At 42.7% G+C, this 266690-nt stretch overlaps 4 protein-coding genes across 23 annotated transcripts; 3 read left to right on the plus strand and 1 right to left on the minus strand.

Annotated features, from left to right (window-relative positions):
- The first annotated feature begins 2291 nt into the window (after positions 1 to 2291).
- On the plus strand, positions 2292 to 52429 carry IKBKE (inhibitor of nuclear factor kappa B kinase subunit epsilon). Of its 8 annotated transcripts, none has more exons than XR_008331148.1 (23): positions 2296 to 2509; positions 4337 to 4651; positions 6029 to 6169; positions 9063 to 9192; positions 9805 to 9986; positions 11229 to 11389; positions 11572 to 11682; positions 13309 to 13488; positions 14622 to 14818; positions 15221 to 15285; positions 16771 to 16862; positions 19261 to 19362; positions 21116 to 21191; positions 21707 to 21816; positions 31408 to 31484; positions 32475 to 32514; positions 33103 to 33204; positions 36882 to 36978; positions 38117 to 38217; positions 38686 to 38757; positions 38926 to 38992; positions 50793 to 50837; positions 51422 to 52429. XR_008331148.1 is itself a non-coding variant. In XM_053393358.1 (22 exons), exons 2-21 carry the CDS (start codon positions 4565 to 4567, stop codon positions 50797 to 50799), a joined length of 2130 nt encoding a protein of 709 aa, XP_053249333.1. In that variant the 5' UTR covers positions 2295 to 2509; positions 4337 to 4564; the 3' UTR covers positions 50800 to 50837; positions 51422 to 52429. The 8 variants fall into 8 exon arrangements, 6 of the variants coding, with proteins under 6 accessions (XP_053249336.1, XP_053249333.1, XP_053249334.1 ...); XR_008331149.1 differs by having other exon boundaries at positions 52115 to 52429; XM_053393358.1 differs by lacking the exon at positions 38926 to 38992 and having other exon boundaries at positions 2295 to 2509.
- A 2799-nt stretch (positions 52430 to 55228) lies between these two features.
- On the plus strand, positions 55229 to 156136 carry RASSF5 (Ras association domain family member 5). Of its 3 annotated transcripts, none has more exons than XM_053393377.1 (6): positions 55229 to 55944; positions 87211 to 87332; positions 146284 to 146403; positions 150299 to 150596; positions 151721 to 151836; positions 153834 to 156136. In XM_053393377.1, exons 1-6 carry the CDS (start codon positions 55269 to 55271, stop codon positions 153984 to 153986), a joined length of 1485 nt encoding a protein of 494 aa, XP_053249352.1. In that variant the 5' UTR covers positions 55229 to 55268; the 3' UTR covers positions 153987 to 156136. The 3 variants fall into 3 exon arrangements, with proteins under 3 accessions (XP_053249352.1, XP_053249353.1, XP_053249354.1); XM_053393378.1 differs by lacking the exon at positions 55229 to 55944 and adding an exon at positions 71715 to 72072; XM_053393379.1 differs by lacking the exons at positions 55229 to 55944; positions 87211 to 87332 and adding an exon at positions 110419 to 111241.
- Positions 156137 to 156477: 341 nt separating this feature from the next.
- Positions 156478 to 182326, minus strand: EIF2D (eukaryotic translation initiation factor 2D). Of its 3 annotated transcripts, XM_053393373.1 has the most exons (15): positions 182092 to 182322; positions 180781 to 180971; positions 177231 to 177314; positions 175413 to 175503; positions 174438 to 174545; positions 173541 to 173842; positions 172427 to 172544; positions 171245 to 171290; positions 168647 to 168750; positions 164289 to 164450; positions 163825 to 163914; positions 162237 to 162332; positions 160510 to 160630; positions 157565 to 157739; positions 156478 to 156670 (listed from the first exon to the last, which is right to left on the minus strand). In XM_053393373.1, exons 1-15 carry the CDS (start codon positions 182145 to 182147, stop codon positions 156600 to 156602), a joined length of 1815 nt encoding a protein of 604 aa, XP_053249348.1. In that variant the 5' UTR covers positions 182148 to 182322; the 3' UTR covers positions 156478 to 156599. The 3 variants fall into 3 exon arrangements, with proteins under 3 accessions (XP_053249348.1, XP_053249349.1, XP_053249350.1); XM_053393374.1 differs by lacking the exon at positions 177231 to 177314 and having other exon boundaries at positions 182092 to 182323; XM_053393375.1 differs by lacking the exons at positions 156478 to 156670; positions 160510 to 160630 and having other exon boundaries at positions 157669 to 157739; positions 182092 to 182326.
- Positions 166236 to 208525, plus strand: DYRK3 (dual specificity tyrosine phosphorylation regulated kinase 3). 9 transcript variants are annotated; one of them, XM_053393370.1, is made up of 4 exons: positions 193998 to 194098; positions 194408 to 194470; positions 205089 to 205167; positions 206543 to 208525. In XM_053393370.1, exon 4 carries the CDS (start codon positions 206564 to 206566, stop codon positions 208112 to 208114), a length of 1551 nt encoding a protein of 516 aa, XP_053249345.1. In that variant the 5' UTR covers positions 193998 to 194098; positions 194408 to 194470; positions 205089 to 205167; positions 206543 to 206563; the 3' UTR covers positions 208115 to 208525. The 9 variants fall into 9 exon arrangements, with proteins under 9 accessions (XP_053249339.1, XP_053249343.1, XP_053249340.1 ...); XM_053393364.1 differs by lacking the exons at positions 194408 to 194470; positions 205089 to 205167 and adding an exon at positions 166236 to 166535 and having other exon boundaries at positions 193987 to 194098; XM_053393368.1 differs by lacking the exons at positions 194408 to 194470; positions 205089 to 205167 and adding an exon at positions 166464 to 166535 and having other exon boundaries at positions 193983 to 194098.
- The last annotated feature ends 58165 nt before the right edge of the window (positions 208526 to 266690 follow it).

Here is a 266690-nt window from a genome sequence, read left to right on the forward strand (position 1 = left end):
TCCCTATGTGCTTAATTTCATGACCAGGTGTGAGAGTCACCTGTAGGTTGTGGCTGTTCACCTCCTTAAACTATTTTATCTGCATTTTGATTGTTTCCTGCTTTCTGGTTGCAGTCTGAATCACAAAAGCCACCATGGTTAGAGTGTCGAACTAGCACCTGAGAGATCAGAGTTCAAATCCCCACTCAGCCATGAAGCTCATTGGGTGACTTTAGACCAGTCACCTTCCTTCAGGTTAGTTTACCTCATGAGGCTAAAATTGGGTTGGGGAGAACCTCGTACAAGAAGATGGGATATATAGGTGGGTGGGTGGGTGGTGGTGGAATTAAATGTGTTAAGGTCTGATATCATGTATGGATAGTATTGCCAAGATAGCCAAAAGGGTGTAAGGATATATGTGACAGGGAACAGATGGGCAGGGCCAGCACAAGGTGTTTTTCTATCTGAGGCAAAGGACAAGGTGCCACCCTCCCTCCATCCACTGCACAGATCGACCTCATTTCAACTTCTTCTTTGGCGGTCACTCGGAGCTGAGTAAGATTGTCTTTCATGAATATGGTCTTAACAGTGTGTCCATAAGTAACTGTGGAGGCCAATTCTGGATGCACACATCCTTCCACAGTTGGGACATTGGTTTCTGGGTGGGAGTTGATCATGGTGAGGGTTTGCCAAGCGTGCCTTCCTCTTCCTCTCTTTTGTCCTGAGTTCAAGCATCTTCAAAGCCCATGACACCTTTCGTAAAGGCTGTTCTCCAATTGGAGCACTCGCAGGCCAGTGTTTCCCAGTTGTTGGTGTTTATACTACATTTTTTTTAGATTCGCCTTGAGAGAGTCTTTAAACCTCTTTTGTCGATCACCAGCTTTATGCTTTCCATTTTCAAGTTCAGAATAGAGTACTGTAGTTGCTTTGGAAGACGATAATCGGGCATCTGAACGACATGACCAGTCCAATGAAGTTGATGTTGAAGAATCACTTTGACACTGGTGATCTTTTTCCAGTACACTGGCATTAGTTCGCCTGTTTTCCCAAGTGACATGTACAGTGTTAGGACAACATCCTTCACCAATGCTAAGGGCAGCAAGCTTCTTAGAAGATGCACACACACACACATCTGCCTTCCATCCCTTCCCTGGTCCTCTTTGCCCGCAACCCCAATCAGCATCTGCCACCTGAGGTTCCAAGCCCACTCTGCCTAATGGTAGGGCCAGCTCTGCAGGTGGGCAACCGCTGACCCTGGGGCAAATTTCAGAAGCCACTGGCCAGCAGGCAGTGCTGACCTCTAGCAAGAGCAACCTGTTCCCCCTCTGGCATCCTGCAGAAGAAAGAGGAGGTATAAGAAGCGACTGGGAAATTGAGGGAGGCCCCGCCCACTCCTGGCTTTAGCCCCGCCTCCAACTGAGTGGCCCCTGGCAAGTGACCCCTGAGGCAAAGTGGAGCCTGACAGAGAGAAAAAAGTGAAGAGAAAGGGCTCTGCTGGCTCTTTTTACTTTTAATTTCCAGAATTATTAACGCTGCCACTTAATGGTTGGGGAGTGGGCTTCCACAGGTTCAAGCAGAAAGGGGCAGGTGCTGCAAGTCTGCTTTAAAAGGTTTATTAACAGGCAGGACCGTATTTAGGTTTGATGAGGCCCTCAGCTACTGAAAGTAATGGGGCCCTTTATATGTCCAGCTGTCCTCTGTCAACAACAAATTGTCACTGTTTTTTGTGTTGAATATATGGAAAATTATGGACCAAAGAGATATCTAAAGCCATTTGCGCATAACAAAATATGTATTTTATCCAAGTAATTGTTGAACTGAAATACAATTAAGAAGAAGTATATTAATAGTGAAATAATTATTAAGCTCTAACTTAAAATGATGTTTTATTCATAACTTAATAATGCAAACACATTGGCATTTGGCAATAACAAAACTTCCTTCAGAAACACAATTTACAAAGACGCATCATCTAGTCTCTAGAAACTTGCTATAACATGAAATAATAATAGCAAAGCAGTGATATTTAAGGGAGCAGGTGAGCAGGCGGGGCCCATTACTTATAGCACAGGAGCCTACACAACACAAAACACTGTTGCTGTATGTAGGTTTTATTTTATTTGTTTTTTTATCTTATATTTTGGAAATGTACATCCAGGTGTTTTTTTATTTACATTTTTTGGGGGCCCCCAAGAGAGTGGGGCCCTAAGCTATGGCTTGTTTAGCTTATACGTAAATCCGGCACTGACTGGCGGCGCGGAGGTGAGGAAAGTGAAGGAGGATTTGGTACAGGGTACAGCCGGCGCCTGCTTCCTCCCGCCGGCTGCTGCGGGGAGGGCCGAGAAGACGGGTGTGTGTACCTTTAAGAGAAAAGGAAAGCAGGAAGTCGCTGTGGGGCAGCCAGAGGAGCCGTAAACTGACTGGGGCGCCTGCGTGGAGCTTGCATGGGGTCTCGCTGACCAAGCCTGCCAGTCCCTCGTGGGGGAAGTTGAGCTGTGATCTCTGGAGAGAACCGACTGTCCAATTTCAGGTAGGATCCTTTGCTCGCAATATACCTGTGAAGATCTGCAACCGAGCTGCTTGATTTATTACTCCCTTGCGTCCGGCTTACATTGGCAGTTGTAGGAGATGAACGGTGCCTGTATCCTACTTTGGTGTGTTTGTTCCTGCCTGCAATGCCGTGTTTGAATTGCCTTGGCATGTTTTTTTTTACTTTCTGCAAGGCATGCAAGGAACGCATATAAAGACTAGAGAGATGCAAAGGTGGGGTGTGTATTTTCGTGGAAGCAGGTTTTATACGGAAACATTTGCTATATTTCTTTAATGAGCCCCAGAGGCACTTATGAGACTTTTTCACAGAGGATGCAGCAATTGTTCATTCAATCTTAACACCCATTTATTTGTTTGTTTGTTTGTTTGTTTGTTTGTTTGTTTGATGCCCTGAACACCTATATAATGGATATTAACATCACAGCATTAACACCACAGCCTCAATATCTTTTAAGACTGTGATGTTCTCTCCAGAGTGGAGTCTGGATGCTTCCAATTAAGCAAAGGTGCTAATGCGCTTTAACATGACCACATCTATTTAAGGTACATTACATGCTAATATAAATCTGTCTTCTTTTCATGCCTTCATAAGGAATGCTAAATGGTGTTCTTACCATAGGTAGCAAAACAGCCCTTTTGAAACAGTGGTATCTGGTATCTGCTGTTTCCTTCTGTGCTCAGGGGACTAAAACATCCAATACAGTGGTACCTCAGGTTAAGTACTTAATTCGTTCAGGTTAAGAACAGTTTCAGGTTAAGAACGGACTTCTGAAACGAATTAAGTACTTAACCCGAGGTACCACTGTATAGAGAATATGGGGAACTTCCTTATACAGTACTGAGGCAGGCAGCTGGTTCATTTAGCACTGTTTTGTCTACATTGACAGTGACTCTTTAGGGATACAGGTAAAAGTCTTTCCTTGTCCTACCTGGAGATGCTATAAGACTGAGCTAAGGCTCTTGCCCAAAAGAACTATTATTTATTTATTTATTTTAATTTAATTTAATTTAATTTATATATCACCCTTCATCATAAGATCACCCTGGGTGGTTCACAGAATAAAATGTGGGATAAAAACAAGTAATTAAAAACAAAACAGCAATACAATAATCCCCCTTTCCACAGACACTTTTAAAAGGCTGTAGAATAGCAATCAGCCAAAGGTCTGGTTGAAGAGGAACTGGTGCCTGGTGCCTAGATTTATTAGATTTCTATATAAAGATAACTATACATGAAAGCCTCGGATCATTCAGGAATTCTACCAAATGCTGTAGTACCGTAGAATATTAAATGGCTGAAAGTGGTGCTGATGTAGTGTAGCAGTGAAAATCAGGTGCCAAGTACGGTATATTTTTGGCTCCAGATCTGCATTATCACCAGACTGATGTTCTCTGGGCATCACCTTACAACAGTTCATGCTTTGTTTCTAACCGCAATGCAGATCTGGATGCAAATATATACTAGATTTCCAAATGAGATTGTTCTAATAAGCATTCAGCCTTCTATCTTAAGGGTTAGCTTGAGGTGCTTAGCCATTTAAAATAAAAAGTAGAAAATGGCCACGAGAGATACTACTGTCTTTGAGGAGGAACTAATGAGATAAAATCTTAATCATAGCACACTGTTGCTGCAACACAGGGAATTTCATTAGACTTTATGCAAGAAGCCGAGCATTTCCTCTTTCACCTGCTGTTTTGCAATCCTCTTGCTTTCTGAACTAATAGGGTTAGGGTGGCTCCACCTCTCTGGAAGGATTTTGAATGGCCTTTTAATCCAGTGCCCTGACCATTTTGCTTATTGCTCCAGGTGGTTTCCTATCCCACCTCAGACTTCCTTCAACTACTTGCATTCAGAGTCTCTCCTGGAAAAGGGATCTCAAGACTTGGATTTCCCAACATCATTTTGCATAAGTGAGAGGAGAAATTGCTCAGTTGATGGAAAACCTGACCCAGCTTGTTTCTTGCCTGCTGGTGACATTTGCTGCCTGCTTCCATCTACCTTGCAGCTCGTAAGCAGACCACTGCCTTTCTGGCCATGCAAAGCACGCTGAACTACCTCTGGAAAACGGATGATGTGCTGGGTCAAGGTGCCACAGCCAGTGTGTACAAAGCCCGTAACAAGGTGAGGAGGCTTTATATATATAACTAGGATGCTCTGTGAGTGTGGTGTTCACTTAGCAAAGCAATTACACAACATAAATTTGAGGCATAACGGTAGAACGAGTCTTGGAGCTGGAACATAACATAATTGGCATAAATACATTGGGTTGGATATAGATTTGACACATGTGAAGTCAAGGGGGCATAATTTAGTCATGATCCAACCAATTTAATTTAAATAATGGGAAGTGGAGTATTAGCAGAGCAGCCCTAAGTGAGGCAGATGAAGGTTATATGGTTTAGTTAAGAACTGGTTTGAAGATCCAAGCCCAGATCAGAAGAGGATTTGAGAGCTGGGATGCGCCTAGAAAGCTAGACTTGCTTTTTTTTTTTTACCATAATAAGTCTTGTGATTTTTATTGTCAGGGCTGTTTCAAGTGTAGCTCATTCTCATGAGAAACAAAGGTGGCAGAGTTTTTGCCTGAAAACTGGGTTGCTTCTAGAAAAAAATGCCACCACGGGCCCTATTAATGCATGTGTCTTTACATTAACATGGCCGCTTGGAGCACAATCATGCTCAATGTGGCTGCTGCGATCTTGAGTGCGACAGCAGAGCAGAGCTCTGCCATTGGAAGAGTTTGTGCTGATGTAGCAAAATTCACAGCTACTGTGTGTAGAGGTGCATTAAACAAATGGCTAGTGTGTTCAAAGCTACGATTGTGACCTATACAGCCCTGGCTTGAGACCAGGTAACGTGAAGGGACAACTTCTCTCATAGAAGACTGATCAAATTTTGAAATCTTTTGCAGAGGCTCCTCTCTCAGTCCTACCAATATCTGGGACACTTTTGAGGTATACCCAGTGGTACTTTGGCACTCCCTTCCTAGGAAGGCCTTCTTGTGTTTCTTATGGCCTCCCATCAAAATGCCTATACTTTTTTTATTTAGGCAGGCCTCCAGCCTCTGGAACTAGCTCTGGGAATTTTAAAAGCAACAACTCGTTTTCACCTGCTCACTATTTATCCCCCTCCTCCTTGTTCCTTTTTCTTTGGATGACAAGCTTTATCTGCTCTTTTTCTTTTATCTTCTTATAGATCTTTTTATTGCATTTTTATTATTTCTGAGCACCTTGGGTGCTAGGAACAAACTATATAAATGAAATCTGTATCTGTATTGGATTTGAATCTGGGTTTTAAAAATTGTTAATCACTTCAGAATATTCTACAGAGCAAATGAAATAGCTGGAACCCATGGGAATAAGTAAACAAAATATGGTGACTTGTCTGCTGCATGTTTTGGAGATGTGCCTCTCTCCTCGTTCATGTTTACATGCTGCAGGGTCATATAGAATGAATAAAGGTTCCTGAAACCCTCCCCTTTGTTTCCTCGCCGCCCCCCAGAAATCAGGAGAACTGGTTGCTGTGAAAGTCTTCAACAATGCCAGTTACATGAGACCTCAGGAGGTGCAGATAAGGGAGTTTGAGGTGCTGAGGAAGTTAAACCACCAGAACATTGTCAAGCTTTTTGCCGTGGAAGAGATTGTAAGTTGTGGTTTTCACTCTGAAACAAAGGCTGATATATGTGTTATGGTTGGTGTGATAATGGTGGCATTGTGTAACACCCCACTAAAATGTATCTTAACTGAACACTGTGATTACTGAATCTTGTTTATCAAGGATGTTTATACAGTGTGTATATGCTCTCCCCTCCACACATAGCATACTGTTACTTTAGCCTTGCCTGAACAGCACTTCTGTTTATCAGGTCACTTGTTTATACTAAATGTGCCATGTGGAATTATTTGTTATTTTTGGCAATGGCACACCAGCATGTTGGACAACATTGCCTTCTTCGGCACAGCGTTCAGATCAGAGGTAGGCAGTGTGGTGCCCTCCATATGCGCTTGGACTGTAGCTCCAACCTGCTCCAACCCGCATGACCTGTAAGTCCAGTTTGATGGGAGTTCAACTTTGTCTGGAGGACACCACTTGGGTACCCTTGATTTAGGCACTTGCTGACCTGCCAGCCCATCAAAGAATCCCTACTGCTGCCTTAATTTGTGCCAGGGCTCCTCATCAACATCCATTTTCAATGAAGGAATAGGGCCATAGTTCTGTGGTAGAGCATCTGTGTGCAGCGGCTATAAAAAGGGGGGAATTCCATGCATGTAGGAAGGTTCCTGGCATATCAGGGTAGGGCTGGGAATCCTGGAGTGGTGCTACCAGTCAGAGTAGACAGTACTGAGGTGAATGGACTCATGGTCTGACTTGGTATAAGGCGGCTTCCTATGTTCCTATTTCACAACGTGCCAATGGCCTACATCTTTCTGGGAATTTCCCTTCCGTATATGTGTACCACAGAATGTTATTAACCTCTCAAAATCCTGAAGTTTGAAAGTGTTTCCAGACAGTGAGATTAGGGGAAAAGCAACACAGGTAAGGGTAGCCAATGTAATACCTGTCAGCTCTTTTAGACCATAACTCACATCAACCTTAAATAGGGATGATTTAAATGCCACACTGACTACCTCTGAACAAAAAAATTGTCTGATTGAAGCTTTCCTAAATAATAATAATAAGGTCCTCTCAGCTTGTAGAGAGGCAGTAAGACAGTAAGACTCTAGGGTGCTACAGGCAGGGCAGTTTTTAAATTCAAAACTTAGGAACACACAGAATTCAATCATACATTTTTTCCTACATGCATTCTGAAGTGGTATAGTTTTTAATTCTTTTTGCCTAAGCACACTTGAGCTTTAAGCACACTGATGAATTGGGGGGCGGGTGGGGCGGCGGGGGGAATTCCCCTCATAAGGGAATAGAGGAATGAGTGTTCATAGTTGTGAAGGAAGTAGAAAATGCAAACAAGGATAAGAGGCAGTTCCTCTGCCTGCTGGCTTGTATTGGATTGTGCTGTCCCTGGTTTCCAAGTTTACTGTGCCATTCTATCTTTTGCAGTCTCTCCTGAGGACCAGTCTCAGCCCAGTCGCTCTTAGGAATGAAAAGCAAAGGCGTTGTTTTGAGTGCTAAATGCTTTTGTCACCCATCCAGTCTATACGCAATGAGCAATTAGTAGACTGGAACATCTTACCAGTCCAGGGGCAGTGAAGCAGCCAAGTGTCTGCGTTGTGATGAATCTGTTCTCAGTGTGCATTTAAGGGCTAGTGACTTGTTGTGTGGAAGTTACATTCCAGATGCAGCCCATCCCAATTTTTAACAGATCACCGTATGTGAGGAGTTTATCCTTTCCCTCCCCAGCCGTGATCAGGATGAAAAAATCCCACCCTCTCTGGCACAGCTACGAGGGTTAGAAACTAATGGGAACTTTACACGCCCCCATAGAATGGGCGGGGGGATTTTTGTCCTCATCACGTCTAAGAAGGGAAGGAATAAATCTTCCCTGAATTCCCATGAGCTGTAGTCCTGATCAAAACCAGATCCCCTGCACCTGTAATTAACTGAAGAAAAAAAAACAGACATTGCTGCATGCTAAACCCCTGTTATCAGCATGTGTGACGGTTGCGTGAACTACAGTGAGTCACGAATGGGGTGAGCACAGTTGCACACAGATCCTGCTTGTGGGCTTCCTGTGGGCATCCAGTTGGCCAAATGAGGACAGAAATGTTGGACTAGATGGGCCTTTGGTCTGATCCAGCAGGACTGCTCTCATGTTAAATAATATGCAGATTTCCCCCAAACAGTAGAAATTAACTTGAGAACATTGCTATGACCAAGAGGACTCATTTTCATCCTACGGTGGGAATGTGCTTTGAGATGCTGACCCAACAGGACCTTGGGGCTCAAACCCAGATATATACACAGGGATAATTTACCCTTACGGACTTCAGATCACATGCTTATATGGTCTCCTCTTCACTTCCTTCTGCACGCTACTTCCATCCTATCATTTGGAAAGAGACTCAAGATACACACAGAGCTGAAGTACATCAAATGGGCAGGGACTGGGCTGTGTCTAAGAGTTGCTTACTTGCTCCCATTACTTCGCTCTCTTCAGTTAGCTCTTTTCTGAAACTACATGTGGTGTATAGCTAAAACAAAACGCATGCACACCCCTTTGCTCGCAACTGCTTTTTCCTTTTAGGAGAACAGATTAAAGCCCCCGTATTTTACCAATGAGGTTAAAAGCAGCTTTGTGGATTTTCAGCAGGGGAAAGAAACAGCATAAAGAGAAAGGCTTAAGAAGCCCCCTCCCCACTTGGTCTTTATCTTCCCCTTCAGATAACCAGACTCATCAGTTGTATTGTGTATGACATGTATTAGTGCCCTTAGTCTTGCAGGGGATTTATGCTAGCTTCTGCTGTTGCAGCATGAGATGATTGGAGTACTAGCACATTCTGTAATGGAGTGCATACTATCAGGCATACAGCTCACTCCCCATAAGGTGGGATTTCATTTTTGCCCTCAAATTCAAACACAGGAAAGCTGCAAACAGAAGGTGTTGGTGATGGAGTACTGTTCAGGTGGGAGCCTGCTGAGCCTTTTAGAAGACCCAGAAAATGCCTTTGGCTTGTCAGAATCAGAGTTCCTCATAGTGTTGCACTGTGTAGGTAAGTAAGTGCGACTGCTCTGTGGGCCAAGATGAATCTTACATCCTCCATATGATTTTGCACAGCCTTCAAACATAATGCTTCCTGTGTTCCAATACAGTGCCAAACTAGATGTGACATTATTCATGGCCTCAGCGATGGTGTGTTTACTTTTCTAAACATAAGTAGCAAGCATGTGGGCAGCCAAGCTGGGATCAGGATCACAGTATGGGAGGGTGGGGGCTTTAAGCCTTTGCTCCTGACATGGCCCTGATTGCAGTTGCCCCCACCTCACACATGTGCCTGCATAAACTATTCACAAGTGAAATCTGCAATGGTCTGGAAGGATTAGTTCCAATCAGGACCCTGATAGGGACAAATACATAAATCCCTCTCCACCACAAACAGTCCCAATCTATTTCCAATGCACCCCCCCCATGTTAATGAGCAACTTATAACCATAGACCTAAGCCATGGTTTAATAAACCATGGTTTAGCATTACGTGTGAACCAGACCATTGTGTATCTTCATGTTACTTTTGTCATGGGAGAAAGCCCAGAAAAACCAGAAAATTCTGATTCCTGTTAGTGCCTTTTTATAGAAGAATGATCACATCTTTCTTCCTTTTTTAGTGGCTGGCATGAACCATCTCCGTCAGAATGGGGTTGTCCACAGAGATATCAAACCCGGAAACATCATGAGGCTGGTGGGAGACGATAACCAAAATATCTACAAACTGACTGATTTTGGGGCTGCCCGAGAACTAGACGATGATGAAAAGTTTGAATCAGTTTATGGGACAGAAGAATATCTTGTGAGTAAAGTGGAATGCTGGAGATTTTTTTATTAGTAAAAGAAGGCTGAAGATTCCTACTGACAGATAATTTTGGGGGAGGGATCTTTTTTGCAGCTGGAACACAGAGAGCTGGATCATTTTTTAAAATAGAAAAATAGGGTCATTCCAGGGTAGACATTGCAATCTTCTGTTTCCAGAAGAAAGGAACATTTAATGGGAGTTACTGTGCTTTGTGCTATTAGGGTGGTTACGTTTGGGTAACCTGCAGAGTCATCCAATGAAGCTGAAGAATGGGTGATTCAGAACAGATGAAAGAAAGTATAGGCTGATTAATAAACTAAAGAATTTGCTGCCCTAGGATGTAGTGGGGGCTTTAAAATGAGATCAGACAAATTCATGGAGAAGAAAGCTTTCAGTGGCTGCTAGTCATGATGGTTGTGTTCTGCCTCCAGGTTAATCATGCTATTGATTAAATTTGCATAAATCTATATCTGGATAAAATTGATATTTCTGAAGCAAGAAGCACATAATCATCACTTTAGATTATTCACATTTTATAGGCATTCCTCTTGTTTGGGAGAGCAAGGAGAATACAGTACATTTTAAAAATATGGTGCTTTCCATCTCCTGTTTTTAGACATGACCTTATTTAAAAATATATTTTCTTTAAAAACTGCTGCTTGTTTTAATGGGAGGTAGGGTTTTTGGGACGCGGGTGGCGCTGTGGGTAAAAGCCTCAGCGCCTAGGGCTTGCCGATCGAAAGGTCGGCGGTTCGAATCCCCGTGGCGGGGTGCGCTCCCGCTGCTCTGTCCCAGCGCCTGCCAACCTAGCAGTTCGAAAGCACCCCCAGGTGCAAGTAGATAAATAGGGACCGCTTACTGGCGGGAAGGTAAACGGCGTTTCCGTGTGCTGCGCTGGCTCGCCAGATGCAGCTTTGTCACGCTGGCCACGTGACCCGGAAGTGTCTCCGGACAGCGCTGACCCCCGGCCTCTTGAGTGAGATGGGTGCACAACCCCAGAGTCTGTCAAGACTGGCCCGTACGGGCAGGGGTACCTTTACCTTTACCTTTACTAGGGTTTTTTTAGTTCAGTCATTCATCTGTTCTAATCTAACTGATCTATTGAATGTTGCAGATTTAATTTTAGCACGCATTACTTATTTTATTCCCTATTTCATTTGTGGCTTTTAAAAGCTTGAATGGCCTTAATACTCAAGCCGTCTTTCTTTTTTTCCTTTTCTTTTACCTTATCACTTAAAGCACCCAGACATGTATAAGCGAGCAGTGCTGAAGAAGCCCCAACAGAAGGCTTATGGGGTGACCGTAGATCTTTGGAGTATTGGAGTGACATTTTACCATGCAGCCACAGGCAGCCTCCCATTTATCCCATTTGGGGGACCACGCAGGAACAAGGAAATCATGTATGTATTTTGTATGTTTTCTGGATTTGCCTGCTTTATCTCTTTTTCACACACTAAAAAGTGGGGGGTGGGGAGAGAGGAGGGAACACAACACATCCAAATTGATGTTACATATATCTGTGTAAGGGTGATAATCTCACCATTCTTGCTAACTCCTAAAGATGGGGTGCTTCATTCAACAGGTACAAAATAACAACTGAGAAACCTACTGGAGCTATAGCAGGAACCCAAGAGCAAGAGAGTGGAGCCATCATGTGGACCTATGAGCTTCCAATCACATGCCGGCTTTCTGTGTAAGTAGAAAGGGATTGGATGAGTTAGAAATTCTGCAGCACCATCTCTTACTTATCTTAATCCTTACCTGGGAGTAGGTCCTGTTGGATGTAATGGGCCTTGCTTTTGAGTAAACATGCACAGCTCATATTTTTTATTATCAAGGCTCTTTCACACAATGCAGGTCATGTTTGTTTGTTTTTGCTATCTAATTGTGTGTGAAAGGTACATAGATATCCACCCATGTACACAATTTGCATCTGAGAGATCGTGGAACTCTGGCAGGCTTTAAGAACCTCCATCAAATTGCCTAATCCTTATTTAAACACATCTAAATCAGTCCTTATCACCACATCTCAAGGCGGGGGTTCCACAAGTTTGTATTTTCGGCTGTAAAAGGCTCCCAGGTAGCTTACATATATCAGTGAAAAGACAGTCCTTGCCAAAAGGCTTACAATTTAAAAGACACAACGCAAAAGAAAATGGGGTGGGGAGCGAGCATGAAAAACGTATGCCCAGGCACTAGTTCTTAGTTGCATAATTATGCACTGTATGGAAAAAGTTGCTTCCCTTTGTCTGTCCTGAATCCATTGCCAATTTCATTGGGTGACGTCAAGTTTGGATGCCTATGAGAGATGAATAAATATTTCTGTCTATTCCCTTACTCCATACCAGAGGCAGGCATAGGCGTGGTTAGTTGCTACATGCCCTTGGTTGGCATCTATTCCTTACCAGTAACATTTAAACAACTGCAGATCCCATAGAGTTGCAAGGATCACGTGGATTCCACTTAAACCAGCACCCCCCTACTCAGTTGTGTCCATTATGTACGACTGTGGGTAGTACGTAGGTCGAGAGCATGGAACTTACTTTCTTCTTTTTTGCTCTTGAGGATTGCATTCCTGTGAAGCATGACATCTCTTCAGTAATTGAATGTGAATGGGTTTTTGTTTGGGTTTGTTTTTTTCATTGGAAACATATCCCATCAGGCAGGGATACTATTAAAACAGAAGTTGGGCCTTCTGTTTTTGCAGGATCTGGCCACATTAGTTAAGAGCAATCTGATCAGGCAGACTTAATAACAACACCCTCTTTTCATGCCAGCACTTTGACAGACAGACATTCCGGGGGTGCGGTGGGTAGAAATAGATTGTCTCTGCAGGACTGGCTGCTCTGGCCACCTCGCCAGCTGCTCTGGCTTACAGCATCCCTCTGCTCTGACTGCTTTTCTAGAAGATGAAGACGCTCTTTTAGGGAAGAGGGCTTATTTTTGCTCATCAGGCTGGTTTGAATGAGGGAGCAAAGAAAGCTTCTTGAGTGGTTTCAGGAAGAAGAAAGAGTGTGACTCAGGCAAGAGGCAGGCTGCAGCTCAGAAAACCAACTGGAGCTCTGGAAGCATATTTAAGGTGCAAGAGGCCCTTCGTAGAAATCTGATGAGGGAAAATATCTATTGTGGTATTAATGCTGTAAATCTCTCTACCTGTGCTCAACCTGAATCTTTGTAAATAAACACAAATATTACTAAATGCCAGAAGGGTCCTGTGCCCTTATTCCAAAGGAAACTGATTCACACTGGAAGAACTTCTCACTGCTTGGAAAACTGGGGTCAGCAGTAACGTCTGGGTTTACTTCTCTACTCCTTACAGTGGGCTGAAGAGGCAGCTTGTCCCCATCCTTGCAAGCATCCTAGAGGCTAATCAAGAGGAGTGCTGGGGCTTTGATCAGTTTTTTGCTGAAACCAATGACATCTTGCATAGAAAGATAATCCACGTCTTTTCTTTGTCGCAAGCTACCATGCACAAGATCTACATCCACTCCTACAACACGTAAGGATTGTTGCCTTGGGCAGAGAAGGGAGTAGAATCCAAGTGCCCTAATCTAATGTTCAGGCCAGTGTTTTACTACAGGTTGGCAAATTAGCTATGAAATAGTTGAGAAAGCTTAAGTTGTATATAAATAACAGTATCCAGAACTGAGGATTGCTGTTGTGGCAGCGCTCTGCATTCTAGAGGTGGAAAGTTGAGTTCTGGGTTTTTGAATATCGGAGATAAAGTATTTGGTTAAATAAATAGCTGATGTGCCTTGCTATTATCTCACAGGCACTGGGTGTTTTGGAATTGCTGTATAAAGAAATAGGGTGACTCTTAAATTGCTGTTTCCTCTTAGTTTCTGACAAGATCAGAATATTCAGCTGCCTGTTTTTTTATGAATGACTATTGAGAACCTATTAATTCTGCATGGCACAAAAACTTTGCTGACTTCACTTCTAGGAAGCAGTAGGTGGGTCACAGTCATGTTCACCTGGGTGATTAATGTTATGATGGAAGCCATAGGGAGAGTAGTCATCTAGCAGAATAGTAATCTATGGTAGAATATATGAAATAGGTTAAGGCAGAAAGCCTGAATGGTCCTGCATCAATTTAAGTGGGTCTAATAAAATATTTTATTGATTATGATGATGATGACTATTATCATCATCACCATCCACTACCATCAAGGGTTTTTGCTTTGCCTGGTGTTCAGAAGAGAACAGCAGGCACTTTCTCTTGAAATGTTAGTGTTCTGGGAGGAAGAGTTGCTCTGTAACTATTCTTTTTATCTTTGTTTTGAACATTTTATCCTGCATTTCTGTTAAAATAATCACGGTGACTTGGGAAACTAGTGTGACCTTAAGTAAGTCTCTGTGGTCCCTATTTGACAATATTTGGCAGGGGATAGGGTGTCATTTCATTCCCTACATCAGGTCTTTTTAACCCAGTTTTGAAAAGCATTCATTCGCCTACTAGAATCAGGATATTTTGAATAATTTATTGAATGCGAGAACAAAGCTGGCTTGGCAAGCTTTCCTGGGGAAGGAATTCTAGAGAGGGTACTACTGCCTGTCTTGGATAAAGAAGGGGTGCTGCTTCATTGTAAATGAAAACAATGATCCTTTGTCCCTCTGCTTCGTATTCTTCAGAGTCCCCATATTTTTAGAAGATGTCTTCAGGCAAACAAATATACCTCCCCATCACCAGGAGTATTTCTTTGAGGGTTACTCCTATGAACTGGAGCCTAACCTGCAAGCGCATCGTTTCCCCAAAACCACTGAAACCTGCCCTCTTATCATGCTGAGCACAGAACTTCGGGATCCAGTGATGCTGAGATACAGAGATCGTGAGTTTGTGTAGTTTTGCATGCACGTAATCTCTTTGCCTGCCTTGAGTAGTTGCTTGCTATGACTCTGCATTCATAACTAGGTCCATACTCATTTACTCCATACAAAATTGGCACCATAGTCCTGTTTATATGGAACAGAGATAGAACCCAGGAAGTTTCCTGCTCTGTCGTAGACTGGCGTTCATAATCACCCATACATATCCATATTTGTAGTTTGCATATTTTGGGCACTAGGTGTCAGTGTAGTTCCACAGCTGCAGAGCGACAGCATTTCTTTCCTAATGGGTGCACATTTTGTCCAACATTCACTATGGTTTCTGTTGCAGCAATGTCTTTTCCTTGATATGGAATGTGGGGAAAGCTTGTGGTTTGATTTTTTATTTTGTTTTTGTGTTTCAGCTGCTTTGGAGTTTCCAAAATTCCCCCCAAAAGTTGATGTCGTTGCAGATTGCAGCACAGCAAAGGTATACCTTGCTTACAAGCTTAGGAAGACTAGGGGCAATTTGGAAGGGCTGTTCCCTGTCTGTTTCTTACCCAGACAATACAAGAATTGAAGGCTTATGGCTGCCACCCGGGTTCATGTGCTCCGATATCCAGGAATGGCTAGGAAAAGGAGTAGATCAGGCTACAACTCCCATGATCCCTAGCTAGCAGGACCAGTGGTCAGGGATGATGGGAATTTTAGTCTCAAAACATCTGGAGGGCTGAGGTTGAGGAAGCCTGGAGTAGATTATTCAACACACCCCTCTTTTTCTATCATCTAAATCTGTGGTCAGAGAGAGAGGAACCACACCAGCCTAAGCCCCACGTGATTCAAGTGATGGGAAAGAGGAGAGAGAGAAACATTGCCCAAACCATTCCAGCTACTTATCCAGCTGCATCCGTTTTGATTCCGGGGGCTGACTGCAGCTTAAAAGGATAAACAACCTGCTGGATCAAGCCCAAAGTGTCACTCATAAAATTGTTTGCAACTGTGATAGTTAGATGGCAAGCAAGGCTGCAACCTTCACCTGTGTCATTTAGCAGATATATATCTGTACTTGGAGCTTCCATTGAGTGATAGCCACTGATACGCAGACTTTTTGGAACCATCTAAACTAGACTTCTTTATGCCCCCTCCAACCTTACTGTCTTTGGAACATGTGCATCAGAATGCTTCCTCCCTACAGCTGATTTGCACTATAAAAATATCTCTGCTTCAGACAGTGACTCTTAAGCCTTGATCTCACTTCATTTCTTTGCTGTTATGAAAATGGAGCAAAATATCTCAGATGAGCTGTTGCACTGAAATTGTTTTGTTTTCGGGGTTGTTGATGTTTTTGCTTTGGCAGCTTCTTTAAACAAAAACATATATTTACATTAATATTAAAATGCTGTGGAATGCAAGTGTGTGGAAATGTGACACCCATCAATTATGTAGCAAAAGGGTTAATGGATATTAAAACTCAAATAGCATGATCCAGATCCCCCTCCCATGATGATGGAAACTGGAGTCCACCCTTTGTTTTAAAGGATAAATATTTCCAGCCCACAAAATCCCCCTTCCCTCATCCTTGCTTCTGCTCTGCTCCACTCTTGACTTCAGGCAGGGAGAGGGAGGGAATTTCCTATAATGGCCAGTCTCTTTCCTATTCATCATTCTCTCTCCATCCCCAGCCACACATTTACTCCTGGTTTCTTGTCATCTACATCATCTCCCTCTAAGTGATAACTTTCTAGGGTATTTTTGGGGCCCACCCAAATTTTGTGATAGTACATTGTTTTAAACGGTTTTTTTATATTGTGTTTTAATGTTGTAACGCATCCTGGGATCTTCATGTGATGGGTGATTAATTCTTCAACATCTCTGTGTGATCTGGATCATGTCTCTGTGTATATCTGGGAACTCTGCAAGGTTCCAGCACTGCAGTATACAGGGCAATCATATACACCGTTGCTTTATCCTTTAGGGTGTCCTGACTGCAACTCACCAGACGTTGAGGATATCTCAGTCCTTTCTGCAGTGTCAAGAGCTCATGCTCAGAGGCCTATATTGGGTGAGGTATGTAAAATATCTCCCGCCGGTGCATTGCAAGCGATACAGCAGGGTCTTTTTTGACAGCTGATTAAGGTGCCTTGAGCTTCAGTTCAGATCATTCATTTCCTCCAGCTTTCCCAAACAGCTTACAGCATGCACATTTACGTGGCTGCCCATAGGCCATACACCACTATTGCCTATTATAGTGAGTGAGCAAATGTTCACAACTGCTTGCCTAATTTGGGCCATTGTTCTCTGGCAAATGACTTGTTTTCACTGACCGTCCCCTAGTTGTTTTTTCCTGTTTCTTTTTTCATTCAAGTCTCTTTTGCTCGGCATTCAAACTTGCCACATGAAGGTGATGAGGACTGTGCTGGCCTGTCCTCTTGCCCTTGTCCCTGGAGGCAGCTATTCCTGCCTAGCCGCAGAGAGCTTTCTACGTGTATTGGACCTACGGGCTTGCACATGCACAGACGGATGCACATTGAGCGTTGGGTACTGCAAACTGTGTAAATGTTAGTTTCAATTCACAAGTGGTCTAGAGATGGGCTGCAAGGTGGGAAGTGCAATCCTGATCCTTCCCTACTTGGTGACTTTGAACATTTGCGTTAAGGTCCCTGTTATCCTTCTACAGAGCAATGAGCAATGTAGCGCATAGGTTTTTATTGGTGCTCCTCATTCACAGAAGCATAGAATTGTAGAGATGGAAGGGACCCCGAGGGTCATCTAGTCCAACCCCTGCAATGCAGTTATTTCAACTAGATCATACATGACAGATGGCCATACAACCTCTGCTTAAAAGTCTCTGAGGAAGGAGTTTCACCACCTTCTGAGGGAGTTCGTTCCATTGTCAAATATCTCTCATCATTAGACAGTTCTTCCTGATGCTTAGTCAGTAACTTGAGCTTCTTTTTACCTACTTTATAAACTTAAAAGGCAACAATAAAGCACTTGGTGCTTTATTAAAACAATATGCATATATCCAGATGAAAACTTTGAGTAGGAGTTTTGTAGATTCAGTGTTTCCAGCATAATGAATGTTATGTGATAACATGTTCATTCCTCTTTGCAAGTTTGCTTTTTTTCAAAATAACCAGTTTCCAGCCTAGTCAGTGGAACACCATGAATTTGCTTCATGTTACAGAAATAAACAGGCAGATAGTACGGAAAGTAGGGTGGTGATTATGGCAGGGCAGACATGCCTGTTGACTTTAAACCTTATAGCTATGTAACTCTTCAATATTGGGGGTGAGTGTGTGCAGAATGAATGGATACAGTGGCTTAATTGTCACACTTTCCAACATGTCAGGAATTATTTTCTGAATATAGAATGTCAAAATGAGACATGGAGACAATCATGTGGCTAATGTGGGAAGGAGCAGCTGAGCTGAAGGAAACATTAGCTGGTTTATAGACCAGAAACAATGTCTGTTCCTGGCTACTCCATACATTTTGTGGAGAATCCAGTTAACTAATAAACTCCAAGGCAATCTTAGAATAGGCATTTCTCACATTGTGCACAAAAGGCCTCAAGTTCCATTACAAGAAAGGGTTTATATAAAGAGGCATAGAGTTATAATCACTCATTATATAATATATTTATCTAACTTAAACAAGGCTGCTTCCAATGCAGTGTATACTCCAGAGCAGCAGTGGCTGGAGTGGGGATGGGACTAGAACTGAGCTGAAATTCCTCAGAAATATAACTCTGTATTCGGCAGCAGGAGTGGAAGGGCATCACCTTTGTCTTTGAACCAGCTTCAGAAAGGACACAAGTACCTTGCCCTCACTTTCTTCTCCAAGCTCACATTTCCTACACCCATGTATGTTTTGGTACTCCCACACTATAGCCTTCCTCTGAGCTTTACAGGAAACTAATAATTGGCTGTAAGGGCTGGACAAAATCTAAGGAGGTCCTTAGATCATCGGTTGAGACATTCCTGTCCTAGAATATGGTGGGGGGGGGGTGTCAATCAACCTTGCCTTACCAAATCAGTGGTATCTTAGACTCACATACTCCTGACCACCAGGAGGCCGAGCTATGTATTGCAAGAGAGATCCATGATTGGTTCTCCCATTCCCCACCAATAATTGAACTCTTGTTTTGCAGGCAGCAGCAGCAGCAGGGAAAGGCAGTGTTCAATCCTTGCTTTTGTGTACTGTCTTCCAGATAAGAATCTCTCCCAAAGTTGCCCTTCACTGTGCAAAGCAGGGGGTGGGGGATCCAGGCATTTTTGCTGTGGGTTGGGAGTGGACAGCTCACTTCTCCATTGTCAAGAGAAGATAAGTGTCCATTTAAACAGGGAATAAGTGGAAGATTGTGAAATATGTGTTTTTACAGCATAAACGCAAGTCTATGCAAGAGACCTGAGGCCCATATAACCAGAAATTCTGGTGTTGTCTTTTTTTTTTTTTTTTGCAGTGAGACCCTGAAATTGGAGTGTCTGCGGATTCTAGAGAAGAAGCAAGGTGTGATGGCAACACTCAGTTGCTTGCAACGAGAAGAGATGAAGGTTCTGCTGCTGTAAGTGTTGTTTTTCAGTGGTAACTGTGATACTGCAGCCAACCTAGAACCCAACATGCATTACACCAGTGGCACCCCCAGGACAGAACCTGGGAGCTGATGCGTGGGGCCCTATTCAGCAAAATTTGAATGAGCTTGTCCAGACTCAGCTGGTCAGGCTTACCACATTTTGAAATTAGTGAAGAAAAACACATTGTCATCTATAGAGAGGGGTCCTATAAGACCATTAAATTCAGAGTCTTAAATTACTTAACTGCCCTGCTTCGTTGCATAAGCGGAGTATTCTGTCCTGCAGAAAGATGCCAGGGTCTAAAAACACGCTGATTCTCGGACCATCCACGGGCCGGATTTAGAAGGTAATTGGGCTGGATCCGGCCCCTGGGCCTTAGTTTGCCTACCCATGGCCTAGAGGCTTCTCCAGATATCTCAGAGAACTTGGAGCAGTACTTCCCCAGATCCAGAGGGCTTGTGCTGATTCCCTAGCAGCCAGCTGCACTCAGCTTGAGACAATTTGTTTGGGATCAAGTGTTACTTGCTATCTAAATGGTTGCCTTATCACATCCTCACTGTGAAGCTGCCCTGGGGAAAAAGATATCTAGGGTTGTTGTTTTCTGGAATGCCTCCCATTTGCCCATTGGTGCCATATACTACTGAACCGGGAATGTGGAAAATCACCATCTGGAGGAGCTAGGAGATCAAATTTTTCCACAGCAGGAAGCTCTTAGTGCCTATTAAGTGCATCAAGATTCACTGCTGTTTACAGCCAGGTTGTGCTAACAGACAATTAAGGCCAGAGAAAGAGGATATAATTTGGGTGAAAGGGGACAATAAGTAGCCTCTTCTTCTTGGGGGGTTATCAGCAATAACAGAGGCAATTGCACTTTTTGAAAATTTTCCCCTGTTTCATAGGAGCTTAGAGTAGTGGCCGAGTCTGGCTGAGATTTCTTATGTTCTGTATTACAGAGTACAGCAAAAATAGTGGAGCCAGAGGGATGAAGTCAGAGAGCAGCACTGCAATTTTGAGCTTTGTGCAAGTGGGGGAAAGGAGACTGACTGCTTATTAAAATTTTAAAAAGCAACGATGTAGGAGGATGAACATGTTTGCAAGCCCATAATTACCCAATGCCATCATTTGCCAGGAAATGGCCCAATAAATGCACTTCTCCAGTTGACACCTTGGCCTCTCTTCCATGGGGCTCAGCTCTCCTTTCCCACCTCATTCCCTGGGTCTTCTCATTTTCAAATGCAGCTTCCTCTTTGTCCCACTTGTGTCCCTGTGTTGTTGTTGTTGTTTTCTCTCTCTCTCTCTCTCTCTCTCTCTCTCTCTCTCTCTCTCTCTCCTCTCCATCTCAGATTCCTAAGCTTTGGTTTTTCTTTCCCTGCAGCTTGTACGTAGCTCCAAATTCCTTTCCCCTTTGCTTTCTGGGAAACTGTGGTTTTACATCACCACCACACACAGACACCAGCTAAGAAAACCACTGCATTTTAAGTGCTGCTGTATGTGGACTGTTACTGCATGAGAGTTTCCTGTGATGCAGTGGGTGGCGAACAACACTTCTCTTCCCCACTCCCACCATGTCATTTTGAAAACTTTTTGCAACAGTTCTTCTCTGTATTTATGGAAATTTATTGGGTAAATTGAATATTTTTTTCTGTTTTAGTTACTTTGCAGTTATAGAGATTAATAAGCCCCTCTGAAGACTGATCAGAAACTGTTCCTCTTTTTTTTTTTTTATCCCATTCACCATAATAGGTACGAGACTATTGTTGGGGTTGGCGAGATTCCAGAGATTAAAGGCCTGGCGGAACTGAAAACAAGACTTCAAGCTGTGAGTTATTCCCATGACCACCTGTTAATAGCAACTTAGACAGCTGAGAGTTCTGTGTGGCAACTTCTCTTGTATGCAAAAGGTCTGATCTAAGCCAGAGCTACTTGGGAAAAGAAGTAGCTGTGTAATGATTGATTAACACAAATGGGTTAAGGGAATAGAGCGGGTGGTCTTCTTTTTGATTGATGGTTATACATATATACATGTTGTACATACATGCTTAGCGTTGCTGTGAGAACTATGATAAAGTTGGATTGTATCAAATGACTTTATACAAGTATCTATAATAATATATGCCTAATGCATGTGTGTGAGCAAGAAATGGTGGGTTTGTGTGTGTGTGTGTGTGAGAGAGAGAGAGAGAGAGAGAGAGAGAGAGAGAGAGAGAAAGAAAGAAAGAAAGAAAGAAAGAAAGAAAGAGGAAGGAAGGTAAGTTTTTGGTGGGTATCAATGCAAGATCATAGATGCTCTGTAGTGAAACATTCTGGTCTTCCCTTTTGTCTTTTCTGGCTCAGGTTGAAGAAATTTCTAAATGTTTCCAAAGCATCTCTGATCACCAGTCGGTTGTGCAATGCATTCTGTCTGATGTGGGAAAGAAAAGGAGTCAAATAAAAGAAGTCAGAAGGTTGGTGGAATAGTATTTTCAGTGTTAAAGGCTGCAAGGCACTTACACAGGAGTGAGCACAGTGGGGCTTAATTCTGAGTAGACATACATAAGCTTGAATTGCAAGACTTAGTATAAGAGTAATGGTTGCTTAACTATCCACATCCTAAAAATCTAGAGGGTTTTGGTGATATCAAACCATTCATTATCAATATAGTACAGAGGTTGATTTCTTACAAGTGATTTCCTGAGCCTGGTCCAATAAGGGCCTATGTCTCTGATATAACCCCATTCCAGTGGTTGCAAGAGAAGGAATATAATTTTCCTAGGGAACAGGATATTGTTGCCTTTGTGATAACTCCACAATAGATGTCCTCTTAGGAAGGGTCCTCTTCTAACCAGGGTCTTGTAGATGGATCACCTGTTCTATGTGTTTTCAAGTAGCCAAAAGAATACTTGTTTGTTTGTTCATTTCAAATTTCTCGTCTGAGGCTCATGGGGTGGTTTATAATATAAAAACACAAAAATATGTAACATAATAGCAATGAAAACAATAACACTCTCCCCGTGGAGTGGAAAGACTCCATTTTATTTATTTAAAACATTTAAATGTCACCTTTCTACCAAAAAGGCATTCAAAGTAGTTAACAAAAAAGGAACACTAGAACAACAAACCTGATGTTCATTAGTTCGGTATCAATGTTTAAAAAGAACTAAACCCACCAATAAGCAGCAGATAAAAACAGTATCCCTTGTATAGTCTTTCTTACCTCATCTATGCCAGTCTAATCAGTTCAGGTGGTATTGCTTATACAGTAATAGACTTTGGTTATTGGCATTCACAAGGAACTAGTTCTCTTTGTGGACTGTCACCCCTCTAACACCCCTCCTTACAAAGCCATATTATTAATGCTGGCCAGCAAATGGCTTTGTGACACTGACTATGATGAGCACACCATAAAAATAAGTGACAGTGTAAACATAGCCTTGATTAAACTCCAGCCACTGGGGAAGCAAACAGCAGGTTTCCAAGTGCAATCTATTTTGCTTCTTCTGTCTGGAGAAGCTCAGCCAGGCTCTGTCTTCGTTGATACCTTAAATATGTCTCAAGAGATCCTATGTTCAAGCTTCGGGTAATAATATTCTTGAGACGTGGGCCAAAAACATCCCTCGGTCTGAATATGCATAGTCCTCCAGCAGTAAATAGCACATTCTCAGTGAATGGAGCAGTGCCTGATACCCCGCCTCCCGGAAAAAGCAGCTACAATGAGAATGAGTTGTGGAATCATGTTGATGAGATGTGAGGGGCAGTACTGATATGCAACCCAGGGAAGGAATGATGCCCTAGGATGCTTCGGGCAGCAGTTTGAACCTGGCGGGAAAACCTTCACCAGCATGTAAGTTTAGAAATGAACACCTTCCTACACCTGTGAACAGGTGAGCTTGACTAGTGGATAGCATGCATTCTCTCTACATAATTGAGACTACCAAAAATGAGTTCTTGAAGTTGTGATGCAGCCATATAGGCAGCTAGAGAAGTATTATATGGCCTATCAGTTGAAGCATCATTTGGAGAGATATCATATGGATAGGGTGTGGTCAGGGAACAGGGCAATATAATAGAGGTAATAAGTGAGAAGCCCTTGGTGGAAAACTTTCTTGCGCTGGGGAGGAGGAGGATGCCTGGCCATGACTTCAGACCTTCTGCTGAAACTCTTCTCCAAGTGCCTTCCTCAGCTGAAGTGTGCTATGTTACAAAAAAAGAAGGCTTCTTTGGTGCTGGTGCCCCAGTAATGGAACACGCTTCGTATATTTTTAGTTGCTGCCACGATATTGTAAATGTTATGGTATTATTATTTTAGTTTTCTTTGTTATTGACCACCCTAGAAACTGTTGGATGAAGGGTGGCTTGCAAATATTTTAAGTGCATGCAGCCTGGTGAGTAACTGGGCTCGCATTTCGAAGTCCTTTGCTATGCTGCTGCTGGAGAGAGGTGAGGCTTGTAATCAGGGAAATCTCCATGACAAGCATCACAGGAAGGAAAGGAGCATCACTTGTTTTAGTGTCCGTTCTTGGATGTGTTCATTCCTCTCAGCTGGCTGTCTCAATACTTGTCAGCCATGCACAGCTTGTACTGATCTCATGCTTGCCTATGCAACAATTGTGTGTAATACTGGCTTATATGTGGGTGATGCATTTCATGTTGGTGCATAAAACACAGTTCATTATAGCTTCGTTTCTCACTTCCAACTTCGTGCCAAAATGCTGAGCAAGCAGAAGCTCCCATCCATATGCCTTAGTAGGAAAATAACTTTTCTTCATTTAATTTACATTTCTCACATTACATTATCTTAGCAATTTGGCTGGTGAAAGTGGTTAGTTCACATTCTCAATTAGTGCTAAGGCTTCCACTAGATGCATCATTCCAGCGTCTGGCACAGCACTCAGGGATTTGTACAAGAAAACCGGCATCAACATTGGCCTCGCTGAGACAGAGTGAGTATACCAGGAAGAACGTTGCTAAAACCAGCTGCAATGTTCTTGTCTGTCTGAGCTCTCTCTGTGCTGAGCAAGTCTTTAAAACTGTCTGTGCTCCAGTTTCCCATCTGTAAAATAGGATTAGCAACTCACCTCTTTTCCTTGCAAAAATGGTGTGAAGACTTATGGAAAAGAGGACTTCCGGAGGCGGCGCAAAACCGTGATGGCGGACCTCTTCGAGCTCTGAAGAGGGGCACCGCAGAAAAGGGTTGCTCGCGACGGCGCAGCGGCAACCCATCAAGATAAACCACGGGCAGAGTGAGTCCGTGGCCGTGGGACCCGGCGGGCACCTGGAGCGACCCCGAAATCACAAAAGGAACCCCGTAAGGGGCTCCGGAGTGAAGGAGGGGGAGCGGTGCTGTGGGTTCATCGCTCTTTCTGCGGAGGCGAAGCCGCGCGGCTGTCACGGATGAGCGCTGACCTTTCTTCCAAGAAACATCGGGCTGAAACATCAAACCCGTGAGTAAGGACCTAAGATCTTACAAATTAAATCGGGAAATTTGGCTAAAAACGGGAGACGAGAAAGAGGAAGTCCGTCTTCCGACACTGCTTTCAAGATCAAAGCAGACGGTCTAAAGAGCGGAAAGCGCTGCGAACAGGGAAGCTTTGAAGCTTTAAATCGGGACTTTCGTGCACATTTGAATTTTATTGTTAAAGAATAAATACAGCATAAAATTGACCTGGAGCGGACACCCCAAGGGCAAGGGAAGACTCTAACCCCAAATTCCCGGGTGGCCGGGTAAAGTTGTTTAAACTGCGGAACTGTTGCAAGCTTCCAGATACTTTTGCAACTTTTGAGCTCATCTAGCTGAAGTGGATACAATTGCAGGCACCTTGCTGGAACCTTGTTATATATTGAAAAGGGCTCTGCAGGACTTTTCTTTTAGCATGCTGGAACTAATTTGCTTTTAAAATTGTTTTTAAAGTTGGAACAAAGAGACTTTAATTGTGGAAAGTTACCTTCTTCTTACTAAAACTTTGGTGGCACTCCCCCTAGAGGACATTGGGAATACAGAGGCCTGGGAAAGTTTTTTTTGTTTACCTTCTCTCAATAGACTGTTTTTAATTCTGGACTTGCCTTTCCCATGGGATTACAACACTTGACCTTGAACGTTGACTGATGAGTGGCACAGGAAAGACAAGAGCAGCCAAAGCTAAGGAAGCTAAGGAGAAAGAGAAAGCAAAAAAGCAAGCACAGCTTTTGCAAACAACTTTAACTCAGGGACGTAGATTATCAGTTCCAGCTGTGCTTGCGACACAAAAAGTAGAAACCGAAAAGCCTGAAAAATCTGAAGAGGAAGATATGGCAGCAGGAGGAGCTGAGGCAGTACTGAAACAAGTTTTGGAACAACTGTCAGCAATAAATCAAAAAATTGATAACCAATCAACAAAAATTGACCAAGCAACATCCTCGATTCAGAAATTGACAGATCAGGTTTCCCAACATACTCAAGCAATTGAAAAATTGCAAGGAGCAACAGAAGAGAATCGTAAATTGGCAGGGGAAGCCGTTCAAATTGCAACATCAGCTAAAAAAGAAGTCGAGGAAGTTAAAGCGGAAGTCAAGCCTCTTCATCAACAGATAGGGGACCAACAAACCTATCTCTCGTTGGTGGAATTGAAAAATCGCGAGACCAACCTTAGACTAAGGGCAGTCCCAGAAATTGAACAAGAAGATTTGAAAGGACTTTTGACAACAGAGTTTACAAAGTTCTGGGACTTAAAAGAAGAAATTGATTTTAAAATTGTATCGGCTTTTCGGTTGGGAAGATTAGTAAGAAAAGATAGATCCAGAGACTGCTTAATAGCTTTGAGATCAAGGGAGGAGAGAGACAAAATACTAGGCCTACACTTCAAAAACTCAATTGTGATACAAGAGAAAAGGGTGGAAATTTATCGAGATATTCCTAAACAGTTATTGGACTTGAGAGCCACCTACTCAGATTTGGCTAAGTTACTGAGACTCAACACAATTCCTTATAGGTGGGAGTTCCCACAAGGGCTATCATTCACTTACAAACAGAAGAAGGTTAAAATAAGATCACCAGAGGACTTACAAAAGTTCCAGCACGACCACGGAGAAGACCTCCAAAAAGAAGCAGCAGCTAATTGGCCTATACCCAACCCAGGTGGAGCATTACCTGCACCTTCGGAACCAGAGGAGAAAGAAGATACACCGCTCTAGGTGTAGCAGAATAGTTCAGGATGTCTCTGCGGCTACTCAGTTGGAATATAAATGGCGGAAATTCCCCGGAGAAAAGAAGGAGGTTATTTCACATATTGAAGAAAGAACAATTGGATATTATTTGCCTACAAGAAACCCATGTGACCAGGCTCCACAGGAAGGTTTTGGTAAATAAAAGATTAGGCCAAGAATTTATTTCGTCTGACAAAGTAAAGAAAAGAGGAGTGGTGATCTATGCTAAGGAGAGCCTGATACCCAAATTTCTATTTAAGGATGAACAAGGAAGAATTTTGGCAATTGAAATTCAAACCCAAGGAGAAAAAATATTGATATTAGGAATTTATGCCCCAAATGACGGGAAATCAGAATTTTTCAAGAAGCTGCATGAGACGTTGCTGGACTATCTGGACTATGCTAACATCATAATGATGGGAGATATGAATGGAGTGGTGTCTACACATATGGATAAGTCTTACAACCAAAACTTAACATCTGATGGCAGACTGCCCAAAACTTTTTTCGAACTGACTGACAATCTGGATTTGATCGACATATGGAGGACAAAGAACCCCCTAGGTAAAGAAGGAACTTTTTTCTCTGAGGCCCACCTGTCTTGGTCAAGGATCGACCAAATCTGGACCTCCAGGGGGCTGGCACCCAAGACTAAAAAGGTGGAAATCTGCCCAAAAACATGCTCCGACCACAACGCCTTGAAAATAGAACTTAGATTAACTCAACCCGGTTCCTTCAGATGGAGAATGAATGACACACTACTAAGAGATCAAGAGATTGTGAAAAAGGCCCAAAAAACATTAAAGGACTATTTTGAGATAAATCTGAATACTACAGTTGAAAAAAGAACGATCTGGGACGCAAGTAAAGCTGTTATGAGAGGGTTTCTGATACAACAGAATTCAATCAAGAAAAAACTCTGGAACGGAAAGAAGGACAAAATATTGGAGAAAATACACCAAGGAGAAAAAAAACTGAGAACCAAACCAAAGTCCAAGGAGGTGCTGAGAGAAATTAAATTCCACCAAGCAGAATACTCAAAATTGATCAATCAGGAGATTGAATGGAAAATAAAACAGATGAAGCAAAGATCTTTTGAATCAGCAAATAAATGTGGAAAGCTGCTAGCTTGGCAGCTGAAAAAAAGACAAAAGCTAAACACGATAACAAATCTAGAGATTGATGGAAGGACCGTACAGAAACCAGAAGAAATTAGGAGGTGCTTCCACAGATACTTCAAAGAACTGTATGCACAGGGGCCCCAGAAAGAATCAGAGATAGATCAATTTTTAAAGACAAATGGACTATCAAAAATAACTCAAGATAAAAGATCAATCTTGAACTCTATAATAACCACACAGGAAATTGAAGGTGCCATTCAGAATATGCAACTAGGCAAATCTCCAGGCCCGGATGGACTTACCTCCAAATATTACAAGGTTCTGAAGGACTATTTGATACAACCTTTGTTGGAGGTATGTAACCAGATTATGGATGGGAAGAGGGCACCAGAAACGTGGAAAGAAGCCTTCATCACATTGATACCTAAGTCAGAATCTGAAAAGACTCAGCTTAAAAACTACCGTCCCATCTCACTCCTAAATGTGGATTACAAAATATTTGCAGACATTTTGGCAAATAGACTTAAAAAAGTCTTAAATGAAGTAATTCATAAAGACCAAGCTGGCTTTCTCCCTGGTAGACATTTATATGAGAACACTAGAAACATCATTGACATTTTAGAACTTTTGCAGACTAACAGGAACACAAGGGCGGTGTTAATCTTTATTGATGCGGAGAAAGCATTTGACAATATATCTTGGATGTTTATGAAGAAGAACTTGGAGGGGATGGGAGTGGGACGGGGGTTTGAGAATGGACTACAAGCAATCTATTCAGAACAAAAAGCTAAATTAATAGTGAACAATGTGGTGACGGAGGAATTTAAAATTGAAAAAGGGACACGACAAGGGTGCCCTCTATCCCCTCTGTTATTTATTTCAGTCCTGGAGGTGCTATTGAATATGATCAGAGAGGACCGGTTGGTACAAGGGATAGAGGTCGGAGTGAAACAATATAAACTGAAAGCTTTTGCAGATGACCTAGTTTTGACACTGCAGGAGCCAGAATCCAGTACAAAAAGAGTTCTCGAACTTATATCTGAATTTGGTCGGGTGGCGGGATTTAGGTTGAATAAACAAAAAACTAAGGTTCTGACCAAAAATTTAACAATTACAGAAACAGAGGGGTTTCAGAGAGAAACAGAACTGAATGTGGTTAAAAAAGTGAAATACCTTGGGATCTATTTGTCCTCCAAGAATTTGAATTTATTTAAGGATAATTATGAGAAATGTTGGTTGGAAGTTAAAAAGGATTTAGAAATTTGGTCAAGATTGAAACTTTCCTTGTTGGGAAGAATTGCAGCTATAAAAATGAATGTGTTGCCGAAAATGTTATTTTTGTTTCAAACCTTACAGATCGTGGACAGAGTGGATTGCTTTGGAAAATGGCAGAAGGATATATCTAGATTTATCTGGCAGGGCAAAAAGCCCCGAATAAAGTTTAAAATATTAACAGATTCGAAAGAAAGAGGGGGGTTTGCCCTGCCGGACTTGAGGTTGTATTATGAAGCTGCAGCCTTCTGCTGGCTGAAAGATTGGTTTTTGTTGGAAAACACCGATGTCCTAGATCTGGAAGGTTTTAATAATGCTTTTGGATGGCACGCATACCTATGGTACGACAAGGTTAAAGCACATAAATTGTTTAAAAGCCACATTGTCAGAAAAGCAATTTTTGCAGTCTGGATGAAATATAAAGACTTACTAGAGAGTAAAACTCCGAGGTGGCTATCACCAGTGGAGGCCAAGGCCCGAAAAAGACCCAATATGGAGGCCTATTGGCCGAAATATTGGGAATTGACTGAAAAAATTGGAGACAATTGGAAGTTGCAGAGCCAGGACAAACTAAAAAATAAGGTGCGAGACTGGCTACATTATGCTCAAATTCAAGAGGTTTTCAAAATGGATAAAAAAGTTGGTTTCCAGGTGGAAAAGTCGAAACTAGAGACAGAATTGTTAGAACCAAAGACAAAGCTGTTATCTAGAATGTATAACTTGCTGCTTATGTGGAATTTACAGGATGAGACAGTTAAATCTGCTATGATTAAATGGGCACAGGATGTTGGACACAACATTATGTTTGAAGACTGGGAAAGGTTATGGAACACCGGAATGAAATTCACGGCCAGTACGGCCTTGAAGGAAAACATTATGAAAATGATATACCGGTGGTACATGACCCCAGTCAAGTTAGCTAAGATACATCACCTGTCTGACAATAAATGTTGGAAGTGTAAGGAAGCAGAGGGGACTTTCTTTCACCTCTGGTGGACATGCCCAAAGGTTAAGGCTTTCTGGGAAATGATTTACAATGAGTTGAAAAAGGTATTTAGGTATACCTTTCCCAAGAAACCAGAGGCCTTCCTGTTGGGCATGGTAGACCAGAAAGTGTTAAAGAAGGACAGAACTTTGTTTATGTATGCTAGTACAGCAGCAAGAATACTCATCGCAAAGAACTGGAAGACACAAGATTTACCCACGCTGGAGGAATGGCAGACGCAGTTGATGGACTACATGGAGATAGCTGAACTGACCGGCAGAATCCGAGATTTGGATGTAGAAACAATTGAGGTGGACTGGAAAAAGTTTAAAGACTACTTGCAAAAGTATTACAAACTGTATGAATTTTAAGACGGTGCATGATTTGAAAATGATACGCTTTAGCAATTATGATTAAGTAAATAGTAAACTAAGTGATAAAAGAGAAAAGGAGATAATATGAAATTGAACATGTTACGTTTATTTTAAAGGTATAAAAATTCTGACATAATACATTGAATATAGATACATAACATGTAAAAGTTACAATAAGGTATGACATAAGGTAACAAATTGCTGACATTGTTAATATAAAGAACGCAGAATCGGAAGGGGTGGGGAAGTCCAATTTGGGATTTTTGTTAAAAAAAAAAAAATGGTTTCTTGTAAACTCCTTGTTTGTAATGTATAAAATTTGGAAAGAAACGTAATAAAAAATATTATAAAAAAAAAATAAAAAAAAAAAAGACTTATGGAAAAGAATGTAATGGACCAGATGCTGCAGTAATGAGGAATAAAGAAATGGGGGGGGGGGGGATAAATACTTCAGATAGAGAGTTAATAGAGAATAGTGGGCTTAGAGTATAGGCTTTGAGCCTTTGTTTTCTACATGTTCAGAAGAGTCGTGTGGTGCAGAGCTATTGCATTTGGATCATCCTCCAACCCAACATATTGAAAATGAGAATATCAGGAATGAGACGAGGCAAGAACACGTTTTTCTGACACGGAAATTATTCTGAATATGTAGTTCAGCTCTTGGCTATCCTAGCTGGTAGTAGATAAACATTTTATATCTCAATTGACTTTGTAATGATACAATTCAAGATTTTACTGTTAGGAGTGGTACCAGAAAGGTCAATGCATCTTTCTCAGCATCCACAGCTGATTCTCCTGTTTGTGTCTTCTAGGGACAGACAGGTGTTGGTTCACTGACATCATTGAGGGCTTGCAAGAAAAATTATATGATTGTGCATCAGTTTCTAGATTTCTGGTGAAGGCTGTTCATAGTAACGTTGCTTCTTGTGACGTAAGACTGTGCTTGGAACAGAGCTAACAACAAGAGTTAGTGCTGTAGCTGTCTTGCCTCCCACTCATTCCTTTCTGGACCAGGTCCACTGGGAGTTTTGTTACAGCAGACACAGCCCTTGGCTCATGATGGCATTGAACTGATTAGTTCCTTTCTTTCTATCTTACAACTGGCTTCCCAAACTGGTTCTTCAGCATCCAGCAGATGGAGGCTTGCCTTGACAAGATGCAGCTTATCTACAACCAGTTCAAGAAGACCCGGAAATGCAGGAGTGAGTTGCTAATGTTGATAGTCTCTCTTATATAATCATCAGCTTGCACAGATTTCATAAATCAGAGGTCTGTTAGCCACTACCAGGGCAGGTACGTCTTTAAAGGGTCTGATTAGGCAGATTCCTTGAAATACTCAAATAGCCCCAAGCAGGCATCTTAGCAGCAGTATCTTGAAACAAACAAAAATGCCAGGTGGGCACTACTGTACTTGGGGATTTGAGCCATCCATTCAGCAGCACCTGTACCGATAAGATAACAATTCTGAAAGCTGTGGCTAATCTCAAGGCTGCTCACCCCAGTCTGAAAAGTATGGGGCTTGTGGCTGCCTTGCATGCAGGTGCTCATATCTGCTAAGTGCCTGTGTAGACGGTGTCAGAACAAATGTTTATTAACTCTCAAGTGACAACAAAGTTTCTTCTGTCACAACAAAAGGGAAAGTTGTAAGCCTTGTTTTATTGTGTGTGTGTGTGTGTGTGTGTGTGTGTGTGTGTTTCATCCCTGGGGTCCTCAAAAACTGAGAAAAATGAAGGAACGGCTTCTAGATTGCAGGCAGAGGCAGAGGTAGTGATGTGCTGGAAGCACCTAGAACAGATGTGGAGGGCCTTTTGTTTTGCTGCATCAAAGCAACATGTATAGCTACCCCTCTGGCAGTTTCTCCCCCACTCACCGCTCATTGGTTTTCACTGGAAATGTGACACCTCCCTGTTTCCTATTGGGCTATCTCGCAATATACCGTATTTTTACATGTATAAGATGCCCCCATGTATAAGACACCCCCTATTTTGGGGGACTCCAAATTAAGAAAACACCCCTCAGCACTACCCATGTATAAGACGTACCCCAATTTTAAACCTTTTTTTGTTAAAAAAACTAGTCTTATACACGGAAAAATACAGTACTTTATGTGAATAAAGTATTAATCTGTGAAACTGCAAAGTCCTGAAGTCATTCCCTGGAAAACCTACTAATAAGTTGCATTTTCTTTCTAGGCCTGGGCTACAATGAACAGCAGATCCACAAGCTGGATAAGTAAGTGTAAGAGTTTGTGTATAATAGACCAGCTGAGTATCGAACACTTCTGGTTTGTATTCTGTTGGTCTGTGGTTGGCCATTAAACTTTCCTGAGCTGCTCGTGCTCAGATTGTCTGATTCAGGAATGAGTCATGCTGTATCAATCAATAAAGTTTCATTGAGGCATTTGAATAGCAACCACCTCATAATAGCCTTGTGACTGTTGAGAACCAGCACCCTTCCTTGTAGTAGGAGGAATATCACATGTAAAGGGAAGACTAGCTTCTCCCCTTCCATCAGCCGAGACAGGGAACTGGCATTCCCTGCTTACAGGAACACAGCAATATGCCTTATACCAAGTTAAAGTATTTGTCCATCTAGCCCAGTGTTGCTCTAAAGACTCAGACTGAGGTTTTTCACATCACTTATTACCTGAACCTTTTAACTGGAAATGAACTGAATTAGCGAGTTTCTTTGTGGCTAATGATCTTGTTGCATTAGTGTGGGTATGGGTGGGTGTTTGCTTGTGGGTTGTTGTTTTTCAAATGCTTAAATTATGAGAAAAATTGATGAAATAATGTACATTTTATTTTGTTTCATTTTCAGGGTGAATTTAGGACATTTAGCAAAAAAGGTTCTTTCAGTTTTCCAGGACAACTGTTTGCAGCAATACAAAGCTGCTCTTTTGGCACATGGAATTATAATGAGGTAACAGTGTTCCTAGCACATACTCTCACTGGCTGCCACTAAAGCAACAATGCTCATTTATTTTATTGCACCTATATCCTACCTTTCCTAGAAGGTGCTCAGGGTGGCATATGTGGTTTTCTCCCTCCTCATTTTATCTTTGCAACAACCCTAGGGAGCTAGGTTAGACTGTAAAATGGGGGCTGGCCCAAGGTGAGCTTCATGACTAAGGTGGGATTTGATTCCTTGTCTCCCAGGTCCTAGTCTAACAAAGGTCCCTATTCCAGACTATTTCATTCCACACAGAATCCTAATTTGCTCTATTACCATCATTGAATTGTACACACATAAAGTCAATTCGTGCATGATAAACACAGACCTCCTAGAAGAGACAAAATGGGCTTCATTTGGAAGGTGAAAAGAGAAGGGAAGTTCAAGAGAGGAGCTGAAAGCTGCATTCTACATCACCTCTGCTGATATAAGTCCTGCCCCTTATTGACAGTTATGTCCTGTGCTGCTTCAAAACACATTTCTGCCAGGGAGGAGATTTTCCAACTGGGCTTGCTGCCAAGCCTCATAAGGAGGGCAACAGCAGAAAGCTGGGCAAAGGCTTAAATTCATAGCCCCCTCTCCAGCATCTCTCTTGAGTACTCTCCCAACAATATATTTATTTATTATATTTCAACTATTTATATATCACTTTTTAGAAAGGATCACAAGTGTTTTACAAAAACACACACACACCAGAATTAAAAATAGTACATAAAGCAATGAAATTTAATAATCTGTTCTAGAAAACATCAGAATTCAAAAGTAGGATTGTACTCATTCAAGACACATCCCCTCACTCAATACCCCCACAAATTTCACATCTGCTAACACATCTGTATCTCAGTCAACCTCATCGATTTGTGAGGTTCTCTGTTTGAATAGAGAGTGTTTATGGGATCTGCAAAATGCATCTTGTCCTTATTTGCTATACCATGCCAGCAAACATTTCCAGACAAAATGAAGGCCTTTGAATCAAAGTGATGGCATGGAGACAAAACAGGTGAAATCATGCTCATTGGCAATAATACGGTTGCATCCAGTGACGTTGTCTTGAAGCCACAATGGCTTCCACTTTTGCAACAGGATTTCCTCTCCCTCTCCTTTCCCTGTGCAATAAAGGGCTGGGGGAAATCCCCAAAACAGATTGGAGGTTATGGGAAAGGAGGGGAAAAAAGCTCATCGCGCAGGAGGAAGTCCTTATGCTAGTGGGATGACTTTGTTGGATGCAGCCCATTGCCTTTCTATGAAAGGGACATTGCTTCTTTTCAAGCTCTGTATCTAGCTTTGTGATTGGTTGTCAGAATGAGTTGTGTTCATTTTTCTCATTAGTGTCTAGTGCCTTTCTGAAATCTTGGAATTAACTGGCATAAGAGTTTATTTTTCCCTTCATGATATAGTGCACAGCAGGATAGTTGACATTATAAACAAAGACATGCTGTTGAGCTGACGTTAGTACTCATTTCACTGGACTACACATTGCAAATCTTCCCAAGCCTTTGAGTTGGAATATTGATGAACTTCTTTGTTTTCAGTATCAAGCAAGTTTCTCTCATTGGAATGAAGCCATTATTAAGACAAAGAGCAGCACTTAGAAAGAATGATTTTATGTTAAAGGGTGTTTGGGGAATAATGCAAAGAGCAAATTGCCCAGTGGTGATGGAGAGTCATGCATTGACTTATTACATTGGAGAAAAGTGCAGTCACTTAAGGAAGTAACTGCAACCCCAACTGGGGGGTTTTAATTGCAAAATGCTTTTGAAACACAGCAGCTTTTTCAATCAGGTTTCAAAGGGCCTGAAGGTTTCTGATGATACTCATCATAATTAGGGTTGCTTGAGGACTTCACTGGGACTGACTTCTGAAGTGTACTCATCTGATCCACATCTACTAGAATAAGTTGTGGGTTGGACTTGTAGTCCTTCAGTATCTGGACTCCATCAAATTCTACAAGGTGGTCTAAGGGCTGGCTATTTGTTTTTAACAGACAGTAGCTGCTTGCAGTGACTCCAGAGTATATTGCTGCTTCTGCACAGTGAAAATGAGACCAAAATGCCCCTGGAACTGTGGAAGTAACTTACTTCCAGAGCTCCAGGGAGATTTTTTGAACACGTTTTCATGGTACAAGGCAGCAGTGCAATTTTTGAGCTGCTCCAGATAACTAGAACATAATTTTTTTTAAGAAAATGAAATGCAAAGCCTTGAAACACATTGTAAGTACTTTTTTTTAAAAGGAATTAAATGTGTGTGGATTTTTGTTGTGCAAAAGAATCTATCTTTAGTCATGATTAGTCTTTCCTTGCTGTGACAAAAGCTGTCACACAGGTTGTCAAAACTGAGGAGTTCAGAATCAAATTAAGCAGCAATGACATTGGAAGGAGATTCACGAATCAGTTCTACCTCTGAATCATGCGGAAGCAAAATATAATTGCATTATGATGATGAGTAGATACAACCACTAGATAGCTTTGTTGCATCCTAGTAGATACCATGAGTGAAAGATTCACATCCTGCTGCAGATTTAAGGTGGTTTGGTTGATAAGTATGAATATGATCTGCTTTAAGGCTTCCATCCTACATCCAATTACTTCAGATTAAGCCCCATTGAGTTAAATGATTTACTCTTGTGTAGACACATATAGGTTGATTTCAAAGGGAAGGAGTGAAGCTTGTACATGCCTTTCTTGTTGAAATCAGTGGAACCTAGCTCATGCTCTGTTTTTAACTTTAAATCTATCCACTTCATTGAGTTAATAACCAAATTACAGTTTACAGTTTTCACAGTGATAACACATCTCCCTGATATCTTTATAGGTTTTGGTTTCTAGTATTTTAACAGTTTATACCCATGGTATAGCTTTGGCAAATATATGATCTTGCAGAAAAGTATAAATATTGTTAACTAATATGTGCACATCATATTGCATCATTTCATTTACTGATCCTTGATATCCAGCAGTGCTGTGATCTTCAGGGGTTGTTATTTTTGTGTATATGTGTTTCTTTGTTTCTACTTGCCTTTTTTGCTCTTGGTTTAACAAGTTCCCTATTAGCTCCTTTCTCAATCCCACCAAGGCACAGAGCAGAATGAAATAGAATTAATTCTATGTTTCCTTCACTTTGTGTATTTTACTATTTTTATTATGTTTTAATTTTTAACGCATTCTGCTTTGAGGGGCTTCCGCCCAAAAGCGGTTTGTAACTTTCTAAAATAAAATCCACTTGCCTATTTATTTCACCTTTGTTGCTGTGAAAAATGACCAATCAGTTGTGGCTGCTTTGATGTCCCCACTGTGGAAGGATGTGTAGATCCAGAATTGGCCTCCACAGTCACTCACTGTTAAGACCCTGTTCATGAAAGACAATCTTACTCGGCTAGGAGTGATTGTCAAAGAAGAAGCTTTGATGAGATGCCTGGCAGGATGGGGGTCCTAAGTAGCTTCTCAGAGGGAAAAACTGTATCATTTTTTGGGAACATCATTAATGCTGTATGACTTTGCTATTCAAATCCATGGGGAACTTTGTGGACCTGATGAATCCTTGTGGCTGAGCACTTCGTTCCATTTTAGAGAAACCTAAGCTCAAAGTGCCTCCTTAGAAGAAAAGAAATTAGCAGCTATTTGACTACACTTGTTGTCTTATCCCTTCAGGAAGGTGTTTGACCTGAAGAAGAGTTTGAAGAAGCTGAACAGATCTTTAACCTCCTGTAGTGCAGAGATGTCAGGGTGCCAGGATTGCCTTGATAAAGTACAGTGGTGATTTTTTTCTTCTGCTGTTCAAACCATTTCAAAAACCAGCAACTTGAAATTAAATTTAACTATGTCCAGTTTATTATAGCTCTAATCCATGGGTTGTCCCCTGTGTGTGCGCGCGCTCAATCTGCTCTGAGCCTCTGGTTCAGATTTGGGAGCAATGCAGGGGGAGGAAGGGAGGGAAAGTTCTGTTGCACGAGCGGAAGTAATTCTGTGGTGGCTTGGTTAGATTCAACCCCTTATTTGTACCTCAGTTGCTTTAAGTGTCCCAGCTATCCAAATCTACAATGGAACCCCCATATGTCACTCTGTCAGGGCTGGATTTAGGTTTGATGAGGCCCTAGGCTACTGAAGGTAATGGGACCCTTTATATGTCCAGCTGTCCTTTGTCAACAACAAATTGTCACTGTTTTTTGTGTTGAATATATGCTATATGTCCATGCAGTCCATGCAGAATGTAGGCACCTTGTATATAGAACTGAGCAAACTAGTGATATTTTGGGGAGCAGGGAGGGCCCATACTTACACCACAGGAGCCTACACAACATAAAACACTGTTGCTGTATGTAGGTTTTATTTTATTTGCTTTTTATCTTATATTTTGGAAATGTACATCCAGTTTTTTTCTTTAATTTTTTTGGGGCCCCCAAGAGCAAAAGATTAATTCAGACAGGCAACTAACCAGCTGTTTATGTTGTGAAGGGCTCACATTGGGCAAGAGTTCCACCAGTGATGTGATGAAGTAATGGTTCACTGGAGAGTCGCCCCATCAAAAGCAATGGAGCCATAATTGCAATTACTGTATGCATAACATGGTTGCCTAAATCCAGCCTAATAGAGATGGTAATAGTAATAGGCCTGACACTTTTTGAACACCACCTGTTGCAAAAAGGATCCTCTTTTAACTGGTATATGCAAAGGAACATTGTACGTACTCACTCCATTGTTTTTATTCTCTGTTTTGCATTTTGCTTCCCCTGAAGATTTTTCCATGGACAGTAGGACCTTTCATATATATTAATTGATTCTGGCATTTTGAAAGGCAATTCGCTTTTCATAATTTCATGTACCAAGTGTAGATGAGAGCTTGGTACGCCTGTAGTGATCTGTGGTGTTTTTCATTTTCTTGACAGGCTTTGGATGAGTTGCCTCAGAGAATCCTCCAAGGCAAAACAACACATTCTGCACCTACACAAGTTTACATGAACCAGAAGCACCAAGACATGGTGTTTGGGTATGTGCACACAAATGTAACTGTCACGGCATATGGAGTCTGGATGTTTTCTGGGTGTGCTTCTTTTTTGCACCATTGTAATAATTTATGATGAAAAGCAACTAGTGTGTGGCACATATTTAAAATATATCCCTCACCTCTCAGGCCAGTGTGTGTGTCATGTGAGTTGATATATTATCACATTCAAAACGTGCTATGCCACCTTCCACCAGTAATTCCAGTGTGGTTTACAGCAATAGAATATGACTCCAGTAAGAGCAACATAGTGAAATTCATCACAATCCACAGACCAGCCAGATACCACCCAGGCATGGTATTAACAATCTGCAAATGCCTGGGTGAAGAAAATGTATTGTACAATGTTCTGGTGAGCATCTGCTTGGTCATGCATAATTAATAATTTTAAAAATGCATAATTAAATAAAAAAAGTTGAACTGTACTTTTTGTTGTGTGTGTGTCTTGAACAGGATGCAAGAACTTCAGGACCAGATGAAAATAGTAGCTCACAATCTCCAGCTCAACAATAGCATCATCCAGCGGTAAGAGGTTCTGAAATCTCTTTAGCAGCATATAAAGCTATGACTAAGAGAAAGTACTAAGCGTGATAAGAAAGCATTGCTCTCCCAAGACTGAAAAATGTATGCATTCAAAAGGCAAGTTGTGGCCACTTCTCTAATCCAAATCACCTTTTTATTTTCTTTCCCTAGGTTAAATGGTGTTGCACCAGGACTGTAGGGATGAGAGGAGGCTGCAGAGCCTGAAATTATAATGCGGGTAAATCCACATCGTTGAAGACTTATTGGGGAGAAAACTTCATTGTTGAGTCTTAAAGATGCCTATGCTTTCTACCTCCCTGCTGTAGCACTTTGATGTGGATTTAAGAGAGTGGTTCGTCTAACCAGCATACCTCAATAGAGAACCAAATGTGTTTGATGTGTTTGTTACGTTTTGAGAGAGAGAAATATTTTTTCCCCTACCCAAATTTTATTGTTTGCTTACTCCTTTCAATCTTCAGTAATGGAACTGGAGGTTCTTTTCCTTGGTTCAGTGAGATCTGGCATTTTGAAGCTTGTCATGCACTTTTAACAGGCACTGGAGCCTCACTGAACCAAACCTAGCTAGCCAGTTGCCTTGAAATGTTCGTTGTTAAGTACTAGAAATGTTGTTGTTAAGTACTTAACTCGGAAGCAAAGAAACTATACCTCACCGTACTGTTCCTTGGTTGACCTTTGTTCATTGATGAGCCCTTTCTGGTAGTCTAATGTAAAAAGCATCCTAGATTTGAGGGACCAAAACTTTGTCCCCCAGGCTTCAAGCAGTGACTCAGAAACTACAAAAAAGAGACATCGGAGAGTCTGGAGAGTGGGCATTATCAACCTACAGTAGTGCTGTCTGCAAACAAGCCCAGTGTAGATGCCAGTACAGAGACCAAAGTAGGATGTGGCATGTGAGAAGCTGGAATCCCCCAAGGAACTAATAAACTCTGCACTGAAGCCCTCACAGTTTCCTGCCTTTTTTGACAACTATGGCAATGAACCCATCTGGAAGCACCTGGATGGTGGTAAGAGTTGAGACGTTAGACAGGGTTGCTTTAAGAGCTCCACTCACCAATGGAGACACACGGGCTCTGTTTGACTTGATGGAACATGATGGAGAAAGTTGTCCACTTCCGGAGAGCTGTCCTTGGTGCTACAGAGCTTGCTTTGTTTGGCCATATCTCTCATTCTCTCTCCTTGGCTTGTCTGTTGGAACCTGGCCTTGTGTAGGAAGACTTACCGGGGAGAAGTTTTGTGTAGAAAGTCTTGCTCCTTGCCTGTAACTGCCAGTCAGGTGAGACCCACACCCCATCCCATTGGTTGCCACTTGTCAGGGCTGCCTAGTCTGAGAAAACAGAACTAATTTATCTTCTTTTGATCTGTTGGTTAGAGTGGTTCAAGGGGCATAATACAGACTTGGTTGCTCACAGTGCACATACCATTTTTAATAACAAAAAAAAACTTACTTTGATGAGAAAATATTTGTAGAAGGTTTAGGATGTAGGTTGTATTTTTATTTTAAGCATATTGATAGTTTTTCTTGGGATCTATGAGATATAAGGAGCTGTTGCATTGTTTAAGCGATGTGGTCACGTTTTTAAACGTTTTAGGCATACACATAAAAAGTAATGTATGGCGTGTTCCTGTGTGTCCCAGTGCAATTGTATTGCATCTCCTGAGATGAACAACAGACATGTTTACTGAAAGTACAACAGGAAATCGGTGGGGAAAAAATCTATTTTAAAACACTCAAGGACTTTTTGCCTTGCATAATGATCATAGTGTTGAGTTAAGAGTACTGGTTGTGTGTGTGCTTCCAACCCTGGGTCAAGGCTCTTATCTTTAAAATTCAGGAGGAAACCAGGGTCAGTTATGCATATCTTCTTTATGCCAAGCTAGAATGGAGATGGGAGCACTCTGGAATTCTCTCAGTATTGAGTGAGAAGGTATTCTTCTTTGTGCAAGTGCTGCAAGAACATTTTAATTATTATTTCAGCTTGCTTTGGGCTGATTTCTCTGGTGAGTTTATTGGTTGTTTTACTCACTGATTACTGTCTGGTTTTATTTGTTTTTAATCAAAGTGGCACTGAGTGCTTTAGAAGACTGGACCAAAGTTTTCTTTTCATAACCATTTGTTCCAGCCCCGTCTCCTAGTCTGCTGGATTCAGATGGTTCTAGATGTTGCCCACTAAATAGAAAATGGCCGGGATATATTTCAGGCTCGCTTTTGGAAACAAGCGAAAATTGATTAGGATAAATGGATGAGAGAGGCGGGTGTCTTGTTGCTGCATGTATGTTTAATTATAAATGTTTTCCTTTCACCCCAAAGCAGAGCAGGCAAGCAACACACTTCCAGGTTTCTGGTTTGATTTATCTTAAGCTTCCAGGCCTGGTGTGTATTAACTTTTTCATCCCAAAAGGCTGTGAGCTAAGTAAAGAGTTTTCTGCTTTCCTTTGATTAAAACAGCAACAATGAAACAGCTGAGCAGATAACTTAATGTCAGCACAGAGAAGCTAAGGCTGAAGTAGAATTGTTTGGTTGTGATCCAGGAGATTCCCCCTTAGAGATGAACAACAAGGGCTGGTGCCCTTACATTAGGGCATCTTCCTCCCCTGCACTCCCAGCAGCAGCTGCTCCTCAACCTGCCTCAGAAGTTGCTTTTGATGTACAGTCACATCTAGTACAACATTTTCTACCCTGACTGGCACTGGATCCCCAGGTTTTCAGACAGTCCCACCTGGAGATGCAGGGGACTGAACCTCGAATTTTGCTCATGCAAAGCACATGCTCTGCTACTGAGCTATGGCCCTTCCCCTCAGTTTCTGGCTCTGTTAAACCGCACATACTGAACCACATGGGCGCTGCTGCTCTATTATGCTCCCCTGCAGAGATGCAGTATATAGGTTACCTGCATATTCCTGCACTGCAGGGCGTTGGACTAGATGACCCCCAGGGTCCCTGCCTACTCTACAGTTCTATGAAATACTGCAGCCACATGGGCAGAGCCAAACACTCGGTCCCCTCCCATCCAGTGAAAGGGGGCTCAGATATGGTATACGGCACCATACCGTTAGGGGAGTGAGGGCAGCAGGAAGGCTTGTGTGATCAGCAGAGTTTGCTGTGCAGCCCTGTGGCTCATGTTAGCAATTTTGCTCTTGCAAATTAAAGATGGAAACTGGTGGGTTTCGTAGACCAGTTGAAATGAATGAACCCGAGTTAGTCATGCCCCTTGACTTCAGCGGCTCTGCTCTGAATAGGACTAGCATTGGCCACAACACAATATATCTGTGTAAGTTGAATATTTGAAGTTGACCTTTTAAAGAAAGGGGAAAAAACCCCAATGCGGTCTAATGGATGTGTAAGCCATTCAAGAATGATAATGAAGAAGACAGATTTTATTTATGCTGCAGCAAAGTGGTATGCAGGAGTGGGAGCCTTTTGGGAAAGGCATATTCCTAAGCGCCAAGCTTCTTGTTGCAGGACTAGTTGCAGATTGGTTTCCTGATTATTCCTCCCTTTAAAAAAACAAACAAACCCAGAATAAGCTACCTGAAGGTGGGTGGGATGGGTGTGGGAAGATGGCTGGCAGGGTGAAGTGTTAAGCATTTTATTCCTCCCCCCCCAAAAAAAAACCACCCCTCTGCTTCCATTCAGTGCTTCCTGAAGCAGCTTTTCCTCTTTAAAAGGACAGTGGAGTACCTTGGCATGCATTTGAGAATGACATCTTTTGGCCTGATACTCTCTGTTTTCTCAGAGGTGTGCTGTGGGGGTAAGTGAAACTGAGATGATGGGAGCCAAGCCGAGTATTTAGTAGCTGATGGGTATTGCTGAAAACAGCATTTTAGCTCAGTGGTGAGGCATGTTGGCTGCAAGGATTTGTCGTGCTCTGCACCTTTTTACCATTTTTTAACCTTGGGCTTTACAAGCCCCCGGGTAATCCTCAGAGCCTGCCTGCTGACTCAGCTGTGTGCCAGCAGCCGCAATGTGTCAAGCAGTGATATAGGAAGCCCAGGGGTCTCTGGGGAGCAAAGCATTAAGATGATATCAGGAAGCTATTTGCCATTGGAGAAGCAGATGCAGTATTCCTGCCTTGCACCCTATCCAGCCTGCTTAGTAAGTGATTTATGGGCCCAAACCCCAATGGACGGGAGCAGACATAATGCAAGGTCTCCACGCTGCAGATGGAGCAAACCATTTCAATGATAAATGCAGCGTGCAGAAAAATTGAACGGCTGCGCCGAACATGACAACACCTCCTCCCCTTTCTGAAAGCAAATATTTTAGAATTGGGAAAGTGGATGGTTTAGAAAGGAAAGGCATTCCCTTGGCTGCCCTTTCTCCCACCCCTTAGAGATAAATCACTGTCCATGGGCTGTTAATTTCCCTTCTGTGCTAATAATGCTACCTCTGCCGAGTGACAATGAATCTTCAGAGCAGGCACCTGCTACCAGGCGGTAACCCTGGTGACCGGCCTAGTCGACAGACTTGGAACTATGAAGCCAACACAGAGATGGTTAAAATGAAGGGATGGTCACTTCAAAGTATGGGAACAACAGCATATTATTTGAATATTTGTAGCTGGAGAAGCTTGGGGGCGGTAGCGCTGTTTCCTGCAATGTGGTCTCATCCTATTGGGAAGGGTATGTGAATGAAACCACCATGTGAAGTGGGGTTAAATGTGTGGGTCTTTCTTACCCAACTGGCATCCATGGGGAACCAATCTTCTGGAAAGATCTACCCATATATCTGGTCCCTACCCATATGGCTGTGCCATTCAGTATCTCTCTCACACACACCAGCACCATTGAGTTTATTCTCATCTGGAAGTGGCTCTATGGTTGCTTCCAGACAACCTGCTTGTTAAATATACAGTCTGATTTGTTTGTGGAGAATGGTATACAATGTCACATCAAGCAATTGTTATCCCACATTTTCCTGTCACCTTCTTTACTGCCCAAACTCTGTGTGTTTGTTTGGAAGTAGGTTTGCTATGCAAGAGCATCAGACCTATTCTAATTACGTAACCTGAATTTTCCACTATGCACTTGAATCCCACCTGCGAAATAGTGACAGATTGAAGACACCCCATGCTTGAAGACCTCAGATTAAAGCACTTTGTGACGTGAGTTAGGTTTAAAAAGAAAGAAGAAGAAAGCCTTGACCACTGTTCTGTGTCTTCCTAGAATCTAGACCACTGCCACATTCCTTTATTCTCTCCCACTGCCCCCATTGTTTTAATAACACAATAATGTAGCCTATCCCAAGACTTTTAAATAGCACACCTCATAATACATATTCTTGGCATGAAATGCTGACTCTACCGCATCTCTGAGCAACCAAAACTTCTCACTCTGAGGCAACCTGACAGGGCCCCTCTATCAACATGATCTAAAGAGACTTCACGTTCCCTCCCTGAATTCAGACTCGGAAGCAATGACTGAGTCTGTCTTTCACTTTCTGATTCTGCAGCTGGGCTCACATTAAATAGAAATCCTTAGAGTTGTGCTGAACTTTGTAGATTTGCTTGGTTACTTGCTCACTCTGGTTCATTACCCCTACCCAGCAAGGGGCAAACTGCATTTGGAAGAAAGAATCTGCTTACAGATTTCCCAGCCACAAGAAGTTGTTTCAAAAGCTTGAGGGGGAACCCCCAGCAGTCAGCCTCTGGGATTTCATGTGTGGTGTTTCTCACCTCAGCCCAGTCATTCCCATCACCACTTGAAAACGAGGGATCAAGGCTGACAGGACTGATCTCTGAAAGGGTGGTTCTTCACTGAGCAGAGTTGCCCTTCATTTTCTTACTATTGCTTTGGCTAGCTCTAATAAATGAATTGTTGTTGAAGGCAATGTGCAAGGGTGGTAGCCTAAGAAGCTGATGCTTGCACTCCTCACAAAGCAGCTGTTGACCACAAGCCAGTATCTACAATAGAAGCCCACTTCTGTGTCATGTTTATCCTATGATTATAGGTTGTTTGCTTGTTTGTTTTACTAAAATGTTACACTGGTGCCTGTGGGCACTCTTGTCGCAATGGAACTGCCCTATTAAAGTAGCTTCATTTGTTCTTGTACTATTGCTCCATGGAAATTAAATGGAGATGGCCAAGCTACACTGCTTTGTCGATTCCTTCCTAAGTGGAATAATATGTTTACATCAGCAAATACTTTGATGTGGAATCTCTCTTGGCCTCCCTGGAAGAGCTTTCTAAAGCACTACACCACTGTCAAAGCTAAACTGCCTTAAAGTAGCAATTGCACATTAAACATTCCTTTAATGTGCAGAAAATAGAACTCTTTTTGTCGGGTACATTTGGCTTGTTCTTAATGATTACTCTTTCATAAGAAGTATTTTCCCTTCTGACTCAGATAAACGTTGGAATGTCTGTACAAGAAACTTATAAACTGTGCATTATTGTTGTTGTTGTTGTTCTTTTATAACTGATTATTTCACAAGCTTCTTTATAATTTTTCAATATCTGATTACTGTGCTGTGTGGCTCTGCTGAGTTTGCTGGAGTACATTAACCAGAGTTTCCAACCAGTCTTTCTTGGCATGTACACAAATATGCTGACACATGGAAATGCAACCATTTCCCACTGAACAAAACATACTTTCTGCGCAGAATAAAACCAAATGACTGATCCAGAAATAAATATGAGTAGGGCTTAGGTCTTTAGCAATTATATGTTGAAAAGATAGATACATGAGGGAGGTTAGATAAGTTCCTAGATGAAAGAAGGGAGGCAACACAGAGCATGTGTTTTATGATGTGCAAGAGAAAGGAGACATGCTAAGGACCCATAGATACCTGTGTTGTGTTGATACCTGAAAATTTATTAGATAAAAAAAAATGATACGCAGGCATCTCAAAAAATTTCAGAGTGGAAATGGAACTACAAGTAGCTGATGAGTGTTTGCTAAGGAACAGGTCTTATTTTTTCTTCTATAATAAGGAGCCCAGTTTAGTGGAGAAAACAAGTAATTGACAATATTCTTTTCATAAGCTTGAGACTGGTGGACCTCTGAAGTATTGCATCCTGTTTTGCACACATTTTAGCAAAAGACAATATCCATGTGAAGAGAACAGCAAAAGCGAAAAGACTGTAGCGGGTACTGCAGTATTTGGCATAAGGCAAAACAGCCTCATTATGACAACAACAACAGGACTCATTGTGTACAAGTGAAAGGGAACTATTAATGAGCCCCGAGATGAATCATTTCAGCTAGCCAGGTAATGCTCAGTGGAAATCTGGACTTCCACACTTTATGCAACGTTTCTTGAAAGAATTGGGATGGGAAGATTTATTTTTCAATCCAGCCAAGACTGCTTTGAATAATAGTTATCCGATGCAAATGTATTAATATTTTTAGTCTGCAGTCGAAACCCCCTTTGTGTCAGGCTGGAGACAAGGAAGGGTTTGAACAGAGGTGTCCCTCCACCCAGCCTTGGTGACATCTGCTTACAGAGTAATGCCAATGACACTCCACCAGTGTGGGTGATAATGCTGCCAGCAGGATCCCTGCCTGTTGCAGTTCATGGAAATCCTGAAATAGAAGAAGAGGTTGGATTTGATATCCTGCTTTATCACTACCCGAAGGAGTCTCAAAGTGGCTAACAATCTCCTTTCCCTTCCTTCCCCACAACAAACACACTGTGAGGTGAATAGGGCTGAGAGACTTCAAAGAAGTGTGACTAGCCCAAGGTCACCCAGCAGCTGCATGTGGAGGAGCGGAGACGTGAACCCAGTTCCCCAAATTACAAGTCTACCGCTCTTAACCACTACACCACACCACACTGGGTGTTCTGGGGATTGGGGGGGGGGCTTAGCATCCCTGGATCCTAAGCCAGCCCTGTTGACATCATCTGATGACATAGAACCCATCACTATGCCAGCTCAGAGCTGGTGCAGCAGTTTGTCTGGCTGACCACCCTGGCTGGCATGAAAAGCAGGGCTATATATACAGCAGTGTCCCTGCTGCTTCATGAAGCCCTGCCACTCCCCAGCTGGGGATTGGATGGCCACCTAAATTTCCTGACATCCCATTAATGTTTTTATTTTGATGGCTGTTTCTTGTGGTTAAAAGTTTTTTTAATTTTAATATTTGGGCCTTACTAGGGATTGTTACATATTTTAACATCGTCATGGGAATGGCTGCCTTGACTTTGTTCAGCTTTTGAAACAAAATGAACACATTGTAATGCTTACTACATTTGTTACTAATTACAAAGCCGGTGTATGTGTGTGTGCGTGTGTGTGCGTGGCATGGTGGTTGTCCCATTGGACAAGGACTACTAGGGAAACCCAGCTTCAAATCTCCACTCAGTTGTGAAGCCAACTTGGGCCAGCCACGATCTCTCAGCCTAACTTCACCTCACAGGTAGAATTAACCCTGAATGAGGATTTTGAAAGGAGGAGGAGGAAGAGGAACCATGCATGCAGCCTTGAACTTGGAAGGAAGAGGGGGTATAATGAAATAAATGAACACTACACCTCTGTCCACAACCATGTTTATGGAAAACCCCTAAATCAGTGGGGGACGGGACCTCTGACTTAGGAGCTGAATACAGGTCTGTCCCCAGACTGCACCCCATGTCTGTGCTGAAATGTGCCCTTGGAGTATGATAAGGCCTCTTGCTTGCCTTGCTTCAGGAGTGCTGTGTCTGTAGAAAATTCTGACTTTTGCATGGCTGGAATGTAGCCTATTATGGTACAAGAACAGCCACTGTTCCACCCACTTTCGTTTCAGCACCACCCAACATTGTCATGTGACCCGTGAAAGGTTTACCATAAGGTATTCAGACTGAAAGGTTTACCATAAGGTCTTCAGACTGAAAGAGGTTCACCACCCCAGACCTAGAGCTTTATTATTTCAACAAAATATTAAATTGTGATTTCCTTCCTCTTTGAAAGCACCACCATAGTTTTTTTTATTTCCTTCCTCTTTGGAAGCACCACCATGGTGAGCCAGTGCGGTGTAGTGGTTAAGAGCGGTGGACTCGTAATCTGGTGAACTGGGGTCGCGTCTCCGCTCCTCCACATGCAGCTGCTGGGTGACCTTGGGCCAGTCACACTTCTCTGAAGTCTCTCAGCCTCATTCACCTCACAGAGTGTTTGTTGTGGGGGAGGAAGGGAAAAGGAGATTGTTAGCCGCTTTCATACTCCTTAGGGTAGTGATAAAGCGGGATATCAAATCCAAACTCCTCTTCTTCTTCTTTTTACATAATGGCTGTGTTTTAGTATGTTTTTCTTTCTGTGCTAGTGTCAGCAAGTTTCTTTAGTGTGCCTTGTTATCTGCAAACATCCCTGGACTTAAAAGTTCAAGGCTTTAAACTCTGTATGAACAAGGCTCAAGAGAGGGCCAGTGTGATTGTATTGCACAAGACAGTTCCTCATAGTGCAGCATCTCTTAGAAAAGCCTGGTCTCTGGAAAAGTTCCCAATTTAGACTTCTCAAATCCACATCCACCAGTGTGTGACTCTATGCTTTCACGTACTGGAAAGGAACTTCTGGAGAGGGAACTTCCTCTGGGTTGAACAATGAGTTAAGTGAATTAGTGGGAAGCGGACAGCTGGGGAAATTCCTTAACTCTCATTTGAAATAGTGAAAGAAATTGAAAATAAAACTACTTTTCCTACCCATTTTCCCAGTTAAACCCAAATTTCACAGTGAAAATAATCAGCTGGCACTTAGGCCTGTAACAGGCAGAACATCACAAGAGACTCAAAACTGCATGAATTGGATCTGGATACAATTGGGTGATCCCCCCCCCCCCCCCGCTGAGAGTTCAGGTCAGTTTAGCAGCCACTTAGAGCTCTAACCCCTTGAGAATGTTGTCATATTCATGAGGGAGGATTACATTTAGATGTTCGCTTCAGTTAGGGCTTGGAAATCCGAAACTTTCTCCGGGCTCAGGTCTCACAATTATAGTGACGACAGTGGAATCTGCAACAAAATGTTGCAGTGCGGAGGCGTGCCCCCTGCTCAGAATTCCAGCTACTCCATTCCGTTCCTCCTCTCATCTGGTTTTATCTCCCCACTTCCAATTCCATGGCCATTGCACATACTTAATTCTCATTGGGTATTTTTAGAGTTTTCCTTCTTTATGAAGATTTTTTTTTGTCTCCCACGCCCCACCCCAGCCCACCCCGATGCCTGCTAATAACTCCTCTTCTGGGTGAGTGGTGCTATTTTGGCTACATAAATAACTGCACTCTTAACCTGAACAGCAGAAATACAGGGGAACGTATTTTATATTGAAATCAAGAGTATCACCCTTAACTTTACAGTTTACTGATCACACCCCCCCCCTCCCGGAGACAGTCCAGGAGTAAATGCTGTTCTACACTTCTGACCCAGGATATAGTATACAACAGGGATCAGCAAACTTTTTCATCAGGGGGCTGGTCCACTGTCTCTCAGACCTTGTGGGGGGCCAAATTATATTTTGAAGGGAGGAAAAGAACAACTTCCTATGTCCCACAAATAACCCAGAGATGCATTTTAAATAAAAGCACACATTCTACTTATGTAAAAACACATTGATTCCTGGACCATTCACGGGCCAGATTTAGAAGGAGATTGGGCCGGATCCAGCCCCTGGGCCTTAGTTTGCCTACCCTTGGTATACGACATCTTCCTGAAGGAAGAGTAGTCCTTCTGAATTTATGTTGCTTTGGGGAGGAAATAATGGCTGGATATGAATGACAGAAGCTCATATCTCTTAAAGTTAGGCTACAAATCCTATTGTAAAACACTGAAACACGAGTTAGAGCCTAGTGGCTACTGGTACTGTATACTGATAAATGCAAATTACTATATCTTGGATAAAATATATTCAATAAGTTCTATCACATTAGCCAGTTACAGACATCCTTTTCATAGAATGATGCCCAATGTTAGCCATATTCAGAGTAGCTCCATTGGCATCAATGCATTTAAGTAACTTACATTCATTTATTATTAAGTAATGCAGGCTCAATTATCTACTCTTGAGTAAGACTAACATTGGCTAACCCATAATCTTTTCTGACCTTCATTTAGGAACAGTGAGTTTATGGTTAGGGATAAAATATGACTCTTCCTTGATCCAAAGTCAACAAATTGCTACTCTCCCAATGGTGGCCCACAAGCATATTGTCAGATACTAACTTAAACATCTGTACATGGGTGCTAACAGGCCACACTTCCTCTGTTTTCCAGAGCAGCCATATAAATCAGATTTTCTCCCTCGGCTGTCAGAGCTAATAATCTGCTCTCAGCTGTGGTCTTCCCCCTATAGAATTGAGATCTAAAGGGCAAATTGCTAATTAAAGACAGATTGTATTGAATTTGTGACTCAGTGTGAAATGGCAAACATTCTTTCAAATGTGCCTGATGGATTAACTATTTTAAAGATATTCATGCCTTGCAGGGGGAAATATCCATCTGATTTGTCTTATGCTCCTCCTCTTAGACGAACATTTACTGTGTTAAGACTCCAAAATTTGTCCTTGTCTTGGGTCATTCATTCCCTTGAGACCAGTTACCTGTGATATAGGGGAAATGGAGAATTCATCTCGCTATTCCGTACTTTACCCAGTTTGTGTGAAAGGCAGGTCTAAGAGGTTAGATCCCATTCTGAGCTGACCTTTCCAACTCTTCTCAATGATAATATCCATCGTGCTGGGCTAGAAGTGTTCTGAAATGATAATGAGTGGCAAAAAATCAGACATAAGCTGGCTGTAAGTGTAAATGAAGCATCTAGTTAGACAATAAAATCAATGTACCCATCTGTCCTATGTGTGTTTAGTCAAAACTTAATGACCAATTTTGTTATTTAATTAATTTATGGGGTTGTCATTGTGGCAACCATGAGAGCAGTGGTGTTTTTGAGGACATCCCCATGTGCCTTCCAAGCCTTTAAGTTCCCCTGCCCCACTCATTGCCCCCTTCCTCACGAAGTGGCAAATGTGGTTCTTTCTCCCCCTCACTTGAAAAGTGTACAGAACACTGAATGAAGAAGCTGGAAGTGTGATGCTGTCTCCTACTTCCTCTTCCAGCTTGTGAAGGCTCAGCAGTCAACAGAAAGTGAAGCAAATGAGGAGGTAAGGAAGGAAAAGGCAGCTATTGGGGGAACACAGAAATGGGGGCGGGGGGAGGAGTGTCGTAGGAGTTGGGGAACAGGGAAAATGTAGTGCCGCAGAGAGAAAGAGAGAGAAACCATGTGCATGCTTGCACACCCAAGTCTGATCCAGCAAAACAAAGCCTCTAGAAATTGCCTATTTTCCCCATGGGTCCAATCACCAGCAAATCACATCTGTCTCCAGCTACTAAACTATAAAAATCATGGATCTGGTGCTTTCCAGTGCTGCTGTTGCACAAAAACATGGATCTGAGGCATGGACTCTTATGGATTGTCACCATTTCCCCCAAGACTTCCCTGAAAAACCACCATCAAATCATAGGCCACCTCTGTGCTTACTTATATGTTCTGTGATGTGTCAATATGATTCCTTTGTCATCATATGTAAAAGTCATGAAGATACATGAGGACCTGTGTCTTTGTAGCGCTGGCCAGCACCAGATCTGTGATTTCCCCCCACCCCACCTGCAATCTACTAATGTAAACCTTAATTTAATAATGGTTTTGGGGGAACCCTGTGTAAAATCATGCATTTGTATTTTACAGGATATCAGACTGTTCCCCAGATCCCATGGAAAAGCAAATAATCTCTCTGTGCATGTTTCTCTCTGCCTGTCTGGCAGGAGGTGTCCCAGGGGGAGAGATGATGGAAGCAGCCAGAAGGGAGCATCCTCTCAAAATTCCAAATGTACTCATTTGGCCCAACCCCAATCTATTTTGCGTCTCTTTAAACTTGCTTAAATGGTCTCAGTTGTATTGCTCCGCTATTCCTATGAAGTTTGCTTTTATTTCTACTTATGCTCGCCTCTTTTTTTGTATTTGATACATCTCTATGTCCTGCAGCTAATACATTGAAATTGTGCTCATCGTTTAGTTCTCACAGTAGCTGAAAACATGAACACAATGTAAAGTGCAACCTCTGGGACCCAAATATATATGTTTTAAACCTTTTCTTTAAAACAATCATATTTATTGCAGGACCCAACAATGGTGATTTGAGTATCTGCTGTTTGTTCAGAGAGTGCCTTACTGGAGGAAACTCCTTCAACATGGTTCTAATCTAATGGTTCTTCCTTTCCCTCTGGCAAACTCTACAGAAGCACAATGCATGACTAGAGAAGGAAGAGACGCCAATAAAGCAGAGTATATATTCCTCATTTTGACACTATTTCATTTAATTGCTAGCCTACAGAATTAAATGAATACTTGCGCTGTACTATGTCGTATCTATGACCATAGGATCTCCCTGCACTGGGCTTGAATTGTTCCCCTAAGATGCTCTCAACAAGTAAACATAAGAACGTAAGAAGAGCCTGCTGGATCAGGCCAATGGCCCATCTAGTCCAGCATCCTGTTCTCATAGGGGCCAGCCAGATGCCTGTGGAAAACCCACAAGTGGCCCCCAAGCACAACAGCACTCTTCCCTCCTGTGGTTTCCAGAAACAAATATTCAGAAGCATTAAGGAGGCAGAGCATAGCCATCATAGCTAGTAGTCATCGATAGCCTGGTCTGCTGTGAATTTGTCTAACTCTCTTTTAAAGCCATCCAAGTTGGTGGCCGATGGCAGAAAGTGAGGAGGAATTAAAGAACCTTTTATTGAGGGTGAAAGAGGAGAGCGCAAAATATGGTCTGAAGCTCAACATCAAAAAAACGAAGATCATGGCCACTGGTCCCATCACCTCCTGGCAAATAGAAGGGGGAGAAATGGAGGCAGTGAGAGTTTTTACTTTCTTGGGCTCCATGATCACTGCAGATGGTGACAGCAGGCACGAAATTAAAAGATGCCTGCTTCTTGGGAGAAAAGCAATGACAAACCTAGACAGCATCTTAAAAAGCAGAGACATCGCCTTACCAACAAAGGTCCGTATAGTTAAAGCCATGGTTTTCCCAGTAGTGATGTATGGAAGTGAGAGCTGGACCATAAAGAAGGCTGATCGCCGAAGAATTGATGCTTTTGAATTATGGTGCTGGAGGAGACTCTTGAGAGTCCCATGGACTGCAAGAAGATCAAAGCCTGGTGTGCTCTGGTCCAGGGGGTCAGAAAGAGTCGGACCCGACTAAACGACTAAACAACAACAACAAGTTGGTGGCCATTACTGCCTCCTTTGGGAACGAGTTTCATAGTTGAGCTGTGCTGTCTGAAAAAGTGCTTTCTTTTATCTGTCCTGAATCTTCCAACATTCAATTTCTTTGGATATCTACAAGTTCTAGTGTTATGAGAGAGGGCCTTCTCGGTAGTGGCGCCTGCCCTGTGGATTGCCCTCCCATCAGATGTCAAGGAAATAAACAACTATCTGACTTTTAGAAGACATCTGAAGGCAGCCCTGTTCAGGGAAGATTTTGATGTTTGAAGTTTTATTCTGTTTCTAGTCCTCTGTTGGGAGCCATCCAGAGTGGCTGGGGAAACCCAGCCAGGTAGGCAGGGTATAAATGATAAAATTATTATTATTATTACTTTCTCCACGCAGTGCAGAATTTTATAAATTTCTATCATGTTACCCCTTACCTTTTCTCTAAACTAAAAACTCCCAAACCTTTCTTCATAGGTCATGTTTGATCCCTTATTGACTGTTTTATATGTACAAATTGTATATGATGTGACCCTACTCATTCTTTGGGAATTCTGTATCCATGACTATTCATGGAGGGCCTGTTGTGTATTGGGGGAGCAGAGAGGAAATGCAATTGTTGTTGCAAGTAATACTGACATGTGGCATTATTGGAGGTGGGGGGTCAAGGTTGTGCAGTGAGAGGTTACTGAGTGGGGTGTGTCCAGAACTGTTGGTTCTGTTTCCCTGAGAGTAGGGAGCATTCTAAGTGTGGTTGCTGTCACTCTCATTTTGTGATACAGTATCTACTTTCCTCTGCATACTTTCACTTTTGGGTGGAAAGGCAGATCCAGCATGTTAGCTCTAAGAGGCAGATTCTTTATCTTGGAATTTCCCTGAAAGGGCTCGCTTAAATCCGCAAAATTAGCTGAGCCCAGTAAGCAATTAGGTCTGGATAAAGTTTACATGATCCAAAGGCAGCACAAGCTAGAGTTAGTAAGAGAATGTCTATCCTGGCTTGGCTGATTAAGCCAAACTTGCCTGCTAGTGCTGTTAGAACACAAATGCAAACAGTCAAAAGGATCAGTGGTAGCAGGGTCACCTCCAGTGTGGTTGGGACCAGGGGCTGCTGTTTTAATTTCCCACAATGCCCTGGGTGTAACATCCCTCCAGGGCATTGTGGGAAATTTAAAATGGTAGCTCCCTGATGCAGTTTCCAAAGAGGGTCCAGGGCAGGTGTCAGGAGTGGCCTGTGTGTAGGTGCTAACTGCTGCCCATGCTGGGGTTGGTTACCTTGGGAAAGCCTATCAGCACCACAATGTTCAGCGCTGTGCCTCTGACCAATTTCTGGAAGATGTGGGCACCTGCTTACACTTCTGTGGAGCAAGCAGCACATCCTGCGAAGGGAGACCCTGATCTGGAAGTGAATAAGCAGGTTCACTAGGCATGAAGGTGAAAGGGTCTGAGCGCAACTATGCCTGGCTCCTCCATAATGCATTTTCTGCCACCTGGGCTAGAATTGCGTAAGACAAGTGTCCCTTGACGTCTCTGTCCTGAAATGCCCTCCACACTCCTTGCAGAGCCTGTGCCTTTCAGGAGAATGGGAGCTAAGCTTACTTTCCAAAGGGAGACAGGATGGGGCTCAGAATTTCTGAGAACTCATAGCCTCACCAGTTCCAGTGATGACTGCTGCCCACCAGGACTGGACGGGTGGAAGGCAGGAAGATCTACAATGACAGGCAGAGCCACCCACTGGCTGTAACTGAGAGGGCTGGCAGGTGGGGGTGGACTCAGACTGGTGGGGCAATGCCCTATTCGCCCTAACGGACCAGCTTCCAGTGCGCTCCGGAAAGCTTCCCTTGTTACCGCAGACGGCAAGGGTGTGTGTGTGTGAAAGCACTCTGCACATGCACAGAGGCGATCTTGTTTTATTACTGCTATTTTACACATCCGCAGAAAACGGGCGCTGCCGTTCTGTACGAAGAAGAGTTCCTTGCTCTTCTAGGGTTTTAAAACAACTGAGCGCGTCTTTTTCTCGGGCGGCCAGCTCCCTTCTTTCCCTTGCCGCGGGCTCTAGCTGTGATCCGCTCTCCTTCCCACGCAGCTGGCGAGGATTTCGAGGTGAGCGCCGGACTGCGCGGCGGCGGCGGCGGCGCAAAGGGCGTGTGCAGCCGGAGGAGCCCAGCTGAGAGCCGCGGCTGGAGACAGGCCGCCCGCCCTCTGCCTGCCGCTCGCTCCACCCTCTCCGCCGCCTCTGCAGGTCCCTCTTAAGAGCGCCTGCGCTGCCGGCCACCCTCCGGCAGGTCGGAGCTGCTTGGGCCGCCCGCCCGCCCGCCTGCTCGCCATGGCCATGGCTTCCCCGGCCATCGGGCAGTACCCTTACCCGCTGCTGCTGGAGAAGGAGCAGCAGCGCTTCCTGCAGAGCCTCAGCGCCAACGAGAGGAAGAAGATCCTCAAGCGCTCCGCTGCCAATGACCTGAAGCCGCTGCCGCAGCCCCGGCGCAGGAACCCTCCGGAGCCCGCGCAGCAGCAGCAGCAGCAGCCCCACGCCCAGGGGGGCAGCATGGCGCAGTGGGGCGACGACGGGAAGGCTGCGCCCCAGCGCGACGCGACGTGCGCCCCCGCCGCCGTCTGGAGGCAGCACCTCGGGAGAGCCGCCGGCCCCGAGGCGCAGCCCAGGACCGACGCGTTCCTCGACGGCGTCCCGCTCGCCCCGCCGGACGACGGGCCGACGCTCGGGGCTCCCGCCACCCCCCGCCAGGCCCCGGCGTCTCCGGGCACGGCGGCCAAGCCGGCCCGCTCGGGGCTGCCGCACCACCCGCAGCACCACCACCGGCTGCGCCTGAGGTCCGCGGCGCCGCGGCTGCTGCCCGACGTGCGCACCATCTTCGAGCAGCCGCGGGACCCCCGCGTGCGGGAGGAGAAGGGCGAAGGGCACCGCTTCGAAGCCGTCGCGCTCTGGAGGGGCTGGTGCGACCTGTGCGGGGAGGCCGTGCAGCAGCGGGCGCTGCGCTGCGCGAGTAAGTGGCTCGGCTTTGCACGTCGAAGGACTCCCTCCCCTCCCTCTCCCCGTAGACAGGGCAGCCTTACGCTTTAGACAAGCCGGCGGAGGCGAGGGAAAGGCTCGCTGGTGGGGATCTGCTCCCTCCTGACCTGAAGATGACCCCCTAATATCCCCCTTGTATGTGATAAGAGGCAGTGCAGGTAGCTGATCCTCCAGTCCTACCTAAAACGAAGGCACCCCCCTTTCCCCCCTGTCCCAGGGTAGCTTCTCCTTGCCCCACCTTTGCAAGGGTCCCATCCTTCGTGGCGGGCAAGCAGATCACCTCTGCTGGCCCAGCCTGTTCCGATTTGTACACAGTCGATTCTCCCCTAATCCCTCCTGAATTGTTACTGCCTCTTTAAGAGCAAAGGGACTCTCCAGCCTCCTCTCCCCCGTCCCACCCCGTCACCCGGGGTCGCCTCTTTGCAGGTGAGTGACCGCTGATTCTCTGCGTACATAGCGCAAAACAGCTGTTGCAAATCCCCTCCTCCACCATGGCCGGCCAAGGAACCTCCTTTTGTAGGACACTGGAGATATTCGTGCCTTTAAAAAGACATTGATAATTTATTGTCCCGAGGTAGATAATAAACGTTGTAACCTTGTTGGATCCGATCTGCATTCCTATCAAAGCACTTAGGAGTCCTGGAGGAGAGAGCGCAGCTTTATGGGAAGTCTGGCGCAGGCACTGATTTATGTTCAAGACCTGAGTGCTAGAGCCCTTTTAAAAATTTCATGAGGTGTGTTGGACTATTTGCTGGCTTCTATTTGAGCTCCCGCTATGAGAATTTCAACCCTCTTTGATCCTAATTAGCGAATTGGCTTACACATCCTTTGAGTATTCCATTCTGAAACTGCAGCACATCAATCAATTAATAAGTCTATGCAGATGTGTTTTGCAAGCCCTCTTATCATCTGCACGTTGTTCATCTAAAATGCTTAATCTTGTCAACTTCGTGTTCACCATTCAGTCTCCTATTGGGATATTCCTATGTAAACACACCAACGGGATCGATCTGAACATTGGATGTACGGACTTTAGATAGGTTACTAGCTGTTCAGATGAGTGTCAGCTGTGTTCCCTTCCAAGGTGCTTATTTGTTAGGGAGGAGAAATTACATTTTACTTCGCTGTTCCGCCTCTTAAACCTTCAAGTGGTTCCCTTCCTTGCTCTCTGACTTGTGTGATCATTTACTAACCTGTTCCACTGCTGCTGTTTACCACGCTGTTGCCAGCCTTTTCCATAGGAGCCTATCAGTAAATCACTTGATGATAGTTGGGTGTTCTGTGCATGACTTGTATATGATTTGGTTAGAACTGTTGTGCTTTTTGATGTTGTCTCTCCTTTGCAGAGTTATGACTTGTATGCCATTAGATTTTGCCACTGGAAGTTTTACATGGCAATTCTGTTTTTAATTTGAATGTGGAGTTTTATTTCAAAACGGGAATCTTCGAAACTTGGAGTCTGTTGATTGCTTTGGCAGGAATTACATGCAAAATCTTAAAAGCTATCTAGTGCAGCCAGTTACATGCTAGCAAACAAAGACAGTTAAGTACTAAATAGCTGTTGCATGCTGCCAGCTATAAAATACCATTACTTGTCAGCTGGTACAAGTATGAAACACTGTTCAACATTGAATTAAAATATCAGTCAAATGTGAATAAATTAAAAGGCCTGTGCATTCATAGCTAGTACTACAAATCAGGTAGGCAAATGCCAGGATAGACAGAACAGGGTCTGCCTTTTATTTTTTAATCCCCCCCCCCTAACCTCATTGGGGGCTCTTCCGATCACCTGCTTGTTGAGCATTTGTCCTGATTTATTTTATTTGAAAATGTATTCTTGGCTCTTTCATAAAATAACAAGGACATGTGTCAGAAATTGGCTATTTCACAAGCATTAACTCTAATTTGTTTTTTTGGAGGGGGCAGGGTAAATGACGTTGCATCAAAGCAAATGTTACCATACACTTTCTAATGCATTTTCTTGTCACTTCCCTTATCACAAAAGTCCAATCTTTCGGGGAAGTGTGTTGTGTAAGACATGACAATCGACTACAATGACACAACCTGAATTTGCTGGTGTATGATTTGAATATGATTGGGCTTGTGCCTCCTGGCCCCATCTCCAGCCTCCATATGTTCATGTGTATCGTTTATACAGAGGCTGCATGTCTACACCTGAATGCACAGAGGGTCATGTGATCCAGGGCTCTGAAAAATGAGGGAGGGGCTCCATGCAAACACTGCACTTGCACGTGAGGAGGTTGGAAGCAGGGCTAGCAGGCAGGACCCCAGTAAGCCCCTTCAAGATGCCTAGAACCAGGGGTGCCAACTTGAAAAAAATATTGGGGGCACCAGGTAAGCCCCACCCCACACAATCAATCACATGACATGGTACACACACACACACACACACACAATTTGAATGGCAATGCCCATTAACTTTGTGGGGGCTCTTCAAATATTTTACTGGGGAAGCCAAAGGGACCTCGGCCCCTGAGAGTTGGTTCCTATGCCTGGAATGAATAAACGGGCTCATGATATGCATGCGAAGACTGGAGCAGCGTAAGAGATACCTAGGTTGCTTCACAGCTGTATCCCTTGCCTGTCCCAGACTTATCTGAAATACATTTTTAATTGGATGGGGCATCTAGTGATTTGAAATAGGTTTGTTCAGATGTGATGTGTTTCACTTGCAAATCATGCCAAAGCACCCAGTATTGCGGCAGTGGCCTCTGCACATTTTATAAGCCATTCCTTATTTGTTATGATGGCTGGATGAGCATGTGAACATTTTCCTGCGAGCAGTGCTGCTCCTGGCTGAGACCTCTTCTATGGCTAATACACGTTTCCTGTTTTAGTGCTGAATTTTCACTTGTCTTAGAGGTAGCTACTGACTTTACTCCACCAAGTAGTTGAAAATGAAGGCTGAAATTCTGTACACGCTTACCTTGGAGCAAGTCCTTTTGCATTTAATGATACTTTCTTCTGAGTACACATACAGGAGGTTGCACTGTGAATAGTGCCTAAAAGTGAAACGTGTTGCTTTCTTAAATGGCTAATAGAGTGATGTATGTTGTCTGGCTGACTGTACTTCCTAGTTGTGTTCATGCTGTAATTCGGTCTGTGTGCATTTGCGTTGTGGTTTATTCTTTTTCCTGTGTGTGTGAAAAGTTGAATAAAAAGCACTGGCAATGCTGATCCACTTCAGGCATTTCAGTTCCCGGTAGCTGAGCCACAAGAGCAGACGTGGGAGACCTTTTGTCTATGGAAGGTGGGGTCTTTCCTGCAGTAGCATCTCCATGATGGAGTCCCCTCGCTGGGGAAATCTGTCAACTTTCCCTCCCTTTGTGCTTTCAGACACACTTGGAATACTTTTTTATTTTATTTAGAAAGATGAATTATTCAGGAAGGATGATTTGGGGGTTTTTTTCCCCATCTTTGGATGCTGGCTAGCTTTCATTAATCCTAAATGACACCCATTAAGAGTGGCCTAAAAGATAACACTTTCCCAGAAAAGCAATCAGCAGAGATAGATAGGTCGGATTAAAGTCTTTTATGTTCCAAGTTTAAACAAATTAAATTGGGTATGTGGTACAGGTGAGTTTAACAAGATTTTCCTGTTGTTTTTTAAAAAGAAGATATAAGATGCATTTTCTTGTTTGCCCTGGCAGAAGTTCTGATTGTCATAATTGTCATAATAACTTTAGCATATTTACGGGGTGTGTAAGGGGTGGGATAGGCGCCATTTTCCTGGCACCCCTGCAGAAATGGGGCAACTCTCTGCCAACCCTGGGGCTGGTGTGGTTAGCTTCCTCTCCTGGCTGCCCTGGGCTTCTTTGGAAAGAAGGGCAGGATATAAATCAAATAAATAATAATTGTTGATGGGAGGGAAAAGAAGAAAAACCTGTGTCCACACCCCCCTCCTGTTCTGCCCACAGCAAAACAGCAGGGCAGTGGATTTGCCCATGTATGAAGTGCCGTATTTTTCGCTCTATAAGACACACCAGACCACAAGACGCACCTAGTTTTGGGAGGAGGAAAACAAGAAACAAAATATTCTGAATCTCAGAAGCCAGAACAGCAAGAGGGATCGCTGCGCAGTGAAAGCAGCAATCCCTCTTGCTGTTCTGGCTTCTGTGATAGCTGCACAGCCTGCATTCGCTCCATAAGACGCACACACATTTCCACTTACTTTTTAGGAGGGGAAAAGTGAGTCTTATAGAGCAAAAATACGGTATTTTGGATTCCTCTTCTAAGTAAGACTTTCAACACACCTATCGGAGAGGGCATTATTTTCCTTGCGTTAAGCATGTTTGTGTGTATGGTCAGCACATTGCTAGTGGTTTTCAGCTGAGAGTGTGTGTTTTGCCTAAATCTGTCCCATAAACTGACTTGGGATTTGAACTAGGAGCTCTCAGCTCCTGGTCTCCTAATCATTAATCTGCACTTAGCAGCCGTTACATCTCAGTGCAGCAGAGGAGGGAAGAGAAGGGATACAGGGCTACTCCACTGGCACAGCTGAGAGAATAGAAACTTTTGTCAGTTTCTCCTCCTCAAACTTTCCCACTGCAGCTGGCTATTAGAAGAACTTGTAGCAGTGGTTGCTCATTTCTTCCTCCTCCCTCTCAATCCATTTTCCTTTTGTGTTGCCACTTTTAGTGGGTAGGGACTGCTTGTTTGTTGTGACTATGATCTTGCACTCTTGTTGCTAGTGCTAAATTTAAATTGATCACATCTCAATACAGGATTCCACTGTGCATTTCATAATTGTCTTGGACTACCCTACATTCCTGCATTTGACGATGTGTTTGTGTGTTTCCTGCTTGATCTTCCAGATCCAGTGCAGTCATTTTTATTGTTTTCTGTTTAAGGGAGCCCATTGCTGCTAATGTAGTCTTAAATGGATTATAATCGAACCATTATTTTCAGCAAGCATAGTCTTTAATACTTCTTTTGGTTTGATCCAACATTTGCTAACATTTGAAAGCTTATCTCTGCAGTTGCTAAATAACATCCCCCCATGAGGATTAATCTAATTAATCCAACTTTCTCCGCTTTCTGGACATAACTATAATCTTCTTGGGGGACTCTGCTTTATTAGAAGTGTTTTTAGAGTTAAGGGTGGCTCTTAGAAATTAAGAGTATACCTTCTTGCTGTATTAGGCAAGACTAAACCCATCTTTCCAGCGTCATCTTCATGCCCAGAACTGGGTGTGGTGTTTAAATTGTTAGCATGTCATAGATTTATAGAGTAGGATGTGAAAGGATATGTTTCTGTTTCCTGTTCTTTCTAAAATTCCTTAGGCTTGCCTGCCTTTCTAATACTGCAGTGCCTTGAATTGTATTTCCATGCACCTAATCACAGTCACTACAAGAACTATTTGTTGAAGAGTAACTGCTGGTTTATAGACTTGGTTTGCATTTAATACTCCACGCCATGGCTAAGCATGAATGTGGCAGCATGTGTGTATTCACAGTGAAAACCACAGCTGCCTTGCTACTCAGAACTAAGCCATGGTTTGGCTTAGACTTGTGCTAAGACTGTTGTTCTTGACTTACCATTTATGGTTGGTCTGGAGCTGCCAAACCACAGGGCTGGGTTTGGTGATAATGCAGAACAGCCAAACCATGGCTTGATAGCACTGCTGGAGCAGCACTGAGTGAGGAGAGAAGCAGCCACATTTCTTTCCTGTGAATTATCCAGGATATCATCATGCTTAGCTATGGTTTGTCTTATCTTTAGCTTAGTATGAACTGGACCATGATCTCTGTGTGAGTGGAGAAACGAGTATGTTAGAAACATAATCCCATTAATTTGCCTTAAGTATTTCTCTCTGTGTGGGGTTGCAATCTTTAATCAATTCACTGGGGTCATGAGGTGCACAGAATCATAGAGTTGGAAGGGCCTCTGAGGATCATCTAGTTACGTTCTAGTCCAACCCAAATACGCAGCTGTCCCATATGGGGATCGAACTTGCAACCTTCTCGTTCTCAGCACCATGCTCTAACCAACGGAGCTATCCATGACTGACATGTTTTTTAAAAAACAAAAGCTAAGAGAACAGGAGCACTGTTGGCTTTGGGACAAGTACATGTGTACCCAGCCTGTTGGTGACCCTGCTCAAGTGCAGCACTAATCTCCAGTTTAGCATCTAAATGAGCCATTTGAGTGCTGCTGTGGTGGCTGCATGGGTGCACCATTTTATTCATTGCTGAGATGGATTTGATGAAAAAAGATGTGTCAAAATGCTTTCCCCCTTTCAGCTTGTATCCTAAGCTTAAGCAGACAGGTTTATCCTGCGTTGCAAGCTATTGTGGTTCTCTCTGTCTGGGTATGAAGGGAGCTGATGCATCTCTTGGAAGCCATAGGCAAGAAACCACAACACACACACATTATAAGTGGACCTGAGAATTTCATCCACACGTGATCAGAGACTTGGTGACGGTCATCTCTGAGTTTAGGATTCCAGCAAAACATGCAGTCAGACTATCGCTGTTGCCCACTAGGAAGATGTATAGCTATTTTTTTTAAAAAAAAAATCATTGAGGCAGCCTGCCAGCTTGGATGTTGCTGCTTAATAAGCTCTGCAGTCCAACATTTTGGCAAGGCATAGAGCTGGCACAAGCCTCAGAGCATCTCTTCTTCTAGCCTGACAGCGTTGCAGTTTGTTTCCCTGTGTGGCGGGAGAGCTTTCCTGCTCCTGTAGCCAAGTGTTCGTGTGCTGACCCCTCTTCGCTGCCATCCTGATTTCACATTTTGGCTTTCCCTCCAATTTCAATCTCCATTTTAGTATTTCTCTCTGCGATGTACGCAGACACAGAAGAGTGACTGTGGCTCAAATCTGTTCTTTCAGAGCCATTTGAAAATGAAGGGTGATTGGAAGAGACAGTAGACACCGTATGGTCCTGCTGCATCATATTAATGCTGCAACATTATGCACAGCTCTGTGATTTTGTTGCAACAATATGTCACAGTTGGTCAGTTTTTTCCCATTGAATTTTTTGTGCAGATGGAATGTTCACAACAGCATGAATTCCACCCCATCTTTCCAGCTCTGGCCCTTTCTGGACTTGGATACCCTGGCCACAATAATCCATTCTCTAAACCTACTGTTTAGACTCTTGGGGCTGCCCCTTGAAGACAGTCCAGCCACGGCAGCTGGTTCAGAAAGTGGCTGTGAGAGTTCTGAGCAGTGTAGCAATGTGGATTCATATAACACCAACTCTCCGGGAGCATCTTTCTCCATATGTGCCAATTGAATACCTGAATTGGGCCGAGGAGGTTCTTCTCTCCTGTCAAGGACAGAGTCTCCTCTGTGGGGCTACCCTGGCTGTGGAACTCCTTCTCCTTAGAGGTACACTTGTCTCTCTCACCCATAGAACTGAATGGTCCCAGAGCCTTTCTAGCTTTCTTTCATGAGTTCCCCTTAACCATTAACCATGGTTAATGATTGCCAGGTTTCAACCTTAACAAGAAATTGCAATTGCTGAAAAAGAAACCAGCTGTCTTATAAACCTGGTGCAAAAGTTTTTCGGAATTCCAGCTGAGTTTTTGAGTTATGTATATACAAATATACATTTATAGTCTCTTTATAGTGAGCAGTGTGGTATCCGCAGCAGAATGTGTATGTATTGTCAGTAATTGCTTTTTCTTATCAATTGCATGCAGAAACATATTTACATAGACAAATTCCATATCCTGGATATATAAGCACTGATGAAAGTCTGTATCCGAAGCCGGGGAAGATTTAGTGCCAAACATCTTAACTAATTATTCTAAGTAATTCTCTAAATTGTTAGATTGTGCTCTCTTTTTAACAGAAGAAAAGCAGCAGCAAGTGCAGACTCTGAAAGGGGTTTTTTGCTTGGTGGTTTTTGGGTATTTTTAATGGGAACTAAAACGGTTCTCTTTAAATCTGCACATCATAACAAAAAATCCCTTCTTGATGCCATTCTTCATTCAGCAGACACTCCCTTTCCAAAAGAATGGTGTTGGGCAGATTCCTCTTTTGCTTTTTGTGCTACAATTAAACCTGGGTGTGTACTGATCAGAGAGAACTCATGTCAAAAGTGCAAATGCATGGTTTCCTTTCGACTTTTTGCTTTCTGTAGGCTTTGGGGGAACAAGCCTATTTCAACAACTCCTTCAGATACAGTGGTACCTCGGGTTAAGAACTTTATTCGTTCTGGAGGTCTGTTCTTAACCTGAAACTGTTCTTAACCTGAAGCACCAATTTAGCTAATGGGGCCTCCTGCTGCTGCTGCACCGCCGCCGCATAATTTCTGTTCTCCTCCTGAAGCAAAGTTCTTAACCCGAGGTAATATTTCTGGGTTAGCGGAGTCTGTAACCTGAAACGTATGTAACCTGAAGCATATGTAACCCAAGGTACCACTGTACTGCTTTTGAGGCTGGCCGCTTACACTGTCAATGTTTAGTTCAAATCCTGACCAGTTCAGAGAGGTACCGGTACATCTGAGACAAGGTTTGTTTGCTGCAGAAGGCAGTAGGTCCTAGCAGGCAAGGTGTTAAACTGGGCTATTCAAGTTCACATAGCCAGCCTGCAAACTCCCATTCACTTGAACCGGCATCCTCTTGCACCTGTTGTGGTGTGAGAGGGGGCTTTCCCCACAAAACCAGTTGCTGAGTCCTGTATGAGGAATATGCACCTAAAAATAAATAAAAATGAGCTCCTTTTTGTGCATCACTGATATTTAAATGTGAATCACCAGGCGTGAATTTGTTCATTATTAATTTGTACAGTGGTACCTCGGGTTACAAACACTACGGGTTATGAATTCCGCTAAGGTTAAGAACGGTTTTGGGTTAAGAACGGACCTCTAGAATGAATTAAGTTCGTAACCTGAGGTACCACTGTATACTCTTTAGGTTATGTTAAGTACTATAGAAATAAATGACAATATTAATGATGATGTCCAGGACACATCCATTCTGCTTTTCTTCTGAGGGGAAGGGAAAATCCCTTGTCACAGCTGCTATAAGGAACTGAGGGTCCACAGGGTAAGCCTTAGGATACAGTGGGAAGGGCCCAGGGTGGGACCACTCCCTAGGGAAAAAAGAGATATATTTGTGGTGGGATTTTTTTTATTATGCCAGGACATGCATGGAAAGGAAGTTGAAACAGATCTGGCAAATGCTAAATTGTCAATTTATTCAGCAAGTGAAGTACAGGCAACCCTCAGCTTGATGCTGGGGTCTCATAGAGTCAAAGCACACTGGATTCAATAAGTGGGTGGGATTGCCAAAGTTTTTTCCTGGATCCCTTTTTATTTTTTAAAATGGCCAAGCGTGTAAAGCTGAATGGGCACAAGTTAAATGTGGGCAAGTTGTGAGTTACTTGTAATGTAAACTGGACCACTTCAGCTTTGTTTGTGAAAGGGGTTGTGTAATTATGGTTCTACATAGGGTTGGCAAGGCAATATAAGTTCCCACCTGAGCAATTTACAGTGTCTCAGCATATTCTAGCGATGTCCTTATTTAATAGGAGGACTCCATTTTGAGAAGCTTGGAATCTTCTGAGGCCTTCAGGTGAAAGGGTCTTGGAGTTGAGCACCTTTTCCCCAGCCCTGCTCCTGAAAACTGGTTGAGGTATTGGGCATGTTAATGTTATTTGAGTTGTTGCAGCTGCTCCATATATACACTCTATTATTATTCTAGGGTATTGTGCTGCTGAGTAGAAGTATGTGTATCACTGCTACACCTCTGCAGTTGAAAACTCTTCACTATGGCCTACTGAATAACACTCTCAGTTGCCCAGGCTTTAAAGGAGAACGAATGATTGTTATTGTCTTGAAAGAATACTTCCAGAATTGAACTGCTTGCATTTATCATTTTATTAGCCTTTCCATTTAAAATAAAGCACGCCTAGGCTCCCCCACCCCTCATTTCTCCTCTTCTGCTTTCCTGGTTAGTGCATGCAGTGATTTGTTTCCCCCCTCAGCAGACCCAGATGGCTGGCCAGCCAGGTGTGACCATTGCATTTTCAGAGACCATAAAATGCTGATTGCTCCACTTGAGTGTCTGTGGCATGTTGCTTGCAATCTAACCCCAAAGCAGCTGGTAACACAACTTGATGTGCCACTGGAATCTCAGTCAGATCAGACGGTGGAGCCATAATTCTAAGTGACAGAAGCAAACCTTTGGTGTCAGATGCTCTCCCGCATGGATATCTAAATGATCCTCTTCACTCTCATTTTAAGGAAATCTGTGTGCTGTTATTGATAGGGGAGAGTCATGGAATGTATAATGCCTAGAACCTACTCTCATAATAATGTAATAACATGTGGGATGCTTCATTGGAATCAGGCATTGGTTACACCTGTACCTTTGGCAAGTGAGTTTGCTTTCTGGTTAGGTATTATCCAAACAAGCCGCCTTGAAATTGTGTTTGGAGCATAAGATGTTGCCTTCGACCACTGGTCCATCTAGTTCAGTATTGCCTACAGTCCCTGCTCTGCACAGGCTGTTAGAGGCTCTCCAGGATTTCAGGATTTTTGCATTTACTACTTTTATAACCTACGTTTCCTCCAAGGAGCTCAAAGGGGCATACATAGTCCCTCCACCCCCACCCTACCCCATTTTATCCTCACAATAATCCTGTAAGGTAGGTCATGTTGAAAAATGATGACTTGCCCAAGGTTGCCTTGTGGGGTTGATGGGTGAGGAGGGATTTGAAACCACATCTCCCCAGTCTCGGTCCACTGCTCGAAACCATTGTGCCACATGGGCTCTTGCGGTTGAACCTGAGCTTGAGGTTTTTAGCATGCAAATCATGCTCTTCCCAACAATTATACAACCTGAAATCCAGCCCCTGGATTTGTTCCTGCTGGAACACTGTATATTTATTTTAATTTGCACAACAGCATCTATGGGGAGAAATTCAAATGTAATAAGTGTGTTCTGTTGCAAACACTCTTTGGATTGTTCGCAGTTGACTGTGTGAAGAGTGAAATGTGTGTTTTGTCCCTAGCTGAAACCAGAGAGAGACATTGGGTGGGAGCTAAATTGGCAGGTTGTCAAGAAGCTGCTGCTAAACCAGCACTGTGGCTGAGGCTGACTGTGTAACTTTGTGAGAGTTCAGTTATGAGAGTTGGCAGTAGGATCCAATTGGTCAGGATGTTACAAGTCCTTCAGTGGACGTTCTAGTCAGAAAAAGCGCAGGCTCCTGCTGTTTGAAAGCTCAGTTGGGCAACCTTTGGGAGACTGAAGAGATTTGCCAATGAACTAAACAAGAGATTCTGAAAAGCCTTTAGCAAGCCTGTGAGAGTCTGGAGCTGCGAAGCAGCCAGAATCCAGAGAAGAGAGGAGCTGAGGGTTCTTTGTGGCAGCAGACAGCTGCTGAAAAGGAAGGTGCCAACATCTCCAAACTTGAAATCACTGAAGTAAGAAGCTAAGATGGCTTGCAAAGGAAAAGGACCACACTAGCACTAGTTCTTGGGGAAAGCTAAATTCATAATACACTCACAACAACCCTGTGAGGTTGGTTAGGCTTGAAAGACTGTGACTGGCCCACTGAGCTTCATGGCAGAGGGAGGATTCAAGCCCTGTCTTCCCAGTTCCTAGTCTTACATTCTAACCATGATACCACATTCCTTCTCCATTGAGCAAATCCATTGAGCAGGCTCTCTTACAAACAACAACAACCTGCTTAGTCCAATTAGTTGCTTTGGTTTTTAGGATATTGGGAAGTTGCTTCGCCACAAGGCTTAAGAGGTAGCTGTGGCTGCTTCTTCTTTGCATCAGTTGCTGTCCTTGTCTCTTGTCTGCCCTTAAAAGCAAGCCCTGCAATTCTTGTCACACTTCCCTATGATTCACGGAACTGTGTAAATTTTTAATAACCCCTTTGTCTTTTGTAAGTGTTTGTTTTAGGCAGCTCATACCTTTAGTAGGTGTGGGCATTCTTTTGACAGTACTATGCAGGAAATAATAGCTATTAGAGAATTTCTGTTCTGCCATTGCTCCTTCAAACAGGAGTGGGTAAGATTTATTTTTTTTACCTGCTGTGGCTGCTTTTGAATCTTCCTGTCTTTAGTAACACACACACACACACACACACACACACACACACACACACACAGCCAGGTCTCCTCCTCACGTTGTTTCAGATGTGATATCTGCTACTCCTCATTTATGGCATGCTAATCTGCTTGGTTTTTTAAGGTTTGTGGGCTTTTTACACTTTTAAAAACTGTTCTGAGAATGGAGGTGGCGGCTTCATGAACAGGGGCGGAAGAAGGGGGTGCGGTGGGTGTGGGCCACCCTGGGTGTCATCCCTTGGGGGGTGACATCGCAGTGCTGCCCCCCTGGGATGCTTGCTGTGTGGGCGGCGCCCCCGTGGGCAGCTAGCCCCGCCCCATTGACATCTAGCCCCACCCCTGTGGGCACAGCATGTGCACCGCTCCGGGGGCCGGAGCAGCTAGCTCCGCCTCTGTTCATGAGTGACATAGGGGCCAGTCAATCAGGGTTGTGTATAATGCTGCTCTGAGGAAGGGAGAGGCGTAGCCAATCAGGACTGTGTACAGCTCTACTCTGAGGAGAGGGTTAAATGTGGTTTCATGGTTGACACAAAGTGTAGCCAAAAGTATGTCCAGAACACAAGCTCACTTTGTGTGTATGAAGGGGTAAATGGGACTGTGCCACCGGTCCCAACCCCAAAGTAATGTGGCTTCCCCTTACTCACCACCTGACACCCATCTGCTAGGCATAGACACCCGACCCAAGGAAGCCTATAAGAGTTGACATCCTGATCACAAATGGTTCCAGTTCCCAGGGAAATGTAGTCTTTGGCTCAGGCATTCGTGACTTATGTAGGAACAGCCAATCTGTGACCCTCCAGATGTTTTAGACTACCCCTGGCATGGCCAGTGGTGAGGGATGATGGGAGTTGTGATGTAACAAGGGCCACAGGTTAGCCACTCTGTCCTAATGCATTGGCAGTGTTTGAAATTAGCCAGGCGCCTGTGGCATTTTGCACCTGGCTATCGGCCACTTGTGACCAAGTGAAGATGCCTGGATGCCAGGATGGTGCCTGATATTTCCACCATCTGGAGGTACATGCCTGGGGATCATTGGATCTTGACTGTTTTCACACACTAATACTACATCCTATAGAATTCTATCAGTTATATTTTATTTGCACAATCAGAATGAATTTCAGGAACCAAAATGCTTTTTCTGGGCAGCCTGAGCAGGGGCAATGAACAATGTTATAGTTAAATGTTGTAACTAATAATTAATAATTACTTATTTATACCCCACCTATCTGGCTGGGTTTCCCCAGCCGCTTTTGTCTTCACTTCCCCCACCCCACTGCCCTGCTCACAGTTGTGAAGAATATTCCTGGGTTATGAATGGCCTATGTCACAATTAATTTAAAAAGATAGGAACAGGCCAATGTACATGTGGACTGCCCGTGAATAAAGTGACTTTTCTTTAAGTTCTCTAAATTCTTAACCTAGCTCAAGGTTGTCATTTGAACTAGCCAGATGTTTAACTGGTAATCACAGTCAGTTCATCATTTGAAAAATAAGACTTTCCTTAAAATGGCAACCAGACATTCTGGTTTGGGAAATGTAACCTTGGTTTAAGGAGCCATTTTGCACCTAGCTTATGTATCCAAGTTTCTAACACTTCATTGTTGTCATCCTACCCATTTCTGCACACCTTGGGACCTGGATCCTGGAAGGCTTCTTCCATGCAGACCGTCCATATTCTAAGTTTATTGGATGAGGTGGTCTTGATTGTCGTTCAGGCTGCTGAGATCCATCTTGTGACAACATGGAGGAGGGTCTTTTGCGTTGTAGCACCCAGTTTATACACTTGGATTGAAGGGGGCTACAATACTTACTTTCCCATAGTAGGTTTCCTGCTAACATTATGGACACCTGCAGCACTCTTAATGTAATATGGGCATTCTTATCTTGCAAATATTTTTCAGGCTTATTGTTTCCTGTTACAATTGGTGTCAAGTTCAAGTACACTGCTAAATACTAATAACAAACTTCCAGTTAATGTTTATAGGCAAATAGGGCTTTGTTTTGTTCCTGCCTTTTTGTAGTTTGTTCAGAAAAAAACATTATTCAGTTTTTAAGAAGCCAGATATTTAAATGCACAGAGATCTTCCATTCGGTCTATTGCTTGTTTGAAAACATAAGGCCATAATGAATGTGAGCATTGAAACAAAAAGGAAATATTGGTGTATTTATATTTGATTTTACATAATCAAGGTATTGCAAATAGTTGTTTTGACTTTCAAAAGGCAATGGAAGGACATTTAATTGAGATAACCTTATCACTTCATAGCCATTATAGAAATTGGTCCTTGACGGCTTAATATTTTCTGACCAAGCTGTTCAGTAGAGATTGGATATTCTCATCTAGGGCAGAGAAGGTTTAATGTCCCCCTAGGGGTTAGGGTGAATGTGATTGCCTGGAGAGTGAACCTTTTGTAAGCCACAAGAGGTTGAACCTTTTGTCCTACAAAAGAGTAGTAGTTAGGGTTCTAAGGCTGCAATCCTTCAGTAAGCACCACTGGACTTAATGGGACTGAGTTAGTGCGTAGGATTGCATTCTAAATGTATTTCATGGGTGTCTGCAGGTGTTTTTCTTATGGGGGTGGGGAGCACATAAGCCAGTCAAATGTAACTAGCATCTGGGAACAGGTCTACCAAGTCTGGTAGATCTGATGGCTGAGTGGAAGTGAGGTCTAGGTAGATCTGTCACCTGAGAAACTTGTATTACTGGCCTGACCTTTCATTGCATCTCAATGGGTAGGCCTGCTGTCCATCAATGAGTAGACCTAAGTATGCCACTAGACATGTCCATACCGATTAAAGCAATGCTCACCAATATTTTGACAGTCTTGTTCTTTATAGCTACTCCCGACAACTTTTAGGCTACTTCCAACAACTTGTGGGCAACCGGTAGGGAACATAATTTGAGGCTGAGGGCCACATTCCATTCTGGGCAACCTTCCAAGGGCCACATGGCAATGGTGGGTGAGACCAGAGGCAAAAATGGGTGGAGCAATGAATGGAAATGTTGCCTCTTTGTACAGGAAACTCATTTTTAAATGCATTCAAACGCCGCTCTGCATCCTCCGTCTAGGCATGCATGAGGCACTACTGGAGTTCAAGGACCCATTCCAACCAAGGAAAAACACTTGTGGGGCACAGCAGGCCAATATGGGGTGTCCCCTGGGGAGAGTTTGGGAGCTAGTCAGAGAAGCCTGCAGGGCTGCTTTTGTCCCTTTTGTCGGAGGCTCTGCACTCCAGCTAAGTACACTTAATTAGACTCAGTAGGACTTACTTCTGAGGAATCCACTAAAAAAACAAAGGGGGAATATCATGCCATGTAGCTAGTTCTAGAACAGTGTGAAGACATATATTTCTTGCCACAGAACAGCTGGCCTTGTATTTGTAGCTAATCACCTGTTTTAAACTTATTAATACCTTGGAGATGAAGAAATAGGTTACTTGGCATATTAAGGTTACTGTTTTTATTGTACTCTAAAATAATATTGAGATTAAACTAAAATGCTGACAGAAAATAGGAGCCAGTGGGCTGAGAATATTTGAAAGAAGCTTTGCAAAGAAAGGGATGGTTCCTGTTCTCTCTCATTACTGTAGCCTCTTCCGTTAGGTTGCGTTATCTTATCAGGCAAAAAGCCCCAGAAATAGAAAGTTTTCCATGCATTACAGGAGCAGCCGTGGAAGTTTGAGGACTGTGGTGTGCGCTTTTTAAGAAAATGCTAAACAAAAAAGTGAAGGGCAGGAGCTAAAAATTAACACTATATTGAGAGCTCTTCATTTTGCAACCTTAAGTTCCGGTGAACATGCATTTGCTGCTCCCAATAGCATTCCGCATTCAAGCACTGCCTGCCTGCCTGGGTTGCGTTTGCCAGAGGAGGCTATTGATCTTATGTTAGAAGAATGACAGAAGGGAAAGCAGAGGCTGCAGCTTGCTTTGGATTAGTAACAAAGAGAATACGCAAGATCTTCAGGCATTTCCCTAAGTCAAAATCATGGTCCGAGGGTCTCCACCTTCAACTCAAGAGGCCCAGCAGAGAGGCCTTGCTGGCTAAAGGTAGGTTGAAATCATTCCAACAAACTTCTGCACCGATTCTAATAACAAACCACAAGATAAGGGTTAGTGGCTACCAGTAATGTGTACTTTAGCTTTATGGTGTTAGTGCCAAAATTTTGATGCAATTGGGCAGTCCAGTCATGGGTATAACAAAAACCTACAGTAATGAGAACTTTTTTTTTTTTGTTACAGCTCATACCAGTGGTGCCTCAGTAATGTAGTACATCAGTAAATGACTGCACTTTTGCTTTGATAATAATTTGGTTTCAAATGCTAGACTTCTAAATGTAATAATGTGTCCCTTAATAATTTTCAAAGCATAATTTTGGTCCTTTTACCTATGTTGTTTTTTTCAGATCATACTTAGGCAAGTGGAGTTACCAAGGCATTTTGTATATGGACTTTAATGCTGTAAGCAAATGTTGTTCTGGTGTTCCATTTGCCATTTAGAACTCACTGCTAATGAGTATAAGAGGCTGAAAAACATTCAAAGTCATGGAAAATATATTAGACATATTTCTGTGCTCTGTTTTATTGCTCATGCTAATGGCATCCTCCTGGATTCTGTTATTTTGAACATCAAACGCTGAGTAGATACTATTTTTTTCCTTCCGTAGTCTGTACATTAAGAAAACCATATGAACCTTAGATTTCTAAATATTTTGTATAGGGAAATGACCTGTAAAATGAAGCCTAACCAGTTCTTTAGGGTGAGGTTGGCATGTTTGCTTCTACCTACCCTTGTTCATCGGTGACCTTTCAAGTTACTCAGAATCTCTGAGAAGGGGAAAAGACTAACTTTAGAGCCTTTCTAAAGGATAGGTAGAAGGGTTATATACAACTCTAAATATGTTAGAATTATGTCGCTTTACTCTTCAGAGTTCGTATTGATTCCTTGCTGCCCCAATTTCTTTCTTTATTGTGTGTAAGACTGCATAAGTGATGTATTCAGGTAGAAGCCTGCCCATAATTTTCATCATTATGGGTATCCCATGACCTTCACAGAAACCAGGTTTAGCAGCTGACAGCATGAAATGGGGACTGCCTTAGTCTTTCAAACAGGCCAACAATTATTCAACAATCTTTTCCCTTCTTCATTTTTTGCCTCTGAATATGAGATGGAGTTATGGATTTAATAAAATCAATCAAACATGGATAGCCTAACTGAGGCCAGTGGGATAGATGTACTCAAGTGATATCCTGCTGTGCAGTCTAGTAGAAAGCTATCAGAATTTTCACCAACTAATTTTGATTTGAGGGTCTCAAGTAAGTGTGGGGATTTATTTATTTTTGGACTCTGTGGTTGAATTCAGCTTATTAGATCACATCCTTTGTTTAAATTGACAAAGAGGAGACCATCAATCCTAGAAATATGGTGTGATGATGTCTGCCATTTTACAGCAATTATATATATTTCAAGCCCAAATAATTGTTTTCCGCAGCCTTCTTTTTACAAGCCAGGGAGAAACCTGTCTTGGAATAGGTGCTTCTGTCTAGTAGTTTTATGTACTTACTTCATTTTGGTTTGGGTTCTACAAATGTCATTATCTTAACAGAGTTATGTATGCTGTATCTTAATAAAAGTTGGTTTAGTCAATATTTCTGTTGGGTGTGTTCCAACTCATTGAGTTTTAATGATTTATGACAGAGAATTTATATGTTGACACCAGACCTCAGGGCCGTCTTACCCATAGGCGCTAGGGGTGTGAGGCACCCGTGTGCTGGAGTCTCAGGGGCGCCAGGCTGAGAGTCCGGGGCCTGAGAGTTGAGTCCGGGGAAGAGCTCGTCCATCCGTTGGAGCGCCGCGACGGGCTCTTCTGCTGCAGGCAGCTTTGTGCTGCGAGTTCGGAGGCGACCGAGCCAGTGAGATGCTGAGGTGGCCAGCTGGCTCCGCCCTCCTGCACGCCTGGGACTGGGCAACCAGGGGGTGGGGCGCTGGGCAGATTTTTGCACCCCGGCGCCGTATGCTTAAGACAGCCCTGTCACACCTTCAAGAACAGATTTTCATGTATGGGGTGCATAAAGGCTTTGCTGCCACTTCCAAATATGAAAATAGACCCAGGTGTTGCTACTTTAATAAACTGTTAGCTCTCCTGATTGTGCTAAAATGTTTCCTTGTTGCATGGTATATTTACATTGTAGTATATTGAAGACCAAGATTCCCACAGACAGTATAAAAAGGCCATGGGATATTTAGTTCCCTGTTTTTAACTGGGAATGCAGCTTATTCTATTGAAGTTGCATTGTGAAAAAAATTATTGTTTTTTTTAAAAAAATAAAACAACAACAACACTTGAATATCTGTGTACAACGATATGTCTTGCTTCCAGTGGCTCTTTGTGAGCAATGTCATGTGGCTTCATTCTAAAGCATAGACTGAGTTTCTAAAATTAGCTTTCTCAGCAAGTCACTGAAGTGATTATGGCCATTCAGGAGGTGATAGTGACCACAGGAGCTTTGCTCTTAACCCCCTCCCTCCCCCGAAGAAATGCCAAATGACTGCAAAAATTGATCACTGACACAGTAATGAAAATGTTAGGGTTTCGGGAGTTGCTGTTGTTGTTTAGTCGTTTAGTCGTGTCTGACTCTACAACAACAACTCCCGAAACCCTAAGATTTTCTTTACTGTGTCAATGAACAATTTTTGCAGCCATTTGGCATTTCTTCATTTTGAACTAGTTGTTTGCACTGGAGAACAATAAAACCCAGATTCTTGAATTTTGGTTCAAGCTTAGTTAGCATGTATTTTAGCACTAGAATATATAAGGGAAGGTTTTGCACATATGAACAGTAAGGAAGACTGACGAGCACTAAGACCAGTACTAAGAATGTATTTGCTAGAAACTAAATGGAGTAAAGGAGAAAGGCACTATAAAAGTGCCCTATTCATTAAGTGTGGAGCCATAATGTGACAATTGCAACACTGACTTTTAAACCAGACTTGGTGTTTTAATTCCATGGCATACCACTTTCCCCCTCCAATTGAGTTATCATTCTTAATAGCTTCTCAGACTTAATTAAACACATGGGTTGCTTTGTCACAAGTTGCATTTCTCTGCAACCATGTATTATTGAATTATTACTTTTTATGGGAATGCTTGGAGAGAGAAATGGCGAGCTTTCATTTGAGTTGTGAAACAATACCTGTGCGGAAATAAAATACAGTGATGGCATGCAGGCCCTTTCAAAACAGAAGAGCATGTTAACCAAGGAGAATATTTAGAAAGCTGTGCATGATCATGCTTGAAGTAATATCTTTCTGTAAGGTCCAGCATGGTGCAATCAACTCAAATTATAACACATCAAATAAAGGATTTGCATTTGGTATGTAGTTCCTTACAGAGGCACTATCTTCTTAAGGAGATTGAGGGGGCCCTTGCATGATGCTGTGCAATGCTGCACAACACTACATGATGCTCTGACATTGTGTGTGTGATGCCAGGGGGCAGAACCTAACACCTCCTGAATATTGAGGGGGCTCAGCCCCCTTAAAAAATACTTTGGGGCCCCTAGAAGTTGGTATGCCTGGTTCTTTATATCCAGCTTTTCCTGTCATTCAGTTTGTACAGTTCTAGTAGCTGCCTCAGGATTTTTTCTTGGGGTATTCTCATGCCCTGCCCATGCCTGTACCCGTACCTGAATATTTTTTGTCTCTTTTGCTACTTCCATGATTTCTGATGAAGCAGTATCTTCTGTTTATGTCTGGGGCTCACTAGCTGTCTTCTGCTGTTTGAAGTTGTTGCAGGTATCTATAACTAAACAAACAGAAACAGCTCTGTTTCTTGCCTTTCTTTCTGTGGCAACCTTATATTGACATCCCATGTGCCATTCTCTCACCCTTCAACCAATGAAAACAGCAGCACTAATTTTTTGTTTCCCAGTTTTTCGCTACTGATTTACCAAATGCTGTCATCACTTTTGGTTTCTATACCGCTGGGTTACTTTTGGTTTCTAGTCCTGGCCACCCCCATCCCCACTTACCCCTCGAAAAGCAGGTTCAGGTCCAGCAGGCTCCTCAACTGATCATAAAAAGGTGCTGCAACTCTTTATATTATCATTGTGTTTCTAGGGTATCCAGATCTTACAACATTTCCACAGCATCATTAGATCTGAACAGGTAGCATTCATCTGACTTGCCTGCTGGCCCAGGAAGGTTTTCCTTCAGAAAATTGCAAAGAGTCAAAGTCTGGCAGCTACTCTTAGTGGGATCCCTAAACCTCTCATAGATCATTCTAAACCTATTGTTGACTAGCTGGATTTGTGTGTGTTTGTCTACATTAAAACAAATAAGTACATTTAGGATTTGAGGGGGCAAATGCCCCCCTGCAGAAACCAAATTGTACAAACTAACCACTCAGGGGCAGGGACCCAAGTTTCAGGGAAACTGCATATCTGGTTTTATGGGAAAGTATCATGAACATGCAGGGTTATTTCTGGTGAGGTGGGAATTATAGAGAAGGTTTTGCTCATCTCTAATCTTAATTCCTTGCTAGATGGAAATCTAGCAAAGGCAAGCGACATTAAGCTTTGCAAAGGCAAGCGGAATTATAGCTGTCATAAATATAGACCAAGTGGGTTTGGACTGTTTATGTATCTTACATACATTGTAGATGTCAGGAGAGAAAATAAAGAGGATGGACTAAAATTATCATTTTGTGTGTGTTGTTGATGCTAATGTGGCACAAAGATGGTGTGTGATAGGGCAGCCAAGGAATCTCATATCCTAATGCACTAGGCCTCAGATTTCCTACTCCTTCCTCCCAATTTTTGATTCCCCCCCTTTGCTTATAAGACTGTTGGGCATGTCTCACAGCTTAATGCCAATGAGACCTCTCACTACCTGCTGTCTTAATTTGCACCTCAGAGACATAATAACTCAGCACATGCAAACTTATGTCATGCCATACCCATATTTTGATTGCTTTAAGTACTTAGCAATACCCCTGGTGTGTAAGGATGGGAATGAATTTCTGTGTGTTGGAGTAAAAATGTTTATTTACTGTCTTGTTGCTGTCTGTGTGTGCTGCTTTGCATCTTCTATACATACTAGTGATGTGTTAAAATAACCCTGAAATGGACATTCAGCATACATCAATGAATATGCCCTACTTTTCTTCATGCTGTTCGTTGCTGCAGCTGTGATACCATATGCCACTTGGTGCTCCAGGATAATTGTTTTAGGATCAAGATGTTAATGCTCATCAAGAGGTCAATACCATGCTTGAGTAGGCTGGAAGACTTTTGAATAAAGATGGGTGATCACCCACTTGCTTGTCCCCAAAATCAGAAACATTCAAGTCAAATACTCCACCAATACCACCTTTTGATTATTATTTTTTCAAATGTTCAGCTGGAAACCTTCAGTAATTCCATTTCCACATCCCTCTAAGTCTCACCACCTCTAGTTTTCCTTTTTTTAGGTGAACCTAACTCAAAGTGGGGCTCAAACTTCTATCCTCTTCCCTCCTCTTCTTATCAGTCCTGCCCATCTCCAAAAAAGAAAGAATAAACTAACTCGATGGAAGTAGATGCCAAGTGGAAGAGGACCAGAGATTGGGCCAAGAGAGGTTATATGGATGTTCTCCTTGGTGGCCTGTGATGTGCTCTGTGCATCACTTCTTGATGGTGATTATGAAGCTTAAAAGTCAAGTCCCATCACCCAGTGGAAAGTTAGGCAAGGAGCATGTAATTTGTTCCGCGGGGCCTGTTTTGGTCTATTCTATAACCCCCACCACATGATCCATTTTACCCAACACAAGGGAATTTCAATGGGACAAGCAGGCAAAGGGGGAACATAAGCCCCTTTAAGTTTAGCCTGGTTCTAAGGAAAGCTGGATCCTACTTGAAATGCAGTTGATCAATATGAGTGGAGAAGAGCCATATTTTAGGGGACTCTTTTCTTTTTTAATACTACTTCCAATTCCTACCTCTGACAAATGGAAGGTGAACATGTGGCAAAGCAATATCATGTCCAGAGTTTATAAATTCACTTGGCTGAATGTTACCTCCACTGATGGTAATTGAGACTGTCATTCAAATGACCTTGAGCATTTCTGATTGGTTGCCATGTATTCCATGGATGCCTACCTTTTCACTTACCAGCAAACTAACACAAATCAACCTATTTGCCTTAAGCCTCTTAGTATAGTTGGCTGTGGAATGAAGTTGTTTTTTGAGAACATGGTTCTGGAAGTTTAACGGTTTATTTGAATAGAGACTGGTGTGCCCAGTTACCGTGAGTTGAGTGGGTCAGGTGAGTGCTGCTACCCTCCTCTTTGACTACTACAACAATGCAGGGTGTTATATGGATTGTGTTTAAGATAAATAATAGCAAAGTGGTTGAAAAACATGTTGCTCTTAATATAATGCAAGCAGCTGCATTTCCTTTCACCCCTTAAATTAATTATGGACACCACCACTGGTAGATATCATTGTTATGTTCAGAGGTAGGATTCTTAAAAATAAGAATCTGGGTTCAGGCTATGTTTAGTAGATGTGCAGTTTTATTCTAGAGTACCTTCCTTATATAAAGTTTCACCAAGGCTTCTGTTCTTCCTTCCAGAATGCCCTTTTTCTGTTAGCCTTCTACTGGTCCTGAGGTGGCATAGTCTGTGTTTTGTGCTGAAATCTTAGTCTGGAGCAAATAATGAATCTGCCATAAACATTAGAATCAGGATTGCAGCATACAAAGAGAAGTTAAGCCCCACTGCCTACTTCTTCAGGGGGAGAACCACCAGTCTCTTATTGGAAGCCCTACCACTCAGGGGTTACAATCCTACACCCCAGCCCTCTCAGAGGGTTAGTCCTCTGCATTACAATTATGACTCCAGCCACGCAAAAGCCAATGATGATATACAGTGGTACCTCGGGTTACATACGCTTCAGGTTACAGACTCCGCTAACCCAGAAATATTCCCTCGGGTTAAGAACTTTGCTTCAGGATGAGAACAGAAATTGTGCAGCGGCGGCAGGAGGCCCCATTAGCTAAAGTGGTGCTTCAGGTTAAGAACAGTTTCAGGTAACCTGAGGTACCACTGTAATAAGGTGAGGCTACTTTAGCCAGCCAGCCAGCCATCTCCTCCAGGCAGGTGGACCCTTCCACATACATTCCAGGGCTTGTTAGCCTGCACAAGGCTTCAGTTGATTCTCTCTGCAGAGACAACATCTTCTGTAGCAACCTCAGGAAGAGGGCATTTCAGCCTTCCGGGCTCACCTGGAGCTATCCAAGGTCCTGTCCTTGCCTGCTCTCTACTTATTTGTTTCTCCTGCAAGCTTCCGGCTACCACCAAACTGGACAGGGGAGGGTAAGCCCTCTCCTCTCCAGTGCCACCCCTCCCAAAAATCATTAGATAAGTTGGAGAGAAACAGGCGTTTGGCTCTTCAGGTTTTGAGTTGGCCCAGAAAGTTGGGAGGAGTGCCTTGAGCTGTTAGTTTGGAGAAGACCCTCCCCTGGATGCTGGCCCATACTTCCCTATAAGTAGGCGAAGGGCCAAACTACACATGACATTACTAAGCATCTTGTTTGCCCTGGAGTGAAAGTTTTTATTTCATAGATTGAGTCCCCTGCACTAACAATCAGGAACCTGGCATGGTGGGGTTGGGGGCTTAAACTTTTATCTCCCTGCTGAAGTCCCGATCCAGGTTGGAGTGAATGAGAGCTTCCCTCCCCAATGCAAACTGCATGTGCTGAGGCCACAACAGGACTGTCCAAAAAGATATTACTACAATCCACCCTTTGAAAAATGGGTGGAAACAAAAATGGGAAGAGGAGTTAACTAGAATGTATAACATGCTGTTGAATAGCCAGAAGGTGGATGGGAAAGCATATAGAAGGAAGTGAGATAAAGATCTAAAGAAAATAGCTCTAGAATAAGTATTGGAATTTTTGCATGCACAAGGCTCGTGGTTTTCGGTGCTAACTGGATCTAAAGATAATTTCCTGAAAATGAGTAAACAATAGAATTTAACATCATGGAAGATGTGAAAAAAAAGAGGTAAAAGGAAACTGTTGGGCATGCCAGCAATCCCAGAGGTTTCTGCAACATGTGGAGTGTAAAAAAGAATATTAAAAAGCTGCTAGATTTTGGAAGATGGTGCTATAATTAGTAGTTGTTTCAGGCAGAAGTAGAAATGGACCCAGTTAAATTTTGTTCATAATAGTGCACTAGTGAAGAGACCAATACCCATATTATTTATACCTTTTACTATAGCAGGAATTGAATATTCAAGATATGAAATCTTCTCTATCACAATACTGATGGGGAGAATATGGAAGCTGATAGAAATTAAATGGACTGTGCTTGTGAAAGATTCTGAGAATTAGAAGAAAAAATTAAATAGCTGGGTTCTGGCAGTTCAGTAACATTAGACAAAAGATTGGATTAAAAGGTTCAGAAATAGATTTTTTGTTATTATGAAGTATTGGAGTAATAAATAAGAAAGGAAATGTAATGTAAAAGTGTTGATGGATGTTTTCCTTTCCTTTCTTACTTTCCTTCTGATTAATGGAAACCCATTTAGCATTAGTGTGTAATTAAATAAGGAGATGCTATGTAGTAAGGCAAAGAGGAAGTTGCAGTGCGTGTTAATTTTGTTTCATCCTTCCAGAGTCTCACATTCCTAATATGTCTGCTGTGTTACTAATCATACATTTATAGTGATCTTATCTGGACCTTAAATATTCTTAATACCTTGCTTCTACCCTGTTGGTGTTCTTAATATTTCTAATGGTACTAATACTTTTTGGGTTTTGCACTTGCATCTTTTGTATTTTATGAAGCGATGCTATATGTTGACGGTTTTGAATTGTACATATAATTATAATAATTAATTTAAAAATACATTAAAAATACCTTTAAATGTGCATTTCTGTCTTTGGCATATGCATACTTCAGCAGGCAGGGAGAGATGCTGAAAAGCACTTGAAGTTTTTAAGGTTGCCAGAGGCACCAGAGGCCTTGCACCATACCTGCCAAAATTCCTTCTTTGGTCTAGCAATTAAAGGTGCAGTAGCCTTGCATCCTGCCACCCTCGAAGTGGCACATGTGAAATACTTAGCTTCGGACAAATGTTCGTGATTTTGGATATTTTTTTCATTTTCTTTTTTCTTTTTTTGCACAGGTGGAGCAAAAGCTCAACAACTTTTTGTTTCCGTATTTTTACCTCCTGGAATATGGCAACCCTTTGTTGTTGTTTAGTCGTTTAGTCATGTCCGACTCTTCGTGACCCCATGGACCAGAGCACGCCAGGCACTCCTGTCTTCCACTGCCTCCCACATTTTGGTCAAACTCATGTTTGTAGCTTCGCGAACACTATCCAACCATCTCATCCTCTGTCGTCCCCTTCTCCTTGTGCCCTCCATCTTTCCCAACATCAGGGTCTTTTCCAGGGAGTCTTCTCTTCTCATGAGGTGGCCAAAGTATTGGAGCCTCAGCTTCAGGATCTGTCCTTCCAGTGAGCACTCAGGGCTGATTTCCTTAAGAATGGATGCGTTTGATCTTCTTGCAGTCCATGGGACTCTCAAGAGTCTTCTCCAGCACCATAATTCAAAAGCATCAATTCTTCGGCGATCAGCCTTCTTTATGGTCCAGCTCTCACTTCCATACATCACTACTGGGAAAACCATGGCTTTAACTATACGGACCTTTGTTGGTAAGGCGATGTCTCTGCTTTTTAAGATGCTGTCTAGGTTTGTCATTGCTTTTCTCCCAAGAAGCAGGCGTCTTTTAATTTTGTGACTGCTGTCACCATCTGCAGTGATCATGGAGCCCAAGAAAGTAAAATCTCTTGCTGCCTCCATTTCTTCCCCTTCTATTTGCCAGGAGGTGATGGGCCCAGTGGCCATGATCTTAGTTTTTTTGATGTTGAGCTTCATCCCATATTTTGTGCTCTCCTCTTTCACCCTTATTAAAAGGTTCTTTAATTCCTCCTCACTTTCTGCCATCAAGGTTGTGTCATCTGCATATCTGAGGTTGTTGATATTTCTTCCGGCAATCTTAATTCCGGTTTGGGATTCATCCAGTCCAGCCTTTCGCATGATGAATTCTGCATATAAGTTAAATAAGCAGGGATCAGTATACACCCTTGTCATACTCCTTTCCAAATTTTTAACCAATCAAGTTGTTCCATATCCAGTTCTAACTATAGCTTCTTGTCTCACATAGAAATTTCTCAGGAGACAGATGAGGTGTCTCCCATTTCTTTAAGAACTTGCCATAGTTTGCTGTGGTTGACACAGTCAAATGCTTTTGCGTAGTCAATGAAGCAGAAGTAGATGTTTTTCTGGAGCTCTCTAGCTTTCTCCATAATCCATCACATGTTTGCAATTTGGTCTCTGGTTCCTCTGCCCCTTCGAAATCCAGCTTGCACTTCTGGGAGTTCTCAGTCCACATACTGCTTAAGCCTGCCTTGTAGAATTTTAAGCATAACCTTGCTAGCGTGTGAAATGAGTGCAATTGTGCGGTAGTTGAAGCATTATATGGCACTGCCCTTCTTTGGGATTGGGATGTACACTGATCTTCTTCAATCCTCTGGCCATTGCTGAGTTTTCCAAACTTGCTGGCTACCCTACTTGAGCTTAATTAGTTGTTGAAATGGCTAGGTATTTCAGACCAAGGTGGTGACTTGAGCTCCGGAATGAAAAGCTTGCTTGCGTTGCATTAGTCCTGGAAGCTCATGTAATGTGTACATTCATGTTTGAGTGTATACACTTATTGTTTGACTTGGGAATGCGCTTGCACCTTATTTATTGATTTGAAAGTGGATGTTGTGCCCATTCATGCTGCAAAACTCAGAGTTCATTATATGAATCCATATAAAGTGGGTGAGGGAGAAGCTGTCTTTAATTTATTTTTACAAGGTTTCAGTTAAATGTGTGCTCATATTGGGGTAAGTCTGGAATTGATGCTGTTCTCTGGATTTGATGCACAGATAAGCCCTGCAGCATACGTGAACAAAATCTCCCTGAAAAAGTACTTGATAAGCATCTCATACTGGATAAATTAACTGATGCATTGCCTCTCCTCTTTTGAGTTTGTGAATGCACTAGTCAGCTTCAGAAGTTCCTGATGCCAATTTGGCTTTTGGTCCCCGAGTGAAAAATCAGTAGAAGCATAATTAGTAACGAGACTGCAAAATTCTCTGTTTAAACCAGGGGTGGAGAAACCCCTTTTAGATGGCAGACCAGATCCAATGACGACCAACTCTCAGTGGAACACATTTGACAGGTAGGTGGGTTGCCCACCTGTCCATTCCAGCCAGCATGTCATATGATGTCAGGTGGATGTGCCAAATAGCTGAAACAGTGCAGCATGCATTTAGTGCTAAATTTTAATGGCGCTGAATGAAAGCCACACTTGCAAAGGAACAAGTGGGAGTGCTCCCTAAGGCTACCAATTGTTCCTTTGCAGCTGTGACTTTACCCAACACACACCTGATGATATGGCTGTGGGGTAACAGTCTCTTGAGCCAAACGTTCCCCATTCATGACTTAATAATGTATGTTGGATGGAGGCTGAGCTGACTTGCATTGGGACGCTTAGAGCTGTCTCTACCACTCTCCCTGGCTCTAGGTCCACATCAAGGCATGGCTTTGAAGAAAGTGGAGGGTGAACTGTACCAGCCTTCATCCCTCTCCTGCTTTCTAGATATTCCCTGGTTTGGGAAGTATGTATATGCCACCTTGGGGCAGGTAACCCCAAAGTGGTATAAAATAAAATAAAGTAGATTGGAAAACACAGTGATTCAAAGAAACACCAACAAACACAATATCCCAACAAGAGTCAGATATAAGCTTACTATTCGGCCTGCCATAACACAAACAAACAAACAAACCCTGCCCATCCGGCTGGGTTTCCCCAGCCACTCTAGGTGGCTCCCAAAATAATAATAATAATAATAATAATAATAATAATAATAATAATAATAAAGGGATAAAACATCAAACATTAAAAACTTCCCTAAATAGGGCTGCCTTCAGATGTCTTCTAAAAGCCAGAAAGTTCTATAAAGTGGCCTTCCCTTCACTAGGAACTAGGGAGCTCTCCTGCAGAACACTGAAGAAAGTGTCCAGGCTGGTCACAATAATTTAATTTTAAATTTTAAATTATATCCAAAGTACAAAAACAAAGAACAAGATGAAACAAAGTAAAGGATTGTATCTTGATAAATTGAGCAGTTGATCAACGTATTAAAGTGAGAATTCATTGGCGTAGACCTGGTTGCCCAATGTAGGCGTTCCCGTAATACAGCAAGGATGGGGAACCTGGTACCCTCCAGATGTTGTTGGACTTCTGCTCCCATCAGCCTGAGCCAGCATGGTCAGCTGTCAGGGATGATGGTGTTGGAGTCCAACTTGGTCTGGAGAGCTACAGCCTGCAGGTTCCCTATCCCTGCATTAGGAGGATCATTAACATGAGAGAATCTTACCTGAGCAGGTTCCTCAGATGAGTCATGAAAGATTCATGTCAAAATGACTGCTTTAATTGGGAAATGATTACTCTTCTCCCCTACTGGCTAGGTTTTGCTACCTTGTTTACCAGCCAGCCTATTTCTCATACTACTTTAGAATATATTAATTTGCTCCGAGATGGCTGCTCTAAGTACAGCAAAGCTTTGTAGATGATGTTGAGTTTCTCCGTCCCTCACACCTGCTTTTTGATACCTTATTTTCCACCCTTGGAAAATGCCTTCTCGCCACCTGGTCTCTAATGTTCATAACTGAGTTGTTTACAAAATGCTCACAGTTTGTTGAATATAGCAAAAGGACTCCTGATACCACAATAAGCGCTCGCTTCTGTTCTGTGGCAGCTGCATTTTTAACAGCACTTTGCATTCCAGGAGCTAATATGCATTTCTGAGAACAGACAGATAGAGAAATGCCTGGTAATTACTGTCTCGCTTTTGAAGCCTCCACCACGATATACTACAGTACTAGAGTACATTATACAGATTTAGTGCAGTGGTAGATGCCAAGCACAATAAACATTTTGCATTCTGGAAGGTATCTGAATGCTGAATAGGTTCATTTTGTTCCTTCACCTTTCCTACTCTACAGCTGCTCCATGTGCCTGAAAAAACCCACATCTGATTGTTCTGCTGATTTTGTTCATATCTAAAGCAAGTGGGGAACATATTCTCTGATGGGAGCCCAGCTCCTCTTTTTGTCCTGGAAATATATACATGTTAATAACTTGATCCTAAACATGTCTACTTGGAAGTAAATTCTGAGCTCTGTGGGACTGATTTCCTAGGTGACGTGCTTGGGAGGCAGTATGGTGTAGTGGTTAGAATTCTGAACGAGGACCTGGAAGACTAGGGTGCAAATCCCCACTGAGCCAAGAAGCCCACTGGGTGACCTTGGGCCAGTCACTCTCTCTCCCTGCCTAACCTACTTCATGAGATTGTTGTGAGGAAAAAATGGAGAGGGGGAGAAGTTTGTATGCCACCTTGAGTTCCTTAGAGAAAATATTAAGCAATAGCGATTTAAAAACCAAGGGTGTGACATTACTCCAGCATAGTTTCTAGTTTTATGATATACAGTTTACTTGTGTGTGAATGCAGCTTAAGTACCCATATTCAGTGAGATAAATGTTGGTTCCCCCACACTTCCAAAATAATATTTTTTACAAGTGTATGCACAGTGGTCTGTGAGATTTCCTATTATCTGCAGCAGTACATTAAAGAATTACAGCTTTTCTCCCTCCTCAAGTTATCACTTTTGCGTGAGAGGAATTGCTTGCTATTCCCATGAAAGCAGCGTTTAATGGCCTGCATATACCGTGCCCAGCTGCCTTTACATTTTCATTTTTAATTACAGCGCTTTGCAGGCTTTTGGGTTTATTGATTTCTTTACTTCTCCCCCCCCACCTCCTAACTGTGAATCCCAAGTGCTGTCTCCTACAAGCCATTTGACTCCCTAGCACAGCTTCTTTGCATAAAAGGAATAATGTTTTATTTCTACAGCCATGAATTTTGATGACAATGAGAAGGCAGCTGATGCTCCACAATATTAACTGGAGGGCTGTGTGCTGTGTGTAGCATGTTAGGCTCTGCTCATGGTAAGAATTGTGCAGTGCGGTTGGTGCAGTCCCCCAATATATAATGTTGCTTTGTTGTTCAGTAATTTTCACTGATTTTACTGCCCCTGATTTTACTGATGACCCGTGCACCTAAGAGCTTGCTCAGATCACAGCTGCTCATGTCAAGGGTATTGTAATAAGATCATACCTGAACTGTATCCACTGGGTTGATCGAATGTCATGGATTACCTCCAAGGGATTATAGGAATCATAGCTTGGTGAGGGGGGATGGAACTTTGTGTAAGGCAGTGGTGGGGAACCCAGAGGTTGTTAAACTCCAATCAGGCATAGCCACCATGGTCAGTGATCAGGGATGATGGAAGTTGTAGTGCAGCAACATTGCCGTCAAAGCACATCAATGCTGTTATAGGGATGGAGGAGAATTTTGCTCTGTCTGCATTTTTAAGTGCATTGATTTAATTCATACCTCTGAGATTAATACACAGATTGGAAAATAATAGCCTTCAGATTTTGCACTTCTTTGAATTTTTCGGATACAATGCCAAAATGCATACTTCAGTAATTTTTATACATTTATTGCGACAAATGCCAGTGTAATCATGCCACGAAAAGCCTCAAATTTGTAGTCTAAATGCTACTTTAGATTATGAAGCCTGTCCTGTCAACTTGATTTCCAGAAGGATTTTACCTTTGCGGATGATTGGGGAGGCTGTAGCAGCTCCAAATGAGACACTAACAAGGGACTATATGCTGAATAACTATGGTGCCCTTGGTTATGGGGTGTATGAAAGACTAGTAATTGCTTCTTTATCTGTAGTTATGTAAAATATGTGTATGGGATGTTTCACATGACCCCTATTAGGTTTTTAAGACATTTTTGTGAGATAATGCAAATTTCACCATGTATTTCTATGTATTCTGAAAACCTGATTGCTCGGTTTGTGAATTCAGTCTTTAGATATCTTGGCTGTCTTCCCCCTCATATCCCTCCACACATTTTCTCCATCTTTAAAACTTCAAAATACACACATCGAATGAACCTGTTGATTGCTATTGAAGCCATGTCCTAATTTTGGTTCAATTTGTTTTTCCTCCCTAGACTGCAAGTACACATGTCACCAGGAATGCAGAAGCCTCATCCAGCTGGATTGCAGCCAACAGGAAGGACAGACTCGCAGCAAACCTTCTCCAGAAAATACCCTAACACAAAACTACAGCCAGGTAAGAACTGCAGTGTCCCCATGATGCTTGAGGAAGAAAATGGAACAAAGTGATTTGCATCTCTGGAAGCCAAATGGTGCCAGCATGCAAGAAGAGCTCATTGACAGGTTTTTGCACACACACTGTGAATGGTATCTCAGCAAAGCAAGGGGCCTCTAATTTCTGCCTTTCCCATATCTGTTTGTTGGGCTGGCGTTTCTTCAGATAGATAAGGCAATGCTTCTGAATGAGGCAATCCTAAGGCTTGCCTTCACAACAAATAGCCTTTCTATGCTTAAGATTACACATAAGGTCAAGTCAGACAATTGGCATCTTACCTGCTGTAGCACCTCCTGTTTTAGAAGCTAAGTACTAGTGTCAATGTGAAAGTAAGTAGGATTCATCCTGTTACATTGGTAGCCCAGGTATTTTGTTTCATGGGCCAAGCAGCATGCAGAGTAATAAGATCAAGAATCACTCCTTCGCTCTTGCAGCAATCTGGTAAAAGTAGCATGAATGTCTTTTGTCTTGCAGTAAAACTAATAGGGCAAGTTGCCTTCATACAGGGTGTTGATCATGGCAATGGGGCTCCCACTGTAAAATCTCTGCTCTAAACAGAGGGTTTTTGAGGTCAGCCTGTCATTAAGAGGTGTGCACACCACATGCAGATTTCTCTTGAGATTGCACTCCCAAAATGCAGTCCCAAAGCATCCTTGCTATAATGGAGAATGCAGCACTTTTCTAATGGGGATTCAAGGATTAAAAATACATGAGTCTTATTGGAACGAGGGAGATGGAAACATAAATTGGAGCTTTAGACATTGCCCTCTTCTGTTCCTTGGAGCTGAGTATAGCCTGCCCTTTTCTTCATCTGTGGCAGGCCTTGCTGAAAATGAATTTCTTGCCTCATGGGAAATGCCAAATCTCTCCTAACACTTTTCATGCAGTATCAGTCTGAAATATTCAAGTTTTGATCTTTAATATTCTGTGTATGGGAAACCCGAAGCCTTTTGTTCCTGTGTCCTTTCTTTGGTGTGTGTTTTGTTTTACTGTGAACACAAGGATCTTCTGCTCTGTGATTTCAATGCCTTTCAGTGGAGTTTGGGCAGGAGAAAGTTATGGGCGTGAGCCTAATGCAGCTGAAACTAAACCTTTCCGCCCTTCTCTGTAACAAATTGCTTATCTCATATTCTGTTGTGAATATCCAGCATGTCCGATACAGGCTTTCGTGTTAGCTTGCTTGCATACACATACTTTGTGATGTGGATAAAATGTGCATTTTCAGGGTTGTTTTGCAGATTCTTCAAAGGAAGTGTTTCTCCACTCCCTGCCAGTGGCAAAAGTATTCTCCACTCTGGTTTAAATGGCATATCTACATGATCAATGCCAAAAAGGCACTTGGTCTTCTTTGCATAAAGCACCTCTCCAGTCTTTTATCATCACACCCTGAAGAAGTTCTAACTCCACTGGGAAATTTTTAATTGTTCTTTTACAACAAAGAGCATCTTACAAACCGAAGAGCAGGGTGCTATGTCAAGATCAAAGCTTTTCTATGAGTACAAATGGAATGTCATTGCCATGCCTGTAGTAATTTGTTGTTACCCAGGCATTCTGAAAAAAAGCAATGGAATAATCTCCAATGCGGCATAATTTGTCTAACGTAGTTGTCTGTTGATTTTGTATGGTCCTACATGTGAAAGCAACCCAGCTCTGAGTTGTTGCTGCACCTCTTGAAAAGGGTAGTGACATCTTTGATTGGTACTCGATCTGGGATATACCTGCAACTTTAAAAATCTGTTCTGGTTAGCAATATTTACACTCACACTAAGCATTTCTGCCCTTTAATGCAAGGATGGTGAACGTGTGTCCCTTTAGATGTTATTGGCCTCCACCTCCCATCAGCCCCAGCCAGCATGGCCAGTGGTTAGGGATGATGACAGCTGTAGACTAACAACATCTGGAGGCCTACTGTGCTCTAATGGAGAAATCAGTGGAGCTAAATGTATTTCTTTAGTTTGTTATATGAATTTAGAACAAACTGAAGTGAAAAGTCATCCAGTAGGTTTTTGACAGCAGCTGTGCAACCCAATTTTGAAAACACTTGAGGTATCCCCCCAGAATATCCAGCTTTTGGCTTGTTTCTATGAAGTTCAGACATTAGGAGGGTGTGCACCAGATTTGGACAAATTATTAATCCCAGGCAGAAGCATTGCATTTTGGAAGGATTCTGGGCTTCTTGGAGTGAAGTGTGATCCGTATAAGACACCCTGAACCAAACAAGGGTCCTCAAAGTACCTTGCAACACCTTGGTGATTCAGACACACACTCACACTCTGCAGACAACTTGTCTGCTGAAAGCAATGCTAATGTCTCTAAACCTTTGCTATATAAGGGCAGGGGTGAGGTTTGGTGAGGTTTGATGGAGGGAAAATGCCAGTGTGAGAAGGCAGAGGAGGGAGCTCTGCTGTGACAGACAGATCAGACATCTTGTGATCAAGATTATTTTACCAGGACCTTTCAGTCCCAGTCCTTTTTGAGGGATGATGGTGGTGGGATGTTGAAGTAAATTATATTGGTGCGTTTGCTCTTTCACAAGTTTGGATGGATTTTTCCAATTGTCACTCCAGCTTAAATCAAAATATTTTGCTTACCTGTCTGTGTGCAGTGTTATGTGGGGCCCCTACCTAACACCATTGAATCAGTATCCACAAACAAAAATGATAGAGGAGGGGAAGCAAATCCCTCTTAGTTTCCCTCCCCCCACCATCAGTGCTAAGACACCTAGGATGTAGATTGGAGGGGGGTATCAATCATAGCTGTCAACCTTCCCTTTTTTGGCGGGAAATTCCCTTATTCCAGCGCTGTTTCCTGCTGCTTCCCGCTGCTATCCCGGATTGTTAGATATCCTGTGGACTGTTCCTGGGACAGGTGAGGCTGCTGATCCCTTATTTTCGAGGCTGCTGATCGCTTATTTTCAAATCTGAAAGTTGACAGCTAGGGTATCAATGGCTACCCAGGATGGAAGGCCTGGAAGGCTCTGCATACAGAAAAATAGCCCTGTAGGAGGTATGGTCTGCTACAGCAACTGAGATTATTTAAGTAAATCTGAAGTGAAATGAAACTCAAATGGATTTCCCCCCTCCAGCTTTGATACCAAATCATGTCCCTGACCAAAAGCCACTGAACAGAACCAGAACCAGTGGTGGTGGGTAACTAGGTAGGTCACAGAATTGTTGCGTGTAAAGAAGCCTGACCTAGATGCCTGAACTGAGCGTGACTTCTCCCTCAGGAAATATTCATCTAAAGATGAATTCTCCCATGTTGACGTTGTTGCTTCAGAAATGTTCTGAACAGTCTGATTGGATTATGCTGGAGAAAGTGACAAACTGTAAACCCTGGGTGCTTGTGTTTGGGCGTCAGGTAAGCCATGGCTAATGGTTCACTGCAAATGTACAGATTATTCCTCCTCACTCGTGAGCGGGATCCATCAACCACATCCTTGACTTAATGTTATACATGAACTGGGGATTCTGTTTTGTTTCACTTGGCAAGCTGAAAACACACCTTGGTTTCAGATTGTACTTCATATGGAGCAAAACAAACCATAGTCCCTGGTTCGGATATCATGCTAAGTCAACCATGGTTTGTTGCTTCTGCTCACTAGCAGAGATAAGCAAAATGTGAGTGTCCTGCATGTGCATGGTGAATCATTAACCACAGCTTAATGTGACATGTGAATACCTTCTGTCTGTCAATCTCAGTATTGTCCACCCTGACTAGCAGTAACTTTTTCCAGATAACAGATAGAGGTCTATCAACTTATCCTTCTTGCTAGAGATGCCAGGGGTGGAATCTGTGGCCTTCTGCATGTAGAAAACAGGTGCTCTATCATTGATCTATATGCTGCCCACTGATCCATACACACATTTTTCTCATTTATGCTCAAAAGTAAGCCTTCACTTATATAGTAATATCCCAGGGCTTGATTTTTTTAGACCTCTCATGCTGGTGCTAGGATTTATCTTCTTTTTTCCCCCAGTTCATGCTCCATAGCTGAGACTGTAAAAACACTACAAACATGCAGAGAGATGGGTTATAAAAAGTGACCTGTGGGTTAATTGTTTATTATATTTATATTATGCCTTTCCTCCAAGGAGCTCAAAATGACATACATTGTTCTCCTACTTGTCAATTTATTCTCATAACAACCCACTGAGGGTTTTTCTTGGCTGAAAGACAGTGATTGACACAAGGTCACCCAGTGAACTTCATGGCAGAGTGAGTGGGGATTTGAGCCCCCTGGTCTTCTAGATCCTATTCCAACGCCTTACCCACTAGGCTGCACTATATATGTCGGAGCCTCCATTTGTGAAAGTCATGTATGTGGCTTGTTCATAGAGCCAGATTTGTTGCCAGGTAGAGAGACTTGGAAGCTTGGCCTTATAAGGCCTCTTAAATCTTAAGAGATATAGACATGCTAGGTCACATTTGAACAATTTGCTTTCAGGCTCAGTCTCCTCATCCATAAAATGGGAACAGTGGTGACCTGCCTCCATAGAGAACAAGCCAAATAAAGACTGTATAACATATTGTGCATTGAAAAGTCTCTGTGAGTGCTGGAGTGGAAGATACTGGCTTTGGATCTTGCAAACTTCTGCATGTGCTTTGGGGTCCAAGATGCTGAAATGGAATGAAAAAATAGCCATGTGTTTGATGAGAAACTTATGGACATGATACTGCCTTGAAGGGGAGCTATTTCCGTGGGAGAAAATGTTTCAATTGCATAAATTTTAGAGGCCCTGCACTCCTCAGTCAAGTTAGATGTTGACTCACTTCTGACAGGCAGCTCTTATTTTTCACTGTACACAGTAGCTAAATGTTTTACCCAGAAGCAGCACTTGGGGGAGCTGGAAGGCAAATGAATGAAGTTGCAGGCAGGTATAGCTTAATGAGGAAGGTATTGTACACTGACAAAGGTGTCTTGGCAGCACTGGGGAGCAAAGCAGACTTTTGCAAAACAGCTTTTGCAAAACCACAGAGAAATGTCACCTCACTAGTTTCTATTGCATTTGGAATTTTCCCATTTGATGTTGATCAAACCTCAGAATGCATCATTGGAGTTCAGCTGTTTCTATAGTATGACTGCTTGAATCTTCCACTCGACTAGACAGCAGGTGGCTATCCATTGATATGTCCAAACGCAAAGTTGTCAACATCTAAAAGATACTTAGCCTGTAATTGAAACCCCCTTTTTGCCAGGCCGGGGTGGGGGGGTTAGGAATGGATTAGGCAGAGGCGTAGGAAGTACTCCTGGTGAGGTCCCCAGCGACGTTCTGGGGGTGGGTAGAGGGAAGGACTGAGGCAGACTGGGAGAGTCACTGGATCCTGATCCAGCCCCACTGTCATCCCTTGATGGTATCGGAAATGTTCTCAGCTTAATCACTTGATGAAATATACTTGGAGTCGAGAGCGGATTTCATGCTCTTTATTCAGCTCATAGTGGTGAGGAGGAATGGAAGTTCCCCCAGGATGTCTGCTTTATATACATTATTTACACAATGAGCCCCATGTGATTGGCTAATTCCGGGATTCTCCTGTAGGCCAATCAGGTTGTGGATTCACTTCCACCTGGAGCTGGATTGGGTGGCTTCTGTGGACCAATCAGACTGCTGCATTCAGAATCCTATTGTTGTAGGGCCCATCAGACTGCTGCATTTTGGATCCTATTCAACTCAGTACATAACACTTGATTTGCCTGCCCCCCCTCCTTCCACCCTGGCCAGCATAGGCAGTGGGGGCAGTGGGGGCTCTGCTCCTCCATCATGCTTCGCCACTTCCTGGCCAGGGATTGGATTGTTCTGTTACGGGCTGCCACTTGGTTTCAGTGTGTAAAGGTGCATTGCTGTATAAGTTGTTACTTCCTGCTAGTGTTTGAGAGGGACTTAATTATGAGGCAGGCTTATAACTAAAAACCAGCCTGTAGAGCTAGAAATACCCTTCATTTCAGTTTCACCTGTGTCTTGCCAAATTCTGTAAATTTGCACTTTTCTAAGAGAATCTTTGGCCTGCCATAGTTTCTGTTGAGGGTGTTTTAACTAATCCTCTGTTGGGTCGGTCAGATAATTTTTTAAAAAAACTTTATTTGATGTTTATGTTCTGGATAGAATGTGGATGGTGGTACTAAGGCTACGATTGATGGGCATGTTTAACTAATGGAATACTGGACAATACCGGGATGTTAAAATGTACTGTTTTAAGTCCCGATGGGATCAGAATGAGAAGGGCAAGCTGTAAGCTATGGAAGCAGTAGGAAGATCCATTTTCTTTCCTATTGTATTTATATCATACCATGTCTTTCCAGCAAGGAACTCAAAGTGGTGTTCAGGATCCCCTACTTCCCCATTTTAGCATCAGAGCAACCCTGAGAGGTACGTCAGGCTGAGAGAAGATGACTGTCCTAAGGTCATCCAGTGATCTTTATGGCTCAGTGGGGATTTGAACCCAGATCCCACAGGCTCTGGTCCAGCACTCTATAGCTACTCCATAATGTGCACTGGTTAATCCATATACACAAAGGGGGTAGTATCTCGTGTGCTATTTTCTTGCCTGAATGTTGCTGAATATACAACTGAAAAAATGAAAGAATTATTTTTGGTTCCCCTGCTCCTCCCCACATTTTACTAATAGATCTGGCACATGGGAAGCTGAATCTGCTGCCTATCATATTGACATGTCCCGTCTCAATGCCTGCTGTACTCCCCCATGTCTGTTTTCCAGTCTGTATCCTTCTGCTTTATTTCATACTATATACTGTAAGACTTGCCTGGGACAACAAGAACCATCTTGTGTGTTGGGCTGGTGCTTATTGCAGCAATACCCGCCTGCCTTAAAGATCACAGGTAGGAGTGGGATTGAAAAACCAGGTGCAGTTGTGGCTTGGGAAGGAGCTTCCAGGACATGTAGATGCCTTTTATAGACAGGCAATGCCTTTCAGCTATGTGCATCTCATAATATTTTATTACCACTGTGCCAGTTAGGGATCTTTTTATCTGATCAAGCACGCAACGATTTGTGGAAAGCGGAGGGTTTGAAGAGAATTGAATCTGAAGCTGTGGGTGTTTGGAAGCAGAAACATAAGATCAGACCTGTACAATTTTTTACCTATGACTTGCTTGGGATTTTTAACCAGTGTGAGTCTCATATTTCACCTAATATATCCATTTGAGATACTGAGATTTTCAGGATAGATCAAAAATCTGTTTTCCTTCACTACCACTCTTCCTTGGGCATACCTAATTTAAATTACAAACATTCACCTCATATACTACTATGCTAGTCTCAATGTGATTCACATCAATCAAGGTGGTCAGACTTGACTTTTTAAAATTTAACATCCCCTTTAGGTATTTATATTTGACTGTGAGAGAGACAGACACACGTAAAATTGGCAATAGATTTTGTTGTTGTTGAGTTTCACTGTGTAGAGCCCATCCGGCAGAGTGGATGTCAAGTTTATTTGATAGTTGTCAGAACAGCTAATGACAATTATCTCCAATAATCAAAAGTTCATTAATATGGTATCAGATTTATTCTACAAGTATGGCCAAGAGATTTAGGCCACAGTAAAGTGCATACCCTGGAGTAAGTCCCATTGAATTCTATGGGGCTTACTTCTGAGTAGACACATATAGGATTGCAGTGAAGCTCCTGAATGGGCAGCTTGATGACTCCACCTCTATTTCTAAGTCATCAAATATGGTTGCAAAATGATTTATGATTCCCCTCAGACAGTCAGTTCTCCTCAGGAAGACGAGAATATCCATTAAAAGTACATTATCATTCTGCTGACACAGGAAGATCAAATATTAAGCGCTGAGTTGGTGTGTCAGGACAGGATGTGCCTGAGATCACAATACATATTTCAGAACATCTGTATTATTGACTGTACCTAAAGCAATATCATGAACTACCGGTATGTTGTCACTTCAGAACATTGGTTGCAGCTGTAAAAAATTGACTTAAGTGTATTGTAATCTTTGCTACTACTAAGAAAAATTCTCTTCAACAATAATAAGCTGATAGCAGAAGGCTAAATTTGTGGTCCCTTTCAACTGAATGATATTTGAGCTTCAACTGCTGATACATGTTTTTTTTTTTTTTAAACTGTACAGTTTTGGTGATTTAAATTGACTCATTGGCCAAGGTAATGAGTGTCACTTTCTGTCATGGCTTTTGCTGTCAGTAAGAATTACACCAGTAATTTCTATTAAGTCACTTCAGTCAACTAATCTATTTACAGCCTGTTCGCAGGTCCTTATGTGATCACTGAAAACAGTTGGTCCTGGCAAGTATTAACCGCTCTCAGTCTTAACCTGATAACTGCCATTTGTCCAGATTTTAATTTGTCTGAATTAATTTGAAGATGTATTTTAATTAATTGATGCCTGTTTTTATGTGTACTGTGTTGTTTATGTGATGTTAGCCGCTCTGAGCCTGGCTCCAGCCAGGGAGGGCGGGGTACAAATAAAATTTATTATTGTTATTATTTAATTAATCGTACATGTTTACCTTGCCTTCTTTTGAAGACTGGGGTAAGTAATATATGAAAACTATAAAATGAAATTGTTGGTTTTTTAAAAAAAAAAGTTTAAATGGCTCAACCACCCAGCCATTATACATCAGACTGAGTCAAGTGGTGCTACATCACTTCTGGAAGATGCTGTAATGATGCCAGACTTTCCAGAGTATTATTAGCCTAGAGAAGAGTCACCAAGAATGCACATCATTCAGCACCTTCAAGCTCACTACTCAGCACTTCCATGAAGCAGCTTCTCTCTGATAACCAGCAGTGGTCAAAGTCAGGGCTGGTGAACGTATGCCTCTCCAGATGTTGTTGGACTCCAACACCCATCACTCCTAGCCAGCAATACCCATTGGTGAGGGATTATGGGAATTGTTGTCCATCAACAGCTGGTGAACCACAGGTCCTTCATCCCTGGCCTATGTAATGGGGTGCATCTGCCATAATCAGTCAGGAGGGCAAAATGGGAAAGGACCCCTATATGTAAGGTCTGTCATTGCCAGAAGGCAAGCAATGATGTGTAAGTTGACAGTAGGTTGTGTGCATGCTCTTCTGTGTAGCAAGACCAAGGAAGATGGTGGCTCAGCGCTGGGCACTAAAGCTGGTTGCTAGAGTCACTGATGTGAAATTCATAGCAGTCTACAGTTCACCATTAACAGCAATCTGGAAAAACATATATGTACTGACAGTTTTCCTGCCCCAACATGACATTTCTTTCAGGTTATTTATCTCCTGTAATTTTGTCTCAATTTTTCAGCAGTAATGGGTTATGTCAAAATCCATTATACCAGGACTATTAAATTCATGGTTTTCTACAGTTTTTTCCCCACCTTGGACTCATTTTATGTAGATAGCTGGTGCAGCATAATCTCAGGGACACAGTAGTTGTGAATTGGTGTGTGTGTGTGTGTGTGTGTGTGGATGGATTGAAGGAAGGAAGAAAGGAAGGAAGGAAGGAGAGAGGGGAGGGATCACAGCTAAAGACCTGACACATGGCCATCCAACCTTTGTTTAAAGAACCTCCAATGAAGGACAGTCCACCACTTTCTAAGGACGACCATTCCACTGTCAAACAACCCTTACCATCAGAAAACTATTCCTATTAGTCAAAATCTCATTTCTTGTAATTTGATTCCATTGGTTTAGGTCCTGCCTTCCTGAGCAGCTGAAAAGAAGCTTGGTTTATCTTCCCTGTGACAGCCCTTCAGATATATGAAGTTGGTTACCATGTCATCTCTGTCTTCTATTCTCCAGGCTAAAGATAACCAACTTGCTCAACCATTCCTCTTAAGGTTTGGTTTGCAGGCCCTTGATCATTTTGGTCACCCTCCTCTGCACATGTTCCAGCTTGTTAATATCTTTCGTAAACTGTGGTGCCTATAATAGAATAGCAGTAGTGCAACTTTCCTTGATGTGGACACTCTACTTCTGTTGATGCAGCCTAGAATAACATTAGCCTTTTTTGCAGCTTTTGTGTGTGTGTTTATGTGTGGACTTGCACACGCGCACACACAAACACTTATGTATACCCCAATATACGTTTTTGCCCTGAATCTTTCCAAAGGGTTTAATAATTATTTTTTGTTTAATCACTGAAGTGTCACAGATTGTTCTACTGATTTTTCAACACTACCTTCTTCTACCCATAGTGCGGAGGTTGTTAACCTGGCACCCTGAGATGTCCAGATGTCCATGAGGTCCCCTCCCATGCAGCTCCCCTCTGCTTAAATTAGGCTTGAAAGAAACATCATGTTGTATCTGATAGAATAGGATGTGGTTTGTGCTTGGTTGCGATTCATGTGTTTCTGCACAGTTTCTCTGGTCTTCTAATGCGCCCATGGGCCCCAAAAAGCTAGCAATCCCTGCCACAGGGTCTCAGCAGAGAGTATACACCCTGATGGAGTCTGATACTTCAGGTGCTTTGTGGATTTGTAAATTCTAATTCCATCTCAAATGAGGCTAAGAAAAGCTTCTCATATATTTTGAGCTCACACTGTATTCTGCATTTTTGTTCAGTTCGAAAGTTCAGACCTGGCAATCATTCTGAAAAGCAAAGAGAGACTGTGCGAGAACCTAAATTTAGACATAACCAACTGCTTGCAACGGGATTTTTGTTTTGTTTTTTGCTTCCTATTCCTTTCCTCCCTCCCCAAAGCTATGCGTTAAAATAAAATTTTAAATAGAACTACCATTGAGACTTGAATTGTTTTGACAGCACAGGGGAGCCATATACATACATATGCAGAGATTCTGGTGTGTGTTCCTAGCATATCAGAGATTCTTCCCAAGCAGAATGTGTATTAAAACGGCCTGTTTCATCTTCAGGGTGACAAAACAGTCAATACATTATTGATGGTCCCAATAATAAAAACACAGGCAGTGAGGCATTCCCATTCATCATTTTGACACTTCCTTGGTGTGCTGCCTGGTCCAGCCCATGAGGGAGGAGCCTTCTTTGCCAAATGTACTCTAGGAAGGAGGAAATGCCAGCAGCTTCAACAAATGCAGAGAGTCCATTTCAGGGGGTGAATGGTGCAAATCAGGCTTTATTTCCTATGATGGCTAGTTTAAGAACTCTTGAGCAGCAAGACTGTGCCTTGTTTTCTGTCGTCCATTTTGCACCAACTCATTGGTGCAGTGACCAACTCATCCTTGTCAGAAGATATGAAACTTGCTCTCTCATATCTGCATATTGTTCTGATGTACAGCCTAATATTAGCCGGTGTTCTGTCCTTGATCAAAGACCTGAATAAATCAAGATTCATTTCCATTCAAACTCTCAGGGAGAAGACTTTTATGGATTAACATTGTCCTATTATAAACTTATGCCTTGCTTCCCAATTTTGTACAGCTGTCCAGTGATATAACATAGGAACTTGTTTGCAACTGATGATTACAGTGCATTAATTTCCTTGCCTTCCTATAAAAGAAAGTATGTTAGGCAATTCTGTTTTTATATAATAGTATTATGTTCACCCCATGTTTCCAAGAGATATGAGAAGTTTGGGGGCACAACACTTGTCTGGATTTGATTGGATTCCTTTGGAAAGAGGTTACTGTAGGCTTGCAACATTCTGTAGTATGAGAATTTGTTCACAAATGTACAGTTTGAGCATAGGTCTGGTTTAAGGAGGCATACCCTAAACCAGAGTTCACCAACAGGGTGCAGACAGCCAAACTCCCCCCCCCCAAGTTATCTAGGAGAGAGGCAGTGTCAGGGGCAGGAGCCAGGATCAGGTCAGTAATAACTCACACAGTGTTGGTGAAGTTAACTCTTAATTCAAAGAAACAAACAGCTCAGGAGGCACAGGAGGTCTTCCCAGTAGCTCTTGCCCCAACAAGGTAGTTAGGAGGACTGGAGGTTCCCGCCTTCCCACACCTCCCTAAGTCGTCTCCTCCCCCAGTTCATTCCCAAGCAATCTGAGGCTTCTTTGTCTTGTCTGTCTTTGCTCCACCCTTTTCATACCTCTCCAGATTCTGTTAGACCAGGAGGGAGGGGAGCTAGTCACGGCAAGGGGGGAGGCAGCTTGGCTTCTTCACCAGCCTGACTCATTTCTTCCTCTTGCCCCCTCCTCCTCCCCAGCCGCCTCTTCTGCCTCTGATTTTGGACTGTCACAGCTTCTTCCTGCTCACTAAACCCTGTTACCTCTTCAGCTTCCAGCACCACCACCTTCATCTGTTCCCTTTTCTCCCCCTGACCACTCATTGTTGTCCCACCATCAATCCCCTGGCTCTGAGCCATCTTCCCTTGGGAGTTTCCTTGGGGATTCACCAGCTGGTGCCTCCCGCCATCCCTCTGCATCCAGCCAGTCCATGACAGACAGATCTTCCTTCCCATGTTTCCTTTTAGTTTTTCTATGTCTCACTCTTCCCTGAACTATAGTCTGTCCTTTTTATTCTCTTCCATAGACTTAAATTCCTTGGTCCTTAACTGGGTGTGGTAGAAGGCATGCCCACTTTCAGGTATTTCCTAGAAGAATTAAGCTACTGAGAGCAATCATCCTGTCTGGGGTAGGACTACTGGGTTTCCCCATATTGTAGTTTGGGTGCTCCAGTGTGTAATATCACGGTAAATGTAAGTGCTGTCAGGAAAGTCAGCTGGAGTTTCCACAGCAAATGAGTAACAGCTGTGCGTTTACTGCCCTTCTATAACTGATTGATTGCCTGGAAAGGCCCTTGTGGTCCCAACTCAGTCTAATCATTTCAACTGAAAACAGATTTAGTCCCACTGATGCCAACTGGAGTAAATCAGTGAGAGATTGTGCCACATTGTCGGCTTTGCCAGCGCAAGAGGATCTGATGCTGAAGAGCTGTTGGAAAACCGGTACTTGAAATATGAGCAAAATTATGTGTCCTAAGGGCGAGCCGACAGGCCTTGCTTGGGTGTTCCCCTCAACGCACAAAGACTTTATGCATGGACATGTGGGGGTGGCATGCAGGCCCCACCCTCCACCGTTCCTTGGTGTGTAGGCTTCAGAGGCAGCTCCCAAATGTGGAGATCAGCAGAATACACTTGGAAACCCTCTTCAGACATTAAGCATGCATACGTCTGAAGAGGAGCTCATATCCAGGAATGTTAGAGGCAGGCCTTGTGTGCAGGCCTCCTGTCTCCCTCTACATATAAAGCCTCCACATTTTCTGACAAACACTTCAACAAAGCTGCAGGCATGTTAAAGTTTGGTGAAAGGGATTTTGAACACCCGTATGCAGCATCCTGAGGCATTTGTTTTGAGGGTAGAGAATGTGTTAAAACCACTTCCACTTGTGATAATACTGTATGTTTCTCTTCACCCAAAGTTTCAAAGCTTCTTTTGAGTCTGGTTTCACGTGTTCTTAAGAGCATAAGAAGAGAATGCTAGATCAGGCCAATGGCCCTTCTAAACCAACATCCTTACAGTGTCCACCCAGATGTCTATGGGGAATCTGCAAACAAGCCCATAACACATGGGCCCTCTCCCTTCTGGTAGTTTCCAGCAACTGGTATTCAGAAACAGTACTCTGACTGTGGAAGCAGAACATAGTCATTGAAGCTAGTAGCCATCAATAGCTATTTCCTTCATGAATTTGTCCAGTCCTTTAAAAAAACACATCTCTAAGTTGGTAGCCATCACTGCATTGTACTTTTTTTAATCTGTCATGAATCTTCCAGCATTTTATGAGGGTGATATAGATTTTTACACAGTTGTAATTGTCTGATTTAGGACTCTCTTTAATCTGTATTGCTGGACAGTGGTGTGTTCTGCCTACCAGCTGAAGTATGAAAAAGTTTTTTTGCAGAGGTGTTTTTGCAGTTGTCCCAAGGTAGTAGAACAGTAGAAGTGATGGTTGGTAATGTAAATAACTTGGAGGACATGGTCATACAGAGGAAGCTGAATGCCAAAAAAAGAAAATTCCTCAATCATTCAGCTGCTGTGAACCATATTGATTTCAGAGGGCTTAAGCATATTTAACCCAATGTTGGATTGTGGCCCAGGCCTATGAACATATTCTGTGCTATGTCTACTCATCTCTCAAACTGAAAAGTTGATTTATTTTAGCAGCTCTGAAACTTGAACCCTGCTTTTGAACTGTTGTTTGCAGCTTTCATGCTTATTGGTGCCTGGGACTTTCTTTTATGCAGCTATTTGATCTCATGGATGGCATGCATGCGCTACTTAAAATTTTCCATCTAAAGATGGCAACCATAATCCATCCTTCAGAAACAAAGGCTTTCACTGGTGCCCTTAGGCCGGCGCCTCAGACTCTGAGCTTTCATTAAAACAAACAAGCAAACCCTAATTCTCTAGCCCTCCTAGAAAGAAAGTTTAGGGGGCAAAACTGTTCATGTACCTTCTAAGTGATTTCTGTGAAATGTGAGTGTGGTGTGGCTACCTTCTATATATTTTCTGGTACTGAGGAAGGCTCCCTATTGCTACTAGAAGGTGGCAGCATCAGTGTGTGTAAAATCAGGATTGTGCAATCTCCACAATCGGGACCAGCGGGACATCGCTGACTTCCCGTGGAAAACATAAGGTTGTTGTTGTCTCTCTAATTTTGTTGTGCTACATTCCCCATGGCAACCATTTGACATTATGCCATTCCCCTGCTGCTCTACAACTATTTTGTGACTTGCACCCTTAATACTCTCAAAATTTGAAATGTGCCCACTGGTTTACTTGCTGTATGGAGTGATAATCATAGCTGGAATTGGAAAGGATTGAGAAGCTTGGCTCTCTTGCTGTGAGTGTTTGGATATTTCATATTGCTCAGGAGTGCTGAACCTGTGGCCCTTCGGATGCTTTTGGATGGCAGCGCCTATGTCCCTTGGCCAGCTTGGGCAATGAAGAGGGATGGTGGAAGATGTGGACCAGCGAAGTCTGATGGGCCCCAGGTTCCCCACCCCTGCTATAGTTGTTGCTTCATCCTCATATCTTAATATGGCTTGTAGTTGGGATACACTATCCCATAAGATGGTTGGTGTACATATGGCCCTAGTGCACTAACCATACTGTCTTTGTGAAGCACTGCAATTGGGCTAACATGCTCTTTCTAATATCCCACCATGACATGAATTGTGCAGCCTTTTGCAAGTTGTAGAGGTCATTGATGTTCACACACTCTTGCCAAAATATGATGTCTTTGAAAGCTGTCACCTTTTAAAGCATTTTGTCTGCCATTTTTCTCATGTTTTTGTTGCAATTAAAATTTAAAGATGGATTAGCTACAACCTTGATATACTTTCATGGAGAAAAAATCTTAGTCATGTTCCAGCGCTGATTCATAGATTTACCAACCCGGATGTTTGGAAATGAAAGCAAAGTAACACATTTTAAGCCTTAATTTAGTTTTGAGTTAGCTTCTCATGGTGTATTCCCATTACAGCACTGTCTTCAAATGGCCTTTGCCAAATTCTGCACAGCTGTTCCGACAGAAATGTGTACTTCACACAGCTCATCTTACAAAATGGAGCTGCTTGCATTCAAGAAAACTTGTGTGAGAGAGAAAGGCAGGCAGTGCACATTAAACATGTTAGCATATTCAGATTTTCTAATTATGGGAAGCATACACTTCTGAAATGGTGAATTGTTATCTAAAATTATCTGGGTCTACACTGTGAGAGTTTTAAGGCAGTCAGGTGTTTTGTCCATTAAAAATGACTTCCTGAAACATCTGTCTCTTGTCCAGTATCCAGTCATATAGGTATGTCATTCTTGGCCTAATTAACTGTGGAGTTGATCTGCATATGTATTCCTGCTTCCCTGGACGAAGCTTTGGAGGCCACAGTCTGAAGCAGAAGACCTTTATGTAGAAGAGAGGGTTTTTGTTTTGTTTTTACTCATTCCTCTCTGTTGATGTTTATCCTTAAAATCATCTGCCATGAAAGCTTCTTCCTGGCCTACTCCATCCCCTGCTTTCACATTTTGGACAGGGACAATTTTAAGTAAGGTGAAGAAATCTATTCATATTTTCCACATCAGACTGCAGCCTGTTCAGTTGCATTTTGGAAAGAAAGAAAGGAAGGAAGGAAGGAAGGAAGGAAGGAAGGAAGGAAGGAAGGGTAGGGGAAACTGACTTTTGGAACAGGAACATTTTTAACAGATTCAATAGGTGAGAGCAGAATTGTCCCTAAGAAGGCCATATTCCTTTTTGCCCATAGCCTAACCTTAGACAATGAGTGAGGTTTGGATCTCCCCTGACTCTGTGCAAAGGCTGGTAAGGGAGATGAACTTCCTTGAGGGATTATTTTTTTTAAAAAAGTGCCTTGAAGTGAATGGGGAGCCAGCTTAACTGTTTTAGAACTGGCATAATATGCTCGCTTTGGCTTTTTCCGGTAATTAACAGATCAGATGCACTTTGAGCTAATTAATGTTTCAGAGAAGCTTTCAAAGGCAACAAACCCCACAAAGGGCACATTCACTTGTCAAGCCCTAGAGGTAACCAAAGCGTATATAAAGAAGCTTACTCTGGAAAGGGCACTTTGGACTGCAGCCACCTCTTGGGAATCCTGCAGCAATCCTGAGTCCTACACCAGCCCCTTCAAGACTTGCCTGCATGGGATTCCTTGACTGAAAGCATCCCCAAGTCAAGATTGTGATGGTCAGGGAAATGGTTTGACCAGAGGCTTTCTCCAACATGTGCTAGCTTGGGCCATTCTGGGAAATAGTGACATAGGGGTGTTTTAAAATGGGTGATTCCCCCATGTACATATTGAGATGATAAAGCTCCTGTCCCGATTCTTTGCTTTGATTTTTTCCCTTGCCCTGTAGGGGGCTACAAGAGCATAGCATCTCCAAATGCTAGTTTGGGAGGAAAGAGTGGCTGGGCCCAGAGTGGCTGGGGAAACCCAGCCAGATGGGTGGGGTATAAACAAATTATTATTATTATTATTATTATTATTATTATTATTATTAATTAATTTGCACACGCTATTGTGTACTCTGCACCCAGTGCACTCCCACTGCTGGTTTGGGAAGCAGAGTGCATGCAGATAATCCATACCTATCCTGTTGCTACTTATGAAATATTGCATCTTCAATCCAAATCGAGTATAGAACGGCACAGCTGTATTTTAAGCTGGTAATCATTACCATAAAGTATACGCAGGCGGTGTTTCTGACCCCCTTCTCAGGGTTTGGTAGATGGGTTAAGTTTGAAAGAATGAGGGACAGGTCTGAAAAAAATCCAGTCTAGCCCCACTTCCTCCACTGACCTAAGGCAAATGCATGTGGGGTAGAGGGAGGAATAGGGGGGAAAGCTGGGTATTGTCTTCTTTCTCCTTCCTGTCAAACTTGGCAGGTCTTTATTTAGCTTTATATGCACACAGCAGATTTTAAAGCTACCAGGGCATCTTCACCTTGATCTGTGACTTTCCCAGCCTTACTCACACATCACTCTGTGTTCTGGCTACATGTGGTGGGGAGCAGGACCCCTTGCTGCCTCAGCTGATGGCGGTATGTATAGATTAAAGGCCTGCATTTGTACAGTCCATGCATCTAGGTCTGATCCACACAGTTCGTCACCTGTGACTATTGCTGATATTGCATCTTGACTTTGCCAAAGTGAGAAGCTTAATTTGGATCATGGACCTTCATCCTCTACTTCAGTAGCTATGACTCATACCATTCTCCTACATTGACAGTTGCATTTAGCTAGAAATATGTTTTATTTAATTGCTAAATGCCCATGCTTTCATGTTCTGGCTTGAATAAAAGTCTTTACTTTAGATATTTTTAACTTCTAGCTTGGGTCATTTTGAAACACCTACACTCACCTGCTTGCTGTTCTGGTCTTAAGATGTGGAGTTATAAAGTGATTTCTCAGGAGGCTTGGAAAGATGACCAACTCTGACTAATTTGGAAAGGACATGGGCTGTCAAACTTCAGTTAATGTGCCACATACACCTGATCAGCACCTTCAGTTTTCTCCTGGGTGTAGCAAACTAATAGAAGGTGGCGGTGATTGAAGTGCCAGCATTAAAACTGATGACCCTAATCTGATTTTGATCTGTGGAAAGTCACTCCAAGGCTGCGGTTGAATGGGGGAAAGTGGAAACCTTGCTTGGACAGGTGGGGCACCTGTCAGTCACAACAACTAATCCTGCAGCAGTGGATGGCATTATCACTGGGTAGCAGCTATTATAGCAGGTTGCCTCAGTGCCTGTGATGGGAAGCAGGGCCCATTCCATCAGCTCTGCTGACAATCTCCACTGGGTTCCTGCTCCTGAACTTCTTCTGCCTCCGTTCTTCCCTCCCCATCACTTTTCCCTCTTGTGTCATGTCTTTCAGATTGGGAGCCAGCAAATAGGGACCGTCTTGTTTTCGTAATGGTATGTAAGCCACTCAGGGAGCTTTTTGCTGAAGAGCAAGTTAAAGATATAAATAAATAAGACATATCATAAATATAAAGCTTGTTTTGAAGAAATAAAGTGCAGCACCAGAGTAATGTCATTGTTTTAGTGTTGCTGAGCTGACAAAGTGGTTGGGACATCCCATCCAAAGCAAGCACTTGTAAATGCAGGAGTGGCAGGTTGGGATTGCTAGCTAGAAATAATAACAACAATGCAAATTGTGTATGGGAGAAGTGGATGTTTTGCAGCTGATGAGTTTCTGTTGATGCAAGGCTGAGAACATGAGAAACCAGGCTGCTCCAAGGAAGATGACAAGCTTGTGCAAGTTTGCAAGCTGTGCCATTCTTGTCAACTTGAGCATTCTAGAAATCTCTACATAGTTTTGCTTAAATACTGTGTGTGTCCTTATCTGGTCATCTAATAACTTATTTAACTCCTTAGAAGTTTTTTTTAAAACAACAATACAAGCTTCCTCTTTTGAAAAACAAACCCTATAGAAGTTCCTTGCATCTGCACCAGTGATATTTTACTGTCATAGCACGTTCCAGCTTCACACCTAGCCCAGTTTTGTAGATAAAAGTCTGCAGTTAATAATGTAAGAAGTGGATCAGGTCATGGCTCCATCTATCTACTCAAGTATCCTGTCTCCTACAGTGCTCAGCTAAATACTTTCAGAAAGCCCACAAGCAGGGGGCATGAAGTCAGCAGCCTTCTTCCACTGTCCCCAGGTATTCAGAGGTACACTGACCCAGAACAAGGACAGTTTCTTTAGCTATCATAGCCTTTGATATACCTCACTTCAGTCAATTATGTTTAATCCCCATAAAAAAACTACATGACACACTTTTCAGGCATTATGTTCCCTATGAGTACAATCATATTGACCATAAGAGCGGCTGGCCCTACTCCTGCCATTGCATCTCCAGTGACCTAGCTCTGCTACCATCCTTGTTTTCAAAGTCTGAAGCAGGGAATCTGTTCTGTGTGCAGAGACTCCCCAAACATTTGACAACCCTGCCAACATAGGAGCCAACTCCTAGGGGTTGTGGGGGCTTCGGCCCCCATAGTAAAATATTTCAGGGGGTTGGGCCCCCAGAAAGTTGATGGGCATTCCCATTCAAATGGTGTGTGTGCACTGCATCATGTGATCAATTATGTGGGGCAGGGCTAACCTGAGCCCTCACAATGTTTTATTCAAGATGGCACCCCAGCCTGCCCATGTGGGACTGCAGTCGGGTGAATGCCCAAATAGGGGTTGATTCCATATTCCTCTCCGCATTTTGTGGCAGTGATTTGCATGTATTAGTTATGCATTTTATTTGTATGTTTATTAAATTTTATATGCCACATTTTCTTCCAAGGAGTTCAAGGTGATGTACATGGTTCTCCCCTCTCTATTATCTTCACAACAACCGTTTGAGTTAGGTTAGGCTGAGAAATAGTAACTGGCCCAAGGTTACACAATGAGTTTCATGAGGCTGATTCAAATCCTGGCCTCCCAAGTCAAAGTCCAGCACTCTAACCATTACACCACACTGTCTCTTATTATATATGGAGAAGAACTTTATTCTGTCTATCCCAAATCTACTGCTATTCAATTAACAAACACCAGGACAGCTTAAAATATTGAAAACAGGAAGTATACTACCTCCAGAATCAGTGGCAGCATGGCCACTGGCAGAGGAACAGAGATGCAGAGGGAGCGGACCGCCCCCGGCACCACTATTTCAGTAGGGTGCCATCGCGGCGCTCCCCCCCGTGCCACACACCCCCACGCGCTGGGCGCCACACCCCTGCAGGCAGTGTGCCACGCCCCCAGAACGCGTGTCACGTCCCTGCAGGCGGTGCGCCACTCCCTCATGGGCGGTGTGCCACACCCCCATGATGCACACCACGCCCCCACCTGATCTCCACCACCCCCAGTAGCAGAGCATGCAGCTTCGCCACTGAGCATGGCTCTGAATACCTGGTCCTGGGAAACAAACATCATGCCCTGCTTTCAGGCTTCCCATACTGTAGGTATCTATTTGGCCACTGTCAGAAACGGGATGCTGAACTAGATAGGCTTTGACCCTTACCCAGCAGGGTTCTCCTTGTATTCTTAGATGTAGCTTCAGTTCAGCTTACAGTACAAAATGGAAAAACTGAAAGATAGAAATATGAAAGATAAACTAATTATACAATCTGAGGCAGGGGAGATCAACTTGTAAAACCAAGTGAAATCTGATAAACAGTGAAGGCAACAATAGTCACAAACATTACTAACAGCTAATGATATGGGAGGACATGATAGGTTTTGTCTGGCACCTAGAGATTGCAGGGAAGGCAACCCAGCACATATATCTTTTTTTTTGGGGGGGGGGGTTCTATGGCTTGGGCACTGCTATTGAAAAGGATCGAAGTCTAACTTCTGAAGGTGGCACCGCTCAAAGAAAGGCCTCTGAAGAAGCCTCAACCTGTATACAGGTTTATTTGGGAAAATATGGCTGTTTGTAGATTCCTGGACCCTAAGGCAGTTAAACTTCACTACTTAATGGAGTGGTCCAAATATAGCAATACCATAGATTTAGATTAATGGCAGCATGATACTGGTCACTGCATTTTTGACCCTATTCCACATGCCTTTTTTGAAAGAAGCTGCACAGTATAAACTAAGACTTTTTAATTGAGCTGTCAACCATCAATTCAATATTTCTTTCCTGTATAGCCACTGCTATCCCATCAATGTGTACAAGACTTACTGATTTTTTTGCCCTGGTGTGTCTTGCTTTAGTACACAGGTTCTTGTTGGTTGTCAAAGTATAACCATAATATTGCAAGATGCTGAAGAACGTTTTTACACCTGCTCTCTGAGCAAGAAGGATTAGCTGTGAAGTGGAGGCTGGTGCCCATTAGGACTAATAGGGTGGAAGGCAGGGAGATCAACAGCAGGTGGTGCCAGAGGCAGTGGCGTAGCGTGGGGGGTGCAGGGGGGCCGGCTGCACCGGACGCAACATCTGGGGGTTAGGGGGCGCAAATCCACGGGTTAGGGGGCACAAATTACTTGCCTTGCCCCGGGTGCTGACAACCCACGCTACACCACTGGCCAGAGGAAATAGCAAGTGAAGCTGGAGCCGATGATAGATGGAGCTAACTCATTCTGGTTTTGTTCCCATCCTCCCCTCTGTTAAGGGGGTTAGGGTTCTACATGGGCAACAGTGAGCTTGAGAAGGAAGAGGCGGCTGGCATCCAGTGTCAGCCACTGGGCTGGTTGCAAGTAAGGAGGCAGGTAGATGGGGGCTGGTTGGGGGCAGGCTGAGTTTGGCAGGACAGTACTCCATTTCCCTATTGCACCAGCCTCCACTCATGGTAACTGAGTAGATCCTATAGAAGGCTTTGTGTTAAGACTCCTTAGATTTTCAAAACGGCTTTTCAAAATGAGATTATATTTCATAAATACAGTAAGCATAATTTCTTAGGAAAGTTAAAGAATGGGAGAGAGTGCTTTTAGTTTCTCCTTTAGAATGCATCCAAACACTAAGTTCAGGATACTGGGACCCACCTGGCATGAAGGTGGAGGGGGTGGCCGTTGGTAGTTCCATGGCAGCAAATCTGGGAGCTGTATTTGGCTCTCCTTAAACAGGAGTGAGAAGTGGCAGCTAACCCTGCTGCACTGGGAGACTTATCTTTCCTTCGACAGCATTATTAGGTGTCGGGTGTGGAAGCAAACAAGTGGGAAAGGAGGAGCATGGCAGGTTGTACAGAGGGAGTGCACTTATGTGTGAAGAGTGACCGCAGACACATTTTAAAATGCTGTTTTTGCAAAGGAAGGCGCATGCTGAACTTTATGTAACTGGACAGGTGGCCTGTGGAGAATTTGGGGGTGGGGGTGGGCAGGGGGGTAGGCTTTTGTTTCAAAGCACATGCCAGTATTCTTGGAGACAGTTAACCTGGTGGCTCAGATGCTGAAGGAAGGAAGGTGGTTCAGAGCAGGACTTCAGCCTAACCTTGAGAAATCAAAGGCAGTAAAATATTCTAGGCTTTCTGACTTATGCTCAAAAGAACTGAGCTTCAAGTGCCTCTAACATAGCAATAGGTGACAAATGGAAAAGTCTAACCTGATGAATGGCGATTGCTAAGGTTATGATCAAAACTGCCATTTCTTTTTGTGCCAGCTATGCTGAAAAATCATCCTGACTGTTCTAAAATTAGCTGCAGAACACAAGAGGCACTGGCTGGTTCCTTCACTGGTGTGTTGCTAGGGGAATCTATCCATCTCTCTCTCATTTTGCACCAATCCAACTGGTTAGTTTTTAGGGCTGGGACTGAGTGTAGAAGCACCATCATGACAGGTGGCATATTCTGTCTCTAGAGATTAGTATTTTATTTTTAAATATCCAATAGATGTCTAACTTCTACTTTTAAAAGTGAATGGGAGGTGCTGTTTGTAGACTTCTAAGTAGCCTTGCTCTGCATCACCACAACCCATGACCATTCCTAGCTTTTACCACTGTAAGGTTTGTTTGTTTTTACCAAAACTAGCTAAAACAGTTTCTGGGCAAAGATGAAATGGATGAGGTTGGTTTTGGACAGCTTTCGTGCAAGATAAGGAATGCATTAAATTACCAAAGGATATGCACCTGGAGAGCAGTGCATTGGAGGTTGGTTAAGTGATATATTTTTAATCAGCTGCTCTCATCTCTGTCCCTACCTTTTGTGAATGTTGTTATGGACACTGAGGAGCTAGGAGCAGGCTGTCTCCTCCCCTGATGGTGTAACTCGACTTCTCTCTCTGCGTTCGTGTCTCAAACGGTGCCAATCAAAATCAGCTGAGATGCTGACAGCCTCCCCGTTAAGAACCCGCTGCAGAAACTGCGTGAGAAATCTTGCAAGAGGAAGTGGCTCAACTCTGCTCGACAGAAAGCAAGCAGGAAGGGGTGGGGGAGAAGGAGGGAGGTGATGCCGTTCTCGCAACCAGCCTCCGTGGGCTGCAGGCAGGAGAATCAAGCTACAGATAGGGAATGAGTTTGTGAGCAGCCACCACCACCACCAGCAGCAGCAGCAGAAGAGAAGCCCCTTGGGGTCTGGCACCACCCTCTCCACTTCTGGCAATGCTTAGTCCGAGAAGGGAGGTTGGTGGCTGAAGAGAGGAGAGGTGATCCCCAGCAAGGCTCGTTTCTCCCTTAAAGGAGACGTCACCGGGTTTGCTCAGCAGAGGAAAACTGTTGCAAAGCATGGCAAGTGGGAGCTGGAGAGGCTGAAGCCGTGCTTGCTTGCTTGCTGTTGCTGCTGCTGCTGTGATTGCCTGGAACTGGATTGGGAAACAGCGCTGCTGCCGCAGTGAGCGGAGAATCCGATGGTTACCTGGTTCTCTGGCTCACTGGAGGGCTTCACGTGCGCCCAGGACCCGGGATCCCCTCTCGGATGACGGTCGACAACAGCATGAGCAGTGGCTACTGTAGTTTGGATGAAGACTTGGAGGACTGTTTTTTCACAGCCAGGACCACCTTGTTTAGGAGCGCTCAGAGCAAATTTGCCGCAAAGGTAACGAGCTGTATGGCAATTCTGTAGCAACCCCCCCCCTTAAGAATCTGTATGCAAAACCTATTTCTAGCTATCAGCATTTAATGATATTCTAGAGGCATTCATTCATTTGCAGTGCATGGGTAGCCTTGCTCAGTTGCAATGGCTTGAAAGCTTATCTTTATGTCATTTCCGTCTTTCAAACTCTGATCTCTTCATAGTCGCCCAAGTGCTTGACTTTGACACCTGTTAACTCTGACATTCAGGGAACAGCAGTCTCGCAGAGACCCTGTAGTTGTCCTTCACATGTAATATTTCTGAACATCTACCTTCTCAAAGGGTGTGTGAGATCGGTTGCTAAACTGAATGAATGACATTGAACTGTATCGTCAGCGCATTAAGTCTAGTGAGACTGTGCCACTGTTTTGTTTAATTAAAAAAAAATGCATTATTGCTTGGAAGATTTTTATCCTGGTGTGGATATAATGAGTCAGAGACTGTTGGCTAACTTGCATATACATGTAATTATGATTCTCAGAGCTGATGGGCATATTCCACTTCTCCATATAGTCATGTAAATCTAATATGAGGGAAATTTTTGTCTGCTCCTCTGGTTTTACATGGGTTTTAGAATTATGAGGTTACAACAAAACAAAATGAATTAAGCTGATCTTGCCCTTTTTGCTTCTACCATGCAGTGTATTTGCAGTGACTGTAATGACTAAATGAAGGCTTAGCAGGGTGGATTCAGTTTAAATCATGGAGATTTAAAATTGCCACAAAAAGAGCAATATAAATCCAGCTTCCCGTGTTGTAATCTGCATATTTCCTGAATGTATGCAGCAGCAAATTAGTATGTGTGACAGTTAAAACACAGTGGTTTTTACTCATGTATGAGGAAAAGGGGACAGTTGTGAAATTAATGGGTTCCTTTGCACACATGCATTGAGCGAGATCACTTATTCTGAGGATTAAGTGCTCAGAACTTTCCAGAAGTAATGGCTTATAGTTACTGGGCAGAACAGTGAAAGCAAATGCTGAAGCTGTTTAGCTGGTAGAGTCATAAATATTCATAATTTTGAGAAATGAACACTTTGCAGAACTCAAGCTTTTTTTGTTGCAGGAGGTGGGGGGGCGGTAAGAAAGAAGAGAAGAAGAAAAAAAAAGGCCCAAGAAGGGTTTTGGGATGATTCAGGATTGTGTCTCCTGGGTCCTAGCACCTGTGTCAGTCCCCGGGTCCAGTAGGAAGATCACAAGAAGAGCAATACATAAGCTTTTGTTGTGTCTATAATGCTCAATCTCAAAAGTTAAAACTTTTTTCCCTGCCACTCCTAATGCTTTTATATAAAATATTAATGAACACATTGATGGAGAACCACCCATTTCTCTTTAACAGACGAGTCAGATAAATGTCAGCATATTTCTATTAAATTTAGGTTTCATTTTAGAGCTGGATACTTTTGAACAGAAAAAATACCATATCTGAAACAAAACAATGTTCTGTTTTATTTTATTAAAAAAAATACTTAACATTTTATCTTTAAGGATCAGTTCTTCTTCTTCTTCTTCTTCTTCTTCTTCTTCTTCTTCTTTATTGAATTTATATACTGCCCAATACCCGGAGGTCTCTCAGCAGTTCACATAAACAGATTACAGTATGTAAAATTAAAATAAAAGCAACAACCCAATAATACCCCCCTCCAAAGAGCCACATCTTAAAAGAGTATGGGATGTAAACCAGATCACCCAAAGGCCTGGTTGAAAAGGAACATTTTTGCCTGGTGCCTAAAGGTGTATAGTGAAGGCGCCAAGCGAACTTCCCTGGGGAGAGCATTCCACAGATGGGGAGCCACTGCAGAGAAGGCCCATTCTCGTGTTGCCTCCCTCCAGACTTTCACCCTGAGGCTTAGACTTTCAGCCTTAGGCTTTTAGCAAGAGGTCAACAACCATATACTGTCCAGCCTTATACAAGCACTCCTCCCCCACTTAGGCGTGTTCTACTTGCATGCTACCACATATAGGCATGGTGCTGGGAAATAAATAAATAGAATCATGCCAGGAAATGGTGGGAGAGAGTTGAAGAGTCCTTGTAGCTTGAAAGGAGACTCTGAGGGCAGATGAAACCCCAAAGACACCTGAGGTGCAGTGGGGCTGTCTTTAAGCTGCTCAGCCTCCCTGCCTAGTAGCTGATGGGCGAGGTGGCACAGCCACCGCTGCTGCTGCTTTCTCACGCCTTCTCCAGTTGGTCCCAGAGCTTCAACTCAAGATATTTTGGTACCAATTGGAGAGGGAGCAGAGATAAAGCTGGAGAGCTGGGGGCAATAGGCATTTAGAGGCATTGTAGAAGGTGCTCCCCACTTTATGCAATTTTACTTAGGCGCGCGATGGCCCAGAACATAACCCCCACATAAGTGAGGCGACGCCTGTGTTACTCTCAGGACTATATCTATTCCAAAAGAGAATGCTATGAAGCAATATGAAGATTAGGCACATATTTGCAGTTGTTCCAATTCTTTCAATATATTTGCATAGCTGTCAAGTGTCCCTTATTTGAAGGGACAGTCCCTTATTCCAGCGCCATGTCCCGCTGCTGTCCCTTATTGATGGATGTCCCTTAAATGTCCCTTAAATGATGTCCCTTAAATTTCAAAGGAAGCAGCTCCTCTCCCTCCCTCCCTGCCGGCCAGGGAGGAGGAAGGCTCCAACTGTGTTGCTTGGCTGTGTTGCTCACCCAATAAGAAGTCTAAGAACGACTGGGGGGTGAAGCTTGCATGCCTTGTGTGTGGCTAGTTAATGCAAGCTGAGGGGGTTTTTGAATGCTGGACGCCATTTTGCTGCATGTGCTGTTGCAAACTTTGCAGTGCAAAGCCAGGCTGGGGAGCCATCTTAAGTTGAGGCTGGATAGGCCTTGTGGTGCATGTGATTCAGATTCTATTCAGTTGAACCTCTGGTTACAAAGTTGGTTGGACAGTGTTCTCGAAGCTACCCAGCATGAGTTTGACCAGATTGCAGGAGGACAGGAAGACTGGAGTGCCTGGAGCAGGTGAGGCTGCAGGTCCCTTATTTTGGCTGCTGGTCCCTTATTTTCAAGGCTGCTGGTCCCTTATTTTCAAATCTGTAAGTTGACAGCTATGTATTTGTGTTTATGATATGATTTCAAGGACTTGGAGGTAATAGAGGCTTCTTTGCCTTGTCATATTCCACCCCTACCTTTCATGTCCCATCATGATTAAAACTAGTTTTGCAAATTATGATAAATTGTACCATGGAAAATTTAAATGTAGGCTCAGATCCATACTGCTATGACAAATTATACGTGCACATCCATCCACATCAGTGTGACATTCCCAGCTATATTCTGGATAGTGTCCATGATACTTTTGTATCCTGGTGCAGATTTGAAACTTTGCTTAGCCACACGAGTGCTCATGTAGTCATTTTTTTTAAAGGAAAAGATAGCAGTAGGGCTACACTCTTGCGCACAACAATGTCCCTGACTTCAAGAATATTTTCACATCTTTACAAGCCCATTTTAACCTGGGCAGTTGGCTCTTGTCCCTCCAGTACCAGAATGAGCTTCTCCAAGCTTGTTTGCTTTTATAAAAAGGAAGTAAACAGGTTCTTCTGCCCGCAGTGACCCTCTCCTTCCCCTTCATTATCATTACATGGTGACCGAGGCACTGAAGCAGGTTCAGGGTTGATAACTCTGAAGCAGTAAGAGGGAAGTCACTCCCACAGAAAGGATTGTTTCTATACTACGTTGGTTCACCAGCCAGCTAGGTTTGTCTAAGGGAAAGACATTTTAGACAGGAGTCTAGTTTTGCACCGGAAAAGGAACCCTAAAGCACTGAAAGATTTGGATCAGTGTAAAACAAGCATTGGGTGAAATCCCTTACATAGAAGTTTGAGCCTAAAGCTGCTTTTAGCTCTAGAGGAGGAAGTGATGTCATACCTCAGTGGTCGTCTGCTTCTGTCTGTGGAGAAATGTATTTCAATTGATTTTTGTGCCCTTTCGGTGCCAGAAAGAATAATTGTTTGGGACTCATCTTTCTAAAAAGCGTTGCAAGCATACTTTACAGATCTATTCTTGCCACGTGGTTTGGTGCTGTTCCACAGTGCAGGCCTCAGTCTCCTCTTTTCCTGCTTCTTTCCTCCCCCCACCCAACTATTCTCTTTGGATTTCCTGTGAACCAGAAGGGATTTCTCTTTAGGTTAGTTTAATAACCTGCCTCATCTGCTGCCATTTTTCTTTTAAAAAAAGCCTTGACTGAGTCATGTCTGTAGGCAATCTAAAAGATCAAAATCTTCTATATGTTTCTACTCCAGTGCACATGTTGTTCCTTTCTTTTTGTGTGGAGGCTAGAAATGTAGAAACAGCCAGACAATATCAATGAGTTGGCCTATCTAGCCAAAATTTCCTCTTTCTGAAATGACGGCTAGCACCAGATGCTTCAGAGGAGGGTGCAAGAGCACACAGATAACTCACACTCCATTATGTGGGATAATTTGCCTCCGTTTAAGAAATTCTGAAATCATTAGTGACTTTGGACTTAAGCCTGGAACATGGGGGTTGGTTTCTCTCTTTCACTGATACCAGGAACTATTTGCATTCTGTTTTGTGTGAGAATTGCTGAAAAACTGAAAAGTCAAGTTTGGGGCAAGGTCAATTAGACCTTGACTGTCTTTGCCAGAGCTTCATGGCATTTCTTCTATGAACATTCAGTATGTATCAACAAGCTTAAAGGTAAAGGACCCGTGACAGTTAAGTCCAGTCGCGAATGACTCTGGGGCTGCGGCACTGATCTCGCTTTAAAGGCCGAGGAGCTGGTGTTTGTCCGCAGACAGTTTTTCCAGGTCATTTGGCCAGCATGACTAAGCCGCTTCTGGCAAAACCAGAGCAGTGCATAGAAACGCCATTTACCTTCCCGCCGGAGCGGTACCTATTTATCTACTTGCACTTTGACGTGCTTTCGAACTGCTAGGTTGGCAGGAGCAGGGACCGAACAACGGGAGCTCACCCCATCGGGGGGATTCGAACCACGACCTTCCGATCGGCAAGCCCAAGAGGCTCAGTGGTTAAAATACAGCACCATCCGCATCCCTATAGTTTATTCCTTGCTCTCCTTGATGGCCAACCTAAGAGAAATATCTCTGGAAAGCAACAAGACAAGTTGTTTGAGCTTATGCTGGTATGAATAGACAAGTAGAGTGGAAGGTCTTCTATGTTGCTGTACCAGTGCCTGATCCATGCTTCAACCCTGGTGGCAATGCAGTGCCATGAGTTGCAGCATTGTGCTGATGGGCAATTCCTGTATCTGGCTGAGTCCCAGCTGCAAGTGAACCCTATGCAGGTAGATTCAAATGTAATTGTGTACAAATGAAAAAGTAGATGGGGTTGTAGGTGTTAGGATATAGTTCCGTTCCACCTTAAAAGGGTACAGGCATGACTGTTGTGTGTCACATGCCTGTTTACTTCCAGCACAGTCTGCTGGGAACTTCCGTTTGTATATAGCTTTTGTGTTACTGCTGTTTTGCTGGAGACGAAGGGAAGCTGACATGTTTTGCTCTGTTCCTGAACTACGCTGAAAAAATGCTGTACGTTATGCTTACACATCTCTCTGTCCGCCTCTTCTGCTGTGAGATGATTTACACACTCTGCTGACAGAGCGTGCCCGGGTCTCTAAACATATCTGAGGCTCGTGTCGCTGTTTGATGCTGTTCCAAGGGAGACCGGCTGCCGGCCGGTGGCTGGAGCCAGCTGGGGGCCTGCCTGATGCCCCTGTCTTCCCAGCAGTATCCCAACAGTAGGTTCTGTTCTTTTCTAAGATGTACCAGTCTACAACATTTGATAGATAAAATTGAGTATTTGGCTTCTTGAGAAACTGAAGAACATCTCTGAGGTCCAGGCTTTGAGCATCCAAAGCTGTGTCCAGATTCTGGGCTACAGACTAGCGTTCAGAGCAAAGCTCCCTGCCTCCATTCAATATTGTATTAATATTCTGTTTGCTGCTTTGACGGCCTTGAGTCCAAAAGGTGGTATATAAATAAACCATAATATCTTCATTCATGTTATCATGCAGCTGAACACCTTTGGAGGAGAATTTAAGAGCTAGCTACAGATCCATGCTCTCCTCATCTGCCATCTACCTAGCCAAACAACACAGCTGTATTTCTCTGAATCTCCCCAATTCTAGGAATCCTCAGGGCCTCTTCTCTATCATTTGATGATCTGCCAAGGTCTGTCCCACTTCTTCTCCACATTGCGCTCTCTGTCCAAGATGTTGCCATCTCCTACAGTTCTAAAATTGAAACCATATGCTGTGATCTCTCTTCTTCCATTCCGCTCTGCAAATTGCCCCTTCTCCTCCATCTTCCTCTTCCTTTGTCTCACTTGAGGAACTGACTGGCCCATGTGCTCATCTAATGCCTCAACATCCCACCTTAATTCTATCTTCTTCCATTTCCTGATTGCCATCTTCCTCCTCACCATTATCCCTCCCCTCCTTTACATAATCAACCATTGTCTCTCTTGTGACTCCTTCCACATTGCATTTAAGTATGCCATTGTCTTCATGTTCTCAACATACAAACCACCTCAAACCCATCTTCCCTCTCCAACTAATGTGCCATCTCGCAACTACCTTTGCCTTCAAACCCCTGGAGTCTACCGTTTCAATTTTCTCTCCTCCAGCCAACTTCTTAATCTGCCCCTAATCTGGTTTTCACCCTTTGCACTCCACTGAAACTACTCTCGCAAATGTAAGTGAAGATGTGTGTTTGTGCACCTGCGAGTGAGGATGTGTGTCTCTGTGTGCATGACAATGAATGCAGAGGACATAAAGGTTGCCCACCCTATGCCTTATGCTTTTGAACACTTTTCACATGTCTTTGTCTCATGTGGAAAAGTCAAGATCTTCTCAGTGTCATCCTGTGACAACGAGTTCCACTAGATTATAAAGGTTGGTTCATTCTCTATTCTATACCAGAAGTACGCTGAACATATTGTAAGTGAAGTACTTATTCACTTCTAACTTTCTTTACTAATAATGACTTTTTCTGTTACAAACAGAGGTCATCACGGCATATTTTCTATAAAAAAAACACCCCGCGCTCCCCGAATTCCTGTGTTGTGGGAACTGGCATTCTTGATAAATTGCTATCTGTGGGTAGCATCACATTGCATTTAATGGGAATTGTAAGTAGCTAGCTTCTCCCTCCCTTGGCTTTTGGGTGGCTGGAGGGTATAATTTAAGACTTTTAAGAAATTGTTGCCGTCACCATTAGAGGGACTGTTAAAACTGTATGATTACTTTTGGCACGGATTATTGTTGGAAGGTTTAACAGAATGACAGGCATGGCATGTACTGAACAGTGGGAGTAACTTGCCCCTTGCAGCACCCAGCATTCTTAAGGAAGTGAATGTCAAATTATGGTAAAAAGGATTTAGGAACAAATCATGTCCTAATAGGGTAAAAGAGCAGATGATTTACAAAAGGGTAATTGATAATCTCAAAAGCACTTGATCACCTTAAGAACCTCCTGCTGATTGCTGGGCTGTTGGAATGAAGCTGATTGCCTATGGTAGGAAGGGTGAGAATAATTGCATATTGTATGTAACAAATAGGAAGCTTTTCCTATTTCTGCCACAATTGTAAGTCACATAAACTAAATGCTCCCTGACTCCAGGTTTTAAATGCAAGCTGTTTGGTTAAACATGGGTCTCTCGGTGTGGATGGAGTTTTTCCTGCACCTCCAAGAATCTTCTGGGATTGTTATTGGAGGGGGGAAACAGGTGCAGCCTTTAAATATGGCCTTTGTACAACTCTTGTGGAGACACACAGAATGCCAGGAGCACCAGCTTTGTTTGGGGAGGTTCTGCATACAGGAGACTTCTGAGAAGAAAGGAAAAAGCTGTATATATGGGGGATGCAAATTTTCAAAGATCTGTAACCTCTCATTATTTCAACAGAACTGTGCAGGGGAAATCATGCTGGCTTTCCTAGCACTTGACCCTTTTGTCTCTCCAAATGCAGACTAATCACCGGGGATGTATGTTACAGTGAAACTGAACCTGCAACCTAATACTAAGGTCTCTTGTGGGTGGTTGTGTGGTGCTCTGTCTTATAATGAAATTCAATAGGGAATGTAATTCTGAGATGCATAGGATTATGGCACTGAATCTTCTAACACAGACTGATGTACTAAGGGTTATATGATGCTTCTTGACCAAACCGTAATGTTATATATGATACTTTATATAGATCAACTCTCTCTCTCTGTGTGTGTCCATTTATATATATGATATTTTTAATTTGCAGGTACATTATAGCTAACTTTTCTGTTCCTCTCATCCCGTCGTCTTCCTTTTAGTTTTCCTTCTGTTGACTTTTTTCTTCCAGCAATTATTTTGAGCTCCTAAAACAAACGTTGGGAACTTTAATCCTAGTGGAAAACTGTTGGTCCACATTCCAGTGCAGCCTTCTGAGCAGACTAAGGGCAATGGTTCCTCAACAACCCTGGTCTATGGCTGCAATTGTATCAATTTCTGTTTTAAAATAAATCAACAATTTATGAATCTGTTGTAAACAGAGGCCAGATTCAAAAAATAATTTACCTGCTAGGACAAGAATGTATAAGGCTTGTGAATTTTTAATATTTATTTATTGAATTCCTCTCAAGGGAGCTTAGGACAATGTACAATAAAGAATAAAATAACAAAATGCATCCCATAAATAAATATAACCAGATATAGCACTAACATCGCCAAAATAATAATCAGAATTAAAACACTGACACAGACCAACCTGCAGCTGTTGAGAATTAAACTCTAACTTAGTAGCCTGGTTCACACATGGCACACTCAGCCACTTGAAAATTGCTGAGGGTTTTGGTGGACAATTTAAATATTTTTCTGTCTATTGTAGCAATTCACTGTGCTAGAAGCTATATAATTCTAATTGCATTGCTTCTTTTGTTTGCTTTTATTTGTTTACTTCCTTTCGCTCTGTCTTTCGTGTACCTAAGCCTCCTCTCTGCTCCTTTCCCTCTACCCCTCAGGTCATTTCTGGTCACCTTGTGGATGGACCATTGGGTTCATAGAACAATGGAGCAGCTGCTATACCCACTGCTCTTCACAGGCAGCCATGGACCACCTGAGTGAAGTTCACAGACCACCAGGGGCCCACAAGAAACAGTTTGGTGACCCCTACATTAAGCCAATCTATGGCTTAGCAAGATCATTTGTGTGGTCCTCTTAAACCATACTTTGGCTTACTGTGATGTGCAAACCATCCCTATATTACATTATATTATATTAACCTCACCCCAAAGACTCATTCCTCCATTGTCTCCTGTGACAGATGGATGCCAACTACTGAGCCAAAGCGCCATAGCTCCAGTCTGATAGTATTTGGCACCATAGTGTGAGACCAGATACAGAAAAAGTGTGTGTGTTTTCCAGCAAATGCCTCATGTTGCCAGAAAGATGAGTCAATTAGCATGTTCTAGTGAGTTATTTCACACAGGAGCTTGTTGAGACAGGTAACTAATCAAATATGTGGAGGAGGAAAGGAACTGAAGAAATCCTGATCTGGCAAAACTGTGAGGGTGGGGAGAGGAATTAAACAATATTTAATCTGGAAAAAATAGGGAATTTAATCTGAAAAAATAAGGAGTTAACCTTAACATGAGGGGTCCAATGGTACACAGAACAACATCCTTCAAACCATTCTCCCCCTGTTTGAAAATGTTTGCTATGTTGATATTTCTAGCAGTGTTGCTATGGTACCATGTAATACTGCAGGCAGACTGAGTTCCTGGCTTGCTCTTAAATTCGCAGCAGATAACTTAAAAGTTAAAACACCTCACTTGTGCAGAGGAGAGGCTTTCTTGCATCTGCAAATCAATGTTGTTGTTGTTTAGTTGCTGAGTCATGTCCGACTCTTCGTGACCCCATGGACCAGAGCACGCCAGGCACGCCTGTCTTCCACTGCCTCCTGCAAATCAATAATAGTGCTCATTTTAAACCTGAAGGTAGTGGTTAGTCAGTTTCCCATAAGAGTGTTAGGTTTGGAGACTGAATATAGGACTAAGATTTCCACTATTCTGTAAGCAGTATGCTTAGTGAGTGCTGTAGTAGTAATGGGTGTGATTTTTCATTTTAGCTGAGAGAGTATTGCAATGGAGTTTCATACTAGTTGGGGTGTTCTCCAGTCTGGGGCCCTGCAGCTTCCATCTGCCCCAGCCAGCATGGCCAATTGTCAGGGATGGTGGTAGACTAGCAACACTTGGAGGTCACCAGGTTGAGGAAGGCTGGTACAATTCTGTTATCACAATTTACAGAATTATACTGAATGGGTGCACTCTGCTTACATTGTGACTAGTCCCCCATTTAGAACTTGGTTTTGTGAATGGGTTTTTCATTAAATTGTCAACCTGCTGTAGTCTCAGTGAACTTGAGTGTATGCAAGAATGCCAAGTTCCTTATTGCTATGTTTTGCAAGAATAGTATATGCAATAACAATGTTAATCAACATGTAATGGGGGCAGGAGGGGAAAGATGGCTGTTGACTTTGCCCTAGCCAGCAACATCTTACCTTCACTTTGCAGTGGTGTCCATGACATTTGACAACGTGGAATGAAATGGGAGAATTCGGTTAAGACATTTGCATGTTATCCTATACTTTTTTGTCAGAGCAGAAAAAACCCTTGTGATAATTGCTATGGTTACTAACCTCATTTTTAATTTATCTAATGATTTTCTGTACTGAGTTACAGGTGAGCAAAAATCCAGGTGCTTTTTCAGTCCTGCTCCATTTCTTTCTGCATGGGCAGTCTCATGCAACAGGAACATGGCATTTAGCATGGGGGCCTCAACTGGTCCAACGTGTTCATCATATAGAGTCCAGTATATAGACTTAAGCAGTATAAAAATTGTAGAAGTAATCTGTCTCACTGTCATCCTTGATTGATTAGGTCTAGTTCCATCTCGTGCAACATCTTTTGGAAAGAATTCCAGCCACAAGCAGGTACTGGTTGGTCAGGTGCATATGAGCAGTGGACCACCAGTGAGTTGCTGTCTACCTATCTTCTGGTATACTAAGGCATCAGATCTGCTACTCTGGTTTTACTATGGACAGGCACTTAGAGTAAAAATCCTTACCAAAAAAAACCCATCCAATTTCCCCCAACACCAATACTTGGGACGATCTCCAAAGAATTATTGTGGCGCCACTGAACGCAATTCGGTTGAAGCCTCATTATGACTGTGATCTACCAGTTGAAGACCTGCACACTTGGAAGTGACCTTGGCAGCTAGGAGTACAAGCCAGTCTTGCTGAACAGCCAGCCTAATTTAGCTTAGAACGGTGCATTGTGGGTGATGTAGGAATGCTCTTGCTTAAAAGGGCAAGCTCACCCCAAGTCCTCCCTGTAATGTGGTATCACTTCCCCATGTTGTGATGATATTGCATGGTGTGCTTCCCCACCCATATTCCATCCCATTGGCCACTTCTGAAAGTAATCAAGGAAGTGCACAATCTATAAGCTTTACCATGACAATTAAAAATGGTCTTAATGAGGTGGAGGTGATGACAATTTGCTGTATGTTGCTTTTTCTCAGTTGTTGCCTAGAGCAATAGTGCAGTTTTCCTTAGTTTGATTTTGGAAATTTCCATAGCCCAGTAAGTCTTCCTGGCTAGAAAGGGGCTTTCAAGACATTGCGCATGTTGCACATGTTGCTGTGAAAAGCACTTAAAGACAAAGAGGCCTGGAATTGGAACCTGGAGTTTCTAACGCCCACTGTAATATCCATTAGCAGGCAGTGTTTCTTTAGTTTTTCTCTGCTGCTTGTATATGTCCCTGCAGGCACGTCCCTGAATTATTTAAAATATTTACAACGCCATGCACCAAAGTTCTGAGCCTGGAGCTAAATTCTGAGCAGACAGTTAGAGTAATTTTTCCATTTAATTTCTAGTGGATTCTACCAATAACAATGCAACATTGTCTGGAAAAATATTTTAAACTGCAGTGTAGTGGTCATCAAGGGAGCTGCTTTTGTGAATCTGGTTTATAAATTGCAGTTCTGAAGCATATTGCTTTATGAGCCAAGTCAGGAACAGTAGACAAAATTGAGATAAGGCAGCTTACATTATCGAAACTCTGGTTATGGAGTCTTGAATGAACAAACGTACCTCACAGTTGTTCTAAAGCAGTGGTTGGCAATAGAAGGCTTCAGAGTCCAATTCAGCCCACTGAGGAATTCCAGAGGGCCCCTGGGTTGCTAATCCAGAGGAAATAGTGGGAGGGAAATGGTGAGTGGGAGGGAAATAGTGGCTTTGACTATTAGACATGCTGGCAGTCTAACACCATCTTAAAATGTCCTTTCATAAAACTAGTTTCTTACTAGGTTTCCATGGCTTCTCTTATGCTTCCTTTAGTGGTACATTTGTTTGCATCAGTAGAATGTTGTTGCACAAGTGAATTCATAAGCAGGTTGCTGATGACTTGGTTGCACAATCTGTTGTGCAACAAGATTCTGTTAGTGCAACTATTGCATTAAAACCCACCTGTTTGCTAGTGTGTGAGCACTTGTACCAGCAAACAGAGAACGTTGGGAACAGCTCATATTTCCTAGCCCTCTCCCTGCCCCCCACCCCCAAAATATCTCTGTTATGACATCCCCTCCCCCCTCTTTCTCTTCATCTTTTGTTAGGGCAAAAGAATTTATTGTAGCAGATTAGGAGAAGTGCAAACAACTAAGTGCTCCTAGCATTCATGAACCAGCTGACTGAACAGCAGTCAAGACAATTAGCCTTGATGCATCTCTGTTGCAAAGTATTTGTTTACTGTGCCAAGAGGATTTGTCTTGAAACATGTCCCTAAACATTAAGTCCTTTGAGAGTATAACATTGAGGTCCAGATATGGCAAAGAATTTAGTGACCTTCTGGGTCCCACTTTGCTTTAATATGATTATGAAATCCAGAAAGTCTGAAGTAGTATTTTGAAAGAATACGGTACAGTGGTACCTCGGGTTACATACGCTTCAGGTTACAGACACTTCAGGTTACAGACTCCGCTAACCCAGAAATAGTACCTCGGGTTAAGAACTTTGCTTCAGGATGAGAACAGAAATCGTGCTCCAGCGGCCCGGCAGCAGTGGGAGGCGCCGCTAGCTAAAGTGGTGCTTCAGGTTAAGAACAGTTTCAGGTTAAGAACGGACCTCCGGAACAAATTAAGTACGTAACCAGAGGTACCACTGTACTGTAAAATGCCAACTTGGTGGTTCACAAACTAAGTGTTGGTATTTAAAAGAGATAATAGGTATGACTGATCTAGAACGGGTGAATGAACTTTGGGTGTTACTCATTTTTCGTTTGTAAAGGAATATACTAATCCAAGTATCTAAACTATACCTGATGGGTTGAACACAGATGTACTCTCCATAGCTTAATCCACAATAATTATTGGAGGCAAAAAGGGTTTCTTAGCATTTAAAAGTAGCAGGGCTTTTTTTTCCCAGCTGGAACTCAGCAGAACTCAGTTCCGGCACCTATCAGGTGGGTGCCTTCGCAATTATAAGAGAAAAGGCGTTCATGGTGATTTCTGGCACCTTTATTTCTAGAAAAAAGCACTGAAGAGTAGCGTTTAGAACTAGAGGCCCCATAAAATATGTTCTTCTTTCTGTGAAATAGGTAAATTCATGTGTAGTGGAGCCAGCGTGGTGTAGTGGTTAAGAGCAGTGGACTTGTAATCTGGTGAACCGGGTTCGCGTCTCCGCTCCTCCACATGCAGCTGCTGGGTGACCTTGGGCCAGTCACACTTCTCTGAAGTCTCTTAGCCTCACAGAGTGTTTCTTTTGGGGGAGGAAGGGAAAAGGAGATTGTTAGCCACTTTGAGACTCATTAAAGGGAGTGAAAGGCGGGATATCAAGTCCAAATTCTTCTTCTTCTTCAAATGGAAATCTGAAGCCTCCTTTCCATGTGAAAAAAACAACCCATGGTTCAAATAGCAAAGTTAACAGAAGTCTGTTTTATTCTATGGTACTACAGTATTTCAGCAGCAAATAATTTGGTGGTCGCTTCCCCCACAACAATATTTTGATTGAATGTTCACTGAAAGGAAATGGGCTTTCATAGACCTTTTTTTGATGGAAGAATGCACCTTAACCTCTCTGACTAAATCCCATTAAGTTCAATGTTTATAAGAAGATGTTGAAGGCTGGGTGCAGTGTATGAGGGTTTTGTAACTGTGCATGTCTGTACATAAGTTTTCTAGGGTGGTGTTTGAAATCTTCTTGAGGCATTCTAGACAACAATGCCCTTCGTGCAGATTTGCCACAGGAGGCATATCAATGAGTCACCTCAGAGCCAGGTATTTTGAGGAGACACCCACTATTAAGAGTTGCAGCATGAAATTTGTTCCAAACAAAGCTTGGTTCTGCCAAGCCACACAAAAGGAAAATGCATGGTTACATAAAGTGTCTTCCCCACTTCCAAAGACAGAGCACCAGATTTTATGGAAACAAGGTCTCCTGGTTTTGAAATCAGTAAGAGGAATCTTCATTTTAAAAAAAGAACTCATGCTATCAGTTTTGTTGTGGTGCTTGAGTATTCTACAATAATGGCTCTGCTGACAGCTTTCCCCTTTGTCCATCAACCTGATCAATATTTTTGCTTCTCAAAATAATGCCTAGAGAGTCCAACATCTCCAGTTGGATGTCTTCTTCTCATCCATAATAGATATATACTACCTCAAGGATCAAAGGAAGCATGTCAGAGAGGGCTACTGTGCTTTCCACAGGCTTCTGTGTGACTATTGATGGAAAGAGGGAAATGAATTAGGTAGGTCTTTGGTCTGATCCAAAGTGGTTCTTTTTACATTCTGAAATAGTTAATTTGTGGGACAAAATTCCAAAGATGATACAGGCAGCTTTGTAGACAAAATGGCAATAGAGTGTTTCGTAAAGAACATAATGTAGGAAACAATATACAGGTGAAGTAAAGGGTCCTAGGCTCTCCAGTGTTTTGAGATCAAGTACATCAGAAAAATTAATAGTGGGCTAGACACTGACCCTTCATTTCCACCTCATAGTCTGCCTCTTATGCAAGTTAAGTAGCAATAAAGGCTTGAATAATAGTATTTCTGAAAGATCTGTCAATCCTCTTCAGGAGTAGTAATTCTGATGAAGCAGAGTTGGGTTTGGTTGAACTAAAGGTTGAGGTGAATCTAATGACTTTCACCAACAGACTGTCATCTCTGTCCATCTCCTTGTCAAAGCATGTGGCAGCTTTCACAAAAATTAAATTATCAACGTTAGTACGTGTGTGTGTGTGTGTGTGTGTGTGTGTGTGTATGTGTGTGTGTGTGTGTGTGTGTATATATATATATATATATATATATATATATATATATATATATATATATATCCTCTTTAGATTCAAGCTAAGCTTGTGCCTACTGATTCCAGGCAACTCTAATTTTAGATGTGTGGCTTTTGGCCTGGAGCAAAAAGCCTTTTTCCAGTCGTAGGCAACCCAGTTGGGAGTTGTGGGAGTTCTTTCAAGTAAAAATGATTGGGGGCCACATAACTACTGCCAGTGATCTAGTCTGAAGGCAAAGCGGGTGAGGACACCCTTTCTCTTCCTTCACTTCTGTCCCCCTCCTTCATTCATTCATCCGCTTCTTTCCATTTCCATTCATCTTTATTTTGTCACACAGTCGCAGTGTGGCTGCCCTCCACCTTTGCTCAAACCATTCAATATCCTTCTGCTGAACTAATGGGAAGAATAGTCAAATTTTCACTCACTATTTGAACTACAAGTAGGGCTTTTCCCTCCCTTCTCATCCTGTCAAGATAGATAGCTTGCTTGATCCTGTTGGGTGGCTTCCTTTAGTTCCAGAAAAGCCAGCCCCCAAGCAAACAACTATTTTTGAATCTCCAATACATCTAATTGCTATGTTTCAGATCTTCTTCCCCCACATACTTTTGGAAGAACAGCAATGGGAGGGAGATAACATTGGATCTTTATATAAATAAACTACACAGCTGCTGTGGGGAAAAGAATAAACAGTTTTTCTTAGTCATTGGCTGAATCTTTTATGACTTGTGTGACTTGTGTGTTTGGCTCCCCCACTCTCCCCATCTTGGCTTATATAAAAAAAGAGAACAAGCAATTTCAGATTCAACAAACTTCATAATGTTCACACTAGAGCATAATGTGGATACAGATGAGCTTCTGTTTCATAAAGATGTGCAGCATGGTTAAAATATGAGGCAACACGACTTAATGTTGGGCAGTTTACACAGATTAATAGTTTCTTTGTTCAGTGTCACTTTAAACTAGTTGAAGCATGATGATACAAGGGTGCAAGCTCATTTGCATTAAAATAATGATGCCATTTACCCAGCCAATTTGTCTTGAAGCAAAGTTCCCAAGCAGTTTAGCACATAGGCCTCTTTGTGATATGTTCATGACTGTCAGTGATCATGTAGGAAGATCACAAATGCGTTGAAATTGCAGATACTTCAGTGGCAACCTTGCAAAACCATCACTTTTCTGGCCTGAAAAGTACCAGGGTATAATCTGCATGAAACCTATTTGGAGTTTGGATAAATTCATTCAGCATATCTCTTTTCCAAACGTGGCAGTTCTGCCTGTGTTGGCCACCTGTCCATCGGCACAGCACATAGGAAGACTAACTTGGCCATTGTGAGCTGCCATGTCTGGACAATCAAAGTTGCAATAAAGTTTTAAGCTACAGCGTGTTTCTTCATTCCCCTCAGCTTCTCGCAGAATGCTGAGCTGAAAATGGGAGGTCAATACATCAGTTTGCTGTAAATAACTGAAAGTAAACAAATATGCCTGTATTAATTAGCCTTTATGCTAAGCAAGCTCTAGAAGTGGGAGTTGAGCCATGGGACACTAAGTGCCTCTGTGTTTGTTAGAAGTTCCTTTTTACCCTGTTTATGGATCCCTTAAACACAGGATTGGCATACACCACAGCATGCCCTTTCACTGACCACTAAATAAGTTTGTGTCCATTTTTTATTTTTATTTGGCAAGCAGGTGATTTGCTGTAACAGCATGCAGCTCATGTTTACTGTGAATGTTTGTACGTCTTTTAAAAACAACCCTAAAACCACTAAGTTTCCAAATGGTTTGCAACAATCATAATCTCAATCAGTTAGCTGATAGCCATGATCACTATGGGATAAGACTTTGAAAATGTTAAAGGCTTACTAATCACACAAAAAATGCAGCCCTGGGTGTTAACTTCCTAGCCATTCAGTTTGTTAGTCCCATGCTTCAGTAATCACTGTAGCTCATATTTTCCAAGCAACCACTCTTAATAACTCATATCATGAATTTATGGCTTTTTAGGTAAGTGCTATACTTCGGTTAAGAAGCTCCTATGGCTAACTAGGCCATGAACTACATATGTCAAAACCATGAGTATCCTAGAATGATAATACACATTGCATGTTTGTGCTGTTTTGTTCCTATCATGCCATGTATTTGCTTTTGGGTGGGTGCAGGGTGGGTGTAATGGAATGATATATATCAAGAATGCTGGGACCACAGACCTTAGGGAGGGTCGTTGTGTTTAGCGCTAATGAGCCCCTGTCCTGCTCTCTCCACAGAGGACAGTTCCTTGCTGTGGCTGGGGTTCAGAGACGACATTTGAAATACACATGTTAACGTAACAGAGATACTGATGACTTAATGCATAACATGTTGGCTCCTGTCTTCTTTATCTGCTCCGATGTGAGTCAAAGGATACAGTAGCGGAGCCCCTCTTCAACAACTGAAGAGGACCGCCATTGCTGTTTCGCGCCGCCTCCGGAAGTCCAAGGTGGCAATTTTAGAACATGGATGGTGGAATATTCAGAAGTTTAGAATTTGCTGTAGATGAGGGATGCTAGGTGTTATATTCCCAAATTGAGGCCACGTCGTCTTAAGATGTCAAGTCTATATATGCAGAATTACCATTTCCATTGTTTTGAATCAGGTGGCCTCTGTCTTGGCAAATCAGAGGGGCTGTAATGATCAGAACTGAAGTGTTTAACACATGCACACATGAACACACACATATAATGTGTGCTGGTATATTTTAGTGAAAATACTTTAAATAAAACTTTAAATGTTTCTCATATTTTAAATCTTGTTGATTTATCAACTATTACTTTTTTCAAATAAAACTAGTTTCAATAAAACAAGATTTTGACTTGCTACATAAGTGTTGAAGCTCAGAAGTATAGAACCCTAGGAAGAGGAAGACAGATTGGTGGTAGCATTCCTTCACGAAGCTAAGATGTTGTATATAGTACGATGTTAAAAGTAGAAGAATAACTGATGGGTGATGAACAGGTTTAGGTACTTGAAAAGCTTTATCGTGTGATTTCCCCTGATCCTGCCCTCTAGATACAATTGTCTCTTATATGGCTGGGAATTTCCCAGCAGGACTTTTTCTACAAGTAAGACTTGGGGGGGGGGGAATTATGCAGATTACTGTACTGAAACTAAAATATACGGTAAATCACATACATACTCTTTCTCACAGATAGTTGCCCTAAGTTTTCTCACATATCCTTCCATCCTTAAATCAAGATACAGTATATTTGAACTTTCTTGATGATGGGGTGTGCAATATTTTTTCTTTCATTTTTCCATTCATTTTAAGTCTTTCATTTTGTCTTCATTCCTTTCGGTTGCATTCATGTTTTGTGCTTTCCATTTATTTCAATTAGAGGCTCATCTGGTCATCTGCTGCCTATAACTTTGTTGTATTCCATCCAAATAGCGTTATTTTTTCTGGTATTCTGTAATTCCCCCAAAGGATCAGGCCTTTCAGATTTCAGGTGGGAAGGACTAAATGTCCCAACTTTTTCTGTTTGTCTATTTCATTGCTTTGTCCCTTCCTCTCTTTTTGTAACCGGAAAAGTAGCTGCACTGGGCTGTTGGTTGACTGGCTGAAACCCAACTGTGTGCACCAGTTTCTGTTTTTCTCAGGAAATTATAAGTCCATTATATGAAGATTTGTACCTAGATTTATTTCACCAACCTCAAATATACATGTATCTGCTGTGGTGGAGAGTAGAGTTAACTATGGCCTCTTATCTTCAATCCATTTTGTTGCCGAAAGTTCCAGGGAGAATAGTTTCTCTGACAGAAACTAATACAACTGGATTGTTTTAACATGGCAAATGTTTCAGACTCACTAGGAGCAAGGATTTTATTTCAGCCCTATTCCTGTGCCCGGAGTGAGGGGCATTGTGCAAAAGCAGGCAGCCTTTCTCATGCCAGAGTTTGCAGAGCAGGTGCTAATGACATCCTGTTTTAGTTTTTGGCTATTAATAGCAGGGGTACAATGTGGATATCTAAAGAACAGTAAAAGATGAGGGCTGCCTCCTTGAGATGTGCATGAAAATAGCAAAATCAGAAAATGTAAGAAGAACTAGGAAACTCACTAGTGTGTTAAGCTAAGTATATTTTTGGTGTAACATGCTGAAATTTTAGTGTAATGCACTGCTGGATTTCACAGCCTTGTCCTCAAAATACACAAACCATTTTGTTTCTCTGCAAATATTCCTTTCCTGAGGAGGGACTCCCGGTGTCACTAGGCTGCATTTCCAATTGAGATGGATAGAAGAATATAGCATAAAGGAACTGGCCTACTATTGTAAGAGTCAGACCTTTTGGTCTGTCTAATGGTAATCTGTGATTCCCTCTGATTTCTGGGACAGTTCTTTTCTCTGCATTTAATATGAGGTCCTATATGGGGATTGAACTTCATACATGCAAAGCTGAATGACCCCTTTCTTGATGGGGGAGGCGGTCTTGTGCAACAAACAGAGCAGGTGTCCCATCGTATACCCACACCCTGTGTTTATGGAGCATGCTATTGGCAATGTCATGGTCATCACTAGAGTTTCTTAATAGAATATTTCAAGTATTCGCTGAAAATTGGAGTTTGATCTCCCCCTCTGTGGTGTGCTTATTTTCAGTAGTTCTAGTCTGATTTTGCCCTTCATACCTGCCAGTCTTTTTTTTTCTGTTAGGAGATCTCAAACCATCAAAAATTACTCTCATAACAGCCCAGTGATGTGTGACTCACTGACTCAAAACTGCCTAGATTTTTTTTCCATGTTTCAGCTTTTTGTTCTCTTCCTTCTATAAGGAGGTCAGGCTGACATCCATCTTTCCCCCATTAGGTTTTGTAGGGGAAAGAACCCACGTCTCCTTTATCGATGTCCAGAGCTATAACTACTAAACAACCATACTAGCTGTTTGCATATAGTTGAGGAAGATAGGGCACTTTAACCAGCAGTAAGTGGGTTATGGAAATTACAGGGTGGGTTAACCAAGTAGCAGGTGAGACGTTAGGATTGCAGGATAGGGAACGTAAATGAAAATTGTGCCCATTAAAAAGAAAGGAAAAAGCCGCAGGCAAAACTAAACTGTAAAAACCAGACCATTGTATCCCACATAAAGGAAGGCCTGTTTGTCATGTGTGTGGCACACACTCAGTCCATCAAATGGAGGATTGCCATTTAAGAAGGCAGTAAAATCAACTCTCTGTAGTTTCTCATTCTTTGTGTGTTTGCTCAGGGACCCGCAGGCAAGCTTTTTGCTGCACTTTAGGTTACATTAAAAGCAGAAGCTGTTACCCTTACAAGATTGCCACACTTCCTGTTTTCAGAGTGACAGGATGAAATGAGCTGTTAACAAACATTGTCTTGGTAATCTCTTTGTCAGTATCTACTAAAAAAGAGTAATACTATGATCAGTTCCATTTGCACCGAGATGCTAAAAGAAGGAGCCCTCAGGTTTTTAATGTGTGCATGAGGAGAGAGGACCCAGCCAACAACATACTGTGTATGTGACAATGACCCAAGTACCTACACAAAGACTAGGGAAGTAGATGGGATTAATGCAGTGTACCTTTTAACAGTGATATGAAAACAGGCACGCTTTTTCTGTTGGGGATCAAAGTACAGTAGGTTCATAAGGTCTGGTACGTGTGTACTGAGTTTCATGGGTGCTCAGACTGACTGCCCAGCTGGTGGTGGATTTCTTCAGTGACCTCATTTTCCTCATTCCCTCCTTTGTGTGCTTCTTGGCACAAAAGCTGCCCAGGTCCCATGGTGTGCTTTGAAAAGGCTGCTCTGCCCCTTGTTTTGCTTTGGTGAGCTGCTGCTGGGACTCACTCTGATCAGGAGGAGGAGGAGGAGGCAGGGCATGCTGCTGAAATGAAGAGTGTAGTGCAGCCTGCCCTGTTGCAGCCGCCATCTCAGCCATGTGGCTGCAGCCCTGGGAGTTTAGCAGTTTCTACCTGGGGAAACCCCCTGATTCCAGGAAAGGATCCAAGCCCATGAGGCTGAGCTGGAAAAACCCAACAAGTTCATTAAATTGGTGCTCAAGGAAAGCAAGAACCTCACTGATACCGCCACAAATATTTTTACTGTCCAAAGAAAGTTAATCCATTCTGTTTCTGCATCTTCAATAAACATTTGGATAGATGAACTCTCCTAACTTTCTGAACAATTTAGAAGAAGAACAAGAGATACCGGCCCTTGGTGTTAATGAAAGTCTGCTCAAGTCTCTAGAAAGTTTAAGAAAACAGCAACTTAGAGCCGTAAAGGCAAAAAACGAGAAGTGTGATAAAAGAAACAGAACTACAGTTCGCCAGTACACAAGCATTTAAATATATTGCCTAAGGAAGAAAAAAACCTTCAGCCATTGGTGACAGACTACCAAGTGAAACAAAACCGAAAACATTTTTTACAAGCTGTCCCTGGATTAGGATATGTGTACAAGTTACAAGAGTACAAAAACAAAACAAATTTGAATTGAATCTGTTTTGGATGCTCAATTTCTACCATCAGGATTGCAAGCTTGCCGAAGATTTGACCACTACAAAGTGGCTCTGCAGATCGATATCCAGACTACAAGAAATAAAATAATAAAATTAATTGTTTGGAAGGAGCAGGGTTGGGTGTGGGTGACCTGGAAGTTCTCACAAACAAAATCAAGCACAGTCCCCAATAACAGAAAACAGTAAATTAGCCCGAAGTTGAAGATGCTTCTTTGTTTTCATGATAAGAGTTTTTGAACACACTTGCAAAGGCTGCTCAGAGTGACCCACACATCTGATGATTGGCATGGGGAGTCAAGATTACTTTTTATAGTCTGGCAATAAATAGATAAATATACCAAGGCTCTGGAGAATTGTCACTGCTGTTTAAGAATTATTGGCTTTTGATTTTATTTTTGAATTTTTATCTTCTGTATACATCATAAGGGTAGGGTGAAAATAGTCTGAATAAATATTTTTAACAAATTAAAGTTGGGTAAAGGTAAAGGACCCCTGACAGTTAAGTCCAGTTGCGAACGACCCTGGGGTTGCGGCGCTCATCTCGCTTTACTGGCTGAGGGAGCCGACGTTTGTCCGCAGTTTTTCTGGGTCATGTGGCCAGCATGTCTAAGCCGCTTCTGGTGAAACCAGAGCAGCGCATGGAAACGCCGTTTACCTTCCCGCAGGAGTGGTACCTATTTATCTACTTGCACTTTGACATGCTTTCGAACTGCTAGGTTGGCAGGAGCTGGGACCAAGCGATGGGAGCTCACCCCTTCACAGAAATTAAAACTGCCGACCTTCTGATCAGCAAGCCTTAGGCTCAGTGGTTTACAGCACAGTGCCACCCACATCCCACTTAAAGTTGGGTAGGTGCCTCATAAAAGAGTGAATGAACAATGGGTGTGGAAGCACCCTTGGACTGGAAAGGTTCTCTCATTAAACTTGTTCTTTTAAAGGACTTATTGGGCCACAGAAGCTGCCTCCAGGATAATGTCAAGAAATGCAGCCTTTGCAATAATCTTGAATATGTCCATTTGCAAGCTCTCTTAAATGCTTAATGGGAATGGCAACTTAAATTCTGTCTCTGATTGCAGACCAAGGGAGATTATTTTCTAATGCACCTTAGAGCCTGAATTGCTGTGAACAAACAGACACCCCCCCCCATGTATACCTGTTATTTTCTTTTATTTCTTACCATGGGCTATTTGCAGGATGATGCTTGGTTGGCAGCTCCCTGATGCTCCAGCTCAGAATTATGGTGACATCCTTGCTGGGTGACAGATCAGTTTCCAACACAGGTCAATTCTTTTCTGTGTATCTTTACATTGTTTGCTGGCAATGGAACAGTTGAACCATCTGTCACTAAGCACGGAGGTGCAATAAGAACAAATTAATTCCACACCACATGCAAGATGACTTGCTGAATGACCCTCTGGGAAGTGCTAGGACTGCTAAAACTCATATTTGTTCAGTGGCAAAATGCAGTGCTAAATTTAAAATGTCTGAGAAAGGAAATGGATTTGTCTGTAAACTGGTCAGTTACTGCCTTGTATTCTGAGGCAAAGCAATCTTGCAAGCATTTTTAAATTGATATTGGGGATGTATTGGTTAAAACCTGCATGAAACAACCCCCCCATTTAATAACACGGTAACATCTCTACTTCTTGACATCCCCATGCCTCTTGTTTTCTGTATGTAATCTGCTGTAGTGTTGTCTAGAATCAAAATGAATTCTTGCTGTTTTAGGTTGGGTTTACAATTTATTAAGGATGTGCAAAAGCTTCTAATGATTAGAAGGACTAAAATTAATGTGTGCAGCAGAGTGAGGGGAATATGTATATTTATTAGAATGTGTTTTTATACAGTGTACATACTAGGAGTGCCAGCTTGGCTCTGCCACCATGGGTGCCTGGGGCCATGGCCCTGGCACCAAAATTTTCAGGTGCCCAGCCCCTTCATGGGGAATTTTGTGGATGCTCGGGCACCCAGGGCCCCAGGGAGCTGGCACCTCTGCTACGTACCATGACTGTCCACACATATATCTATGAATGTGAGGAGGAACCTGCCATTGTGCTGCTGTTTCCCTCTCCACATGTTCACTTCAGCCTTTTAAAATGTCTGGAAGAGGCTTATTTTCTGGATAGAATAGGCACTGTGTGACTTGGTGCCTACATAATGCGAAATCAGACCATGAGTTTACAGCAGATTCTGCTTGTTACTGGTAGAAACTAAGGTTAGGAACCCAAGTATGCCATGAGTGACAGTGTGGAAAGAAGCAGTTCTAGAGAACACACCATCAAGATGAGGAAATCTAGAACGTCCATTTTATAGCAGAGCTGCATGAGTTGCATTGTGTTAAAAGTCCCTTCTTTGCATGATCCAGTCCACTGCCTGCAGTGTTTATAAAGCTTTCAGCAGCAAATAATTGCACTAATTGTGGAGATTATTTTTCCTCTTTAAAATGGGGACTTACCTACTTGAACAGGAGTTGTGAGGGTTATACTTATAAGCTAATTTGATACTGCTGTGATAAATATAATGGAAATAATTTTATAATAGGGAGTCTTATGGGACTGTCACTAAAGTATATGAATTGGAAGGCAAGGGAATTAATGAGGGATTTGTAACTGAATTATCCTAAGGAGAGTAAATGAAGGAAATGAACTGCTTTGGAGCACTTCATACATGTCGATTCCTAGTAGAAAATGTGTCCTTGCAGGCTAGGATAGTGACTGTCCCAGGGCTGTCCAATGAATTTCATGACAACATAGAGATTTGAACTTGGGCTCTCCGCATTCAGATACCCTAGCCACTAAATCATGTGGCCTTCTGTACAGAAATATGCCACAAAATGCAGGAAATACCAGGAAGAAGGAGATTAGCAGGACAGACCATCTCATTTGTTTTTTCTGTCATATACCAGCATTGAAACAGTTTTAAAAGTCATTGCAGACCATGTTAGTTTGAGGTTGGTTTTGTGGGATGTACTGTTATGTGGTTCTGTTGTAGCACTTCCACTTAAATGAACAAGTCATAGATGGTAATCTGTGGTCCAGGAAATATATATATATATATATATATATATATATATATATATATATATATATATAAAAATTATGTCGTGAACCACCCTGAGATCTACAGGTGATAATAATTTTCAGACATGGCCTGAAGAGAACAGGTAAAGGCTGCTTCCAGACGGATGGTTGTTGTGGCATCAGTGCTGCTTGTGTATGCAAGTTTTTGTACCCACTGGCAGAGGAAGAGGAGTGCGGAGGGGAGCGCACCGCCCCCGGCAGCATGATCCTGGTGGGGTGCCATCGTGGCTGCCCCCCCCCCGCGCTGGGTGCCACACCCCCGGGATGTGCACCAGCCCCGCCCCTGCCTGCTCTCTGCCTGGAGCTCCGTCACTGTTTGTACCTTCCTCACGATCAATGCTTTTTTTCTGGGGGTACTCAGTGGTACTCATTACTGGCACCTTTTTTCTAATGATAACGTGGCAATTACTGTAACAACTTCATGGCAAGTACCAGCACCTTTTTTCTTTTTTTTCTTTTTTAAAGCACTGGTCCTGATACTGTTATCATAGAAGTGTCAGCACATAACTTAATTTTTTTTAATATGGTTCTCTTCTTACTGAATAAAATCTCTTAAGTAAAAACAAAATGGCGCAGTTGTGCTCAGGTGAGGAGGAAGCAGGTGTAGGGGTGTGGCATTAGAGCAGTGGCGGAGCTTCATGCTCCGGCACCGGCGGGCGGAGAGCAGGAGGGGGCGGGGTGCGCTGCCCAGAAGGCAGCCGCGATTGCACCCTGCCAGGATCACAGTGCCAGGGGTGGGACGCTCCCCCCGCACGCCTCTTCCTCCGCCAGTGCATTAGAGACTACTCACCAAAATGATAACACACATCTGACACCCACCCCAAAAGAAGAAATGCTAAGGAGCATGTACAGTAGCAGTGACAGGAGTTATTTCTGGTGGCCCAGTCTATACAAGGATGCATAGTTTCATCAGTTGTCCCATGCTGAAGGCATGTCAGAATAACAATCCAATTTGGAGGAGGTAGCCTCTCAAAATCTCAACACCTGTGGGGGATTACCTTCAAGATGGTCATCTCAGTCCAAGCACCATGACATAAAAAATAATAATACAGAGGTCTTGCACAAGACTTTTTAGCAGAAGCTTGTGGCCTTGCACAAGACTTCGGTGTTATTCTTTTTAAAACCAACAAGTGGAAATAGATGTTGTGCCCCAAAACCTCCATTTTGCCTGTGGTAAAACATGATCTACAGGCAGCTAATGTTTTCTTTTACACACTTTCAGTTAATTTTTTGAAAGGTGTGCACATAGAGGTAGAGAAATACCTGCATGCATGCCAGGAGTGGGTAAGGCAGTGATGGAATGAAAGGGAACACACAACCAGGAAATAATTTCTTAAGAAACACCCACTGGCATTGATTAGACAAATTCTGGAGGCTAAAGTGCCTCTGCATACCAGTTTCTGGGAACCACAAGCGAAAAGAGTGCTGTTGACCATAGGTCCTGTTTGCAGGCTTCCCTTGAGTATCTGCTGGCCACTGTGGCAACAGGATGCTGGACTAGATTACTGGCCTAATCCAATAGGCTGTTCTTATGTGATCTGGAAATAGCCAACCGCATTCAAATGCGAATTGCACATACAGAAAAATGGATCTAAATCATCCCTTTGCAGCATCACTGGAAGCAACCTGTGTCAGTTGCACCAAGATAATGCCTAGAGCTATGAATCCTGGCAAGTAAATGCACTTCTAGCATCTCATTCTGTTACTCTTCATAGTCACAGCTGTGGTGTTTTTCAGTACTTAAAGTGAGGGGGTGGTAGCCTCAGACAGGATGTAGACACACATTACAAAGAAAATGGTAAATGGAACAAGCAAGAGGTAAGCGTAACTTTGCTGTCCAATAGAAAAGAGAGTGGAAATGGAATTGTGCTTAGTCACCTCACTGCTGAATAATGTTTGGGAGACAGAAATTAAAGACTGGGGGCAGTGATTTATTGAGTTCTGTTGGAATCAATTATTACCGGTATTTGATGGCCTGATGGTATGAGCTCCTGTCATGAAATAGTGCCTTATTAAATGAAGCAGTAGTGCCCCTGTTCCATTCTAGAACTGGGTCTAAACTGTAGATCCATTGCTGGAGGAGTAAATCTTGCCACTAGCACTTTTCTGTTTGTTGATGTAGGTTCTGAGCTGTAAGTTTAAAACGTACTACTAAGGAAACGTATACAATCTCTGCAGATTTCCTTTCTGTCTTATTTGTCAATGTTGTGTAAAGATAATTAAAACGTTAATATAAACATGAAATAACAAGCCACATTGAATCACAGTAGAAAGATGCGTGCCATATCAGTTCTTAGTTTTCCAGCATCACATTTGACTAAGCAGTTATATTTGTTTTTCTTCTGTCGTATGAATATACTTTGTAAGTTACACATGTACTTTGTCCTCATTTCCCTACAGTCCCTATGCACAAAGTGGACCCGCCTGAAGACAAATACTACCAACCACCTGAAAGCTGAAGGGGATATGATAGAGCCACCTTTGCATGTGCCCAGAGACCTAATTATTTCTCACGTAAAACCCCTGCATAACCTGTTCTACCAGTAACAAAATTGGGACAAAAGGGAAATTTGCACTGTGACTTGGAGAAGCTAAGTAACAGCAGTTATCTTCTCCAAACAGTACAAATGAGATAAGACTCCACCTCTCCCTCAAACCTTCTGGCAGTCACAGAGGGATTGAGGGAGAGGCAGTGATTTCTGTCCTTTGTGCTGTGCTGTGGAGAAAGTATGAAACGGAACTTATGGGGAGGGAGTTGATGGAAAAAATGAATAAATGGAGCCTGGTTAAAAAGCCAGATGACTATTTTTGTGGACTTCTGTGAAGTGTCAAGTGTACCAGAGGTAGATGAGACCAAAACTCTTAACAGAGTAGTGGGAAACCTCTGGCCCATGGACCAGTCCAGGGGGTCCAATTTGGCTGAGGGAGGGATGCTGTGGACCTTTGTGCCTACAGAACGGTCAGTCATCAGCACCTGTCTTGCGCCTGCTCATTAACACTACAGACTGCATAGAACATATTAGAAGCTCTAGGTCCAGTTACTGGAAACAAAGTGATACTGTTATTTATAGAACATGCTGCCCTTTTAAAGATTAATGTGCTCACCAGTATTAACAACCTACTAGCATACTGATGCTAGAAAATAAGAAATACAAAAACATTCAGGGTTGTGTATGTTCTGTGATTGCACTGTGCAAGAGTGACATTTGGTACTAGGAGCACAATTTCATATTCTGAAGAATTCACCCCCCAAATCAATTTCCCAGTCCTAAGAAACCTGTGAAATTTCAAGAAGCTTGACCAACTTTCCAGTGCATATGGAGCATGGCATCAGTGCATAATAACATAAGGAGAACCTGCTGCATGAGGCCAATGGGGCATCTTAGTCCAGCATCCTGTTCTCACAGTGGCCTCTTAGTGGGAAACCTGCAACAAGACCCAAACACAAGAGCACTCTCCCCTCCCACGATTTCCAGCAACTGGTATTCAGAAGCACACTGCCTCCAAGGCTATCTGTTGACAGTCTTATCCTCCATGAATTATCCACTCCTCTTTTAAAGCCGTCCAATTTGACTTTCCCTTATTCTGTAAATAGGAGAAACATAACAAACTATTCAAAGTAAACAGATAAATATTTGCACATGTTACAGAATTGAGCTTTTGTGATGCAGAATTTTTTTGAGCTATATTTAATGCACCCGGTAAACCGTTCTGGTAATAACATGTCTAGCATCATGCCTCGTGGAGGATTCTGGGTAACTAAAAGACTTAAACACATCAGCAGAATTCAGTTCAACGGAACTGCTCATTTTGGTTTCCTTTTTCTCTGGAATCAGTACTGTAAAAACTAATTGTATAAGGACTGCTACGATTGCTAATGTATTTGAACCATTAAGATCTATACTAGAGATGAAGCTTTTCTATTCTTTCACCCATGAAAAGTGAGCTTCAGTATGCCAATCACTGCTGTAAAACTGGTCCTTTCCATGGCTCCAATTTGAAAGAAATATCATCTTTATCTTGAGGCATTCCTGTATTATCTACAGCTTGCCGACTCTTAGTCTTATGAGCTCCGGGACTGGGATGGTCTTTTAATAATAGGTCATTGCCCTTTCTAAGAATAAAGCATTCATCCTGCCGTTCCTTGGCTTTGTTGCTTTTTATGAGCAGGGTTTCTTTTGAGGTGACATCTGTAGCATTGAGGTTTGGATCTTCTACCTATGGCAAAAGGGGCAATCAGATTACAGACAACTTCAAACATTCATCTGTTTGTAATTTTAGGAGCTTGGTCTCTCAAAAAATTTATTTCACTAGAAGAATCCATCAACAGTGTGGGGCATAACACAATCTTATACTCCTACAGCATGGCTGACATTTTAGTGAAGGTGAAGAGGAAGTAGACTTCGCTTTGAACGCAATGACATTCAGATGCACACACCTTGATATAATTTTATGCCTGTCGCCTTATCATCATGTCCCTGTTGGTATGTTTCTGTTTGCTTTGAGCAGCCACATGCAAAGGGGTCATAGTTTAAGGTGTTACTGTAAATCTCACCTCATAGTAGGATGCAGTGTTCCCTCTCTCTTAGTTTTTGCTCATAAGAATGATGGAGTACTTGATAAGGCACTGTATTGGGACCCAGGAGATTGTGAGACCTTCCTAGTGGGCTTGCAGCCTTCCTGTTCATCTTCCAGTTCTTTGGGCACTTGGGCAGTTTGCTTTTTCTTCTGTCCCAGATTTCCGTCTGCAAAATAATATTTTATTACTGAGAGGAGGGTTAGGAGCTTAAAATGTGCACTTTTTTGTAGCAATCTTTCTTGGATTTGTCCTACTCTCTAGATTTCCCAAATTTGGGTCTCCATCTGTTTTTGGACTACAACTCCCACCTAGCTAGCAGGACCAGTGGTCAGGGATGGTCCAAAAAGAGCTGGAGACCCAGATTTGGGAAACATAGGAATAGGGAACCTGTGACCCTCCACATGTTGTTGGACTCCAGCCAGCGTGGACAGCCATTAAGAACAATGGAAGTTGTAGTCCAGCAACAGAGGACAAGTTTCCCATTGCTGCTCCTGAAGCAATGGTGTGTGAACATCAGTTTTGTATAGTCTATTTAAAAACAAACAAACCAAAAGCCAGTTAAGATGCTTGTGGCAACATAAAAGTTAATAGCTTCATTATGGCTTAAGCTTTCATGAACTAGATTGGATTTTAGTCCAGGAAATTTATTCCATAATAAACCTGTTTAGTCTTTAAGATACCACAGGCCTCTTTGTTGTTTCTCCTGCTCTGGACAGCACAGCTACCTCTCCAGGAGTAGAAGCAAATATTGAATCTCCAGCATGGTTGCAAGAGTAAGAAGCTGAATTTACTACTAAGGACATGCAACAGGGAAAAACACCAAGTCCATATGGCTGCCCACTAGACTAGTATAAAGAACTGAAGTGTGTTGTTGTTGTTTTAAACTCAAAGCTGTTTTTATAAAGAAACCTATGCATTTGGTGGTTTCTTCCAAACTCAGTTGTGAGATTATGAATTACCGGTAATTAGTTCTAAACCCAATAAAGAACATACTCTGGGAATGATAGACTTATAAATACCTTTAATTAACCCAGGTGATAGCCTAGCAACTGTGTTGGCAGAGAGAAGTCAGAGAGTTATCAAGACAATTATCCACAAAAATCAAGTTGCTTTGATTTGACAGTGGCATAGACAAGTTATTGCTTTGGTTTCTTTGATGCTTTTTTGGTTTTTGGACCTACTTTCTCTGCAGAAAGTCCCAGTTTAAATCTGCCACATATCCAGGTGAGTCTGGAAAAGACACCAGAGTGAAACCCTGGTGAATCGATCCCAGTCACTGTAAAGCAGTCCTGTAACTGTAGAGCAGGGATGCTAACCTGTGACCCTTCCAGTGGTGCTGGACTCAAACGCAGCCCCACCCAGCATACTAATGGTCAGGAAATACATGAGCTCTAGTCCAGAAAGGTCCAAGGAAACCATTCTGTAATCTTTTAAAGATAAAACCCATCTGCTTACCTTCTCCCACGGCTATGTGCTCCTCCTCTGGCAAGCTGTGTTTTTCTTTCCAAGCCCCAGAATGGAATCCATGACACGATGGTTGGGCACTCACACTGCTGCTGGGAGTGTTTTCATTGGCTGAGCATGGGTTGGTAGTCTATGCCCTGCCCAATTCAGCATCCCCACAGGGAAGGGTTGTTAGGAACTGTCCTTACGGTCGGTGGCCCCCGTGGCAGGGTCGCTTCACATGCTGAGGCCTCTGACATTAAGAGGATTTGATAACCATTCTCCCCTTCTTTGCCTCAGTTTTTCAACAGGTTATATTGGTTACACTCCAGCTCATGTAAGTCATTGTGAGTTTATTGATTTCATTGGAGGAGGTAAGGCTGGGCCACTTACCCTCATGGAGTGCCATTGTCCCCAGTATTGATGGAAAAATCAAATGCATTAATAGTTTGATTATTTAGCACCTGCAGTTCCATCACTCTGGTGACACACTGCACATTGTTCATTTAATGACTTGCCTCCATATCTCTACTGTGTATCTAAAGTTGTTTATTTCCCTTCTAAATTCTCCAAAGCTCCTAACTGCATTTCTCTTTGGTGTCCCTGTCTGTGACAGGTCTTGATTACTGGTGTGTTTGATTGCATCGAAAGATTAATGGGTGGATTTGCATAAGGCCCCACTTGGGAATCCTCCCCTATGTTCTGATTTGGCTTCCTTTAAAAATACATTGAAATGAGAGAGAAGAGCCTTTGCCTCTCTGTGTGTTTCCTGCATGCAGTAATTGCTCATTCAGGCTGTACATTCATTGATCTAATTCCTTTTGTGACTGTGAGAAAAGTGATTGGTTAGGAAGCATGCAGGTTGTTAATACTTCCTGCAATTTTTGCAGTTGGCAGGGAGATTTGTACATGTATTATTTGCATGGAGAATGCACATTCATATATTAAATACTGCTGCAGAGTTTAAAGTTACTTGTGGCTTTCAGTTGCATCCTGTGTTGCAAAAATGAACTTGCAGGTAGGACAGGGTTTTTAAATTGCTGCACTAATTAGAGCAAAGTCATGAATCATTAGTTCTTTTCCTAGTCTTCCACTGACTGACTTATGACCCTAGAACTTCTCTGTACATTGATTTCTTCCAAACTATAACACAGTGGTTATTATCTCTAGCTTCAGGTAGCCTAGGCTTGACTGGGAGCAGAATGATATATTTGGGTGCTTTCAAATTATGCTTTCCTCAGTGATTATCTTACAAAACATTTATGTGTTTGTTTAATAAACAAGATAAAATAAACTAAAATTTATAACCTGCTCTTCTAGTGTCCACCAGGGCAGCTAACAACAATTAAACTATAAAATGGTATTGTACTTTTTATGCAGAGGAATCAACTAGGTATCAATAATATTATTGCTTTGTACCACAGTTGCTCTGCTATCCACAGTGATTATACTTAAGACGAGTGGTGGCCAATGTTTTGCCCTCTAGATGTTGTTGGACTCCAGTGCCCACCAGTCCCAACAGCATGGCCTAAAGATCAGGGAGTGTGGGGATTGTAGTTGAGTAGCATTTTAGGGCACTACATCAACTACTCTTGTGCTAGACTGTTTGCAGCAGCTACGATGAGCATACTTCCTGTGTGGACTGAGGTTATCATGTTTGTTTTGCCTCCCATCCAAAAGCACTATCACTGCCGGGAGAAATGACTATCCGCAATTTCTCTGATAAATTGCATGGTGATAAAAATTATCAATCCTTCTGTGAAATGAAGGATCTTGATTTCTGCAGTCCTGGAAACCAAATGAAACAAAGCACAAAATTTCTACCTCATCCAGAGTCCGGAGATGCCCATGGCCCTTAAGAGGGGTTTCTGTAGTGAAAGCTCATCAGACTTGTCTTTACTGTAGTAGTTTGGCTCACGGTTGTAAGAATCTGTGCTGAAATCCAAATAGAGTGGGTTCTCAACGCAACTGCAGGGCCAGCCCTATCCTTAGGCAGAATGAGGCACCCTCCTCAGGTGATAGACGCTGCATGGCAATATTGGCAGCCCCTTAGTCATTCCCCTCTTTGGAGGACAGAGCTGTGTGTGCCCAATGGCCTGTCTTCCACCCTAAACTTGCCTGCTGTCCATGTACCATCCCATCAGCACCATTGAAGTAAAATTCTACTGCCAATTCAGTCAGCTTCTGTACACAGAATCGGTGTGGACATGCCATCATGTCTTTTGGCACAGGCAGCAAAGTATATTGACATCGCCCTGCCCAACACTACCCACATTCTGCAAAGAATACTTCTGTGGCATCATTGGCAGTGGGGACTCTCATTTAGTGTGTGAAAGGCTGCGTTCTATATGGCATTGCTTGAGAAGTCTCAGCAATGCTGCCTTTACATCAAATGCAGTGAAGTATCTCCTTAAAAAAAGAACTTAGTATGTGCTTTACTCACCTCTGGGGAATATATTTCCCCTATGCAAGCTCAGGTGGCAACTTAGGCATCACCCCATAGGAATGATATCACCAAAAAAAGAGGACACTGACTTGCATAATGTGCAGATTTGTATATATGCAAGCAAATTTAGATGCTATCATTGTAACTTAAATAGAAATAAAATGCAGTTCACCATAGTGTGAAGTGTAGGTGACCTGCATCATCCTTCACCTGCTGTCTAGGTGTTAACTAGTGAAGGGGACCTTCGGAGCACCTGCTCTCCTTTCTTGTGTTCTTTATCATTAAACCAAACTCAGCAAATTGAAGACTCTGCTCTGTAAATTAGCATACTTGGCTACTCTAACGCATTTCACTGGTTCTTATTTTGGTCTTTTCCAGTTAAAACAGGCTGGTACCCTGTCTACCTTGAACACTGCCAGTTCCCTTCCCCTTGCATCTCACACCCACTCGGGGGGGGGCGCTTCTGTTGAGAATTACACACATAGAACAAGTCTTACAAGCCCTCTGGATTGAATTTGTGCTGCTAAGCAGGTCTGCTAAGTCCTCCTGTGCCACAGATAGATACATTTAACAGTGTAAAATGTACAGGAAAAGTGTGCTGGGCAGTAACCACCTCGGGGCCTCTGAAAAAGGCTATGAGCAACATCTCTGTTGGTTTTCTGCTTTTCCCATTTGGGGAATAGGCAAGATCCCAGAGCAGCTTGAACCAATGCATCACTGAAATGTCCACTTATCAGATCTGCAACGACGATTCTGTTGTTATCATCGACTGCTCAAATAGCAACCTCTCATGTATCGTATAAGACTTATATTGTCACAGTAAATGGCTCAGTGGGATAATGGTTCTTACAGGCTAGATGAAACCAGAATGTCACACTAAGAACCATTCTGTTTAACTGTTCAGAAGAGTCCCACCAGAATAACCGAGTGTTCCTCAGAAGATGCCTTTGGGGAGACTTGTCCCACTGTTGTTTCTCAGCATCTGGTATTCAGTGATACATAGAGTCAGGATGTGGAGGCTCCGCTTAGCTATAATGACTAATTGACATTGATTGGCATGTCCTCCGTGAAAGATGCTGAACACTACAACAACTGATCAGCCAACAAAAAAATTTTTTTAACATCTTTGTAAAAGTAACTTAACGTGATTTAAGTACTGAACTGTGTTTATTCCATTGGTAGAGAAATTGGAAGGGATTTCATACAGTGAACACACCCACCCCTAACAGCCAAGGTCATTCTCTCCCCTCATGGTCTTCCTTTTGGTTAGCACATGGGGAAGGAGTTCCCATTCATGTACATAACTTACTTTTAACCTATTTGTTGAACTTAACAAAACTTAGGCATTTTAGAAATGATTGTTGCTACTAGAAAAGCTGCTACTACTACTGCGTGATGGTGATAAATAATGTGTAGGCATGTAAGAGCAATCTGCATCTATATTGGGATTGTGTTTAAGGTGTAATATTGCTTTATTGCTTGCCATCCTGGGTTCCTTTGGGAGGGTGGGCAGGATATAAATTTAATTTTAAAAAGCAATAAATAAGAATAAAACATACAAAATGAAGTGGGATGTCATAGGATCATGTCAAAAGCTGCATGAGCCAACTGAAGTGTTCTGTTTTCTTGGTGTTCTAGAATGTAACAAAACCAGTGGAAGAAAAAGAAGAAAAACCTAAAGCTCCTACTGTCCAAGAGTTGAAGGAGAAGATTGACAATTACAACTCAAAAGTCAACAACTGCTTGCTGATGAAGCTGGTATGTACTGCATTTTCTGTATTACTTGTTACTTTTAGGACAGTAGTGTAGGCTCTTGCCATGCAAGCTACAAAACAGTATATTGAAGCTGGTCTTCTTTCCCCCCCTGTGGCAGTTGTAGTGGAGGTATTCCCAAGTTCAAAGGTGAACCAATCTCTACCTCATGCCCCTTGTACTCATCGGGAAAATGTACACTTTTTTTGTCCACCAATAACACATACAACAAATGAAACCCTGACTTCTGAGAGTTGCCATTTCCCCAACTGGGGCGGCCACCTAACTCCTGTGGCGATGTGTGGGGAGGAACTCATCCACAGCTGATGCTTTATAGAGCTGACCACAAGGACAAAATATAAAAAGTATTGATTTTTACCTCTGTCCTGCCCTATCTTTTGGGTAGTCTTATTATGAGAGTACAGCATAGCTCAATGATTCATAATCAATAAGTTCATTAAGAATGGACCAGGGCTTCACAAGGAGTAAATGGGAAAAAGAAGCAGCGTTCACGCTTATCACAACTCTGCTTTTCAGAGGTAGAGTACTTGAGCTCCAGTCTGTGTCAGTTCCTCTCACACCGTGTTCGTCGATGTGCATGATTGCGTTTAGATTGTACATTACTTCATGGATGCTGCTGTGCTTACCGGAACTGATCAATACAGCAAAGCTGACATAACATCCCAGCCAAACGGATATATAACACCCTGAGCAGTACAGCTGCTGCCATCAATCTGTTCAGTCTTTTGGTTGACCATCTTTCATATCAAAACATCTTCTGGAGCAGATTTTTGAGGGTGCATAGGAGTTGGGGCCAGCCCAAGGCATTTTGGCCCCTGAGCTGAACCACAAAATGGTGTCATCATCCCCGCCCCCTGGGCCAGGGAAGAAGGAGTAAGTGAAGATCTACACCAGGAACAGGGGAGGAATAAACATCTACCGTATTTTCCCCTCTATTACACGCAGATTTTTTCTCCTAAAAAGTAAGGGGAAATGTCTGTGCGTGTTATTGAGCGAATGTGTGGGGTCCCTGGAGCTGACAAGCGTGAGTGAAGGCAAAAATCAGGCAAATATCAAATCGTCCGGAGAAGGGAGGAAAGGAGGAAGCTGCTGCTTTCCTGCATTCTGCCTCAGGGTCTTACTGCCCACCCGCTTCTGTTTCCTTACTGTGTTTGCTCAAACGGAACAAAGAGCAGAGAAAACCCCTCCCCTCCAGGCAAGCAGAGTGGAAAGCAGAGCGTCCTTCCTTCTAATTCCTCTCCGTGGGTCTGGGACTCGAAGGCAACATGCAGGTTGGGGGGGGGGAGAGAGAGAGAGAGAGAGCTGGCTGGCTTGTGGGGGGGGGACTTTTGCCTTCCTTTCCTCCCTCCGGTAAAACCCCTCTCCTGCATTCTTAGCCAGCTGCTTCTCTGCACACCCCTCTCGTTCTCCTTGTCGCTTCTATGTTTTTCCTTCCCTCCCTACTTAAAACGTGGTTCTAATCACGGATCCACATGGATCCTCAGGATCATTGCATTGAGTCACCCCAAATTCACCATCAGATCACATAGCAATGATCTGATGCAAAAACAGGGCTGCAATGGTGCAAAAACATGGTTACAAAGCACGGATCCACATGGATCCTCAGGATCTTTGCATTGGGTCACCCCAAATTCACCATCAGATCACATAGCATGTCCATGGCTACAGCCTGCACCAAAAAAATCACGCACCCACTGTTGCCTGGGGCTGCAATGGTACAAAAACGTGGTTACAAGGCATGGATCCACATGGATCCTCAGGATCTTTGCATTGGGTCACCCCAAATTCACCATCAGATCACATAGCATGTCCATGGCTACAGCCTGCACCAAAAAAATCACGCACCCACTGTTGCCTGGGGCTGCAATGGTGCAAAAACGTGGTTACAAAGCATGGATCCACATGGATCCTCAGGATCTTTGCATTGGGCTACCCCAAACTCACCGTCAAATCACATGTCTGTGGCCGCAGCATGAAGCACAAAAATGATACATCCACTGTTTCATTCAGAATTTTTTTTTCTTGTTTTCCTCCTCTAAAAACTATGTGCGTGTTATGGTCAGGTGCGTGTTATCGAGCGAAAAATACGGTATATTGGGACCAAGGGTGGGAGGCCAGCAGTGCCTTCAAATCACCAAGAGGCCACTGTAGACGCAGCATGGGGGGGGGGCTGCTGAGGAGATGGCAGATCTGATCTCCAAGGAGCATGCCACAGCTGTTGGTGGCACTACAGTGGCAGCAGCGGGCAATGCATTCCTTGGAGGCTGGATCTGCTGGATCTTGCCACCTGATGTGGTTGCCCCACCTTGCCTCATGGGTGGAGTCTGCAGTAGGGGCGGGAGAGAGAAAGGGAAGTCTCTTTCACTAATGGACGGGCAGCATGGGATTTCACCATTGGCTCTAGTAATTGTGCACAGGTCTTCTGGTAAGGAAAATAACTTGAAGTGCCTCTTTTAAGCAGCAAGTCCAAAGGACAGACACTCTTTGAATACAGGATTTGGATAGATCTCCCCATCAGCAGAACTCCTTCGGAGCTTATTTTGTGAACCTGCGGTGTAATTGGTGTGAGCCATATAGCAGCTGGGCAAAACTGTTCTGTAGCTAATTTTGAATCTTCAGCTTAAGCATTCTGTAGCCACTACAGCAAATGATTTTCCACAAATAGCTCTATTGTTCTAGCCCAGATGAGTCAAGATTAACACAGCCCAGCCACCTCCCACTGTGGTTCAGCAGCTGCCCCAGATCTCATGCCCATATGGAAGCAGAAATGTTCATTTTTTCCATCACAGGAAATGTACCATCCAAGGTACGAGGACCTTTGATAATTTGCTTTCAGTTGGCATCCTTGGTTATGTTCTCATTTGGAGAAACAACAGCCTAAACTCTGCAGATACACAAAGAGAAGTCCCATTCAGAATTGGCCTGTGGCCTGTGAGTCTTTCAACAATGACTTTGGCTTGCTAAGCCTTGCTTGTGGCTTAGAATGCCCCCAGAGAATGTCTAGGAGTCATTGCTAATGCAAGTCAGTAAGTGATGCTCACTCTTGTCGCTTACCATCCTGTTTCCTGGCCCTTGTTGCTCCAAAATATTTGTCAGGTCACAAGACTGCTGGAATAATATAAGCCATAAGTGGCAGAATTAAAAAAAATAAAGTCAGAAGACTTAATAACCCGATATTCCAGGGTTGGGGAGAAACTGTGGCTCCTCTGGGATGATGGGAATTGTAGTTCAGCAGCACCTGAAAGTCCATGGGCTCTCCAACCCTTCTGTACTTCTTGGTTCACTCCATTTGTCTCACTTCTTTCATGCTCCTCTGGTCTCTAGACCCTACATGTACCCTTCTCCTCAAGCTAGAGTCTGTCCTCATTTGCATATAATGCTAAATTTCTTGTAGGTTTCATAGCATCAAAAAGCTAAGAAAAGAGCTTATTAAACTAACATTTTGTTTTAAACCAGGTTCCCTGTTTCACATGTAACACTAAGCCAACATCCTTTAAAATAAAACTTATCTCTGACAAACTCCTCTTATCAGCTGTACAAGCAGAGGAGAGCTCAATTTTTCACTTGGACTTAAACCAGGGTTGTCAACTTAACACTAAACCATGGTTTGGAGTTACCTGCAAACACAGCCTATGTGTGTTTTTCCTGAGGGAAGTGAGAATTCAGAGCGATTGCACTAGCTCAGCCCATCAGTACTGAAGGTTTCCCCCATCCCATTCAGTTGTTTCTGTCAATAGTCAGTGAATGGCTCTGAAAGCTTTCTGTTAGCTTTTATGGAAATAATTCCTGTGTCCCATATTTCAAAAAATTCAGCAAACAAAATAAATGCCCCCAACCTTGCTTTTTAACATCTTTTCAACCTTCATTTTAATTCCATCAGAATGATGACGGCACTTACACAGGCTTCATCAAAGTTCACCTGAAACTTCGCCGGCCTGTGACGGTGCCAGCAGGGATCAGGCCGCAGTCCATCTACGATGCCCTCAAGGAGGTCAACATGGCCAACATGACAGAGAAGAGAACATCCTTCTACCTGCCACTGGATGCCATCAAACAGTTGCACATCAGCAGCAGCACCACTGTGAGTGAGGTGATCCAAGGACTTCTGAAGAAATTTATGGTGGTGGACAACCCACAGAAATTTGCACTTTTCAAGCAGATGCAGAAAGATGGTCAAGGTGAGATAGTGTTCCCTTTTGAGACAGTAATAAGAATAAAGTGATCAGGCTTCAAAGAAGAACTGCTTGCTTCTTGGCCGAGTCCTGCTCTCCACCTTCTCCCACCTGGCCTGGGAGGGCAGGGCCCTGACTCACTCCAGCAACAAAAGCTGAGGCTGCTGAACAGTTTCTTGAGTTGGGGTTTGTTTAGGAGTTTTTTTGTTGCTGCAGTTGATACTAAAAATTTTTTGTATCTTTAGATCATATGCTTTATATGGAAGTTGTTCAGTTTGGTTGTGCACTCATTCATGTGTTTCATTTCTTGTTTATAGCTATAATAATTTATTATTTATACCCCACCCATCTGGCTGGGCTTCCCCAGCCACTCTGGGCGGCTACCTTTGTTATGTTTGTAATTTTGTAAATCTTTTTATGTTGTAAGCTGCCTTAAGCATAGTTTTAACTGTGGGAAGGCGGCATACAAATAAAATGATGAAGACGATGCTAGCCTGTTTCTATCTCTATGTTTCAAAACTGTTTATGTTTATAATGGTAAAGGCCAGAGATGCCTCCCCAGATCTGGTGAGATCCAGGTGTTCTGGGCTGCAACTTCCACTACCCCAACCATTGAGCTGTGTAGTCTAAATTATCTGGAGGAAGGTTGCTCTGTAAGCCCCATTTGTGCTTAGAGTACTCCCCCCCCCCCAGGCTTTTACAGAATGGCCCCAGGTAGTTGTAGTAGGTGGCCATGGAGAAATTATGACTCAAATGGATACAACTAGATGCTTGTAGTTTGTCTTGGAGTCATCTAGAAGTGTTACTAACCTGCCCTATTACAGATTTCCTTGAGGGATATACTGTAAATGGCTGGCGCTAACCCTCAGTTCTGGAGAATTTAAAATAAATGTTTATGAAATACTGTAGTGGTTCACAGCTAGCCACTCTTTTGGGAAAGGGAGGGAAAGAACTGCAAAACATCACTTGGATGCTGTAGCCTTTTTTCTTTCTTTCTGTACTCTCCTTGACGTTCTGTGGGCCTTCACAACATGGAGAGGTGTGGAAGGGCTTTTTTTTAATAGTTGAAATATGTGCCCTCCTTTTCAAAGGCCTCAGGTGATTCTCTCATGTTTTTGTCCCCTCTGCAGTTCTATCCCAGAAGCTCTCGGTAACAGAGTACCCTTTGTACCTCCGGCTACTAGCAGGTCCTGACACAGACATTCTCAGTTTTGTGTTGAAGGAAAATGAAACAGGGGAAGTTGAGGTAAGTCTGGAAGCTGCTTGCCTTTCGAACCTGCACAAACATGTTCTGCTCTCAGAAAGCAGGCAGTCACATCGCACAAGCAGCCATTTGCAGTGGGTGGAAAAAGCACACTTCCTGCTCTTGTGGTTCCCTTCTTTGTTACTGACGATACGGATTATTCGGTGCCAGCATTTGAAGATGGAAGGAATAGAGGCAAATAAAAGGCTCCTTGAGCCAGGAGTCTTTTAAGGCTACATTTGATTCCCCTTTCTTTATTGTTTACACTTGGCTTTCTTTAAAGTTTGACTGTACCTGAAACAAGTCAGCCTCTTTGCAGAGTTCTGAGCCTTAAAATGTTTGTTTTCTAAAGTTTAAGAAGAGGGAGCATATGGTAAATCTTCAAAAGGTAGATGAGCTTGGTACAATATTGCAGATTAGTCATTTGCATCCATGGATTACCTAAATACATGCTTTCTCCACTCTCACCCTACCCTCACATCATCTGGATGCACAGAGACAGCAATATAGCAAACAGATAATTCCACTGTGTTTTTAAACTAGAGGACTGAGCTATAATATGAAATTACACTATCTCCTTTTTCTGTTGAGCACGAGAAACAACTTCAAAATTAAGAATAGGCATGCCTTCCAGAACTCTGCCATAAGCTGCTTTTCAAAATACAATTTGCTGGCAAAATGGAAGTTCTTAGAGGAGCAAGGATTCCCCGTAAAGTACACTTGCTTAGAAACCTGATCTTTACCTTCTCTCTTCATTCTTCCTCTTATGGCAAGAATGCGGAAGCTGTGGCTATTGTTGGGAGTCCAAACTCCCATCAATTCTGGCCAGCCAGACAATGATCAGGCAATGTTTATCTCAAGGCCCACAGGTTCCCCATTTCTACCTGAGGGCATCATGTTCTGTAGACCCAGCTCTTACAAAGCACATTGGTAATACAAAATGTTGAAATTCACGCACAGAATGGGTTTTTTCTTAGGGTCATAATATCTCAAGAATCTCATGTATTTTCACATTTCACTCAATCTCTGGATGGTGACTGTGATTTAAAGGGGTGCATATATACATTGCTTCTTTTTTACTTTATTTTGCCGTGTCTCTAGTTCAAAACATGCCATCACTGAAGCCCCAAACCACTTTTAATACTCCAAAGCTGAAAAGTGGATTGGGTGGTGTCTTTGAAAGGAAAACTACCATCGCTTAGGATTTTTGCCTTGAACTGCTGTGCTTACAGAATTATTCCCCAACTCATTCTTTGAACTTGGGTTTTATTTTTTTGAAAAAATCCTTGGAGAATTCACCCTTTGAACTGCGCGAAATTGCAAAGTTTGGGCACCTGGATTTTTTATTTTATACCACCACCTGGCTTAGCAAGTCAGGATATGAACAAGCGCTGTTCACCTCCACACAGCCCCATCGATCCTCCCTGCAAGCGAGCAGCAAAACAAGCCAGGATTCAGCTCTTAACCATCATTTCAGGGCTCACATGTAAGGGGAAGCTATGATTAATGTCTTATAAGGAAGCCAGGATATTAAACTACACGAAGGGAGAAGCAAGAGTCCTGAGCACCCACAAGCAGTTAGCGCATAGTGTGGCTTATTAAGTGAGGAATTGATTGCATGAACTGGAACCTTTTTGAACTGCAGCTATTGAATTAAAGGGCGATCGATAAAACCTAGCAAACTCTATTCTAGAAAGCCACCCCTTAAGCATATTGGAACTCTTTTTTTGTGGTGGAAAGCCAAGTTGGGAAAATTATATAGGGACTGTAATTTTTCCTGTGGGAGGCTTCTACTTTCTGGGCCTGAAGGTTTCAGTGTAGCAAATGAGGTAAAATGAAAGACTGGGGAGGATGAGTTATTTTGTGGGTTTTTCCTGCAGAAAATCATGTCAGTTAGTCAGGTCACATCTAGCATCTACCCACAGACTTGGAATAATGTGTATTTTCTGTCTGCCAATCTAAAGTTTGTTTGTTTGTGTGTGTGTGCTTTTTCTCCACAGTGGGATGACTTCTCTATTCCAGAGCTACAGAATTTCCTGGTGATACTAGAAAGGGAAGAAAAAGAGAAAATCCAGCAAGTGCAGAAAAAGTATGACAGGTTTAAACAAAGACTGCATGAGGCCTTGAAAGAAGCAAATGGGAAGCCTGGATAACCTGAACTTGGAAGTGTGGCTAGGGATAAACTAAATTTCAAAAAATTATATATTATTTAAAAAATGGAAAGAAACCCCACCCAACCAAAACCTTTTTTTCCTCAGGATACTTTTTCAATTGGTTGTAGTCCATGGTGTGTGCTCAGAACTGGCAACTATAGAACAGGAAATTAAATGTTCCAATCCACTGACCCTCCAGAAACCAAAAATGAACACTGCTTCTTCCCATCTCCCCTGCTTGTACAGAACAGAATAGACAGGAAACTTTGCAGTGAATGCTGAATATCCAAGGAATTGGGTTGCTTAAGGTATAACCACCCCCTCCCCTTCTCAATGTATTTCAGTGTGAGTTTGACCCTACAAACTAGTTTTGAAATCTTTCCTCTTTGAGGCTAGCTTAAGGATGAGCTAGTAGGTCACACAAGCAGTGGAAGATGCCTTGTCTTCAATTGTACTACCTTCTTTTCTTCTCCTGCCATCCCAGTACCTTTCCACGTGGATTTATGTATGTGTGGCAGCAGTGAGTTGAACGTGTTCTCTGTAGTAATTTAATCACATGGGAGGGTTATTGCTCTGGTACATGTGGACACTGTAGAGGATGCCAAACAGACTTGCACAGAATGAACAGAATGAATGAACGAGATGTCAAGAAATCTGTAGAAGTAGAGCAGGTTTTGATGAGCTTTAGAGTGCTTTGGCCTTTGAGCAAAAGAGTTTATATTTTCACACAGGAAAATAAGGTCAGTTTTATTTTTGTTTTGGCAACACTTCAGGGTTGTTTTCTTGTTTATGCTTCCAGCCTAATATTTTCAACTTAGAGCCCTTCCTTCCAGTATACAGTTTCCTCTTACCCAGTAGGAACTGGGACCAGGGTGCAGGTCTGCTAATGAGCCAATTTGGGGCTCATCTCCCAGCACTCAAAAAATTGGAATTGATTTTCTATGTCATTTGCATTGCAAAACTGTTTCGTAACACCAGAAGGCCCACATCGATGTTTTCAGAACCTGGCTACCTTCTATGACGTTGTTCGGAGCAAAGCTGTCTTTGGGAAGGCAAAGGAAGGAAGATTTGTTTCTTTCTCAGGGCTGAGTGCAGGGGTTCTACACCGCAGCTGAAAGGGCACAGAGCTCTCGGGTACCTCCAAAGTTATCTTCAGGAAGTCCACCACCACAGCTCCCCCATAGACAGTTACCCAGTCTCTAATACCGCTGTACAAGATGTATTAGCACAGCACAAGGAAAGCAAGACGCAGATCCAGATAAGCACATGCAACTATTGAACCCAGGCGAGAAAGCACTCAAAACTCTTCCTAAGCGCTGTTGAAACTGTTGGCCTGGCACACTGAGGAGGGACCCCAGGATGTCAGCCTCCTGCGCCATCACCAAGAGACAAGAACAGGAAACAGTCTTTGTAAGTCACTGACTACTTCTCCCTAGGAATGTTGAGTATATATAAATATATATAATGTCATGTTTTATTTTTATTTTTTTAAAGAACTGCTTTTCAATAATGGCACTCTTCCTTTCCCTGCTCCCCTCACCCCCATCCCATAACAGCATGTCTTGAACATTTTTAATAGAAGGCATGGCTTCTTATGCAATTTATGTGAATGCTGCTGACCAAGCCACCTGCAAAAACAGGCGGGCATTATTTTTGTTTTGTTTCTTTAAAAGATTATATATAGCTAAGGGGCATTAAGAGGAGAAGGGGGGGAACCACCACGGAGCTTGGATTTTGAGAGAAAGCTTAGCCACTTCAGCGGTGGCAGAGCAGACGCCTTAGAGAGAGGAGTTAGAGGAGGCCCTACCTTAAGAAGCGCAGACTACTGCTGGCAGTGCCTTTGTTAGTATACTGTGTTGCCTGCATCATCTGTACGTGTGTAACTTTTTTTTCTTTCGAAATGGGTCAATTGTAAAACATGTACAGTCTGTAAAGAATGGAATTAGTGAAAAGCTTACGTGGTAAAGTAAATAACATTTTTGCCATGCTGGTAATTTATTTTTACTACTGTTTCAACCCTATGACATTTTGTTGAAAATGTCACCTTCCTTCCAGCTTTTTTTTTTTTTTAAAGCTCCTAAAGAAATCTGTCCATGCGATACAAAATTGTGTTAAGAGAAGCTATCGAAAATAAAACAGCCTCTGATGAAGCTAGGAGTTGAGTCGGTTTGTGTTCTTCATGCCCTCCTGTGGTATGCGGCGGTATTGCAGTGTGTAAACAAAGAAGGCTACTACAGTGGTACCTCCGTTTAAGCAGGTAAAAGCGTTTGGGAAGGGTTGCCGAGGGAGAGAACAAAATCCACAATCATGGGAGGGGTAGAAACTGTACCTCACTATTCTTTTGAGTCCTGTAAAAAAGAAAAAGAAAACCAACCCCACAATCTTCAGCGGATACCCAATAGTTTACATTTGAACCTATTTGTACTAGAACAGTGCTCAGCAAACATGCTGAGGTGTTCCACAACAAGCTATGGAGATAGTCCAGCAAAGGTTATTGGGAAAAGTTTTATTTATAAATTCCATTATTTTATAGGTAAGGCAGCTGAATTAGTCATTTCTGTTGAATAAAATATTTATAAATAACAAAGTTCTGACTTTGATCTTCAGACCTGGCTACTTCTTCCGGCCCATCTTTGGTGCCATCTCAAGACCCTTGATGTATTTGCGAGGTATCTGGTAGTCCTCTGGAACAAAGTCAACATGTAATCAATCTGTCTTTGACAGCTCAAAAGCTTAACACAATAGGACCTGCAGCTTACTAAAAGAGTAATGTGCTCTGAAAATTCTAAAGCATTGTATACTTAGGGCACTCGCCTTACTAAAAAATGTACTCCTGTGCATTTTTAATTATGAATAAATATACATAGGAAGACATTGCACTTGCTGTATTTACTCAAATGTAATGCACACCATTTTTGGACAAATTATGTCATGAAAATTAGATTTGATGGTGCATTAAATTTGCGTAAATACGGTAATGTGGCAGCCCTAATTAGCCACTGAATTCAATCTGCATAAGGTTACACATGAATAAAATAACTCTGAAGGGAAAATAGCACTTTGCTTTTTAGTTTATGTATAACTGTTTTCCAACAGCCTCCTCCTCAGAAGAGCACATCTTAGAAACTGATCAGAATATTGTAAAATCAATTTAGGCTACAAGTAAAGCACTACTGAATTCAATAGGATATGCTCCTGGGAAGATATTCCTAGGATTGGACTGTTAATCTAATAAGTGACTAAACCTTCAAAACATAATAAATGATGTTATGAGTTTGCCATGGATTAGGGGTGGAGAACTTCAGGCCTGGCAGCCAGACTTGCTGGGCCTTAGCCCTTTCCCTACACCACACCTTCCATTAGTGCTTTGCCTGGCTGGTATGTCACCTTGTGATGACGTCTCTTCTGAGCCTGAATGGAGACCGTGTGTGTGTGCATGCACATGTGCCAACATCTGGCTTTTGCATTGCTGGAATATAGCCTAATGTGCAAAGGTATGTCCATTGCTCTTCCTCTGACTCTACCCACCACTGGTGTGCTGCCCTGGCAGGTTCCCTACCCCTGCTAAAGATACTTACCCACCAGCAGCTTAGCAAGGTGGTGGATCTGATTGCCTTGGACCTGGACCTGGGCTCTGTCCTTTGCTCCTGGAAGTGTGGTGACAGTGGCACTCGCCTGAACTTTTAGCTGGAGAAAGTTGGCAACAGCCTGTGGGTCTAGCCCATACAGCTCAAGATTCTTAATTATGGTTACCTGCAAACCGAAAGGAAAGATGGTATTACTTGGTTGCACTAATATACAATGCTCAATCATTAGTGTGCAATTTTACTTTCTTACAGGCTATGTGGTATCAGCAAAGTTATTTTCATAGGGCCTTTGCCTGTGCATATTAATAATACCTATGCTTGGAAATGAATAGAAGCAGTGCATGTTTGACAGCAAGCATATTGCACAACCTATGTGATTTAAGTGAAAGGCATACATAAATGCAAGCGACTAACTGAAGCACTGGGGTAACACTATCAAGGTTTGTCCTGATTGGTGGGGGGGACGGGACGGGACAGTGTAGCAACAGACCAAATCTTAAATGATTAGGTCGTATGTTTTGCCCTAGCAGCTTAGGAGGAAGGGATGTTAATTAGGAAAGCTGGGGGTGGGGATAAATGCTAGCCAGCGGCCTGGTCAGATTCACACATCACCCATTAGGGCAAAAGCAAAAGGCCCAGGCCAGGAAGCTCCTACAGAGACCACCCCACAACCAACCAACCAACCCTTCTCTGAGGCTACTTCAGGACTTCCTTACCCAAAGGCATGCTAGCTTCTGCCCCTGGGGTTTGAAGACAGCACCACCAGCTGACTACGTTTTGAAACACTAATATAAATGAAAACTACTTTCCATTCCTTCAGAGAAAGGCAAAAGAAATGCCAATGTTAAAACAGCACAAGGGCCCATTGCACCTCTTCTGACTCCCAACCCCTGGCTGAATCATGTATAGTACTGGGCTGAATTAATCATCTCTACCTGAAAAAATTGACAACTTTGTATTGGGTTGGTTTATTCCTAGGGTCTTGCACCCAAGCATGTCGGATACCATCAACACCCTGGACCACCACCTTCAAGCCATAACGCTGCATCTGCGAGCTGCAATTAGTTCAGGTCTACACACACACAATTACCGTATTTTTTGCTCTATAAGACTCACCTTTTCCCTCCTAAAAAGTAAGGGGAAATGTGTGTGCGTCTTATGGAGTGAATGCCGGCTGTGCAGCTATCACAGAAGCCAGAACAGCAAGAGGGATTGCTGCTTTCACTGCACAGCGATCCCTCTTGCTATTCTGGCTTCTGAGATTCAGAATATTTTTTTCTTGTTTTCCTCCTCCAAAAACTTGGTGCGTCTTGTGGTCTGGTGCGTCTTATAGAGCGAAAAATACGGTAATAGAACTATTATTCCTGTGGAACTCCCTCCCATCAGATGTCAAGGAGATAAATAAGTATACACCTTTTAGAAGACTTCTGAAGGCAACCCTGTATTGGGAGGTTTTTTATGTCTGATATTTTATTATGCTTTAATATTTGTTGGAAGCCACCCAGAGTGGCTGGGGCAATCCAGTCAGATGGGTGAGGTACAAATGAAATTAGTATTAGTAATTAGTATGCACACACAGGGAACAAAAAGCTGCTAATGACCCAGGTACACTTCCATGCAGCTCTGCCCCAGTCTGTTTTAGCTTCCCCTACTGCACCTGCTTGGCTGCTCCTCTGGAACAGGGATACAGATCCATGAGGGCAACACTCATATTAAGTTGCCTTCTATCGCTTCAGACTATTACTCTATCCAGGTCAGTAGCATCTACTCTGACTGTGGGCAGCTCTCTAGTGCCTCACTCGGAGATCTTGCCCATCACCTGCTATCTGATCCTCTCCACTGGAGCTGCCAGAGATTGAACCTTAAGACTTTTTGCATGTGAAACATGTGCTGCACTCAAGCTATTGTTCCTCCCTTAGGTCTGCAACATGTGCCTTCCATCTTCCCGGAGTAGCACTTTGGTGACACACTTTCAGAAGTCTCTGTGCAATGTATATCTGACTCAGCTGCCAGTAGGTGCTTCCTACTATCCTTCTGAACTAGGGCCAACAGATATCAGATAAGCTCTAAACAGAGAACTTCAGTTTATCTCCTGATCTAGCCTTCTCCGCCTTGCCCTCTTCACCCCCGGGTGGTTGAAATAAATTACAAACCATGCACCAGTGGCATTGTAAGGTGTCAGTGTAACATCTGGACCTCCTACCTGATACCCAGGGGTTCAGAGAGGAGGTAGGGCTATGACTTAAGCCCAGGAATGCTCACCTGTACAGGCGGCACATGATAGCCCAGTTGTCAATTGTTTTCTGGGGCAATAACTGCAGCTCTGGTACCGTATTTTTCGCTCTATAACACGCACCAGACCATAACACGCATGCAGTTTTTAGAGGAGGAAAACAAGAAAAAAAAATATTCTAAACAAAATAGTGGATATATGATTTTTGTGGTTCATGCTGTGGCCACAGACATGTGATCTGACAGTGAGTTTGGAGTAGCCCAATGCAAAAATCCTGAGGATCCATGTGGATCCATGCTTTGTAACCATGGAGGAGGGAAGGAAGGGGAACCATGGATCCTCTGCTCACGACTGCAGCAGATCCCCCCCGCCACCCGCAGGCATTCCCTCCATAACACACACAGACATTTCCCCTTACTTTCTAGGAGGAAAAAAGTGAGTGTTATGGTGCAAAAAATACGGTAGTTATAAACAGCCTTCCCTGCTCTCCATGCCCAAAAAGTAGGATCATGGGCTCAGCCTCTTTATTTTCCTCTCTCTGCAAAACAGGGCTAGGAGACTGCTCTGGAAATGGTGTTTTCAATGGGCAAACTTTCAAAAGATAGTGCAGTATTATAAAACATTTCAAAAGGCAGACATACAAAAAAAAAGGCAGCACAGTTTGGATGTTTCCACAGAAGACTACTTCTCTCCTTGCCCTTACCTTTTTATTGCACGATCTTTGTGCTATGTTTATATCAATGGGATCATTGTTTCCTTTCCTCACGATGGGGTCATGTCCAAAAAAAGTCACCTGATGGAAGGGCTGTAGTTTATCCAGACACCTGCCACAAAAGCAGCGCTAAGATTAAGCTTATCCAGGACAGCACAGAGGGATGGCAGCTTTCTGGCTTAGCTATTCCTGCTATACTTAAGTACCAAGAACATCTATTCAAAGACTCAAATCTGATACAGCTTGCCTTTATTCACCTCAGGGTTTTATTTATTTATTGAGTTTAAATTATTCTTCCCAATGGAGCCCAGGGTGGGAATCACATCCATCATTTTTTTAAAGCATTCTAAAAACAGTTACAGTTAACTTAAGAATGTAAGAAAGAACTGTTATAGACAACTGCCAGGAGCAGTATTCTTCAGCCATCAAATGCCTGGGTGAAAGGTTGGTTTTAAAATTCCCTCTGAAAGTTAATAATGATGGGAGGCTGATTTGCATCCCATGTGTAGGCTGTATACTAGACAACCATAGGGAGACCGACAGGAATTAATTATACTTCATCTAGCAGCCTTCATCTATGTGATACATGATGCTATTCTGTAACAGGATTATTCTGGGAAATAAAGTACAATCAATATTATGTCTTAAAAGGTTTTTGTGATTTTTAACAGACGACACTGCCAGACAGACATAGTTACATTATTATCTTTGTACCTCTCCTAATTCCAAAGACTTTTTAAAAATAAAATATTATGATCCTCAAAGTAAGAGAAGAGAATGGGGAGTTTTAGAAGGTCCCAAAGAAGCCAAGCTTGTTGTGTTTACTTTTACGGTGGCCATGCCTGCACATCATGGGAAGCAAATTATAAACCATGGCTTACCAGAGCAAGCAGCTGCTCACTTGCTCCCACTTTATTCTGACCCACCTGGAGCCAGGAAAAACAAACTGTGAGGCGAGGCTTAGCATTACCAGTGAACCAGGACTCAGGGTTAGCTTCTGTCCCCAGGAAGCCAAGGTTGGTTCTTGGTCTGTGGCTCGTCATTTGTTTGGGGAGAGAAACTGCAAGTGTTGGTTCGCATGGAACACTAAGCAGAAGGTGTGGGGGGAACCTGAGCGGCCCACTCTCTTCTGGGCCATGGGCCAATTGTGGGCAGAGTCAGAGAAGTAAGTGCACATTTCACTTTTGCATGGTTTATACAGGCACTCGCATACTCTCGGCATCCATGCAAGCGAAAAGCACTATCAGCATTCAAGGACATGTTCCAGCCAAGCAAAAACACTTGGGAGTGCGATGGAGCAACAGTGAAGGGTGTGGCTGAAGGAGAGAGGGTGTGCTCTGGAGTCCTCAGGGCTACATTTGGCCCCCATGCCTGATGTTCCTCACCCAAGCACTAAGCCAAGCTGTGCAGTATGCTTCTCTCTTGGCTGAAGAGTGAGTGGAGAAAGGCAAGGGGTCACTGAACAGCATGCAGTAGTAATCCATAAGCTATGGCTTACCATGATGTGCAAATCAGGCTACTGTGTCATAAAATTCCAGTCCGCTTACATAACACAAAGCAACACAGCACTAGACCTTAGTGACAATTTTAACCTTTGAATGGTTTGGGCTTAACCTCCTTTTGCAAACATTAAAGATACCATATTACATAGTGGCCTGCATTATAGGAAATACTGAGGCAAGTATATGAAGCAGCAGTAGGAATCACTCCCCCCTCACCTGCTCAGGAGATTGTCCCATGTGAGCTTTGAAATTTCATCCTGCTCAGATTTGTCCAACAGACAATCGCACAAGATAGGATCCACCTTTATAAAGCTGTAACAAAGGAAGGCAGATTTAAAAGTCTGTTCTCAGCGTGATCACTCATCACCTGAACTGGAAATGCACCAACGTCAAGAATGTGTAGCACTCTACAGATTATAAAGATCATGTTTGTCTCTTTAGCACTTTGTTGTTAAAAGGTACAAAAGGATTTCCAAAAGTCACACTGCACTTGCACTATTATGTGGTAAGTTGGGTGCTAAAAACCTTACTTGACTGCTGAAAACTTGAGAAGGGGTTACATAAAACAACATGTCCTCTTTGCTTGTAGATTATGTCTGAATATGTTGCTTGTCAAGTGCTGTTTTTGCATGTACCTCTCTTAAAGATAATTTAATGTTTCAAAATTCTTTGCCCAGTTAATCAAAGGTCACCTGTTTAGCTAATCGAAACTTTTAATGATTAAGCTAACAGATCAACCTACAGTATCATATCACAAAAAAGTGATATGATTAATCAACTAAGATGTCTTTAATCTTGTGGCACTCCTAAATTATCCACGAGATTACTTTACCCTACATGTGCCCTCTCGACTGCTTCGATCAGCGGAATTGGCACTCTACAGATGCCACATAATACCCACTCCATGTGTGTAAGAACTTGATCATTTAGTGGCAGCACCTACACTTTGGAACTCCCTGCCTATTGATATCAAGCAGGTGCCTTCACTGCGTTCTTTTCAGCACCTGCTAAAAAACATTCTTGTTTAGGCAAGCCTACCTAGATGCTTAGAAAGTTGATGGGAATCCTAACCAGTGGCGTAGCGTGGGGGGTGCAGGGGGGGCCGGCCGCACCGGGCGCAACATCTGGGGGTTAGGGCAAATCCACGGGTTAGGGGGCGCAAATCCACGGGTTAGGGGGCGCAAATCCATGAGTTAGGGGGCGCAAATTACTTGCCTTGCCCCGGGTGCTGACAACCCACGCTACGCCACTGATCCTAACTGGTTTTAGTATTTAAACTTCTTGTTAAACTATTGTTGTACAATTTTCCTGAATGGGGTGGGGGAGTTTTAATCAAGTGGTGTATACATTCTATGAAATAAATAACAAAATAAATCGGGAAAATGACCACTAGTTTAAAATTCTATTAGGCATTCTATGGGATACACCTGCACAAGTTTGTGTGTGTGTGTGTGTGTGTGTGTGTGTGTTTGCACACAAACACTTTTTGAGGTTGGACATACATTTGAGCACAATCAACACTGCACTTGGGCCCATCTATACTGCAGAGGTAAATAAGAGAGGGACCAGGACAGGGTGCATGGTCCATCTGACCTGAGTGTTAATACTTGGCATAAAGGGACTTGTGAGAGGAAAGACTGCTTGCCCTTTCCCACATGTTTTGACTTAGCGCTGTAATGGTGAACCATGAGCACAGGAATCTCCTGTGCAAAATCATGGCTGCAACTATCTCTTGCTATCAGTACAGAGCGAGGAGAGTAGTGTTGCGATCTCCCTACTAAACAAGCTTTGGGGTTTTACATACTTTTTGTTTGTTTCATCAACCAACTCATTAAGCTTCACATAGTTGATAACAGCACTTCTCACTTCACTGCTGGACAGGGTGTCACCTTTCCTGGAGGAAAATTGAATCTTTGTTACTTTCTAGGTTGCACTTCGGAAGGAACAGCAAATGATCAGCTTTTGCAAATTGGCTATTTTAAGTGGGGGAAACACTCCAGTAAGGAAGCTGTTCCCTTCGTTTAGAACACCACTACCACCATACAGGAGAAATGGTCCAACCAACCCAAACTATTGAACTCAGCACCCAGAAACATTCATGTTTTTAGATTCAGTTATTTTTCTGCCGGGCAGGCCATTCCCTCTGAAGTCTGCTACACACTCACCCACCCCTTTAAGGACTTCCTTGGCCCATCATATTCTGCAAGCAACAACAAGAACAGCAACGTAGGGAACAAGTCAAGTGGTTCATTTTCTTATATTACTTACTTATATCCAGACTCTTGGAATAAGGGAGCCATTTTGGATGAGACGCCATAGAGTGGTGTGATTTCAGGACAGTGGTACGGCTGTTCTCCATCACCACTTCTGCTATCCTGGACAGACAATTCAGATGCTGCTATTTCAATAGGTACTACAAAAGACCTAATGCTGAAAATCAAAGCAAAATATTTCACAGAGTTTATTACCATTTCATCATGACGGCTATTCCCGTTCATGACTGAGAGACAAATGAGTATAGTGCTGCGTCCTAGGACATAGGCACCCAAGACCATTCCTCTCATTACAATAACACAGTGCAAAATCCCTCAACACGTTTGCTTACACAAAGTGGAAGAACATTTCTGCCTCTGCTTCAAGATGGTCTACAGAACAGATCATCATCTTGAAGCCATATGCTCCAGCAGCGACCTAGCGTTCAATACTGGAATGCTGTGGCACAATATGGTGTCTTGGCCTGGCCTCCCATCCTACTCTATGCTGCAGGGCTTCCAGCATGAAAGCCAGTGTGGCATAATGGTTAGTGTGTTGGACTAGGAACTGGGAACGCAGGGTTCAAATCCCCACTCAGCCATGAAGCTTATGTTGGGATACTGCCAGGGAGATAAAGCCCATCATGGCCCCCACGTCGCCTCCGGACGTCCATCGATCTCCCGTAGATACAGTATCAGCAATTAGCGACATGAGCTCCAGAAAATAGCTTGTGACATTCCAGAGCTGATGCACGCTCTATCAGCAGAATTCGCACAGCGAAAGATGCACGCAGGAGAGCATATTTACAAGTTTATTCAGCGTTGGTCAGAACAAAGAAAAAACATGACTGCCTGCTTCGGTCTGCTCAGGCACAGAGAGAGACAACAGCTCTATCAAAACAGAAACATCCTGTGAACAGGAAATACGCAGACTCTGTGACTCACAAAGCCTGCTCCCTTTTAAGGTGGAACGGAAATATCCTAACAGCTCACTGGGTGACCTTGGGTCAGTCACCATCTCTTAGCCTAAGCTACTTCACAGGTGAAGGATGAAAAGAAGAGAACCTTTGAGATCCTTGAAAGATAAAGGTGATATATAGATGTAATAAATACATAAAGCCATGGAAGACCCAGGGAAGAGAATTAGCGCATAACCCCAACCTTCTTAGCAGCAAAGGAAGATAACTGATAGCTTAGAGTAAGTATCTCTGCATGTGTTCTAATATGCACAGAGGAGCCATGCAAGGACATAGGAGTGCCAGGTACATTGTGCAAAAGGAAAGGCAGAGTTGGAAACTGTTTTTCAGCCTGTGGGCCACAGTGCCTTCTGAGAAATCTTCCAAAGGCCACTTCTCAGGGGTAGGTGGGGTCTGAGGCGAAAGTGGGTGGAAATTGTACCTTTGTAGAGTAGGCTAGTTTCTACATACGGTTGTGCACCCATCTCGATCCTCCATCCAGATAAGCAAGAGGCATTCCAGCCAGGAAAGAAGAAATAGTGTGAATCATGACCAGTGGAGGATGTGAGTGGGGAGCATTAAAAGGGTTAAACAGACAGATCTGGGTGGCTGCATCTGGCCCCCTGGACCTGAGGTTCCCTACCCCAAGGAAATGCATCGCACATACCCAGGTCAATCTGATACTGGTCAGGGACAAATGGACAGCAAAACATCAACTAGCAATGGCAGTTCTTCTGAAAGTTCTCTGAACAATTCTAAAGCAAGCCAAACAGAGCACCCTAGACCTGGGCTCCAAAGAAGCCAATCTCTGGAGGAGAGAAAGCGTGGAGAAACGATCCAAAGTCTTAGGTGTCTCTTTGGGCTAAGTTCCTATGTAGACCTAAACTAAAGCCCACCCGCCCCCACACACTCTGCCAAGCCTTCTCGACATCACAAGTGCCCATTGTGACAGAGGAAAGGCACAGACCTGCCTGTTCCAGCAGATAACAGCAGGAACCTCGCTGTCCAATCTACCAAGGAGGCACACAAATGAGACCTTGTAAAAGATACTGTAAAATGCGAGCTTCACAATGCTATGTGTATGTGACATCATAGATGGGCGGGGGAGGAGACAGTGTGGAACCCCCCCGAGGGAACGAAGCCCAGCAGCCCAGCAGCAAGGAGCGGAGCCCAGACATGGTCCCCAAGGAGAAGGGAGACGACGGGCTGCAGTGCATCTTCATTACCACCAGAGTGTCACCACTTCTGGTGGAAGTTGGAGGGAGGCTAGCAAAGCGAGCATGGGCAGCGGCAGGCAGAGAGGACAGGTAAGCACAGCCAGTCCAAATTTTTAAGAGGAGTTGGAGTGGGACTTCTGTGTGGGGTGGGAAGGAGACAGAGCAGGACGGGCCTGTAGGCCCCACCAGTCCCATCAAGCACCTCCCCATTCTCCTCCCCTTTCCTTTGCCATTCCTCTGCATCCTTTCCCATTCCTAACACTTCAGTATCTACAGGTCTGCTGACAATGCAGCCACAGGTCAAGTGGGTGGGCCCTTCCAGAGGCAATGGTGACTATAGTGGTAATGAACTGTGTCGCTCTGGATACGATAAACAGTTACGGAAGGAAAGTGGTTGGGATTGCCAAAAACTCTTCAGTACCTTCAACAAGTGAGCATCAAGGAGAGGTTTCAAAAAGGTGTGCCCTTCCCGGTTGCAGCAGTCGAGAGAAAATGAAAGCATTGCTTGCTAATTGTTTCCCTGATATGGTGCACGTCTTAAAAGGCACAAGAGTCCTAATTAGGCCTGCAGTGGTCAAAGCGGTTATGCCAGGGGTTGCCAACACATATGCCCACAGACCCCTTCCTTGGCACCCACATCCTTCGCCTGCTGACATTAGGCTTGAAGGAAGCATTCTACTGTACCCAAGAGAGAAGCTTGCTGTGTGAGCTTAGCTGTGGTGCCACAGAAGCTTTTCCACTTTGCAAATGTGCCTATGGGCCCAAAAGGTTTGGCAACCCCTGGGCTTTGCCATGCAGGCATTATCGTTGGGCTTGTTTCTTCTCTAGCAGTGATGTAATAGTATGACTCAAATGATGAACTGTGGAAGACTGGAGCAATGGTAGAAACATTACACCTTTTTCTGAATAAGGAGAAACTAAACTGTAGCAATGGAGTTTGACAAGAAAAGGCAATTTGTTTTAGAAAAGTGTTCTGTATTTATGAACTTGACAGTAAAGTAGTGAGTTTCTAACAGCTGATGCAAACAATACCTTGGCTCAGTTTTAAAATGTGGATTTAGCAAGGGATAACTTTGTAAGTGAACATGTTTGACAGTTAAGAAACCAGGATTCTAGCCACAGCCTGGGTGATTAATGCAAGCTACTGCTGTGATGTCTCCGGAATTACCTATTAACTCAGAGTTTAAGAACTGGCTTATTTAGGTTGCAACACTGGAAGTAAGTCCTACTGAATTCAAAAGGGTTTACTCCTGTTAGATCCTTATAGGAGCAAGCACCATTGGAATCTACAGATTCCGCATTAAACCAGTAATGAAACACTCCATTTGTGCACAGCTTCCAGCAAACAACCTCTCTTCATTATTGCAGATCTTAATATCTGTACTGATCAAAAGTAACATGAGAAGAAGCAAAGAGATGCCTGGAGCATTAGGATACATGCCCAACAACCACTGATATTTTAGTCTCCATTAATGTCCTTAATGCCTTTTGCCAACTAACTTATTATCACATTATGAAATGATACACTGTTAGCGGGATATGATTCACCACCTGCAAAGTGGGGCTCGCTAACAGCATGCCTTCAGAGGGGCTTACTGACAGCACACATCAACTTATTGGTGCCAAAAGTGAGCCTTGTCCACCTGCCAAATTTCCGGCTTGCCGGCTAGAAAGCATAACTTTACACCTCAATGTTTGCTTCCTTTGCAAGCCATTAACAAACACACAAACACCTTGTTCCCTAATTGCATCTGCTGTGCATTAATGCCATCCTCATTCCTATAGTGCTTCCCAGCATGCATGTGCGCGTGTCAACATAAACACAAGCACCCCTCTCATCCGTGGAGCTTATTATTAAGCATGTTGGATTCTTGTAAGGACATGCACATCTTTGCTCATAAATAGATCTTTCTTGTACTGCTCTTTGTGGACAGCAGCATGTTTACATTTCTGACTTCTCTAAATCAACTTGAGAGATAACAGCTTATCTAGGATATTACCTACAATTACACATCTTCCACGCGAGAGATAAAATACCTTTCAGACCAAAGAAAAAGAGCAACATCTCTTCTAATTAGCTATTGTGCTCTTAAATGCAGCTCAGCTCATTAACCAGCATCATCACAGGAACCCAAACCATCCATTTAGATCTTCTCCCTCAGTAATTTGACTTTGTTTGCACAGAACTGAGATTCTCTTACCTTTCATGCCTCCAGTCCACATTCACAATGCTCTCTACTCCCTTATTCAGTTCCTTCACCTGGAGGATATTTTGTTGCTGCATTGACTGCAGGAACTTGGAGAACTAGAAGAGAGAGAGGCAGTTAAAACTGGGATACAATGGTTTTAATGGTAGGTTTATTGTAGCTGTGAGAGACAGAATAACAACAGGAAAACCCCCCAGAAACCCAGAAGACAAATGTCAGAGATTGATGTGCATTATAATGAATGAAATAAGTATTTGATCCCCTATTAACTAGCCAGATGTCAGGCTACTTGGTATCTTCACTGTATGTAACGAGCTGAGATTAGAAGCACCTGCTGTAAGGGAGAGGTCTTACCTGTAATCTCAGCTTGTTACAGTACCTGTACAAAAGACACCTGTCAACAGAAGCAATCAATCCAGCAGATTCCAAACTAGCCACCATGACCAAGACCAAAGAGCTGTCCAAGGATGACAAGACTGTAGACCTGCACAAGGCTGGACTGGGCTACAAGACTATTGCCAAGCAGCTTGGTGAGAAGGTGACAACAGCTGGTGCAATAATTCGCAAATGGAAGAAACACAAAATAATTGTCAACCTCCCTTGGTCTGGGGCTCCATGCAAAATCTGATCTTGTGGAGTTGCAATGATCGGGAGAACGGTGATGAAGCAGCCCAGAACTACACGGGGGGAAACTTGTCAATGATCTCAGGGCAGCTGGGACCATAAACACCATGAAAACAGTTGGTAACACACTACACCATGAAGGACTGAGATCTTGAAGAGCCCGCAAGGTCTCCTTGCTCAAGACAGCACATGTACAGGCCCCCCTGCAGTTTGCCAATGCACATCTGAATGACCCAGAGGAGAACTGGGTGAAAGTGTGGTCAGATGAGACCAAAATCGAGCTCTTTGGCATCAAATCAACTTGCCGTATTTGGAGGAGGAGGAATGCTGCCTACGACCCCAAGAACACCATCCCCACCGTCAAACATGGAGGGGGACATATTATGCTTTGGGGGTGTTTTTCTGCTAAGGGGACAGGACACCTTCACCGCATCGAAGGGACAATGGATGGGACCATGTATTGTGAAATCTTGGGTAAGCACCCCCCTCCCTCAGCCAGGGCACTGAAAATGGGTTGAGGATGGGGATTCCAGCATGACAATGACCCAAAACACATGGCCAAGGCAACAAAGAAGTGGCTCAAGAAGAAGCACATTAAGGTCCTGGAGTGGCTTAGCCAGTCTCCAGACCTTAATCCCATCAACAACCTGTGGAGGGAGCTAAAGGTTCCAATAGCTGCACATCCAGTAGCTACAAATCTTACTGACCTGGAGAGGATCTGCAAAGAGGAGTGGGACAAAATACCTCCTGAGATGTGTGCAAACCTGGTGGCCACCTGCAAGAAACGTCTGGCCTCTTTAACTGCCAACAAGGGTTTTGCCACCTAGTACTAAGTCATCTTTTGCAAAGGGATCAAATACTTATTTCACTCATTATAATGCACATTAATCTCTGGCTTTTGCTTTCTGGGTTTCTGGAGTTTTTCCTGTTGTTATTCTGTCTCTCACAGCTACAATAAACCTACCATTAAAATTAGGGACTGGTCATTTCTTCGTCTGAGAGCAAACGGGCAAATTTAGCAGGGGATCAAATACTCCCCCCCCACTGTATTATGCACATGAAAAATGAAACAAGCAGTATTCTGGTGTAATTTTTAAAGTTTGGTTTTGTTTGGATATATATTATGTTGTAATTTTTTTTTAAAAAAACACCTTATGTTTTAATGATACCTGTATAGTGTTTTTTTTAAAAAAAATAAAAAACCTGCCAATGCAATATTAGGCCAGAATTTTACAGTTGTTTTCAAATTACTTACACTATAAAGTTAAAGGTAAAGGTAAAGGGACCCCTGACCATTAGGTCCAGTCGTGACCGACTCTGGGGTTGCGACGCTCATCTCGCTCTATGGGCCGAGGGAGCCAACGTTTGTCCGCAGACAGCTTCCGGGTCATGTGGCCAGCATGACTAAGCCGCTTCTGGTGAACCAGAGCAGCGCACGGAAACGCCGTTTACCTTCCCGCCAGAGCGCTTCCTATTTATCTACTTGCACTTTGACGTGCTTCCTAACTGCTAGGTTGGCAGGAGCTGGGACCGAGCAACGGGAGCTCACCCCGTCACAGGGATTCGAACCGCCGACCTTCTGATCGGCAAGTCCTAGGCACGGTGGTTTAACCCACAGCACCACCTGCGTCCCTTTCCACTATAAAGTTACTGTCAGTTAAAACTAAAGGATAGGTACACTTAATCCCTTCAATAAATCCAGGTCTCTGTCTCTAAGGCTGCAATCCTATGTACACTTACTTCTAAGCAAACATGTATACGATTGTGCTATTAACCAGCAAAATCATCTGAAGATTTCTCACACATCAAGGATCTACATGCACAAAGTGCCTTTGTAGGAAGGGGTCACAGCGTTGGGGCAGATGATCTGTGGTGTATGCAGAAAATCCCACATTCAATCCAACGGTTCATTATTATTTATTTCCTCAACCTTTCACGGTATAGAAAAGGACAACAACAACTACTCACTTTTTTGTAGCTTGATTTCTTTATGTCTAGTTGTTGACCTTGTGGACTGTTGGTAGATTGAAAAGGAAAAAAACACAATTATATGCAAGAAACAAGAGGAAAACAAGAGGGCCTCTCTCATTTTTGGTGACATTTAAGAAAAAACATGTTTTGTTTTCAGGCTTCTCCAGCTAAAATATTCTTAAAACATGGGCACAGATTGGAAAGAATTTAAATGTCATATAAAGAGAGCAAATGGAGTCTCCGTCTCCATCACAAATTCAAGCATAAGTACTTCAGAAGAATCTGCTGGATCAGGCCGATGGCCCATCTTGCCCAGCATCCTGTTCTCACAGTGGCCAGCCAGATGCCTGTGGGAAACCCAAAAGCAGAACCCGAGCACAAGAGCCTTCTTCCCTCCTAAGGTTTCCAGCAACTGGTATTCAGAAGCACTAGTGCCTCCGACTGTGGAGGCAGAGCTGAGCCATCATGGCCTGTAGACTTTGATAGCCTTATCCTCCATGAATCTGTCTAATCCTCTTTTAAAGAGGTGGCCATCACTGCTTCCTATGGGAGCAAGTTCTATAGTTTAACTATGGCATTTATTTTATTTTCGTTATGCTTTTACTGGAAGATAGCTTTAGCTCTTCCTTATGAATCATCAAGAGACAGGTGAAAACAGAATACCTTATCAAAGTTAAATCAGGCCAACACGTGAACAAAAGTTTAACCTGTGTTATATCTTGAGTACAATGGTACCTCGGGTTAAGTACTTAATTCGTTCTGGAGGTTCGTTCTTAACCTGAAACTATTCTTAACCTGAAGCACCACTTTAGCTAATGGGGCCTCCTGCTGCTGCTGCGTTGCCGAAGCACGATTTCTGTTCTCATCCTGAAGCAAAGTTCTTAACCCGAGGTACTATTTCTGGGTTAGCGGAGTCTGTAACCTGAAGTGTATGTAACCTGAAGCGTATGTAACCCAAGGTACCACTGTATGCCTTAAAGCAGACTCTGACCCATGCAGAGTTCGCCTACAAGTTCATACAGTGACAATGGCTGAGGCACAGAGTCCAGCGTACATGCAAGGCTTCTACTCCTGACTCTGGTGAACAGTGTTCTACAAGCACATTATGCTCCATTTCCACATTTCTCAGCCAGCAACACAGCAGCTCTGCCAGCTTATAGAAGATCTTACTACACGTACCAACATGCGAACATGTAGTTGCGGAGAAAGGTGCTGGTCAGTAGAGGGAGCTCCGACTTCTTCACTTTACATTTTAAGGCGTGGAAGAAGCATTGGTGAAGCAATGCATCCATTTGCTCTAGAAGAAAAGACAGAACCGTTTGTTCTCTACAAGCAGTGCTATTTTTCTAGAAAAAGAAGTGCCCTCCCTGCCTATGAGCCTCTGCACAGAACGCAACATGGCCTAGTTCACAATGTGTCCCTGCCACCTTGTGAACCTCTCAGCTCCTGCCTATGCCTACGTGTTGTTTCAGTGTTGAACAGGGAAACAATTTCAGTGCCATGCAGCGTGGTCACAAGCTATGAACTTCCACATACAAGCCTTTTGGTGGCTTATCCCTCTTCTTTGTCTGTCACGAAAATATAGCCACATGAGGCAATAAATGAAAGGAAAAATGTTAAGTTCAGCATTGTCTCTACCAACATTCAGTTTCAACGGAAGAAAGCTGACACACTAGCAGTGAGCACAGAGCTTAATGAAAGCTTCTTTCACATTACAAAGTTAGTAACAAGGTATAATGCCCTATACAAGACATGGAGTGTGAAGGGGATACATTTGTTTGGATTTTGTTGCTCATCACATGCACCATCAGTGCATATGCTGTAGGGAATCATGGTTACACGTGTCATATAATCTACACACCTTCCATCCACCCCAAAAGACTTGCATTAATCTCATACATTACATCAGGGATGTGCAGCCTACAGCCCTCCCAGACACTGTTGGACTTTAATTCCCATCAGCCCCAGCCAACATGGACAATGGTCATGGACAGTGGGAACTGTAGTCCATCATTCACCTAAAATCAGGATAGAGGGCATGTGGTCCTTCAGATTTTGCTGAAGGACCATCTTCCATCATCCCTGACCCTGCCCATCCTAGCTGAGGCTAATATGAGTTGAATTCCAAAGATTTCTGAAGGGTTACTGGTTCCCCATTCCTGCATTATAGGGCACATTGAAAATGCACAGAGTATATATGTTTAAGTTTGTATAAATGAGCAGTTCTGATCAAAAGGTTGTTACTAGACCTCATCTAGAATGCAAATCCCTGTATATAACCCTATAATTTTACCTTGTGGACTCCTACTGTCTTCTACCTCCTGAGGATCATCTAGGTTGTCCTCTTCAGTAGTTTCAGCAGCACCATTTTCATTAGGTTCCTCTTTTTCTGTCATGTCCACACTCTGAATAGCATCTTCCATGTTTAGATTTCTAATCCCTGTCTGCAGGCATGGGTCAACAGGGTGGCTGTTTTCCTGTGATTTGCCTTCCCCTTCTCCAGCCTCTTGCTCCTCCTCTTCAGCATCCATCATCTCTGAAGACTCTGCTTCTAAGGGGACTATTGTTGGTGGGCATGACTTGTCACCAAACTCCCTTTTTCAATTTAAAAAGAAACAACAAAAGCAAATGGCACAATAAGACTTGCCCCAAATTTCAATTTCAGCAAAACAGAAACTCAAAGCAAAAAGTCTAGACAGGGCCAGTTAAGCTATGAAGTCGTGGAGAACCACTTTCTTCACTGTAAAGATTATGAGCGAAACAATATGGAAAAACTGACCACACCATCACATTTATTTAGTGCTATGCAAGGGGTCAGCTGACTGCCGTAACTCCAGCAGGACCTTAATAATACAATCTCTCTCAAGTCCTTAAGCTGACTTTCAAGTAGTGTGTGGCCTAAAGTTATATTCATTCATTAAAAGTGTTTTTCAGGATGCACTATAGAAGAGTTCTCAGTGTCGCCACAACAGAAAAGGTTCAGAGTTTTCTGATTTGGTGCTGTGGAACTGAACAGTTTTTCTTAAGTGCTTGTCAAAACCATGCACCTATGCTTAGTTTCTACTTGCATCCTTCTTATACTTTGCTCAGGGCTCACCCTTCTCTAACCTGAGTCTTCGATTAGCATGGGGGCAAAAGCTAACCATGCGCTATTGTGTAAACGGTCAAATAGTTTTGGTGATACACCTACCATAAGTGATCCATATATGTATGCAGCACTGTGAAGCCTTTTCCTTTCATTCCAGCTGCCACCATCTCTGCAGTGGACATGGTAGCTATGCCAATGGCCACAGGGGCACTGAAAAGTAAAGAGAGTATAGCATAAAGCAAACAGCTAAATTCTTACTCCAACTAAAGCAGCTCCCAGCTAAGGAATCTCTCTCATTTCAGACATGACGACCAAACCATGGTTTGGCTGTGTTGATAACATACTTAAGGCTCTTGTGCCCCCTCTTCTGCTTGCACACCACAGTTCAATCCTGCACTTCTTGGATTTTGGTTACCACTGTTTGCAAAGTCATAGATTTCCTCTAAACAAGAATTGTTCAAACCGTGGTTTCCACTTCAGCTTTGGAAGCAAACAAGTTTGCCTGAATCAGCCATCCAAGCAAACTACGGTTACTGGAAAACAGTCTGTGTTCCAAAATATGCAAGAGAAGAAGTGAATACACAACCCTTAAGCATATTCATGAAGAGCTGAGATGTCTGAACTGGCTAATGAATAATGCCCCACAATGCGTGAAAATCAACCCTGCTGCTGGAAGCCCCAAATTGTTATGGTGAATCCATAGAAGGCATACACTGTGGCACACAATCAGAGTCAAAATAAATGGGAGTCTCAGAAGGCATCCCTGTTTTCTACTTGCCTTCTTTTGAAATCCAAGAGGGATGGGACAATCACATACCTCTCCATTCAGGCAAGCAAAAGCCAATGGCCCATTGTAGTCAGCCAAAGGCTCTCGAGAAGGGCACAGGGCACAGCTGATGAGGGGTGCAGCCTAAGTGGGGTGCAGCCTAAGGAAAATCGTGAAGGCCAGTATGACAGGCCTGGTGGGCCACATTTGGCTGATTTTCCCACCTCAATTTCCGGTCTCAAAATGCATTCTAAGAACCCCTTCAGAAAGATGTAAATCTTTTTAGCATTAGCCTTCAGGAGAAATCATACCTGTTTCCCACCAAGGTGATGGCACAGAGAGTACCCCGATCTACCTGAGGAAGACCATAAGAGGGCACTACAACCCCTGGAAGCATTAGATCTGCGGAAAAGACCCTATATTAGCATCTTAGCAAAATCTTAAAGACACCAGTCATCCCCTTGTCCTCCACTGCTCTTTTAAAAAACAAAATTTGACAAAAATACTGCTTTCAATGTCTACATGAAACAAGGGATTCTCTTGGATGGCTTCAAACCTCGGCCCTAATTGCCAGTGCAGCTCCGATCAGCCCTGCTACCATCAATTCTGCCGCCACAAAGCCAAAATGTATCAACTAAAATGTCAATTACACATTAGTTATAAATCACAACTTTTTCTTGAGCTTGGAACATTTTTATTAGAAACCAGGACTGAGAGATATAATACTAGCTTTCTACTTCAGGCAGTAATAAAACTGTCAGTGTTCTTTTTAAAAATAGTTAATAATAATAATAGTAATAGTAATTTATTATTTATACCTCTCCCATCTGGCTGGGCTTCCCCAGCCACGCTGGACGGCTTGCAACAAAATATTAAAATACGGTAAGGCATCAAACATTAAGAGCTTCTCTAAACAGGGCTGCCTTCAGACGTCTTCTAAAAGTCTGGTAGTTGTTCTCTTTGACATATGGTGGGAGGGCGTTCCACAGGGTGGGTGCCACTACCGAGAAGGCCCTCTGCCTGGTTCCCTGTAACTTAGCTTCTCGCAGTGAGGGAACCGCCAGAAGGCCCTCGGCGCTGGACCTCAGTGTCCGGATAGAACGATGGGGATGGAGACACTCCTTCAGATATACTGGACCGAGGCTGTTTAGGGCTTTAAAGGTCAGCACCAACACTGAATTGTGCTCGAAAACGTACTGGGAGCCAATGTAGGTCTTTCAAGACCGGTGTTATGTGGTCTCAGCAGCCACTCCCAGTCACCAGTCTAGCTGCCGCATTCTGGATTAGTTGTAGTTTCCGGGTCACCTTCAAAGGTAGAGTGCATTGCAGTAGTCCAAGTGAGAGATAACCAGAGCATGCACTACTCTGGCGAGGCAGTCTGCTGGCACATAGGGTCTCAGCCTGCGTATCAGATGGAGCTAGTAAACAGCTGCCCTGGTCACAGAATTGACCTGCGCCTCCATGGACAGCTGTGAGTCCAAAATGACTCCCAGGCTGCACACCTGGTCCTTCAGGGGCACAGTTACCCCATTCAGGACCAGGGAGTCCTCCACACCCACCCGCCTCCTGTCTCCCCAAAACAGTACTTCTGTCTTGTCAGAATTCAACCTCAATCTGTTAGCCGCCATCCATCCTCCAACCGCCTCCAGACACTCTGACAGGACCTTCACCGCCTTCACTGGTAAAAGGTACAAACAGGTAAAAGGCCTGCAACGTTAGAAAAAGTTTTGCTGGGTGTCTAAAAGAGTTGGTTAGAGGCATTCCATAAGCAGAGCACTACAGCTCTGGAGGCACTTTCTCTCTGGTTGTCACCCTCTTCATCTCTGATGGCAGAGGTACCCAGAGAAGAGCCTCAGAAGGAGATTCTAACATTCAAGCAGACCAGGCTTTATTTAGACATTATTTTCCTTCCTAAAGGGAAAAAAGGCCTTGAATATCTCAGTTTAAACTGTCATGTCAATGACAAAATCAATTTATTTACCTGGAAATAAACCTCACTGCCTTTCAAAGGACCTTACATCCAAGCAGCATGCTTAGGACTGCAATATAACAAGCCCAATCATGAGAACCAGCTCCACAAGGCAAATGTGCAGTGCCATGCAGAATGGCTTTGAGATCCGTTCCCTTACCTGCTCCTCCTGCTAGTTTGTGCAACACAGGTGGCCATGTGGAAAAGGCGGGGAGAAGGTGAGGATGAGACCACAGGGTGTACACTGTTCCAAAAAGAAAACAAAATGCTTGTGCAATTCCAGCATGACACACTTTACCTGCCTCCATTCCTCAGAACTGATAACCATTAATCTGAATTTAAAATTAGGAAGTAGAGCCTGAGACAAAATATTGCAGTGTGGGAGTGCTCGTGCTCAGGATTCTAGCCAGGATTCATTTTTCAGGATACTCCATGCTGTTCCCCTCCCCACCTTATTTTCTATTACCCTCCCCTCCCACTGCCAGCAATCAAAACAGCACTCCATGGCATCTCAGTGCAAGTAATTCCCATTGGACTGTTCCCCTTCCCCCTGGGTTTTCCTCCCTTATGTTATTTTTAACTTCCAAACCTTGGGGGGGGGGAGTCTGTTGATATCTCCCTCTTGTCTATTAAGAAATGGCACACACAGCCTCAACACTGGACATTTTCCTTTACTTAAAAGTATGTCTTTTTTCAGCCAGGAAAAAAATCCCAGACTGGCTTACACACATAAATAGTAACAGTAATACTAAAAGGAAAGGGAGTTCATGATGGCTGGGAGTTTGTTAAGAGGGAGATAGTAAAAGCACAACTTCAGGCAATACCAATGAGACGGAAACATGGAAGGTGCCTAAAGAAGCCAGGGTGGCTATCTAAAGAACTTTTGACTGAGTTAAGATTAAAAAAGGATGTGTACAAAAAATGGAAAAGGGGGGAAACCACCAAAGAGGAATTCAAACAAATAGCCAGCACGTGTAGACACAAAGTCAGAAAAGCTAAAGCACAGAATGAACTCAGGCTTGCTAGAGAGGTTAAAAGCAACAAAAAAGGCTTTTATGGGTATGTTCGTAGCAAAAGGAAGAACAAAGAAACAGTGGGGTCACTCAGAGGAGAAGATGGTGAAATGCAAACAGGGGACACAGAAAGGGCTGAACTCCTCAATGCCTTCTTTGCCTCAGTCTTCTCTGATAAAGAAAACATTGCCCGACCTGAAGAATTTGGAGCAAATGATTCAGCAGAGGAAACACAGCCCAGAATAACTAAGGAGATAGTACAAGAATACTTGGCTAGTCTAGATGTATTCAAGTCTCCAGGGCCAGATGAACTGCATCCAAGAGTATTAAAAGAACTGGCAGATGTGATTTCAGAACCACTGGCAGTCATCTTTGAGAATTCCTGGAGAACAGGCGAAGTCCCGGCAGACTGGAGGAGGGCAAATGTTGTCCCTATTTTCAAAAAGGGGAAAAGAGAGGACCCAAATAATTACCGCCCAGTCAGTCTGACATCAATACCAGGGAAGATTCTGGAGCAGATCATTAAGCAAACAGTCTGTGAGCACCTAGAAAGGAATGCTGTGATCACCAATAGTCAGCATGGATTTCTGAAAAATAAGTCATGTCAGACTAACCTGATCTCGTTTTTTGACAGAATTACAAGCCTGGTAGATGAAGGGAACGCAGTGGATGTAGCCTACCTTGATTTCAGCAAGGCATTTGACAAGGTGCCCCATGATATTCTTGTAAAGAAGCTGGTTAAATGCGGTCTTGACTATGCTACCACTCAGTGGATTTGTAACTGGCTGACTGACCGAACCCAAAGGGTGCTCATCAATGGTTCCTCTTCATCCTGGAGAAGAGTGACTAGTGGGGTGCCACAGGGTTCTGCCTTGGGCCCGGTCTTATTCAACATCTTTATCAACGACTTGGATGATGGACTCAAGGGCATCCTGATCAAATTTGCAGATGACACCAAACTGGGAGGGGTGGCTAACACCCCAGAGGACAGGATCACACTTCAAAACGACCTTGACAGATTAGAGAACTGGGCCAAAACAAACAAGATGAATTTTAACAGGGAGAAATGTAAAGTATTGCACTTGGGCAAAAAAAATGAGAGGCACAAATACAAGATGGGTGACACCTGGCTTGAGAGCAGTACATGTGAAAAGGATCTAGGAGTCTTGGTTGACCACAAACTTGACATGAGCCAACAGTGTGACGCGGCAGCTAAAAAAGCCAATGCAATTCTGGGCTGCATCAATAGGAGTATAGCATCTAGATCAAGGGAAGTAATAGTGCCACTGTATTCTGCTCTGGTCAGACCTCACCTGGAGTACTGTGTCCAGTTCTGGGCACCACAGTTCAAGAAGGACACTGACAAACTGGAACGTGTCCAGAGGAGGGCAACCAAAATGGTCAAAGGCCTGGAAACGATGCCTTATGAGGAACGGCTAAGAGAGCTGGGCATGTTTAGCCTGGAGAAGAGGAGGTTAAGGGGTGATATGATAGCCATGTTCAAATATATTAAAGGATGTCACATAGAGGAGGGAGAAAGGTTGTTTTCTGCTGCTCCAGAGAAGCAGACACGGAGCAATGGATCCAAACTACAAGAAAGAAGATTCCACCTAAACATTAGGAAGAACTTCCTGACAGTAAGAGCTGTTCGACAGTGGAATTTGCTGCCAAGGAGTGTGGTGGAGTCTCCTTCTTTGGAGGTCTTTAAGCAGAGGCTTGACAACCATATGTCAGGAGTGCTCTGATGGTGTTTCCTGCTTGGCAGGGGGTTGGACTCGATGGCCCTTGTGGTCTCTTCCAACTCTATGATTCTATGATTCTAAATAAGACAGACATAGGAACAATGATGGTAAGGAACCAGAACACACAACCTAGCTTCTGTTTCAAGATATTTAAAGCCAACATGTAAAAATAATGTGCAGTGAGAAGATAGATTGGTCTAGTTCAGACACAATAATCTTCGGCCAGTAAGCCATGGTTTTTCTGCCTGAGAACAAGCTGCGTACCTCTGCGCTCCTTTATCAATCCTCTGCTCAGTATTAACTTGAACCAGTATTAACTTGAACATAGCAGGAATTGTACACCTGCTGCTGCACTCATAATTCTTTCTGAACAACCAAGGCTGGAAAGCAGAATCACCTATCAACTCTTGCCTATGCAAAAGTTAAAGAAGAGAGCCCTCTGCCTGCCACCCCATAGCATGAACTACATGAGCCCTATTCAGGCATTCACTATCCAGCTTAACTGAACACATGAGGTGGTCAGCTTAGGCTAGCTCCCCTCCCCTCACTATTCCTGCCACCCTCCACAAATTCAAGGGTGACTATCTGTAGAAAGGAAACAACTCTGATTATGCCTTTGAAATTGTGGAGTGAGAGTGAGAGTGAGATAGAGATGGAGGAGTTTGTGTCCACTCTCCCACTCCCTTCATGTTTATTTTAGCGAAATAGTGAATGCCTAGACAGAGCTGTACTAGCAGTGTGTGTTTCAGGGAGGGACAATTTATGAATCAAAGACAGTAAGCTGCCTACCTCTGATTGAGCACATTTATACCATAACTGACACTCTTCTCATTTTAGATATGGGAAATGGAGGCTTAATATTATTTTGCAACTTGGCCAAAGTAAAACATCAAATTAAACTCAAACCTCCCCAGACCCAGAACAGCAAACTGCCTGCAGAAACATATTTCTGTACCTGTTGGATACAGTCTCTTCTCCATTTCAAAAAGGACTGGTATTCTGCCATTAGCATAGACCGTGAGAGCATCTCCTTTGTGAGCATACAGTTTAATGATATTCAGCTCTTCTTTATTCGGCACAATTTCAGATAGCTGTTCAGATGTGAGGGTGGGAAAAGTTGCTGCGACATCATTTCGTAATTTCCTCCTGCAAGGTCAACGACACAATTCCATTATCTAAATGATTAAAATCATTTTAAAAATCATTTTAAAAAAGGTGCCCAATTATCAAAGCCATTCCATTATCTTAAATCAAATTTGCAAATTTGTCATTTAATATATTCTTATTTTTGCTTGGTCTCAGTTTATTATGTCTAGGGAAGTTTTTAATGTTTGATGTTTTATTGTGCTTTTAATTCTGTTGGGAGCTTCCCAGAGTGGCTGTGGAAACCCAGCCAGATGGGCAGGGTATAAAATAATAAATTATTATTAATTAATAACAACTCTATTACTCTAAATCTTGGAGGAAGGCACATATTCAAGTTTTAAAAGACCAAAACCTTAAAAAGACCTTCTAAATATGCATGCCAGAGAAATAAAACAAAGCAACTTATTTATATCCCAACAATCACTGTGAAGCCATAACCCAAGCACTGAGCCCGGCCTTGGCTGGGGAGGGCGGGGTATAAATAAAAATTATTATTGTTATTATTATTATTACTGATCAGCCATCAATCTCTGCATTCCACATGATGCATAAAATTAACACATACCGAAATTGCACTCTGAGGAAGGCATAACGTCATTTTTTAAAGTGTATGTTTTCCGCTAAATGTAATTTTAAGTAGCATCCTGTAAATCTTCATCATGCTTGATTAGAAAGCATGGCTCTCTACAACTAGAGCCAGTGCTACCACTAGGCCAGCTAAGCAACCACCTAGGGCTCAGGCCTCAGAGAAGTGCAGTACTGACCTTTGAAGGGCAGAGTTTTATTCACAAGATTGTTCGATATAATTTATGTGCTAAAACATCTTCTTTTGTACTTGAGAAAGATAATCAAAGATTGTTGTATTACTCAACCTTGCCATTTGAAATAAATTTAGCTGTTTCGAGTTTTGTGCTTTTCATTTTTTTTTCTACAAGGCATCCATTTTTGAAAAGTGAAGTTAGCAATTATTTATTTATTTATTTAAAAAATAATAATTTGTGGGGTATTGCAAGCAGTGAGCGTTGCCTAAGGCGCAAAACAGCCTGGCACCGGCACTGTTTATAACGGATTAACGACCAAGGTAAATGCCTTGAAGGAAAAGGAAACAAGACAAACTTACCTATCAGACCCTTTGATAGCAGTATTGGATTTAACTCTGAAAGCTTTGGCAAACATGGCCAAAGAAATCCCAAGGCTTCTGTTCTGGCAGGTAAAGAAATATCGCGGTTTACTGTCCGGTGGGGCGTGGGGGACGCGTTAGAAAACAACACCCATTAAAGCGGCACTTTAACACGCAGCTGCCATAGCGTTGGTGCCGCAGCAAAATGAGTCCGTGGGGCAACAGCTTGATCTCTCCAGCCGCGGCTGCTTCCTGCTCTGGTGACGTCAGAGGCAAAGGCAGCGCGTGATAGGCTGCGCTTCCTGCCGCTTCGTTTTTGCTCCACGTAGAAAGAGAGGCTGGGCGGGATCAAGGCATCGTTTGTTGCAGCGCGAGCTCTGCTGGAATCAGGGAAAGATTCAGAATTGAACCACGTGGTTTGCTTTGAGCAGCTAGTTGCAGGATCAGGCCTTGGGCTTATTGGTGCTTGTTTGCATTCCGACTTTGCTGGTAAACCCCATTGGTTCCTGGTTTGAACTGATCTGTCGATTGGCCGGCATGTCAACCGTATACTGATTTCTAGTTATTAGGATTTTATCTCAGGGCTTACCGTATTTTAAAGCTTTCCTCAGTTGTGAAACGTAAGTAATTACATAAAGTCGTTGTATAGTGGCTAGAGCGTTAGAGAGTTAAAGTCCCCACTTGGCCATGAATCTCACTGGGTGACCTTGAGCCAGTCACCAACTTCCAGCATAACCTACCTCACAGGGTTGTTTTGAGGATGATATGGAGGGGGGCAGAGTCATACACTGAACTTACTGGTGACATGCAAGTGCAATAATAAATAATATATATCTTAGTGCTATCAGGCCACAAAGATATTCTGAGCATTTTTTTGCTAGTAGTTTCATCACTTGGCATTCTTTTTTAACAAATTTGTTGGCTTTTTTGTGTGTTTCTTTGTTTTTTGTTACTGACTAAAATTTTGTTATTAAAATTAATTTGCTATGGTTGAAGTTGTAGCTAAGGAAAAATACATTTCAATATCTGTCTGTCTTGGAAGACAATGGAGGAGTGTGCCTTTGGGGGTGAAGATTAGAAAGTTACACACCTGCTGTGGCCTTAGAGACTAATATGGGAGAGATGTGTTTTGTTGCAGCTGGGGCAGATGAATGCGTTTGGTTGTGCTGCTGCAGATACACCATGGTGTGTCTTCTCTGCGCTCCTCCCAACAGTCATTCCTCCTCTGGTCACTGCTATGGATGCATAACCTGTTTCAATGCACTGCAGCCATCCGCAAGGGATTCCCACACGATGGGGTTGATGATGCCAACCTTTATGTCACATTTGCAGACATCTTTGTAATACAGTGTTGATCTGCCAACAGGCCTGGTGCCTAAAGCCAGCTTCCCATAGAGGATGTCCTTGGGGATCCTGCCATCTTCCATTATTTGGACATGACCAAGCCAGGGTAAATGTTGTAGAGACAGGAGTGCAAACATGCTAGGAATGTGGGCTTGGGAGAGCACATCTTTGTTTAAGACTCTGTCCTGCCATGTGATGCCCAAAATCTTTCTGATGCAGCGCATGTGGCATTGAGATGTCACGCCTGTCGACTGTATGTTGCCCAGGGCTTTTATAAAGCAGCATGTTCAGCACACAAGCCTGGTAGTCCTTCATCTTAGTATTGTTAGCATCACATTCTCCCATACCCTTTGGAGAGGCGAGCCTTGCCAGTACGCTTGTCCAGTTTAAGTGTCGATGGAGAGGTTGCTGGTTATGGTGGAACCCAGCTGAGGCATGGAGTGCTGGTGATGTCCTGACTCGGGGTGTTGGTCTTTGTCAGGCTGATGGTAAGGCTCAGCTCCCTGCAGGCTTGGGCAAAATGGTTGATGAGTCTCTGTAGATCTTTCTCAGAGTGAACTTCAAGGCTGTGTCATCTGCAAACAACATCTCTCAGATAAAGACCCACCAGGCCGCCACAGTTTTGTCTTAGCACAGAGAAGTGCGAGGTTGAACAGACCCCCATCACTCCTCAAATGAAAGTACAAACCGCAGACTTTGACTACAGTATATGTATACTGTACTGGTTTTGCTGAATGAAGTGTATCCCTATTAAATAGATGCAACTGGGCTTTCTAATCATGGGGCTATTTAGTATCCATGTTACAATCACTTGACATTTGTCATGGACTGCTTTCAGCATATCAGTAATCTGGAGATTAGTATTTAAATCCTGAAGACTCCAGGACAATCATAGGGTTTTGGCAGCATTCCTAAGGTAGCAGACAGTCGAGAAAACAAGATGTTCTAAGAGGCTGCAAGTGGCCTATTATTTAATTATTCAGACTGCTGCTTTTCTAAGGAGGGTACAGGGACTACAATCTGAGTGAGTTGTGTGTACTGAAGATGGCCATGAAAGCATTAGCAAACATAGTGAATGGCGTAAACCCAGAGCCTGTCATGGGCAAGATTCTGTTTCCTTAGCTACAGGGTTGCATCATCCTGGAGATGTAAAATACAATGTGGCAAGGAGAGTCCAACTGTCCATGGCAGTGGGGCTGATATCCTACATTATTAGGGGTATCAAAAGTCTAATGAGCTAACAAAGCAGGAAGTATATGCGAAAGTGGGGAATATGTACAAAGGATCGCTAGAGCAGAGCAGTGCAGACTTCAGGCTTGTGGGATCTGTTTTGAGTTTTACTAGAACCCTGAGATCAACCAACTAGAACCAGGTGCAAAGGACATAAATTTAGAATTAAAAAACGTGCATCTGATGAGAACAGGGGTTTTGTGTCGGAAGTGAAATGAGCTTACAATCCTCACAAAATTCTATTTCTGGTCACTCCAAGTTTTCTTCATTGTACTTAATAGTAGGGTGGATACATGTTGTTGTTGTTGTTGTTTCTGTTACTTGCTGATCTGCTGCACATCACCCAAAGATCTACCAGTAGATCCACATCTACCTTTAGCTCACCCCTGACCTAGAAGTCTTCACCTCCCTAGGATTTCCCCTGAGGCTTTACTGGAATGAGCAAGCTTACTCAAAGAAGAGCAAGGTCAGACTTGTGGGCAGCCTAAACTCATTCTGAAACCATATATCTGATGAGGGTCATCCTCCTGTCATTATAACGATACCATAAGGAAGATTTCCAATATGACCCACATAAGTAGCTATAAATGGTCTTACTTTCATTTGGAGCTAGTGCCACATTGATCTGTGGTCCAGGAGTCGCATGTCAAAGTCGGTGTGGCCAAAGTGTAAGGTGGCCATAGACATTCTTTTAATTTTGGAGGTTGGGGGTGTAACAAAAACCTTTTGGCATCACAGTCTCACAGCAAGGGACTTATGGGAGCATTCATTCTTAAAAAACCATGCAAAGCAGCAAAACACCTTTTGGCATCACAGCAGGGGATCCATGTGTTGTTTTTTTTTAATGACTTGGTGGGAGGTCTTGTGGGACCACAAAACCCAGCCCATGGGCTCCTTTTAGCTACTATTTGTTTTAAGACATGCACAATTTTTCTTTGCCAAAAGCTGAACTTTTACATTAAAGAGGTAGGCGGATTGTGAAGGTAGGAGAAACTTGATGGGCTATTGTCTTTCTTTAACTACTGTCCTTCTCATGACACTTTCCAATAAAATAGTGTGCATTTATGCTTGCATCAGAAGGTATAGCAGATACAATAGTCAGGTAAGACTGTGCTCCTGTGCATACCTTTTGGGGATAAGCCCCATTGACCTTAGTGGAACTTCAAAGTTAAAATGAATAGAATTGCACTGCAAATGTTTAAGGTTCCTACCTGTCATGATCTATGCAAACTACAATCCTAAACACACTCATTAAAGAGTAAGTCTTATCAAATTCAGAGGGACTTATTTCTGAGTAAATAGACATAGGATTGTGTGGGCCAATAGCCTTCTGCATATCCATAAGGATGAAAGCCCCTGAATCTCTGAAACTACTATCTAGCTGTACCCGGTTGCAAGATTAGAGCAATTAACATTTAACTCTTAATTTAAAGCTATTTCAACATTTGTCTGGCTGCTGCTGATTTGCTTTAAAAAAATGATTCAAAGCCCAGGCACATCAAGCAAAAATGTGTACAATATTCTAGGAAGAAGCTATTTCATGGAAACTAGAGAATAACTCTCATACTCTGAAGATTATTCATTAATATCTGGTACATGTAAAAACAAGATAAGTAAATGTTCTGGTTTTATTCTATTTCTACCTTGAAATGGAATGTATGGTGAAATACTATGGCTATCACAGCATGGTGTTTATTATTGATTAATATTATATATATATATATATATATATATATATATATATATATATATATCCATAGACTGAATTTGTATAAAATATTTGCATAACTGAATCTTTCTACATAAAGAAAGGAAGCAAAAATGGAAGCAAATACGCCTACAATGTGCTTGTTGTATGTTCGCCTCAGTGTAATGTAACGTGAATTGAAAATCACATCTCACCAATAACTCCTGTGTAAGGAACAAAGTTGGACAGCCTTCTTCAAAATAATCTTGAGCAGAGGAGAAATTCAGCTTTTCCAACCTGCTGCCTTCAACATATTGTTGGGACTACAGCCCCCACCATTCCTGAACACAGGCCATCCAGCTTGATCGGCAGTAAGTTTGCAGTTCAACAACTGGAGGGCATAAGGTTGAGGAAGGCTGGATTAATTATACAACTTATTTGCTTGTTTATATCCCATCTTCATTTCATTTTCATTTTTTATTTCTATGTCACTTTTTACTCACATGAGTCACAAAGCGGTTTACGTACAATAAATAAGAACATAGTAGAACATCACAATTACAACATAAATCTTATAAAATAATTAACAAATCTTCAGTAAAACAACAACCTACTATAAAGCACCATTAACAAAACAACTTTTAAAAAAACAGGCTAAACAGCACAGCCGCAAGATAAGTGATAAAATTCACAAAGCTTTACAGCAAACATAATCCACAAAACGATATTAATGTTAACAAACTAACAATCAAAAACAAACTAAGCACTCCCATGTGTTCAAAGTAGTATACACAATCCCCTTCCTCATTTCATTTTATGGCCCAAAGTCACCCAATGAGCTTCATGGAGAATTCCAAATATACTTCACTGTAGTCTACATGACATAGTTATTCTGCTATTCTTTACACTGACGATATGAGAATCTGTCATGCCAACAAATAGGCAATATAGGCTTTATGAGGTCCAAAATCCATACTGAGGCAATACCAATATTAGGCTTTTTGGTTCTTTGTTTTTCTACTATTGTAGGAAAAAGCTATTTCACAACTTGTGTCAGATATGCATTCTTAATTATTTGAGAGGTAACCGAAATGCAAACCTCAGCCGTGCATCTCAAGGGACAACCTGACTGACTTGCCTCCATAGTCCAAGATAGAGCACAGTTGGACTGGAATAATTCACGTGGAGGGAAAATGTGGTTTTGACATGAATCTACACAATATTTTTTTTAATGGACCATTCCCTGTGAGACTACAAAGCATAGAAAGCAATTAGAATACAATAAATGGCAAACCTGCTAAACAACTAAAATGTGATTGGGGTTGGGAGGCAGCAAATATTTATTGTGACCTTTGCTTCCCTTAAGGAAAATGGCATGGTACAGCACATATGCCCCAGAGACATGAGGAAGGCTGTGATCCCTGTTAACAGCACCAGATGGCTCTCAGCATTGCTTTTGCAAAATTATTCGATATCCTTGAAAAGAAAACCCAAATATTTGATCATGGGATATTCATATAAAGCCTTATTCATAAACCCTTTCATATAAGGAGGGTAACATTCCAAATTAAACTCTGATACACACCTATTAGTGCTAATGAGAGTGTTGTTGTCTAAAGATACAAGATTAGTCAACAAAAGGAATAATTTTCAACCATGAGATCAATTGGAGTTTTCAGCCAAAAAGAAAGAAAGATTCTAAGAACTGAAGGATGGATAAAAACTCACTTTAGGTATCATGAGAAAGGAAGGCATATTGAACACAAAGTTTGTTTATCCGCAGTTTGGTTGAAATTATGTCAATATTTTTCATTCTTAGTACAAAATCAAATTTTATATATGGTAACAGGGTGTCAGCAAATAATTTTTTCTGCATCCCAAGCTCTCATTATAACCAAGCACAGAAGCTCTACACAGAAACCCCCAAAACCTTTTCTTGGTTGCACACAGATTGCATTCAACACATTCTGTTTTATTTTGATTGGCATAGGCGTAACTTAAAGACAACTTGTAATGTGTAAACCTATAAACAGGTGGACAGACTTCAGGTGTTGCAATCTATTTTGTTCTGCTGTACTGTTTTCAGTGCCTGCTAAATACTTTTTTGTTTAGGCACAACCTGTAATGTAAAGTTGGAATGTATTTTAATATGTAGAGTTGGAAGAAACCCTAAGGATCAAACCTGCAACCTTGGTATTATTAGCACCACACTCTAAGCAACTGAGCTATCCATATATTTTTAACTGCTTGCTTTATTTTTATTTTTTGTAGGTCTGCTTGCTTTTAACTTCTTAATTTTATTGATAATTTCAATGTATATTATATATTTTATGTAAGCTGGTTTGAGGTTTCTACACTGCCTCCCACAGTTTGGTCAAACTCATGTTAGTAGCTTCTACAATATAGTGGTGTACAAATGTTGTTAAATAAAAACAAAACAAATATTAGAATCCTGATGCCTACCAACTGGAGTGAGGTACAAAATATGTGTGGGTGTTCCTCCAGGGCTGACCCAAGACATATTGATGCCTGAGGTGAAGAACAAGATGGTGCCCCTGTCTAGATGGGCAGTTCAATCTTCAGTACTGGTGACAGCATTGTGCAGTACATCTTGGGACAGCAGGTTGCATTGAGGGAGTTTATGACCCACCGTTGGCATCCTGTAGGACATCACTTATATTAAAAAGTATATGAAGCTATATCAAATTTATATGAAATCCATATCAAGCAATGTCAAATTTTTATCAAAAGACAGGACTTTTGGGGAACAGGGTGGGGCACCTGACACTTTTTGTTTGACATAATGTATGTCCCATGTTGTGCTGCATTCCCTTTCCACCAACCTGCCAGGGGCCATATGTCAGCAAAAGTGGGTGGAACCAAAGCCAGTTCAAGACACCTGGGCATCTGAGGTGAACCACAAGATAGTGTTCCCCTCCCTGCCAAGGAAGGGGTGAGTGAAGATTTAAATCAGAACCCCAAGGTGGGGGGATAAGGATCTACATCAGGATCTGCTGCCTGTGGGTCCTGCTGTCTGAGGCAGTCACCCCACCTTGCCTCACTGATGAAGCAATACATGTACATTTTGCATTTGTACAGGCTCCATCCAGTCAAGCAACAGGCATTATCAGAGTTCAAGAACACAGGGAGGGCCTGGGGAGAGATCCAAGAAACACATTTTGGCCACTGGGTCTGAGCTTCCCCACCCTTGCCGTAGACAATCAGGAGCCCAGTTTGTCAGGCATTGTATATTCCACTCAACAAAACAATCCTCTGTTACAAGTAAGTTCCTAACCAAAGCTTGTTTAAAACACAGCTTAATGCTGAAATCCTATGCACACTTTGGTAAAGGTGCCCCTGACAGGTCTAATCGTGGACGACTCTAGGGTTGGGGCACTCATCTCGCTCTATAGGCCAAGGGAGCCGGTGTTTGTCCGCAGACAGTTTCCAGGTCATGTGGCAAGCATGACTAAGCCGCTTCTGACGAACCAGAGCAGCGCACGGAAATGCCGTTTACCTTCCCGCCGGAGCGGTACCTATTTATTTACTTGCACTTTTTGATGTGTTTTCGAACTGCTAGGTGGCCAGGAGCTGGGACCGAGCAACGGGAGCGCATCCCGTCGCTGGGATTTTAACCGCCAACCTTCCGATTGGCAAGCCCTAGGCTCTCTGGTTTAGACCCACCAAACTCAAATGTTCAGAGTGGGCAGGCATACAATTACACTGGAAAGAAATGTAGCCTAGTTTTAACTGGTTTGTCAGATTGAATGTGTTTTGGATCTTCTAGTGTCACGGTGGACATACACTTGGCCTGTTGCTGAAAGTATTCAAGCTTGGGAGTTACACAGAACTGCTTATTAGGCAGAAAGATAAAACAGGAGCAGGGGAGCTGCCTTTTATCAAGCCAGATCACTTGTCCATCTAGCTCAGTATTGTTTACCGTGATTGGCAAGTGGCTTCCCAGGATGTTAGGCAGGGGTCTCTCCCAGCCTGACCTGGAGATGCTGAGTGTTGCCCTTGAGACCATCTACGTGCAAAGCAGTTGCTTTATACCACTGAGCTGTGGTTTTCCTCCTTAAAATAATAAAACCACGGTTTCTTGGAAGACTTATGGGTGAAGACGTATACCCATGCGTTGCAAGCGTCTTGTGGTGCTGCTGACACCTTAAAAGATCTGGCAGCTTTGTTTAGAAGAACACTTGTGTCAGACCAAGAGCTTGCGGCATAATAACTGTTAGGGCAGCCCATGCTGCAATAAGCGCCAGCCACAGTGAAAGTCCATGAAAGCTCATGCCATAATGAACGTGTTAGTCTTCAAGGTGCCACAAGGCTCTGTGTTGTTGTTATTCGCATTCGACGTGGCTTCGCTACAGACAAGAGGCGCTTTTTGAGGTCCCGGCAAGGTTCCTAAGGCGTGGCCCTAAAACACACACGCACACATTGGGTTGCTCAAATGATTTTATTTACCAAGCCGCCTGCCAGCAAACGACCCCCATCCCCTTTCCCCCCTCGGCGCCCTCCCGTTTCCTTTCTCTTGTCCCCGCTCGCCTCCTCCTCTCACCGCGCAAGCGCATAGAGGGCCAAGCAGACGTTCCCTTAGCAACCGCGCCCTGAGCACTGCCGCGGCCCCGCCCGCCGTGCTACAGCCTCAGAGGAGAAAGAGGCGAGCGAGCGAACCAGGCAGGCAGGCAGGCAGCGCGAGCCGGAGTGTGGGCCTGGCTAGGGTGATGGGGCGCAGGGCCCGCGGGCTTCCACCCCGCTACCGCCATGATGCTGCTGAGCAGGAAGCCGGAGGGTCCACTCACTGCAGGTAATAACGGCCCCTCCCGGGCGGGGAGGTTAGATGGGGCTCCCTGGGTCTCTACCTCGGATCTTATTCCTACCCCCCCCGACTTGGAATGGATCCCTCCACTCCTCGAGGCGAGAGGGCCTTTGGGCCCTTCGAAGACTCGGAGAGGGGGGTCCCGCGGGGCTTCTCGCGGAACAGGACAAGAAGAGAGGCGAAGTATCGATCTGTATTATTGCATATGCAGCCGAACGCACATGCCGCGCTGGCCCCGCTTCCTCGGAGAGAGGCCACGTTGCGCCTGCCTCGTCCACCCCCGTTTTGTGCAATGGGGATTTTGAGGTGGGGGCCCCCCGATCCGCCTACATTGGGAGGGGGGGCTGTTGCGTTGTTTTACGAAGGAAAAAGAGTCTTCCAAGCGATCCCGCGTCCTGCCCTGTGTGTGCGTGCGAGTGTGTGAAATCCACTTCTTTGTTGCTCCTTTTTCCACCCTGCGCCCTTCCGTTAGATCGATTGCGAGGAGTTTAAAGGATAACTCATCCGTTTTAGGGGATTGGATCCGCAGTATAATGCAGCGGGGGGCATATTGTGGAGGGGGATGGCGGGGGGGAATCTAGCACCAGAGAGAGGGATGGTGGGAGAGAAAGAGGCAGACATGAGGTTGCGGCAAGCTTGTTTTGAAGCTAAGGGCCGGCCGGGTATTTTTTTTGTTTTTGCAGGGGTCGCGATGGAGAAAGCACCGTCGGCAAAAATGCTAAAAGCCCGTTCCTGTTGTGGGTTAAGCCTCGTTGCGGGATTGGCCGCCAAGTAAACATGCACACGATTGCAATCGGAGCTTGTGGGTTGCATCCAACTAAGTTTTACTCAAGGGTAGACCTGTCGGAAATAATGGGCCTGGTTAGCCACGTTCCTTGTTTTCAGTGGGTCTGCTCTTGAGTAGGACTATCAGTGGATTCGGCCCTACGTGTTTTCGCTGGGGTGGTGGTGGAGGATGGAGTCGAAAGAGAAAAATGCGGATGGAGCCTCGGGAAGCGTGTCGGGACGGGTTCCCCAGGAGACCAGGGGAAAACTCCCCATTGCACGAGAGGTTTAAAATGCCAGTCGGGACAAAGCAGCCGGCGTCTGATTTTAACGGACAAGCTGGCCTGAGTTGGGAGGATTGTGCTTCACCATAGGAAACGATGTCGATTTCTTTCTTTCTAAGGTTCTGTAACAATTGCTTTGTTAGGTCTGGGCGAGTTTAACGCCAGGGGAAGGTTGATCAGTATGGATCTGAAATGGTCTCATGTTTCAGAGCACTTTGTGTGTAAACGCATATCCAAAATACTCTTTATGACTTTAAGAGACTTAGACGCAGGCAGGCCAGATTCCTTCAAGTCGCTGCCAAATTCTGCATAAGGAAGAATTTTTATTTTGACATTTTTCCGTTGGCAACTTAGTTGACTTCTTTTTAACTGTTTTCAATTAGGACAAGGAGCATTCATTTGTTCAGATCAGCAGTACTCCCCATGTAACTATTTTGTTTGTTAGGTTTGCAATCCAAGTTTTAAAAGAAAGGCAATTTTTTTAGTGATCAAGTAAGGCAGGGTGAGGAACCTATTTCTTTTCCTTCACACCACTGATTTTTTGTTTCACTGTGTCTATAGAACACATTTGTTAAAACAGCATCTTCAGGAATAGAATACAGTGGTACCTCGGGTTACATACGCTTCAGGTTACAGACTCTGCTAACCAAGAAATATTACCTCGGGTTAAGAACTTTGTTTCAGGATGAGAACAGAAATCGTACTCCCGTGGTGTGGTAGCAGCGGGAGACCCCATTAGCTAAAGTGGTGCTTCAGGTTAAGAACAGTTTCAGGTTAAGAACGGACCTCCGGAACAAATTAAGTACTTAACCCGAGGTACCACTGTACTGTTTTATAGCTATGCATATATGTCAATATCAAACTCTGGTCTGTGGCATTTATGGGGGGGGGGGTGACAATAAATGCAGCATTCACGTGAAAATATAACCATTTGCATAGGCCAAGGATAACTGGTTGGAATATAACTTCTAATTGGAGATCAGTTTAAAACAAAAATGTAGAAAATTAAGGTAATTCATTCTTTTGCATGTTTGCTTGGAAGCAAGCTCTACCGATTTCAGCCTTAGTGTAAGTAATGTTGAAGGTGGTGTTTTTACAGTTACATAGCAATATAATATTTGTAGACAACTGTATTTGTGACCCAATACACGTATTGATTTGTGTAGTAATTTGTATTTCTGGAACTATTATTCTCTGTCACATTAAGCATACATTGATTCATAAGTGCTGTGCAACACATTTGCACTTTCATTTACTTTAGAAGGAATTTTATCTATTTATTGGCTTATTTTGCAACCTTTAAATAAAGATGTTACAGAATTGTGTACTCCTCTCAGATAATTTTCTTTAAAACACATTGCTAGCTAAAAGATTTTAAGATTTTCTTGATGCTTGTGATAAATGGACCTGGTTTGAGAGTTTGATCCATAAACAAATCCTAAAGCTAAGTGAACATTTAGCCTAGTGATGTGCAACCTGTGGCCCTTCAGATGTTGCTGGACAACAATTCCCATCATCTCTGACTTGGCTATGCTGGCTGGGGACAATGAGCTATGGAGTCCTAAAACACGTTGAGGGCCACAGGTTTCCAATATCTGATCTAGCCTTAAGAAACCGGTTTTTAGCTGTGTTACAGTTGCTGCTTTTTTGTTTCGTTTTTTCATCCTGTGCAAACTTAAGTGGCTTACTGAAAAATAAATTAAAAATAATGTTTATATGAATTAGTGTTAGTTTTTACTGACCATCTTGTTATTTCCAGCCAGGTTTGGAGATGGCTTGTACGATTCCTACATGAGAATAGATCAGATTAGATATACAGATCCTACAAATGAAGAATGCACCCCTTCTGGACTTCCGTCACTGGGGAGACCTAATGTAAGTAATTTCAGGAATCTTGGATTCTGTCTCCAGTGTTGCAAAACATTAATACAGCTGTATCCATGAGGAAGGTCGTTTTGTTCTTACTGATTTTATTCCAGGCCATAGGATATGCTGTTTAGCATGATCTAGAATGTTACTTAATAACTGGATGCAACTCATGATACTAATGTATGTGTGTTTTATTAGTCAGTAACTCATTCCTGTCTTAACAAGTACAGCCTTGCGACTCAGTTTTCTGGGGGTAGTCACCCCACTGCTGCTCTGCCTGCCTTACTGCTTCTCTTTCCCCCTCCCCTATTGTAGCATAGCCCCAGGAGGTGCTCATGATGTGGGAGAGGGCCTGGTGACAACAACAGGCATGCCCAGGTAAGGGAACAGAGAGCAGCTTTAACATCTCTTGACAAGAGAGCTGAATTAAGAAGTGCCAAAAACCTGCCTGTCTCTGTGCAGACAGCACACCTAGCACTTTAGAGGTTCTCTGGTCCTTTCTGCACTGATGAAAAATACATTTAAAAGCTGTCTTCTAAATTTTCAAGCTTGTTCTAGACATCCATTTGTGTTCCTCAGGGGAAACATCAATATATAAAGTTAGAAATAAACTATTTATTTATTAATTTATTGAATTTCTATACTGTCCTATACTCAGAGGTCTCAAAATATTATTATTCATTCTCTTCCAGCTTACATGAGAATAAGAGTTGCAAGAGCAGCTCTTCTGTGACTTTATTCTTCTAACTGTTAAATAAATCAACTTTCTCTAGGATAAGACAGAAGTAAAATCTGATTGGTGAAGAAGCAAGCCATAGATAGTAGAACTGATAATTGTGTTTGTGCTCTCTTTGTTGGTCAGAAGTGAGAGAGATCACACTATAGGTGCAGCAGTCTGCTGTGTTATCTGGGGAGCTGTGTCTGTTGCATTTATACTTGACACTTGGCACAGGAGTACTAGGACTGCACCTGTGTGTATCTGAATATACTGTAACTTTTAAATGCAACAAGGCATTTATAGGGCTGAAATAGTACTTTTGTGTTTATGTATTATGGGTGTTGTTTTTATTTCTTCATATGCTCCCAGTAAATAAGGAACCCTATTTCTTTTTAGAACACCACTATTCCCTGTCGCTTGAATTCTATTTTTATAGACATGATAGATGTTTTAATCAGAGTTGTATTTCTTTGGAAGCTGACTGAAGTGGCTCATTTGGGTTGCATCAATTATATCCAGCTGTGGCAATGATCTTAACTGTAAGATGATGTGTAAATACTTTCCAGCAACAGGGGAATTCTATTCTGAGTGAAACCAAAGATTCCCTGCATAGTCTGATCACTGAGAGAAGAAACTGGCATGTACAGTTTTAGCATTCTGTCATGCCATGATTGCTTATTGGAAACTTGTGGCTAAAAGCCAGAGGGGAGTAATGGATTTGAATGTGACATAGAGATGTGAAAGCAAATGCATTGGGTCAGATCATGACTGTTAGAAACGGGTGTTTGTCAGCTTGTGACACCTAACAATACTTCTTGCCCTCCCCCTGTCTTGGCAGTGCGTGTATGTGTGTGCATACACACATATTCAAATAATTTATGAATGTATATAAAAGAGAATACTGTTTTTCTAGGCCATCATTGATTTTGAGCCCTTTTAAAAAAATAATCAAATACCCATGTGCCTGTTCAGATTATTTATGCTATGTTTTCTTATAAATCCTTTCAGTCATGGATTTCTTGCTTTTTGAAGTACAGTCCTCTGTACACTTATGTGGGATTAAGCCCATTTGAAATTAGTGGGACTTGCTTCTTGGGAAATGTCCATTGATAATTCTGTAATTTTAATATCCTGTTTCTGAAATCTTTGTGAGCTGCCATATGTAGTTGCTTCTTTAAAAAGTATAACTAAAATTATATTGAAATCTATAAAGGCATTTGCCTTATTGACCCAAGTGAAAGTGAGGAATATTTAAATAGCTTTAATGTTATTCGTATTATCAATCAGGTTTAGGAAGGAAATAAAAAACGTCCAATGTATGCAACCAGCATCTGCTTTAAACTTTACCTAATGTAAACATTCCTGAATGTAGTCAGTTAACTAAAGGTTCATACCATGGGTTTTTATGGGGGGTTTTTTGTTTGCCTTTCCCCTCAACCCTTCAAATACTTCTTCATTCTGAGCATGTGTGCAAGGTTCTTTTCTGCACCATGCGCACATGCAATAAAAACAAATCTTCCAGGAAGTGCACAACAGTGTACGACCAAACGTTACTTGCTTTAGTTCTCATGTTTCACAATGAGCAAAATGAAGACTTGTATTATTTTGTGGGGGACAATATCTGTTTCCATTAAAAATAAAATTAGTACTCAGCTCTTGCATAAAAGTGCCATTTTCCTGACTTGGTATAGTTTTTGTGCAAAGAGTGTTAGAGGTCTTGTGCACAACTGCCATGTTACTTTTTAAAAATAATTAAAAAGTCTGATATATGCATTGCAATTATAATCTCAGAAGTAATCCACCAAAGTTACTGGGTGGAGGTCTACAGAGAATAATTCCTGAACTGTGCATGCCTTCAGCATGTGGCAGTCAGTGGAAATAAATGTTTTTGTTTGGCATTAGGGGTCTGCCTGAAACAAAAACTGGCTAGGTTGTGATTAGGTGAGGTTCAAACAGAAGGGGCCACCCACTGAAACATCATATACATGACAGATTGCCCCCAATCCACACGCAAAAATGCAACTAGCTTCCATACCAGTGATGACCACTAATGTATAATAGGGCAATTTTTGCTTACTGGATTTTTCACAGTGAGGGAAATCCAGATTAATTGTAGTACTATGGACTGGTGTTTTGATGCTGACAAATTTGTATGGACACTCTTGAGAAACCTATGTGCACAAGCAGCACTGAGTCTACAATAAACTGGAAATGCCCTTGTCTTCTAATACTGCAATCTTAGTGCTCTAAGGAGTTAATCCTATTGTACTTACAGACAGTCCTGAGCATGGTTGCTCAGAAGTAAATAGCGCAATATTAAGAGAACAAGCAATCTTCCAAGGCTAACCTATATTGGGAGTATTCAGAAAGCTGATCTGAACAACACACCACATGTGTTGTCACTCATTTCTCTTGGCTGCTAACAGCTAGTCTATGGGCTAAGTAAACTATGTAGTCCAGCGCTTGCAAGAGGAAGTGTTGGAAGCAGAGTGACAGGTTACTCTGAAGTCATCTGATTGGAAATGGAACTTGTAGTTAAAATTGTAATGTGGGTCAGTCTGCCAAAAGTCATCTGATCATTATCCAGCTGGCCATTCTACTGGAGAGAGGGTTCTTTGCATCCCAGCTGTCTCAGGGAAGTCAGGTTACCAAACCTGAACAACAGGATTTGGAATTCTAACCAGGTGTGAAATGTGTTGATGGATGGTTCCAGTGGGGAGAAAGGGAGTTCTTTGCTTTCCAGTTAAGCCAATCCAAACTATAGGAAAGTGGCTTCTGACATCCCTCAGTCTAAGCACACTTACACCAGCTGGAGCACCATATAATTTGGCATGAATTATCTGTACTGGCAACATTGTACTAACATCAGGGTTATGTTGGCATAATATCACAAATTAACCAGCTTTACTTCTGTTGTGGTGTGACATCCTGCTGGTGCAGGGACCAATAAAGGTGGTGTAGGATATGTTGGAAAGGAGCCGTCTGAATCATAAACTCTCTCAGACTCTGCTCCTGGTGCCTATGTCAGTTACACTGACATAAAAATGGTGAGCCCATTCAACTCAGTGGAGAGTTGAAACACACTATAACTCTCCTGCTCTGGCCACAGCTCCACAGACATAGGATGCAGATAACGCTGCACTCAATTACATCACACCTACAGCAGTATATAAATCCTGACAGGCGCTATAGCTCCGATGACAGCATGGGGCTTTGTTAGGAATACTTGGAGCATGCAACGGAGAACTTTAGTAATGGGAGCTATGGAGAAAGGGCACTTTACACGAACAGGCTCATCAGGACACCTCTAGGAAGAGCAGGTTGCTAACACCTTCTTGCAGCCCCTATAGGTACTCTGTCTCTAGTCTCCACACACAAACAGCAAGATGCATGTTGATTCTGCCACTATACCTAGGGATGCACACACACCACACAATTAAGCATGGGAAGGGTACCGTGCCTCATAGTGCCCCCCTCACTCCCAGCTACCCCACTTCAGTGTTGTTTACTGTGTATTGGCTAACCATTCTTCCTCCCTCCACAGCTAGTAGCATTGCCACCCACACAGGAGAGGTAAGTACATTCAGTAAGGGAGGGGGAGGCCAGTGGCCATGAACCCCCACATGAAGGTAAGCTCTCTGTTGATGAATGGCAGGAACTGCACTCTAACCATTGCTTGCCAAACACTCACGATCCCTTTTGCAGTTGAGGGCATGGAGTAGAACAAAACACTGCAACTTCCTACAAGAGATAGGTAAGTATTGTCTTGGTGATCGCAATCCACTCCCCATTGGGGGTTGGGTGAAGGGAGACAGCACTCTCTCACACACACTTGATCAAAAACACCAGGTGAGCATTGCGGTCCAGGAACTATGTACTGTAGCTGCTGACCATTGTTCTCTATTGTCTGTGTGCCCCCCCCCCTGCCTTGGCGCTCCATAGTCTGACCTTGAACAGAAGCTGTAGCTTCTTCCTTACTCCCAGCACCATTGCAGACCAAGTGAGGCCTTCAGCATTACCGGCCTCAGTAACCTGTATGATTCTGGCTGTTTCTCTGTGGGGTTGCCAACTTTCACTTTTTCCAGTGCATAAGTTGCATTATGGACAGTTGCACACTCTGGTGACGGATGGCACTGCAGAGTAAACCACCTGCTATCCTGTTGTCTTCTACAACTTTCATAAAAGTCTGCCAACCACATCCATGCGTCTTGGATGCTGTTTAGTAAAATGTTTGCCTTTTGTTATAGCTGTCAATTTGTTTGTTACTGGAGGTGAGCAGGTTGGGATCATTTCCACACCCCAGAGTATGTTCTGCTAGCCTCAGGAAGGGACTTTAAATGAAAGGGTCTTTGGGGAATTCTTTGCTATCAGGTCTGAAGAGATGCAACATTTCCACCCGCTTGCCATTTTACCTCCAGTGAGGGTAAAAGAAGAAGAGGAGGAGTTTGGATTTGATATCCCACTTTATCACTACCCTAAGGAGTCTCAAAGCGGCTAAAAATCTCCTTTCCCTTCCTCCCCCACAACAAACACTCTGTGAGGTGAGTGGGGCTGAGAGACTTCAGTGTGACTAGCCCAAGGTCACCCAGCAGCTGCGTGTGGAGGAGCAGGGAAGCGAACCCGGTTCACCAGATTACAAATCCACCACTCTTAACCACTGCACCACACTGGCAGTCTCCTCTGCACTCACAGGCAGCCTGGTCACTGCCACCGTGATCAGTGAGGCAGGCAGTTTGGAGGTGGAGGAGATAATGAGCAGACCTGGGCAAACAAGCATGAGGGATGTTTGACTAGATGGGACCAGTGATACAAAAGGCAACCTACGTCATCTGAAAGCCAGGCAATTGACTCATGCAACACTCCTCTGACACTGCACTGTTTTCCAGAGGAAGATTGCATCTTGGTTTTACCCTAGAAGCTCCTGCCTGTGAAATGTGTGCTATTCTGCTGGGTTAGGGCTCATAGAAAGCTGCATCATACTCAGACCATCTAGTTCAGTATTGTCTAAGTGACTCTTCAGGGTCATATGTGAGCCATTCCAAGCCCTATATAGAAATGAGAATTGAACCTTTATCATGTAAGCATGCTCACTGTGATAGGACCCTTTTCCTCATGTACCTTCTTTGCCCTGGTATACACAACTAGTAGCTCAGGAAGGACACAGTGACCACAGTCACATGGAACACTAAACTATATTCTAGTGCTACATGCACAAACCTCTCCAAGCCCAAGTAAAGCATTGAGCTCATGCACTCTCCCTCCTCCTGACACCAAGTTTGTTTTTGCTAGTAAAGAATCTTGGCTTAGCATTTTGTACAAACCAAGGATCCTGTTTTAAAACAAATCATGGTTGGTCTCTAAGCAAGCCGAATAGGGCTGATGCAATGCATCCTCCTGTCTCCTCCTGTGGCTAGGTTATCATCTGCTTGGTAGAGTGTACCGTGTACGTTCTAGTTCTACCTACTTCCTCACTTTTGTATCTGACATGCCTGTTGCAGGTAAGACATGCAAAAGGTGAGTCTGACCATGTTTCTGCCATCCCCTAGTAGGGCCCACTTCTTTTGTATTCAGCAACTATGCTGTGAACCATGGCACTGTTTCTGCTGTTCTGCCCATGCTCTCTTCCATTTTGTATTGGGGAGTCAGAAGGGTGATTTTGTTATAGGATGATTTACCCATCTTTTCCCTCTAGAAGGAGTGCTCAAGCAGGCTTACCATATATCTGTGCCTGTGAACACACAGTTTTTATGCTGCTGTTGCATGCCTCCAACTTTTGGTTTAAGAATTGATCCCATTTAAGTTACATGGATACAACAGCAATATAAGTTTCTGAGACCATATGACCTTGTTTCAATGTGCCATAGCTTAAGGCCACTAAAAATATAGCATAACTGATACATCTTGCAAGCTGAAAAATTTATTTTATTTAAATGTATCGGTGTGAAGGAAGTTTACTGCATGGAAATGCTCACAAAATATTTACATGACTAGAATAGCATTAATTTTGCAGAATTTTGAGCTCGAATTTAAGGGGAAATGTCAATGAACTTTAAGTACAGCTACTGTAGAGTCTGGGGGAAAGAGTATTTTGCCCTAAGAATTCAAACTCTTCTCTTTTATCGAGAATTAATCTTAAATAAATTAATACTATGGGATACAGTTGTATGTAGTTCTGGAAGTGCCTCACCAAAGACTCCTGACTGAGCTTAGCAGTCATGGAATAAGATAAGAGGCCCTCTTGTGGATCAGTAACTGGTTAAGAAACAGAGAGCAGAGGGCAGGAATAAACGGACAGTTCTCCAATGGCAAGATGTAGCAAGTAGAGTACCCCCAGGATCAGTATTGTGCTTTTTAATTGGTTCATAAATGATTTAGAATTAGGATTGAGCAGTGATGGAGCCAAGTAAGCATATGATACCAAATTATTCCAGGTGGTTAAAACAATAAGGAACTGTTTACTATGTACCGTATTTTTCGCACCATAGGGCGCACCGGACCATAGGGCGCACCTAGTTTTGGGAGGCGGAAAACAAGAAAAAATTATTCTGAACCCCAGAAGTCAGAACAGCAAGAGGGATCTGGCTTCTGGGATACCGTGTGGCTGTTCTGGCTTCTGGGGTAACCGCGCCAAGCCTCTTCAGGGCAGCGGGATGAAGGCTCCCCCTGCCCAAAGAGGCTGCGCAGGGCTAAAGCAGAAGCCAGGACAGACGCGTCGCTGAAGGGGCACTGCGCCTTCTCTCTCTCTGCGCAGCGCCCCTCCTTCACAGGAGAGGTGCTGCGCAGAGAGGGAGAAGGGGCAGCGCCCTTCAGCGAAGCTGGAGAAGGAACAGAAGGAGACCCTTCTGTTCCTCCTCCGGCTTCGCTGGACAGGCGCGTTGCTCAAGGGGCGCTGCGCCTTCTCTCTCTCTGCGCAGCGCCTCCCCTTCACAGGAGAGGCGCTGCGCAGAGAGGGAGAAGGGGCAGCGCCCTTCAGCGAAGCTTGAGAAGGAACAGAATAAGACCCTTCTGTTCCTCCTACGGCTTCCAGGACAGGCGCGTTGCGGTGAAGCCAAGGAGCCTGCATTCGCTCCATAGGACGCACACACATTTCCCCTTCATTTTTGGAGGGGAAAAAGTGCGTCCTATAGAGCGAAAAATACGGTAAATGGGCAATAAAATGGCAAATGCAATTAAATGTTTTAAAAAGTGTAAAGTGATGTACACCATATACATGCTCATGGGGTCAGAACTAGAAGTGACTGAGCAGAAACAAGACCTTGGCGTAGTGGAGAACTAAATGAAGATGTCAAACCCAGTTTGCAGCAGCTGTGAAAAAGGCGACGTGTTAGGAATGCTTAGAAAATGAATTGAAAATAAAACTGCGAGTATCATAATGCTGTTATACAAATCTGTGGTGCAACTGCACTTGGAATACCGTACACAGTGGTGTACAGTCACAGGATAGGTGGACATGGCTTACCCAAAATGGCTTGGCACGCCTAATTGGGCCAACAGAATGGAGGTTCGCCACCCCGACGTAGACTAACAATGTCTGTGTACAGTGATACCTCCGGTTGCGCATGGGATCTGTTCCGGAGCTCTGGTCGGATCCCGAGGTGTTCATATCCAGAAGTGCTGCTTCTGCACATGTGCGCAGGGCGAAACCCAGAAAAATACTTCCGGGTTTGCCACGCATATATCCTGAAGGTGAACATAAGTAGAGGTGCCACTGTACTTTCCCAAGTAATCTTATACAAAGCATTGTTGAAAAGATATCATAGTTAAATTTTGATATTTTGTTTCATTGACAGTGTATGATGGGGTCCATTTAGTCCCTGCACCCCTTTTCTTCAGTCTAGTCTCATATTTGATAAGTTTGTCAAATTAGATTTTGTTTTGGAAAATGCCTAGCCTAATTCAGAGTACACAGTGCATGTAATGTGTGTGTCTGTTTGCAGACTTTTCATAATAGAACATTGGACTTTTTCTGAAACCTGCAACAGACTTTCCTGTTCTACATTTTGTAATATATTGAAAGTATTTTTCTAGGTCTTCTGGATTGTTACTGGTTACTTTGTGTTATAATTGTGGTCCAGTAGATGAGATCTAGCAGTTAAGCAGAGGGCTAATCTGGCTGCTAATTACAGTCTTAAAATGTGTGTTTTAAGAGGCCCTTGAGCTCCACTGTTGTGTTTGGATGCCTTTTTGACAGTTCTGAAAACAACAGAAAGCAGACGTGCTTTTTACTGTAGCTTGTTCAGGAGAGAGGAGAAAGGTTACCTGTTGGACACTGTGCTACGAAATGGGTGAATGTTAAAAGGATATTAATACTTCATAGAAGTTGAAATTCTTTGTTATTTCCTTTTTCATTTTCCCCACCAGCAGGAAATGACTGAGTAATGGGAATTAAGCAAAGAGTGGCATAGCTGTTTGAATTCTAGTGCGTTAAATGGTTGCTTGATGTCGGGAGGCCCAGGTCCATACTCAGAGCAGTGCAGAGAAATGAGAGATAGAGCTTTCTCAAGCTAATTTCTTCCTGTGGGAGTTTGTTGCAAGCCTGTGTGTGTGTGTTGTCTCTGTGTTCGTACAAAAGACTAATCATTAGTCCTCGGTTCTTAAAAACCAATCAAACCAAACCCAAATAGTTTTCTAACTTTCTTCTTATCAGCATGACCTCAGTTTATTTCCTTGTAGGATCACTGTCAAAACAGAGAATGTGTTGTGAAACAAAATACTGCCCTAGGAGGTATGAGGCTTAATCATAACATGCATTTCTTTCAGAGCAGAGAATGGGGAAAGAGCTATGTCATGGAATCAGGTGGTCAGTGGCTGGGAGTTTGCTTTCTTTTGGAAGGGAGGAGGCTTTCCTAGGCAACATATATAGCAGATATGAAGAAGGATGTAGCAGGGAATTCACCTCAAACATATATGTCCATTTACATGCTTTGGGAAAATAGTTGTGGAAAACTAACTTGATCATGGTTCTCTGATGTTTGCAAAATATGGGATTTTGATCACGCAAAGGAAGTTAGGTCCTGAGGTTGGGTTTGTAGGGAGAGGTGGCATGTCTGTGCCACGTAAATATGTTTCTGTTTCTGGAAAAGTGGTTATCACTCTATATTAAATTCCTCTCTACAAATCCTGTTTGGTTTTTTGAGCCATTAAAACAATGCTTCTCTGACACTTGGCAAGTTTTATATTTTGGACCATGAAAGCTGGAAACTTGGGTTTACAGAACACAAAAGCTGAACTCATTCATTGCCAGCTTCCAAGTACTATAGTTTTTAGGCACATTACCCACCATCCTTGGGTCAGATGGGTCCAAAAATCTTCCTCATTTATTAGTCAGAGGGAAAAGTCTGAAATAGTTCAGTCTGTGGCACCATGCAGCTTTAAACTTTCACCTTTTTTTTAAAAAAGATATTTATTGAGGTTTTACAAAGACATAGGTTTACAAAATAAAAAAGGTCATATCAAGAGAAAAAGATACAAAAAAGAGAACATAGAAAAATGCATAAAAAAGAAAAAATAAGAATAAAAATACAAAAGACAAATAACTAAAAAAGAATTAAAAACAAATCAGTTCTTTGTAACTTTAAACTCATTAACTTATTTCCTTGGCCTCCTCACACTTCCCCTTTTTGTATTCCCATTTGAATAATCAAATCAGCAAATCCTTACCCTCTTTCATTTATCTTAACTCTGTATCTTAACATATTATAACTCTATATTTTCATCCATTATCAATTCATTTTTGCATATTCTTATTAACTTTGTTGCTAATGCCACTTATTTTCAATCCAACATCATTTTAACATTCATTAATTTTACAATATTTTAAACTTTCACCTTTTTGTGCTTGTCAGTTGCCAAATCTCTTCACCTTTAAGTGATAGCAGAATGTCTTTTCAGACATGTGCCTCTTTGTTATTGTGTGTTAATCCATAGCAAGTATCAGTTTTTAAATGCTATACTTATTAACCTTTTAATTTCAAGGTGTGACCTTTTAGGTTGCAGATAAACACTGTATGTTGTACAAAATTGCAGCTCACTAAGGTTCAATTCCACTTTGCTTTTCTCATTTTGGCTCCTTAACTTTACCGTAAAATGAAGAGAAGAATCTGTCTGGAATTCCTCAGGCAAGCGTTGGATTGGAAAGCAGACATTTCTGAAAATGGAGTTTCCCCTAAAACCTGGATTTCTTACTGAGTTACAGAGAATTAGTGTCATTTTGAATTATTTGCTGCAAGTAGCCTTCTTATTCAGAATTTTACACCGTCTGTCATTCTTTCTCTGCAGTTCAGCCATAAGCCCAGCGAAGAATGTGTTACTAAAATGCTAATTCTGTGGATCATATTTTCTATGAGTTCCTGGAAAGGTGTGTGTCTCAAAATGTACTGTCTACATTTTCCAGGCAGATATAGCAGTTAAGTAGTAATCAGGAAGAACCAGAGAGCTTTATCTCTTAAAACTTTTCTTCTTCTGAGCCAATGGGATAAACTGTGTATTGGCATTTCAGCGGAAAGATATGCAAGTTATTTTCCATGAGTTGTTATTTTGCTGCTATGTTGGGATGATAGACAGTAACTTGCTATACAGGAAATGGATAGCATCACTCACCAGTTATCTTCAGACATGTGTATATTTTTACTGAAATGGAAGTTCTATTTTCAGTTTCAAGGATTGGCTATCTTTATTTTGAGATTAAAGACTAGAATGGAAAGCAGATGTTTCTGCACTTTCCACAATTGTTGTACAATATAACACAGCAGCTTGTAACTTCCTTGCAGTGTAGAACTAAAAGAGGTATGAACTTTAAGTGCGTTTGTTGCCTTTCTCCTTGGATAGAATTTTAGGTCTACCTTCGTATATTACACTGAAATCTTGCAGAAATGAGAAACTCCTTTATTATGTTTTCTTACCAATTTCAGTTTGCTCTTTTCACTGCGGAAAATATTTAGTCCCTTATTGGCACAGGATAGCAAAAGTTCCTTTCTAGGACAGATGCAAAATGTGTTCAGTTCTGCCTTGCTATACAGCTTCAAATAAAGTAGATGAGAACTGTGGAGAGACATATGAGAGTAGCATGGAGCCCTTGGTAACAAAATTAGAATTCACCCATTGCCCTGGCCGCCATTCCATTTGCCCTGTGAAAAGGCTTCTATCATAACCTGCTTCTGCTTTGCATCCCCTCTGTGTGCCTATTTGTGGTGTTTTGTATTTTTTCATCCTTGTAGTTGGCTTCCTGTGGTTCTAAGAAGGCAAATATGCATACTTCAGCTATGGCTTGGCTTATGCCAGGGGTTGCCAACCTGGGCCTATGAGCACATTAAAAACTGGGAAAACTGTCATGGGCAGTACATGCATAGCAGAACCCGAGCACTCACTGCAACCTATTATGTTGACTACAATGGAATGCTGCTTCAAGACCAATTTAAGTGGGGGTGGGGTGGGTGCCTGCAGACACCAGGAAAAGCTCTGTGGACTTGTGTGCTCATGTGTGCCCATGAGCAACACATTGGTGACCCCTGGTTTAATGCTAAACTTTCAGCACCTGCCCACATGTTGGGTTGAACAGTAGGTGTTGCATAGCTGCTCTTGTGCATGCTTGTGCGATTGGTTGCTTCTGAACTAGATCAGAATACGTGTATTTGTAAATGCGCCATCTGAAAAGCTTGTCTTGTAGCTTCTTTGCTTCCCCGTTGTTAAAATGAGAACTGAAACTAAAGATTTGCTTTGTTTCATCCTAATAGGTAACTACTAACCCAATCACAATGAAGGACCATCCTCTGACAGGGAGCCAAGTCAAAGTGGAGCAGTTATTTGAAGACTCTGGCAACAGAAGGAGCAGTACTCTCCAGTCTTCAGGAATAAATGCCTCTGAGAGGTCTTTTCCAACTCCAGCAAAAGATAAAAGCATTGATAGCATAAGTACCAACAAAAATAGTGGCAGCTTGACAAAAGCACACAAAACCGGAAGTCAGTCCCCAGAACAAGCACTGAAGCAATACAAACAGCAGTTGTCAGCCTATGAGCAGCAAGAAATATTGAACTTTCCTGAAATTTATTTTGTGGGTGCAAATGCAAAGAAAAGGCAAGGAGTCATTGGAGGCCCAAACAATGGTGGATATGATGATGAACAAGGCAGCTACATTCACGTGCCTCACGACCATCTTGCCTACCGATATGAAGTACTAAAAATAATTGGAAAAGGCAGTTTTGGCCAAGTAGCTAAAGTTTATGACCACAAACACCACCAGCATTTGGCCTTAAAGATGGTACGTAACGAAAAGAGGTTTCACCGGCAAGCAGCAGAAGAAATACGGATCTTGGAGCATCTCAAAAAACAGGATAAGACTGGTGGCATGAATGTTATTCACATGCTGGAGAGTTTTACCTTTAGGAATCACATATGTATGACCTTTGAACTCCTGAGTATGAATCTCTATGAGCTGATCAAAAGAAACAAATTTCAAGGCTTCAGTGTGCAGCTGGTACGAAAGTTTGCCCACTCTATACTGCAATGTTTGGAGGCTCTTTATAAAAACAAAATCATACATTGTGACTTGAAACCTGAAAATATTCTTCTAAAACAACAAGGGCGGAGTGGAATCAAAGTGATTGATTTTGGATCCAGCTGTTTTGAGCACCAAAGAGTCTACACTTACATACAGTCTCGATTCTACAGAGCCCCAGAAGTCATTTTGGGAAGCCGTTATGGGATGCCCATAGATATGTGGAGTTTTGGCTGTATTCTTGTGGAACTGTTGACTGGTTACCCTCTCTTTCCTGGGGAGGATGAAGGCGATCAGCTAGCTTGTATGATGGAGCTCCTTGGAATGCCCCCACAGAAGCTGCTAGACCAATCCAAGCGAGCCAAAAACTTCATCAATTCAAAAGGCCATCCTCGTTACTGCACTGTAACGACACAGGCAGATGGGAAAATGACTCTTAATGGCAGCAGATCACGTAGGGGGAAAATGCGTGGTGCTCCAGGCAACAAGGATTGGGTCACAGCATTAAAAGGCTGTGATGACCCCGTGTTTATAGAATTCCTGAAAGAATGTCTTAATTGGGATCCTTCTGCACGGATGACTCCTACCCAAGCTTTGAAACATCCTTGGATTTGTAAACGAGTACCTAAGCCACCCTGCATGGATAAAACTTCAGGCAAACGGATTGCTCATTATACGAGCTCTTTCCCAGGGATAGGTTCCAGATTACCCCCAGTTGTTGGGGTAGCCAACAAACTACGAGCTAATCTAATGTCTGACTCAAATGCCAATATACCTCTATGTACTGTGCTACCCAAATTGGTCAGCTAATAGAGAATTACATATTCCCAGAGTACATATGCTGTGTTTTTAATTATATCCTTGAAATATAAAAAGATGACAGAATGCGCAGAGGTCTTGGAAAAAGAGAGAGAAAAGAAATGGATTTTTATTGAACACTAAATCTTGTATAAACACCCCCCCCCAAAAATCAAAACATAAGCATTTTAAGGGCTATGATTCTTTTATCAAGTTGTTTCAGCTAGAATGTGGTGCTTGTTACATCACTTTTGATAGGTCAGCACATTTGTTTTGTTCAGTGAAGTTACGCACTATGTAACAGATGGATTTTATAGCACTGTTGTAATAAAACTCAAAAACCACTGCTCATGCGGACAGTCTCACTTAGCAGACAGTTTGCTGCAAACCACTTCAAAGATAAATAAACTATGCATTTAATTAGCCACAAGTGAATACATCAAAGAATGATGGTCAAAAAGCACAATATTTTAATATCTATTGGTTGTTGTTGTAGTAATTTCAATGTACTGAGTGCCAGATTTTGGTGTTTGGGAAGTCTTTTGTCTTTGCCAGGAGCCCTCCTTAAATTTGCTTGCAGTCTGTGGCAATAAAACACTCCTAAGAAGAGTGGGTGCTGTCCTAAGGCTACAAAGATACTGGTGTTGGGACTCTAGGTATAATGTGCTTGGTTCCTTTCCCTCATCCATTCATCATGCAAAATTGACTGAACTAATCTTTACAATTTAGCATTTGTTTGTGGAGGTAGAAATGTCTCCTTGCCTTTTAGTGTCATTATTTCCCCGAAGGGTAGTTCTTTTAGTGTCTTGCAGCAAAAACAACTAGAGTCTCATGGTAACGTAAAGACTACACCTAATTTATTGTGGCATATGGTTTTGTGGATTATAATCCTCCTCATCTGAAGAATGCACCTGATGAAGTGCACTCTAGTCCATGAAAACTTTTGTCATAAAAATCTTTCAGGTGTCATGAGACTCTGTTCTTTCAGAGTAAGCTGCTCTTAATTTTAGTGAATTGGTTTCCAAGAGGTTGGGGCAAGGTTAAAATGCCAGTAATTAAAAGTTCATTGTTGAGGTGGGTGATTTGCATAATCTGATTGAAGGTTCAGAAGTTTTGTACAGTAAAATGTAATGAGATGTAGCAGTGTCTGATTACTGGAAAATAAAAGGTGGAAGATGTGTATTAATGGTTAAGATAGAGAGAAGTTTGCTTCTGAGTTTAAACCTCCAGACTTATATTATTTGACAGTCACACACTTGTTAAGTCTCACAGCAGTTTCACATATACCTGAGGCACATTTTATAAGCACTACAAACTTAACAGATTACTCTGACTGAAAGAAGTCTCCCAGCCAAAGGCGTTGTTAGTGTGAACTTGTGTCAGATGTTGATCAATCAGTTAAGTCAATGAGTATTTTCGTTCAGGGTGGAATCCAGCACTGCATGAGCAGGCTTACCCTTCTCCACCCTGGAGCCACCCACCGAAAATCTTTGTGGAGTTGGGGAACCTTTCAGAACTGGTTTGGGGAGGAGGAGGAAGGGATACCTGTTTCACTTGTGCACCAGTAGTGTTGGAATCAGTCCTGTTTCTGCATTTTGTCATTTGTTGACCCATTCTGTGAGGTTGTTAATACTTGATAGGAAAAGAGCCAGTCACCGACAGACCAATTTGCATCATCCTTCTGTAACAAATATTACATGCAGGATACAATACCAGCATTTTTTCTACTCTCCAAATACATTTTAAATTAAGATTGTCTTTATCTGTAACTGTAATGTATATTCCAAATTGCATTTGAATTATTATTACTATTGGAGTTATTTGTACACTCAGAATACTCATTCCCCACTTGGGCTCAGATTTTTAAGAATTTGCATTCAGTACCTGAAAGCCATGCTGCACCTATCCACAACCTGCCCTGATTCAAATTAAAAACCCTATGTATAAGTCAACTGGGCTGTACTATGATCCATATATCCACATGGGATTCTTATTTGAAACGGAATTTTAAAACCTGCAAATATAACAGTAGTAATGGTCACAATGCCAGTAAGTCTTCAAGATGGTTTATAGATAAAAGGCTACTGTAGTATCTCAGTCCTTGGCAGCAGAGATTGTGAGTGGAGGAAAAAAGTGCATAGACTGCAATAATTTAGTTGAAATAAGCAAATAGGTCATTAATAGTGCAGATAAGGAAACAACAGCCAGAAAAGAAAAGCAGTCTTCTGTTGGACACTTTTCTTTGGCATATGGTTCAGTTGCATCCCCAAGCTCAGAGTAACTGTCATCTAACTATCATTTTTCTTTTGCCATCCTTTCTGTGAAGAGAGGCAAACTTAAACTTCTCTCGAAAGATATCTAGAAGCTGTTTAAATTTCGTGTAGCTTTATCTACAATGGCAGTGAATATTCCGTTTGTGTTTCTGTGATGCTAATTCACCTGTGCTTTAAAGTTAACAGGAGTGAAACAGAGGCAACTTCAGAAACTGAAATCAATCATCAATAAAGCCTTTTTATTACCCTTTAGGTTAGTAATTGTAAACAACCCCCCCCCCAATAGTTATTGTCTTCAGAAAGTCTTTAAATTAAACTGTGGGTCTTTTTAAACTAACATCCTGTCCCCTCCCCCTTTTTGACTGAAATGGCTCATATATGATGATCTCAGCAACATCTCCACTAATCCCAGGAGGACAAGCAAAAAGCTGATCGTGCACCCAGACCTTTGTACTGAAAGATCAGCTGAAAAGTTCACTTCTCTAGAATAGAGTAATAGCATTGTGAAGACTAAGAGCTTAAATATATTGAACAATTTGCACTACTTAGTTATTATGGTTACACTGTGTCAAGCATAAAGTGCATGCTTTCCCTAAAAAAGTTGTGTGGCTTTTTTGTTAATTTTATTCTAGACTTGTTTGGCCTCCTACCAGCCCCATTGGTAAAGGAAATCAATCACTTTGCAAACATTTGATTTAGTTTTTAAATCTGTAATTAGTGATTTCCTAAATCAAACAGGAGAAGGGATTCAGTAGGCTACAAGGCCTCTACCAACATATGATTCCATGACTAAGAATATGTTGCAGATTGTTAATGAAAATAAATTTCTCTCTACAGGCAGCCCTCCATTTATGTGTGTCCAATATGCATGTGATTGTGTATATGCACATCACACAGAACCCGGAAGTGACTCAGACACATCATATAGACATTACTGAAATGTCACTAAAAGGGCACAGTGGATTGTTTGCAGGCTTTTCCAATGGGTTTCAATTATACACAAATGGGGGGCTGCCTGTACTAATATATGTGCTCTGTTGGATAGAGCTGTGTGCCTGAATTAAAGCAGCATCAACAGCATCACTTGGCTAATTAACTACAGTACCTTTTCAGATGGGGTAACTGATTTAAAATACGCTTTTTAATGTATGGTCTGACTTCTTCCACAAATTTCAGTCCTATAAAAGAACTCTAGCCTGAGAGTGTTAATAACGTTACCTCTCAGGAAACATTGGAAAGATTTATTCCAGCCATGTAATGCAATTACCATGAGAACACTTGCCTAGGTTAGTACAAGATTCCTCTGATGCTAGTCATATTGTGTACTGTCTCTTTCAATCTCCGTTATAAAATGAGAAGTATCTGAAATCCTTGGAATAGTCAAATGCTCATGGAAAATGTTTGCAAATATTTGGATGTAATCAGTTTTACTACTAAGACATCTATCAATATTAGAACTATGTAAGAGGTTCATTAGTAAATATGCACTGCTAAAACTACAATTTAATGTTCCCACTTCTTGTCTGTTGTGCCATGCTTTACCATCCTGCATCTATTTCCATGCAATATTGCTCAAGGGGCAGTATCCGTCTCCATAATTTCAAGGATTTTCACTTGCACAATGGAATTGCGCCCCCTCCATGTGTGTACACCACACCCTCCCCAAAATGCTTCCAGGGTGTTGGGGAACAGATTTCTGCTCAGAACAGGGGCACACAGGAGAAGGAGAGGGTGGAAGTTACATTGTGCAAGCAGAAATCCTTGTGCTGATGGAACTGAGGGAGTTAGTGCTACATTGAATGCCATGCAAGGTTTCCAGTATATTAAAATCTGTCTAGAATACTTGAGTTAGTTTTGAAAGTTGTTGCATCTTTAACAAGGTGAACAATGCAGTGAATGTTGACCTGCATGATAGATTCATCTCTATGTGTGAAGGAACACTTGGGAAATGTCCAGTTTTTAACTTTATTTAAGTGGGAATGAAAAATATTTCCTAAAACTGTAATTAATGTATTCTTTTTAAAAGTAGTTTTCTTTTGCAAAAGGCTGTATGTACTTCCAAAGAAAAAAGTTGAAACCAAAACAATTTGCTCTTACTATTTAGCAGTTAGTGAAATACCCATCAAAAGGAACCAACATCCACTACTTTGTAAGAAATATCCTGTAGCCTAAATCAGTATTTCCCAACACATGTACCTGAAGATAAATCCTGTGCAAATGGGTTGTGGGCTTTAGAAGTAAACCCAAAATAATTATTGCTTTTGGTTCTTAACTGGTATGATGACATCTCCTACACTGTTTTGTTTTGTTGTGTTGACACAACTGAATGTCAGAAAGGCTCAAATCTTACAAATAACACTTGGGAACAACTCTCTGGCAGCTGGTGGCAGATCCCGTAGCAGTGACCATTACAGCTTGCCTCATGCATAGGTGCTGCTTTCAGCAAATAGTCATTCAAAACATCTCCCTATCTGAGCACCTTGAAGTGTTGCTTGATCTGCTGCTCGGGTTAATTAATCGGATGACGTTTGCTTAGACAAAATTTGTCCAGTACTTTTGTGCTGAAAAAACAATTCTGAGTGGGTGTGAAACCCATTTGCAGCTGATGTCACACAGTTGTTTGTGCTAAAAGAACAACTCATTGAACTGTCATATGATAGGACCCTCAAAGATAAATTTTCAGAAGTGTGTTTATCAGATTTTTGGCTTCATGTTACTAAAATTGCTCAGTTACCACTGAGTATCCTGAGCTTACGGATTAAGTGATGCCTGTGATGCTGCCATTTGGTAGCACATAACTTTGTAAGACAAGCTTTTCAGCAGTGATTGCTCTGAAGATGAAATATGGTAGCGGGCTACGTATCAGTAATGATCTGAAGCTACATCTGACAACCAGCAAATCCTGCACCGACCTACTCATTGGCAAAATACAGGCTCTGACATCCTGATTCTTGCCAAAATGGACTTAACATCACTAAAACTATTTAAAATCCTCATACTTCCATTTTATCTAACACTGCTTATGTAGCTATGTATTCACAATAAAAAAAATTGTAGCTTGTGAAGAAATAACCTACAACGAGACATTTGGTGTTCTTACATTCCCAAAAACAAAACTAAATAACCTCGTAGGTACTATAAACATGTCCACAAATTCCAGTAAATTTGGGGTTCTAGGGCAACATACCAAAAAGGCTGGGAACCACTGTTTCAGATGGTTCGTAGATGAAGCAACAAATGAATAGGAGTAAAATTTTACCTAGTTTTGTCCCTAGCACCATGCCTTTTTAATGAATTTACTATGCTGCATGAGTGATGGGTCAGGGAGGTTATCAGCCACTTATGACACACATGCACCAACCAAGGTGTCCCGTTTACTCCCATGAACACATTTTATAGCTACTGGTATTCCTCAGTATTATGACTATTGCTTGCTTGTAAGTATCATTGATGCTAATAGATCTTTCAAGCACTGCCATATATAGTGTAGATAGATACAAACATCTACAGAAGGTAATCTTCATGTTTAAACTCTTGGGCTGATGTATCCGTCTTGGAACTTTGTTTCTAGATCTTCACATCTCCACTCAAATTTGAGTCCACCCTTCTTCCTCCATCATCTTACCGCCATCAACATCTGTGGTTCTCTTGAGTTTGTTTGTATGTATTGTCCTCTTTGACCCATTAAAGAAAGTGTTGTACATTAAAGAAAATGTGCTATGATTTCACCCTGTGGTTGCTGAACGTGAGCTCTAGTCAGTGTTATGGAACTGGACATCCTAGAATCTTGCCATAGCATTCTTCTGCTGTCAGTCTTCAAATATAACTCACAGAAACCCAGCATGCTTTTTTTATCTCTGGACTGGAAAGGAAAACCCAGCACAAATCACTTAACATTGATTTTCTTTGAATCCAAGCCTGTGCTTCTGTACGGTAGGTTACCCAATTAGATAGTTGCATAGTTTGGAGCTGAAGTTACAGCCTGTAAAAAGGCCACCTTCACAGCTGCAAAATACAAGATGATATGCTCAAGAGATTTTGTGCAGAAGCAGTTAATCTTCATGAACTCAGTCTACCAGTAAGTAGCCAATGTAACCTCTCTGAAGGAAATGCATCCATTTTATGCTTAAAGGTACTTTCAAACATGCATTCCTGGGTAGAAATGGGAAATAGAGCACCTGTGTTTCGAAATATATATTTTCTTTTTTTTGGGGGGGGGGGGAGAAAGAAATAGATATCAGAAGGGTCCTCCATCCCATGAGGGATAGAGCTCCTTTGCTGCATTGCAGTTCTTTATCTTATGTTTGATTGGTAAGGCTCTCCTTCAGGTAATGAACCTGAAGAAGTAGAGACGCATCATTCTGTTCAGCTTTGATCTTTCCTTCTCCTGAGCCATCCAGTGTAGGAAGTGTCCCTTTTTGCATTGGAGGCAGAGATGGACTTATTTCTCCCATTCTTGGCAGTGGATGGAAAGGGAACATCTCTCAAGTGCATTCACTGACAGGCTTGTCAACTTGGGCAAGAAAGAGACTCCTATTGAACCACTAGAATAAATATAATTTATATAGCAAGCAGAAATGCTCATGCTGATAGAGCAATCTCCTTAGCACTTCATTGAATTCCTCCCATGGTTTAGCATTGTATGTGTAAACCCTGCCAAACTATGTGGTTTGTTGACAGTAAAGAAAACAATTTGAAGCTATGTTGTTATAGAATCATAGAATCATAGAATTGGAAGAGACCACAAGGGCCATCGAGTCCAACCCCCTGCCAAGCAGGAAACACCATCAGAGCACTCCTGACATATGGCTGTCAAGCCTCTGCTTAAAGACCTCCAAAGAAGGAGACTCCACCACACTCCTTGGCAGCAAATTCCACTGTCGAACAGCTCTTACTGTCAGGAAGTTCTTCCTAATGTTTAGGTGGAATCTTCTTTCTTGTAGTTTGGATCCATTGCTCCGTGTCCGCTTCTCTGGAGCAGCAGAAAACAACCTTTCTCCCTCCTCTATGTGACATCCTTTTATATATTTGAACATGGCTATCATATCACCCCTTAACCTCCTCTTCTCCAGGCTAAACATGCCCAGCTCCCTTAGCCGTTCCTCATAAGGCATCGTTTCCAGGCCTTTGACCATTTTGGTTGCCCTCCTCTGGACACGTTCCAGTTTGTCAATGTCCTTCTTGAACTGTGGTGCCCAGAACTGGACACAGTACTCCAGGTGAGGTCTGACCAGAGCAGAATACAGTGGCACTATTACTTCCCTTGATCTAGATGCTATACTCCTATTGATGCAGCCCAGAATTGCATTGGCTTTTTTAGCTGCCGCGTCACACTGTTGGCTCATGTCAAGTTTGTGGTCAACCAAGACTCCTAGATCCTTTTCACATGTAGTGCTCTCAAGCCAGGTGTCCCCCATCTTGTATTTGTGCCTCTCATTTTTTTTGCCCAAGTGCAATACTTTACATTTCTCCCTGTTAAAATTCATCTTGTTTGTTTTGGCCCAGTTCTCTAATCTGTCAAGGTCGTTTTGAAGTGTGTTCCTGTCCTCTGGGGTGTTAGCCACCCCTCCCAGTTTGGTGTCATCTGCAAATTTGATCAGGATGCCCTTGAGTCCATCATCCAAGTCGTTGATAAAGATGTTGAATAAGACCGGGCCCAAGACAGAACCCTGTGGCACCCCACTAGTCACTCTTCTCCAGGATGAAGAGGAACCATTGATGAGCACCCTTTGGGTTCGGTCAGTCAGCCAGTTACAAATCCACTGAGTGGTAGCATAGTCAAGACCGCATTTTACCAGCTTCTTTACAAGAATATCATGGGGCACCTTGTCAAATGCCTTGCTGAAATCAAGGTAGGCTACATCCACTGCGTTCCCTTCATCTACCAGGCTTGTAATTCTGTCAAAAAACGAGATCAGGTTAGTCTGACATGACTTATTTTTCAGAAATCCATGCTGACTATTGGTGATCACAGCATTCCTTTCCAGGTGCTCACAGACTGTTTGCTTAATGATCTGCTCCAGAATCTTCCCTGGTATTGATGTCAGACTGACTGGGCGGTAATTATTTGGGTCCTCTCTTTTCCCCTTTTTGAAAATAGGGACAACATTTGCCCTCCTCCAGTCTGCCGGGACTTCGCCTGTTCTCCAGGAATTCTCAAAGATGACTGCCAGTGGTTCTGAAATCACATCTGCCAGTTCTTTTAATACTCTTGGATGCAGTTCATCTGGCCCTGGAGACTTGAATACATCTAGACTAGCCAAGTATTCTTGTACTATCTCCTTAGTTATTCTGGGCTGTGTTTCCTCTGCTGAATCATTTGCTCCAAATTCTTCAGGTCGGGCATTGTTTTCTTTATCGGAGAAGACTGAGGCAAAGAAGGCATTGAGGAGTTCAGCCCTTTCTGTGTCCCCTGTTTGCATTTCACCATCTTCTCCTCTGAGTGACCCCACTGTTTCTTTGTTCTTCCTTTTGCTACGAACATACCCATAAAAGCCTTTTTTGTTGCTTTTAACCTCTCTAGCAAGCCTGAGTTCATTCTGTGCTTTAGCTTTTCTGACTTTGTGTCTACACGTGCTGGCTATTTGTTTGAATTCCTCTTTGGTGGTTTCCCCCCTTTTCCATTTTTTGTACACATCCTTTTTTAATCTTAACTCAGTTAAAAGTTCTTTAGATAGCCACCCTGGCTTCTTTAGGCACCTTCCATGTTTCCGTCTCATTGGTATTGCCTGAAGTTGTGCTTTTACTATCTCCCTCTTAACAAACTCCCAGCCATCATGAACTCCCTTTCCTTTTAGTATTACTGTCCATGGGATCTCACCCAGCACTTCCCTAAGTTTTATGAAGTCGGCTTTCTTAAAGTCGAGAAATTGAGTCCTAGTATGCTTGGCTGCTCCTTTCCGCTGTATAGTAAACTTCAGAAGAGCATGATCACTCGCGCCTAATGATCCTTCCACTTCTACCCCACTAACCAGGTCATCAACATTGGTTAGGACCAGATCTAAAATGGCTGTTCCTCTTGTAGCTTCTCCCACTTTCTGGACAATGAAGTTGTCTGCAAGGCCAGTGAGGAATCTGTTTGACCTTATGCTCTTGGCTGAGTTTGACATCCAACAAATATCCGGGTAATTGAAGTCCCCCATTACTACTATCTCCCTTCCTTTTGCATGCTTGGCCATCTGTTCCAGGAAGGCATCATCTATGTCCTCCGTTTGGCTTGGGGATCTATAGTAAACTCCCACAATGAGGTCACTGTTATTCTTCTCTCCCTTAATTTTGACCCAAATGCTCTCACTTTGGCTTTGAGGTTCTAAATCTTGGATCTCTTCACAGGTATACACATCCCTGACATATAACGCCACTCCTCCTCCTTTCTTGTCTGGTCTGTTTCTCTGAAATAGATTGTATCCCTCCATTATTACATTCCAATCGTGGGACTTATCCCACCAGGTTTCAGTGATGCCTATTATGTCATATTTAGTTTGCTGTACCAAGAGCTCAAGCTCATCTTGTTTATTTCCCATACTTTGCGCATTAGTGTACAGACATTGAAGTCCATTAATCATTCCCCCGTGTCTCTTATTTAAGGATTTTTTCCTCCCACCACTAGGTCTGCGTGCTGTTTGCTCCATTCGGTCTATGACATTTGGATGATCATCTTCATCAATTGATAGACTCCTACCTTCAGGAGCACTGTCTCCCTCCCCCACATTAGTCAGTTTAAAGCCCTCCTGATGAGGTTTCTGAGATTTTTTGCAAAAACATTCCTACCAACCGTTGTGAGGTGCAGCCCATCGCTTGCCAGAAGTCCATCTTCAAGAAACTGCATTCCGTGATCTAAGAATCCAAACCGTTCCTGTTTACACCATTTGCGAAGCCAGTTGTTCACTTCCACTATTTTTCCCTCTCTCCCTGGGCCACGTCGTTCAACTGGGAGGACAGATGAGATGACAATTTGTGCATTTAATTGCTTCAATTTCCTGCCCAGAGCCTCGTAATCTCTTTTGATCTTCTGGAGGCTATTGCTTGCAGTGTCATTGGTTCCCACATGAACCAAGAGGAAGGGGTATTTGTCAGTGGGTTTTATGATTCCTTGCAGTCGTTCAGTTACATCTTGGATCTTAGCCCCGGGGAGACAGCACACTTCCCGAGACATCTTGTCAGGCCCACAGATCACTGCTTCTGTTCCCCTCAGTAGGGAATCCCCTATCACCACTACACGCCTCCTCTTAGGTCTGGTCGGGGTTCTTCCGTGAGCTGTCCGTTCCAAGGTCGCCTGCACATTCCCTGAAGACTGCCTTTGCTGCTCGTCTTCATATACCTGATCGACTGTAATGAGGGAGAGATCCTCAAATGGAGTCTGCTCTTCGTCTTCCATGCTAGGGGAAAGGACCTCAAAGCGATTGCGTATTTCTAAACAATCAGAGCGAACCCTGGGCCTCCTACTTCTTTGAGTCACGTTTCTCCATATATCTGGCTCCTGTGTTGGTGAACTAGCCTCCTTCTCAGGGGAGTCCCCTGTCTCCTCCTTGGTGGAGACGGTGTGCTCTGTTGCTTCCAAGAAGAGCTCCAGCTCTCTAATTCTTTGGAGCGTAGCTACACGTTCCTCCAGTTGCTGGACTTTGTCTTTTAAGAGGGCAATCAACATGCAATTGTTGTTGGCTTACAAACCTTGGTTGATTTTAACTATGACTTGGTGTTACATGTGAACCCAGCAGCCTTCCTTAATCCTGGTTTATTTGGCCATCCCGCTCCAGACACTCACCAAACTACAAAGGCACAAGGCAAAAGATTCATAGAATTGTAGAGTTGGAAGGTACCCAAGGGTCATCTAGTTCAATCCCCTGCAATGTCAGAATCTCAACTAGCTCATACATCACAGGTAGCCCTCCAACCTCTGCTTCAAAACGTCCAAGGAAGGAGAGTCCACCACCTCTTGTGGGAATCCATCCCACTATTGAACAGGTCTTACTGTCAGAAAGTTCTGGTGTTTAGTTGGAATCTCCTTTCTTGGAATTCGAATCCATTGGTTTGAGTCCTACCTTCCTGAGCAGGAGAAAACCAGTTTGCTCCATCCTCAGTGTGAAAGTTCTTTAGATATTTGAAGATGGCTATCATATATCTCTGTCTCCTCTTTTCTAGGCTAAACATACCCAATTCCCTCGAACTTTCCTCATAAGGCTTGATTTCTAGACCATTGATCATCTTGGTTGCCCTCTGCAGGAAAACAAAGCAAACTTGGGAGAAACAAGCTACAGTTTGTTTGATAGACTGTGGTTAAACTTAGGGTTTGTGTGAACCAGTCCATTCAATCTAGGAGGACTGACTTCTGTGAAGAAATAAAAATAGACTGTTAATGCCATAAAGGCAGCTACAATGAGTGCTTTTGTTTATGCAATGTATGCATATTACAGAATTGTACTCCGGGCTTGCAGTTTGCTTTATCTTGATGCAGAAATCTCTCTCTTAATGCAGAATACACATCACTTGTTAGAGTTGCATCACAGGGTTAGTAGTGGTTGGTTCAATAAGTGCTATGTGCCTTAAAAATATTGTATGTGCTATGCATTGGTGGAGAAGGGGAAGAAGTCTGCCTAATATCCATTTTAAATTCCACCTCACCCCACCTAAATTGGAAGGCTTTGGCTGATAAGCCAGCAAGTGATTTTGTTAGAAAATAATAGGATAGCCATCAAAGTATTGGCCCATAAAATGAATGCATTCAGATTTATGTTCACGTTATGACAGTGGGGGTATCTTTTTTTTTTTTTTTTACTCTTCTGGAAAAAGATCTGTAGTTACTCAAAATGGTTTTGCGGACGGGAAAGCAATCTATGACCCCTCATTCTTTGGGCAGAATAAAACAGCTGCATCCTCAACATTTTCTCACAGTGTTGTCATCAGGCTAAATGGAATGTACACAAAGGTAATAAATGTTCAGAGAGCTGCTGCTGCTGCTTGCTATACATAGACGCAGCCAACTGCAGACTTCTGCAATGCAAGTCTGTACATATAAGGAGTGAAGGTGCAGTGCAAGAGAATTAAAAGCAAAGGAGGACTCCTTAGTCTGATGGTGCAAAGTTGCACAAGAGGGATTACTATAAACTCATCAACCAGATACTGACCCAAATTTGTTCTTGGTGTGAATTACTCTCATCCAATGATTTATTTACACAACCTCTGATCAATCGGAGCTCTGATCATTCCTTGCTGCAGCGGGCATGCGGTGACAAATTCATGAAGGATCAGTTTGGCTATGTGCAAAGGCCATTATTCAGAGCCCAGTGCTTGCAGGCTCTTGAGGGGAGGGCCTAGGACAGAATGTGCTCCTATGTTTACTACTCTATTTAGATACTCTATTCACTCCACTGTTCAGGCTCTGCAGAATGGTATAAAAATCAGACAGTCCCTGCTCTCAAACGTACAGCCTAAAACATGCAATGCAAAAAGGAAAGGAATTGTGAGGGAAGAGGAATAAAGCAAACTTTAGCAACAGATCATCATTAGAGAGTTACTGTAGTGACCAAATGAAATGCAAAGAGCTAAAGGAGTGGAAGAGCCAGAAGTTGCAGGTTATGTCTGTAGATTTATGAAAGATGGAAGAGTAGGTCTGGCGAAATAGGTTGTCCTATTTTCACAGAACTTACAGAAATGGGAGTCTTTCTCTGGAGATGTGATGCTGGATCATGAGAACTTGGTCAATTTCAAAGAAATTAAAACACAGTGTTTGTGAAAAGAAATGTCAATCTCAGCAATCTGATCTACCATGGTATTTGCAAGGGTTGCCTGCCATTAAAATAGTGAATGCTATATAAAAGCCCATGAGCTGTAGTGGTACACCTCCCTCCCATGTCCCTCTAACATAATTGTGAGTCTTGGTAGACTCAGGTGCCACCAATGGCATTTCTAAGAGACTTGGGATATAGGCCCATGACTCAATTTTTTTATAAAACTTGCACATGGTAGTTTAAGTCTCTGGGGGAACACAGATTCACCTAATGGATCCTGCTACTGGAAAACCCATGCAGGTACTTCCACTAGCACAACAGGGCTCCCCCCCTCACTTCTGCCTGAGAACGCCACCCCCTTGGCCACCTACTAACACCTACTAACCTGGGTGTCAATTTATTTGGTTGTCATTTTATGTCAAAGAAGAATTAAGCACTTATGCTAGGCACTGGAGTGTGAAGTGGAAACTTAAGGGGCCGTGGCTTTTGAGTCTTAAGATTCATGAGTAACTTTTTATTGAACTAAACTGCATGATAATGCTTTGCACTTCATGGACTACTGAATAACGTAATAGGCTTCAGGGGAATCCCTCACACATTGTAAGCATGATTGAGAGGGTCATGAGTTTGTGCTGTATGAGTCTGTACCTCCATCCCCTGGCGGATGTGACTGCGAGCCACACCCCCCCTCCAAATGTTTGGTATGTGAAGGGGCTATATTCCCTTTTGCATCGAGAAACCTGCATGCACACATCTCCTTCACATGAATGTTGGATGCATGGCTTGGGTGATGCTTTCAACACGTGAGGGGTTCATGTGACCCTATTCCTTCGCTTGCCATGTTAGAGCCTTTTGTGATAAATAGATGAAACTGTTTACATATGTGACTGGCTGGATCTGAGTTTGAACTGTTTTGGAGACATGCTCACAGATGACACATCTCATAAAAGTCCAGCACTTCCTATTTATTTTCTGTCCCCCTCACTCTTCATTCCTCTCTTTGACCTCTGGCTGCCTCACCTCTCTTGATGGATGAGCATCTCTGATGTCATAGATGACCTGTGTTGGAAGGGTGAGGTCATAGCCTCTCTGGGTGTCCCTGCTTTATGCTCTGAAGTTGCAGGTGGCCTGGGTATTTATTTATTTTGGGATAGTAATGAGAATTGAATTCCAAGTTTCACTGTCAGTTGTTAATTGAATTTAAAAGTGCATAAATATTTGGGCCACAGGCTTTCTTTCTTTTTTCATAGAATCATAGAATCATAGAGTTGGAAGAGACCACAAGGGCCATCGAGTCCAACCCCCTGCCAAGCAGGAAACACCATCAGAGCACTCCTGACATATGGTTGTCAAGCCTCTGCTTAAAGACCTCCAAAGAAGGAGACTCCACCACACTCCTTGGCAGCAAATTCCACTGTCGAACAGCTCTTACTGTCAGGAAGTTCTTCCTAATGTTTAGGTGGAATCTTCTTTCTTGTAGTTTGGATCCATTGCTCCGTGTCCGCTTCTCTGGAGCAGCAGAAAACAACCTTTCTCCCTCCTCTATGTGACATCCTTTTATATATTTGAACATGGCTATCATATCACCCCTTAGCCTCCTCTTCTCCAGGCTAAACATGCCCAGCTCCCTTAGCCGTTCCTCATAAGGCATCGTTTCCAGGCCTTTGACCATTTTGGTTGCCCTCCTCTGGACACGTTCCAGTTTGTCAGTGCCCTTCTTGAACTGTGGTGCCCAGAACTGGACACAGTACTCCAGGTGAGGTCTGACCAGAGCAGAATACAGTGGCACTATTACTTCCCTTGATCTAGATGCTATACTCCTATTGATGCAGCCCAGAATTGCATTGGCTTTTTTAGCTTTTTAAAAGTATAAATCAGATGAGTGATTCTGGAGGCTTCTGATGTCCAGTCACTCATCATGGATATATGAAAGTTGCTTCTGGTAAGAGAGATATCACAGTTCCCTTTTGGTTTCTCTTGTTTTTAGACTGCACAACTGACAACTCTTGGGTTTTGCAGAATATTTTTCATGGATGCTTTTAACAATGCTAGGTGCATTAGGGATACCTGAATAATTTAGAATGGTGATGCATTCTGATCTTGCAGCTTGCTATGCTGTTGCAATGTTTGGTTACATTTCTGGAATGAAAAAAATCATCCTCGATCAATGCATGGTGTTGATAACAGATAACATAAATGGAAAGATATTTGAGCTCTGGGTATCCAATATTCTTGCTATAAAGTCATCAAATTTGAAAGGTTGTGGATGTAATTTTACACCAAGAGTGTTCTGCATCAACTTGCCACTAATCATGAAAATAATTAACATGTGCAAGTGGAGAATGAAAGCTATAGGCATGGAATCTCCCTTCATTGTTCTTGTTATTACAAGAGCAGTTAATCTCAAGGATAGATCTACTGTCCATCTGCTCTTGCCTGAAGTTATTAGATGTATCATGGGAAAAGTCAGTGACTTGACAAAAGTATTATTTCCTAGGTGTAGTCTTGAATGCCTCTCCTTTGTTTGATTTTTTTGCTTCCTTGTACAGTCTATAGATACACCCTCTTTTGAACACCTTTCTGTGTAACTACTGAAAGAGAAAGAGACCGTGCGTGAAATAATGTCCAATAATAATAATAAGGATAAGGCCAACACTGATGGTGATAATGAACGAATAGATGCCAGTTCAATAAATTTTTGAAATTAAATATTCAAAGTGACTTTTTGCATAAAACTGGAGCATCAATCAAGTACAAGCAAGATTAAGTTCATGGGCCAGGATGGAGCCAGCTGACTGTATCTTGGCCAAGAGGCAGTGATGCATCCAGATGTAGACCTCGTACTAAGGGAGACTGAACCACATTATCATTTTCGAGAGCAAGGGATTTCCCATATAGGCCAGGCAAAGGTGTAAACTGTCTCTAGCAAAGGGTAGAAGCTGAAAGTACATGAACCTAACGTCAAATGAGAATCCTAAACTGCAAGAAGGAATTTCCTGATACTATGTCTCATTCTGACTGGGTTCTCTGCTTCGTGTTATTGTATGCTTCCAGTGCCCACTCTTGCAAAGCTCCCCACAAACATTGCCAATGTGTGGTTGGCTGTGTCCAGCTGTCTAGAAAGTGTGTTTAGGATTTGCAGCCTCAACCTGCTAATTTCTCTCAGTCTCTATTTGTGCTGCTTTACGATGCCTAATGCTAATTTACAAACTGCTATCAGACTTTCAGTACATTTCAGCCAACAAGAGAGTTTCATTTTTGAGGCACACTACTTTTTTCCTGGGGCTCAGCTGCTGTTAATGACATTGCATTGCCCTCTTGATAACCCCACCCTGTCTTGAAAAGAGCAATGTGCCAAATTACTCTTGTGTGCCTACCACACAGCCCAATAATGAGTTTGTGTGGATTATCGCTCAACCTAAGTACAGTTTAGATTAGGCTACAGTTGGCAGAAATATGGTCAAGTCAGGTTACAACAGGAGATCTCATTCACTTGTAGTGAGAAATGATAGGCTGGAGGCAGTTGATTTCGCTCCAATGTGTTGTTATGTCTTCATAGGACAAGAGCATATGTGTTTGTGGTCCATGACAAGGAGGATCAAGCCAGATTCCCTTCAGCATTTAGCCTAGAGTGATTTCTCTGGCACATTAATGGCAAAGGTATTCATTCTCTGACAATCTCTGCCAGCTTCCTGAAGCCATTATTTCTTTAGAGCTGATGTCTCTCAGCATCATAGGCAGCCAAGCATTTATTAAGTTTGGTGAGTAAAACAATGTTTTGTAGAAGAACACTATGCCCCCTTGAGCAAAATCTCTACTCCCAAACAGAAACTCCCTCACCTATAGAAGTTTACACAAGTCTAACATTATCTGAAAAATACAAAATACAAATGAACAGGCAAGCAGTGATGCACATTGTTTGGAAGTGGTAAAACTAGCTATGCAACTAAATTGCATTCCCTCTTTCTATGAATGGTAGTCAACACTAATCCTGCTCAGAGTAGATCTATTGGAATAATTTAGGTTCATTAATTTCAGTAGTTCTATTCTGAGTAGGATTTTAATGAATACTACCCTGTGCTTCCAGGGTGAAGGTAGGATTATGGGGAGATGGATAAGGTGCTCTTGTATCTATGCATCTGTCCTATGGTGAAAGCTATGAAGCTCTCACCATCTCATATGATTTGAGAAGCATGGAAGAGGAAGCATGACTTGCTTGTGCTTCCTGCCTTGGTACTGGCATATATGAAGAGTGGGTTAATTCTGTTTCTATTGAAAAATTGAGCACATAGAGCTACTATAAAACACATTTTTCTGTATTTTCCAGCAACTCTAGTATGGACTTCCAAAAATTCATGTGGGAATTGGAGCTAATCATACATTCCATTGCTAAATTTTGAAGAATGCATCCCTTTGCCATTGTAGTCACAGAATGGGTACAGCTACTCAGAATGTTTTAGGAGGGATCATGTGCTTTTACTAATCCTATATGGTTATGGTAAAAGGCCCCATACAGGCAATGTATTGGGCTCATTGTGGTATCCAGTGCTTTTTTCATCGGGGTACTCAAGGGTACGCAGTACCGGCACCTTTTTTCTAGAAGAAAATCACTGGTGGTATATACAATATTTGTTCAAATTCACTTGATGCTAATGCAGAAAACTGGGAGCATGGATACTTCCAGGAAGAGGTACCTTTTGCTCCCCAGTGTTGCTTCTCTGACCATTCAAAAGGATTTTCAATGTACTCCTGCTGCAAAGAGATCTTTTGTGCAAAACGCCAATTAAAACAATTCTGGGTGAGCACATCTTTATAACAAAAGTATATTCAATTTGTCTTGATTTAATCCCTATTCCATTGTCTAATATGTATTTGTTTTATTGGGAGTCACCTTGAGTACATTTTGGTGTAGCAAATCAGGATAGAAATGACTGAAATATATTTAAAACTTAGTAAGCCCTTCATAGCAAAGTGTCTTATATATATATTTGTCTACTTAAGTGTATTTCCACCTTTAAGATTGAGAATGTACAATTTAATGATCATCTTCCCCTTGTTGCTAAGCTTTCCTTGAACTGGCAGCTGGAGGCTCATAGACATCCGACTCAGATAGTAACCAACGAATCTCTCCAAGTAAGAGGAATCAAATGGTCGGAGACACAGGCCCAAAGGTACCTGGAATTCTTTCAAAAAGAAATCCTCGGGCCCCATCCCAACATAGGCCCTGCCTCAGACGAGCATAGCATAGTGTTGAAGCGCTTCCACCATCATATGACTGATCTTACGTCCTTCTTCAGGTTACCACCCAAAAATTTAAATCGAAACGAGTATACTTACGGTGCCCCCTGGTATAATTCTCAGTGCAAACAAGCAAGACAGCGCCTCCGTGCTATATATAATGTATACAAGACCTCCAATGCATCTACTCTGCCAGCTAGCTATGCACATGCCAAGCAAGTTTACAAATGCACGCAGAAAATTGCCAAGCGTGAATGGCAACATAATCGTTGGCAGGCTTTGATCACTGCTTCAAAACCACACAGATCCAGGGAATTCTGGTCTTTGATTAACAGAAGGGGGAGGAATTCCCCAAGGGCAGTCATCTCTGCACCGACATGGGAACTGTTCCTGAAGAGATGCTTCTCACAGGCAGATGCTCCCTCCGACCATCTGATGCACCTGTTTACCCACCTACCTATTTGGCCTCCCACCGATCCTGACGAAATAGCCAAGTTAATAGCTCAGCTGAAACCGGGCAAGGCCCCTGGGCCCGACCTGATCCCTGCTGAAGCCATCAAACTACACCCAAAATGGTGGGCCGGCATCTTGGCCAAAACCTTCAATGCAATCAATGCTTCCGGTCTCATCCCCAAAATATGGAAGGAGGCCATAATAGTACCAATTCATAAAAAAAGGTTCTCCAACGGAGCCGGAAAACTACCGTAACATCAGCCTCCTTTCGATCATAGGGAAAATCTATGCCAGCTTTTTGCTGACTAAATTATTGCGATGGGTAGACGAGACTAACCAGATTGGTCACGAACAAGCAGGGTTCAGAACTAAACGCTCTACAATCGATCATGCGATAGTTCTTTATCACCTGGCACGGAAGTACTCCTCCCCTCCCCGGGGCTACCTCTGTGCCGCCTTCTTAGATCTAAAGGCAGCCTTTGATAGCGTTCCTAGAAATATTCTTTGGGAGAAACTTGCGAAACAGGGCATTGATAGAAGACTCTTATGGCTCATAAGCCAGCTCCACGAAGGTACCCTTGCCAGAGTGAGACTCACTCCTGCGGGCGACCTCACAAATTCGATACCAATAAACAAGGGAGTGCGCCAAGGATGCATATTGGCTCCCTGCCTATTCAACCTATTCATCAGCGACATGCGAGCACCCCTAGTTAACTCATCTCCAAGTATACACGCGCCTAGACTAGCGGATTACCGCTGTCCACTCCTCTTATATGCGGACGACGCGGTAATTCTATCTTATACACGTGTTGGACTAACCAGAGCTCTGAAGATCTTTGCCACGTATTGTCAACTCAATCAATTAACCATCAACCATGCTAAGTCCAAGATTCTGATTTTCTCCAGAAGCCGGAGATTATACAAATGGAAGCTTGGTGGAGCAAAAATAGAGCAAGTCCTAAAATTTCAATACCTAGGAGTTATTTTTCAATACAATTTGGGGTGGAAAGCTCAAATTCAACACCTACTTAACAAGGCCAAAACCTTGTCATATGCGCTCCTCCGATTCTTCTTTTCAGATGGAGCTTTGCATGTTCCCTCGGCCCTAAAGGTGTTCAAGGCAAAAGTGGTTGCTGTGCTTGCTTATGCTGCCCCGCTCTGGGCCGTGATGTCAGATCTTGCTCCCCTCGAGACTCTGCAAAGCCAATTCCTACGTCGGCTCCTAATGCTCCCCCTGTGCGTAAGCAACGCAGCCATGCGACTAGAATTGAAGATCGCATCCTTAGAAACTTGTCTGTGGAAGCAAGTCTTCAATTACTGGTTATCACTGTGGCATAGATTACCAAACCATTACCTTGTCCAATGCTTATGGCGAGATGAATTCTCTAGCCTTTGGACTAGTAGAATTCATGCCAAACTCCTGAGCTATGGAATCTCTCCCTCAGATTCCCTAAAACTAGACCAAATCACTGCTCAAAGATTGATCCGCCAAAGACTGGATGACATCGACTTACAGCGAAATTATATGCTGGGGGGAGGTGTTTGCTCGCCCCAGAACATTGGTATCACTTTAACTTACTGCGTCCCATCATACCTCTCCTCCCTTTCGACTGTTGCCCATAGACTGGCCTTCACCAAAGCGAGGTTTAACGTTTTCCCCTCAAATGTCCTGAGACATAGATTCTCAAAGGGCCAAGCCCCCGCCGTGTGTGAATGTGATAAGGTGACGCCGGAGTCGCTCCAGCACATTATGTTCTTTTGCCCCTTGTTCAATGTGCCACGGGCAAATTTGCTGGGACCAATCATTCAGAAACTAGAGGGTACCCCACCAAAATTCCACCTTGCCCAAATCTTACAGGACAAGGATACCCACACGACCCTGAAGGTGGCTAGATTCCTGGTCGCTGTCCTTTACCAAAAGCGACGACAAGGAGCACTACAAGCTAATTAAGGCGTAGTATGCCTTTCCATCTTATAGTATTTTATTGTTATAGTGGTGTTTTAGCGACTGTTTTTTGTTTTTGTTTTTCCCCCCCTACGGCTTAAGCTGTCACTTATGTGTTGTTTTTACCTGTATGGGCCTATGGCCGTAATAAATGAAATGAAATATATATATTTGTCAGTTTTGTCTTTGGTATCTTTACTGGGATATAGTTGAAGGATTATTTCCAAGCAGCACAGCTAGGAGAGAACGCTTACCTGAGCTGCTACCAGCCAGAGTAGACTGTTCTGGATTACATGGACGAGTGGTCAGATTTAGTAGCTCCTTAAAGAATTGTTTATCTAGCTCATGGGTGGGTAAGCTTTGGCCCTGTGGGATACATTTGGATCCAACCCATAGCCTCACCTTCTCAACTTCAATGCCGGCCTCAATGATCAATCTTAGGGGAGAAAGGTCCTTTTTCTTCAAATGGGATGTTTCTCCCAAGACTAATTGCCACATTGTAAGTATGGGGGAGGCAGCTGGTCAAAGAAGTCTCAAGTGCTTAGGATGTCTTCAGTCAAAATATTTGGGGGGGGGTACAGAAGAGGGTCAAGTGCTAAGCCATTTAGCTGGCACATTATCTATAATGAGGTGTCATCACATCCTCAAGAAAGTTCTTCTCTCTGTCAGTGTTATAAATAAGTGTACACTTGAGCTCTGGTGTAGTTACAGCTATGCTAGCAATAGCAACCAGCTCGACTGAGGAAGCAGGCACAGCATGCGCTCAGCTCAAGGCATTTCCCAGCTGAGTCAACCCCCATCTGGGTCATAACAGCCCTCAGTGTGTCAAGAAATGTGGGCTCATCTCAGGCCTCGATTATTTCTGTTGGCAAGAGCCTTGTGGCCTTCCACACCTAAGAACTTTAGAGTTGCGTTTGAATTGTTGGTTGCTGAGTAACTAGGAGGTGAACAAGGAAGCAATGACACTGTGCCTTTGTTTTATTTATTTTACTTTCTTTTCTTTAAAATGAAAATCTTAAGGAGAGCTGTAACGGTCCATGTGTTTTTTTTAGAAACATCCACCGGCAAAGGGAATTCTGAGAGTTAGAGAAAAATTTAAAACTGGCTTTCTCCACAATTGAGTCTAGGCGGCAGCTGTAACAAACATCTGCCCCACAGATGCCGACTTCCCAAAATCCAGATGCTGGAAAAGCAGCAGCAGCAGCATAAGGATTGTATGCTTAACTCTTCCCCTGCGTTCTGCTCCATCACTCTGAATTGGCACCCGCACTTGGGTGTTGCTAGGTATTTAAAGGACTCAGGGCACAGGGCTATGGTGCCAAGGTACAGCAACTTTATATATGCTAATTTATATTTATAAATGCCTTTGGGCAATTCTAAAATAATGTGTGGCTGGGATCTCACCAGCACTGTACTTTGCAGAGCGCCCAGCCACCCTGTAAGCAAATTATTGTTGTTGTTTTTAACTTTTAAAAAAGAGAAGGAAAGGGGCAGGAGATTTGGGGCCCAATGTAAAAGACAGAAGGCTCAGCTCTGCCCCTCCATCAATGCCTCTGCCTCCTCAAACTGCTTCCCCACCCTAGAAGGCTTCCCAAACATGTGTTTGCCCTTGCAAACACTCATTGGAATGCTGGAGGGGTGGGAGTAATTTGATGTAGCGAGGCATCAGTTAGTTAGGCACTCACTCCTGCTGCTGCAAAGCAGTAGAACGCTTGCTTAAAGTGTTGGGGTTTAGTGATGTGTGATTCCGCATGATATTCCGTTAGCCCCTAAGGTACCTGGGAACTGCAGTTCTGCAACAGTCCCAAGAATTCCCTTTTAAAAATGCTTAGCTTATTTACAGAACCAGAATCCCCAAGGTGCCTTGAAAGAGAGTTTAACAGCACAGAGGAAAGAAGGAAGATGCCTTGCAGTGAGTCAGACCAGAGGTACATCTACTGAATTACTGCCTACAATACAGTGGCTGCCACCAGTTCTCCAGTGTCAGAGGAGACTCCTGGCCCTACTTGGAGATGTCTGGAATTGAGTCTGAAAATCTCTGTATGCAGAGTATGTGACCTATTACTGAGTCAGGTCACTTCAGTTAAACAGGTTGAGATTCATGAGGCCCAATGTCTCTCAACCATACATGTTTTAAACAAGATTCAGCAATAAGAGGATGTCCATGCGGATTTTGGCATGAGCTCAGAAAGAAACCTGGAATTTTGAACAGGCAGCAGGACTTTATATTCTGAGAATTTCTTTAACTGAGAACATGCATTTAATTTTTGTATATTGTGAAGCTAGATTTTTTTTTTTTTAAAAAAGGTTAGTACTGCCTGGTGAGATTTTCTGGAGTCAGAGGATGCGAGATAAGATTTTCAGGGCTCAAGGCATAGCTGTTCAATACTTTGTATTGCTGCCCCATGACTACCAGAGGCAGTTAATTTTGCAAAAGGAGAAAGAAGGAAAAGTAATCTATTTTCCCTTTAACTTTTTTCTGACGTAGTATTTGCAGTATCTTCAGAGAGTCAATGTTTTTATCAGAGAGTGTGCACACAGGAACATTCTGCATGAGGGAGAGATGAAAGAGCTGAGTCAGATCTGGGAAGGGTGGTTTTTCTTGTATATTTCTGCAAAAAGGCATGCTCAAATTGAATTTGCTAATTTAGTGCATGCACTGAAGAAAACACCCATATTCTTTATGCCAGTTTATTAAGAAAGGGCATATGTATGCCAACGCCTTTCAGGTCCAGCCGAGCTTGTACTTTTTTATTATATGATATTTATAAATGTATTTTTAAGCCACTTTATTGTCTAGATTATGATAAATCCTGTATAAATTTAATAGGCCCGGGTTGGGTGTTTTATGGATGAGAAACATCTGTGTCCAGGGCCAGTTCCAGTTCCAGTGTGTGTTTCTTTAATTTCATCCCTAGGGGTGTAGAAGTGAAGGCAGAATATTATGTCATTGCTTTTCATATGATCACATGTGTTTAGTGTCCTATAGAATCGGAATTACATGCATGCTAGGTAGCAGCTGAGCTTTATTTCAGATGACACCTTGGGTGTCAAAATGATTAAGATTAAACCAGATTTCTTGGTTTTATTGTGTATGAGACATAAAAAAGACAGAGTCCTATTTGCTTTAGAAGCGTCAGAGAAAGGAAGGATTGAATAGTGGCAGTATTCATCGCTCAGCCAGCTGGTGGTGTTTCATGTTTTTGGCAGTGACAATTGTAGAGAGTTAAGCTGCCATGGAGATCCAATTTGATGTGACTGGGGTCATTCCAATGCAAGCAGTGCATGGCTCCAAGTCCTTCATTCCTCTCGGTGTGAGACAGATGAGACCAATTGGTGAAATAGCACAATACCAATGGATTGGGTGTGTGTCTCCATACTTTTCTCCCTGTGATGATATGCTTATTCACAAATGTTTCCATTTCCCTACTCTGTTTCTAGCAACCAAAGGGTAGAGCTGGGTTCAAGCATGACCTGCTGACACAGCTCCATGGGACAGAAAGTTACAAGAACAGCAGCTTTGAAAAAATAGCCTTTGATTCACATTTGCCAGAGAACAAAACTCCCAAGTCACATATTTACTAAGGAGGGCTGGCTAAATTCTGATCTAACAGTACTAATTCTACCTACCACGGCCGCTAAACTGGTTATATTTCCCCAAAAGTTCTTTAACATTTTTGTTCTGTATGTCAGAACAGAATTTTTTACAAGTGGAGTCTTAGAATCAAAGTGGTTTTTTTATTATTGTTATTACAACCTGGTTGCTTAAGGTAAATTTTTAAAATTTGAATTAAAACCAGAAGGTTGCATATTTTTGTTGTATGAATATCAGTTCAGATTCTAGCTGTTAGCTGTGAAGTGGACAAGCTGGTTGTCATGCTGTATTTGAATTGTTTGAGATTAATTCCCTAATCAACTAATGAATCTCTGTGTTTCTCAATTTCTTCACTCTGTAACTACTACTTAAAGGTAAAATCTGTGCCCTGCTTAATGGTTAACTGGGCAAAGCACTGAGCAGCAGAATAGTCCAGATAATCAGTTCCAGTTGTTGGCTTGAAACGGGGACATTAAGCTTGTATAAGGCTCCATGAGCTCTTAAAGCAATTTCACTATTAAAGAAACAGATCTTCAAACCAATCTTTTTGGTGGTGGCTGCGTAATGCTCTCCCCCTAAGGAAGTTCACATGAGAACTTGTTTTTAAGTGCCCTTGGAATGACTGGTGGTTTTAGATTAAGGTTTGATGGAATTGGATGCAGAATCCAGAACCCTGGGAGTTTGATTGTGATTGTTTTTAAATCAGAGCCATAAAAGATCCTTGTGGCTTTTAAGAGTCTTGTTACATTGTTAGCAGTATCTGGTGAAATCTCGGAATCCAAAAATTGTGCTAAATAGGATTTCCAGTCAAGAGGGGTGAGGGACGGGGGAATCAATTTGTTTTGTAGGCTCTCATTGTCCATCAGTATGTTCAGTAGAAACTGAGTCAACAGTGTGATGCAGCAACGAAAAAAGCTAATGCTATTCTAGCGTGCAACAACACAAGTATAGTGTCCAGATCAAGTGAATAGTACTGTTCTATTTTGCCTGGGGCAGAGCATACCTAGAATACTGTCCAGCTCTGGGTGCCACAATTTAGGGAGGATAGTGACAAGCTAGAATGTGTGCAGGGGGGTGACCAAGATGATCATGGGTCTGGAAACCAAGCCTTATGAGGAATGGTTGAGGGAACTGGGTAAGTTTGACCTTATAAATAGGAGATTTAGAGAAGATATGATAGGCATCTTCAAATATCTAAAGGGCTGTCACACTGAGGATGCAGCAAGCTTATTTTCTCCTGCTCCAGAGGGTAGGACTTGAACCAATGGATTCAAGTTCTAAGAAAGGAAATTCCAACTAAACAGCAGGAAGAACTTTCTGACAGTACAAGCTGTTCAATAGTGGAATGCACTCCCATGAGAGCCAGTGGACTCCCCTTCCTTGAAAGTTTTAAAGCATAGGTTGGACAGCCATCTGTCATGTATGATCTAGTTGAGATTCCTGAATTGCAGGGAGATGGGCTGGATTACCCTTTGGGTCCCTTGCAATTTTATGCAGAACAAACATCTATATTCCAATTCACCATCATCCTCAGCTTTTCTTGGCACAGAATTTTGAGAGGTGTGAAGATTTTCCATCTGCTATTTCATAGTGCCAGACTCCCAATTTATAAAATTATACATGGTGCATGTTGTAGATTATGCTGTGTTAATAAGTAGAAAGTGGGGCATGCAGCAAAATGTAGCAGTGTAAAGAATGCCAGCCACATCATCTTCTATGATACTCCCATTTCATTCCCACTCCCAGAAGATACACTCAGCATTCTCTGGCCACTGAACATGCTTAGAATTCAATGGGCTTGTCCAGATTCCCTCACTTACATTTTCCCCCTCTTTAAAGTTACTGGACCTATGCAAACATTTGGGTTTTCCCAACCCTGCTGATACCCCCTTCCTGTGCACAGATGATGCCATTTTGGCTATACAGTGGTACCTCGGGTTACATACGCTTCAGGTTATATACGCTTCAGGTTACAGACTCCGCTAACCCAGAAATAGTGCTTCAGGTTAAGAACTTTGCTTCAGGGTGAGAACAGAAATCAGGCTCCGGTGGCGCGGCAGCAGCAGGAGGCCCCATTAGCTAAAGTGGTGCTTCAGGTTAAGAACAGTTTCAGGTTAAGTACGGACCTCTGGAACGAATTAAGTACTTAACCCGAGGTACCACTGTATAAATACAGGCCTTCAGAGCATGAGTTCAATGTTAAGATACAGGATGCTGATGTGGTGATGCAGTTCAGGTGTATGACATTCTTCATGCCTTACCCAGTGCTCATTGGTCCATGGACCCAGAACTTAAGCTATGATCATGTAGATGTTTCTAACTGGCTCTTCACAAGCCAGTGTTCCCGGTGTCTTGCAAGATCTTAATTGAGTCATGCCCCAAAGAGAAGGTGAATACTTTTTTATTAGGTCTCAATGGGTTTGAGCCATGAGCTCTCTCTTAGTCTGTTGATGACTGGTCTGAACCAGACCAGAGATGTTTTGAAGTGGCCTGGGGAACTGTCTTGGGGACACAAGGTCTAAGAAGGTGAAAATGCCTGTTTAGCCCCAACTTTCGCACAAGGAGTCTTTTTTAAAAAAATATGCAAAGTACACACAGCCCTACCCAAACCAAATGTAAACAAGCTAGCCTTTAAGAAACAAACTGGAGTAATTGTGGGGGAAAGGAAAGATTTGCCTCACCTACCTAGCTGTTGCTATTATGTTGGTTGCTATGTAAACAGTTTTATTTCTGGCTCACACGGCATACCAGGTTGTAGGTCAGGGCCATTTAATCCTACATTATTGGTTTATGTTTGCTGCAGCCTTCGTCCACTTCAAGTTAGGATGAAAGCTTCTTCAGCATTACTCAGGAGCAGCTGTTCTGGCCACCATAATGGCAGTTGCTGCTCGAGATCCATTGCTGGCATAAAAGTTTTTTTTGTCAGCACCAGAAAATAGACAGTATTCCCTCCCTACCCCTCTCCCTTCCCCAGAGCTGAAATAGCTGCCACCTGCTAAGGAATGCTGCTAAGACAAGCCGATGACAGGCCTGAGATGGACGTAGGAACGTTGTCCAGCAGGGTGGAGATTACTAGAAATCTGACAAAATCTTTTCTAATTTTATGTGGTGGTCAGGAGCATGGAATGGAGTGGGGGAGCTGTTCCTGTTCTCTTTTAGCTGTGAACAAAAAATGAGTAAATTCTTTGACAATCTTATTCTTCTTCTGCCATGTAGATCTTTCTAACGAAAACAGTTACACATCAGTGCAGTGAAACATTACAGTATTGTTTCAGCAGGGGTAAGGGAGCACAATATAGGTAACCAAGTCCCCCTTTATTATTTCAGTTGCTAATTTTGGATGTTGCACCTTCATACAGCACAGAGTTCAGTCCTGCTGTGTTTTAATTCTTAAATCTCTCCATCTGGTCTTTTATATTCAACCTCACACTACTAAGAGGGCTGGCCCAAACCGTTTTTCTGCTTGTGGTAAAGGACAATATGATGTGTGCCACCATTCCATGTTCAGAAGCTAACTGGGCTAGCAGTTGCATCTTATTTCAATTCTCATAATGGGGCCATGCCCTCGATGATGACTGAGGTCAGCAGGCTAGTTATGGGTGTGCAGAACAGGCCATGTGATACACATAGTTCTGCCTTAAAACAGAAGGGTAAGCCAGCAGGCTTCCACCACTGCTCCCCAGCGACTTCCACCTGAGGCAGTCACCTCATTCTGCCTAATGACAGGATTTGTCCCAATCACTAAGAAGCCCCAAAGGCCCATGCAATGCCATATAGGGTTGGATATAGCCTGTCTCTTTTTGCCCCTGCAAATGTAATGCTAATGACCTTGCATGTGGCTAGAGTCCCACAGGGGTGAGGGCAGCTGTTGGCATAGTAATGCTGTTAGCTGTTCCAGTATAATCACCAGGTTACATGCTTTAGCCTTGTCCTTGAGTCAGAAATTGATCTTAATATTTTGATTCTGTGAGCTGTTTTGCCAGGGCACTTGCAGCATTAGTTCTTCTGACCTAGTTTTTTAAAGTACTGTACCACAAAAGGGATGAAATAGTATATATATGGGCTGCGTTGTTAATGCAGCACCATAAAGCGCTATGCTGGCTTTGTAGGGAGGTTATGCTGGCAATGCAGATATGCAGACACGTATATTCTTCACTTTCCTTAGTAGACTTTAGGAACCTAAAAGTTATCTGAGGTAAATTGATATTACTTATTATTATTGTGCTGTTCTTTCAAGTGTTCAAAGCAATTCACACACACTATCTACATGTAATTCTTCCAGCACCCCTGTATGGTTTATTGGTATTATTATCCCCCATGTTGTAGATGGGGGAGGGGAGGACTGAATCTGAAAGGGAACAGGGGCCACCAGTTATTTTGAGTCACATAGAATCATGATTTGGAATTTTGAGTGTTCTTGGTGTCAGTCACAAAATGACTGCTGTGGGGGGCTTAGCATAACACAAAATGGCTGCCACATCTAATGGAGCACAAAATCAGACAGAACCACAAAATGGTGCAGGTATATCTCCCCACCCCACAGTCATTGATTTGGGAGAAAGGCTGGCATAAGCAGTCTCTGTACTCAATCACTGAGAGAAGCTCTTTGCACTTCTCCTCTGTTCACAACATCAGGGAGGGTGCTTAATCCTGGCATTCAGTGAAATATGGGCATGTTGCATGGCTGTCAACGTTTCCCTTTTTTTAAAGGGAAATTCCCTTATTCCGAATAGGATTCCTCGCAAGAAAAGGGAAAAGTTGACAGCTATGGCATGTTGGGGGTGCTCATTGTAGGAGTGGCTGAGCTAGTGCAAACATGAAGTGAGCAAGAAGAGCAAGCAGTCTCTAATGCATTGTGGGTTTTTGAGGGAATACCTACTCAGACTTTGCATGGGTATCTTAGGAGGTACTGGTAGGCATATTGGTGTGTGCCAGTACCACATTGGCAGACACTGCTATTGATTGCATTCACATGGCAATTTCTTCCATTTCCCTAATTGTAAATTTCTGCATTATATTTGAGCTTTCACACAACGTAACAGCCATGTTGTTATAATTGGATTACTTCTGGAACTGTTAAACATGGAAATGAGTGTTAAACATGGAACTTAACTGCCACTAGATTCTTTTAGATTTCTAAAAGTGGCTTTTACATCAAATGAAAGATCACATATAATACGGAAATTAAAAGTTAGAGAGACGGAATGAACTGCTGCGTGAATGCAGCCCTAGTGAGTTTCTGGCAATACCAATATTCCTAATTCATAGCTCATTCTTTTAGCCCCTACCGCTACACTAGTTCTCCAACTATATGCCAAACTACACTCACATTTTGGAGTAGTGAAGTGGGACACAAAATTACCCTGGTACAAATCAAATTATTTGCAAGTTCACTGGCCTTTGGGACACTATGCCACAGAGACTTTTTAAAAAAAATACGGAGTACATCTTCTGATCCTCCGCAGTCACCAATGTAATCAGAACTTAAACGGAACCTGAGTGAGGTTTTTTTGCTCCTGCCTAGGCCAAGAAAGTTGCTAACAGAAAGAAAAGAAAAGAAAAGAAAAGAGAGTTCAAAAGCTATTTTGACCCTCTTGGCTCTTTCAGACAGAACTACTCTGGGTCTGGGGGATCTCAAGCCTCTCTCCTCTTTAATGGATGTATATGTAGAGAATCAGGCTGCCTGCACTACTGGATGGGCATGACCAAATCCAAAGCAGTACCTATTCCTGCAACTTGGCCTGTTCTTCCTGAGCAGAGGATGTTCCTCCAGAGTCTTCTTATCTGGGTTTGTGCCTTGGCAAAAATGTTCCTGACCTTGCACACAACTGTTTTTTTACTAGCATCGCTGCTGGAGGCAGACTGACCCTAACCCCAGCCATGGTCTCAGACGACGACTGCCTTTGCTGATGCTGAATGGAGTTTGTCAGATCTAAATACTCAAATACTATGCTGTTTTTGGCTTTGATTACAGTTGCATAATGTGTGCAATGTTTTTCTGTTCCGTGAAACTGCAGAAATTGGCTCCCTAGGTGGCAGAACACAGGGGTGTTGATGTACAGTAAACCTGAGAGCCCTGCTAAGTCGGCATTTGGATTAGGCTTTTTAGAGAAGTTGCTGAGGCAGAAAGGTTGGAGCCAAGCATAGCCTGCATCAGCTGAAGGGGGAAAGGGACGATAGGCTCTCTGCTCAAACCCTTTTACCCTGAAGCTTAGAGCCAGAGGTGCAGTTAGATAATTTTAGAATCCGGACTTAATGGCATTGCAGGGTGGGGCTGCTGCTAAGATGGTAATGTGCATTACTGTACTTACGGTAAGTACACTTAATATTCACTTAGAGTTAATGATCTAAAAGGGGCCCCTCTTTAGATTATGCTATGCATTATTTCACTTACTTCAATATATAGTAATAGGGCATGTCACTCTAGGGAGTAAAACTTTTTTTTTTGCAAATTTCTTCAGTGAGCAGTCTTAAAAATACTTTTTTGGGTGTGAAGAACTCAAATCTGCTATTACTTTTATGACTGGACAACATTTATCGTGGTAAGTCTATGCCCAATGAAGCACATAAACTGCTTTCGGAAAACCAAAGAATTTTAATTTTAGCTTCTGAAAATGTCATGTAATACTAAATTAATATTAGTATATAACTGCAAGTACTTTGCAATCAGTTTTAATTATTTCTGTGCAATTTTAAACATATTTTACTTACCAAGCAAAACTAAATTATGTCAATTTAAACAAAATATCTTTGGAATTCCCAAGTCAGGTTACAACTTCTCAGAACCCCTTATTTTTGGAATCTGAAAGTTGAAAAATTCAACATGCCCTAATATAGTAAGCCAGCCAAGCTGCATTGGGGACCCCTGGACTTCTATCCCATGGTCCTTTCCTGACAGCGTCACTGCCTGGAATGGAGATGGAAGGAGCTAGCGGAGTATGAACAGGAAGCAAAAATGGTGGGGACAGGGCAAGCTCTATTACAAATGAGTTGGAGAGGGCAACAGTCAATGCCTGATAAAGGGCCCTGAATAAATCAGCAGCAGGGTTAGGATTTCATTTTCTAAAAGTTGCTGAACGGAAGGCTGATTCCTCATTACTTCAACACAGCGAAGGGAACAAGTAAGCATTCAAACAGATTCATTGTTGAACTCACTATCATTTTTCTGGCATAACTTGTCTTGCTTTCAGTTAATGGTTCGTATTTCGGGGTCACTCTGAATCTGGAAGCCATGCTTGGGAAAAAACAGTTGTGTGGAAATCTGCCCAATCAACTGCAGTTCTGACCATGGACAAATTTTGAGGCATCCATCGCCCTACCCAATAAATAGCATCTATTCCAACACAAACCTGGAAGCAGATGTTTTGTTTCAAAACCTGGAACCTGTTCATTGCAATATTTCACAACATTTCTTTATTTCATAGAGGTTATATACTGCTTTTTGGGACGTGGGTGGCGCTGTGGGTAAAAGCCTCAGCGCCTAGGGCTTGCCGATCGAAAGGTCGGCAGTTCGAATTCCCGTGGCGGGGTGCGCTCCCGCTGCTCGGTCCCAGCGCCTGCCAACCTAGCAGTTCGAAAGCACCCCCGGGTGCAAGTAGATAAATAGGGACCGCTTACTGGCGGGAAGGTAAACAGCGTTTCCGTGTGCTGTGCTGGCTCGCCAGATGCAGCTTTGTCACGCTGGCCACGTGACCCGGAAGTGTCTCCGGACAGCGCTGGCCCCCGGCCTCTTGAGTGAGATGGGCGCACAACCCCAGAGTCTGTCAAGACTGGCCCGTACGGGCAGGGGTACCTTTACCTTTACCTTTATATACTGCTTTATTATAATGAAATCTTAAAGCAGTTTCTAATATTACTTTCCTTCATAGTGTTCATTTAGCCATAAAGTTAAAGGCATCCCTTGTTTGTTCTGTGACCCCTTAACTTTGTGGGATTTACTATAGCAGTCTGACACTTAGCATCTTGGCTGTGAGACCTGGAAAACCTGCTCCCTGCCTTGCTGGCCTTTTCCCACCTAGCCTGGGAAGGCAGGCCCTTGACTGACTCCAGCTATAGAAGCTAAGGCTGCTGAAGAGGCCAGAGACAATCTTGGCTGACTCTTAATGCAGATCCAGGTCATGGAGCCTGTGCTTCCACAGCTGCTGTCCACCATGAACTACCATTGGAAGGATTAGCAGGAGCAGCAGATATGTGCTACGCTTACAATAACATTTCATTCTCTTGCTAATTATGCTGTTTTAAATTTGCATTTTTTTTACTTGACTCCCTTTAGTAATGTCTTTAAAAATGTTTTAAGTTTTTTTGCATGCTGCATTAAATGTGCAGTGGGCCTCCTTTGTAATGTTTTGTTTTTAAATATTTAATATTATATTTTAGTTTCCCATTGATTACATTGCTTTGAAAGTATACTTTATATTTGACTTTCTTCAGTAATGTTTTATTCTGGGTTGTTTTATTTGATGTTTTGATGTGTTGTAAACCACTATGAGATACAATGCAGTATAGAAATCATCATCAGTTGATATGATTTTGGTCACATCCACACCATATGTTTAAAGTGCACTGCTTCCTCCAAAGAATCTTGGGAACTGTAGTTTACATCTGACAGAGCTACAGTTTCCAGTGCCCCCAGGAAACAACAGCTCCCAGAAGTCTTTGGGGGAAGCCATGAGTTTTAAATGTGTGGCACAGGTGTTGACCTTAGCCCTTATTTAAAGTAATGCACAACACAGTAGCATTTTAACAAGCTAAAGAATAAAAATCTCTGGCCGTATTAACTGCTCATTGACTAGTTGGAATAACAAGATGCGGTTTATTTTAAAAATTCAGATGGCCACCTGATTCTCCAGGCTGCTGCCAGACCAATGGAAAAAACTTTCAGCCCAGCTGTGCCCTGGAGGACATGTCAATAGAAGCAATAAATGCTACCCTGTGGGTCATACAACTTGGCCTGCATATGCCTCTTTGGATTAAGGCCAGTGGCTGGAGCTGCTTATTGCTAATAGAGTTAATCTCAGTAAATCTTGTCAGGCAAATGCCCTTTTGTTGCTGGCAGAGGGGCAGAGATAAGGATTTCAGACTGCATTGCAGTTGCCAGCACACACATCCTTGCTCTTTCATGCAACTGGAAAAGCTGGGAATGAGCTGTTAGATTTATGCCGGAATGATGTTGCTCTGGGCACTTATCATGAATCATGAAATGATGCCGAGAATTCTCATTTAGGAAGTGTCTTGCAGGGAGAGTAAGTTGTCATGCTGCACACCTAACCTGTCCTCAGTGATCTGTCTTGCCCTGAATCACCTTGAACAGTTGACAGACTGTTCCATTACTTCTGTAGTCGTTGGCATCAGCCCAAAGAAACCCATCAAGGATGCCAATAGTGTTCAGTTTCGATACAATGTATTAGCAGGGGTTGATGGGTGGGAAAGCTTTAAGTGGATTCTGCAATTGCCTTTTACAAAAAGGCGGTAATAGATCTAGAGGGTTATCTTAAAATTCCTAAAGGAATACTACTGGAATCAGCCAAGCTTATGTCAAAAGGCTCATATCACAATTAGACTATCTCATTTACAGACTGCTGCCCAAACAGCAAAGTGCTAACAGGATGAATTCTATAATCAGCAGTCCATCTTTGCCACTTTTCTTTTCTGGAAGAGTTTGTGCTTTTGAGAGGTGTGAGACGGGTAGAAATTCAAGATACTAGTTTTTGTCTAGCAGCGCATAGGTAGGAAAATGTTCCCCTGCTGAATTTCTGTCTGACAGGTGATTCGTAAGAGAAGGTTGGAAATCTTACTCTGGAGACTGCTGAGAGGTGTTTTTTTTTTTCTTCTGAAGGCCTGTTAATCATTTTTAGAGTCAACATATAAAGAAAGCAATAAAATGAAGCACATTGGGAAAAATGTCAGTATAGCAAATAATTCAACTGTTCTCCTCTGAAGCCCTCTGATTCCACCCCACACCTCAGATAATGCCCTTCAGATGACAGCCCAGTATCTCAAATGACAAAGGAAGAAAATCAATAATTCAGTGAAGTCCATCCTGGAGGTTAAGCCCAGCACATTTGTCCTGACATCCTTTGTTCCTGCACATTTTTGAGAACTCTGAATGGAGACTCATGCTTCAGTGCTTCAGAATTGGCTCTTGGCATGCTAGGTGTGAGCAGAACATGGTTTCTTCCACCATAGCCTACCAAGCCACTGCAAGTTGCTTACAACAGACCAAACTGTGCAGTGTAGACATTCAAAACTGCAGATCAGTTTGGAATGTCACTACAACTTCTGTGTCAGGGTTTCCAAACAATTTGCTTAAGGTGGCAACTTCTTATTGCTTTTCTAAACTTGAACTTCTTCACTGGAATCATGCAGAGCTTTAGCATTATGAAAAGAATCTCAGCTGTGCCCAAACAGCCTTTGCTTCCTGCAGCTGTGCACTGGGCTGTGGATTTACACTCACATGGCTGGCATCTCTTCATACCATTCCAACTGCCCCTTGGCATGCACGGTAATGCGCTAGTCATAGCTTTGGCCGCTTTGGGCTACTGCCCGGGAATGGGCCCAACAGTTTTCCAGGCAGGTAAGAGAATCACCAGAGGCTCAGTCATGGAGGCAGCAGAGCTGTATGTCCAGACAACAAAGATAAATGGTGCTGAGCACTATTTACAGTTTAATGACCAGCAGGGACAAGTTAAATGTGCTTTCTCTAACTGTTCACCCCTGAATTACCGGTATTCAGTTCTCAATATTCAGTTATGGTATTTGTCTTCAAGCCCCAGCTGCTAAAATAAACATCTGAGCATACTTAGAAATAAGTTGCCGATCAGTTAATAATTCATAAAAGCTTGAGTGTGTATTTTAGTGCAGCCTTAGGCTGTTCCCATAAGCTGGAAATACATTCATATGAACCTGCCTAATTGTCAGCCATCACTGGGTGCTCCTGCCTGTGGAGGTGAAGTGAGTGGCATATGGAAGGCCTGCAAATGCCATCTTGGTAGCAGGGGTGCCAACTTGATTAAAACATTGGAGGGGCCCAGGTAAGCCCCACCCCACATAACCAATCATATGATGTGGTCCACACACACCATTTGAATGGCAATGCCCATCAACTTAGGAAGGGGGGGGTCCTGCCTCAAATATTTTATGGGGGGGGCTGAAGACCCCTTGGCCACTAGGAGTTGGTTCTTATGCTTGGTAGTCAAGATAACCCCAAAACTAATTGATTGTTGTTGCAAAAATGACCTCATATATGTTTATATTCACTTGCTTTGATATATGCTAAGTGGCTTGTTTTGAAGCTGTTCTGTTCTGCAGGATGCTGGGCTCTTGGCCCAGAGAGAGGAGCTATCTTTAAGCTTTGGGTGGTTGCCACCTGCGGTCTTACCAGGTGAATTGATGGGAGGTTCTGGCCAAACTGACTTATACTGCTTTGTGTATAAAGAATGTATAAATGTTTGCTTGGGTACAGACAATTCACCTGTACCAAACCACTCCCACAAGCCTTCCTTTGGGCTGGTGGATTAGGACAACCCCCCAGTGTCAATGTGTCTCCCTTTACTTTCTCACATAGGTCAGGCTTCAGATCCCATACTACTGTCATAATCTTGAAATCACCTATCCAAGGTTTATGGGTTTCCCAAACTAGTGGGGAAGCTTTTAAGTGACCAGCAAGTCACCTGTTATTTTAAGTTATATCCACTTGTAGGGAAGGCATGCCAATTGCTGTGTATAACTCCAGGCCATTTACCCTCTTCCCACAAGGAATCCTCCCCAGCCCCTCATTGTGGTGCCAGATGGCCAATCGTTCTCAAAATATGGCCGCAGAGAAGGAAGGAGCTGAAGTCCTTCTGTCTGCTCCTCGCTATGAGTGCGCCAGTTTGAACAACTGGCATGTCACGAGGGGGAAAGCAGATGGGCACAGTTGGCAAAAGGCATGGAAGGAACTTCCAGCAGAAAGCTGTCAAGACTATCCTTTCGGTTCCCCCACCCATTCCTATCTCAACACCAGCCTGCCTGCCTTGCAGATTTGGTTGCATTTTGAACATAAGAAAGTCACCCTGTTTTTAATATTCCTTTAGGAATTCATACAAATGGTTGTCCTGACTACAAGACCCTCAGCCCCTGAAATTGCCTCAAGCACGTTTTACTCAGTGGCTGAGCTTTCTAAATCCCTGAAAAAATGAAGCACATAATGGAATTGCTGACATGAAGCAGCCCAGCAGACAGCTACATGAAGAGAGTTACGGTCACCAGCTGGGTTTATTACTGTCATCACCTGGCTTAGTGAATAGCCGGCTTTCCTGACTGCTCATGTGGCTGGGCCAAGATTCTCCTTTAGCCCACTGTGTGGAATACACAAGGAGGGGAAGCCCTCTTTTATAAATGGTCTTATTTCTTGACTTCCCAGCATAAGTAGTTGCCCATGTTTATGAATGTTATAGTAATTCCATGAAGAGGAGGAAGAACAAGCGTGTGTTCGTGTTTTGAATTATCACTTTATTAATGTAGTTACTTGTTTATACTGTTTCAAGAAAGAAAAGGAGTGAAAGGTGGATGAAGAAAATAACTTCTGGCATGCAAAAGAAGGACAACAATGACTTATTTGTAAGGATCTTCCCTCCCACTCACTACACCTCCAGGCAAAAAGTATTGTTTCTTTTTTAAAAAAATGGGTACACTGCATTTCTGTTCTATCAAAGCTCTCAAGATGATTTTATCAAGGCCACTGGTCAACATATTAAGTACAGTATCCTTGGTTCAGATGCAAATATACACATAGCACAGGGAGGTAGGAACACTTGACAGATAATACATGCACACAACTCAGAAAGAAGGTATTAAGCTGGAGTAAAGAACGTGAGGCAAGTTCGGTTTGTCAGTTTAGGGCCCGACTAGACTGGTATTTTATTGTGGGTGCATTCTGCAACATGTTCATGATGAAATAACATCATGGTGGGTTTATTTTGCTTTATTAGTAGTTCTGCAATGCTTCCCCAATGCTACCACATTATTGCTGTCTGGAGTGGCTATAATGCAATAAAAGTGGGACAAAAATTAAGCAGACCTTATGTGGTAAAAAAAGTTACTGGATATCAGCATGGAGTTATAAGATATGCACTGAAAATTAAGCATTGTGACCACTGCAAAACTTCTGCGGGTGCTAACAGTATTGAAAGTGGGATTATGCATGACCACCCCAATACAGTACCATCATGAGCAATGCTAATAATATATTGTTTGTTTTTAAAAATACCTGCTCTTAACCAGCAGATCCTAGTGAAGCTTACAACAATTTAAAATTCAGTATTAAAAACAGTTAAAACAAATTACAGTCACTGGAATTGTGGAGGGGATGTCCTAAAAACACATCTTAGGTGTGAAAGGCTGGGGCAAAGAGGTGTGTCTTCAGCATTCCCAGAAAGCTGCCGGACATACCTCTGGTGGGAAGAGAATTTCACAAATTAGGGGCTGCTAGAGAAAGTGCTCTGATGCACTGCTGCCACCTCAAACTTCTAAGGGCTGAAGAACTAACAAGAGATCTCCCCCCCCCCCCGCTAATCTTAATACCTGAGGTGGTCTGTAGGGAAGGAGGCAGTCCCTCAGATATTTTGGTTCTAAGTTGTTCATAGCTTTCATCAGTGATCTACTCAACTGGCAGTGGTCAAGTGGTCACCCCTTTTTTGTGGTTCAGGTCAAAGTTGTTAAGCTTTTTTTAGGAAGGAAAGCCCTGTTTTTTGATGTGCCTGTTTGGATGTACCTGTTGGTCGTGCCTGGCTTTAATCACTAGCATGAGCTCCTTAAATTAGGCACAAAAGCTAACTGGCACCTTGCTTTTGATCAAATGCCTGGTTTTGCATGCCTAGAAATCTTAACTGAGAACTTGGTGGAGAGAGGGGCTGTGACACTGTCCCCTTTGCTCTGTACACCTGGGTCCACCCTTGAACTCTGTCTTTAGACGATGTTAGGATTAGGCCCATCTTTGTGTGCCCCCTCTGACAACAGTCTGGAGCATGGCAGAACAGGATAGACCTTTTCAGTGTTAACACATACAGAACTTTATGGGATGCTCTTCCCAGAGAAGGTTGCCTGGTACCAATACTGACATCTTCTTGGCACCAATCCCAGCTGTTTCTTTTTCTTCCAGAATTTGAATGTTAATCCCTTGCTGTATTTCTTTCTTCGCCTAGGTAAATATTTTGTGAACATGCTGATGTTGGGGAGGGGTATTTGTTTTGTGGCTTAATCACTTTCAGTTGTGGTGTTCTGGGTTTTTTATGTATTAAGTATTGGCAGTTGGGAGGTGGGGGTAAGTTACTTTTAGACTCCTTGTGGACAGTGAAGAATAAAATGAATGAACGAGGAAGCAGAGGATGCTGTGAAAAGATGCAGGTGATCTGCTAATTTGTTCTTCATGTGAAGTCTGACCTATGGTTATATAATGTGCATCTATCAAAGCAGAAAAGGTTTGTTTAGACAAGTTAATGTCCAAATCTTTGCCTGTTAGGCAGCTGAGCCCACAAGACAATCCATGCCAGTTTAAAAAGATGGGCAGTAGTGCAGAAGCAAACAACTGATTCGGGATTTGCTTTATCATTATGTTGAGAAGGCAGCAAGTGCTAGTACAAAATGAATGTGCACCCTTATTTGCATAGATATTTAGTTGTTTCTGTTTCATCTATATTGGAAACAAATTGCGGACTTTTAAAAACCCCACGAAGCTCCCGTGTTTATTGCAGAACTCCAATCCGCTCACAAGCTATTCATAGGCCCTAATTGGGATTAACAATATCTTTTCAACTCAATTACCCTTGCGCTAAAAGCAGCATGCAACATTATTTAAATGCTTTGTAGAATTTTAAGCATGAAAGACCGGCACTTTGAGGAATAAGCTGCAGGCATGCAGTCTTATCTGTTCTTATCCTAATCTATAAGGTAATTTCCCCATCCTCCTGCCTCATATCACTTATAGAAGCCAATAATGATGCAATTTATTGCATGCTGAGCAAAAACGCTTTAGCTGATAGGTGAAGTTGTGCTGCAAGAATGTAGATGTGAAATGGAGGCCATCCACTTTCTTTTCTTAACATGATGGTGGGGGCACAATAGCTTCGACTTGCAATCCACATCCTTAAATGGTTATAATGGGTGCTAAGTGCAAGCCTTCCTACTCAGTTCCTGAATCAATCTTGACCATTTAGTTAGACTTAATCACACTTCATCATTCCTGCACAATCTCAGAACTCAGGTAGATACAATACTTTTAAAAAAGATAGTTAAAAGTTTATATAAGGATTATTGTTAAATCTTTCTCACTATTAAAAAAAAATCACCTGCCACTTGTCGGATATGTTGTTTAGACTGTGTATTATTAAAATCCCACCTATTAAGATTTGTGTATGTTTTTGCATTCATTTTAGCTTTAGTTCTCAGCAATAAACGGGCTCATTAGATCTTATCAGTGTCCATAGACAAAGATATCCATACAGGTTGCTACCCTCATAAACTACCTAGCGGTATATGTTCAATAGCAGCTTGACAAGCAGAAACTGAAGAGTGATACCTTTCTCATCACTGCATTTCCATTTCCACTCACCATGCAGGTGTTAAAGGCACAGGAAAAGAGGGTAACTAATATATTGTTATGCATTCCCCAGCCTGCAAGTTCCAGGGGCAGTGCTCACCCTGGCTTGGTTTCCTGTGTAGGAGACACTGCTGGAAGCCTACAGCATTTTTAGCTAATATTTGCATATATTTAGAAATATATGTGTTTTAGCATAGGTGAAGGCAATCACCACAGCACTCCTAAAGGTAAAGGTAAAGGTAGCTCTGCCCGTACGGGCCAGTCGTGACCGACTCTAGGGTTGTGCGCTCATCTCGCTCAAGAGGCCGGGATCCGGTGCAGTCCGAAGACACTTCCGGGTCACGTGGCCAACGTGACGAAGCTGCAACTGGCGAGCCAGCACCAGTGCCACACACGGAAACGCCGTTTACCTTCCCGCTATAAAGCGGTACCTATTTATCTACTTGCACTTAGGAGTGCTTTCGAACTGCTAGGTGGGCAGGAGCTGGGACCGAATGACGGGAGCTCACCCTGCCACGGGGATTCGAACCGCCGACCTTACGATCAGCAAGTCCTAGGCACTGAGGTTTTACCCACAGCGCCACCCACGTCCCTTACAGCACTCCTTCAAGGCAGCAAATCCACTACATACATCAGATTCCCTAGAGGGGCATCTCAGAAGCTTTCGAGTGTTCTGCCCAGCTTTCCCCTGGCTATTGAGAAAACACGCACTGGTCATTCTGGGCCATTAGCCAATAATCTGCTTAACTATGGATGGCCATAACTATATATTCACAGCTAGCTTCTGATTCAGGAAAATACTCTGTGAAAATTCAAGCCACCATGTATGTAGCAACACAGATCTATCCTGAATATGTACTTGGGAAGAAACTGCATGGAGCTTTTATTCAAATAAATGCACTTGGGACTGCAGTCCCAGTCTTTAAAGGTCTCTTCATATTTTTCACATTTTAATTTCATTTTTAGACTCCAGATCCTGTTGAAAGTGAATGAGTTGAGAGCTTATTCCCACAACCATCTTCAGACCTGTGTACTGATTGTCTCAGTCTGTCTATGACATCCTTTCCCCTTTGATTCCCAACTGCTTTGACTGCACAGAAGTAGCACCTGCTGCTATTCACATGCTTCAGTCAATTCAGGTTTTGTCATATCAGTGGTATGTCAATAACCTGTATGTGCTGGCGGATGCATCATGTCACGTGTCACTGCCTTGCCATAGGCTGGAAACTAATATGGACAAGATTTTCCTGTGAGGTTTCATGCACTCAAACTGATATACAGCTAGATTATTGGAACAGACAGAATGGAGGGGCTGAATACAACAACTGAGATGGAAGAAAGCTGTCATAAGAGGAATAGCTGCCTTCAAGCCCCTTGTCGACTTTATCACTTTTCTAGGATTTTCTACTCTTTGGCTCTTTTGTCAGGTTATGGGTACAGGCCAGTGGCAGCACATATTGTGATTGTGATTTCATGATGCCACAGTGTAAGCATCACCATTATGTGTAGCATATTAGCCAAAAGGCAATCAGCAGTGAAGCAATGTTGCTCTCTGGGGGTTGAGGGGCTGAATTGCAGCTTCTTGAGAATCACTGGGGAAGAAAATGGAGCTGGCAACCTTGCTGTTATTTACGCTGATCAGTAAATCTATTGTCTTGTTTTCTCTGTGATTATTCTACATAATCACTGGCTTATTCAGTTTACCAGCCAGTGCTGGAAGATGCTGAGTCCCATGAGGAAAAAAGGTGGTGTGTAAATAAATAACATCACCACCACCATCATAATGCTCAGTTTAAATAGTGCCAAGCCAGCAGAAGACTAGTTTGATTAACCCACCCAATTCCCCTGGTCTCTCTGAGCTCAGAGCTAGTGCTTGTGTATGCTGCTGACAGGGATGCTTCCCATAGTATGAGGGGAGTAGCCATTTCCACCCCTCATGTGAGCTGGTTTTGTGGCCTGGAGTGAAGGCCAGCAAATTGTTCAAATATCCCCCAATTTTCTGCAAGGATGGGGTCTCTACCAGCTCTCCTGCCCTGCCTCCTCCCACTGCATGAAGACACTCCGTTTTATAAATAAATATAAATATATAAATCCTTCACTTCATTAGCACCAGATCTTACATATTGAAGAGAATATAGCTAAACTCACATGTTATGGAAAACTATGAGGCAGCGTGCAACTAAATAGTTGTGCTAGCACAAGGAGTTGTGCGGCTGCAATGGAATCCCCCTTTCCACTACCTCCAAATTTTCTACAGAGGGCTGGGAGAGTCCCCCATCAGATTTAGGGGCTGGAATAACGTTAGGGGACAGGAATAACGTTCCATCGCACAAGGAGAAATCCTTGTGCTAATGGAACTTCCACCTTAGTGCTATGTTGCATACAAAGCATGGCTTCACACTTTGACTACACTCCCACTCTCTTCTCTTCTTTCATGCACTGTCCTCTGTGATGTCAAAATTTGGGGAGCAGTGGTTTGTTTAAGAATTCGAGAACCAAACCAAGGTCAAACTGTAGTTCTTGGCTTATTCCCAAACCACAGTTCAAACAAACCACAGTTTCCTGAGTTCAGATACTGTGAGAAACTTTGTTTAGTTTGATATCAAAAGTGGGGCAATACAGGAGAACAGAGGGATATGGGGTATGCAAGCGCAAAGTATTCTGAACCTAATTCTCAAAACGAGAAACCACGGTTTCCTGTTATGTCTGAACTGAGCCTTATTCCACTGCTCTTTTCCTCCCTGATGACATCTTGTACAAAGGCTTCTCAGAGTGTTTGATTTTCTCTGTGAACTATATGCTCACTTGCAGGCAGTTCTGTGGAAAGCCCCTGTGCTCAACAAAAGGAGAATTTAAGCAGCTTGAGTATAACTCTGAAGTCATCGTGGAAATATTGTGCTTGATATTTTCCCTTCCCTTCTCCCCATTTTTGAGCCCCATGGATGCCTTGAACTGAGACTGACTTTGATGAGATGACTCTGGTATAATCGCTTGGGTCAGTGTATTCCATTCACATCCACACCGTCTCAGTCGGGAAGACTACTTTGCACATTACAGTGCACTTTTGCCATCACATATGCACCGCTTAGGCACATGTGTCAGGGACAAATTGCACAACGTTAAATAAAATTTGTTCTGTGCTTCAGTTCGCCTGTGGCATTGCTTTACAAAGTTTGAGTAAGCTAATACAACACTGTGTCAGGAGAGAACATGAAAGTGAATGTAAAGATGGGCCAGTTAAAAACTTCCAAAAAGGTTGGTGTGCAGACAAATTGCTGCTGAGCACTGAAGAAAGGGGAAGCAAGTTGTGCTGCACTGCAAGTGGAGCAGATAAGGAAGGTGAGAAGTTTCCGTTGGTGCGATGACTTGGAACAAAACTGTATGTCAGAAATAGGGAACCATTTCCAGCCTGAGGATCGCAGGAGGGTTGCCTGCTCATAGCTCCTCCTTTGACCCCATTTATCCAAAGAGCTGAGCTGCAGGGGAGCCATGAAGAGGCAAGGCTGCACTCTGATCACCTCATCAGAAGTGGGGAGGAAGTGAGCGGAGCTGTGAGAGGAAGCAGCTCAAGTGGAAACTTGTAACAGGCACCAAAGCTTGTGGTTCTAACTGCTGCAGAGCAAAAGGGGACCATGGGCCATTGGAGGAGGACTTCAGGAGGGCCTGAGACTTAGATGCAGGGCCAACTGGAGGAATGGTGAGCCAGATGAAGAAGCCCTGTGGCTTACATCAGACCCATGGACCAGAGGCTCCTCACCCCTGCTTTATATGGTGGAAAACAATGCAAAAACACACTTTAACATTTATTTATTTTTAAAAGCTTTCCAAAATAATTGGAGGGGTTGGGGATCAAGACTATGACACATGGAGAAAGTGGTTTTACTATACACGTATGATGGTCACAGTCAAAAATTTCTGTCCCCCTCAAATGATGTGAATTCATCCTTTCAGGTTAAATACAGTATCTGCTTGCAGGAAAGCACTTTTTGTGGGATTGTGACACTGGAGGAAATGGTTCACCACTTTGTGTGCTGTAGTCCTGATCCTGATTGGGGTCCAAAATAGCATAGCTGCTATTTTGAAAGTTTTTCTTAAAAAATGACACATTAAATGAGCTTATGTGTTTGATGTCAAGTCTACCTAGGTCCAGCTGAAGCCAGGGAGAGGATTAATACATTTCATTTTGATAACAATGTGGGTATCAACTTTTGATTAATAGATCTGAAACTTATTGTGCTCCTAGAAGAAAGGCATAAATGAAAGGCATAAATTATTCACCAGAGTGAAGAGCATCGACCCACCAGTAACTGATTTGAAGCTGTTTAAAAGACTGCATGTGTGGGCGGTATAAAGTCAGCCAGACTGAGATCCAGGTTAACCTGCATGCAGTGAATATATGTAGGGCACAGGAAGTAGCTACAAAGCAATCGAAAGGGCTTAGAATAGCAGGGACAAAACAAAACTGGATGCAAAGAACTCTTAAGACAGGCAGCCTTGGACTAAAGCAACCCCCCAGCACTGGCAAATACTCTAAACAGAAGGAAGTGTCACTTGCAGAAGTGGCAAAAACTTACAGCAGGTGCGGCAAAAACCATTGCATAAATTCCTGCCCAGAATATGAGAAAGGAGGGAAATAGTATTTATTTATTTATTACAGTTATCTCTCACTTTCCTCCATGGGAAAGGAGGCAGAAAAATATGGGAAATGTTGCTAAAATGTGTAAAACTATAATGTTTAAAGTTAGGGAGGGTCAAATCTCAAGGCAAATATATAAACTGGCAGAAACAGGTGAATACTCACATGTTTTCTTCATCAGTCAACTGAATTCTTCAGTTGTGGAAGACAAATTGTATGTGGATCTTCTCATAATTGATCACAAACTGATTTATTTTAAATTGTACACAGGGGCATGCCTGGTTAATGCAATAACATTTTTTTAAAAATCTCATCAGTTCTTGCAAATCAGATTAGTACCATATCTAAGAGAAAGACTGCACATAACTGATAAATGTAATCTGTGGGTGTTTCCCAATGGATATTTACTGTGGGATCAGTGCTTCTCATGCATGATTATCCCCCACACTTTGTTTGGCAATATGTATAAGACATTGTTGGTATCAAAATGCCAGCCCATACTCCCTTGCCTGCCCGCCCCCCCAATCAGCAACCTGTTTGGAAATTAAATACCGATCTGGAAGCAGCCCTGAATGGGAAGCCTGGACTTTGAAAGTCATCTAATCTTCCTTGCTGTACTATACTGTATTGTTTTAATTAGTGTTTTTATGGAGCAGTCGAGTAATTTCGTTGTCCCTGAGAGGGGGCAATGACAATAAAGATATTATTATTATTATTATTATTATTATTACAGTGGCCATAAATGATTTAAATTTGAAAGAGCCAATTTAGTAAAAGGAGATGCAGATGTTTTCTATTTGAACACGGATCTGTTGACAGCGCTTCAGAAACATAGGCAACAGTTGACCTTTTCAGCAACAACACAGTAGCATCTAATCTTGCACAGTTGACATCTATTAACACAGTTAGCTAGAGAAAGAAACACGGGCGATGATATTGAGATGCATAAGGTCTGACTCATACATCCGTGGAAAAAACCCATAATTGTAGAAGCACAACAGAAATCATTGGAGGAAATTTTCAGAAAATGCTTGCATAACTTGTCCAAGAATCTTAAGATGACCACTAGTCCTAACACCACTAATCCTAAGGCCAGGCTAAGGGTTTTCAGTGCTGATGCTCTGTATAGTGCACATATAGAACAATTTAGTTCAAAGGGAATAATGTGGCTGTCTATAAGAGGAACAGAAGAGATCTGCAGAGCATTCAAAGCCTTGAGCCAGTGATGACTGAAACAACGGAAAAAATGTAGACATGTCTGTCAAAAGATACAAGCAAGCTAGACTAATCTCAAGAGAGAACAGAAGGAACTGCTGCAGGTCATGGTGACAGTGAGACTCACTTCCGAGCAGCTTTTGGGCCCTGAGAGGCCTAGCGCTACACCAAGGATCAGAAGAAGGAAAGCTATTATTAGAAATAGAGACAAATATTTCATTTTTAAAAGGAGGCTAAATAGGAACACTTGGGTTCCTACTGTCTTTATTTAGCCTCCTTTTAAAAATCTCTAGGGAGTGCTGGACGAAGGAAAACAGTTCTGGGAAACCCTAGCAGAACACGGAAACCTAAGTCAGTTGTAGATCAGTTACAATTAAAGCTGTACAGAGTTAAATAAAAGTTTGTTTTCTAGTATCAGTCTCCTGTGGCACCAAATTACAAACTTTGCCACAGCAAATGTTACAAATGGAATGGACTGCAGCTCCCTTCTGCATGGGTGTGCTGTCATTTCATGGGGGTGGGGAGAAAGAGTGTGTGTGAAGTGACCGTCAGGAACATATATCCTGGCTCTTCATAACATTCTGTGTTTTTCAAAAAAATAATAATAATAAACAATCCAGATCTAATCATAATCTTTTCCGTTTTTGATTACTGGCTGGTACTTTTTCCTACTGTTTGGCGCCACCTAGTGAATTGCAAGGTGGTGTAACAAACGCAACAAACAGATGAGATTTGGCCATGTTCACCAGTTGCCTAATTCGTAATACATATCATAACCAAACACATAAATTGGTGTAATGCAGGAGTTGTGTGATCCGATCTCTTAATGCCTCCCCCCATTTTAAAGCAGCCCAAGGAGGGAAGTGTTCCAATTCTGACTGGAGCAGGTGGGCTAGAGGATGGCGGGGGTCTTTTAATCCTTTCCACCACCCTCATTTTTTGCTATCTAATACCCCCTCTTTTGAAGCTGATATTAAACAATAGTAGAAAAAAGACAGGTGCTTGTGTCATGCCTGCCTTTTTCTCTCTATGGGTCCAAGAACAGCTTCAGGAAGGTAATTTAGATTGGGGAAAAGGATTAGCGCTGCTTTGAGCAAGATTGGACAGACAGGCAGCTGCTTCAAAGTGGAAAACCTGACAAGAAATCAGATCAGATTGTGGATCTCCCACATCCCATCTTCCCCCTTCCCGCATCTGCCCTCAGGGGTTGTCCACCAGATTATCTCTCCAAGCTGACCATGTAGCCCCCCCCTCTTCCATGTTCTTTCTTTAAACTCCCTGCCCCCAACACAAGCTGTGTACACATTACTGGCTTAAAATGCTATTAGGATGCTCTGTTTCTCAACCCAGTTCAAAGCTGGTTTGGGGAAATGACAGGATGGATCAGGACTGTAGTTAACATCATGTGTATACCCCAAACTGATGGTGGGAGAACACGGGATATGGTGTAAATGGGAGTGGTATATGGTCTCTGTTAGTCCTGTGCAGGGTTCATTAGCTATGGGCTCCACCTGGTTTTATGGAGCATTTTTGAGAGTCATGTCTTTGTGAGCACACTGTGCCCTTGTGGGCTGGACTTGCAGCCATCTAATGTGTCATTTCCACCACTAATAGCTGTGGAACCTCAGTGTTGTTCTGTTTTATCGCCTGAGTCAACAGTCCTTGGCCTTTCACAGCACAGACCTTCTCTTCCTTTCCATCATGTGTAAATCTCTCAAGCAGGCCAATATTTGGCCTTTTGGGGGGGGAGGGGAAAGTCTTCTGCATTAGGTTGTTGAGAGACCTCTGCACCAGAGGGAAAATGGTTTGGGTTTTTTTTACTAGATTTGGTTGTTGTGAGACCCTTTGGGGCACTTCATAGATACCTGGACTGGCAAAGGGCTTTGTTTGGTAGAGGAGAGACCCTGCTGCCTCTCCCCTAAACACCATAGATAAGATTACTCTTAAACTAGCTATCACCTAGCAGCAGACACTGCTGCAGAGTAGAAGGAGATAAGAGAAGCAGGGCTATCCCATCAGGTTTTTTTGCTGAGAGACCAGCTGCCTTTGGCTCTCCCAAACTGTCACCAAGCACCAGCCATTCTGTCAAGCTACCTGAATGATTTTCATTTCAGCTCAGTGCTATAAGAACTGTAACATCGCTGTTTATTTGTTTGTTTTGTAACACAATAAAATCTGTAATAAAAAAAAACTAATTAAGGAAGCGATCTGTAACTTTTAAGAACTGGTGCTTATCTTCCTTGTCCCTTACCATCCTTTTTTCATGTGTGCTGTAGGGTTCCCCCCCCCTTTCATTTTCCAGTTGAGTGTGGTGGTGGTGGTGGTAAATGTAAAGTTCCCATGGAAGCTTATTTGTATTCTTTTGAAATCTATTCTTGATTATTGTATAATTGTAAATTGCCTTTAAATTTATATACAATGCAAGTCATGAATTATTATTATTATTAGTAGTAGCAGCAGCAGCAGGAGTAGTAAACCTGAGGATATGGACTGCCCTGGCTGTAGTTTTGTATAAGCAAGGCTCTGAGAGCCTTTTCAGCTAAAGAGTGGGATACAAAAACCCTTTAAATAGGTAGATAATAAATGCTCCACCCATTAATGTTTAAGGAAAGAATTGCATGGATCATATACTCACAGGATCACATAATCACAGCTTTGTGCAAACCCAAATCTTATCACAAACCCCTGATTCCTAGCCAAATCTTTTTTAAAAAATAAAATATTCCCATCATCAGATAGTATTGTGAATCTCCTCAGAAACACTTTATCAAATGTGCACTCAAGTAATCCATGTTGAGTTGCCTGCTCCTTGTTCTCCTGCTGCAATTGGCATTCTTGTGTTATCTTGGTTTTTCTTAGTCCATACTAGCAAGGCTGGTCCAACTGCATAACCTCTCAGATTCTGTGATGTAGCTATTAAGGGCACCAGAATGGACAGCCTTGCATGGAAACGGACCCTTCTCCATAGAGCCTTCTCTACCCACACTATAACATGAGATCTTTGGAACCCTAAATGAGAAATGAGTTTTTGACTTCATAAGCAGAGAACCGGATGCTCCTACCCATTCCTGCTGTTCTGCACTGCAGAGCTTGATTTTGCTTGAATGTTTTGAAGGAAGGAAGAAGGAATCATATTCTGCATAGCTATCATTGCTCCAAAATCCCATAAAGCAATTCCATAAAAGTGTGATAGCTTCATTAAAGATTCTACCAGCAGTACCAGTGTCAGGGGAGGCTTTGGGGGCAGACGTCCAGGGCCCCACTCAGCAGGATGGGGGCAGGAAGACCCCAAACACAGCCAGTACCGTCCACCACATATTGAAGCAAGCAGAATAACAGACATTACCATCTAAAGAGATGGATGTGTCTGCGTGCATGCAAATGAGACCATTAATTTCAGAGACTAAAATTACCTAATTGCACCACCAAGAGATTCTTTGATCTTTTATCGTTGCTTTGTGCCGGTCTTTTAAAAAGCAACCACGTACAGACTTAACACATGTACAGTTTCAAACCCCATGGTGATCAGGGCAAAAGGATCAGAAAAAAAGACCTCATTTGTAACAAGGATTTCCTGAGATGCTGCACGCCTTGTAATTAATGAGGTTTCTTGGTAGGAGAAATATTAACACAAACACTTAAGAGCTAACATAGCTGGAAATGGGTAATAGGCTCCTGCTGTTCTGCAGATTCCACGGCCTTCCAGGCAGAAGACATTGATTCCCTGGGAAGATTTTTGTAATTTATATGAAATGCTGCCTGGCAACTGATAGATTTAATCGCTTTGTGATCCGATGGATGCTACTGGCGCCAAGAGATAGCTTCTGAGCCTGTCATTCATGACATCTGGGTGGTGAATGGCATATAGGCACGTAAGTGATTGCATTGGCTAGTCATGAACCAGTATACACACCAAAATGCAGCCTTATTAAAAATGCCATGCATGAACAAGATGGCTTCCTTCCTCCTCTACCATCAACCCTCCTTTCCTTATGCTTTTTAAGACTTTAACACTGCCGGCAGGGACCCACTCTTTATCTCTTTGTACAGTGCGTGGTAAATATTGTTATGAGTTTGTGATGGGGGTCAGACTCCCCTAAATCTCCAGATTCAGTAAAGGGTTAGTATTTAAGAAACCCCCTAAATTCCTGGATCTAGCAAGGGTTGGAAATAACACAGGCCAGCTTCCTCATGAGGTAATTACTTGACAATGGCTGAGTCACAGACCTAACAAAAGGTAGGGCCACAAGGAGATTCAGTGCCTGCCATTCCAATGGGTGAAGCCCCTCCCTGGGCCCTGGTTTTAAACTGTAAGACAAAAGGGCAGTGTTAAGGGGTTTTTTTTAGGATTGCAGTTGGCAGTGATACGCTAGCAAAACTGTAACAGGCTGTAAAAGGGGAGAGATAACATGGCTGATTTCTGTTTGGGATCCAAGGCTGCTATCCTATGTGAGAAGCAAAAGACCGTGCTGAGAACCTCTCCATTGTAGGCTCAGGTTGCATATATGTGTAAAAACCCCCCATATTTCATAAAGACACCACAATCTCCGCTATGCCTCATTTCCAAAAGGAAACACAAACCCTGGGTAAGCACCTGAACTCCTGGGATCTTGCACTTCTTGGAGACTGCAGTAGTGTGTAACAATGTTTTATAAAGAATAATGATGGTAGTGGTGGTGATGGTATATTGGTCTAGTTTTGGATAAAACAAACTTAACATTTTAATATTGTAAAAACCAAGGTTGAGAGGAAAGGTAAAGATGCTTGAATTAAAAGGCCAGGAACAAGAGGCACAAGAAATTCTACAGTGATCCAATGAATAAAAAATCTGTTTATGCTGCCTAAACGTTGCACAATTTCTACACTTTTTCTGCAGGAGAACCACATATGTTTCATCTAGGTAGTACAGTCATACCTCATCTTACAGATGCTTCAGGCTGCATTTTTTTGGGTTATGGACCGCCGAAACCTGGAAGTACCGGAACGGGTTACTTCCAGGTTTCGGCGGTCACGCATGCGCAGAAGCACCGAATCGCAACCCGTGAGTGCGCAGATGCACCACTGTGGATTGTGGACGCTACAGGTTGCGAACGTGCATCCTGCATGGATCACGTTTGCAACCTGAGCATTCACTGTACTTGCATTGCATTTTACTATCATTTGGCTTGATCACATTTTACTATTGTTCATGCAATGTCTCATTGCTAAAAAAACACAGTTCATGCATTCTGGCGGTTATAGAAATGGGAAGGGCAGCAGGTGGCCCTCTGCCTGTTTTCTCCGAAAGCTACTATAAGAACACCTCACTAATTTTGGGAGTGTGCCACTATATAACTATTCACCTGCCCACCAGAAAGGCCCTAAAATCCTCTAATAAACCGAAACACCCAATTAACTTCTTTGTATTTTTATCTGACTTAGCTCTTTAAATTATCTTCCACACTGTTTATTTTGTTTATTATACTGTTCAATTGCAACCTGGAACTACAGCCCATTGAATTTAATGGGACCTACTTCAGAGTATGTGCATATAGGATTCCGCTAGGTTCCCCCCCCCCCATTGTGAACTGCCTTGCATAGAAAGACCAGGATATGTAAATTATAGTGATAATGTCTTCTGCTTGCACAACAGGGCTTTCCCCCATGCCCCTGAAATTGGCTCAAGGGGGAGGGGGTCACCAGAATTCCCAGAACAGCTTGTGGGGAGAGGGGAGGGGCCTTGTTTCATCTGCAATACCTCAAGGTATGAGGTATGAATGGACTTGGACCCTGCAGTCACCATCTGAGGCCCTTCTTCATGTGCCCTCTCCGCGAGAGGTCCAGAGGGTGGCAGCATGAGATTATTTTATTATTATGCTCTGTATTAATATACTTTGTATGATGTTTTTATTATTATGCTGTATGTTCTTAATGTTGTACACCACCCTGGGATCTTTGGATAAAGGGTGGTATGTAAACTGGAAGAAGAAGAAGAAGAAGAAGAAGAAGAAGAAGAAGAGGAGGAGGAGGCGGAGGAGGAGGAGGAGGAGAAGCCATGCAGACACTCTGTGAGTTCTCAATCCCCCCCAGAAGTTCCCCCTTTTTTTGAGAGGTGAGTAGTCATATGTATATACAGATATATGCAGGTACCTGCTGTATTACACACTATATTTATCTACAGTGTAGAACACATGAATGGTCCTGCTATCCTCAGAGGCAGATTTAGGGGAGCACAACCGGTTCGTTCTTACTGGGCACGGAGCCTCAGGTGGGGGGCACAACTATGATGTAGTAGAATGGAAGGTGAAAGGTGGAGGGCACCAAATTTTGGCATCACACAAGGCACCATTGAAATTTGGGGCCCCAATGTTCACCACTGCCTCAAACAACACGTGCAGAATTATTAAAACTAGTCATTGTATGAATGCGCAAATACCATACGCCTTAAGAATCCTGGGGAGCAGCTTTCCCATTCATTGTTTAAAACAAAAACAAAAAACCCTTCTCCTTCTACCATGCCTGGAATAACAGGTTTCCACTTGGTTATGTAGTTTTATTTGAATTATTATGTTAACTTGACTATGGATCTGTTGTTCCCTTTTGCTTAACCAATGCTTTGTGGAGGCCTGATGACTAACGTTTGAATGAACAAATCTGAATCTAATCTGAATTGGGCCCTAACAGATGCCAGGTTTCAGAGTGATAAATTGGCTCTGAATGATTGTCCCTTATCTTTGAAGTCCAGTTCTGGGGATCATTGGTTTCTTTATTGGATTCAGAGCTGCACACGGAAGACCGAGTTAATTTGCCGCTGCTGGGATGTGCTTTGTTCTTTGCAGAACTCATTCTCACCTCTTGGCCTTTCTTTGACACTCATCCTCCCTGCTCTGTTATTCATGTCCCTTCTCTTCATGGGAATTGATTATAGATAAACACTCGTCAGGAAAGAGGAGGCTTAAGCCAACGTAATGATTAACTCACTTATGTTTTTATTTGCGGAATTAGAGATGTCTGATACAAAGTGACTAAAATGGAGTGAGGTTTCTTAAATGAAATCACCCTTGAGAGGAGATTTCTTCTTTGCATAGAGGTTTTGCTTGTATGTTTTGTTTTGGACAACACAATAACAAAGCCTATGCCACTGTTAGTCTGAATAATAATAATAATTTATTATTTATATGTGGCCCATCCAACTGGGTTGCCCCCGCCACTCTGGGAGGCTTCCAACAATAGATATCTCTTCCTTACCTACAAGTAAGAATCGCTGCCACTGTGTTTTGGAATGGAAGCAGACTTGGACCATGGCATGGGTGGTGGCTAATTAAAATTGCCTCCTGAAGCAACTATTTGACCTGGAAGGGAAGATGCTATTTTTACCTCTTGTGGCTTTCCTGATACTGGTGTGACTTGGTGTGTGTGCGTGATTGATTTTAATTTTTAAAATGGTGCATGTTATCACATTTCTCAAAGCAAACCAAATGGTTCCTCTATATTCCATTTCCAGTTGAGAATATGATGCTATCAACTAAATTGCCAATAATCTATGCATACGTAACAAGGGTTAAACCTCCGCACCATACTCTTGCTTTGGATCAGTGGCTCTCAAGGATGATATATTTCCATTGTTAAATATATATGAAGGTGATCACGTATTTAAATGTACACATAGTGAAAGGCTGAATCTGTGCTCAGAGAATAAAAGTCAAGCCATGTTCTCGTGACCTTTGGGTGGATCAAGTGAGGAGGCCCATTTGAAGGGGAAAACACTGCCCAAACCTATACAGACCCCTCCCTCACCTCATCTCTTTCAGCTTCAGGGATAGCTGCAGGTTGAAGACAAGGATGCTGCTGAATCCGACTGTCTGTTGCAGCATTTTTGCCATTGTAGTCTGCTAGAAAACTCTAGGATGCTTGCAAGGTGGGTGTGAAGCATTATTCTGCCTGTGGCAAGGCAGTAAAAGATGCTACTCTCGCCCCTCCCCCCACTTCTAGTTAAGGTGCACAATACTCAAGGCTAGTCAAATTATTTTGGCACCTGAAGCAAATAATTCCACCTCTCCCCCATCCACAGCAGTAATAATGCAGTCATAATAAATTAAATAACAGTTTGCTGCCTGTTCACAACATCCACAATCAGCTGCCTGGCTCTGTCTAACAGTAGGGCTGGTTCTATATGAAGCTGATAGTACATTTATGTCCAGGGGCTGGTATTCAAAGTTATATGGTCCCTAGATTCCATTTAGCTATCGTGGTGAACAGCCTTTGATAGGCCTATCCTCTCTGAATTTTTCTAATTCTAAGCTAGGTTTTTGGGTCTCTGGGCATGAGAGGAAAAGCACCACCATTGGCCCACCCTATGCCTACAGTTGCTTCAAAGAAAGGGAACCAGAACTACTCATCTCCACAGCTGATCTGCATTATAAAAATCCCCCCACTGTTGAATGTGATTTTGAAGCCTTGATTTCACCAGTCATATCTTTGCAGCATAGAAAGTGAAATAAAAGATCTCGCAGGAGCTGCTGTGCTGAGGGTTTGTTTCTGCAAAAATCGGAAATGGGATTTATGTGCTAATCACAAGGGAAAGGGAATGTGAAGAGAGGTGGAAGAAACTACAGCTTGCGAAACATTTCAAGGTTGTACTTTATATAATGTCAATGCCTCTTGGCCAATAGCAGTATTGAATGTATGTTCTCCTCCATACTCTGCATTAGTTGGACAAATGAATGAAACCATTATCATGTTGGTTTTCAACAGTGCAAATAAATTTCCGATCTGCCTTTTGGGGTCTTTCTTGACAGCATGCCAAAAAACCAGAGTTACATAAGATGGCTTCATTTAAAAAAAGAGGTGTATTTAAATTCAAATAAAAATATTACAGAACATAGTGTGTGAAAATATGTAACTTGGCACCTAATTGTTATTTATTTTAAAAGGAAGTTGCTAAAAACTAAAAGCATGGTCCAGATACAAATATATCCCTCCTCACGTGGTGGAATGAAGAGTCCATAGATGAGAGGACTATCAATGGCTACTAGCCATGAGGGATTTGCTCTACCTCCACGGTTGGAAGCTAGATGGGCCATGGACCCGATCATGCCTGAGAATGGGAAGCTAGGGTCAAAGGGGGTGGGCTTCAGAAACCTTGAAAGGAAAAGGATTTCTAGTACAGGAAATTCCATTTTCATATTTATTTCTGCTCCATCCCACTGTCCCTCATCCCAAAATACACACTCACACAGCTCCTCACTGCTATTGATCTATGTGCCTGACTTCCAGTAAGAAGGAGAAGGAAGAAATTTCCTATGCTGGCCAGTCCTTCCTCCCTAGCATTCTCCTTCCATCCTCAGTCACATTCCTGACACCTTGGACTCTACATTCTTCTGGGCTTCCACAGTTGTTGTTTTCAAAATGATGACATATGGGAAAGCCCTCAAAGCTTTCCTAACCTATCACAGTTTGGGAATTACTGCTATAAAGTCTTCTGCCAAGCCTGGGTTTTGGAAAGCAACACTAACATGATAAACCAGCCTTTTGTGTTGAAAATTCCCTTAGTTTCAGAAGTATTCTCATAGCTTGGTAAAATGCAGCAGGTTCTAAAAGCAGATTTTTCCAACTGCACACATTCCCCATCAGACTTTAAAAAATAAATAAAAGCTGAACGAGCACAAAGTGTGCTTTGATCCTTGCTTATACCCTGTATCAGTGGTGGTGTTTCTCCATAGGAGCCAGTAATTCTTATCTACTATACAGTGGGAATCCATGTATGAACCTGCCTTAGTTCAGTAATGAACAGATGCGAAACCAGGAGTTATTTAAGGGTGTTTACAAGGATGCAATGACCTGCTGAAAGAGGAAGGCAAAAAAGAGGAGGCTCTGATGAGAAAGAGGAATATAGTTTGGGAAGTTTAAGTATGGGGAAATGACTGTGTACATGCTGTCATTTAACTGCTTAATATGCTTAACTGCTTAATATGCTTAATAAACACTGGCATCTCTAATACCTCCCCCCAAATATTTCCAATAGCTTCTTATTAGCTTTCCAACTACCTCAATTTTTGTGCCCAACTGCACACTAACAAAAGCCTTAACAACATGAGCTTTGCTAGATCAGACCTTCGGCCCATCTCATCCAGAAACAGTGGCCAACTAGATGCCCATGAGAAGCCCACAAGCAGAACAGGAGGGTGATAGTTCTCCCCTGCTTTCCTATGCTACCTCTGATTCTGGAGAGAGTAGCCATTATGACTAGTAGCCACCCTGTATGAATCTGTCTAATCCCATCTTTTTAGAGATTGCAAAAAGCCAAAGATCCACTGTTGATGTGTAGGATGCATACTATATTCTGTACAACAGTGATTTCCATGTAGAAATTTTGCCTTCAAAATCTTTGAAATGCCCCTTAATATCACAGAATCATAAGATTATAGAGTTGGAAGGGACCCCAAGGATCATATTATTATTGGCCTCATTGGCTTGTCAAAAAATAAATAAAAGCTTCAAAATATTTCTAGGCCATCTCTCCAGCAGATACTCCTTCAAGTTTGAACTTGGTCACATCAACTTGATTTGTACAGCCACACAGCCCAGTGTAGGGCCAGCCCAGTTTTACCTAGTCCATGTTTATGGTGCTTAAACTTTAGGTCTTTTTGGACACAGAATCCTGAAGGAACCAACACTAAATTTCTGTAGGCACCATGCAGACTCTTACATAGTGATGAGGCCAGATATCCGCATGATATGGCTTAGGAGGTCACACTTTGCCCACTTAGCTCTCATGATGCATACTAGCCATACTCCAAAGGACATTTGGAGACCTGCAGATGTAGGGTGCTATAATAATAATAATTATTATTATTTTTATTTTCCTGCTTCTAGCTCCCCATGCAGAATAAGAGAGCGTCTTCCACCCTGGTGGTATGCTCTTTTGCATGCCTGTCGGCAGCCATGTAAGCTGAAAAGTACTGTTCATGATGGCTAGGGTCATCCCAACCTCCCTATGAAGAACACGAGAAATGTGTGCTGTTTTATTTCACCCTTCATTCTAACTTACGTCAGAAACGAAATTGGCCTTTTAGAAATGCCAAAGGCTGGCCTGACATAGCCTTTAATATTTGCCTTCTGTTTGCTTTGTGGGAACAGAAGGGAAGCATCTACTCATTGTTGGCATTTTCTGCACCAAATATCTGCGTTTTCTTAATCAACGCACTTCAAGTTTGGAACATTTCCATAATTTGTATTGACTCAGCTGTCTCTGTCCATTCTGCTTCTTTTACGCTTGCAAACTGAGCACATTCATGTACCCTGGGTGAACAGAAGCCAAATCCCAAAGGGATCTTTTTAAAGCCTTGACATATAGAGCAACGTTATAAAGTACTGCACAACCCACAGCTGCTTATAGGATTGTGTGACTATATTATGGTACAGTAGCAAGCTATGGCACAGTTCCATTGGTATCTTGTGCAATGGTGATTACATGACAGTTTTACAGAAAAAGGATTTATGTTGCTAGTGGATGCAGTAACTATCAGCAAATGTTAAAGGCACTGAAAATATATTCTAATTGGTTCATTTCAACCCAGGGATTTTACACAACTGTATACTGAATATTTTGTTCTTTCCTGACTTTTCTCATGCAAATCCACAAACATTCATTTCAGTTCTCAAGAGGATGATTTTCCTTACTTCAAAAACCTTTAAAGAATCTCTACATCTCTCAGCTATTGTTTCTGGCCCAGGAGATCTCAGTCATAAAACCACTTTCCACACTTCCTTTCTGATCTGTGACTCCTGGTAGCCTATCTGTTAGGGAAGGGCCATAGCTCAGTGGTAGAGGATCACCATTACATGCAGGAGGTCCTAGGTTTATTCCCTGGAATCTCTGCATACAGCTGGAAGAGACCCCTGCCTGAGACCCTCTGCCAGTCAGAGATGGATGGATCAGTGCTCTGACTCAGTATAAGGCAGTTTCTCAAGTTCCTATGTTCCTGTCTGCACTGGGGCAAATGTGTACCTGAAGCTTCAATACCTTTCCTGTGTAATATTGTAATTCTCATAGGATACAGGACTTTTTATCCTTTAGTCACCATGGTTTACATTTTTAATTTGTTGTTTTAAGCCACCCAGAGAACACTGTTGTGGCGAGTCATACATTATATTATATATTATAAATAAAGTCTCTGTAAGTACCTTAAAAAATTATTTAGGCCAAAGCTGTAAGTCTTCTGAGATGTCACAGCTTCTTCACACACTGTACGTTCATTTCCATTAATAAGAAAGGGTAAGTAAGTCTCACCGTGCCTTTGCTATGATACCAGAGAGTTGAGCCATCAAACACCTGCTTGGAATTGATGTTGTTTGATGACCAGGGAGAGATCAGCTGCAATAACAACATACTTGATTTTGTACGCTTTCTGGGGGACTCTGAAATCTGTTCGTAAATTCTTGGGTCTCCCAAGCTTTTTAACCATGTAGGAGTACTATACAAATACCTACGAGGCTCAGTTAGTGGAGATTCAATGGAGCTTTCAGCAGCCACAGAACGGATAATAATAATAATTTATTATTTATTATTTATACCCTGCCCATCTGTCTGGGCTTCCACAGCCACTCTGGGCGGCTTCCAAAAGAATATTAAAATACTGTGATACATCAAACATGAAGAGCATGATATGTACCTTTTTAAGTGGCAATGTGTTATGTACATATGTACCTTTTTAAGTGGCAATACTTTCTAATGCCTTTGCATTTAGTAGAGTGGAGGTGCATAAGGGTTTTTTGTTTTTTTTAACTGAACTGAAACCGACACCAGCAGTCCTTGAAACATTTCCTGAAAATAAAGGAATTATTTACTGAAACTATATAAATGCCAGCTGTTGCTTACTGTTGGGCGCCTTCAATACAGGAGACTGACTGCTTCTGCCCAGCGTGAATCCACACAGCTTGGTCACCATGCT

This window comes from Podarcis raffonei, chromosome 6, assembly GCF_027172205.1.
Source record: "Podarcis raffonei isolate rPodRaf1 chromosome 6, rPodRaf1.pri, whole genome shotgun sequence".
Taxonomy (NCBI): domain Eukaryota; kingdom Metazoa; phylum Chordata; class Lepidosauria; order Squamata; family Lacertidae; genus Podarcis; species Podarcis raffonei.

What these genes read in the sequence shown, in the direction of transcription:
- IKBKE (XM_053393357.1), top strand. Translation starts at nt 4,565, where the DNA reads ATGCAAAGCACGCTGAACTACCTCTGGAAAACGGATGATGTGCTGGGT. An exon ending in TGTACAAAGCCCGTAACAAG is followed by an intron (nt 4,652 to 6,028) that starts GTGAGGAGGCTT and finishes GCCGCCCCCCAG; the next exon opens with AAATCAGGAGAACTGGTTGC. An exon ending in AACAATAGCATCATCCAGCG is followed by an intron (nt 38,758 to 38,925) that starts GTAAGAGGTTCT and finishes TTCTTTCCCTAG; the next exon opens with GTTAAATGGTGTTGCACCAG.
- RASSF5 (XM_053393377.1), top strand. Translation starts at nt 55,269, where the DNA reads ATGGCCATGGCTTCCCCGGCCATCGGGCAGTACCCTTACCCGCTGCTG. An exon ending in GCGGGCGCTGCGCTGCGCGA is followed by an intron (nt 55,945 to 87,210) that starts GTAAGTGGCTCG and finishes TTTCCTCCCTAG; the next exon opens with ACTGCAAGTACACATGTCAC. An exon ending in ATGAAACAGGGGAAGTTGAG is followed by an intron (nt 151,837 to 153,833) that starts GTAAGTCTGGAA and finishes TTTTCTCCACAG; the next exon opens with TGGGATGACTTCTCTATTCC.
- EIF2D (XM_053393373.1), bottom strand. Translation starts at nt 182,147, where the DNA reads ATGTTTGCCAAAGCTTTCAGAGTTAAATCCAATACTGCTATCAAAGGG. An exon ending in CAAACTAGCAGGAGGAGCAG is followed by an intron (nt 175,504 to 177,230) that starts GTAAGGGAACGG and finishes TCTTTTCCGCAG; the next exon opens with ATCTAATGCTTCCAGGGGTT. An exon ending in TTCCAAGAGTCTGGATATAA is followed by an intron (nt 163,915 to 164,288) that starts GTAAGTAATATA and finishes ATTTTCCTCCAG; the next exon opens with GAAAGGTGACACCCTGTCCA.
- DYRK3 (XM_053393363.1), top strand. Translation starts at nt 191,251, where the DNA reads ATGGATCCCTCCACTCCTCGAGGCGAGAGGGCCTTTGGGCCCTTCGAA. An exon ending in TGTGCAATGGGGATTTTGAG is followed by an intron (nt 191,481 to 193,986) that starts GTGGGGGCCCCC and finishes ATTTCCAGCCAG; the next exon opens with GTTTGGAGATGGCTTGTACG. An exon ending in CGTCACTGGGGAGACCTAAT is followed by an intron (nt 194,099 to 206,542) that starts GTAAGTAATTTC and finishes TCATCCTAATAG; the next exon opens with GTAACTACTAACCCAATCAC.